This window comes from Nylanderia fulva, unplaced genomic scaffold, assembly GCF_048542155.1.
Source record: "Nylanderia fulva isolate GAGA-0341 unplaced genomic scaffold, ASM4854215v1 Scaffold5, whole genome shotgun sequence".
Lineage (NCBI taxonomy): Eukaryota > Metazoa > Arthropoda > Insecta > Hymenoptera > Formicidae > Nylanderia > Nylanderia fulva.
Genome location: NW_028190587.1, coordinates 4,803,105 through 5,033,919, shown reverse-complemented (window position 1 = coordinate 5,033,919; position 230,815 = coordinate 4,803,105). Strand labels below are relative to the sequence as shown.

Here is a 230,815-nt window from a genome sequence, read left to right as displayed (position 1 = left end):
TCGTAGCAATTACGTAATCGACCTTTGGCCCATTCCAATCCATTAAATCACGAAGGGGCGCGCGAATCCAAAGAGTCGGTCCAGGTTCGACCGCCTGCGACCGAGCATATGTCTCGATTTTGTGCTCGAAAGTAGTCAAAGTGGACCTTTTGTGACATATCGCGTGTGAAGTTGATTAATCACTTACGCGCGCAATGAGCGAAAACTGTTTGCTATCGCGATGATATTTATTATATGACGAATTACTTGTCGTGTGTTACTTCGAAAATTGTTTGCGCGAGTTATTTGTAAAAAAAAAAAAGAAAAATGCAAAGTAAATGAATATCTTACGTACAAATAAATTGTACGTATCTCTGACTGTCGCGCTAATCTTAGGACGTAAGAGTTTCGCCAGGTGCTGATTTCTTTTTTTTTCTAATCCAAGGGAGAGTACTTTACGCGCGCAAATTCAATCTTGAAAATAAATTTATCTTAAGGATCTCCGTAGTACAGCTTCCGTACAAGCTCCGCCACTTCTGTTGGTACAGCCAACGGATAAGCTTGTGTATGAGATATCTCCAGCTTAGAGATGTAAGTACTGGCGCACATGTGCGCGATATTCAGCAACGACCGATCGCGGGATAAAGGCTCATACGCATAATCCTTACGGATCTGCGGATAACAGATAGAGGCAGAACTAAATGACGAATCCAACGACCATCGATTATTCTACCCCTCGCGTAAGCCGTACGTCGGACCGTAATCGATGCAATATTAATAAACCGCGATTAGCATGTGCGAAAAATGGATCGCGCGTCGATCGCCCATGTGATTAATGATACCGCGCCGGCGATATACCATTAATACCATCGCGCTGCCTTCCGAGCGCAGTGAATCGTCGAATCGTAAAATTAATAAATGATTCCTATCGGCGCGTACACGTTATTACTCACGGCTGATCATCGAGAGCGAATTGATACCGTGTACGTTACGCCAAACGCGCAACGAAACATTGATCGACGTATAATAATCGAGGCATTTACCATTTTCATACAAATGGCATTCTAATGATATCGATGAGATCAGATATCGTGAGAGAGATGTTGTGTTATAAATCCAATTTTATATCGATTAATTGTAGTCCTTTTAGCTATCATTTTTATCGATCTCGAATAACATTTAAAATTCAGCCTAAAAATATTATATTACAACATAATATAAAATATAATAAAATATATGCTGCCGTTTAATTGGTATATAAAAGTTGACTCGCTCTTAAGCGGGTATTAGTAAATTGGTGATAACAGCGCTATGCAATGGTTTGTAGATAATATGTACCTTCGACGTATGTATAAATCAAGGAGGAAACAAGCATGTGTACTTTGGAAAAGGCATGCCTCATATTGCATTGCGTGCAACTAACTGCACGTATTGTCGAATATTCGGGAAACAAGTTCGCCGGTGTAGAATAGGGAGATACAATAGCGAGCTTAATAGTGGTCCGTGGCTCTGAACCGTTGGTGTACTCGCATAATCCTGCTGGATAACAATTACAGCAGTGACCCGGCCGCGCGATGCACGGAGAGACGAAGAAACAATGGCGCGCGACAGTGACAGAGGTCGCGTTAGATAGGAAAGCTGGATATGACGAATCCGCGACAATCAATTATCGCGATACAGTCGGGGGCATCCGAATCATGGAGGGGAGGATCACCCTCGCCTACCTAATCCTGGATTCGGACGGTGTGGATGCAATATTAATAACAGGTGATTAGTGCGTTCGCTAAAATATACGCTACTCGTCGGGAATAAACATGGGGGTCTCTCCAACTTCGTTCCCGCGTATCGTGTTTCCCCATGGATTCACGGCAGATGCGTGGGTGGAGCGGACGGATATCGGAGCACGCACACGTGTCTCGTCTCCACGGCGTGGTTCGCTAAAAAGAAATTACAAAGGATCGGGAAGGCGGGAGAATAAGAAATAAAGAACGATAACCTCCCGAGAACTCGCGCTTTCACTTTAACCTTTTCTCCCTTCCATCTCCCTCCTGATTCCATTCTCACTTCCCTATGTCGTGATCTTCACCTCGATCGACCAATCTTCCCTTTCGCGCGCGCGGTTCTCGGCACGTTCGTAATGATCGAGACGCGAGCGCCCACAGTGCATGCAGAATCGTCTTGACAGGCTGGAAATAAATTTCGCGTTGGGTCCTTTTCAGCCAGTACACGACTCCGATGCTTGCCAGCGCGATGCACCGCACGCATGCATGCATTCGGATGCACGCGCGTTCGATCTCGCGCTGCGACTGTGCGTGGAAAAAAAGAGGCGGACGATTATTTCGTTTTTGCTCTTTCCATTTATTCTAAATATGTCGCTGATCAAAATTCTTTCCCGAAATTCGATAAAATTATATACAATAAAATATATAATACAAAATCAACTAATCTGTAACAATGCTTAAGCTCGTATATAAACAACACAATGATAACTTATTAAATATTACCAGGCCATGTGTAACGAGCAAATAAAAAATTATTATAAATCTTGGAAAACTGTACTCAGTCTTCTTCAGTGCGCAATAAACATTATAATAAATAAATAAATATAAATAAAAATTCTAATAAAAAGTCGCAATACAATGTCAAAATAAATTAAATAATTATGTCAAAATTAAAAGGCGAAATACGCTAACAATAAATTTAAATTATTAAAAATAGTTCAACAACGAACAGTCCCAATTAGAAGCAAAAATCGAATTAAAATAATTTATCCGGCTAATCAATATTATTGTAAAAATTATTATTGAGAACTCGGAGTGGCACTTAGACATTACTCCAAACCAACCGCTCATCGTTAGTCGGCGAAAGACTATCAGTCCGGCAATGATCGTGTCCATCATCTCCAAGTTTTTTTAAATATTATAAAAATTGTCTCCGAATAAATTGAGATGACCATGCCTCTAATTGTTGTTGAACTTAGTACTTGACTGATGTCGAGCCCTAAAATTATATAACGCTTCTTTCGCGCTAATTGTGTTTCACGCTTGCCTACACGTTCGCATTTATGCAAAAAGATTGCTACAAGCTCATCTCCATTCTGGTTTTTGCGATTTATTTTCACATATACTTAAGAAGTTGTATTGAATTTTTTTTTACGTCGCTGACTTCGTTTGCTTTTCGTCGTTGTGTAATGATTTGTTGATAAATGGATAATAATTGTTGAAAAGTCATCCCGTTTTTGTTCCCTTCATGGTCAAGCATGATCGTTTATCATCGGTTCAAACCGCGACCGTTTGTAGTAAATTGCACTCCGCGTTGCAGCGTCATGCCAGACGGTGTTATAACGTTTCCCCTCTTTCCTATCGCCAATCAAAGCCGCGGAAATTGACCGTCTAACACCCGCATACCGTATGCACCTTTTTGCGCGCGCTGCGCTTTTTTTTTTTTTTTTAATCCAAATACCGTGTATCGGGAGGCGCGATGAAAGTTTAACGTCATCTACACACACCGTGAATCGTCGATAACGTCTGATGCGTTCTCATCCGAATTTAAAGCTTCAGCGGCCGACGAAAAAAAGTGTAAAAGAGAACGGCCGATTATTAAATACCAAAATATTACCGGTCATACAAATGGAATTCCATTAAATCTCGGAGAAAAAATCCAGGATTAATGTCACTTCGATCACAGAGCAGATGGCGATATTTTATGTCGCCGTTACAAGGAATATAGTTACTTTATGAGTATTGCTTTTAGCGGACTTTATCAATAAGAGGATTATTGCATCTATAAAACCTGCGGAAGTATTACCTGTAGAAAAAAAAAAAAAAAGAGAGATTGCTTGGGGAAAATAACCTGCGCGTAAAAGCTAATATATATCTAGAGCGAGGTCGAGAAAGCTATAAAAGCCGCAAAGAAAAGCGTTTTCTAAAACGAGAAGAAATCGATCATTCTAAACTCGAATGTGTTCCCTCCCGATGTGACCAACGAGATGCAATGGGTAAATCGATTTGTTTGTTGCTCCACGACGTTTCGGAGCAACGAAACAGACGAGCAGACGTTTCGCCGTTTGGCAAACAACCGTCGTCGTCGTCGTCGTCGTCGTCGTTGCTTGCGACGAAGTGCCTCTTCGGTGCGTCAATAGACAAATAGCTGGCGCGTTGCATTTCAACCTAATGCACTCGGCCGATATCGAATCGCGCATGCCACGTTCGGTGCTGCGCAATTCGCGAAAGAAGCACCGACGTCAAAGAGAAGCGTCTGTTTGAGACGGCACTATGTACGGATCGTGCGTTCTTGCCCACGTATGTATTACACGTATATATATATATATATATATGTGTGTGTGTTGTGCGAGCGAAGCACGCCAAACGAGGCACGTCGCAGCGTTCAATAAACGTATCGCGCGGAGTTATTTCATTTTCGACCGACTCATGTGTAAAATATCAAATAAAACGCGCGGAATGTTTGTTTAAGTGGTCGTTCGTGGGTCGCGGGCGTTCGTCGGAGACGGTGGTAGCGGACGAAAGGGTGGTAGGTAGGAGAGACGATGGGGTGGATTTTCGACGCTACGTGTGCGGGAGAAACGTTAATATCGCGCTACCGGGTTTGCAGCGAGTTGGCGGGTTCACAAAGTGAGCGAGTGTTGACACTAGCCGCTCATTCCACCCTCTCCCTCCAACCCTCGGTGTCCGCCTTTCCCGCGCGCTCTACCCTATTCTAGCCCGAGCCACCCTTTTCCAGTCTGCGCCTTCTCGTGCTCTCTCTCTCTCTCTCTGCCGCCGACCACATCCGCCTCTGGCGAAAGCTCCGACGGAGTTCCCCCTCTGAGCCGACCTTCCAATTTTTTACTCTCTCTCTTTCTCTCCCTCTTTGCCGTCCGAAAGTGTCGTAGCAGTTGCCGGCAATATCGACTGGACTTAATTACTTTCATGAGATATTTTCTCTTCCCTTCGGCGGGCGACAATGCGACGATTCAAATTTCAGATAAAGTATCACACCGAAGAAGATTGATTGTTTCGCGCGTTTCTTAGATCGAGCATCGAACGCGAATTCGCGTAGAATTATATCCGGGGGTTTCAATTGATAACTTGGAGAACGGCGTTGCGCACTTGAAAATCGAGTCATTCACAGCCGAGATTTTAATGAACATTCAGAGAAAGGGGTGTTCTAGTTTATACGACTTTCCCGTATATATATATATATATATATATATATATGTATATAGGTATGTATATATATATATATCGACGGCTGGGAGGTCGCAGAGAGTCTACAGAGTCGGCCAACATGGTCAAAGAAGATGAAATTAAATTAATATAATCCGTACACCGGCACAGAGAGCACACAGCCGTGCATTCGAGCTTTGCCACCGACGGAGGCAACAAATTATAATGCCATAATTGAAAATGTTCTGTACTGCGTGCGCGAGCGGCGCACGTTGCCCCTCTGTGCCCGGAGTGGCACGAAAATTTCAATTTCCCGGTCCTCGTAAATCTGAGGTGAAGTAATTATTGTATTCCGCCGACGCTTTCTTAGACCCATTCACACCCCCACCCTGCACTGTTCACCCCGCGAGGAAAAGCATTTTGCGCGTCAGCTCGACGACCATGGGCGTAACTATTTCGTTGCTCTTTTCCGACGTGTTATTACAGGATAATGTTCACCGTAGCGTTGCGCGGCGGCCTAATAAAGGAGAATGCACTGTGCTTTTAGATAATGAATGACTTTATGTTATGATTTCATTGAAAGAAAATTGCTACGAACTGTTACGTTTACAATTCGAATGTATATTTTCTTGTCTTCTTGAATAACTACTGGAACAAAATTTTATAATTATATAAATTAATCGGAGAACTTTAATTTATTTATCACAAGTATTGATAAAATTAAAATTTGTATAATTAAAAGGATTACAGCTGAGAGATCTCTTTTGCAAATAAGAATTAAAGGATTAAATATACTTTACTCCTCTTAATTAATTACGTTAAATATATTTAAATTACATTAGACATAATATTTATCCAAGGGATGAAATAAGGAGACACTTTTAATAAAATGAGAATTTATCAAAATTTAATTTTATGAAATAAAAAAAAAGGCGTCACGATTTTGTGCAGTTTCGAGAATTATGTACGTGGAATGTTTTTAAGCGCATGAAACGACCTCTCGCCTGATTCATGCTCAGAGCCGCATTCAGAATTTTCTGTAGAGGCGCAGTTTGCTTCAGTCGCTTCTGCTGTCTCGTTTGGCGGGTCATTTGTTAGGCGCAGACAGCTTTTACGTGCCCACCGCATTTAATTTCACAATGCGCTTTAACGACACCGCGCCAGAACATTGAAACGCCACGCAAACCGAATCAATCCCTTCGTCGCGCGCTAGTTTCGCTCGTTGCGGAAACAGGCGGTATAAAGATACCGATTGTGAGAACGTTTAAAAAGTCTCTACCAGGCCAATGGTGCCTTTGGGGAGAAAGACGCGAAAATAAAAATCTAAAAGTGCGAAGAAAAAATAAACCGAATGAGTTCGCGGGAGAAAATTGCGTAAGAAAAGTTTCGAGAGAGTCTACCTTCTCTCTTATGTATCTATTATCTTGCTATCGCGCGATATTGGCCGCGTAGATCAACGACTGACGCTTATAGTTGAAGAAACCGATGTTACGCCAATGAATTTTCTCCTTTCGAGAATACAACTCTGTTCAAACTTTCAGCTAGCGATTCCCCATTCCGCTGGCCCAACGCCGATTAAGCAAATTAAATTTCTTCCGGAAATACCAACGAAGAAATCACAGGCCCTACCTCGGCGTTTTAACGTCATTAGTGCGAGACCCATGCATTGTATCGATCGGTGGAATACCGTTTCAAGGAGAGGGCGAGAGCGAGAGAGAAAGAGAAAGAGAGAGAGAGACAGCTGAGAAAAGTGTGGGTAAAGGGATACTGATAGAGGGTGGAAATAAGTGGGAAACGGCCGCGAGTCTTGCCTTTTATTCGCAACTTTCCGCGGGTAGCGAGCATTTTGCAAGAGCACTCTCTCTCTGTTTCTTTCTGAGCATACTATCGATCTAACGGAGTTTCAAAGGCTCATTAGAATGCAATCTATAGATATTATATATTTAAATTGTCTCGGGAGATTTGAATAAAAATCCTCTGAAATTAATTTTAAGACGTCGCGCCTTATCATTTTTATCTTTTGCATGCACGTTAGTTAAAAATTAAATAGATATAATAAGAAATTTCTATACACACATATTTCATATAAAACCCAGAGTATAGTAATTTTTTAATTATTCATGGATTCATTTTTTAATTATTCATTGATTATTCTAGGCTACTGCTTGTTATTAAAATATGCATACCTATATATTTCGTATTTCTTTTTTTGTATCATGTATATAAATGATAATCAATTTACTTGTGATTTAATATAATCAGCTGCAGCTTATAATTATAAAAATATATGGATGTTCGAAATATAATTACGACAACGTGGGAAAGTTTCTGCGACGAGTCTCGATTTACCTTATATGTGTTTGTCGAAGTCGCATGCAATTGATGTATCAATCGTTTCGGCGATAGAATTTACAAGTATTCCTGCACTAATTCTGGATCACCGTTCCTTTATAACGAGATTCAAATGTGTTAGCGATAAAAAATATATTAATTTATTTACAAAGATAAATATCAAAATAATACATTTCTAAAGATCAATTGAGTATATTGTTCAAGGAAAAAAATAGAAACCGAGGTGCATGTCCAGCAACTGGTCGTACCTACCTTGTCAAGAACAGATCCTTGTTAGATTCGACACGGACTGGCCGACAAACGGAAAGCACGTGCTGCAGGAAAGGCGACGACAAATTCAATTTCGCGGAATTAGTCAGCGGTACATGCAAATCAGCAGGAAATGAACTCTGTTATATTGTATTAGACGTCCACCGTGGAATTTCCAAGAGAAAACAGAGTAGCACCCCGTCAAGAGAGAGAGAGAGAGAGAGATAGAGAGAGAGAGAATGAGATAATTGAGAACCGAGACATGCAGATCCGCTAATGAGAGGACCTTGTGTGTCCGAACGACTGCGCTGTCGCACTTTTCGAACTGCTTCTTTCTCCTCTTCTTCATCTTCTTCTTCCTTCCCTTCATCTTGATTTTCTCGTTTTCTTCGCCGACTTTCTACCGCTTCTCTCTCACCATATCTTCGCCGTACATCGTCCGTGGGTTTCTCTTTTTGCGGCACGCTCCTTTCCGGCTGCCCGAACGGTCGGGTTGTCCACGACTGAAAGACGTTCCTCGGAATATATTTAAGTTTCATGAGCACCACATCGCTTTTCAGTTCATTTGCTTCAAATTCGTGATCTTTCTCGCTGGCCCCTTTGCGATCTCTCCCTTTTTCTCTTGAATTCGCAACGTTCGTCGAAAGTGAATAAGTAGTCTTGTCCGGAAGAAATTATGGCGATCCTTCATCGTTGGATCCTGCTCGCTCTTCTGGCGCAGCCCTTGCGCCGATTCGCGCGAAGCATTATCAATTGAAATCTGCCTTAAACGCCGCGCCAGTTACAGGTTGTTAAGAAGGTTCTCCGTTATAAATTCTCGAAAGCGTTATATATCTCTGGCTCACTCTGGGGAGCGGTTTTCAGCAACGTTTTAATTAATGTTTTCTTTTGATATTTTAACGGCGCGACTAACCGCGCTTGAGAACGTTTCTCATGATTCTTAATACCTCCGCGTCATTTAAAAAGCAACGTGAAGGACGTCAGAAAAGTCTTCTCACGAGAGAATAACTTGTTGGAGTTGTGTGTTTAGTAATTACATCTTCGGTGTGAATATATCATGAGACGTAGCTTCTTTATATAGTAATGAGAAAAATGAGAAAAACAATCCTGTTTGCAAAAATTATATCGCGCAATAAAAAGGAGCCGACCAACAGAAGTCGAGTTTAAAGAAATGAAAGCGATCGGTGAACGATAAACAATATAATTAGACCTGCAATCTTCTGCTATCGAAGTCGTTCTGCTTTATCGTGGAAAAATAACAAACCAAATGTACAGAGTTGACGCACGGGAAACGAGTCGAAAGGCACCGACGATTTCCGAGATACTGACAGACACACTTATTATCGATAATATAAAACGTTCGTTTGAAGAGTTGCTTATAAAGTTGCAATCCTTAAGACTCTTATCCTGCAAAAATCACTCTCGTCTCTGCTGTCTTTCGCCGCCTCTTCCCGCCCTTTTTCATCCTCTTGTCCGTGACTCAGAGAGACGGCCGTACCCTGAAATTCCGGATTGGCCACGTCGATCCCGCATTAGTCTCGTGGCTAATTAAAACAGGTAATGCCTGGTGCGTTCACGCACACCGAGTCGCGCCGCTCTTTTGCCGGGCGACACAATATCTTGAGAGACTCTCGCTCTATAACGCATCCGTGAAAGCTCAAGTATGGCTGTATGGCGAGCCTGTCTCGTGCGTTAATTAGCAACCAGGACCGCGTGCTTATTTCGACCGTGCTAATGAGTATTTGAGTAATGTCTTGCGCGCCGCCCTTCCCTTTCTCGCGAATCCGACGTTGACGTATTTCTTTACTCGAAGTAAATAAACGATTATTAACAGCCTGCCGTCAAGCGCAGGTATTGCTAGGAGAAAAAAAAGCAAGTTCGTTTATAAAGGAGAGATAAGAAAACAAGTTCTATGCTATTCGTATGCTATATATGTATGTATGCGAGAGTTTGTGCTCACTTTGTGCTGTAGAGAAATAAATGTCCGCCTTTATGAAACTAATTTCTTTAAGAAACAGAATTAGCGTCTTGTGAAATAATCGAGATTCAAAGCTGAAAATTGCAATTCCCTTTGAACGCTTGGTGTAGCTAACTATATAATAATTACTCTTGCCATACACACATCTCATGAAGTGGAAGGAAGCAAGTAATTCACGAATAGCTGAGCCAACATTTCCAGAGTGAACACGTTTTAAGCGTACTATCGTCGTGACTGCGGCGTAGTCAGATTTGCTACGATATATACATAGGATGTTCTGCAACTATCATACGATACTTAATGCAAAGTTATTTGGAGATGAATTAAAGTTAAATATTCTAATACAAAAATATTCAAATCTCGTAATAATTTTTGAGTTATAAGTTATATCAATTGGCCAATGGTATCAAATACACTTCGCGGGTTCAAAGCCAATATGTACAAACATTGGGTAGAAATAATGTATACGGTTGGAATCGTGCGGAAAAAAGAGAATGTTATCCAAGCAGCGCTGTAAATGGACCCATATGAATAAATTAATTTTAATAAAACGGATCTCTCCCTTTTCACAATCAAATGCTTTATAAAATAATATACAACTAGATTATATATTATGCTTGATTATCTTGATATTTTATAAATTGCTTTGCGATTATTCTTACCAATTTTTTTTATAATTTACATTCTTAAATTTAACTTTATTCTAAAATTTTATTTCAAAAATTACTCTTTCATTTCTTTAAATTGAATAAAGTAATTCAAAACCATCGCTAATCGTCAAAGGAAAGAAAACACTGCTATTAAATGATGTTATTTCACGTTAGTGTAATGCTCTAACGGATCCTTAAAACGTTAACACAGTTTCGTCTCTCAATTTTCTTTGCTAGAAGCTCGTTTCTTCCCAATTACCGAGAAGCAGTGTGACTTTATAGACCCGGATATATTACTAAGGCAGCTAATAAATAACAGGGTAGCTATTCCAGGATCGAATGAGTTTGCAGTGGTCCTATTTTCCGTCTTCCTCTTCGTCCCGCCGTTTGCTTCTTCTCTTCTTCTTTCTTTACCATACTGCTATTTTCTCTCTTTGTGTTCCACCTTCTACGGTGCTTCCATTGATAAATGGAGAGCAGGAGCTTTAGTTTCTCTCGGAGGAGGCTCGCGATGGATACAGCCGATCCTGTATCGGTCCGTGCCATCTTCGGAGCATTTCTTCTTCCATTTCGTGGTTGTCCGTTAACGAGGTACGAAAGCGAGAAGGCGGGTTTAAAGTTGAAGAACAACGCAATCATCCTGATGATCGCTTGAATGGGAAATCGTCAATTCCGTTATTATTCCATAACTATTTTACAAAATTCCAATTAAAACCGAGTTTAGCTAGACTTTAAATAGATATTATCATTTCTTAAAAACAGATCAAGCTTCAACTAATTCGTCTATAATAATCTGATACACTATTTTAGTCTATGAATGCTTTAGTTTAAAAAAATAATTGACTAGTTTACTTTATTTCGCTACATATAAATCTATAGCGGAAATAAATCGAAAATCGAAGCAATAAAAGAATTCATAATTAATCTTATAATTAGACAGATCGACAATTTTCGAGAAAAATATTTCTGTATATCGAAGAGACGATCGAGTAGGTAAAGTTTATCAGGATAGAAGCGAGAGGAATCGAACAAGTCGATTTTCGAACGTGAAAACAGAAACTCGTCGAAACTGGTTTTTCGAGAACGTTTTCGTGCACACACGGTTAACGAGCCGTCAAAGCGAGAATTTAATTTAACGATCGAACGGGCCGAGTTTGCCCGCTTATCTACTCGTGCGACGGTCCTTCTTGTAAAATATCTTCCGTTACTTTGGATTGCAATTGACACGTTCAAATCTGCACGATGCGTCCGAGAACGGAGAACGCGAGGAGTAGTTTAGCCGATCGTGCGTTTCTTTTGATTCTACCGGAATCGAGGAAAGTGTTTGCGATGACTCAGCCTGTGATTCTCGCGAAATCGCAGCACCGACGGAAGTCCGCGTGGTGTCTTTATTGCTTTCGAAGCATTTTGGCGAAGAGAATAACTCGCGCGCTGAATGAGACCCTCAGCCCCGAAGGAATCTATTTGCGTATTTTCCTGCTGTTCTCTATGCAATTTTGCACGTGTAGATGCTACAATTTTGTTAGATCTGCTCATAATTACTGTGTACAAAATATGACGCTCTTAGAAGAATGTTTATAAAATAAATGTACAAAATCTGCTATGAATAGTTTGTGATAAAACATTATATAACATTTTATATTGTATATAAAATTGAAGTCACACGAAAAGTTCGATACTTTATATTCTCGCGTGTTGCGGACGCGAGAAGGGACAGCTGAAAAAGATTGCAAGAGAAAAAATTGCAGGATGCATCAGCATGTTACATGATTCCCTGACATGCGCGTGGCTAACTTTGGTATCGTCCACCCTTATCGGACATTTCACCTCTATGCGTCGCGTGAAGTATCGCCCTGTCGCATTGGCGGGACACGAATTTCTTGGCTTATTGTTGGCCGTTCGACGCTTTAATCCCGCGAGTCGCCGAGCCCTCGAGGGAGCAAATATTCCCGATAAAAGACCCGAGATAAGATGAACATGGGCGGGGCACGTACAAACGCGACTCGGTGTTTCTCACACGTGATTATATACACGCACATATACAGGCAAGACTGTGTGCGTATGCAGATCCATGTACAAAGTCCGACGTTTCGTCCATAAAGAAATTGGTCACAAGCTACGAGAAATCAGCCCTCCACATCAGCAAGGACGAACCCTTCCTTCCGCATGTTCTTTCATTATATACTCGTCCGGCAGCAGACGAATGCTAATTTTTATGTATCATAGATTAAGATAAATTTTAACAAAAATTCTTTTAATTTACTTATCAACATATTTCTATTTATTAACATCACAGAATATTTTTTTCTCTGCACAATACCATTTCCAAAATAAAAGTACCTGACTTATTCTCATTATTACGTCAAATATACTATTCCTTGCATTTCAAAATAAGTTTCCTCTCGTGGATTAATTTTTAAAAGAGTTGAGACCCTCGAGAAATTTGCACGAAGTATCGTGATTATTCATTTATAGTTAAATGTAACCGACATATAGGACGATGCTTATACAATGTGTCACGAAGAGCCGCGCTGTGTACCGGCGTATGTTGATGACAGTGCAGATTGTGCCTGCTCCGCCCATGTTTTGCATATACTCGCCCGGACTTACGTGTATGCGGTACATATGTACCTCCCGACCATCCTCCAACGCGCATCGACATCGTTGCGTAAATAATCCAAACTAGCAAACCGAGCCGGCTCACGATCACGTTTACGCGATCACATAGACGACGAAAATTTCGCTGTTCTCATCTCCACCCATTCTTTGAACCCACCCGTCTATCGATTATGATGCAACTTTTATTACATGGCTTATATCGTTTTGTGAATTATGCGGCCGGTATTCGATGTGGAATACCGGACCAGGTAGAGCCAACGAGAAAGGGTTACAAAGAGTGCGTTGTTCGCGGGACAAGCGATATTAATAACGTTGAAGCTCATTCCGCTCGTTGGTTTGCGAGATAAAAGAAAATAAAATGACGCGTTATATCGATCGTTATCGGCATTCCGCTTCTCGTGGCTATAAAATTTTATAATTTATATATTTTTTTGATGTATTCTACCATAATTTAATTTTGAAAATTGCTTCGACTTTTTCTACATTGTTGAAAAAATTTAATTAAATAATTTCATACAAAAGAAATTTAAATATTATTTATGGACGTAATCAATATTCAACGTCATGTGTAAATATTACATGTTTATCTCGTTTGCTTATTTTATATATATCGTTATTATAACACAAAATTTATTTAATTACGATACTTCAAAAATTATTTTCTTAAAATTTCTATAAATTTGAAATGATTAACGCCACTACCCGATTAAAACTCCAAACTATAAATTGCATAATCGATCGCTTTTAAATGTGCATTATGGGATTTCACTGGGTATTAATTTCTCTCGATTCAGACAATCGATTTAAGTATTGCAAAATTTACTATTTTATGATATTCTATTCGGTTTATTAGGAACAATGATCAATTTTAATTTTTAACTTATATATAAAAGTGCATTTATCTCTGAAATCCATTTGCCTGTAATTGTTTTTTTATTTTCTCTTACAAAAGTAATGATGCTTCGGAGATTTGTTTGCCGACACGTAATTTTGGCACGATTTGTACCCGAAAATAGGCTCTGGAAGGCAAGGACAACGCAAAAGAGATGACAGAATGTTTCTGTGTTCCCCCAAAGGGGAATACAACGATCCTCCTCCTCGTGCCACGTGGACGGAACCTTTACGGTGTGATGAGCGAGGGTGAGTTTCCCACATTGACTGTCTCTCGATGGGTTACCCGTGGGATCGTCTTCACGTTGCTTAGAAACTTTCGTGAAGAAAAAGCGAAATAGATGGAGGAAATAACATCTTATAACTCTATTCTGATTACTTTCGCTCACATTGATGTACTGAATGTTGTCAAAGACAAACGAGATCATCTTGTTTAATATTGAATATAACACGCTATTAAATAAGAAAATTATTTTAATCTGCTGAATTTTTTTAACAAACCTAAATGTTCGATTTACAAAACTTTGATTTCGCGATTTTTTACATTTTGAAAGATGGCCAATTCAATTACACCCGTCATCCTAACATCATAGATTGTCACATATGGATTTTCTAGACACAAGTTATTTCGTGCGCAAGCACAAAAAAATTGTATATTTTTCACGTCGTCCGATTTCGGGCGGGAGAACCAAAGCGAGCCAAGCCGAATTTGCACGGATACGCGACGCGACGAGGATGGATTCGTTCGAGTACAAGTTGAAATCAACCGGATTTTCGCCGGGATTTCGCCGCAACGTGAACACGAAAGCCGAGCGGACCGTATCCACTGGTTTTACAAATGACAAGACAAGAACGGCTCGCGCGCTAGCGCGCGCCTATCTCGTTACACTCGGTGAATACATAAATATAAATTACTTAATTTCGTAACTCGGTTTAAGTTCGCGCCTACCGGAGCCTCCAGCAGAAGAGACGTGATCTTGAATTCATTGTCTCATCAGGGCGCACCTCGCGACGATGTAGCAAGTACATAACTGTGTATACGCGCGCGTACACAGAACGGCGACGCCTCGCATAATCTCATTGTCCTAAACCATCTCTCTCTCTCTTCCTCTTTCTCGTTCCCGTTTTCTCTCTATCGACGATTCGCCAGCTCTATGAGAGATATAAGCCCTCGAGATGATTCTTATATTCGGCGCTCTGCCGCGATTTGGTTTGCTAATAGCGCTTCACCTCGGGGAATTGTCACGCGGGTTTTAAAAAAATTCCCCAAGTCAAATATACATTTGTGATTTGTTTTATTTCTATCTTGATTAAATCTCCGCATTTTTTGATTAATTAAATATGTGCTAACAAAAGAAGACGTGGAACGCGATATTTAGAAAAATGTTCGCCTCATGAATATTATGCCTCATCGACATGTGTGCGCGACTATAAAAAAATATATATAAAAAAGATACTAACTATATACATCTCAACAACGTTGCAGGTATAAGATTACAGGAACACATCGTTCAAAGGCGCACGTAATGACGATACGTCACATGTCACGTGTGACAACAGATGAACAGCAGATTTTGAATATCATGTTGCATGAGAGGGTTGGACTGTCGTATGTGAAATTATAATAATGCACGTTTTACGTGTCGTTTTTAAGCCCTCGGACAGTCGCTGAAAATGTACTCCTGTTATAATGACTGTCAAAAAAAATCACCGTCTATGCTAAAAATAACTTTTTTAATATCCTATACGAAAATAAATTAAAGTAAAATATCTATTATTAGTCGGTTTAGTGAATATTCTAGTCAAATATAACTATTATTATTATTACGGAAACATTTTATACATATATTAGAAACGTCAAATATATTGGAGTGCAATGTATCTGACATCTCTCTTTATTTACGCGTAACAATTTACACCAAATTCAACGTATAATATACATCAATACGTTAATTAATCGTGGTGATTAATATTTTCTCGCTAATTGCCACGTACGCATATTTGACTGTTTGCCACGTAATCATAAACGCCGCGATGAAAAATATCAATCGAAACAGTCCTGCATACGTAAACATGTAATCATTATTTAGCTATATGATAAACATTGAATTCGTTTGTACATTTTATTATATCATTTATTGATAGTGACGTTTTCTTTAATACTTTTCTATCGAAGAATTAAGCGTTAAGAGTATTTCGATTCCATCGCCTTTCTTCCCAAGTATTACTTCTCCAACATGATTTGCATATACCAATTAATTCATTGACGACTCACGTTAGGCCAACAGGTTAATGTATTCCGTCCGAATACCCGGCAGTGTTAAATCAAGATTTCTCCTGAGATAAGCGTTCCATCGCGCCCCGACTCCGATTTACTTGGCATACTTTAGGAACCCTTCTCGGTATTTCGTATCCTCTCTCATTCTCGTCCAGTTAATATGTTAATTGTTTTGATGATTTAAGGTGCGCATACTCTGACGTACAAAACTACCACATTTTTTAACGCGCTAACGATCTCTTTATTCGATGTTCGTCGGCTGAATATTATCGATTTCGAAATCTCATTTAAAGATGCTTTAAAATGCGACGGGACGTAATCGATGGAAATGGGTCATTTTTGGAGACATAAAGATGAGAGCCGGCGAGGTATTCAGATAGAGGCACGTTTTGAAGGAAAAATCTATCGTCTCGCGGCGCAGTGCTCATTCAAGCGAACCTATTTGGAACACGATCATAAAAGGAGACTGCGCTCTCCATATCGGAGCTCTCCATATTATTTGATCAGACACGACGTTACCTAAATTGTTCCAGCCCGTTCGTGGCTGCTACGGAAAATTGGAAAAGCGTCTAGCTTTTGAGGAGAACGAGCGGAGTAGAATGCGACAGTGGAAGAAGGGACTTGCGTACACGCCGCGAAGGAAATGATATCGATCGATTTATGAAACCTATACGACGAAGGAACAGGAAGAAAAGTTTCGCGTACTTTGGCTGAATTCTGTGCAAGATATATGTTATTTCATTTTTCTGATTTTTCACTCGCTATATCTAAGAGACGGAATAATTTCATTTAAACTCTAATTGTTATATTTTCTTCTATTTTCCACAACTTTCCACTTGTATTCTTATTGATGAGACATTTTTCATTCATATAAAACTAAAGAGTATATCCATGTGTATTTTTATACGCAACAACTCTTCGACAATTTCTATCAATTATCAAATAAATTACTTTCGTCCAATTCGAAAATGAAATATTCATTGAGCAGACGAAAGATATACAGAGGGTGTTATATAGATGCGCACGATGAAGAGTAGAATCTTAAATTTTTAAACATAGATTTCCTAAGGGTACGAGATTACAAACCATAGTGAAAATAGAGAAACGGCAAATACGTGTAGCAGAAGCTAAGCGTTATTCGGGGGCTCGTTCGGAAGGCGGATCAAGGTATTTATCCTCCATCCATTCTGCATCCCGGCCGATTCCGCCTCACTTCTCTCTGTCCGATATATATATATATACACACATATATACACGGGTATGAAAATTTCTCTCTTTATCCCTCCCTTACCCGGACACCGCGGGGAATTCGAGGCGTTTCCATTGTGCCATTACAATAGCCACAAGCCTTCGCCAGCTGTCGGTGGAAACAAATTTCTAATGTCGTATTAAACAAACCATTACAATGCTGGGATCTATGGCGGAACATTTGACATAGCGCGCGCGCGCACACACGTCGGAACGCTATATTGGCTTCTGCCGTCGATTGATGCGAATGACCGAACAATAGAGACCTCGCGGACAATATTGCGTCGTATATGCGCACGACACACACTACTGTCCAGCGAACGGCACGAGCCTCTTGACGTATTAGCGCCGGATTTGTCAGATTAGAGAAGAGATTTATATACGAGAGAGGCAGTTTCGATTTCTGTTACGCGTCCATTCAGTAGGTCACGTATCGATGTCGATCGACACCGGTAGCACGTACGTGCGCTTTTGTTAATTTCTTTTCCGAACGTGACTAAAAAGGATATCCGAGCTTGTAAAATCGCATCGCGGTGCTGTCATTTTTTTCACAGTTATAATAATATGCTATTATGATTTAAAGTAAAATATGATATGGTATTCTGCAGAAAATTGTATTTCTCTCCATCAATCCAAGTAATTTTTTTATCTAATATCAAATGTTAAAAATTCACTGCCAATATGTTTGTGAATCTTTTAAAATTCATATTTGTTCTACCTTCGATTGGGATATTGTTCCATTTTTATCAACATGATTATATTCATTATGAATAAATGTATTAAGATATGAAGTGATATAAATGTATTAAAAGATTATATATTTTCGCGAACTATTTGTTTGATCATATCTCATTTCCACGGTTAGTTAATTTTACCTAGCTATGTAGTTCTCCTTTAATGTCTTGTTAACACAAGCGCGCCGTCAGGAAGTCACGATTACATTTGTGATTTCGATACCGCGATGTAGGAATCAAGGATATGATTAAGGCGACGCAATAATCCATTGCGAACTACGTGCTCTGACGGTTCCGTCGACGACGGTAATCCACGAAGGTCGACGTGATTGGCAGTGTCAGTTCGTGGGATGAAGCGCCGCAAGATTAGCAACGGAAGCGCAGCGGAGTAATTTGTATTCAAGTTAGGTGTTGTCCCACCACCTGGCAGCCGGTATATATCCCTCTTTCCGACTCGCATCCACCTTTCTTCCTCTCTTCCTTTCCTTCTGACGTTCTCACCTCCCTCGTGTCTCTCATCTTGTCTCCGCGTCGACGTCCTGTCCGTCCCGCTAGGTTGACGTATGTCCCCATCGATCACATCGTTCGCGCTCCCCTTTTTGGCTCGCGTTTCCACGTCCACCTTGCACTATGCTTGCCATTGAAATTCCAACCGAGTATAATAAGGTTTTATTGCTCTCGCGACCCAGCTTGAAAACAAAAGATGGAGAGAATGAAGGTACCCTAGGATGTTAAAGGCAAGAAGAAAACGTCGTGAAAGTTTAGCCTTCGTCTAGCTTGAGGGTGGCTAGAACCGTCCGTAAAACAAGAACAATGTCAATGACAGCGAATATTTTGACTGTATTCTAAAAATCCGTTTTCCCTACCCCGTCGCGGCTGGATTTATTTAGAAATGAAATGCTCACGTTATGAAAGGAGACCGAGAGAGGGAGAAGCGGATTGTAATTTCAGGAATGCGCTCGTTAATTTATCAAACGCATCTTTGTAGATGCGGTATTGAAATCACAATATGATCGTGACGGCGCGCTTGTGTTGACAAGACATTAAAGGAGAACTATATAGCTAGTAAAATTAACTAAATGTTGTAAATGAGATGCAATAAAAAAATTGTTCGCGAGAATATACGGTCTTATTAATAGATTTATATACATCACATCTTAATACATTTACTTATTTAATTAAAAGTAAAAAATACAACAATGGATATCCCTATCAATCACATCGTTCGAAGATGGAATAAATATAAAAACTTTTTAGTCAATATATGTATATCTGCAATTACATACCTATACTAATATTATATATTATATATCAAACGCAGCTAAGAATTCTCTATCTCAATCTAAGATGCGTTTGATATATAATATATAAGATTAGTCCTATATAAGATTAATATATAAGATTAATATATCATAAGATTATAAGATTTAATATATAAGAAATAACGCACACAAAATATATTTTACAGTCTGCGACATCAATTTTGCTAGACATAATTTTTTAAATAATAATTCAATAATAATTCAGAAATATGTTCAAATTTCGAGTCGCTATACGAAAGTTAGCAAACGATATGTCAGAAGGAATCTTTACCGGATACGGGACATGCGGACTTGTTAGCCAAAAACAAATAAGATCTGGAAAGACACTAACATGAGCCGTATATATCTGCTAGGCCTCCGTCAATGCCCATGGGATTATCCATCCCATCTCATTTCCACAGCATCCCTGTCAGTCGCCATCTGCTCGTGCCTTTGACGATTTATTCTTATTACTTTGTTCGCGAAAAACTTCAGAAGACTAAACCACAAACCTCGCAAAATTTCGTGGGAGAGTACGAGAGTGAAAACAATATGAGATGTATACGCAAACAAATTTGCACATAGCAAATGTAGAATACAAAAAACTGAATATTTTTTCCGTGTTAAAACAAGGAAGTATTTATTTTCATTATGTATGTAAAATAAAACTTCTGACATATAACATAAATTTATAATCGAAAGACATCGTGATATTCTTGTTTCGGTAGGGAAGATCTTTTAGGGAAAGTGTATATAATCCAAATAATCGAAAGTGTAATACATATTTTCTGTTTACTTTTATTGCTTCAATTTCTGTTTTATTTAAAAAATAATGTATTTTTAACACAAAAGAAAAATGTAAATAGTTTTTGAAACCCGGTTTAACGCATATAAAATGTAAATATCTTATGTTTCAACTAAATTTTTGGAATGGCATGTAAGGTTTTGTTCCCACGAGAGGACAGAATGTTTTCATAAGTAAGGAGGGTCAAAACCTCTAAGCGTCATCTCCTTACATATCTTTCCCTACCGAAACAAGAATATCACGAAAATAGGTCAGAATATAAACTTCCATATATTCACTGTATTATTTGCTAACATTCATACTTGAACAGCGTACAACTTGTATATTATATAAATACTTTCAAAATATAAATTTATATTTAACGTTGACTTCTCCACATTTTTCTATAATACATATAAATATTATTTATATATGTGTATATATATACATAGTATATAATTGTAACGATGCCAAAAGCCTTAGGAAAGATACGTATAACATATTTTTCCTTTGCCATATATTTCAACGACAACGTGTAAGTAAGAAGTGCACGTACGTGGACGATGGAATCCTTTGATCATCTTCGCATCTGGTGTAAAAGATTTAGAGCAGCGTGAGTTCGCTCTTTCGTCCCCATATCGGCGTCTGTGAGACTCACTTTGGCTTGCTCTCTTAGCGAGCATCTCGCCGTTACGGCCAGTTTGGGAATACAACCATTATCCTCTCGACATATACAGATGAAAGTGAAATCTGACCACAAAATGGATTTATCTGGCAAGCGCGCCACAAAAGGGACAAAGTTTTTCACTAATGCTACCGCAGACTCTGTACGACCGCCACCGCGTAAAAGACTTTTTCAAGTTTTAATCGTCCTAAAGTAAGATTGCCTATTTATATATGGGAGTCCACTGTGTATTTTTAAATGAATTTAATTATAAAGTACGCGTCGCGTGAGAGAAAGATTGTTCATTCTAAAGTCAGACATAATTTAAATGATATTGTAGAATAAAAGTCGCGAAAGAATAGAATGTTCATATTGATCGAATAGGTTTTTGTTAAATCATTTTTATAGCCAATGTAATCGTTTCATCGAAAATTATAGCACGCATTGTAAAGAGAGCCTACCCAGGGGTTATTACTATATATATCTTTCTCATTTCGTTAATATGTATAATCGAATATAATTATAGCAAAGCAAAGTTATATTATTCTTTGATAATAAAATATTAAAAATTGCAATGTATGCATAAAAATTATTATTGCAATCTTTAATCAAAAATACGCATAAAAAGTAGAATTTTCTAAAAGAATCTCTTGATCAAAATACTTGTGCTTCCATTAGATTCGCGCATCTCCATACATCCGCCACGCTGCACGTCTCGCGCGAGACTAATCTCTATCACTGACTGCGCAGTAGTGTTGTCGCCTGACGGCGAAATAACTTATTCACGATCAAAAATGAAGTCAAGAGTCGAGAAATAAGCCACAGTATGTGTTTCGACGCACGAGTCCCAAAATCCTAAATATATGCTATTCTGTTCAAAAATATACTTATATATTTTAGATACAAATTGCTAAATATACACAAAATATGTTACAACTCGAAAATATAAGTAGATGAAATCAGAATTATTCTCTTTATGAATATATTAATTAATTTTTTCGATATAATTCAGTAGTATTATATATGCATTTTATAAATTTGACAATTTTATGTCGCGTTATATTGCACGTATATGTGTTACGTCACTAGCGTTGCATTCTTTCGCGCTTGTAGCAGTAGTGCAAGCGCGTATATAAACCTGTCGTAACCGCGTTGTAACCTTGCCAATTTAGACGTAAATCGCATTCTCGGCACCGCGAAACTTTCGCGAGACGATATTGTTCTGACACTACGCAAACACAACGAAAGCGGAGCGCAATACCGGGACGGATGTAGCCGAGGCTATGAATTATGCAATTCCTATTGGTTGCTGCACCCCTCGGTAGCATAGCACAATCCTCATACTCCTCTATTCACTTTCGTTGTCTTCCTCTCGCTAGAATTTCTGCGTTAGAGGATTCTGTATCTCTCTTCATATCTCTAGTTTTATGTGTTGTTTATGTGTGTGTGTGTATGTGCGTCCATCAATATAAGTTATATAATATTTAACTTGGTGATAGTAAATACGACTGTTGTATTAACTTGTTTTTTTGCCGTTGTATTCGAAAATAAGATACATTGCAATATTCAATATGAATGTTTCGAAAATTATATGTATGTATAAGCATGAACGAAGAATTTAAATTTTACATTTATGTATAATGTATATTTTCAGTTTTTTTAGAAAGAATATTTGACGTATTGTTTTAATAAAAATATCTTTATATTTCTTTTTTCTTCTCTGAATTAAATTAATTAATTCCCGGCAATTTAATTTATATGTACATGTATTGTCATATCTAATATTCGTGGGACTGCACATGCGAAAAAGTTTCTCGCTGACACTTTAAATCATCCTTTTATACTCATTAAATCACGTGGTCATTCATTCAATTACTTACGATTTGTCACGTATACGCTTAAAATAGCTTACAATCTATAAAAAGAAATTCTTCAAATTCTTTAAATACCGTAATCTATTTTTATTGTACACGTGACAGATTGTAACCGTAGTCAATAAATGAACAAAAGCATTCAAAAAAATGTCATGTCACGTATAAAAGCAAGCAAAATTAGAAATAATTATTGAATTTTTATTTTTAATAATAATTTTTTAAAATATTAATAATTGTGAATGTATTACACTTTTTAATTTAAATATATTTGTATTTTACAAATGAACAAATTGTACTATATCTCTGCCATTGCATAATGTATCGATGAGTGTTAAATTATTTTTTATTTTAATTTCGTTACTGAATATAAACGATAAGGTAAGAAAAGCTTAAAATTCGTTATATAATGTTTCCATTAAAAGCTTTGACAATATTCGGCTGAGTATCGAAGGGGAGAATTATAAAAAAAAATGCGCAAATTTTTTTCCTCGCAAATTGTCGCAGCCACATTTGAAATGCTTAAATAGAACGTGTCGTAAAAAGAACGGGATACTTTGATGGAGACTATACGTTTTATCTCGGTAAGGAAGGTTAGGTAGGTTGAAAAGTGCAAGCCTCTCTCTCCCTTTCACCCTCTTTCCATTTCTCCAACCAACACTAAAGAGTCGCGTCTGCTATCTTCCTTCCGCAATACCACTGCTGCTAACGGGTACCATTATCAATGGTAGCAGCCTAATGATTTTCAAGCGGACCACCCGTTTCGTTGGCACTTAGTTCCCTTTCTCTATCTAATATTGAAGAGTTGAATATTTATTTAAAATTATAAATTGTTAATTATATAAAAAATATTACGTGCTTATATTTCTCGAATAAGAGCAATATTATACCTCCTATTATAGCTCCTTCAATATATGGAAGTGATAAAAATATTTGTAAATTACGACTTAATATTTAAAAATTATTAGTATTATTTGTTTATTTAAAAATTATTAATAGTTGCTCATTTAAAAATTATTATTGATATATATATATTTCACATATTTTTTAAAATCATGTAATACAATTAATATCTATAATAATGTGTAATAGAAATAAAATAATTTTATACTTTTCTTAATTTTGTATTATTATACATTTAATATTATTTAATAATACTTTTTTTAACTATTACAAAAACAACTTGATTTTTATAAGAATATTTAATTTTTACAAATTGTTAGAAAGAGTATAATGTGGACATTCTACTAGGGATAAATTTGGATGACAGTATCAAGGTGTGAAGCACAAACTCGAGTTTGTTTTAAGGGTGAAGTTAACGCCACCGTAATGATTAATGGATTACCCTTTATAATGATATTGCTCTAGAGAACATCAATCTAAGCATGCAAAAGCTATTCAGAATATGCTGAATATCTAATTCTAAAATCAAAATGTATCATGATACTGCAAAATCTTATAACATCAGTTATTAAATAGACAGAAGTTTTGTCTAACAATTTATAATTTTAACATAAAAATTTCGTATCACATCTTTAAAAAATTGAGATAATTGTTACAAATTATTTTAATAACTTGTACAAGAGCAATCGTGGCTCCATTTTTCTATAATTATTACTTAAATTAAGACTGATATTTCAATTGACTTAAAATAGAATTACCACTCGTCTTAATTTATTGTCCTAAAATTAAAGTATTGGATATCTAGATATTTCTTTCAACAAATTTACATTAAAAATAATCCGAACAGATCATTTTCATACACAAATGTGTAAACAAAATGTTTTGAACATTACTAGAAGATAATATATCGATAGATCCCCCATTTCACCGCGACAAATCGCACTTCAGCCAAGTTGGATGATTTATATCGTTATTATTTTGCGGTAAGCATTAATAGTCGAGCAAACACAGTGGAAACATGTCAGATACACGCCAAAGAGCGAAATTCCGTGCGAGCGGACAGACGGGACAGGGACTGTGCACTTTTATATTCGTCCGCTTCTTTTCTGTGCCACTGATCGTTAATCATTTGCTATGGCGCAAGATAGAGAGAGAAAGAGAGGGAAAAGACAGAAAAGCTAAAATGCAAAAAAAACCGAGAAAAAAATAAAAAGCAATAAATAGAAAAAGTAGTGATCCGACAAGATATTTTTCAGGCGTACGCATGTCATGTCGTAGAAAACACGATGCGCGACCTCATGAGACTGTTCATGATGCTATTCAGGTGTCTAGATCTCGTACGGTGCAGCGTAAACACGTATGTACATTTATAATATATTTATAAAGACTACCAATGTACTAGTGCCATTGCTCACATCGCACTTCATGTCGCTGCTACGTGACGAAAGAATTTACATTCTACTTCTTAAAGATAACCAAGAACAATATTTTACTTTATAGTTTGTCTAAAATTTCTGTTTGATATGTAGTTACATACTTCATTTTAATATTTAATTGTAATTTGTTTCTAACAAATTGTGTTATAAATTTAATTCATTTCATTCCAATATGTATAATGTGTCTAATAATTACAGATGTATGTAATTATAAACAATATCAAACATAATAATTCTTTTATAATTATCGTTTTCGCAATTTAATATAAATTTATATTATATATTATAATTATAGTTTTAATATTTTAAAACAATGCAGTTTTTAATTCGTCAACATTGTTAATTTTTTCATACCGAATGATTCGTATTTTACTTTGATTCAGATTTCGATATTTTTAGATATCTATATTTTTGCAGACACATACTATAATATTATTTAGATTCTCGTGCAATTTCCAGCGAAAAGGCTGAAAGTAAGATACGCAGTGGCGTAGTAACTGCCACAATATATGTTGCAAGACATGAAATGCACAGTCATCTGCGATGTGCTAGCGGTAGCATACGTGTACTTACATCGCCTCCGAAGAGCGAGGATCGATAACACCGGTCGCAAAGGGGGTGCATTATGGCTATTTTACGAGTATAGGATATCTGGAAAGCAATACTCCATTCTTGAGAATCCTCCACGCCGCGCGACTTTTACGACATCGTATACATGCCTGTGACGTCGTCGAGTACATCGAGAAAGAGAGATACACTCTTGTGGCATGCTATGCTTTTTTGGGGGCTATACACATGATAAGTGTGAGATATGAGATTGATTTCACTCTTCCTTGAATAATTGAGAATAGAGCTTTATAAAAATATTAAATTGATTTTTAGATTAGAGATCCATTGGATTTTTTAAAAAAAATTTTTGAGAAAAGAGAATATTTCTTTGTTGAAAAAAAATATACTGTATGCAAATATTCGGTAATTAATAATAATGACAATGAAATAAATAATCAGATGATGATTCTTTATAAAAGTAATTACAACTCTAACATTGACAAATAAAAAGTAATATAAATTAAAAGGATCTCGAAAGTATACAAATGTAGAAATTGCATACGAGAAGCGTGGCTCAGTTTTTAATGAGTTAAACGAGATCTTCATATTTTCAGTTACTTGTAAATATACCATAGCATTTTAAAATTAATGAGATTCACGACTACAAAATTAAAAATTATTTTAATAACTTGTTTAATACTTTTTCAATATATGCATTTGAAGTTTTGCTTTTATTCAATTTTAAAATTTCTTGAATTATAAAGATGTTAGTAAATTATATACATATTTTCATGTAACAATTCACCTCTATAATTGTCTTAATTATGTAATTATTTTGATAAAACGCTTATACAAAGATCGTATAATTTATCAAAAAATCTAATTTTGTTCGGAAGCTTTTAATAATTATGTACATTAGACTTCGAAACAGAGTATTTCGCGAAGTCTGCAGTCTCGTAAATCAGTAAGAAAAAGAAACGAACAAGTAGAGAAGAGTGAAAGACACCCTCAATCAGCCACGTCGATCGGGTATTTGTCTCTTTGGTAATGAAAACGGGCAGCGATATATTCTACTGTCGCGTCTTCCCTCTCACACGAGATCCTCCTCCTAATATTAAAGGACCACCGTAGCTGCGTTAATTAGTAAACTCGCTGGATGGCTCGGCTCTAGCGTTGCTAATGAGAATTTGAGTAATGACGCCGTTCTCACGACCCGTCCTCTCCGTTTCTCGGCGAATTGGTCGATGTACTTTTACAGGTTGTGCCACTGGCGGGATCTGCGGAGATCGATAGTTCCGCCAAACCTCTCCGATACTGACACATACGATATTGCAACTTGCGTAGTACAAATCGGTAATTATAAGGATAATCACGAGTCAACGAGTCTCATAAATTTTTATCGAATTTTAAATTAAAACGCACACGAAATAGATAAATCCTGCATTCAACTTACTAATTACTTAACATTGCCAACTTCTACAGAAATTTTGAAAAAGCTAAATAAAAAAAAATAAATGACGCACAAACAAGCAGTTTTACAAATTTTAGTTTATAAATAATTTTTCAGGAAAATTATTTAAATTAATTTTATAGTTTTATTCTGTAATAAAGCAATTGTTAAAAATTTTTGTTATCTTCGAGGAAAAATTTAAAGTTTATACTTTTCAATGATAAAGATGAGATTGATGAGCGATCGATTAATAATGTACGTATAATTGACAGTAATGCAATTAGAGGGGTGAAATTTACCCTTTGGATTCGTGGCGCCGCCGCTCGAGGAATCGTTCAACTGTCTAGAATTTCCACCCTTGGTCAGAACTAGCTTTTCCACAGCTGCACCGACCCCCTAGCTAAAGGATCTCCTGAGTCTATTGGTACATATGTCTAACGCGAGAGGGAGCATGTTATTTTATAAATTAATTCAAATTATTATTAAATTTTTATTTTATAAATAAATACAGAAAGAAAATTTTAATGTATAGTATCATATGCAAAAATGTTTGCAGAGCGTCAAGTTTCAATCTTTATAAGCTCATGATGATTATACCTTAATTGACTTTATTTTTAAATAGAAGTTCTGATTCGTATATAGACAATAATAAACAGTCTTTCTTTTATAATCCGATAATAGAATCAATCCATTCGATTTTTGACAAAAGGACTCAAAAATAATTAAATCAATATTAAGAGTTCAATTAATTTACTCTCTCTCGAGAATAGTCGTCGACGCATCAATACTAGATATAACGCTTAACGAACAGTAAAATAGCTTGAAAGTGCTTTCATAAAAGATTCGTGCAAATCTAAAACTACAGTTGCAGAAGCATTCGCTTTTATCGAGTGCTTCTCTGTGCCACGAAGCTCCAGGCTTCACTCGAGAGGGAAAGTCGAATAGAAAATTATTTACGGCTTATTCATACCGTGAGCGAAGCTTCAGAAAGGAGGCTCGCATGTTAAAAGTTCTTGCAATATATCGTGGAGCCCTTATTGTCTATGCAAATCCTTACCTCAACTCTGTTAAAAATACTCCTTGTATCCGAACGCCCAACCTATTTCCGGCGAACTTACCCATTGCCCTTCAGTGGAAAAACCAGAGAAAGAAAGATAGAAAAAAAATGAAGAAAAATATATCTAGGAAAGAAAGAGGAGAGCGAATACTTTCTTATCCACCTACACGACGACTCCAATCTTATTTTCCAGGAGATTTTGCCTCCCTTAATTTATCTGAATTTAAATTTAACAAGAAATACACCCTCCAGTATGCCTTAAAAAATCAGTAACAAGTTGCCGCGACGGTTGTTTCAGTAATCGGTAACATCTGCGTCGGCGAGCCTCGATAAAGTTTCAGGGCTCAAGGTCAGAAAGTAGTTACGCTATAGTTTTATGACTTAAATATCGTTAAAATTTCCCCGTGAAAGAATTAATTTCTTAAGTAGATAAAAGAGATGACTTATTGTGCGGGGTTTAACTAAACGCGCGCGTTTTCATAAACCAACGTTGTAAAATCTTAAACATCTATATACTGTTTTTTTTTCCTTTTTTTACATATGGCTCGTTTCTTATTAAATTCACGTCTTTTTGACAATTAAAAATCGAATATTTTACGAAAGTGAAAAAGTTGCATAAATTTGATTTCAATTAAGCAAGATTTGAATTCTTAAACGTAGACAACGACTTAGAGCAATTACATATGTCAGACATTGTACAAGTTAAAAAGCCTCAGATTTGGTAGCTAGATAACGGAGACTTTTTAAGCCCGTAAACTTCGGATATATCTTAGAGATGTTATGCGCATTGCGCATGTTGAGAAAAAGTTTAACTTGCCGTCGAGAAAGTGTAAAGTATTACGAATATAACGTTACGAAATTGACAAGATAAGTATTAATGATATGCGCATTACCAATTGCTTCGCATTGCGAATTGCTAGAAATTATACATATATTGTAATTTGTGCAATGATACATATTGTATGCAATCAAATTTATGTAATGACGCGGGTATTCACATTTCCGATCGACCACGAGAAACCTACATAATTGCGATATATCTTGGAATAAATCGTTATTATAATAATAATAATAAATTATCGCTATTAATACGATGTTGCACATTAAGAGAATAAAATTGTGTTACGTTATAAATTGGAGCCGATATAAATGCGCATAACGCGCGTGGCTAATTAAACACTTTCATAAGTATCATACAATATTAACAAAGTGTAACATACACATAAATCTACCTTCGTGATCTTTAATTTAGCTCTCGAAGGAACTTTCGACATGATCATCATTGACATGTCGAGTACCGACGAAGGTGATGAAGTATATAGTTAAAGGACGAAGGCTCGGTTATTACGTAACTATAAGTCAAGTATTCCATTAATCAAGTTAGACACGACTTCGCAGCCAACTTGTTAGCGAGACGACATCTAAGGAGAACGCGCGCCGATGGAAAATGGTAAAAGCGAGAGAGAGAAGAGAGAGAGAGAGAAAGAGAGGGAGGAAGAGAGAGTTATTTGGACTTTATGTAGCAAGGACCAAATTCGTGCGATACACGAAATGGGGAACGGCATTTACGAAGGCACGTATATTTGCACACTTTGTACCTCGTGTTGTGCTCGCTCCACAAACCAAAAATAAATACCGACTTATTCTGTTTCAGAAAACTTGAAAAGTAATTAAATTAATTTAAATATTGATGAATTGATATTCATGTTAAAAACTAAACTTATAATTATATATTTTTTATAGCTAATAATTGTGAAATAACTTAAAAAATAAGATACATTACTAAATAATTTTCTGTACTTTCTCAGACATTATTATACATTTATTTAATCGGTCTCTCTTGCTTTCTCTTTCTCCTTTTCTTCTTCTTTGCAGTCGATTTTCTATCTTGTAAAAGTACTTGTGCATTCTAGTGAACGTCAAGCATACTTTATGTATAGGTATACATATCAACATTGTGTATACTGAATTTCATCGTTATGCAGAAATACAACGAATGAGGCTCGCTCTTTGAAAACTACAGGAGTGCGAGGCAATAGAGCCAGAGAAAATTCTCGTTAAACGATGTCGTCTTTAATGTAAGACAATATGTCTGTACACTTCAAATATGTTACTGATGCATTTATTTCTGGAGTGTCTATCGCGTAGCATTGTTATCTCTATCAAAGAAAAGTATCTCGAAAAAAATGTGTCAAACGAAAATGATAAATATAATTTACATTTATACACACATAGCATATGCAGAGAGGATTATTAATATAGTAGAACTTTGTCATAAGCTAAATTCGATTACATCAAATCAGGGCACGATAAACGTTCACTTAATTATCACGACGCCATACGTCCATATGTCAATATGCTATTCATAATTAATACATTTAGCGTTAATTTTAATTTACGTTTGCCATTTATTACCGTTAAATATTGAATAAATGTAATGCAATATGCGCTATCTCGTTATTTTAAATTGACTGCATCGACAAAATTATATTCGCAATAAAGTCAACGTAAAATGTAAAAACTGACGGAAATGTGTAAAGAAGCCACACGTGAATGGGATTGTTATATGTATATATCTAAGTAATATTCTTCGACGAATAAAATAAGGCGTGTATCGAGTGCATGCTATTCCGCATCGTCTCCTCGAATTTCATCTGACTTCCGATAACGTTAAAGGTACTTCGCTCCCAAAGAAAATCCTTATTTGTTCGGCATTTTACTTAATGGGGGAGCTCTATTTTTTTCTTTCAAAAGAGATTTTCCGGGGCTGGAGCTTATGGAAAAGTGCGCGACGTGCCAAGGCCTGCAGTGACAAGACATCTTTGAGGATTAAGTGAGCGTTGGGACGAAGAGCTTCTTCTATATAAATAAAAGATACTTAATAATATCTCAGAAATGTGATTTATATTTTCATATAGCATGGGACATCTTGTAAGAGAAAAGTGACTGATATCGTTCTCTTTATATAAATGTCTCTTTAATTTATTAAAAGATTGTTAAAAGATTATTAAATAATTATCATATTGTTTTAGTGACTGATCCATAATGGAGAAAATTAATGAAAGCATAGATGAAAATTAGTATGCAATAATTATTTGGCATAATTGACACATACATAAATATGAATATTAATGAATGTTATGCATTTGCAATGAATGATTTTAACATTTTTTTAATTGTCCGACAATACATTTATCACTGATCTATTTTTCTGTCTCTTTTCATTTCTCATTCCCTCTCTCTTTCTCTACGTATAAATAGTTTAAATATTATTTTGTGATGCTTGTCATCGCTTTGAAGTCTTGGAAGGCACAAAAATACATAGCTTAATAGTGACTGATCCGAAATGCGTTTTCATATATTTTAAATATCTATGACGTACAGCAACGTTCAAGACATGCACCGTAAGCCTGCCGTGCTGATGTTTCCTATAGGGAGCGATATCGAAAAACAATTGCCGGTGATAAATAAAGAAAATTGATTCAGCCGAAAGGGGAATCTGCCGCGTGTATTCTCTCTCTTTCTTTCTCAAGCCTCCCTTTTGCTGGGGCGTATATCCTATCGCATCCGAAGGCAGCGAGGCCCATACAATATTTACGCTTTCCGCAGCAAACGCATAAATATTTCAAGAAGAACAGCCCTTTACCCTGAGCGGCTATCGTACGCCCTTCTGTTGTGCTCAAGTGATCGCGTATGCTGCCTATATCAATAATATTGATCGATTTATAAAAAATTTGACAACTTTACACCATTTCCTATGCGCTTCGATCAAAGTGGCTGTTCCATCTCTTTATTAAAGCTATTTAATTAGCATTGTTTATATTCACATTTTGAGTATACTTAATAAAAAAATATATTTTAATTTTTATTCAATAAAAAGAAAATAAAACATATCAGTACATATCATTATATGTATATACGTATAATTTCAGAAGTAGATTTATTGTACATATATATAATGATATTTACTAAAATATTTTCTTTTCTTTTATATATATATATATATATATATATATATATATATATCAAGTTATCGATCGTATTACCATGAATAGTCATTCAATCTTTATCGCAAAGCAATATTTAATGCAGAACGTTTAGAGATATCGAGAAAACGTATTGTGAGAACGCTGAGAGTGTTCCTCTGATTTTTATAAATTCGTACGATCACGCGTGTATTTCTGTTATTCAATATTTCCGTGCACCAACACACAAAAGTGCGTGTAATCTGTTTATATACACAAGATAAACATTCGTACAGCAACCGCTGTTCATCAAGTACTTTGTACAAACTTTTATTCGCGCAATGTATATTTTCTCAGTTTCATCAAAGAAATATATCGCTAAAGTAAAAACGTAACAAGTGATATGTGTGTGTGTGTAAAACTGGCATTTCGTGGAAAATCATAAATAGTTAAGAGTTCTGGACTTTATTTATGTAGCTTTAGATAGTTCTTGATAGTTCAAACAAATAATTCTAGCGATTAAACCAAAAAAATACCTAAATATAAATTGATATACCAATTTCACGCAACATATCATTTTGTTCTACGACACTTTTTTAATGGAAATATGAGTTTTTCGGATAAAATATTTGTTTAAAAATTGTATAATTATTTTCATTATCAAAATTCTTTAGAAAGGCATTCTACTATTCTACATGTCCATTACTATACGAGAACTATTTCATAATAAGCAGAACACTGGAAATACTGCCAGCAGCTCACTTCTATATTCGAAATGAGTCTTTCGGATAAAATATTTGTTTAAATATTTTTCTAATTTCTATCATACAAACTCTGAAAAGGCATTGCTCAGAACTATACCAGAATTATTTCGTAATAAGCGGAATTCTCGAAAATCAAGCGGCGTTTTTCGATATGTTTGAATAAGAGATTTGCTTGCATATGTACAATAGTTTTAATTAATATTTTTTGTTTTTATAACACAAGAACTTATAGAAACGATAAATCTTTTAAACTAAAACAATTATTTATTATTTATGAAAAGTTTCCACGAAATGAGACTCTTCAGACACTTCTATTAGAAATGTTATAAAATAGACAATTTCTCACTCACCGACACGTGCAATAACAAAGTTGTAGTACACATCACATTGATGTGAAAACAAAATATTCAAAACATAACAAAATATTTTAATTATATATATCTACATGTTATATACCTATATACATATGTATATGTATGTATACAGGGTGTTTTGAAAGAGTCTGGAAACGATCGAATATCTCATAAACTGCAGTTTAGAAAAAATATTTTTATTTTGCATACCTCGCAGTTGCCTCACTGTCGCCCGATGCCTCTCTTGCTCCTTCGCAGCACTCACGACACTCGCGAAAACACAAATAATTACGAACGCCCGACACTTTACACGACACTTCCGACACGCGAAACTTTACACGGCACTCCCGACACGGCGCGTGAATCGCACGCATATTTCGCGTGCATTACACAATGAGAAAAAAACGATGCGAAAACTATAATCGCACGAAGCGTTCGGCATTCGAGAATCTCACGAACTCGCGCGCAGCTTATCAGCAATGCTATCTGTAACAGATAAAATACGTATATTTGGCTAAGTTTATATTATTTTGCATTGTAACATACACAATATAAATATATATAAGCTAGAATTAATAATAGGTTTATCCACGGATTGTAACACATTCGCGCGCGCGAAAACAGATTAGGTTGGGTTATATTATATTGACAAGAGATTTTGCATCGAATTTCTCGCAAAATATGCATTTCGAATAATTACGTGCTATATATAAACGTTGAAATGATATGCGATTCATAAATATCACAATACAATGGTTAGAAACGATTATGTTTACTAATTAATCACAGCAGAACGCAGCTCGAACTATCTGATATTCGCGACGTTTCGCTAATGGCTATTCGTTATTCTACAAAAACTTTATTCTAATAACGCGCGCGATACTATACATTAAACGAAAATTGTTAACTTGACTAACCTTTCAATAACAAAATTATCATTTAATTGGACATATTAGTTTTTATGTCAAATACATGTTTTGTTAGATTTAATATATTATATTTTATTTAACTATTTTTATATATGTTTAATTAATAAAATATTCAGTTGAAATTTTTTTTCAGTGTACATGACTTAATATTTATAATTAATTAAAACTCGAACGAGATTCGTTCAAAAGCTATAGCTTTAGAATAATTATAATGCTTGAAAATAGATTAGCGTCTCATCTCAATATCTTATAGATACAGATATTTATAAATATAGATATCTATGGTTGTCTTTATTTTAGTTTAATTATTTTTTTGTTTTTAGAAGGCAGAACTTTTTTAGAATTCACGTAAAATTATAAATTTATTAAAATCCTGATAATTACTAATAAAGAAAATGCTGTATGACAAAGTAATATTCTGTATGAAATATCAATTTGTCCTTATGTTTCTTTCCGGTTTCATCGCCAGAATTATTTGTTTTAATTATCAAGAATTCTAGAATTATTGTAAATAAAGCCAGAATTCTCAATTATTTATGATTTTCCATTAAATGATATGCTATAGCTTCACACACACTAGCAAGTTGTCACATATATACACACATAATATCGTCGATTGATCTAAGTAAAACCTTTTGGTTGGCATTGTATCAAGTGAATTTATATACCGGATTAATTTTCCCCGCGTGATTCTCGTCAATTGAAATAAATTAATGTATGTTCGATCGACGGAATACGTCGCATTCCAGCTCTACGTTCCGGATGAGTTGAACTAATGAAAACGGTAACGTCGCGATTATAATTAGTCTAATAGGTTTCGAGAAAATGATAGAAAAGTAAAGACGCTGAATGACATCCCGGTCGGTCGTACTAATTGATAATTAGACGACGAGCAATTAATCATGTCTCTTGATTCTCTTATTCCCATTTTCCCCATGGGAACAACTGGGCATCCTGAGAATCGAGGAGCTAGGATGTTTAGGTCTATTCAGCCTGGCCATTCGTTAATGAAGTCGCGTGTCAGGACGCAAAGTTCATTTCCCTCTGAATGCGACGCGTCCGAGAATCATAATTACTGTATTCCTGGCGCATACCCTTCCTAATGCGATACACGCTCGACGACTAACCTTCTAGTCCCTTCCTGTCATCGCAAAATCCTCATTAACTGGGACCAAACGATATTGAAAACGTGTAATAGATATATCGCTTGTGCGATCTTTATCTTGGCACCTATTGTAAACTTGAGATTTGAATTTTTGAATTTAAATTTGATAAGGTTCTTCTACCATTTCGCCATTTTTGGTTGATTTATTAAAATGTGTATATAAATAAAATATATAAAATCTGAAAAATATAAATTCCTAAATCTTTTTTATTAAAATATATAAATTTTATATATTTTTTTATATTATAAAATATATAAATTATTTATTTCGATATATCTGCTGAGCTTTTTCTGATCGCGCGTTTTATTTAAATACAAATTTTATATCTTATATTATAATATTAATAAGTAAAGTCAGAAATAGAAGTCTGACAAGATAAAAGGAAACTGTTTCAAAGATAGAAAAAAAAGAAAAATTATTTCGAGAGATTTTCTACTATATCATATTTCGATTAATTGATTCCTCGTGTACGTAACATAATCCTCGCAAATACATGCAGCAAAATTGATTAGCATGCGGCGCCCTGGTGTCGCATATTTATCAATTTCTGGCCGGGCTACCGAAGCGTCTCGCATAATAACGCATTCGCGTTGGATCTCCTTTGATCCTTTTGGAGAATCGATTTCGATATATAGAGACGCGCGGAATGTCGATATAGCCGGACGAGCTATTCGGACATCCTGATGAGTCTCCATGTGTTCTATGAACTCCCTTTTATCAACCAAAAACGGCGCTGGCCGCCACATGGAATGGCATGCACCTATGATCGCGCAAGCATCCGTGGCACGATACGCGCCCATGCGCAGCCACGCATACATCGTATGGAAGTATATGTGTATGTGTTAATGGAGGCGATCGTATAACATGATCTACACTCTCGCGCACGACTATAACGTTTCGATTATAGGGTGCTGCTATTCGACCCGGTTAAACCATCGCGCATGGATTTAGCCGTGGCTCAGTTCCCACTTCCAAGTGAACCAATCATTGGCGAAGCCCGATATCGAAGTCGCGGTATATATGCCGGGCTAGACTAACGAATACATTATGCGAGGTCGATTAAGATGTAGTTGCCGTTGAATTAATCGAAACTCGATGTACCGATGATAATATCATTCAGTTGCGATCTTACATAAAGGGGTACTTTATGTTATTAGCATTCCATGTTACAAATTTATATATTATGCTAATTATACGATCGGTTAAAACATGTTAAGTGAAATGAATCACATAAATATAATGAGAAAAGAATGCTTCCATTTATATTTGTTGAAAGAATATTCGCAAAAAATTCGAATCTTTCTTAAATGAAATCAATACATTACCACGATTGTACTAATTTCATTGATAACTATAGCACTGCAAACAATGAAATTTTACTATAAGAAGAGTTAATTAATGATTGATTTTTCAGTGAAATCTTATTTCCAATGAAATATAAAACAAAGGAGAAAAATGTAAGTGTTTTCACTGAAAATCAATTAAATGTTCATTAATCTTTGGTGAAATATTGCCGCTGCTTTAATCAATAATATTTCCACTAATTCGGTTTAAGAAAGATTAAAATATTATATCATTTTTAGATTAAAAGCTAAATTAGTTTTTAAATAAGAAATCATAGTGAATAGTTGGAAAAAATATGAATAAAAGAGTATACCAGTATGTAAAAACATGACTTATGAAAAAAGCATATTTGTTTTTACTTTATTTTAATTTAGTATTTTTAATTTAGTATTTTTTTAATTTTTTTCTCGAAAAATCTATAATATAATTATTTAGGACATGTAGTTATAGAAATAACATATTTAATTATAAATAAATTCTAAAATAGCTTATTAAACTTTAAAAGCGTATTTTTAACTGTTTCTAAAGCTGGTCTTTCCTTATTACATCTCTTTTTCTTTCCTTTTCCTTTTTCTCAAAATTTATTAAAATGTTACAAGAATCACAAAAATCACGATTGAAACAAATGCGGCGTACGATTAGTATTGGATTAGATAGGGTAAGCAACCGAAAACGACATACTTACAAGCGAGCAACTAATCAACGAGGTGAACTGCTTGTATGTTGACAGTACCGTCGATTTCTACTTGCAGCCTTGCGTGTGCATTGATGTGCATGCGCTATATAGTATGTGTGGGTGTCGTATAAGAATATACGTAATTATACATAAACGGCGGCATTTAATGTTTCCTTTTTGATTGGCTTCATCATATTATTTTTCATCTACGTGATTTTCCCGTATACGAACTTATATTCAAATATAATCAATAAATAATTTGTAAACCGAGCTGAAAAATATTGTAGATAAAAAATGTACATTGACACTGACAATGAGAAAAAAAATGTTGTTAACTTGATTAAATTGTTCAATTAACAAAATATTAGTTGAAAAATTTAGTTAAATTAACAACTTTTTTCTCACAGTGTGTATTAATATGTATAAATTGGTAGAAAATTATATTTATCGCATTAAATATTTGGTTGTATATTATTTAGTTTGGATAAATAGTTTTAATAAAGAGGAAGAGACAAAGATTCATATAACTTATTTATATTTAGGTATTCATTTCTCGATTTTCTTTGAGATAAAAATAGGATACTGGGTAACAGAAGTGCAAATGGAAGTGAAACAAAGTTTACATTTTCATTAAAACAATTCTATTTTCCTTTTTCCATTTGTAAAATCTAATTGTTGAGTGCCAAGTCGTATAGACACAATAAGAAAAAGAATGAGTTCGAAACTAGAGTGCACTGATTTGTAAAGACCATCTGCTGCTTATACTGAAAACAACTATGTGCATCTCTTAGTCGTTCAATGATGCTGACAACGCTCTTTATTGACGAGCAAATTTAATATTGTTATGTCTAAAAAAATTTATGGAATTCAAGAGAGATACATGAGAGCAAACACGTCATATATATGAATTTAATTTTCTTTATATACTCTTATTAAAAATCAGTCAAATATATATTACATGTCCTGTCTGTGTGTGCATGCGTATATATAATAATGCATAGGTGTGAATTATGTGTTTTGTAGAAAGATTTCTTCAGGAATTCTACATGTCTTTAAAATCCGCGCTTTTCTGTACATTACTTCGCGTCTCCATTCTTCTGCGAGACGTAAGTAAATAAGTAAGAACGATATTAGATTTACCCAGGTGCAGACTTTTTCACGTAACCTACGCCCGGAAAAACTCGCGCGGAAAGCGATAAACGACGCGTCACGGTGTGTTTCGTGATATCAATCCGATCATCGTGAGCGAGATGCGCGGGAAATATATTTCTGAAAATAGATTATCGGTTCAGCGACGCGAAACGTAAAAACGCTGAAGCATGTTGTCACGAATACGATCCTATATTCCGTTCAAATGGGATAAAATATACCAAATTCGCGATTCAACAAACTAAATTCGGTGTGAAATGTACGCTTATAATGCTTTTTACCATGTCGCGAATAAATCACGCGGTCCCATCATGTTGATACAAATATTTATTCCTTGCAAGAAAAATAAGATATCACAAGATAGTGATATCCTTTTTAATCTTTGCACAACGTTGAGAGGCCAACATTGACGCCGTGAATTATATTGTAGCCTGAGAGACTTTCGACAAACTCAACGACGAATATTGAAAAAGTGAGTATAAAACGATCACAAAGACTTTCGCGAAGACACGTTTTCATATATTGTCGTATATATGTATATATATATGTATATATATATATATATATATATATATATTGGATAAGAAATTCTCCGTATATATTCCGATAATCCATTTCTTCGTGTGGTGTAGGTATATGTATGTGTCGTCACGTAGAAAACGTACACTGACGTTACCATATACGAACGAACGTATCCCTAATGGAAAGTTTTCTTTTTCCATTGGACTGTATTTTTCGTTGGGCGCATCGAATATCCTTCCTCGAATTTCATCGCGACGTATCTCGTATTTTGCGCGCTTTCGCATGTACATATACATGAGCGTCCGCGAGAGATCTGGAGCTGTGATATCGGTTTCTTTTCGGAAAAATCCTTGATTCGTTCCGCCTGTGCATTGTCGTTCGTCAGGCTACAGTAAAATCCTTTATCCCGTTTTCCGGCCGCATTTTAAGGTATCAAAATAACTTTCGCAGATTGCACATTTCTTGCAGTATAGTCGCCACGGAGGGTGTACATACATATACATACATACACAATTGAATATATATTTAAAAAATATAATATATATATATATACACTGTATACATTTTTAAAATATTATACATGGATTAAATTTTACTTGTCATAAAATAATCTGACAGCACGCATAAAATGTATATGAGACTTAAAGTATTTGAGATTGGAATTAGTTCAGATAAAGTTAGAATTTCAAGCTTCTATTACTGCATTTATAACGATGAATACTAATAATATATTTACACGATTCGCTGAAAGAGTTTCAATCGATTGCAGTCGATGTTATGTTTAAAGTAATACAGATACGAAATGCTTGCAATATTTGTTTACAAAGTGGACAAACATAAATCCAGTATGAAATTGTAGATAAGGCATGGCAGCCTTGATTAATGAACGATTCTATTGTGTGCGAAACTAATTTCATCGTTTGACTAATGTACTTTTATGATGGAAAACCATCAGACAAATGTACTTTTGTGTATTGTGATATGTAATTTTATTTTATAAATTTATAATAACTTTAATAGAAATAGCTTCGTTTTTATTTATAAATATTAGATTGCAATTAGCAAAATTAAAATTTATAACAAAATATATATATATATATAAATATATATATAAATATATATATATATATATAGTAATTGTAAATTATATTAAATATTTAAAAATAATTAACTGAAACAAATTATTTACATATTAAAATGCGTTTTAATAATATTCAATATGTATTTCAACTTGTTCGTTAGTTTACTATTTCCATTTTAAATATAATTTAAGATTTTGATATACTAGTTAGAAAAATATTTGAAAGCATATTTATATAATCATAAAACGTTATTTATTTATTCCTCATTAATTTAAAATAATCTCGTGACGGTTCAAAAAGTTTTATATTAAGTATAAAATTTATTGTTTCGCAAGATTACACAACTTCTTTGCATTCGCTAAAGCGAAATTATAATTAAATCATCTGCATGCATCGAATAAATTTACTCACCAGCCGTTGTATCGTTACTGCCGTCAGCTGCTTCATTTTTTGTGCCAATTTCTGCTTCGGGATTCATTCACTTCAACTTCGCACATACACTCTCTTGCAGGAATACAAATGCTGAAAAATATACATAGTAATATATAATAATGATTCTGTACGTGTTATGGCGATATCGTTGTGATATTGCATTCGGTATACTCACGTCGTCTATTTCCGACGAACAAAAACGCGAGAAACGTATGTAACGTGGTACGATTCAAGTTTTCACTACACAAAAGCGAAGCTAAAATTGTCAAAAATATTCTCGCGCGTGTATAGACTTATACACACACACACACACACACACACAAAATATAATACTGTTTTTTTTTTAATTCGAACGAATAAAAGTTTGAACGTTAATCTTTTCAGAGGTGTCTTGTTCATCAGCTATTGAGATATTGTCAATATTCTAAAATTTTTATTCCAAAATGGATACTCATCTATATGTGCGCGACGGTCATTCAAAACGTACGTGCCAACGTGCCAATGTGCCATCGTGAAATACGATCGTGCACGCCGCAAAACACGTTAAGCGGTCACACGGTACTTTATTCGGTGCTCTCAATATCGATTTATACACACGCGAGTCATTTTTTACTTGCACAAAAGAAAGCGGTCAATAGACGGACGAGCAAATAGCACGGAGAATCGCGGATCAACTAGCTGCCACTTCGATTACGAATTTAAGTCTGACACACAGCGCGACATGAAACCGCGGATACACCTGATGAGCGAACTATACAAAAAAATCAAATGACAGTGATATGTGATATTTGCTGATAGCAGCGGCTATCTTCACGCTTAAAGATGATTACTTTTCAAACGCATGTCTATTAAATGTTTGTCCATCATGATTTTTCGAAGTATCTTCAAACATGTCTTGGACGTACCACACCTTGTCTTCTCCAAGCAGAACATAATCTACGAAGAACTATCCAATTTTACGAAGCGCACTGGAGTCAAGATATAGCTTCTCATCTAAAGGAAAATATGAGTATTGAAGATACAAAAAAATACAAAAGCCTGAATGCCTGATTCGTCAAAATTTGTCTAAAAATGGCGTATGAGCTCCAGCCAAATAAGAAGAAAAAGAAGAAGTATCTTCAAACATGAAAACATCCGTCGAATGAATAATATATAATGCATAAGATAAACTTCTCAGTTTCATATTATCAGTAAATAATTATTTTAACCGCTACAATCAGTAAATATAACTAAAAATTGTAACGAGATATTTGATATATGCATATGATTATATGCGGCAGTAACCTTTCTTTACTATGTCGTAAAAATGTATAAAGTTGCAACAATGTACTTCAATGTATATTTTCGGTACATTGATTACTTATTAGGCTTCTCAGACAATAGATTTTTGGAGTAAGTGGCAAATATCCCAGATAGCACCATGTCCAAAATGCACCCATAAGACATCTTTAAGATGTTTTCAAGATGTCTTTGGGATATCATATCATAAGATTTCTTAAAGATGTCTTAATGATAACTCATGCGTGCATTTTAGACATGGTGCTATCTGGGATATTCACCACTTACTCCAAAAATCTATTGTCTGAGAAGCCTAATAAGTAATCAATGTACCGAAAATATACATATACATATATTATTATTGTCTTATCTTCAAAATAAAAACAAGACGACAGATTCATTTATACGCGAGGCGTCGGCGTCGTTCATGCACGAGAATATGTATGAAAGTAGGAGCATATATAGTCGATCATTGAGTACCTGGCGCTCTCGCGGAGGACAGCGCTGATTGGTCGGTCGTCGCCGGTCGACTGATGCGGCTCGTGGCTTCAGCCCGCTCGAGTCTCGAGTCTACTCGTTCGCTTAGTCGTACTCGAACCGCGCATCGGCAAGGTCGTGCTGCGCACCCTCTCTTGGGGGTGTCTCTGTGTGCGTGCGCGCATTACCTGTCAACCCCTCATACGAGATCTACCACGTTGTACATCTATGTAGTATTGTGTTTCGTGCGTATACATTGCATACAACAACGTATGTATGTATATATTGACAACATATAAGATACATATTCGAAGACTTTAAAGTGCACGCAATGGACAACATTTCCAATTATCGTGGGTTTTAAACAGTGACCTTTAAACTAGTGTTGACTCTCGTGTGGCGAAATTAAAAGTGTGGAGTATCGAGGGCCCTCTGTTACCGCGCTCGTTGCTCGATCAATAAATTATTCTCCGAAATATATTGATGTGCAATATGATACAGATTAGTGGTCGTTCACTGCTCCGAATTTGTCGCACGAAACTATTAGTCATTTAAATAGAACAGAGCGCAATGAAACTATCGAAACTTGCCGTTTTTCGAGATTCTCTGTATAAACCTACGTTACGTTCGAGTGAATGAAAAATCCGATAACGGACGAAGCGTTTTCTATTCGGAAAGGATATCGCGGAAACGAGGACGAGAAAACGCGTAAAAGATTATCTCCGCGGGATTGAAAACGCGACGCGTAATTCCCGCGCGTTTTCCGTCAAAGACGATACATCATTTGCGCGTCGAAAGTGATTGAATGTGTGTCGATTGACGTTCGGAAAAAAAAAACAAATTAAACGATAATAGAATAATAGAAACTCGTGTCAAGCGGAAGTAGATGCTTCAGGTAGTGACGTCAAGACGTGCGCGCGCGAAAGACGAAGACGATCTATACGGCGGGTGTGCGCGCGACAGGAAAAGATAGATCGTCTTAGACGTAATCTGGCGTTGACGTGACCTAGCCTAACCTGATGTAACTTTTGCACAGTGCCGAACTTCACCTGGTCTTCGTCCATCCCCTATCGTCCCCGAGATTATCGTGCGTGTGAAGTGTGTGTGTGTGCGCGCGCGCAGGGTCATTCTTCCAAACTGTGTTCGTCGGATGAGATGTAACTTTGCACATTAGCTGGTTGGTAAGTAATTATAATCGTTCTACTTAAACTACATTTTAACGCAGTATACGCCAACAAATTATTGGTCTCAATAGCCAGTAGCCACTCTTGAAACGCGTGTACGAGAAATGTACCGTACGAAATTATGGTATAATGTGATGAGATTGTCGAATTATAATTTCAGACTATTTTAATTAAATTCTGGCGTGGATGCGCACATCACATATTATATATGTATGTACATATATATATACATAAAGAGAGAGAGAGAGAGGAACAGTATAAATAAACATTTCAAACCGCGTTTTGCAAAATTTTCTCTCTCTCTTTTTTCTTTTCCTCACTTTAAATTCATTTTATTTCCCTGTAAATTGGATTTTTTGGCAACATAGAAAAAAAGAAAAATATATGCGGGTGACGTATTGTGTATAGCATGAGAACATTTGTTTTAATTTGAGATAAAGAGAAACAAGATTTAAATTAGATTAATGTAGAAATGCATTTAGAAAGTTACATATTTGGCATATAGAACAAATATAATTGATTTGATTTAACAATATTATACGATAAAATAATACAAGTAGTTATTAAAATATAAAATTTTTCGTCTTTAATCTCTTAGAGTTTATTTTATATCATTTATAATACATTAAAAATTGCGACTGTCTGTCTTATATCAAATTATTAATATGGCTAAAAAATTCATTATCTATTTAATAGATGCGTAATTCCTCAATAGGTTTAAAGGACGTAGAATATTGCAGGATATAGAAATATAGTTCTGAAGCCTTTTATCTCGAACATCTATAAATATTCAATTATGCTCGTCACGGTATAGATACATGAATATTTAACTATCAGTTATGAAGCAAGGACAGAAGCGTCTCAAAGTTACATAAAGCTTTGAACTAGTAAATACATTTTTAGCTATTACTTATGCTTTTAATCATGAGATTCTTTGGAAGAAAGAGAGTCGATCTGCATGTAATTTGGTCAACAATCTCATCACGTATATTTCCGGAATGAACATCATGTTTGAAATATTTATCTTTAACCCTGTGCTATTTTCATCGTTCTCTTCATCTCAATCTAATCAGTATCAAGTCTTTGAGATAAAGATAACAGGAAGATAGAACTAAAGAAAAATTGAAAGAACTCAGAAAGCAAGTATTAAATACAGATATAAATTTTGAAATATACACTTTATTTTGTAAAATAATTACTGGTTGTTTTTTGATATTTTATAACAAGATTAATATAAATAGTACATTTTGTTTACATTTTATGAATAATGCATTGTATTTTAATATTTTTATTATTGAATTACTTTATTTAAAAACAATGGAGAGCATTACATTTAAATTCCATGATTTCCTTCTATTATTACATTTATTTCAATTTAATTATTACATACATGTTGTATAAACTCAATGCAAAAAATATTTAACAGATAAGCATTTTTTAACATTATGTTGAAAATTACTGAAATTTGTTGCGGATAATATAATTTAGATAATATTAATTTACAAACAGAATAACATATATATAATGCCACACAATTTTTGATATAATTTTGCTCCGATAAAATTTGAATGTAGATGTATAGAATTTTGCGAGATAAAATATGATATAGTCACATGAAGAGAGGTTAAATTGTTTCAAGATTAATTGCGTCTGCAAAGGACGAGCCCTCAAGTGCAAAAAGTCGCGGAGATTGCAAAAATCATATCCGCTCACACTTTAAAGGTTCGTCGAACTGCGGGGGATGCGATATCGCGTTGGCACATGGTTCCGAAAATAGCCGACCGTTTTGGAGCATCTCTCTACGAGTCGTTTAGAAGTAGCGCAGCGGAGAAAGATAAAGTGGGTGTAGCTCTGGCGCTAATTGGTTAATGTCTGTCACTATTATATTCTCCGGTGCGGAAGGCGCAGAGAATTAAAATCAGCTATATCAATCGACGAAAAGAAATGTTAGAGAAAGAGATCTTTGGCGTAATCTTTTTAGCAAAATTGTTTTGATTTTATTTTTACTATTATTTAGGAACATAAAAAATATATTATAGTGTCGTGTATAATAAGAAATATTATTCTCTTTCTTTATTTATTAAAAGAAATGTGTAACAATTATGAAGCTAAAACGAGGAGAAAATCTATTCATCATTTTGATGTTGTTATACATATATTGTTGTTCTATTTGCATAATCTCATATGGAGGTTATATGCATAATTTCATGCGCATTCTTTTTCATTTCGAATAATATACGTAATTTAACATTCGTGGATTTGTTCGTTCAAAGATTTCGTTAAGGTCATGCAAGTACGACCTTCTCGTGAATACATCTCGCGACCTCGAAGCACGTAATCCCGCAATTAGCAGTAGTTAGACGTTTATTTTACCGCGCGACAAAGGAAACCGTCCCTATTATTAAAGAAAAATACATTGGAACCAAGGAAGAGATCTCTTTATTTTCTTTAGATTTTTTGTAATTAAGCTTTAGGTCTAAAACATATGCTCAGCATGTTTATCATATTTTGAAATAGGTTACATTAATGCCAACAAACTGAAATTACCTCATCAATAGACGCGTGTAGTGCATTATTATTAAATTTCATTTACAGAACTTATATTGAACTACGTTAATTAATTTCTACAAGCAATTTTGTAATTTACGTAATATGGGTAAATCGATGATCAGCTTACCCAGAGTTCCGTTGTTTGGATTGCACGTATATTTACTGAATATTACAGTAATTACGCTTTTATATGCTGGGACGGACTTAATACGCGTGCATGTAAAATGTATGCGCCGGAATTCAAAATTGCGGTTTTCCGCGAGCTAATTGAAGATTATGAAATAATGAGAGCAGAAGCATGCATATTCTTCTTTTAAAAAAATGTGAGATTTTAAGGCAGGTTACGTTTATGGGGCGTTACTATGTCATAAATATCGTTGCACATTATACTTATCTTACACATTGTGCATCTCGAGAGATCTCTCAGATTGTTGCAGTAGTATGTCTGCGTTATTTCTTTGATATCTTCTGTACGTGACTACAAATATCAGGTGTCATTATCGAGTCTGCCTTCGAATTTTGCGTATAAGCGCACGATTCTAAGCGATCGGTAACCGCGATTCGATTCTCGCACGTAGAACGAAAGTATGAGAAATTGAAAGATTCTAGATAGGACGCCGTGGTGTTCGCCACCGACATGTAAGTCCGTAGTCACGTGAGGCCGAGTGACTAACACCCTCGTCTCTTGGCTACACGAGAATACACTTATGTGCCGAGGCATTCATTTTCTGCTATCGTGAGCCGTACTTCTCGCGCAAGTGGCTCGCAAGATTGAAAAATTCTAGATAAGAAGATGTTAAACTGCATCCTCCTCGACCTTTCGAACGCCCACAAGCGCGGCCACGTGAATCTTTCTTTTCTATTAATCCATTTTAGATTCAGCTGAAATTAGGACACCTGTGTCAATAACTTCTTCACAGATTTTTATTGGAATATTCTTCTAGCCTTTCTTGGCGTGAATCTAAGTCTTGGAAATTTCAACATATTTAAAAAAAATAGTACCTATACTGAAAAAATGAGATATAGAACTGTGATAGGAATTTTCCATACTATATATGCATGCGGTTATATAACTATAACCATATGAGCGCATAACATTGTATACACTGTGAATCGATTAATTATGAAACGTGTACTATGATTAATTAACAAACGTTGTATAATTTGATTTTTCGTTTAACGTTCATTAATTACAATCGATTGCTTGGATGTCACAAATAAAATTTCACGTATCATTGCAGTTGTGCTACTGCATAACGAATATTCTAGCGAACAACGTCGTGCTTTGTAAGAACAGCATCGAATTCGTCGTATTTATGGAAAATTAATAGCATTCCGGCATCAGAAGGATGGAATGCGAAGTTGTGAATTCCTTTCTCGTGTTTTCCGCTTCCAATGTGAATTTATTCGCCGCGTAGCCATGCTTAATTCGCTGGTAATTACGCCGCGCTCGCGTACATTCTCCGCTTTGAAATTTCATCGTAAGCGCACAGTCATCCGCCCAGCCATCCGCGAAACAATTTCATATTTTCAATGTTAAACTCAGAGCGAATACCAATATCGCGAAAATTTCTCGCGACGTACCGTTACCCCGCCATTGCACCCCGACGACGCATTTGCATAGGACGACCGCTGTTGGCACAGCCGCATTTTCGCGCGCGACGTTTTTATTAGGCCGATGTAGAGCCGGCAGGAAATTTCTTTCCCGCCGTTTTGCGAGACTCTGAATTACGCTCGCTGTATCGCGCATTCCGGTATTATTCGCTCTTGCGGGACAAAAGTAAAGACCTTCGTTGCACGATTGACGCCATTAGCGTGGTACCATTGTAGATGGACAAACACATTTACAGCTGGTCATACGGGAGCCCGCAGCAACCGACCTATACATTTTCACGGCAAGTGCACTTAAAATTTCCATTTACTTGCAGCACACAGTTCTTCGTATTGGCGTAAACGCATTTTTTCACGAAGGGCTGTACCGATCGAATAAAACCTCCCTATCACTTTATCATGATCATTATTACCAGAGTAGAGAAAAATATGCGTAAAAATATGTTTAAGTATTTTAAAGTATAATGGTAATACTTGATCGAAATACAAATAAAAAAGAAATTTTTGAAGTCATTATTGTGTCTGATGACATTTTGTGAAATTGAAAAATTTTTTAAGTGTTTTAAATTATATTAACAATAATAACTTAAAATAAATGTCACACATACACACACATGCTCATTATCATCTGGTTTTTGTATATAAATATATTAATAATGTTTTACTAGCATAAATAAATATGTACTTATTTTTATTTTTGTTCTTTTCATTTTAAACAATATGCTGCAAGTTTAGAAATTTTGGATTACGAATATTGTTTCAGAATATTCTTATTTGAATTCTACAGAAAGACAATCAAACTTTTTGCATTTTCGGCACACATAGTAGCCATTGCAAGATCGATATAAGAATGCCATCTGTTTTTTTTTCTATTTTGTCCCTGCATTAAGTTCCTTATACGCTCTGCCAGATCTCGTTAGCTTGGGTTCCCATTACGAGGGTGGTGTATAACGACCTAGGAAAAGTAGTTGAGTGCTTAATACAGTAATCAAGGATAAAAGTCGGCCGTTCGCATGAAAGGTGACGAAAATTGGAAGGACCTTTTTTCCAAGAAAATGTTTTTAGTATGCCGCACATTCGGGGAATGTAGCTAGATTATACTTCGCACATTGATAATACTTATTGCGAGAGAAATTAAAAGAGAGGAGAAATTAATTTTTCCGAGAGAAAACCTTATTAGTGATGAAAGAGACAGATATGTGTCGGAACATTATTAAAACTTTAATAAATGCTAGTTTTTGCTGATGTTCTTTCAAAAATACGCAGAGTATATATAATCCTTTTTTAAATAAACATCTCAGACAAATCCATGTGAATAACACACAACATATAAGTTATAATCTACTTACATAATTTATTCCAAATTTCAAATGTACACACTGCGGTAGAATGCTGCATTTCTTATATGTCTAACGCGCGCGAGATACTGCCAACGAGTTAAGAACTGATTTACTGTCAATTTAACTTTCGGAATTTACTAAGTCAACATGTCAGTATGTAATATAAAGTAACTTTTGCAAAAGTTTACAGTGCGCATCGCAATGCATATAGTACGTTAGCTTTTGCATAAAACTTTGTAGTTTTCTTCAATAATGCATCGAATTATTTATCTCACGATTTTTAATATTAAACGAGAAAATTCCAGAGAGACCGAGATAGAATTGGCAGGTATGAACACTTGATCGTACCTACGCATTTTCTTCTGGAAGGGCGCATTTCGCTCGCATGCTTTTCTTTCTAATACCGAGAAGCCAGACAGGCGTTATTGAAAATCCGTATGCGAGACGGCATGGCGACGAGACCGACGACGAGGCCAACGACGACGTCGCAACAGTTCGTGTGTTTCAACCTTCCTTCCTTTCCCTTCCTGAACGAAGGACGCGCATACTTTAGCCACCCCTTTTAAGTATTCCTGCAATAGCGCCGGGGGCCATGTGGCGTGTAACCCCAAGGTGAGTTCCCAGCCTTGTAACTAGCTAGGAACTGCGTCAATATCTTCGTCGTTGGTCGAAAGCGTCAGACAGAAGCGCCGTATAAAAGAGAAATCCTTTCTCGAAGAGAAAATTGACAGCGTCGATGTAAGAACAAGTTTGACAGTGAAGTTTGTCATGAAATTCACGGCGGATTTACGTTCTACTGTGAGATTCCTTTTAATGTAAAGTTACGCAGATAAAATAGCTTGGTTATTTGTCTATTCATGCTTGCAATCTCGGGCAAGCTTTCTCTCATGAAAAATTATTTATGTATTTTAATAAAGGAAAGTGTGTTCAAATTTTAAAAGAAGGGGAACAAAAAGTAACTTGTGTTTCAAGTAAAAAATATAAAAATGGAAAGAAGTTTTTTTTTTAACAATTTTATAGATTAATAAGAACATGTAAAAAATTATTGATTAAATAATAACGTAATAAATAATTTTATGAAAGAAAAACAGCATAAAACTCGATATGCATTAGCATATAGTTGTCAGCTTTTTTGCATTTATCACAGAGCAGTGTTTTATTAAGCAAATAAAACTACGGTCTATTGCTTAATGTTAAATTTAGAAACTGTAATTTAAAGTATTTTCTATTTTTATACAAATATTACGTCGTTAAGACAAAGAACTATATTTTACAAATTTTTATATTTATTTTGGAAGATTATTCATTCAACAAGTTAAAAAAGGTGAAAAAATTAGTCGCGAGCAAGCACTTAATCAGCGATATAGGAAAATCTGGGTACGACATCGTGTATATTTAGCTGGTGAATAACGAGCCAATATTGCTCGCAAGGCTCTGCGCGTTTAATCAACGGCAATAAAATAATCGATACCGATGCGGCCGTCTAAATCATTATTGACACTTCGCAATAAAGTAGATGTATTGGAAAAATAAGTTAATACGGGAAAGAAGAAAATATAAAGAACGGGTCGTTTGTGTCGCAGGAATTGAGATACGTTGTACTGGCTCCTAGGGACAAGTTAACCGAGAGAGCGTTGCACGGTATTTCCGCGTAAACGTTGCGGTACATCGCGCGTTTTCGCGATCTCGAGAAATTGATGCCCCCGTGGGAAGGGACAGCACTTCCTCCTAAATAAGGGACTCGCAGAGGGTAGTCGCATGAGTTTAGAAATTGTAACCGCAACGCGACCAACGAGAGTCTCCATGTCACGTGCTATTAGGATCGCGCTCCCGGGATAAGCGCTTTACTCTTCTTCCATCATCTCCTTCTCCACCTGACGCCGCGCACACTTATTTCAGGAACAAGCCGGTACACGTTTATTGTCATCCAGCGTGAACGCAAAATGTCGCGTCATCGTTCTTATAGATAGTTATTGGTTTGGCGATATACGTGCCATCTTTTTCGCTCCAAATATTAAAATATTTATTTTTGAAATATAATATCTATTATATACATTACTATGTGTATAATATAAAAAATAAAAATTAGTTATATCATAATTACGTTGTTTTACTGTCAATGGAAAATCTGATTTATTTTATACATAAAACGCGATAAATTGGAGTTTGTTTGTACAAGGCAGATTTACTGGCTGATAAGGAGCGCGAAAACTTTCCAAAAGATGTGCCTCACGGATTGTGTGCATGTAGACGCTTAAGTAAGGTCTTATTAGATTCTTCACAATACAATCACGCTAGTCTAATTATAAGACCTTACAGAAGCGCCTACACGTAGACAACCCACGAGGTGCAGCTCCGAATCTGAAAGTGAAATTCAAGCGCGATGGCCAGCCCATCTCATCGGAATCAGAGCTTTCACAATAATTATCTTATGTATTATAAAATATGTTATTTTTCCCTTTGATACTTGGAAAATACAATTATAATATTATATTTTTAAAAAGTTTTTTATATTATACAGTAGTGTGTATATATTTTGTCACGTATCAAAAATTTATATTTCAATATTTAAAGTGAAAAAAATTTACACGTATCGTAATCTAACAATTTATCTATAAGAGCGATGACGCGATATTATTTTATTAAATCTTATTTATTTTATCTGAATCTTTTTTCTATTTTAAATGAATATAAAACATGTCAAAATTTTTTAAAATATTCAACTTCTAAAATTATAACAATGTGATAATCATTCTAAAATTATTCTAAAATTATTTTTTTTAATTTGCTTTTAAAAATAATACAAGACAATTTTAGATTGAAATTTAATTAAATTTATAAAATATAGATACGAACTCAATTTCTTTTCATATGACTCAACGTGATTTTTCTTTAAGTCAGATGCATAGTTTTTACTGCTTTGTAAAGATTTCGAGAAAGAGAGATCAGTGACAGATAGAATAGATTCGTGCAACGATTTGGATGCATTGCAATTTAGAAGGAAATTCGTGCCAAAGATCTCTTATTGTTTATGTTTGAAACTAGTTAACAATAGATATACTCGTTCGATGAGGAACAGGAACGGTGGATGAAGTCAGTAAACTAGGAAAGCTAAACTGACAATCATAGCTTTAAAAGCACCGTATAGCCAAAACTTTTGCCCAGGATTCCGTTCCGTAGAAATTAGTCGGTTAGACTGAAACTTGTCGAAGTTTCGTATCACGCTGCACTTTCCTGTTCCTTGATTTGGCACGTGAGAAGATTTTAACGGATACTGTAGGAAAGCACAAGGTGCATGTGCATAGCCATACGAATCGAATGAGTGTAAAAATATAAAAGAGTTTGTCTCTAATAGGTAGAAATGAGATTATCAGTCATCATAAACCATCGTACGACTTTTTTTCTAATTCTTTTATGCGCCCATTATGAGATATGCAATCAAAAATTACAATATATGCCGTGCTTGAAGCTTTATCGCGTTTTAACGTTACCGTACGGGCTAATATTAAACACGATATGAACAGTGTGGTAGCGGCCAATTTGGTACGGAAACGAAATGGGAGAAAAAAAATACCGTAGACCGCTTGAGAGTTTCGGTCGGTCGCAGCAAAGTGCGCCGTGGACGCATTTTATTTTACACAGCGGACATGCCGTATCAGCGTGGAAAGTGGAGCACGCTCGCGTAGCCATTTCTACACCAGACATTTCCTCGTGCCTTTGCAGCTCTTTCTCGTTTTGCATTTCTCTTCTCTCTTCCTTTGTTTCATTTTTTTTTTTAATTTTTTTGACGTACCCAGAGATGCGCAAATATTTTAGGTGAACTGATACCAGTATATGCGCGCTAGCGTTATAAATGGTAGCGCGAACATATTTTGCTGATGCGAGATGCCATTTCTTTTTTACAATCGAATATACCAAAAAATAGAAAGCTTGTTTGAGGTATTGATAAATTTAAGATAAATTCTCCGATAAATTCTGCTATCATTTTAACTCAAATAGCAACAGAGTAAAAATGCTGATAATTCGCAATATTGAACGAAAAATCCCTCTCCCTTTCTCTCCCTCTAAATATAATATACAAAAATATATGATATTATCATATCTATAAATTGAAATAGGCTATTATTGTTATACCATTGAAAATCGTTAATTTCCTTCCCGATGATAACCAAAGTAACGGTTGTGATTGATTATCCTGCACACGATGTGTCACGCGCGTATCTCCCGATAAACGACGCATAGTTATAATAAATTTCTACGGTTGCATTCGATCAGCAACGACGTTCTATTCGACCCCGATCTTTGCTATCGTTTTGTACGTAAATCGCATCGCGAGGCAAATAAAGATTCTGCATGGATAACGATGCACGTTCACGATTCAGCGGCATGAATGATAGCGCGAAAAACGTGTGCCAGGATTTCACCTCCAAACGTTTCGTTTCTTTCTCACGATAAATAGTTATAGTTCGTTCGAACTATATTTTTATCTCATTTCTCAGGAAACCACAATGATTATACGAGATATTTTAGGAAGCATTTAATTGTCGTAAAATTAAGCAAAATCGATCTACAAAACGTATCGAATCAGTATTGTAGAAAAGAAGTGACATTTTTCTCGTACATGGTTTTAAAATTTCTTAATGATGAATTAAAGACTCGCTTTATTCGCTAAATAGTCTGATGACACATTTGCACCACTCATCTTCGCTTCTCTGCTCCCCATTATGCTCGTCGATAATTGATTACGGGTTTTCAAGCCCGTATGGTGACGTTTAATTTGTCACTTGTTCCCTTTTATTGACAGTAAAACGTTGAACGAGTAGGTACAGTTAAGTGCAGAATTATATATCGTCAATCTTGTATAATTAAAATTTTTGCGACATATTTGTAATATATGTAGTATATAATTATTATTATTATAAAATAATGAATTTCAATTGTTACATTAATACTTGTATCAAACTGTTCCGTGAAATTAAATTAATATTAAAATTATTAGTGATCAAGCTAATTAACTACGTAACTTATTATAATATGTATTACATGCCTCTTCTCAAAGCATTTTTCTCTGTGATGCTCGTAAAATTGTTTTTCTGTTACCATAAATTTATATCTCACAATATGCTATTTTTCTTAACAAAGCTGCCCGGATGTAGAGCTTACACGGCTGCTCGTACGCGCGAGAGTTATGGTTAAGCAACCGAGATAGTAAGGCCGGGTCTCGCGGTCCAACGAAGTAAATCTACGCTGATGAGAAAATTCCATGTGTATTGAATCGTGATAAGGGAAATGGAACGTAATTTTCATAAATTTTTTTTGACTAAAATCGATTAATGTCACAAGTGATTGTCGTTTTACTAATTATAGTTGAATTGAGCAGATAAATGTGTGCAAGTTCCAATTAGGAGCGGTGTATATCTTTTATTCGTGTAACTGAATAGCTAACGATCCTCGTAGTTGAATGAAGTAACGTGTTACGGTAAATTAATTAGTCAATTTGTATATTCGTAATTCGTGTATATGTATATATATACACTGTACAGTTTTTTGCATATTAATTTTTTGTTTAAATTTTTCGGCACAACAATTTGCATTATAAATATGCTCAGATATTTATTTTGATACTTTGACAAATTGATAAATCTTTAAAAGCCATAGCAGCTGCTCTATATTCAGACAGTAATTTATTTCCTAATTTGCGCGCTATAGTGGTTGCGTGTTTGCGATACGGCACGTGATTCAGTATTTTTCCACGGCGTCATCTGAGTAGGTTCACCGAATCATTCAATTTTTCCCTCCAGAGACTAGGTCAGCTATTAAACCAGATATCGATTTTCGTGGTTGCCCGAGCTAAACGGCCCAATACGATGTTTGTAGCAATGGCTCGGGGCAACGGCCGGATTGGGACGCAAGTGAATAATACAGTACATGCGGATGCTACCGATACTTCAATCGCTAACGAACCTTTCCGCGCCAAGGAAGCTCTATTATGGATCGCGATAAATCATGTCAAGCGCAAAGAATGCCATTCGTATTCGTTTGTCGATTTGAACGCGGATCGGGTTGTATGGGTTTTATATGCAATCATTAATCTCGTAAGTTCGCATATGAATTGTTTTGTGAACAATTAATAATGGCTATATTCATTTAATACAAACGGTCACCTTTCAACGAAACAAAAAAACATATAACTCTGTCTCTCTGAAAAATTTAAAAAGTATTGTACACAATATAGTTAAGACAGAATTAAAAAGTGTTGAGCTTCAGTTTGCACATTCTGTACATACTAAAAATTATAATCCGCCCTGCGCGTCAGCTGTTAAAAATGTAACATGTATGATTTGGAATAGCTTAAATTTTCAACTTTGAATGTTTTTCTCCTAAAAAACTTTTTTTCTAAACTATTTTAAATTATGCTGTATATAAAACTTTTAGTGTATATATAAAACATTGATATTTCTCTTTACCAATCCATCATTTAAATTTGTATGGAGATTTATATTAGCCAATAATTTTATATTATCTTGATATTATCTACTTAATTCTCTAATTATATATTCTTCATTTTATATTTTTAATCGACATAAAAAATATAATATGTGTAATTTGAAATAGTTTAAATTTTCAACTTTGAATGCTTTTCTTCTAAATTGTTTTAAATTATGCTATAAGTTTTTATATAAGCTGTATGTATAAACATTGATATTCCTTTATTAATCATCATTTGAATTTGTATATAATTTGTAGGAGATTAATATTAGCCCCAATAACTTTATAATATCTATTTAATCCCCCAATTACACTTTACATATTATATCTATATCATCCGCGCTAATTGAATCGATATTTTTAAACACGAAGACGACAGATTTGTTCGAAAAGTCTCAAAAATTTGTCTTAGAATAACAACGAACCAATTTAATTTATTAATTGCCGAACGATGCGTCTTACTATCTCTTAGAATAGTAGTCAGTTTCTCTTGCACGACTTAAACAACGCTAGAATCTCTTTTTAAAGTTAATCCATTACCATGTGGTGGCGCGCATTGCACAGTTACGGTACGTTAACTATAAAGGGTGAGCAATGCGTCCTTTTCCCGTCTTTCACCCTTTCCTCTCTGTTTATTTTTCTCCTGCGTCTTCCTTTATTGTGTTATTTATGTGCTTAATACTAGCTTAAGCGAAGTGGCTCAACCTTTCTCGTAATCTGTCGCTTTTTTCGTCCGTATTTTTCCCTCTCGTAATACAGATACGTAGGCGGCTTATTTCGTTCTTGACGGCTTCGTAATCCTGTAATTTTCCTTGCGGAAGAAGCCTGATGTTCGAAGTAAAAACGGAGATGTAAGAATAATAATCCGCGATGAGGAGAAAAGAAACGAATTAATCGCGCCCGACATATAGTCCTAATTGTCACACGGAGCATGGGTAGATTCGTCGAAGTGGCCTTGTTCGACATCGATCGGTATATCGGCTGGTTCTGCGAGTGACGGGGTGGCCAGAAAAATCGTGATTTAAACGGCCGAACTACCCCAGCCCAGCCGTCTCTCCCCGACTTTTCTCTCTCTTGATTCTCTCTCGTATATGTACGAAACGCGCGCGTTTCGCATTCTCCGCTCTTTATTATTCCTCGTGACTCGGTCGACCGGTTCGTTCCTCTTTGTTCCTCTCTCTCTCTCTCTCTCTCTCTTCTCCCGGGATTGCACACAACACACGCTCTCTCATACTCGCTTTGGACTGTGATTTTCTAAAAGCTTCTTGTAACACGTGCCTGAAAATTGTTCGTTGGCAGAGTACTGTAGATATCTCGGGGAAACGAAAAAATATTGTTCGCCTTCTTGTTGTCATCGGTGTCGCTGACCCGTACGACCCGTATATAACGGCGGGCTGTAAATTGCAGAGATTAAAGGTGATTTTTAAAAGGGTTGTAAAATTCTCGAGTTGACAATTGTTTTGTGACAACTGTTTAATGTTTTCGTAATAGTCATCTATAAATCTTTCTCGGTTCTTTTTTTTGTACTTTTAATATTTTATATGTATTATAATTTAATTGCAGATTTTTCACAGAATGAGAATAATAAATAAAATTAAAGAAAGCGCTTTATTCTAACTTATTTGGATTATATTTTTCCAACAAACATAGATTTATACGATGTATCTTCCAGATTTTACCACAGAACCATTATTTTTTGTAACTCTCATATTTTTGATATTTTTTCGGTAATCTGTAAATATTGTGCGAAATAATATCTGTGTATGAAATATGAAACTATATTTTTAGTTAATACATACCTACTTGTGGTAATTTACATCACTCTGAGAAACGAAAATAAAAGTAATAAATTTCCTGCAATATATATATGTATATTTCATCCGCATATATTGATATGTCTATTCGGGTACTTAATTAGCCTTAATCCGAAACGGAACGGTGAATCTCGTGCAGATATCAGCAAGTCTGACGACTCAATTAGATGTATACGATGTTGGCAAGGTTCTTTAATAAGAAACGTAGCGTCGCAAAAATGTAAATTTAATGCAAGTTGTCGCTCGCAATCAGTAAAATCTCATCCGAGAGACTCGTATACATATATGCAACGTATATACGCTCTTCGTCTTGACTTTCTTCAAAGGGACCGCGCTGCTGGTAACGTGAATTCTTTCACGAGTGTGTGCGTATATGTCGACAGATTATCTTTCATTCGGTTATCTTTTAAAAAGCCAACGTTATCTCGTCGTTTGCATCAAAACGACACCGGTGCTCTTCGCCGAGATTACCTGCGAATGTCATGTTTACGCTGCGAATAGATATTACGTTACCTCCCTGTAATTATAATTAAACTTTTACTATTAGTCGGGCTGGATATATTCCGAATGCTTATAACTGCTGCCGTGTGTAACGAACTCGAATGGAGCGGAGCGTTCAATTAAATGCTACTTAGCGCGTCCGATTTCTACCCTTCCCTCATATCTCCACTTCTCGTCCCACAACCCACCCTTAACGCCTTCTGCCACGCTAATCGTTCCTCATACTCTGCCGCACAGATATGACTACGTCGTCGTTGAAGCGTACTATCCTGTCAAAGGAGCTGAAACTATTCATTACGTGACGTAAGCCGATGCCGAACAGATCATTCAATATCTTGCGTGTCTACGTGATCGACTTACTCGAAAGTGTAACTAGTCTAATAAATCGATATCGATTCATTTTGTAACTGAAGCCCGAAGTTGTTTGGACATTATTGATTTTGTAAAGCCGTAAAGCATTTGTGTCAATCAGAATTTACGCAACAGTAGTGCAAATTTAATGAATGTGTCGCTAATCCCGATATTATATTTTTATATTAGGTATATGATATATATTTTGCATCGTTTGAGGTTACTTTGAAAGAATGAATGTATTATAGGATGAAAAATTCATTATTAATTGCATACTTTAGAGTACAAACGATCAATATTTTAACGCGCATTCTTTGTGAAAATACCGTAACTTGTTTAGTAAAGAAATTTTCCAAGGGGATAATGGATATTCCGAACTCCCAGTAATACCGGTGCTTCCTATTTCAATAGGGTAATCAGCATTTCTCAACAATAATTGCCGAATGCTTTTACGCGAAACGTTTTTTATATTTGCTCTTTGTTTTTTCTCTTGAGTTAAAAAGGTATAAGTTTAACTTACAATATAATACTACTGAAAAAAATTCATTTTAACAATTACTTTTTTGTCGTTTTGATTTAATTCTCTTTATAATGGCGAGTTTAATAATTGAATTTTGTAAATCGGTTTTATTAAATTAACTACTGACACATAACACACGAATAACAATTAAATCAACTTCTTATCTTGTCATCGTCCTAATGAAGTGCTAGAGAAAAGGTAAAATGTAGAATTATTTCGCAGATAAATATCGTGGATTTAGGACAGGCAGCTATACGAGCTCCACGGTTTTTTGCCAAAAATATTTGTGTGTTATTCGTCACACTGCTACCGCGTACGAAACTTTAATATGATGAAATTCAGTTCGCGGGGCAAACTGAATTTATACCTACCTACCTACCGTAACGGTCTCTCCATCACTATCCATTTTTCCGGAGCTTTTACTGGCATTCGCGGCGGCACTCCGTCAAAATTTTCCGAAGCGAGGTCGTCTCGCTCCGTTGCATCGGTAATCATTGCACTCGAATGCACGGGGTAATACTTCACCGGGGCTTTGACGCACAAGCTTTGCCCGCAGGTGCGGAATCGTCGGTTCGTTGCGACAGCTGCGCGACACCCGCACGGTTTACAATCACGTGAAGCGGCTTGTTTAACGATAATTATAACACCGCCAATTCAATGCTTGTTCGCGGTTATGACACATAGGCGTGATACTGATGTTGCAAGCGGTATGAATCGCAGATCCCGGATTTAAACTTCATCCAGTGATGTATTTTTCGACGCTGTAATTAATTAAATGAGTTCGCGATTTTTCTCAAGCTGCGAGCATAGTGGCTATTCAATTAGCACTGAATTAAATATAACTGGAGAAAGCTCTTGCTTTTTTAATAACATTTTTATATTGTAGAATGATATACACAGGCAGATTATTTCTTCTTTGTACATAAATCTTGCATACGAAAATGTATATGTGCATGATAATCGCATTGCTCTAGGATAAGTAGTAAATAGTAGCAAATTCTATATGTTGCGTGTTTTGTGTTGCATTTTTAATTACATATTTGTATCGAATGCTAAAATTTTGCTGTTACTGATTCGGCTAGATTGTCCAAGCTCGTGCACAGGGAATTCGTCATATCCACGCGTCAGCTGCAACGTACTGACGGATTACAACCGTGCAGACAGGTCGGTTAACGATAATAACACAACGTTGTTTTCGACGGTGTAAGCGAACACGTAACACATGCAAACTATATCGATATATATATATATATGTGTGTGTAAAAAAAAAATGTAAAGCCGATTTTTTGCTAGTAGCTTAGCTAGCTCACAATTAATCATCTGCCCAGCGCCTGATATATCCGGTGTTACGCGGTTAACCAATTAATCTACTATTCAAATTCGATTAACAAATTTATTGAGTTTATTTATTTTGTTTATCTCGTTACTTTATAGCAGAACCGATCGCTAATTTATTTATTCGATTGAACATTAATTTCCCTACGCTATTGGCAAGTCAACTTTATTTCACTCTTTATTTCTGTCCTATCTGTCTATCGTTTTACGCTCTCTCGATTTATCGAAATATTATATTATCATCCAATTCTCCCTCCTGTGCCGATATATATTTCTTCGATTAATTTCCCCGCGTTTTCGCTCTGACGATCTGACGCGAGTTACCATCATAATTTGCAATGCGGAGCCTTGTTTCTGCTGCATAGATGATCATTGCACTCAAACGCAACTACCAGCTAATATTTTGACGTCACTTTGACGCGGCATTGTTGCCGAGGCCCGTCGTACAACAGCACTAGCGAGAACGGCGTTGTTTAGTAATAATTATAGTGACAACGTAGGGCGAATGTGTACGTGTACACAATGCATCCTATCAAAGCAGAAACTTGTAATTACCGCTCCCACGATAATTTCCGTCGATGCGCTAGGCGTTGATTGTGCAATTGAGAATGCATCTCCAGAATATATATCACACTTTATATCGCGCTGAATGCTTTTGCTCGTAACTCTTTGAATTGTAGAGTAATATAATTCATTGTAACCTGTTGGTATATCGTATCTAATTATAATTATATAGCAAAGTTACATTACTTTGCTGTGTATACGGTGCAAACGCTGAAAGACAACATGTATATATATATATATATATATATATATATATATATAATATATATATATTTACTACAAATGCAAGTTAAACTGGCATTAAAAAGGGATCGAATGCAAGCAAAATTATTTAAAACTTTCAACTTAGCGCTTTTACAATCAGCATAAATGAAATAAATAAATGAAACGTTTAATTGATTATATAAAGAGAAAGTTTTTAAATATCAAATAAGTAGATTTATTCATTCACCGTAAATATTTACCGAGAGTTTTACTGAGAGAATAATTCTTTCGTGATTTTAATAGAAATAACAGCACATTTAGTGCATTTGCATAACTGCACATACGGTCAATATTGCATGCGAGCTTTGATGGCAGAAACTCGTGGTGGCTGTGCATTTTGTACTTGGAAAGTGTTTTCGCAGAAAACGATAATAATCGCATATGTATATCGGAGATGCTGCGATGACTTCCGGTGACAAGGTTTAATGCGCGCGCGACGTTCGTCCTCGCAATTTGAGTCGGTTAAACTTGCTAAATTATATTTCACGTGATAACGTAATGAAACACAAGAATAACACGGATCTGTAATTAATGATTATTATTCGAGTCATGAAATGTTTGATTTATACCTTGTCATTTGATTCGAAGAAAATTCCTCGGATATTTCGTATAAAAATTTGATATTAAACAATTTAATATTATTGTGCATTTAATATTATTGTGTTATTGCATTACACGTACTTTTAATTTTTTGCATGTATATGAGAAAACGTTATATCTATATCAGTACCATAGTGACATGTAAAATAAGAAATATTGCAATATTTTGTTTAAAATTTCTAGAATCATAAATGTATATTATTTAATTTAGTATTCGAGAGCACTGTAATTTGTGTGGATTTCAAAGCTTAGAGTATATCGATTAAATAACGATGGCATATCATGAATTTTTAAATGTATCGAACTTGACTGTTTTAATACAACAGAGTTCTATACTACATACATATATACAGAGTGTGATAGTAATCGCCGCATCTCTTCTTTGCAGATAGAACTAATTAAAATGAATAGGAAAGTCCATTTCTCCATTAGCTTCTTAATAGTAAATAGAAATTAAATAAAAAGATATAAAGATAATGAAGCATAGAATTGATTTTAAAGAGAAATAGTTGAACACCGTGATACAGTTGAATATATTTTTCAATGCAAAGGCTATTCAAGCTATTATTGACGCGCAGTATTGACTTGCGAAAAATCGTCCTAATTTTCATTTGGAGTGACTTTCGCATGCCGGCTTGCTTTAAAGCGTTTATGCAGGCTCGATAAAATAGAATTTTGTTGGCGTTTCCAGCCGACGTGACGACGGGACGGCATAGCAAACAACAAGACGAATGAACGTTCGCAATCTTGACAAATGCAAGAAACTCCGGTTCTCCACTTGCCTTATGCTTGCCGGAAAACGTTTGTCAAGCCAAACTGAAATATAGCAGCGTACCATCCAACAATATTTAATTGCTCCTTCTGCCAGAATGAATTACAGCTCCACCCACAATAGCGCGTGATATACCAATCGTCATGCAGAGAAAAGAAATTCCATTTTGCCTTAAGTTATTCTCCCTCATTTCCTCACACACATTCATATCATGTACGTATGTGTGGGAGAGCGAGATATACACGTGTGAGATAAAAAAAAATCTCCTCAACATCTCCCTCGAAATTCCGACGTGCGGGTGGTCCGACGTAAATTTTACGAGCGCGTCGACGCTTTCATCGCGTTCTTTTATCAGGCATTACGTTTTAAAAAGAGAATCGATCGATCGATACATAATATATAGATTCGACGTATCCAATCGCCGATGACGTGCAATTCTTCGGCCGCGCGTGTCGCGACGCGTGTTATAACTTTAATCAAACACCGAGTGCATATCGGAAACAATGGCCGCGCTTTAAACCGCGTCAAACGTCGATCATTCCCGCTGGTGGGAATAATTCAAACGTCGGCACGGCGCTCCCGTCTAGCCGCACCTGTTCGACGATTATCGATTTTCGTAACGTTCCGACGTTGGAATCCCGACGCGCGACGTCGTCGGGGAGACCTCGCACCGACCGCCACCCGTCTACTTGACGTAATATCGATTATCTGTCTCCGACTATGAATAATCGCGTCGAATTCGCGTATTACGTTCGAGACTTTCGGCGGAAGGCGAGGTCAACCGCGGACTTGCACGCCGACGCGACGCGACGAAGAGATCGCATTCCAACGCGAATTGTCATCGGATCATGCGAAACCGGAAGTAGTATCTGATGTGAGAATACGGAATATCCTAGGTGGAAGCTGTCGATAACTCGGATATGGAATTTCGCAGACAAATCGCGGACATAAATCGCGTTCAAAGAGCACTTGTAGTGGTGGCAGTAACTTATCTTGGAGATGACATTTTTCGGTTCTGTGTTTATCTTTTTTCTTTCGGTATGTGTCTTGAAATATAAATCACGATTATTCTTATAGAATCATGCACTGGCAATTATTCGATAAGAATATCAAAAAAATGAGAATGTCAATCAATTTTTTTAAGTACATGTAAATATTAAGAGAAACTAGATCTAAATATTTATGCAACGATTTTTATCGAATAATTGTCAGTGCGTATTTCTATAATAATTAGCGTGATTAAATTGAATTATAATAGCTTGAATTTTCTCTACAGATATTTCAGTTTATAAAACTGAATGACTGTTATATATATCGCGAAATAAAAACAAAAATATAATGGAAAATAATTAATATAATTTGTAACAGCTCTTTAAAAATTAATATACATATAAAAGGCAATAAGAGCTAATTAAGTTCTTTCATTAAAATTTATTTATGGAAAAAGATTTATAACATACAATATTAGACAGAAATAAATTCGAACGTTTCGGTTGCCTTTTTCAACCTTCTTCAGCGCATCATTTAAAATTAAAGATTAATAGAAATTAACAATCAATTATTCATAACTATCAATATAATAAAACTATACAGAAACACAGTTATTCGCATAAAACTACGTCAAGCTATTTTTTTTAAAAAACGAAATCAACGCATTTTTAAAACATGAGCATTTTTATATATTCTATTCCTCGAATCGTCATTCTATGTAATTGTCGCGAAACAGATCTCTCGCTAATTGTTCGGTTAGGAGGTGGGTTGCGAAAATAATTGTTTATTGTTAGAAATTGTGTATAAATAGTTTTAATATATACGGTATAGATTAAATATCTGTATTATTTTAAAACTCTCAATTAACAATCCATAAAAATATATCATTCACAGAGAAAAAAGAGAGAGAGAGACGCTTATATTATATTTAACATGATATATCAAAAACCGAAATCGAAGTCTTAAAATGACAAGTTCTAATGAGTTAAAAATTGTCAGCTTCAGGTCAAATAATGAAAAAAGACTTCAAGACTTAAACTACATAAAAAACATCAATATGACGTAACACATTCAATAAGAATCTTACTCCATGAATTAACTCGATGTATGGGTGGGATGAAGTACTTAAAAAAAAAACATATCTACTTAACTATAAAAACTTAAATAACTAATAAATTTAATGAATCTAAACTATATGTTCATATTATTTTTCAGCTTTTTATTTTTATTACTCTATATTTTTTGTTTTTTAAATGTAATATACACAGAACTACAGTTTTCAAATATATGAATATATATAATTATGTAATGAGCATTAGAGAGAGAGAGAGAGAGAGAGAGAAAGAAAAAGAGACACTAGAATACCTAAAAGAGACCATTATATTATATCTGCACCAGTGAAAAATCTAAAACAAAATGTTTGTTGCGACAAAAAATGTGCTAAAATATTATTATAATAATTTAAATAAATGTGCATCATACAAAGTTGTATTTTTAGATTATTAACGCATATTAGTTTACGAAAACATGCATATCTTTTTTTATCGACAATGCAATCTAGTTTCTATGTATATACATATATGTATGTAAATATCGTGTAGTATTTACCATTTTTTATTGCGTATTATTCGACCACAGTTTCACATGTATGATGTAGAGATATTAAATTTATACACAAAACCACTTGCATCAAAATATGAGACACATTCAATCTCATGCTGTAAAAAAATATTGAAAAAAAAAAATATATATATATATATATATAAAAGTCGCGCTTTTTTCGCATATGGTTCATGTTTCGTTTCAAGATTATTTTTTGTGTTCTATACGAGAGATTATTTTTAGAGTCGTTTACCAATGATTATTGAAGTTTTCATCAATTTTATTCGGCTTTATAACGATAAAACTCCAAGTTGCTAGGACAAAGTTCTCCAAATGACGAAAATGTTAAGAAATAGATGTCGAAATGTCCAACGAAATCCGATTCTCTCATCCTCGCTCGCGCGTACGACACAATTTTCCCAACGATTGCAACCACCAGTTACGGGGGACGATAAATTCGTCGAGATCGGTCGAACATGTTCCGTTCTTTGCGCTCGCTTTTCTGGAATCGAGATTACAGCTGCTTTTCATGCCATTGGATAAAGACAAAGAACGCGTGGCGGTGAAAAAAGGTGGGGTAGCCGCGGATTGCGCGGAATCTCGGCACCGAACGTAGCCGGAGACATCGATTCGCACCGGCTTGATACTCGACAAAAGGTGAGGAATTCCTTACCGTCGCTTTTAACCGTCGCTTATCGCGCACAGTTGGCGGTAGCTCGTTTCACCTTTCTCTCCCTGCGGGGAAAAAAGGACCCCGGAACCGTAAAGAATGTCGTGTTCCTGGCAATCGCCCGAATATCTCCGTGTATATAGAGGCGCTGAGGTATAAACGTCGGAAAAGCGGCATTCGAGTTATTCCAATATTCAGATATATATATATATATATATATATATATATAATCGCATCTGAGGGCTTCCTTTCTCCTCTCTTCCCTCGCTCATTCCAGCGTTTACCCTTCTTTTTTCCTCGCATTTCACTCTCACTGGTTTTACATTGTGGTTCTTTTCTCGCTCTACCAACACTCGAGGTTATCCTTTACATTCAGCGACTACGTCTTTATCTGGAGTTGCTACGCAACTTTTCTCATGCCTTTATCTACCGGGAAGCTCGTAGAGCGTTTTTATTGTATTCGACCTCCGGACCTGAAGAACGCCGAGCACTCACTGCACGTTCTATCGGGATTCATATACGTATGTCTAAGTGGCAGGATAATATTTTCTATCCACGAACGAAACCTTTATCCCGATACTCGGAGTACGTATCAGTTTGATACGTACATTCTATCTTCTTCCGTTAGATTTACTTTGTTCTTGGTCGATTCGATTTCCTCCATTCATTGTAGAATTGATTTGAAATTTTGCAATTTAGTTGATAATATTTTTGATTGCTCAAATACTCTCTCTTTCTCTCTCTTTCTATATGCGGAGAAATTTATAAATTTATAATAAATATTTTTATTACAGAAATTTATAACTTTAATTTTATTCTTTAAAAATTACTGGAACATATAAAGACAGAATACAAATTTAATTACAAAATTAAAAATGACAAAATTGCGCAAATACACGATATTCATAAACGAGTTATATTATAGTCTTTATACAAAAATTTATTTATTATCGATTATTTTGTACGAATGTAAATCTTCTTTACTATCAAGCGTTTGAAAAGTTAAAACGATTGTAACGAACAAGAGATCGTTTTATGCTTCACTTACGGTAATCATCAACGAGTTATAGCACGTAAACCCTTCGGTTCTTTATCACCTATAAGCACGCAGATTTGTTTTGACAGTGAAATATCGTTGACATCGTGACGACTAGTTGTTTCGTAGTCTTTTTCATAAATCAAGTCGCTGGTCGCAACCTTATTAGCTACGAGTCATTGATCTGCTACTCTCAGCCAGTTTACGGGTCAAAGGGAAATCTGGATGATGTCCGGTGAAATGATCGAGAGGGATAAAACATCTCTTGAAGGAAGAGATGAAAAGCTCTTCGACTACCTTTCACAGTTATTAGAACGATTCGTCATCCAGATGTTCCACGCGATCGTTGATCCGTTTGCAGAGATTTCTGTATATACACATATAACGAGTTATGTCAATATTTTTACAACTACATTTTATCTTTCGCTGTTTTTCTTAGATATGCCTCCCACTGTATTTGTTAATATCATTTTCTTTATTTGTATATGAAAAAAAGATAAAAAAGTTTTATCATTTCTATTACATTTTCAATCAATTCTCGATAAATTCTATTTCATCGTTTTCAATGTAATTAATTTAAAATATGACAAAAATCAAATAATATCAACAAGAAAACATTTCGGTAAAATATTCAGATAAAGCGCGACTCGTGCGAGAGATGATACAATTATTTTGATGTACCTGTATTAAATCAATTTTATTATTAAGGTCAATCGCGACAATAATTGAATTGTAATACAAATTCATTCGTGCATTTACAAATTCGTTCGCGAGTCGCGTGTGTGTATCTATCTCGATGTCCGGATGATTCTAGCGAGACCTAGCGAGATGCATTTATTCTTTGCGGCATCTGCGGTCCTTCTTCACTGTTCGCATTATCCGTCCTTTCCGTTCTCTTTCCTTTCCACTTGCCAATTTTGATCCTATGTAGACGCCCCTTCTTCGTAGTGCGACGGAATAATTTAAAAGCTCATTAGCTCTGCCATTTCTTAAGTTCGGAATAAAGTTGGCGGTAGGTCTTGAGAGTGTAGATTCCATCTTCTCGATCCCTTACCCGACGTACTTTCTCTTCCTTCCTTACGATCGAACTACCTCAGAATCTAGCCGGGGATCGTGGTGGTCGTGTCGGCGGCGACGCTGATGGTGATGGCGGTAGGAGTGGCTCGCGAAGATCGAATAGTGTAGGAAAGGGAGTGTTGGAGAAGGGGGTTGCGCTTCGGGGGACTTGGTCCTGGTTATATAGCCGTAGCCTGGTCTCTACCACATTGGTTTGTCGAGCCATTAATCGGAACAGCTTTATACCCGGAGATTTATATTGGATTAGGTAGGGGGGTTGTGGTGCTGGTTTAGTTTGAAGGTCCCCTCTTGCTTCTTCCCACCCACCTTTGGTTAACTGTCGTCTCACCTTAATGAACGTCATTCTGCAGAATTCCTCCCAGTTTTTCATTCTTTTTTGCTGGGACGTTTATTAGCAGTTATATCGAGTAGTAGAAAAATAGATGTGCTTTTAATATTTCTGCATGCAGCTATATTTTCATCCTATACACAGGATAAATCACGCTTAATATAAATCACTCGTCGTTCTGAATCGCTCTGAAAATAGTAATTTATTTATTAATTAGTGCTTTGATATATATATATATATATATATATATATATATATGGAAGTTAAAATTATATATGTATATGTAGCTTTATTATAACGTTTATTATAAATTATCATAATTAATATGAGAATTAAAATAATATTTTGTTTTCTAATTTCATTCAAAATGAAGCATTCTTTCATCGATTCGAATACCTATTTTTGGACTTTTTCATTATCTTGGCAGTATCTAAGTTTGCGCGCATTTGCCAGTGCTTTTGGAAAATCAATACTCTTGATCGTGCATTAAAAATATTTTATCCCCATGTGACAAAATAATCAGTCGACGAAAAACTATTGATATACAATCCAGTAATTTTAAATATAAGAGAGAAAGGGAAGAGAGAAAAAAGAGATTCTGCTAAAGAAGAGAATATATTATAAATGATACATATAATAATGCGTTTTCTTTCTATTGTTGTCCATCTTTTACCTCGCTTCGGTTTACTACACAATAAAATTTTAATGCATCTCCTGGGACAAAATCGCAGACTCGTATTGGCATCTTTTGGAAGATAGGATTTAATAAATCCGAAGATGAAAGGAAACTCCTCATATCGAAGAAGCGTCGAAGCTTCTCATGGGATGATGTTTGATGCATTACAGCGGATCAGAGTTCGCTGAACAAACTATTTCGGTTCTTAAAATCCCTTGAGGAGTTCTCATGATTTATTGATAGATCAATAACGAACCGATCAATATTTTTTTATACGGACGGGAAATCATTTTAAAAATATTGCGTTATAAAAATGAGAAAAAGATAGGCTAGATGAGAAGGAAAAAGATTTCTCAAGTGTTGCATATAATATCGCAAAAACATATCACTTTACTTTTGTTTTCTATCTGGACTTATTTTCTCCTTCGCTATGGTTTTATTTGAGATAAAAATAAAGGAATATAGAATATATGAGAAAGTTATTACAATAATATTTCACATTATCAACTTGATGGGAGAATATTGCATTTGTTATGAAAATCAACAATTATATTCCGTACATAATAGCTTATATAGTATATGACGTACGCGTAATCAGCGCAGTAATGTTGTACATTTAATTATATTATGCATGAAATACTACTAACGCATATCTGACCAAAGTCAGATCTCATCTTCTCGTGAATTATGGAAGCTGGGTCATGTGCGGGTAGGGAACTTTACGACGGATTAGTTAACCCTTAACCACTGATGAACGGCTTCGTGAAGGCAGCTCTAGTTGAGGATTCCTATTATTCCACACGTGGGAATCTTATAGCTTCATTTCTCGAATTACTCTCCAGCGACCTAGTATCTATTCTTGCTCGAGCTAATCTCCCATTTGGCGTGTAATAATATTTCAATAAATTCGATATTTACTAGTTATGATATAATTGCACATTAGACGCGAAATTTGCATTCCTTGTTACATGAGCCTGGCAAAATTGTTAACGGTAATCGATGTAAAAACAATTTCTTAACGCTTTGTGGATAATTGGACTACAAAACAATTTTCTAAAAACTTTATATATATATATATATATATATATATATATATAAACTTTTAAGATTTAACATTTTTCCCCAACTTATTAATCGTTAAACATAATATGAACACATTTTTAACATTGCTTCTAAAACACTCAATTATAGCTACCAACGTAATTATAGCTACGATTGTAACAAATCATACGGAAGGGAAGATGTCAAGCGTCAGAATCTGCTTGGGGAAAAGCGCTACGAGGCGAAGCGTATTACAGACGGCGCGTAGAACTTTATGGCGGATTAGTTAACTCTGTTTCTACTTTCAGCCAACGGACATCGTGATATATAGTCTGTGTAATCCGCGCAAATTTTGTTCTCAGAAAGTGATATAGCTATGTGTATTTCTTTGCTCGAAATCCTCATTTTGTAAGCAGTAGAAACTATACTTTCTATGGAAAGCAAAAGAGAAGCGAGACTCAAAATGTCATGTTTCTCCAATTGATTCAGTTACTACTTATTTTCTAGAATTTACACATAATTTTAAATACAGTGTTTATAATGTTCTTAGACGTCGACCCTTCCAGTAGTTCGTGATTAATCTTCTCGCATATATTATTTGATAAATCTAAAATATTCTCTAACTTTTGTACTTGTAGGTTCGTTTCTTCTTAAACAGAGCATTAAAATCTATTTATAATTACTCTCAATAGTTAGAATGTTGATAATTGGACAGACAGTTTTTATTTACTACACAATTACTTTCTACGCTCAAAATTTATTTAAACGATTATGTAAATTAATTCATAGAAACGAGGAAATATATATTTGATAGCACACAGCAAATTATTAATAATAACGTGCAATTCGTGCAATTAACGATAAAATGAGTAAATGTGTAATGCCAATAGGAAAGGCATTAAATCTGAATTATTCTGTCCATTGATCACAGTGCAGTTTTTGGTGACGACCCATTGATTTTACAATGTTGATTATGCGGTGGTTGAGGTGGGTTTAAATTTCACGCTTCGCTGGTGAACCTCGGGGTACGATAAGGTTACCTCGGCAGGCGCCTTAAGCTACTATTGAGTACACGAGGTTTAGCGGTTTCCTTCCACGCGAGCAAGAAATTCCACTTCCATGCTCCGGCGAGAATATTAGGTATTTTGTCTTTGACGTTAAACGTGACGCGCGCCTCAGGAATCATGGTCGCTTCTATCATATAGATAGTCAAATGCATCGGCATTTTCGAACGCCAGAGCGAAGCAACGAAGCTCTTTTCAAACGAGAAAAAATAGTGACAAGGGAAGGAGTGAGAGGGTAAACAAAACGAATGCGCTGTGCCGTGCTATTCGCGAGTTTATTCTCGACGATTCCCACGAGTGACATCGCAATCGATACGTACGAGCTACGATCCCGCGTTTTTCGCTTGTACGCGGTATCTCCCACGTTCCCGACAAATTACAATCGCGTGTGCAGTAGCTGTATTGCTTCGATCATCGATAGTTCTGTTATATATCTCTGTATTATCTAACGTAACAAATAAAAAAAATTTCAAATAAAAAAATTGCAAAAATATATATAATTGAGAGAAGAACAAAGAATTCTAAACAATGTAACATTTAATAAATAACGGCGATATACCATACAGTTCTATATTGTAATAAAGAAACTCGATTAAATATTTTGAATGTTTGATGCAGCTTACTACTGAATTTCTTATATTTTTTTAAATTTATTAAATAGGAAGAATAATGAGACGCGGAAAAGTTTAATGACCGTATAAATCGCGTGAGGAAAACTGCATACAGTCGCCGATATAATACATCAAAAGTGTAAACTTATATAACGATTGTTTACTGAAGGAGGAGTATAGTATGGTGAAAATGGGAAATAAGTTGCATAGAAACGAAGATAACGGGATGAAATAAACTCCTAGACATTGATGCTGCCATTGTATAAGGAGTTTAATGAGTATGTAAATCACGATAAGGCGATTTACCTTTATACTTTATACGCTACGATGTCATTTAATTTATTCACACGTGTTCGGTCCTTGATGTACTCGTGCTTTATTATTAATTGCAGCCGTATTGAAAAATCTATCCGAGAAAAATGTCGAACAGGTATTATTGCTCGTGTTTTATCGATGTGATTATATATCACAATATGTGATTATATTTAACATCTAATAATATTCTCTGAACAATGTTTTTTATCTTCTTTGACGCTCATGTAGCATAAGGAAATCAGAATCATGTGCAACGGCGTATTAGTTGATTTAGTCTAATCTTGTAACTTAAATGTCAAAAGTAAAAGTAAAGAAATCATAAAATAAAATTTCTGACAATTTTATAGCGCTGATATACTGAATTAAATTACTTATTGCATCTGAAAATGTACGAATGTATAAAAATATAAGAAATCTCTTTATATAATAGGTAAAATATAAATAATTTAAACGAAAATTTTCGCGAAACGTTACTTGTACTATTATTTAATGTACTTAATTATTTATATAATATTTTTTATTTATTTATATATTATATAAATTATATAATTTATAATATAATATTTAATATAATTAATTAATTTACTTAATTGTTAATATCACAAAAAATGAAAAAATTTCTTATCGATATATAAATTCGAGTATACAATGATAACTCTGTTATAGAGTTTTCTTATACGATCTATTATTTTTGAGCGGTTCAGCGTTATTCATACTAAATTAGTATCTTTATGTCCTGGAATGCACTTTGATTATTTGATGCACTACCAAATAAACAAATCGCGTCTCTTTCTCTCTCTCTCTCTCCAGTACGGTTTACAGTAAGATACCGCGGAATATGTTTCGCGTAATAAAAGTAGCATCTGCATGAATTCATAAGACGATGGACCGGACTAAGTACAACCGACGTAATATCCGAAGCTCTTGGCTCCTTGAGAGGCAGACGGCAGTCACGGAGCTATTTTGCATTATTACGAACAGTTATTCCTCTGCGAGCCTTTCCCTCGAAGAAGAAGAAGAAGCGCAGCTTCCTCGCGAGAAGCGAAACGGGCGTTATGACGAGGTAACCGTCTGACAGTTGACTCTTTAGCTTCCCTCCTCGGCTGTCTCTTTCTATCTCGTTGGTTTGAGTGACTTGGTCGGCATTTGTGAGAGCCCGGCCGGGTCTAACCCAGATTACAACACAGCTAAGCGCAGGATGGTGAAGGACGGATGGCAAGTTTCCCGTTCCTTGGAAATATTTCGTCGGGAAAGTTTCGATTTAGCAGATGTTCGTGTACTTTATCGATCCATTCTTTTCGTCTGTCTGAAAAAAAAAATAACTTGGTGTCTAAAATAATATATATCATCTTTTGCTACAATCACCATTAATCGTCGTAGCAACGATATTAAGGCTTTTTCTATTTTTGGATTTTCCGTCTCTTTCGGTACTCTTTACTCGCTCTTCCTGGTTCCGCTCGCTGACCCCTTCTCTGCTTTCTTCTTTCCGGTTCCATCCAACCTTCTATCCTTATCTCTCACCAGTAAGTCGTCCCGTCGACTTCTGCACGAAATGGACCTGCCCCATTTACCAATGGCACGGAGCAGAAATGAACCTGTTACATTGAACCGCGTTCATACCGGCCTCGCCGGATTCTCGTTATGTTCTCCGTGCACTTTGTAGTGCAGCGGTCTACCGATTATTGGATGAACTTAGACCGATAATCCGGTCTTCCCTCCGGTAGCCTATGCTTTAGAATATAGTTTCTTGATTCGTCGAACGTGGCGATTGTAATCGAGTGAATTGTATCGCGGAAATGATTATTTCGGAGTTATATATATATATATATATATATACTTGCGTTTACTACACGTGTAGAACTCGGGGGTTGCATACGTAATTTTGAAAATCTGCTTCGAGTTAGTCGTGCAAATGTGCAAATATCGCGCGAGTTTATAATTCGACTCCTTTTCGGCTTATATACAGGTCGAGATAATTAGTGTTAGTTGCACAATAGCACATTTGCGCGGAATATGCAAAATGCGTTGGATTTACTTTGATGATCTCGTGCATTTCGCATTTAACGGCCCGGTATCACGTGACAGGTTAATTAAATCTTTGTAGTCAGATCCATAAGTCGGAATTTCATAGAACGGAGGAAATTCTAATTAGTGTTTGTACGAGGGGCGGAACGCCGTGGAAATGTTATGACGCTTTTGCGCGTGCAGAGTGCGGTATACGCTTTAGGCATCGTATTTGTTTGCGCGTCAGACAAAGGTCATTCTCATAGGGTTTACATATATTCGTAAACGAGATAGAGAGAGAGGAAAAGGAAAATACAAGCGCCGCGGGAAGATGCACGGCGCGCGGAGGCGAGAGGACGAATAGAGAAACACGTGGAAGTGCAACAACATTACCCCGTTCTTCCCTTTCTCCTACCCTCTCTCATACTTCAGTTAGCTTGCATTATAAGCCAGAAATTTAGTGCTACCTTGGGATCAACTACTCTCGAGAAATGCCGCGCCACTTCCTAGCAACGACCCTAATAACGCCATTAGATACATCGCGAATCCCTAATCTGAGGATAGAAACTTGCATAATTTTCGTTTCGCATCAAGTTCGCTATTTCAAACTCGAGTATCGAAACTCTTGACATTACGGTGTCGTTACGCGCGCATCGTGTACGGGTTAATGCGATCGCTCTTCCATCGTCGTCATAAATTTCGTATCAAATAAACGCGTATTAATTTCGCCTGTACGCGAGCTGTCAAGTGCCGAAAGGCTAGACATTTCATTAGCGCGAACGCGACGCTGCTCGAGACTTTGGCTAAAGAGTGCGGTGAGATTTCCACCAAGGATTCCGCCACTCAGGATTGGGTTACCGCCTGTTCGTCTTTAAACATGAGATATCGATATCCATCGCACCGATATGAAAGCACCCCACCCGCGGTAATTACTTTATCGATACGGCACGATACACCCACGATTTTTCTCAATTTCTTCTTTTATACTCTCAAGAGCCATAAAATCCCTCCAACGAAAGGCCAGAAGATTTATTTATAGACTTGCTATTGAAGACATAAGTTTGTCAGACAAGGGAGGATTTAAAGAAACGAAAGACTCGGGAAAGCGTCTATAGGATCTTCTTCGGAGTAGATGCGTCTAACGTATAAGGGAAGATTCCAAACGCGTGAGATTCCAACGTCTACGTCTGCGCTAACTCATACGAGTGTATATATTACTGATACTATCCGCGCGCCACGCTTCGGAAAATCACAAGGGACGGAGGACGCTCCTGCGAACTTTGGCACGAGTTCTCCCTGCTAGCACTTTCTCTCCATCCACACATATCCGTGTCCCGCATTCTATTGGATTTATAGTATATATATATATATATATCTTCTTTCTCGCATATTAGAGAGACAGTTGAGTCTCCGCTCTCTTTTTGTTCGAAAACATATATAATATCGCGGAATTTTCATCACGTACAAGTAGTCTATCTCTCACTTTGTTCGCATTTATAGGTGGAAATAAATTTTCACGAGAAAACGCAGAAGAATTTATTGAAAATTAATTGTCGATTGATCTTCGTGTTCTGCAAATGAATGTATAATGTATCTTCTTTCGCGCATATTAAAGAGACAGCTTAATCTCTTGCTCTCTTTTCCTTTTAAAACATATCATAATATCGAATGGAATTTTCATCGTACATAGTCTATCGCTCACTTTGTTCACATTTATAGATGGAAATAAATTTTTATGAGAAAATACGAAAAGATTTATTGAAAATTAATTGTCGATTGTCGAATGATCTTCGCGGTCTATGCAAATCTTGCGCGATATTTAACAGGTATTATTTTCATAAGAGATCTACTCGGCGTTCTAGATATTCAGAATAGTCATTTTATTCGTGCGCCATGTTTTACTGCCAGCGCAGCTGGCCTCATTGCTTCACTCTTCGTACCTTCCCAAGTTCGTTTCCTTCCATTTACCTATCTATTCCCCGTTCTTTCTCATCCAGCAGACGTGAATAAGTGGATGCGATTCAGGAAAGTTCTTCATTGGACGGCTCATAGCTGATTGAGATTCTTCATCGCGTTAATTCCTGGCTTGAGAACGATCGCAAGAAACTGATAATCGTCCACCACTTCGTTTGAAATTACATACTTACACATCGAGATTTTATAGCGTTCGGAAAGAGAAAGAGAGGAAGTTTATAAATTTATTCATTCTCAGACAAGATGAATAACCTCAACCTAACGTGCCAAAGTAAACATTTGTCACCATTGGACAGGTTAATTCACTTTAACCTTCTTGTGTCATTGTCGTTCAATCCAGCGCAAGTTAAACAGAAAGTTTTATGCAATAAAAGAGAAGAAAATTTTTCTTTGTTTTCACTTGATATTATGTCCATTAAATGTTAAAATTGGTTAAGCGATTAGTCGACGAACGACAATTAGTTACACATCATTAAACTTGTTGAATGAAAATGTGCAAGAAAAAAAGTCAGAGAATCGGAAAAATCTATTGTTACATTTTATATTTACTTTGATGAAATAATTGTATAGTAAATTGCAATATATATAATCAAAATAAAATACAAATAATAATCATTCGATTAAAATATGCAATTGCATATATCGAAATATCGTGGTTCTAATAAATTATTTTTATACAAAAAAAAGTTTTTGTTATGCAAACACAGATGAAAAGCTTATAACTAAAGTCTTAGCGTTCGCTTCTCTCTTTCAATTTTGCGTAATATAGGTCAGGCATCATTCGCCATTTATTCTAATCCTGGGCATACCAATAGCGTCATTGCGCCTCACGATGCATCTCTGAATACTCGTCCCTTCACCCTCTAACCCTCTTTCTTACCCAAGTTCTGTCTCGCTCCGAGCATGAATAAGTGGACGCGATTCAAGAAACTTTCCCAGGCTGGCTGCGCCTGATTGAGATTCCTCGTCGTACTAATCTCCCCTTATGAACGACCGTAGGGAAACCGGTAATGACTGCATCTCCTAGCTAGTAGGTATTAATCACGTCATTACAGATTCATTTCGTCTTGTCTGTGTAAATATGAATTTGCAGAACAAAAAAAGAATTAAAATTTAATCTTTTGATATTGATTTATGCATAAAAGCATCGCAATGTCACAAGCGTATAAAATAAGACTCAATTATACGTATTTTTAAATACCTTCAAAATTAAAATTAAATCGAGGCTTTAATAAAAATAGAATACCATTTAAACGTCGCACGCAGTAGGAAATTGTACGGCTGTCGAAATAGTGCAGAAAGCATTTATTTAAAAACGAAAATTGAATTCTATATGAGACTTTTCCATGCGAGAGCAATTTTTATCTTTATCGCGCTTAAATGTTATAAAAAATTTTGATTTTATTTGTATAAAAAAATTATCTTTATAAAAAACTGGGTCACATTTTTTTCATGTAAAAGTATATTTCGCATATCTCGCAATATCGAAGATGCAATTAGCGCATAATACGTGTAATGCCAGCAGCTATCATGAGCGAGCTTTCGGGTGTTATTTCGCGTTTCACCGCAGATTGCGCAAAACCGTATAACGACCGGACGCGTACGGACGCAAAACGATGGATTTGCGGATATCTAATTGAGCTAAAGGTAACGTCGATCGAACGGGAATTTATGTGTGCGAAACGCACGCTGCACTGATAGGGTAGCTGCAGGCGGGAATACCTTAATGGCAGTATCGCATCGGTGCAGGTAACGCAACGGAATTTTCAAATTTGCCCCCGGGATGATAACTGGTCGCTTTACAGTGAGGTATTGCCGTATACGTTTTAGATTGTATCTACATTTCGACAAACTACATTTTGAAAATTAAATGCCGAAATCCACGCATTGTGCTACGCTCGAAAAATTTATTCATGAAAGAGTTCGGAAATTTTAAATGCTTGCCCGAAAATATGGAAATGTTAACTTTCGATCCGAATCTGTTTTACAACCCGAATCGTTTTTCAGATTTTTATCACCTTTCGCATGTGACGTATATTTGCCTTCAATTGTGCATTGAATTTCGTTTCTCTGATATATCCGATACATTCGAACTCACAATCTGTATTCACAATTTAATTGTCACTAGAGAAATCGAATATTAATAAATCGCATATCTCTCTTTCTCGCGACATTTCCGATGTGCTCTGACCTGACTAATAGCATTCACACTTTTTTTTTTTACATCGAAGAATATCGATATTCTCATCTCTCTCTCTTTCTCTCTCCCGGCGAAGTCTTACTAATTTTCTTCGAAGTGCTCTTGCCCTGCCCTCTTCTCCACTTGGATTCTGCCTCCCAGCTATAGATAGGTGGGTAAAACGCCGGTGGGACTCGATAAGAAGCGAACTGGCGGGAAGAATGCTCGTTAACGATTTTACGAGCCGATACGCGAGGACGGAAAGAGGGCAGCGGCGTTATTGCATAATAATCTGCAGCGTGCACCCCCATGGCGCGCGAAGAGTATCGGATGGGGGCTGTTTGCGAGAGCCCCTGTTCTTCTCGTCGCGCTTTCACACGCACGAACGCCAACAAAGGATACGCGCGAATGCGGTTTTGTGTGTGTTTGCGCGGCATCCGTCGGTATCGGTCAGCGTAATAACTTATCAGATCAATTATAGTTATTACTTTATTCCGCCTCGACGCTTCAGAAGTTTGTGCCGCGCTGAGCTAGCTCGTTACTTCGCAATTTTGCGGCCCGAGCGAAAAGCGATGATGCGCCGTGAAGCTCCGGCTGTGAAGTGCGTACGCAGAAAAACAAATAGTACAGAAAAAAAAGGATCGTGAGGAACAAAAACAAATAGTGCAGGGAACAAAATTGTGAGAAGGTTTTTTTTCATCTCAAGCAACGTCGAAAACCGCGAACAAGAGCGATTACGCTATTTGTCTTTCAGCGTTTTTATTGAAGACGATGTCAAATTTTTAGAGTGAAAATATGTAATATATAAAAGCGCTGCCCTTGAGAGAATTATATATAATCTATAATTAATTGAAACTTTACTAATTTGAACATTTAATGACTAATAGCGTGAGAATTGAAAAAGATTTAAATTTAAAGGTACTAGAAATGTATATGAAGGTAATGGATAAAATGTCTTTCTACCTTTTCGATCAATCTGTGCCTTTTGTGCCTGTGGATATCAGATGGAAGTCCTCGTTAATTCAAGATTTCGAGGGCTCCGTGAATGAAGTCCGTCTAACGACGACGCGAGAGTGTCAGTTAACGGAAACGATGGTACTCGAATCGTCCGTGTACCCTTCAAGAACTCCACTAGTCCTTTTATAGTACCGCCGAAGTATTTGACAAACGAGCGACTCCTTGATCCTTCCACTGACGCGGCCGCCGAGAGTACCAAAGCCATTTTCCGTTCTGTCCCCGAGGAGCGAATGCAGTGATATAAATAGACCATCAATAGAGAGACAGTACCAATTTAATCATTAAAGTGAAAAACTATTGCTTCTTTTAGTATATATTATTTTTTAAATGTTTCTTGCAGAATATATAATTATATTTGTGCACTTGCAAAAAATTTGTCAAAAAAGGATACCAATTTAATCATTAAAGTGAAAAACTATTGCTTCTTTGAGTATATATTATTTTTAAAATGTTTCTTGCAGAATATATAATTATATCTGTGCATTTGCAAAAAATTTGTCAACTAAGACGATTAAGTTGGAGAACGAAGCAAAATCCATGAATATAAATATTTCGCTGCGTTTGTCGTAAATATTAGTATTTTACTTAGGAAAACACGTTATACCGCGCATTCAAGCCGTTAATCCGCTAAAATTAAAACAAAGTCGCGCTTTCAATAGATATATACCTACTTATATATTCTCGTATGTCTGGACGCATAAAAGCTCGAAAGCGTGCTTAGATCCGTAAGTACATCCGGAGCTCTTTCGTTTGGCGATCGTCGGAAAGCCGTCCCGAATGAAACGACGTTGTAACTGCTGCACAAACCATTCCTCACTCTCAGCGGCGCAATCGAATTCTCCGGACATTTATTTTCACTCTCTGATTCCGCGCACTCACGCACGCCGCGCCGCGCCGCGTCGGTGCATTTCCGCCTACGATGCAAACGAGTCACTAAGGCCGATTTACATTTCCATTAGCTACCTTTCTCCTCGTTGCGCGCCGATAAATCTGGACACTCCAGCGTGTAGATGCGTTCGGAAAACTCAGGGGGAGCTTATCCTCGAATGTATTGTTCCCGGAGCCGGCCTTCGCGACCTTCCTCTCTCCGAAATTGGCGAATGTAGAAGTACGCAGTATTTGACCTATAGTCGTAATCTATCATTCTCGCTGGAAATATCTTCTTCTCCAATTTTACCGTCGAGCTATATCTTTGCAATCCCGAGAATTTTATCTAAAGAATATCCGAGAGAGAAATTTATATTCTGCTTATTTATGACAGCTTGATCGTATTTATATACTTGAACTTATACACTTGAAAATAATTTGATAAATAATATTTTCTACATAGTTAACAATATGATTCAATTATTATGCAATTGTATTATATTATATTACAGCGAAATTTGCAATTGATAAAAGGTTGACGTGTAATTACATTTTAATTATAAGCGCAACCGAGGTTCGGAATTACCGATTATCGAAAGAGTAATGCGTCATCAAAAAGTGATAAAAAAAAAAAAAAAAAACACAAAATCCTCCTCAAAGTGTGTTGCGCAACCGTCGTGTTTATTAAGACTTATTATTACGGTCTCGGCGCCAGTTCCAACATCCTTTTCACTGCAAGGGTACCATCCCTGTACCAGACTCGCAGGCACCCACGCCAGCCGTGGACTTAATTGTTATAAATTGCCCCATTGGTTCGCGAAATGATTTACCGGCTCCCTTCGCATAAATTGCAACAAAGACTTTCGTTAAGAGAGTGATTTACGAGCCCGTAACATCATGCCCGCGGTTTATGCACGTCCGCCGTCTTTTTCTCGCGCACTTCCTGCTTTCCGCGGAATTATCGTTCAATTTTACGCTCTCCGAACGCGACATCATATATTCGTTTCACGCGAATCCGGGTAATGGTCTGTTCGAGTATTCGCATTATTTTCGAAACGCGCGCGCGGCTGGAGCTACTAGGTATTATGAAGATTGATCACCGCATTGTACTTCTTTTTGAGTGAGCATCGCCCGTGGGAACAACAGCTTTTACCTTATTTCCCAATGCTGCAATTTAGTGGAAATGAAAGCAATACTGCGATATACAGTACGTGCCGCTTTCATGAGAATGATCCTCAAAGTTTGCGTTAGTTTTTACTACTTCCGTCGTACAAACGCGCGGACGAAATTGCCGGGTAGCCACCGCTGCCGGAAATAAACTCGCGCGTTGCTAAGGAAAAAATATTTTCCGGCGATCAAGTCAAGTTCGCTCTCCGGAAGGCTTCTACTTTGAAGCGTTGACTTTTCCAATATGTGAAAAAAATATAATCAGCTTACACGCGCAGAGGGAAAAGCGATCTCAATATCTCGCTCGTTGTTCGAGAATCGATTTAAAAGGAATTGTTTGTTAGATATTTTTCATCCAAAATCTATACCGCGCGATAAATCCTGATCCGGTTTATTCACGCCTGGGCGTGAAAACCAGCCTCTGTAAAGAAAATTCGTGGCCGCCAAATGAACTCGAAACGTTGGCATAAAAGGTGAGGAAAATCGTCGGGAAAATGGGGTGGATACGAAGAAGAGGTTAATCTCAAAAATGTCTGGCATGATTCCCGGGATGGAGGTTTATTGCGTCGTAACGTACGGTCACGATATATATATCAGGACTTGAACCCAACCTGAGTAGAAAGAGAGGGAGTTTCGCTCAGCCGGGGCGCAGGATTTCGGTGGTCCTTCCGTGTAGCTTTTTATGTTCCTGTCGGATGTATTGCCGGTACGCACACCATCGCGAAGTAATCTTTCGATCACGAGGATACATGGAATGAAAATTTCTCCAGCCGCGCCGGCGGAAGGAAAATCCCAGCTTTGCACGCGTCACGCGTCTTGCTTAGCGCCTATACCTCCTAACCCGAGGCGCTCCGACTTTGAAAAACGAGTCTTCGACGGATCGACTTTTAAAGTATATATACGACGTTACTAGGAAAAAAATATTCGCCGAACCTCCGGAGCGGAGGTCGCACAGATTATTGTATCATCAAATGACTGTAATTTAACATTTTCGTCTTTCGTTGTGAAAAAAATTGGTGTCGTCATTTAATTTTTAAAAAAGTTTAAGAAAAAATTTATGACCAAAATATCATTTCAATTTAATTCATATTATTTTTCTAATTTTATTTTTAACGAAGAGGTAGCGAGACAGCAAATCTGGAATTTGCACGTTTAATAGGTCCTTTTCATGGACCGGAAGCTCTTTGTTTTATTTTAACGCATTTCCGCCGCGTTAAGATGCAGACGAGAAACATGACTCACTGAGTCATAAATGATCGTCTCGCTAAAATTCCGGATGTATCAATTACGAGCAGCATAATAAAAGAGCCAGTTGTACAATAAAAAAAATATACATATAATTAAAATATAAAAGTGAAAGAGATATACAATAAATTAAAATATACTTTTAAGAAAGACAATATGCATAAAAAGATCAGTTTTAAATGAAGTATCGTGTATAATTTTTATAGTTTTCGTATATAAAATTATGAGTTGCAAATTAAAATTAAAAATATTACTAATTAAAAGAAATCATGAGAAACAACATATATTTATAACATCAGATACTTTAAATTGATTACATGAATAAATGCATAATACATGTTATATGAACGAATGAGAACGTTTATATGATTTCAAATGATTAAATGTAAAACGATATATATTGCGAAATTATGTACGCAATTCGCATCCATCTTATTTACAATGAATCAACTTGGACGAAATGTAATAAAACGGCCGTAACGTACGAATAGCGACGTATTACTAATTCTGCTTCGGCAGAGACGAGTTTCCGTGAATTATCGCAGTGTGCGCGTGATATAATCAACGTAATAAATTAGATCCATCCAAATCCGCGGGCGTTTCTAATATCGTCTACGTTACGTTCCCGCTAAAAGTGAGGATTCTCATCAGCTACTCTGATTGGAATACGTAATCAGGGCCTGAGAAGTGTAGCGAGCACGCTAATTCCGGCTTCGCGTTACATTCACTATGCGGTGTCGGCAAATAGCGTACAGGGTCGACTATCCATGGAGCATTCAACTTCTCGTAGTAATCTTTTGTTCGCCTGAATTTCGTTGTTTCGCAGAAAAACATGTATCCACTTTAAACATACCACTAACTATCATAACAATGTTGCATGTATGTTATTTCGATTTTTTATGGAGGTGCTAACTTATAACAGAGCTAAAGTTTTCAAGTTTCAAAAATATTTACGAGATAATTATTATCGAGTTACTTTTTTAGTAATCGCATTAAAAATTCTCATTATTTATTAATTAGTTCTTACATTCTCAACTCTGCTAGCAGACAAATATGTTTCCTGCCTAATTGAATTGAATGAATTTTACTTTTTGCGATAGCACTGTGAACTCGTTATCGGGCTGCGAATTATCGAATTCTTGATGCCTTCGAACAAAAATATAATTGTAAGAAATGTATCAAGTATTGAATCACATATAAGAGACTAATTCGAGATCTTCTTTCTTATAATTAGTAGATTTATTTATTTTTAAAAACCGCTTTTCGATATCTCTCAACTCGAGCACGAGACGATCAACCAAGGTTTGAAATTCTCTCGTTCGAGAAATAATGGAAATGGATTTCTTGTAATAAGTCAAGAAAACTTTCGTTACAATATTTCTGCATTATATATGTATGCATAGCGTGCACGGTTGCTTGCTAAGGCGTCGATCACATTCTCGTTCTGTTCTTCTGGCGTATCATGCTGTTATAGTCGTAGACGTGAAGGGTGAATTAAGTCAACAGTTTCTGCACCTTGAGCTGCACGCGCGTTTCTACATCATAGACTACATTTCGCACCATTGTATATTAACTCTGTCCGCTAGAATACTTTGAAAAGCAGAAAAAATATGTTTTCTTTCCGCGAGCGAAATTTAGTACCTACGCGTACGCTGACATTTTTCTCTCTCTCTGCGCGTCCGCGTTTAAAACAAAAATGTATAAGCTTCTTTTTTATTTTGACGAAATTCACGTTTATGCTCCACTTTCGACTGTGAACGACTGAAAAACATGCGCAAAGATATCCTGCGCGCAAACAGTTAGAATGTATATATATATATAAATGTATACATATATATATATATATATATATACATTTAGATGTATAAAAATAACCTTGGAACTTGCCAAATTTTCTCCAGTGAGAAGCGACATTTGTTACCTAATTCAATTACACTGTTCTATATTCGTTCAAATGAATGGCGCCGGGGTCGATAATATTTCGAATGAACATCGCGCGGCCAAACCGGACGATGGCGATGCGATTGCTCTAGATTACGCCTGCTTGGACGCGGATGAACGTTCTGTCCTAGCAGGCTGTCAGATTTAGCACACAATCGGGCATTATCAGGGCACGCTCAGGCAGTAATTAATGGTTCGCTGTATTCAAACAGTAATCAGTATTCAATGGTCACTCATAGTCAGGATCATAGGAAGCCGTAATATCATTCAAGATCTACATTGTCTCATTATGCGTAGATACCATCGGATACGTCAAAGTACTCTCGATAAGATGGACTGTATAAGCTCATATGTCTCATGCATGTCAAATCCCGTGATATATTCTTATCATCGTACAGGTTTCAATATAAATTAATTTCTTATCACTGATATGAGCTAGGAAATCTATTTCTTTTTATAATAATTGAGATTATAATTTTTTAACTTTAATCGTTAATAATTTTCTTCTATCTCACTTAACTTTAATCTTAATTTTGACAATTCACTTTACCTTCCTTTCTTTTTCTCTTTAAAACTAGAATTAGTAGAGCAAGTTATTTAAATTAAATATAAATTTAAAGTATAAGACAGGCAATAAGAGCCAAATCGCGGATGATAGTGCGTTATCCCAACGAAATTAAATTTTTTCGTTAGAATTAAATACCTGTGCACAAGGCACCAAATTTTATTTGGTCACGGCCAAGATTTAAAATTGGAATAATCTCTACAAGAGATTTAATTCCATACATCCCCTGTTCCCCCCTAAGGAAATAAATTAAGATTGAATATTTAAATTAAGATTGAAGATCTCATGAAATCAGTTTTCTGTCACGCTGAAATAGAATTAATCATAAATCAACATGCAATTTCATATCACTCATAAATTTATAATCTTTTCCACATTTAAAATCAAGTATTTCTAATACTCTCTCTGGCCTATCACACAGAATTCATATTTTCAGGGAAAATTCTAAGAGAAAATTCTCTCAGCGTATAGCAGTAATTATCATGCGTTTAGCAGTTTAAAAAATCCTATAATTACGCACTGATACGAATAATGTTACCTGCGGTAATGAAGATACATGCATATTTAATCTTAGAAGAAACAACAGAAAATAGCCAAAAGGGGAAAAAAAGTTGCGAGAGCGTGAAGAAGCGAACAATAGAAGGATATAAGAGAGAGAGAGAGAGAGAGAGTTGTGAGCTCCTCGTCTTTCCTCGATTAAAGTTACACTCCGATCTTTAACCCTCCCTACCCTCGGTTCGCCATCGGCGGAATCCGAAGTGCGGAATCTCTTCCGGCAATACCAACCGCGTTCTGCTTTCGCGAGAGATGGGCCCTCTCCTTTCCACCCTTGTTCCAGTCCTTCTCGCGTGCTCGCGTCGCGTGGAGCGCCGCCGCTGTCGGTGGGAACGGCGCAGAAGCTATTACTCGGCGAAAACTTACTTTTCTCGGCGAAATTACTTTCACGAAGTATCTTATTTCGTCGCCGGCAAAAGAGAGGAGAGAGCCTGCCGCGGGGGTGAGAAGGGTTGAAGGGTGGAAACGCGCGCGCTCACGAAGACGCAGCTCCGTATCGTTCGAGATACGGTATTCCGTTCGTGTTTGTTTGCCGGCGGGTTCTCGCGGCGCAACGAGGAAAAAGGATGCTGCGCGCTTCGCAGATCGGGGAGCAGAGCGAAATGCTTACGACAGATAGATCGATGCGCTTCTTTGTGGGAGCAACGCTGAAAAATGCGCGAGGTACTTCTTAGCTCGCGGCCGCGTGCGCGCGTAGCTTTATTTAGGCAAGACTGACGGTAGCTGGAGGAGATAAAACACGGAAAACGAGAGAAAATAAGAGCTCGTACTCTATATACCCTGCCACTTGTAAGCTAATCCTAGTTTGCGAACTCTCTGGCTACGGTAGACTTAGCATGAAGCTTATACGGTACATATAATTATTATGAAATCTAGTAAATGCATAGTTAGTTTAACGTTTGCATTGGTCCGCATTGTGTTTAGTATTTGAATTGTTATTCATTCTGACGTTAATTATTTTGCTTGACAGCAAGAATACAAAGGCCCCGTTTGTAGCGTTCGCTGTCAGTATCACGTGGAGTTATCATGTAATAATAGGCTCTCTTAGTTGTATCGTAATAATAATGGTGTATGTATATAATACCAACAAATATCATACAGTGAGCTTTTTAAATAATGGATGGACATAAAATATCGCTGTTTCGTAACACATCATTTTTTTCTATATATATGTGTATACAAGTTATTAATATTCTTTAATCTAATGAGTATAAAAACATTTATCATTTTTAATGTAAAATCTGGAATTTTAATAATAAAATGATATATCTCAACAAATAAATGAACGCTAGATTACGCTTTTTTATGCTTGACGTTTCTGGATACAACGTGAAATTTATTGTGTCTCGTGACGTTCATTTCTTTGTCAAAAATCTCTAAATATTTATTATTGAAGAGCATGCATGGATTATGATTACAACTATATATAGTTCAGTTCAATTGTCAAAAAGCGCTCGTACGTGTGTGAATGTTACGAAATATAATCAAACCCGCAATCAAAATCTGAAACTGGGTTAGCGAGAGAGAGAGAGAGAGAGAGAGAGAGAGAGAGAGAGAGAGAGAGAGGAGGGCTGTAATCAGAATACATCGAATTACACCGTTAGCGTGCTCCGCATAATGTTGCATAATGTAACGTACACGATCAATTATGCGACGATATTTGTGCTTAATTATGCACGTAAGCCGGGAATTCTCACGCTGATATCGACAATCACTTTTCGGCTCACATACGCGCATGGATTATGGATATGTTGCTGCCGATTGCAAATGCACAGATGGTCGATTTCGTCGATCTGTTAATGATAATTAACAAAAGCTTTAACATATCCGCGGAAGAACGCCGCTATAAAATATCGTTTGTCGATCCTTGCTTTTCATTTGAAATGCGACGCGACGATCAGAAATTAATATCACGCATAATGTCGAGAAAATATAATAGATTGAAAATTTAAGATGGGAGGGTAGCACATATATTATACATTATATAGAATTTATTATCGACGAAATATATTCGCCAAGTTTTTCGTAATTTACGAAACAAAGAACATCTCATTAAGGATTCGCAATTGTCGTCATTTGCATCGTTCGTTCATCGAGGCATCTTTAACTTCCGCGAGTCGCTTCCAGCCCAGAAGTATATCCACGATTTTAATTATTGCGCTTAATATTACAGCGTTTAGCATAGAATTATACTTGCAAACGAAAGATCTTCCGCGTTGACTTAAAAATTATCAAGCATAATTCAATCCGACAAGTTCTTCGATATACGGAAGCTGAAAAAAAATTAATTCGTGACTCTTCTTTCGGAACTTCATCGAATCCCGCTGATGATAGTCGAGCCGAGTTAGTTTTCACCTCTCGAGGTTGGTCAAAGGTTCGGTCGGCGATATCGGGAAAATAAATCGAGTAAAGAGTGATGACAGGCAACGGCGAGGAAAAAAAAACGGAGTTAGGATGCAGCTGAGGGATGAGGAAGGCGGAGGACGAGAGCGCAGACGTGAGGGAAAAGAAGAAGCAGAGAAGAAGGATATCCACTTAGCGAGAGGGCAAGAGGGACACGCGTGCCTTGAGATCGGAATGAGATAGGAGACGGTATCTTAGAGTCGTGGCACGCGACTTCCTCCCTCTACCTCCTTCTGGCGCGTCTCTTCTCGTGTCTGGTCTACGTTATTTAAACTTCCGCTCTTTCTGTTGCTGCTGCTGCTCGCTCCCTTTAACTCGTAATCCCACGCGACGAGAGTCACCCGCACGTGCTATTTCGAGTTTCGTATTTTTTCTTGACCGGCTATCTTTGACGTCGTCTGCGTTTCATTCTTGTTTTTCTTGCGATCCTCTCTCGGAAAAGACGTACGGTGTTAGATTTGATAGAATCTGTACGAGGCAAACAGCGTCGTTGACTGTATCTGGTGCGTTTTCGACCGCGCGCGAAGCGAAAAAGAAAAGAGAGGGATGGAAATGCGCGAAAGAATGCACCATCCGGCGGAGGAAATAAAGCATTTCGAACAGTAGTGGGGCATAATTTTCGTTCCTTTCGCGACCGTATTTCGTCGGAGACAATGCGTCCTGGGTACCGCAATCCCGGATGCAACCGACCCAGAAAACACGGCTGGGATTACTGTACCGTGATAGCTTGCTTTCTCTATTCGCCTGTCTGTCTCTACATTTCTAGATCCGTACTTCCGCCTACTTGCGATTACTTGCGAGTCCCCAGAGGGTGTGAAGGAAGAGACTAGGCGTTGTATGACGACGTTCGCGAAATTTAAGTTAAGGAATACTTGGATGAAACGCGATAAATCATATATGAAAACCATGTAATATGGATATTGAAAGTTATACTTTTATGTTCTTTAACGTGACGAGATTCTTCTAAGGCGTGAAGTTGATTTATGGATATAACTCATCCTTCTCTTCGCCTTCTTCAGTTTTTAACTTTTAACTAACTCGAAAAACGACGTTCTTTAGTCTAGTTATTGTTTCAGTAAGTCCTTTATAGAAGCAATTCTTGAACTTTTATTAATTTAATCGTTCTATTATATTTTATAAAAATCGGTAAATTATCACGAATGCGTAGAATGTCGCAAAATTACCTGGCAAACATATCTGACTTTATCTTCGAGGTCGAAAATTATTCTAGCGACAGAGATCGATTATTCTCAGCTGTCAAACTCATTAGCATACCATAACTTAAATAAATCATAGTTGGCCTTTAATACATTAATATATATCGTGACACCTCGATTATCATTTAAAATAAAAGATATTCTTATTACACCTCTAATTGACACACAAATGTCAGGAGTAATATAGAAGTTTGATATCGAGAAAACGCATCAACGTATATCGTCAAAGTATAATTTTCGATTTTCAGAAGTATAACATCGGGATTACGTTGGTTTGAATAAATCGTCGACATAGTCGCATCGCGGGCGATAAGAAACGGAAGAAGAACTTTTAAATCTCGACCCAAAGTTTTTTCGAGATATCATCTGAGTAATCTAATACTGTGCGTCTAATAGTTTCTCTCTTTTGCATTTAAATATCAATATTTACGGATCTCTGTGTTCTAACTCTTATATACACTTGCATATGCTGGCAAAACGTACAAGTGAATGTATCGAAAACGTATTTGCCATTTTTCCTTACTTACCCAAGTATTTGTATACGTGAAAGTATAAAGGCGCGAGTCGGTTTTCTCGGCAGTATGTGGACCAACTTCGGGGTACTCTGAAGTATGCCATTATCAAACACATCCACTACAAAGTTAGACAACTTCGATGGAAACCGAAGAAGCGCACGAAGAAGGCGGCTAAAGTTAGCCGATGAATCTGCCGGGAATAGTCTTCCAACGTTTCATCAAGTTTGCAGGGCGAACCGCGGATCCCGACCCGTTCATCCTCATTTTTTACTCGAATCAGATGTGCCTTTACACACGCGCGCATATATATATATATATACCGAAACTTTTTGCCGTCGCAAAAATTCCTGAGCGAGATATTATACGCCACGGGGAAAACACCGACACGACAGCCGGATATGCGCGCAGGCCTGTGTTTTATTGCTACCACCGGCGAATAAATATGCGGACGTTTCCGCCACGGCCTTCTACTCGGCCGTAAAAATGATAAAGAAGGATATCGACTGTCCAACCACCTTGAAATGTTGGAATACATATGGAAAAGCACCACCACCAGACGACGTTCGCCTTTTGCCTGGAATCAATGCGCATCCAACCCCCGGTCTCCTTCTCCGTTCACCCTTTTTCTCACGATAGTCGCGATCGCTTTCGAAGATCCCGTACTCGTACGAGCAAACTCACTCTTCCTCTTTCCGTTTCAAGCAGAGACTCCTGCAGATAAAACTTTTTACCGCTGGTCATTCTTAGTTGTTCTCAAGTACTTCTCTCTCATCACACTAAAGTTTCTAAAGCTGTGAATGTCTAAACCTTAGTCTTTCGTCTGGATCATCGATCGTTACTTAACGAAAAGCATTCACGTTAATGAAGAGCAAAAATTGTTTATTTAATATAATTAAATTTTAAATAAAGAAATTTTCACATTTATTTTTATGTATCATATTATTACATTTATGATTATTATATTTGCAGAATTGTAAAATCGGGCTTACATCAAAGATGCAGTAAGCTTAACACTTGACAGAATTATGCGCATTTAGGATGTGAGCGATTTATTAATTTTATATTTGTTCTATATTTAACGGAAACAAAAAATGTGAAAACATATGAAGCAAACGTAAGATGGATGATTTACTTTATCATTTACAAACTATATGTAAATTCAGAGATATTTGAAGACATTCAATTTTCTATACCGTCGCTCATTCGCAGTTGAAAATTTATGAGCTGAATCAAAGATCCGAAGTTTATATAAAAATCCATGAAAAGTTTCTTACTCCCTGCGGCGACGATTTCCAAGAAATATTCGTACCAAGCTACTTCGGCCGGTAAGTGCACCGACGTCCCTCATGAATTTCATAAAGTTTCATCCGTCCTGTACATCGGAAGTTTCACGAGGCCCGTGAAAATTGGTGCCATTCAATGCTCGCGTAAAGCTCCGTCAAAATCGAAATCTAAGCCGTGGCGTCCATACATCGTACAACCAGTCGGTACTATGAATCTCGGTCGCCTTTCGCGTTCAAAAATAGGGTTACGCCACGCGACCGCGCGAGCCAATTTAATCAACTCACTTGAGAGACTTATAACGTGAATTTCATAAAGCGAGAGAAAATGGGAGCTATCTTTAAAACACGCTGAGCTAAAAGGGACAGAATAATTTAGAATTCGGGCCACATAGTTTTCAATCTGGCGCGCATCTCGTTTACGGCAATATATCTTAAATACGAGAAACGAAAGGGAGTTGCTTCTCTTTCGTTTACTTATTAATTACGCGAGGAACAAATTATTATTTTTTTATGATTAAATAAACAAAGTACTTTTTGAAAATAATTACAGAAATGCATTTAATCTTTGCGTAATAATCACACATGAATTCAAATTTAAAAATACATCTCTTTCATAAATGCGATCTTGAATATTTAAGTATTTAATTTTTTACATTATTTATTTTTCATGGTAAGATACTCAAATTCCTCTATTCTCGAAAATTATAATAAATATTAGATCGATGGTAAATTTATTTTATTATATCTAAATTTATTTTATTATTTATTATTTTTCTCCTTCTTCGTTGTCATACAATAAAGCCTATTCCCTCGCGATGAATGTCACGCGTTATTGCGCAGCGTCTACGGTGTTTCGTGTAAAATTCATTCCCCTTTATAACGATAATGACCCTCCGTACTACGTCCGCTCACTGAATCATTCATGACGGCGTGGGGTCAGGCTTGTGGAGCCTTCGTCAGCTGCCATGCGATTACCGTGCATTAGTCCGGGCGGGTCTCTCGCGTCTTCAAAGAGAGAGTGAGAGAGAGAGAGAAGAGAGAGAGAGAGAGCGCGCGCGCAGAGAGAAGTGCCTTTCTCAGGAAATGACAAAATACAAAAAAAAAAAAAAACACCGAAACTACCGACACTACAAAAAAACGTAAATGTCGTCCTCGCACTATGCTTTTTTCCCTAGATTTCTCACGTCGTTACCACATCTCAAGTTTTATCGATCTTATTGGCGGCATCCCGCCGATGCCGAATGTTTTTCCAATATCCGTGACTGGATTTTGCGACATGACAAATGCAAGGCAGATAAATCGTGTTCATTATTTACTTCCCGATTTCCAACATTTTATACGCGGCAAGAAATAAGATATATGTCGCGGTCTCGATTATATCACTTTTGATATATAAGTATATACCAAGCCGATAATACAATTCTCAGTTTCAAATGCACACTGTCTGCATAAAAAAATAAATTATTATATGAACATTATCGCGTTGAACCTATTTTACGTTTAAATTTAGTTTTATAGTTATATAGGAATATAAATAAGTGATGTATTTTGTAAAATTCTATTTTTACTCTTGAAAATGCAACTTCGTATTAATTTTATTCAAATTAAAAAAGAAATGAAAATAGACCAAATAAAAGAGAAAGAAATATAATGGAAAATCAATAAATTGGAGCAGGTAAAAGGAAAAAAACTAAAGCACATATATGTGTTTGTATAACGTAAGCGCAAAAGAAAGAAACCAATTAAACATCTCCTTCTAGCTGTCCATACTTTTCTTTTTCTTTATTCACTCTTTATGTAATAACTTTTTTCTTAGATTTCTGTCTAGTCGGATAAGCCGAGAAAGTGTGCAAAACGGGAGGCAAGGATAAGTCCATTGCGAATGCGTAAGCGAATTACGGAAGTTCTTTGCTGGAGCGAAGAGAGTCGGCCAGAGCGATGGAACCGGAGTGAAATCCTTTCAGCGTTTTCCCGTTTCGTAGATATACTTTATGGGCATTGCTAAGCTGAAACACGATTTCTGGGACTAATGGGAACGCATTAATTTATCGCAATATCATGAATAGAAACTTATTCGCACGCTGCGTCCTTTTAATAGATTATATCAATCTTGTTATGGAAATGGACGAAATACTCATTAGCCATTCTGAAATAAGATTAATAAAAATATATGCAAAATAGTATATGTATATAATAAGCGGTATGAATATTAGGAAATTTATCCGCGTGGAAATCTTTTGAATAAATAAGGTTTTAATAACGACGAATGTTAATAAATTATTTGCAAGTTTGAATTTTTAATGTTATGACCGGAAACACAAGTCTGTAATCCTTTTACATTTGCAAATATTGACATTTACCGCATATAATCCTCCTCGTCATCATCGATCATATTTTGCATACACGTTACAGTGACGCGCACGTTTTTGCCTCTTTTTATAAATTGCAATCAATCTCCAAGTAAATAGATTCAGGCGACAGAACCGTGATTAAAATTGATTCCGCGGATAGCATACTTTATGAGAGAATTTCTTTCGTCGCTATCCACCCAACGGGAACGATCACGCGGATTCAAATAGAAATATATCGAACGACCTGCCGATGCCGGTCCAATCAACTCGCGCGCGGACTAGCGGATTATATGTCTACGAGAAAATTCACGTCGGGAATCCCGCGCGCGAACCGTTCGCCTCGATATATCGGTTGACCTGTTATTATCAGAAATAATAAGCTCACAGCTGACCGGCCGTTCCCTGTGGGAATCACCCTATTGGACACTCGATGACGATTCTCCCTTGCGACCGCAAATACGAACAGCACGAGAGCACTTGACCGACTTTTCCAATTGGCCCTTGCTAAACTTATCCGATCGGACAGTGGTCCAGCCTTATGCTATCTCTCTCTCTCTCTCTCTCTTTCTCCTTCCTCTCTTTTCTCTTTTTCCTCTCTTTTTCTCTCTCTTTTCTACGCGAACCAATAATATCCCGCGAAATCGTGGTGGACCATGGGACTGCCTGGGGGATGAAGCGATCCATGGGAAACGCAGAGTTGAGGGTTGAGGGAAAGCGGTCGATGGAAAAGTGAGAACGTGAAATGCTTCCGCTAATACGAAGCGCTTGATTCTCTGCGGACGAAACTCTAATTACATTCGGTGAATGTCGCGGAAATGGGATTGCAACATGTGTGCGTATATGTGCGAGTTACGTAAAAAAGGTTATCGGTGAAGCACGAAAGTTATGAGGATACTTGGCAGAATTTTGAAACCATAACGGGGTTACGTGTTATTTCACGATAACGAAATCCCTCGCTTTGCGCCTTTGCTTACTGATGCGTCTACCTGTTGTAACAGTATTACAGTGTCCTAAAAGGGGGCTCCTCCTGATATCGATTTCATGTATTCTTGGTATATCTATAGTATATGCATAATGTCAAGACTACACGAATTTCCATCGTACGCATAAATTGAACCTTCCGCTCTGCTCTGTTCCTCGTAATAAGATGCGAATGAAATTTCGAGGAGTTTAACATAAATCCGTCTCGTGACAAATAGACATTCCATCTCAACTAGAATCGAAGAACTGAAGTAAAACCTGCTCGCTTCGTTCGCGATATCGCCTTGAAGTTAAAGCGAGAAATGTAAGCGGGTAAGAGATTTTAACGGCTCCGGCACGTTAAGCTAAGCCGTAATCGTCTTATTTTCGCGTTAAATCTTTTCTTCTCTTGTCTTTACGCTCTGTGAGTAGAAGGTGGCGCGAATACAAGTGAATGATATGACTAGTACCATTGTTCTCATTTTACACCCTCGACTACACTGTTATAAACCGCCTGGGCGGTGAGAAACATGCGTATTAAAAGCCATTTTCTCAAGATGAACAGCACTGTTACAAGCGACTATACACGATAGCCAGACGAGATATCGAGTTAATATTATTGTCGGAAATGCACAAGCACGTCAAATAATTTCTAAATAAATCAATTAAACCGTTACTTTATTCTTTGTCTTTTTTTGCAGACAAAGTAAGTCATAAGTAAGCAATGATTATTCGAAATTTATTTAACCAATATTTATTAAACTATATAATTTTTATGAGATTTTTTGTATTAATTAAAAAAATTAATATGACAAAACTATTAAAAAAAAATATGATTATAATTAACTAACGCGAATGCTTAATTTTACAAATGCAAAAATACAGTGTCTATATTTTTTTATTATATCAACATTCTGGGATGTTACACCTGTGGGCCTAATCCACTTTTGATTTTAAGCGACGAAGACACGTTGTTAAGTGATAAGTACACTCTACAAACTTGAGTTTCGTTATGAGACATAGTGCGCTCGTCTCGTTTCGCTATTAAGACATCTTGGTATTTGCGTCGACGTTATAATTTAGGGAAGAAGCATAGTAAGAGAGTTATTAATATAGTTAAACTGATATTAAACAAACTGACATTAAACTGATATTAAACAATATCTAACATAAAAATATACCTAACGTTATATATTCTGTAAACTGTCTCAAGTATGATAAGCACTTTAAATAATGTATACTTACTTACTCATTTATTTTAATTGATTTTTAATGTGTGCAGAAATATCATAATTGTATCTTTTTCTATTATATTATATATAAAGAAAGAATATTGATGAACCTGCATAAATGCTTTATCATATAAATTTGTAAAGATATCGATATTCTTCATTTAAGTTTTATCTAAAGGTTCATTAATAATATTCATAAAGAAGGTATCATAAGTGTCGTAATTACGTATAGCGCACGCGTAAAAGGGAGATTAATTTTAAAATGACGTAGTTTTTTAATATTGATATAGCGGCAAAGAAAGTTACGGAGGCAGGTGCAGCTGAAGATAAGCGTTATGATAAAATATATATACGCGAGACAGTAAAGTTTACTCCTTACTTTCAAGAAAAGTTTAAGTAAATATATATAATCTTCTTTATTTGTTAGTTGAAAAAAATAAACAAAAAAGGAGAGAGAGAGAGAAAATGATTTAAAAAACCTTTTAGTCAGTATACCTATATTATATATATTTATTTATATATTTATTCTTTTACTTATTTATTTAATATCGTATTATATATTTTGAGATAATATGAATTATTACAGAAAATATTTATTTTTGTCGCGGATATACTAAATATATAAGTATACTTATACGTTGCTATTCGAGAAATATATCCAAGAGAGCGAACTTTTCTTTCAACTCTATAGGAAGAAATCTTTTTTTCAAAACACCAAAGATAGGAGAAATCGTGCGAAATGGCACCAGGTGCGTCTTATATAAAGGCAGAAAACAATCACGCCCTCGCACTAGAACTCTTGAAAGAAATCGGGAGACGGGTTACGAGATCTCCACGCGCGAGAGTGTCGAAATGTGAAGGTTTTCCCATGATTTTGTCGACCTGGTGACCGGCGCGACGTCTCTGAGATCGAAATCTCGCGCCGATCTCCGAAGGTAATCCCGGAATGATTCCGGTAGCATTGTACGTATATATACATACACACATATATGTGTGTGTGCCCGGGCGCGTAGGTCGTTCACCGCGATCGTGCTGATTCCTTCCCGGCGATTTCCCTCCGGGGTATAATCCCGACCCACCGATTGTCGGACGACCATCTCGATCGACCTTCCGACCGTGGACCTTCCGCCAGCCGATTATTAGGTCGTCTCCGAAGGCTTGCGAGTAACGAGCGGATCGACGCCGTTGGCTCCTCTCGGCGTTTCTCCTCTAACCGCTTTATGCGCGCCGACGTAAAGTTTCCCGCACGCCTGGCATCGTCGTGGAAACGCAAAGTGCTGCTGGGAATGCCGAGGAATCCTCGCGTGCCGAATGCACAGGACGGGCGAGATATCGGCTCCGGTAATTTCCGCCACGATCTCTTTGTAACGCTCGTACTTTTACGCGTGTATCTTACGATCCACTATATTTCTGCGAAGTCGCAAGGTTTTACGACAGTTGTAAATTCGTATAAAATCCGAAATTCAAATAAATTTTTTTTCTATCTACCCACTACGATCGTTTACCTATATCCTCGAGGCTATTCGTGTTTATTGCATATTACCGCTCGGATAATTTCGTTTAAACGGCAGTAAGTAAAGTGTCGGCCTGCCTACCATAAGCCATTACGCGCGACAACTTGCGAGATACGTTTAAGCTTTAAATCCACAAAATATGTCGCACGATAGTGGCGAGCGGTTCGCGCGATTCGCTAATAGTGCGGCTTAAAGATTACATAGCTTTTGGCGATGTGGGCTTTCACCGCGAAGCAATCGCCTCATGGATATAGCCTCAGATTCCCCCGCCGCTATCTCGCTGTTGGTTGGCTCGTCGGTGAGATAAATTTTGCAAATTGCCGCCGGCGCACCCTGCATTTTGTCGCATTACATCAATGCACCGACGACATAAGCGCGATGAGCTTCGCTTCTATATCCCGGATCATAAAAATCAGTGTTGTACGTTGAACGATATAGAAAAAAAATCAAATAAATTAATATCTAATTTGTGCAACACTCGTGTATTCTTCAGCGCGTATAATGGAATGCAAACGTATACAGGTGTACGATGAAAATGAAAGGTTTACGCAGCGGCGTGATCCATTTTGACTCTGTGTTGATTTATCTGTGTTTGGAGTAAAAGCGATAAAATAAAATTCTACAGTAAAGTATGCCCAATATCGGAGACATATTGTTGAGCGCGGCAATAAATTTCCCGTAACAATCATTCATTACGAAAGCATGATTCCCGAATATATACGCCTTCTTTGAATCGAAGCGTCAAGAGGTTTACGCGATTACCAACAATCTTACGAAATTACTAGTCTGCTTTCGCCCTCGGCTCGGTTCTTGTTAGGCTAATTACTTGTAAGTGGAGCTGCGGCTGTAACGAACCAACTGACTGCTCCGAAACTTGCCGATGAATAAATACACAGAGACTGGCGCGATATTCGGTTGACTTTCCTCCGTTTACTTCTTTTATCTTTCTTGCTCTTCCCTATCTTTGACGCAGCTTGTGCTTCAACTAGCCCGTACTTTATCGGTCTCGTTGCATCTTCTTTGCTCGATCTGCAATTTTTTTTTTCACAAGAAGCAATTTTATTCGGCGTTTTGTCTTGTAAAACAAAATTTCGAAAGAGTTCACCATACCGTTTAACAATCTTTTAATTCCTCGTTCTATCTTTGTGCATATTTTCTGAAAATTTGTTCCGATAGATATCTCTCGAATATAATTTTCGCACAGTACTTTCCTCGGTACGCGTCATTGTGCTGTAACCATCGCAACCCGAGACAAATCGTGATCAGATTTACAACGAGCACCGGGATACTTATTCGAGAATCTCGTCGTAGCGTTCGCTCGGGGCAAACTTAAGCGAATAGACAGGATGCCTCGATGTCGTGGCAGAGAATTATTGTGTGCTCCAAATGGGAGGGGGAGATCCGCTGAAGCGAAAGTTATTTTACTTCAGCGTAGAAATGCGTGACACGTTTTGCTGATGCACTGAATTCGCATTGAATGTGCCTTACAAGTACGCGCGATATTAATAATCCGGAGAATTATTGCCGCCGATATATATATATATATATATATGTGTGTGCGTGTGTGTGATCATCGATTCGCCGATATTAAATTGATAAATTTTTCCTCTCATGCATTGTGTCGCGTTTAACTGGGAATATAATTATGCGTCCGCATTATCAAAGCGTAAGAGGGTGCACGAAAATTCTCGCCTCGTAATCATCGCCGTAATTAAAAGTCCGTATCGGTCGATTTTTATCATTAAATATCGCTCCAACTTTATGCATTTTTACTAGCAATAAGTGTTTTCGACGAAGCAATCAGCGAAATTTCGCTCAGGCTTTTGTCCTGGCGAAGGTGCCGGCGCGATGTAAGCCGCGCTTATCGCCAGGGCAAACTTCAAAGTCGTTTAATGGCGAAACTAATTACAGACGATGTCGCTACACTCACTTGCATGGGCACGGCTCCTGGATTAGCGTGACGTGTACCCCGATGTTCTCCCTCTTTCTCTTTCTCCCTTACTCCCTCCGCGAACGGCACGCAGCCCCTTTCGAATGATAACGGGTGGCTTTCGAGTTTCGAGGCCTGGAAATTGAAAAACTTCAAAGCCGTCGCAGTAACAGTGACCGGCCTTAATGCGCCGGGAAGTAGCTGTCGTGCACGAGTACATTCGTGACATCGATAATTCCGTTCTCTCCCTCTGGTACCACGTCATCCTTCCACGGCGGAATCCATTCGAGACGGGAAAGTACTTCGAATAAAAACGTGTCAGGAATTCAGCCGATCGAAACGTGTCCGGAAAGACTGCCGCGGAAGTATAAGCGGCATCAAATATTTCGGCGTATTTGAATATTTTCATATTTTACGCGGCGCGAATCGCGAAATGATAAAACGGGGAGGCGGCTAATTGCGCTCACCGCCTGGCAGATTGTTAATCTTTTTTCCCTTCTTATTTTGATTCGCGTTCACCGTTCCGGTAGTTGCCGGTTAATCTTATTTTTTTCCGCTCGAACTCGGGCAAAAGTGCTGATAATTTCGGCGTGCCCCGGCGGACGCCACGCGGGCTTTTAGCGGAATTAACCTAATTACTTTCGAACGTGGAAGCCGTTAAACTGCGACGGCGCTACGCGAGTAATTCTAATGTTTCGAGAAACGGCGCTGTTAAAATCAGTGTTCGTCTGGAATGCGTCGGTCGAAACGGCTCCTCCGATCCTTCACCGGATATCGCGGGAGGTAGGAAGACGTCAGACCGTCGGAGCTTCGTTAGAATTTATTCCGCACTCGTTCCCCGTAATTAAAAAAAGCTCGATTCATCAGCACCACCGTCTTAGAATTTAATTGCTACGGCGCTGGAATTTGTTCGCTGGAATAGCAATGCCTCGAGCGAGATGGAATTTTCACCGAGGGATTGTGTGGGTACCCAGGTAACGCTTGTAAGCGCGGAGAGATTCTCTCAGAGCGGAAGGCAATTGCATTGGGAGCTATACAAAATCCATTAGACGTGATTTATATAACGGCCAGGACAGGTTGTTAATTATTCATAATCCTATTCAGCTCATAAGGCTTCCTATTGGCTTTATCTACGTTTTGTCCCCAAACCCTCTCTTCGTCTTAGAGTACAAATAAACTGTGTTTATTGCGACGCTTTTGCATTGTTTATATCTTATTTACGCGATACATTTAAAATACTACTTTTCTTATCGATCTTACTAGCAAAACGAAAATAACAAACATAAAATTTTTAAACTGCGATGCCCTTATTTCGAAATATAAATAAAATATATATATACAGTTTTACATAGTCTGCAATACAGTACATATAATATTATATATAGAATTGTGTCAACTACAATTATCAAGACCGCTGCTCGGGCCAAAAAGTTTTCCTAGACTTTACGCGGTAAGCATGAGATGTTACCCGCGGCTCATTGTGATTCTTCCGGAAGTCGCGCGCTTGTACACCAAAGAAGGTCACCAGGCTTCCTTGCGCTAGTCGACTAATTGAGAGACGCGGCATAGTGTCGGAAAGACAAGTAACTTTAATTTATCGATATGACCCGCTGCGTTACACGAAATCGAGTTACGTTAGTTAAGCTGAATTCACAATTCGCAACAGTGAAATTGGAGAAGTGCGTGTGCTCTTGGAAAGATGCGAGCTCATGCAAAGTCTCTGTTAATTTAACCCGACTAGCGCTCCGGAATCTGTTTCGGCGAACGAATGGAATAACTGCGTGCGCTTCATTTAGAAATAAAAAAAAATACATATTTTGCCATCTGACAAGAAAAATGTAATTTAAAATTTAACGAGAAGCGGAGAGGAAAACAGAAAAGCAGTTCACGAAGGTAACGTAACGCTAACACAACTGTTCAAAACGGCACTTAAGCGCCAGTGTATCTTTTGCATTATGAAAGAAAAACTTTTGAAGAAATACGGACAAACGCTGCACGGTATAAATCAAAAAGTTTCCACGCGTTTCATTTAAAAAAAAACAAAAGAAAGAAAGAAAGAAAGAAAGCAGATAAAGTGAATCTCCAACTCTAATCGACTCTGACGTCCCTTTTTCCGGTTTCGTCGAGTTAATTAACTCGCATCGCGACTCTTTCATTATCGTAGAGAGAGCGTCACGACGGAGTGTACATAAATTATATATCCTGTTGATCCGACAATGTGTCGGATCGCTATTTTTGTGCCAATTCTCGACGGTTAGAGATAGCAAATACTCATATGTATACACGATATAACTGTCAATCACGTCAAGAGGAAAGAAAGAAGAAGAGAAGTAAAATCGTTTCAATAAAGTAACGCAATGTTCCTCCGCGAAATAACTGTGCCCGAAATATCTAATCGAGTACATTCGTCGAATGCTCATAAATGTTGTCGCGGTGAAATGAGGTACAGGCATTCCCGGTTATATTAGACATGGGACGCGGAAAATAGCGGCGAGCGATTTATACCCCTGCAATACTCGCACCTTTTGCAATATTATAGGAATTTGCGGCACAGTAGAGGTAGCGATGGCGAAAGCAAATACGCGACTTCCAATTATGGTGTATTGTACAATCGTGGAAATTACTGCGAGAAATCCGACCATATTTCCCTTCGCAAAACATTTCTCTCTCTCTCTCTCGCTCTCGCTCTATTTATTGCGACATACAATATTTCCGAGCACCTCTTTTAACACATTTTCCAGGATGGAAAAGTGTAGCATGCACAGAAAAAATTGATTTCTGTTCGTCTCGAGAAAATATCGATTAATTGTGTCAATCAAAGTTCGTTTTAAAAGTTGCAATTTTAAAGTAGATCGACATGAGATGTCATTAAAAACACATCGACTAGATAGACCCTGGCAGAAATCCGTGTTAAAAAATCTCACGTAGCACTTTGAAACTCGAGTGAGGTTCCTGAATAGTGACGAGGAGATTTTGCACGGGAGAGTGACTAAAAGAGGAATTTCTGCTTAAAAGTTTTGGAACCGCAAAAATTTTTCGTTCACGTGCAATGTTAGTGAATCAGATTCACGAATACATATTTTGTTAATTATATATTTAATATTAATTTATATGATAATAAAATTAATATAAATAATTTCTAATATAATAAACGCGTATCGAAGCGTGTCAAGGATTCATTTTACTAAAATTTCTATTTGTTTTCCTCTGTTTATTTTCCATAAAACTTTTCTGAATCGAACATAATTCACTGCGAATATTATTACTGGCTCATCCACTTTTAATATGAGAAATCGTACCGCGTGCAGAAACAAAAGAAAGCGTTTATTCGAATTTATTTCACCTGCAAATGTTTCCTGCCGCTTTGGAATATGACTTATAGTATCAGCAACTCTTGCTAAAAGCATTTATGTGTGCCAGTGATTTTGCCAGTGAGTTATGAACGTGTAATTTCATCAAATCGTCCTTGTAACTTCATCGGTCCATTAAACGCGCGTATCTTTTAACGCGTTATTATTAAAGCACAATCGCATTGTGCCTTCAGTGGCTGCCATTGTGAAAATATATATACATATATATATAGATATATATATGTATATACATATACATATACGGCGGTAGCTCTATGTGACAGGGGTAATATTAAAATACAAAACTGGGTTAGCCTTCCTGCAAATGGTCCATTCGCGCGGACAAACCGAGTTATTTTTCCATGCATTATACTGTCCCACGCGTACGCAACGTTTAACAGTCGATTCGTGTCCGTCGTCGAGCGCGACGACGAGTTTCAGTACAATGTCTGTCCTGGAAACGGCGAGTTTCATTGCGAGAACACCGAACGACGAAGCAGGCTCTTTAATCACGGCGAGTATTCAAGCAGGGGAAACTTTCCGGTTAAACAATACGAGATGTTGAAACTACCTTCACTCAGGCATTCGCGCTTTCTTGGCTATAGCTGAATTTTAATACTACCCTCGGAATAACAAATTTTCAATGCCATTGCATCTGTCGATCGTTTTTGTGTAATGAAAATCAGGAAAACGTCCAGTACACCTTTGATTCTCCTGAAATACTGGCGAAAGCAACAATTTGATATCAACTACGGACGCTTCATCTGATTAAGAGATTGGCGTAAGTAAACTTCTCTTTGAAGTTTTAAAGTTGCGACCGTTGCAAGTGCATCTAAGTGCATTGAACCGTTCCGTTCTTGTACGCGACTCGTTTAGTTAGTTCGGGACATTAAAGAGAGAAGCGCGGCATATTAAAATATTAAGGGGAACAATCTTCGTCGACGAATACAGAGGCATTATAAAAGACTCGCTTTATTAGTGACTTGTATAATATTTTCCATTAATTTGCATAATAACGATACTTTCTCGATACATTTTCTTGCGACGTCGAACGCAATATATATTAAGCGACTTCTTCCTGATCGATTCCGAAATTCCGTAATTTTCCGACTCAAGTTTCGTCTTGGCTTCGAAACGACATATACTTTTCAAGTAAAACGCGTTTCGCCCCAAATCGAGAGACGGTTTTAGCTTCTCCTTCCACTTTTTTAAACGATCGTAACCGAGAGGCTAAGAGATAGAAAGAGAGATAGCATGTTCTTTTTCTTCGACTCGAGTTTTTCTAAAGTAGTTCTATCAGTGCGGATCAACGTGACCCAGAGAGGCCGTGATGTTAAAGTTATCGATCACTGCATTCCACCTTGGAACTGCAACTATACCAGCCAAGTTTCGTTTCCGAGGGTTTCGCTCGTTAAAAAACGCTCACCGGGGGATTGCTTATCCACTCGCCGCATAATCAACCCATTATCGATCGAATGCAAATGATTCGTAATTTAATAGACATTTTTCTGTTGCACAAAAATAATTTTCATTTTCAAGATAACAAAATATTGAAATATTTGAATATCTATAAACTGGTACGCGCGAATGACGGCAGAATCTTGCAACGGAAGACGTAAATAGCTCGCTTCTAAATTTTATGAAAATTGAAACTATCGATCGACCCTAAAATCCCCAGATTTCGTTGTCGAATCAGTGAATTCGTTCGTTCTTTGAGAGATCCGACAAAGAGCAGCCGCGATGAGAGATAATCGCGCGGGATGGATCCACCTCCATAAAATATGTATATATAAGCGCGTTGCACACGCACGTTGATGACGCCGTCGAGCTGTAAAAAATTCGATCCGAGGGTGATAATCGATTATCACTAGTTAGTCCATATAACGTTGTGCCGGCGGCTAACTGATGCGCGATAAACACATCACCTAATTACTTGCGGTGAATCGCCCCACGCCCCCGACACGCAATGTAGCGCACACGAAGACATCCATCCACCTATATATTTCCCTACGTACGAAGTAACGATATCACCCCCTTTTCCTCGCGCTCTTGTGTACACGAGAGCTTATCGAGAAAGTGTTTGTACGTTCGAGGGTGAACGTGAGCGCGCACGCGCGCTCGTCGTTTCCGCACGCATCTCCGATGCTCGCGCGTGTACATATGCGTGCGAACGACCGGATCCATCCAGGTTTATCGCAACTTCGCCGCGCGTACGCTTAACCGGGCGTATTCGAATTATTGTTGATAGTCGCATATGTGCGCCCAGGTATTTATACATGAGTACGTATATATATATATATATATATGTATATATATATATAGAATATAGAATATAGATTGTACGCGGTCGTGGACCGATGCGTGCAAACATGGAAATTGAATGTGTCGCGTGGCGGAAAAAAAGAAGAACGGAGCATGTCGCTGCGAAAGGTTTCTCCGCTCGCGTTTCCACGTCCCTCTTGCTCTTTCGTTGTGCTTCTCTGTATTTCGTTTCCACCCTCATCCTATCTACCTATCTACCTACCTACCTACCTACCTACCTATGTTAACGGTGTCGGGTAACTTTCGCTCGGGCGGAAACTCGATTCTCTTGGCGCTCCGTGTAAAAATTCGTTTTGCGTAGATAGGTGGAAGCGTGGTAATACGGGGAAAACTAGGGTAACAATTCGGCAGAAAGAAATTTGCGTGGCGCGGCACGAGATTCACACATCCCCGACAATTTGGCTCTCCTCCGGCTAAAATTTCGCCACTTTCCCGCGTAACAATATTAATGCTCTCTGCCCCGATGCGAAGCGCTGATGGGTAACTGTCCGATCGATACGATTTTCCCTCGCGTAAACCCACGCGAGGAAAATCAATGACAGCGACGAGAGGGATTAAACATTTTTTTCTCGAAGGAAAATATATTTTTCACGTAACAACCGATCTTTAATAATGGTAATATAATAACCGGAGGGGCAGGAATATTTTTGGATCGCGCACACAAGATTACGCGTTGGAAAATTTACCATGAGAGGAGTATAATCGGCGAGGTCACGCGATCGTGTACTTTTCATAAAATGTCCTAAATATATCGCTCCGTGCCCCATTAGTCGTCCTCCATCGGTCATTAAGCACGAAAAGCCATTCCGCAAATCCCAGGACACCTGGGAACACGGGGAAATCATATCGGCGTATCGGCATTATTTCGACGAAAATGCAACATATATATATGGTGCAATCTGGCTAACGTTCTCGCGGTGACGCATAATGCGCGAGAACATTGATTTAAAAGCAACGCCTACTCGATTTGCATAGATCGCTCGCTTCCTGCTCGGTTCCTTTCGCGCGCTACATCAATGTAACCTGTTATCCCGGTACCGGACGAACGATGTCCCCTGGCTCTCGAATGGTCTTGAGTTGCTTGGGCGATTCGAGTTACGGCCGATCGTTTCTCTTTGTCGTCCGTTAACAAGAGCGCCGGCTGTTCCGGGGCTCTGATATTTTCGATGATTCGAAATCGCGCGTGTTCCTTGAGACATATTATCCGATTATTAATATAAATTGACGTATGCATCTCTCGGTAGACAGAAAGGATCGGCGCTAACTTATCGTAGTCGTAAAAATGAAAGTTTCCGTCCTTTAATAATTCAGATATCGGACGATGATTCGCGGAGAACTCGCGGGGATATATATATATATATATATATACATATATGCCGAGATAAATGATCCCGACAAAGAACTCATATTTTGTAAAAGTCGCGACGCGGCAGAAGTTTCCAACGTCCAATTTCTTTCGGCGATGAAATATACGAGCGCCGACGTCTGCCACTAAATTCAAGTAGCTTCGCCGCGATTTTCCTCCGCTACTCGCCGAAGACGTCGCGCTAATGACGCGGACCCAGCGCGTAACAGGCGTCGTACTTTACGATATAATAGAAGCACCGCTTGCCGTTTAGGGCTGACATTAACAAACTGCTGCAAACTGCGGCTATAACGAAAACAACGAGGGCGGAAGGGAGGGAAAGTGTGCATTAATAATCGCGGGAACCCGGGAAGGACGGAGTTCATTATTGCGCTGTTAGGGCGGGGCGAGCAGGGCTATTCGAACGGAACCGCCATGGACAATAATTAACGAGTGGCATTTGAAAGTCACGAAATAATAGCGTCACGGGCAATTTCATTTCGATACAATGCGTTTGAACCATTTCTGCGTGAAGGAAATTTATGGTTCAATTTTCGCACCGTCGCAATTGTTCATTCTAACGAGAGAAATCTTTCGAGAAAAGATTACTAAGTATAATGAGAGAAATGTTCTCTCTCCCTCTCTCTCGTGAAACGCGAAGGATGTTTCGCTGATTGCGCTTATTAAATACCGATATGAAGCGCAATGTGCAAGTGGCGCGTCCGAAACAGGCAATGCGTATACTGTATACATATGCAGCTTCCATTCGATATTTCCGCCATAAAATACGTGCATTAAGCGTAGAGATGCACGACGTAATTTTGCCGTCTCTCTCCCTCTCTCTTTCTTATAGACGAAGTTGGTAATACCCTTCATTAAATTACTTCGAAACGCGCCGGCGTAATTAAATCCCAGCTGACGAAACATTATTCGCCGCGCATTTGCCGAGGCTTTAAGTGACGCCTTTGAATATAATTTATAATTCAATTTCAAGGCTCACCCCCTTACACCCACCCTTACCCACTCCCCTTGTGTGTAGATCGTTTCCTCACAACGCGTCTCCAATATTGCGCCGGACGTCTTCCAGGCCTTAGCTCATCGTGTCAGAGATTAGAACTTCATTATCGTACAAATCGATCTTCGAAAGCGGCGAATGAGCTCGGTCGGATGAGATGAGTACGAAGATTGGAATCGACAGCGCGACTCTCTTTGGTTAATCTCGGAATAATTTGCCGCCGATTCGAAACCATCCGACACCACCGATGGTCTTTTTTCGCGCGGTATAAGAAGATTGAAAAGTTCTATTCCTCTCTCTCCTTTTATCCCGAACTTTGAGTTGCACAAAAGTCGCTTTATCTTTCGTCGCCTGTGTGTGTGTGTATCTACCTATACCTACCTACGTATACCCACCTACTCATCTACTTTCTTCCAAGGAAAACGCGGCTTGTCTGCCTCTTTAGAATCTGGGAAATGAGATTACTTAATCTGCTTGTTTCACCATCGAAACCAACCGTGGAAATTAAATATCCCGTGTTAGCGGAAGACGTGCAGTCTCGCGACGCCGTAATTTAATCGGCGTGCACCGGTTTCGTAGCGCTAATATTTTAGTGTTAAATAACGTCTGGTTGGGTACTTAGCGTGGCGTGCGTTGGACGCGCATGTATTGGGCGATACGTAGGTGGCGATACGTACCCCAGTATGATTTATCGCTTTGAAACGAGCCGCGTTGGTTAACTACACACTTTCCCTTTGGCAAAAACTTTCCCGTCGTACAAATGCAAATATTGAATTTCGGATAAATTTATGTATCAAGATATGCATTTATTAATTCTCTAATGAATTACTCTCGAAAGAGCGAAAGTACGTGCGGAGTATCTTGTATTCAATTTTTGTTTCGTTAAATAAGAGAGAACGTAAAAGGATAAAGTAACTCCTGTTCATCTCCCGCTCTAATGCTGCGTTTCTTCTATCGTCCAGGTGAAATCACTGATTTTACGGTTCTTTCATCCAGTCTTATATATTGAACTAGTGTGTTTCCTCACAGGTTAAATCAGTTTCCTCTTCGCCTTTTGTTACAACATTACGCTGGTCCTAACGAAAGTACTAAATAAATTTATCCTTAATCTGTCTTTATTCCACTGAAGTTCCTAGAATATCGAAGTGGCAGGAAGAGAGCGTCCGTTCTCGAGGAAGGGTCATTTCCTTCATCGTCCTTCGGAGCTACCTAGTTAAGTAGTTCCTTTCTTTTAAAATCGCGAATTTTCTTCTTCCTCGGGCACATTACTCTCTGAAAAGCAATTACCCGCATACAAAGTTTGAAGAATAGTGCTTGAAATCTTTTTCCGCAGCTTTATACCATTTTTTTTGACACATAGGGAAGATTAAAGCTTCTTTAAAAAAAATATATATATATATATATGTATATTAATATATATAATATATATAATTATATATAATATATAATATTATGCTTTTTACTTATGTAGACATAATTTTAGAGCTGATTTAAATAACGCGCAGAATAATATCAGCTTACGCACTGAAAAATATATTAATCATTTTTCTTTCATTTCACACTTATTTTTAAGACTCGTAACTGAAATCGAGACTTTGCATAATTTACGATAAAGTTTGGAATAGAATTGTATTTATAATTTTATGTATATTATCTATATTAGAAAATGTATTTGAAGAAGTAAAATATATACTTCTTTTCATACAATACTTTTCTAATAATAAGACAATCTCAATTACTCCGTTTTATTTTCATGCTTTATTCAATTAGAAAAATTAAATAATAGTAGCACATTGAGAGCCACATATGGATAATATTATACGATTCTTTATTTATTAAAGCCATCCTTCGCGATTCTTACGAATCTCCGCGTTCGACGGAAATAATCCTGTCACCTATCGTCGAAACGAGCCGTCCGCGACGTGACACAGAGTAGTTCAACGATGCTCTCTCACGGGGATATTCTCCTCGACTGTGGTATACAAAGTTCAGCTTTTCGTCCAATGCTGCGCCCTCTCTCGTGCCGTTCCATTCGGTTGTCCGATGTACTTACATGCCTCCATCATGTGCCTACACACTCGTAAGTCTTTGTATAGCGGCGCATCGCTCGTGGCATGGACCGCATACAACGCGGATAGGTCTCGTATCACCTGTCGCCGAGAAATAACCTGTTCTGATTTCACAGTACGCGCGTCCGCGTGTATGTTACCCTTCACGAAGTAAGTTACGTAATGTTCTGTCTCGCCGTGTGTATACCGTGACACGCGAGAGAAGCGCACGTGCGCCGGGAAAGTAGCCAACTTTTCGATGTCTCTTTCTTCCCTTGACATTTGTCGTCTTTTATCGACTCGATATACAGTTTTCGTCCAAGACGGGAATCGGTTGTACCGTAAACACTTGGATACTCCAAGTATCTCGACGCAAAACGTAAGCCGTCGTGACATACTTCTGCTAAGGTACGAATCGGTACCGTAACTTTTAGTTACAGTATAGTTATTAATTTTTAGGTCGTACTTTTTGTCACTGTGCATGACGGTACCGACCTGAATCTCGTCTACAGCCGCATCGTAAACTGCATGCTACAATCGTTTATTATTTTCAGAAAAATACAAAGTCCCGAGAAAATACTTTCCCCGATTTATTTTCTCAATTAACATCTCGTATATTTCGCTAAATAATATATATTATTGAGAAATTTTATTACCAATCCGCATCCTCGCATATTAATTACCGAATCGTCACCTGTTGTAATTAATATGTCATATAAGCGCTCATTCGACGTGTCGCGTTCGATATATCGAAACGACCGCGTCTCTCCACGTGTTTTTATCCGCACTCGTCTTGACGAAATCAACATGTCAATACACCGACGCCGTTCTCCAATCGTAAACGCAATCACGTGCTCATAATATCACGACTCTATATATATATATATATGAATGTAGAGAAAGATATTCGAATCAATATAATTTACCAAAAAGTATTTTATACAAATTGAATACAAGCAAAATTTGTAAAAAAATGTTAATGTATTATATTGATACTAATTATCTATCACACGATTTAAATGCCTCGGCGCATTATAATTCAACGACATTAAATAAACATTTTATTTTTTTTTACACTTATATATACTGTGTTCGTATCTCACCCCTTTAACTTTAACGAGTCTTAATTCCGGTCGAGTTATTCTGCGCACGCGAAATCAGTTTGTTAATGATTTATAGAATAATATTTCGATATCGTCGTATTATAAAATCTCGATATCTAAATAATTTTAATGTAAAACTACTTGTTGAATGCACAGGATGTTTGAAACTTTGCTTTGTACGCGATTTAATACGCGTTATTCATATTATCAGTATTTTTCCTCTTTTTTTATTGCGAGTATGCAAGTCTAGAGCGTCAATAGAATGAGACAGTTTCTTTATGGCTCGGGAATTTCGAGCTAAATATTGGCGGGTACCATCACCATCTGCAACTGTATCTGGCTGACTGTTTGACGTAGCGGAAATTGGAAAACACTGGTTATCATCCGTATCTCTCAACGATTTTACGAGCTCGCACGTAGGCATCGCCTGCCACGTACCAACGTTTTCGCGGATATAAAACAGGCAGAGCGCCGATTCGTCGGTTGGCACGCAAATCTGTCCATCGCTCTCGGCTATGACCCGCGAAGACAAACATGCCAAATACTACTGCGATGCGAAAATACATAATTTATACGATCAATCCTGTATCCATTAAAGTGCAAAATGGAATACAGATTATCCGCCGAACATTATATGCATAGTTTATCACGTTGCGGTTCATGTATAATTTCTGTTTCACTATTAAAATATAAAATTATATATATACGTAGGGCAATATATATGTATATACGACAATTTCTCTCCATGGCGGCATAATAATCATATGTGATAATTTCTTCAGAGAATTTGTGTCCGTCGGAGAATCCGGAGGAAAATGTAATAACGAGTAATGATTCACGTCGTGTACACGTTTAATATTTCGCTTTGGCGGGTTGAACTGTACAATAGTATTCGCGATAATTAAATCTGATTGATTTTCCGAATTAATACGGATTTAACGGGTATTAATTGAACTTTAATTAAATTTGTGCCGATATGAGACGGGCGAGAGGTATTCATCATACAATTTAAAATACGATATAATTCTTCATGGACATGTAATAGCTGTCCCCGCGTATATAATGTCGAACCATATTTTTATCGCATCGATTATCAGCCGTGGAAGTAAAGTAACAGAAGAGAATAATAAATTCGCCGAACAATGATGTAAAATCCGTAAATTGTAGAACTTGAATTCGCGTATATATATATTAACATTAAATCCGCATTAAATCCGCATCGCTAGTTTCAATCAAACGTATCTGCATCGAATGTAACAGACGCGTAGAGATTTAAAAATCGGATAAATGAGTCCTTTTATATCTTTTTTTCTGTATATGCATATCCTGCTATTTCTCCGTAATATCGACCGTTCGTGCTCAGAATCTTCTACGAAGCGGCAATGTGAGATACGGACAAGGAGAAAGGGTGTGAGCTGAAAGCTCGGTTGACCCACTTCGTTCGTGGCGTTGTTGTCAACGAGATTTATATATATATATATATATATATATATATATATATATATATATACCTACATATATAGGAGCAGAGAGAATACATAATTATATAATAATACATAAGTTTATTGAACATAGAGATAAGCCGCTTAACAGACGCAAATAGAATAATTGGAAAGATAAATCTCTCGATAGTTAATTAATCTAATATTTTTAACATTTTTATTTTAGTTATTTTGCTTTTATTCAATTTGTATAAAATACTTTTTAAATTACATTGATTCGAACATCTTTCTCTTACATACTATGTACAAATATGCGTGTATGTACGCACACGTTCGCACACATTTGTCTTATGATATATAATCTTATGATAAATAATTATAATTTTACCCTACATTTTATCTTACGATTTCTACCTTATCTTATGAATTTTACTAAGTAATTGAGATATTTACTATTAGGCGACCAATTTGAATACTTTCCCGAGACAGGTTAAAATTCAATACAGTAAATATTGATTTTTTTTCATATTTATAAGGACCGATTTGTAGAATGTGTTTCGGAATTGTTGGTTTGGTGTAATCATAATTAGATGATGCCTATATAGTGTTCCAATCAAATACTCAAGTGTATGGTTCGAAACTGACAATTGTCACAAATATCAAAATCGCCTGCCTCGATTTCGGTGTCCGCGACTATATTCGTCTCGACTGAAATAGCCCAGGACAACGTCAGAATCAAACCATACATGACGGATCCTTTGGCCGGCCAGCCGTGGCTCCTGGGCTCATCTAATCGATAACTTCGATTAAATTGACAATTTCATTTTTTTCTCGATGGGAAATGCATTGACGCTGACAATTCCACTTTTGCTTAATGGCACTTTATTTTTTAATCTTTTTTAATTTTTTAATTTAAAAAATGAAACACTAGACCAATGAACACTTTTCCAAAGTACATTCTGTAACTCGGTCCTTTACTATTTTAAATTTTTACCATTATTGAAAACGCGCATAAATACATTTGTATGACTTTCATTCTCTCAAAATGGCTGTTTTATTTTTTTAATATTAATTAAAAAAATGAAATACTTACCGATAGTGATGTTATCTTGAATGCGTGTAAAATTTTACTTGATTATTCCGCTTGCAGCGCGCGATCTCTTTGTAATGCATAGCATTTATTATACATAATATTACTACAAAGCAGTAAACCACATGTATTTGGTCGTTAATAAGACAATAGTCAGGAGGGTTGAATTTGACTAAGCTCATTGGCGGTATTGTTCTTAATGAGGGTATTTGGTCGAAAGTCCGACGATAAGCACGCTCAGATAATCTTCTATCTCCGGTAATTGTAGAGACTGCGATGCTGCATGCTGAGAAAGAGGGCGGAGGATCAATAAATAATTATTCAATAATTTTCTCGTCTTTACACAATTCTCTCTACATTATTTTCCGCATTCTGCAATGTTAACTGTGAAACAGCACAAAATGCAACGTACAAGACATGCAATGTAATTACAGTATACATGTAACAATTGTTACACAATTACATAGAAAGAATTTTTCGTTATATTTTATCGCAAATTTTATCATGTTTGGTAATAAACCAAAAATTATCATACTACTTGTTAAAATTATCATAAGCGATTAAACCAGATTGAAAATCTTATGTTGCGCACACATTACAAAATTTATATAAAATATTTTACATAAATTATTTTTTTGATATTTATTCTATTTAAAATATACTTATTAAATTATTAAGTTTTCAACATATTTTAAAATGATTGAAATTTTATTATATATTTTAATAAAATAAATTAAACATATTTTATATTTTATTGCCATAGATATTAATATTTTTTATTGTGGTAGATATTGTATTAATCAAAAACATTCTCACATAAAATTCTTCGAAATACCACATTATAATCCAATAATTACCATAATTTTTAGGCTAAATTTTAAAAGAAAACTTTTTCTGTGTAGATTACATAAAAAATTGAGTATTTTCAAATTATTTAATTTTTAATTCTTTAAATCTGAATATCGATTTCTTAAACCAATATTTTATTTTTATTAATTTGTTTCGAATGCATATATGTATGTTAAAAATAATATTTTTGTAAAAGCATTATATACATATAGTACGATAAATTTAACAAAAATTTTACGAATAAAAAATTATCTGTGATAATATTTTCTTTCAAAACTTGTTAACCATTGGATTGCTTTCACGTGGTCCCACGTGCATCTTGAAATTCATGATGTCCTCTATGCCATTGCAGTTGAGAATCCTCTCGTTATACAAACACGTTATCGTAGCCATCACAGAAAAAAATTCAGCAAAATACAAAGGAATTTATAGTTTAAAACGATCGCAACGAATTGTTGGCATCGTATAGCCAACTCTTCGTTTACGATACGAGCACACAAAATTCACTGTTACGTCGTTGCTATGCGTCTGCCGATTGCAGCGAACAGAGCTGCACTGGCAGTGCATGCCTTATTTAGTAGGATCCCTCCACTCTGTCCACTCTTATTTTCAAGCTGCGAACCCGAAACCCTTCAACTCTTCTGTTACACAGTTGCAACACAGCTATGCATACAATGGAAAAGAGAATCTGAGAAACGCAGCAGGATATTTTCACTCCATGCATTAAAAGAAAAAATTTCACGAATTTCACGAAGAATAACACGGCACAGCGTGATCTCAAATTCTAGAATGCACTGGTATTCTATTATAACTCAGATAGTGTTGCGGAAAGAACAAATCCATCTTGCATAATAGCATAAGGATTATAAGAGCATCTACTGATGCATAATCCTTTGTATTCGAAATAAAAATAAAAATGTAAAATGTAAAAAATTTTATAAAAATAAATTAACGTTTAAACGTGCAACAATAAGAAATATCGGGAAAAATGTATAATATATTTAAAATATTTAATATAATTGTATTTCATCAAATAACATAACATTCTGAGAATTCAAATATTTTAAAACTGCATTGAATTGAGAAAATAAATATATTCTTAATATAAAGTAAAATTTAGAATAAAATATAATAAAATTTACAATAAAATGTATTAAATTAAAATTTTGAAATTGAAGGGTCTCTTAGCTAGAATATTCAGATACTAAAAAATTCCTTTTTAAAAAAAATATAGAAAGCATGAACATTACAAATACTTTTGGAAAAACGCACCGCATCGAACAGAATCGGACGCGTCAAATCTGTCAAACATATGTGTATTTTATTATTTTATAGCGAAAATCACACGTTCAGGGTTCAAAAATGAAGTGCCGGAAACACTCGCCTCCTTTTTGCTGCATATATACTACAAATATTCTTAAGAAATCTCTCATTTGACATTGCGTGTTAATTATCGAATCTATAGTTGATTATAAAATAATTGATTTTTTTATTCGTGACATTACCTTCACTAACAACAAAACTTGCATAGTATATATACAACATTCTGGAAGAATTTAAATTTTCTCGAACTGTCTTGAGCCGATAAAATGTATCTCGTAGATGTACACTTAAACATTTTTAAAAAGGAATTTCCTTTTTGCTCTGTCTTATAAAAATAATAAAATTTAAAAATATGAAGAATCTTTCAGATAAGAATATTCGGATACTGAAAATTCTTTCCTAAGAAAAAGATAAAAAGTATGTCACGTATAGAGCGTTACAAATGCATCTTAAAAGATAAACTCTCTTTGAATGTATACGTCTGAAATTCGAAATCATAAATAAGGAAAAAGGAAATTATATTTTATTGGAATTTTTAAATTACTTGCACCAATTTTATTCGCTGTATGGAAAAAAATAAGAAATTTTTATTAACAAAAAAAATAAATTCTGATTTATAGAAAAATTTAATAAGAGTTTTTTATCATCACTCTTATATGTAGTTTATACTATTGTAAGCGCATATCTACTAACTGTGTTAACAACTGTCTGTAAACTTTGAAAGCAAATCCCTGGGGTTTCTAAACAATCGATAAACAGAGAAATAACTGCTTGATTTGCTTGATTTTGGAGCGATTCTCTGGTACTGCGAGTGATGTTATCTACGGAATTCGCTACAAAGCATCCAACAATGTACAAACAGCCGAGAGAGCAGCAAGGGACAGAGACCCCGGGTGCTCTCCAAAGTCGACCCAGTTCGTTGGCGCTGTCGCTGTCAACGAGGAGAATCTATGACGGGAATGCACCGGCGTATCACTTAGCTAGAATTCTCGCTACTCGGGGCCCGGCCGGGAAACTTCCATTCCCGCTTTAACGCCAAAATCCTATGAATTATGCGAACGCGGAAGCGCACGGATCCTCGGAAAGAGGAAGACGAAGAGGAAGTCTGCCGAATCGAGAGATCAAATTTTAGAGACGAGAATAGAAACAGTGGGATGTAAGGATGTAATATTCTAGGAGGAATACGAGGAGGAAAACGAACAGAATCGAATCCGGTGAGCCGCGGATCGACGCGAAACCAGTAGCCAGTCGTTGCAAGGTGTCGCCGGTATCGAGCAATCGATAAAGCCAAGTTTCTTCGTCGTGGGTTCAACCGTGGGCACCCGTCGACCCCGCATCGATAGGAAAGTCAGGCCAATTACGACCGATCCTATTGCCTTAGGTATATTATCAGATGGCGTTACGAAGTTAGCTTTTCATCTCTTCGATTCCGCGGCAAGTACGATCAGCTTTTCGACGCAGTTTTCGAGGGAGGCAAAAAAAGAAGAGGCGAAAGAGGAGGCGCGCGCGAAGTTGCCGCGGAGTTTCCTTCCTTCTTTCTTTAAGCGGGAATGCTCCTCCGCTCGACACGCTCGCCCGCTCGTTCCGCTTCTCGACGGAAGTAAGTTTCGGGAGAAGCGTGCGCGCTAGGTTGGTTATATGAACGTTGGAAGAAGGCGCCGAGAAGTGGGCCGGGGAGAAAGAAAACTTTGGCAACTTTCGACCGACGATTCTAATCGTTCAAGTCCTCATGGTTCCTCCTCTTCAGTTTACTCAAAGCGCATTTGCTGTTAATTTATAACGCGAACTTAATTTCGGATTGCAGGCGGATCGATGTTCTCGACGAAATTCGCTACAAACTTCAGTATTAATATTTTCATACAAATTTTTCAAGTTTTTACTGTAATTATTCGACCGTATATAATTACGTTATTACGGAAATTTTTTGTATAATAAATAAGTGAAATTATTTACAGTACGTGCAAAAAAAGTTTGTTTTGCATATATTTTGCGTTCTATTAATATCATAACATATTTACAATTTTTTAAATATTTCTTCGTATCATAATATAATTTAACGATTCGTGGAAAAATTTCACTATCAAAATTTAATTTTAATAATATATATTATTATATATGTGAAAATAACTTTAATCACACATTTCAAGCTATCACACCTAGAGCAGACAGAAATCAATTATAACGGAGAGTTATCATTTTTAAATCGTGGATATAAATTGCCGTGAACGAATCTTTAATCAACTTTGGCATTATTTAGAATGTCAATGATTATCTTTTGGTTAGAGATCCAGATATAAAATATTAACAAATAAATCTAATAAAGTACGGACTCTTAATTTAATATAGAGAAAAGAAGTAATCGATTGTGAAACAAAAAATAAAATTGAGAATTAAATAAAATATATCTATTGTATTATATATTGTATTTACGTAGCCAAGGATAAATGTGATACGAGTTCATCATCAAATTATTTAGTGATTGTATCTTGTACAAAAGAGATAAACTTGAATTGATATTAATATTATAATTTTTAGAATGTTTTTGGGGAATGTGTATATATAGTCTTTCATTAATATTGTCAGTTAATTAAAATGCAAGAATGCTTCACTGATTAATTTAGTTAAATTTCGATGGATCGATACTTGATTTATTGGATCGCTTCTCGAAATCGTTACAGAGAATAGAAAGCGGATCGCGGTTTCTGCTATCGAAAACAACTTCGTGCTTTCATCGTGATCCGGGTAATCTTACTAACCCGACTAAGGTATCCTTTTGCCCTAAACTGTTACAGAGGAGGATAATAGAATAGATGGAAGAAAAGGAAAGAAAAACGATATAATCTCTCGATGCGCTAAAATATGACAAAATAAAATCGAAAATCTTAAGATGCTTTAGCAATATATTTGCGATTTCTATTATATATTGTTAATATAACTAAATATTTATTATAATATTTTCCAAACATACTTTTTTTATCAAATATTTTAATAATAAACTGGATTATACTAATTTTAATATTTAATTTATTTATTATTATGGATAACACTATTATTATTTTTTGAAAGCAACTCAAGATTTAAGAAGAATATTAATAAAAGTTTGTAATTTAACAGGTAAAAGCATACATACATACACACAAATTTATGCTGACAGTTCAATTAATTCTTTTGACCTAGTTGCTATATCTTTTTATAGCTGACATTAAAGTAAGATATGACAGTATAAATAAAACATAAGCCAAGAATGAACAATACAAAAAAATAATATTTTTTGAAACGTTAAGAAGAACTAAAAATAATTATTGTATTCATTAAAAAAGATAGAAAGACAAATAATTTTATATTTAAGAAAAATTTGTAATAGATCTTTTTATATTCTTCTCAAATTTTTACTTACTTTGTAAAAATAATGCAACACATGTTAAATGTTTGGCTTTCGCGTGTCATATTATGTCACTTGATGACAACAATCTATTCTCTGATACTCTACTGCACTGTACTGTTATGTCAATAGGCAATATCATGTTGATATTAGATTTGTACACATATAGAACCAAGTACCTCTCCATTATTCTGTTTGCCACCCCAAAATATCGAGACAAATATCTTTATCTAGATTTGTTCGACATGCTGGACAGCAAATTCATTTATGATGAACCAGAAACCAGAATTCAAAACAGAATTTATTACACAACCGAACCGTGTCGTGCTTCCATGCGATTCGGCTAATCTTGCTGACCCGTTTGGGATAGCCGTTTACACCAAAACTGCTCGTAGAGAAGAGCGAGTCGAAGCGAGAGGAATATCCGAGACAAAGGAGAAAGAAAGGATGAGATAGTGTGCACACCGCACTCCTCGTTTCCCATATTATCTCCACGACGCTTTAGTCTACGTCGGACATGATCTCGTAACTCATATCACCATGTGTCACCGGCTTAATCTAATTCACGATCGTTGTCCGCCGTAACTCACATCAGAATAATTGTTCGATCGATATTTCCAACGATATCGTACGTCATGTCATATGTATTTAGCTATCACAAGATACGTACAGCTTTGTCATTCGATCTATCCATGAAAATCTCATGGTATCTGCAGAAAAACAACGAATCTTCTGACTGCATTTCCTAATCATGTGCCTTCAAAAACGGGCGATCTGAAATGTGATATGGCGTGATTTGATTGAACCGAATAATACATTTATACGAGTATGAATTTTTAGGAGCGATGAGAGAAGAAATTTTAAAGGACAGACTTGATGAATTTTCCCACGATTAAAATATTTTTGGCGCGCAGGAGGACAGGCTCTCTCTCTCTCGCGTTGCAATATTAGCCAAATGGCATATGGTTAGAGTTTGCAAAGATATTGGAGTACTCATTTTTTTCTAACCAGCATTCCTTTCGCGCCGATTGATTGTGACGGATAGCTCGGTGTTACCAGGACGTTTTTCCGCACCAGTTCCTGTACACATGTTGCCGCGAGCCCTCGCCGCCAATTTAATCAGCCGTGCATTGCGCTCCGCTGTCTCGTACCGTCAACCAGTCACACCGGCTTTTTTACCTTTAGGGAATAAATCTATATAGTTTATTATTTGTCGATCCGTTCTATCCATCTGACAATATTGTCTCTCGAAATGACGCATGCACGGTTTTTTAATGCAAAAATTTATTCGGGTAACATATGCGCGAGGCGTAAAGTAATACGCGTGATAAAAAGTGCATTATTAATATTTACTGCAGAATATTGCGCGTGTCACATAGTTGCACCGGCAACCGCGATTATATAAATCAAATTTGATATCATATTGAATTTTCTGTCTTTTCTCTAGACGAGTGTGTAGCCATTTAAAATTTATGAAATAATTTTATTACAGAGATTAAGATTTGTGGGAAATTTTATCGCCATTAAAACTTGACAATTATATTACTGTTATTAATAATTCCTAATGCTCGCGATATTATATATAATTATTAACGTACGTGTTGGGTATAAGATTCACTAACCGTAATAAGTTTGATAGGCTTCTGATCTCTCGATGGAATTATTGTCGTTACTATCATCGTCTTCGTAGTCGATATATAGAGCAGAGGTGTGAGAACTATCTCTCACGAGAATAGCGACATTGGTTCACGAGGCGATAAATCCCTTTTATTGCGGCGTTTCAGCAGCGATCTGCTGGTTTGAATGACTCATCGTAATCTTTGATGAGTTTCACGCGCTGAAATCATTACTTGGAGACAATCGTCTGATCTTGTTGCCACTGTAATTCTTGGTTACAAGATAGATGTAGAAAAGATTATGTACTAGTTAAAAGAAAAGTCTTCTTTTTTATACTGTTGCTACCAAAAAAAAAGAATATGTAATGAGATTCTTACATTATACATTTGGCACAAAAAATGTGTGATACGTTATTTAATCTCGATTTTTAAAAATACATCCGAAAACCACTTCCGACAATCCGCAAAATGGAGAAATATTTAATTAAAATTATACTCACGTGGTGCACTTAAAATTTAAGATGCACCACAGGATCATAAAGTAATAGACTTTCTGAGAGCATGCAAATTTACCCTATAACGTTGGCTTAAGTAATGCACGATTTAATCTTTTCACGACTACGAAGGGATATAAAGTCGATTAGAAAATCACTTTTTACTACGCTGCATATTTCGCACTTTAGTAACTACAAATGACGCATACTTCTGTATATGCATTTCTTTTTCCTCTATATTCCTTTTATTACTTCATTTCTCTTTGTCATAGTTACTATTTTTTTATATGCGAATTTTCTGCTTGAAAATTTAAACGACTATAGATAATAAAAAAAATCGCATCCCTCTCAACTTTTGCACTTGCTCTAGTTTTCCCGCTTAAGTGAGAATTATTCGCGCTAGTCGACATTCTCGCGAGCAATTAGAAGTGATTAAAAAAAAGTTTCGATAATAGGCACCTGAGAGTGTGTATATAAATAAAAATAGCGTTGCCTAAAAGGCGAGGAATGCTTGAACTTGTTTGCAAGTTTCGAGTACTTGGCCACTCGAAAAGTTTTTAGCTGGTTGCGTTTCTAGCTGGCGCAGAGTAGTTTCTCTCTCCCGTGCGCTAGTCGCGGGTTTCTGCAATTTGCGCTCGCAACATCGCTTCAATTATAAGACAGGCAGATTCACCGCTCATTAAAAGTAGAGGAACACCGGGGCTCCCAGCTTCTCTCTCCGGCACCCATCCACGACTCCCTCGCGTTCCGCAAGATTTCTTCACTCCTCGCTCGAGATTGTTCCACAACCTTATTACTTTCGATCCAGTGGAATAGACTGATTTCTAAATAAAGCTAAATTTATTTAAAAGTTCACTTACATATACACGCTCAGAAATTATTTAATTATTTAAACTGCGACTTTTTATTTTATCAGCAGCTTTTATCGTAACTTTTCCGCGGCTTTAAAAATTCTGCATTTTATCACTGTTATATATCTAGAGCGTACAACGCTGGAATTTGAAACTATCTTTATGATTATATATTTAATATATAACGTTGATGTTTTGACACGAATGTTTCAAAACGTTGTTAGGAGTAATTCATTTTATCTTTGAGCCGGTCCACTGTCATGAAAATGCAAAATGTAATACATTTATGACATCATATAATGTTCGTTCTTTACGCGGTAAAAGCAGTCTTGGCGGATTCAAGATGCACCACGACAAATTCATCTCCGAGTCTCCGTCCGTATCGCACAAAGTCCGAGTTGTTACGTTAAATGCCAAGATGTAGACGTTAATAAATTGCAAGAATTGCCTTCTGGGGAAGGAACATTTTCCAGAGTACAAGGAGCAAGCGTCGTGTATATATTGTCGACGCACAGGTACATCCGTACGCAAAGAGAAGAGAAGGAAGATTGAAAAGGAACCGAGAAAAGATTAATGAGCATTTCCTCGCCTCGACTCTTGTCATTTCTTTCATCCTCTTACCTATCTCGCATTCTTCCTTTCTGCGGGATTTCATACACAAAAAATGCTTTCATCTATATTTTAAATTTTTCAAATATCATTCGATAGATGCACATGAGTGTCAGTCTTTCAAATGAACGAAGTACCGTGTTAAATATTGAGTAATTTGACGCGACAATAGAATAGCCGGAAGCGCTGTTAAAACATTAACGGACACATATAGCGATAGAATATGCAAAACGTATCAGATACTATACATAGTACATGAATTGATGGAAATAACGACAGATAATCTTTTACGAAAAAATGTAGAATCACTAATGCAGCCGAACATATCTATGCATTAATTAGATTTCCGATTTTAAAGATTTACGAATTCAATATGTTCAACAATAATATGATTATATTGTACATTATTAATATATATAATAATTATCGTTACTAATTGATAGCGAATGCTCAGGCACTCTTCTTACAATAATAATTTGTTTTGTATGGTTTGAGAGAAAGAAAGAGACATTAAAAGAAATTTATATTATTGACAAATTATTACCACCTTTTAATTTTTTCGTTTAAAGAATATTGTATAGACATATATATTAATTTATTTGTTTCTCGGAAATATATTTACATTAATAAATGAATGAAAAATCTGTTATATAACTTTGATAGGAATATCTTGATTGTTTATAAGTATTTAGATCATGAAACGCGAGCGACAAAAGCAAAATGTGGAAAATAGCCAATACAAACCGTTCGCGAAGAGAGAGACTCTAATCCGCGTATATACGTGTAATACGCTGTGAATAAGCTGAAAAGGATTTTCGCCGGTATAGGAATTATTTATCATCATGGATTATGGTAGCTCTCATCGGCTATTAAACGGAACGAAAGCGGGCACAACCGAACACGCAACGCGACGGAAAATCCCATTGGGCTCGCGCAAATATTAAATGCGTTTACGATTTTCGCGAATGGGACTGATTATTATCCTCCGCGAAAATCGAACAATATGCTGCGGCTGCGAGAAAGCATTTTTCGAATACGTGACCGTGTAATATATACGATAAAGTACAAAATGCAGAAGCGAGAAACGCGGTCTATCAATCGTTTGCAATAAGTGAGCACTCTCTATTTTTTTCCGCTATCATTCGTAACAATTCAGTTTATATAGGCGTGAGCAATTTCTTTTTAATAAGTTATCTTCTCTCTAAAGAAGTATAATAGTTAATATTTTCATTTATACGACATTCATCAAAAATTCATGTATCACCTGGCCAAGTATCGTCATCCATTTTCATAGTCTCTTTGTACGGATTATATCAGCGAGAGCATTATAACATGGATCTCACTAATAATAATTAGCTAGAGTATAATTATTGCTCTGCAACGAAAGTAGTAAATTTAAAACGCACAGAGAGATATAAAGTATATTTTATTTTTAAAAAGATGCGCGCAGAAAAAGAGGACGGAGGGGTTACGTTTTTGTAAAATCAAAGCGCGTGTATTTTGCATCACGCAAATCTGTATCAAAAAATGAGTAACGCGAGAACACGATTGTAAATTGTAACGTACATCGAACGACAGAGCGACAGAAAAAAAAGGACAGTTCGCAATGCACAAAGAGCCAGTGGCAAACTGCAAATATTCGATTGGTCATGAACAAAAAATAAAAGCCAGTAGCGATGCGAAAGTTCATGAATCTTTGTCACACCGTAATGTCGGACACGTATACAAATGCGTCGTTTTTAATTTAATATAAAAAAAAAAAACTGTTAATCTCGGCTCAAATTATTGTGTTACAATAAAAATAAAATCTCGACGGCAATCGGAGCCTGTGCGGATGACATGCACAAAATTAATAAATTAAAATGAGATCTCAAGTCAAACTCATTTATTAGAATCTAAACGTTTCGACCCACTTCGGGTCTTCTTCAGTAGCTGCAAAATACAAAGAAACAAAAAAATAAAAGATAATCGGTACAATCAGAAAATTATAAAACTCGTATACATACAATCCGCAAATAAATTAAATATCATTCTCCTCCCTATTCGAACCGTCCGGTCGTCGGAGTGTCTCCCTAACGGTGACCATCGTCAGGAAGGAAGCAGAGCAGTGACTCCCTTACCAACACTAATCAACATAGTATAAATTAAACGTGTAAGATCCCCAAGAATTATAAATTAAAAACCGGGAAGAACACTCACCCCGACAGCAAAAACAGAGAGAAGACGATGTTACACGTGACACATCACTCTAACGACTGTGCGGTATTCTACCTCGACACAGTCGATACATATATACGCAAAAAAAAACACAAAAATAGAATATGAAAATAAAAATAAAAACAACCAATACTTATCGGCACTCATGTCAAAGGTCTAACGAAAAAATCCGGTTATGTCTAATCACAAAGCTAGATTTTGGTAAATTTTTCAATTAACAGATCAAAATTCTCGTTTAATTTGTCGGTATCGCTATGTAAATTTAAACTATTCTTCTGACGCTTAATGTGGATCATTTCGGATATCAAACGTTTACCTAAAAAAGGCTCCTCATCCAAGATTTTTACATCCTCCCAATTAAATTCATGGTTCAATAATCTATGTTCCGATATGACTGATAATTGAGACGCGTTTCTTTTTATGTTGCTGCGATGTTCTTTCATCCTAGTTCTCAACAATCTACCCGTCTGCCCTACATACGACGCATCACAATCCATACAATCAATCTTATAAACTACATTGTTATGGAGTAATTTTTAATTTAGTTCCAATCGAGCGTTTTTAACACGTAAAATACAATATATTTTTTTAGATATTTACGAGTCGATAGACTTCTGCAACGTCAAAGAATTCAAATCGGTAAGATAATAAAAAGTTGAAAAAAAAAGCATTTAGAGAAATCAAGGAGCGGATCATGTGTATGCAAGTGAGTGAGTGATTGCTCGCGCTTAAAAAATGCAGCAGAATGAACGAACGATCAATATTGTGCCACCACGCAGCATTCTATATGTACGCTTTAAAAATTCGAACGATATTACGGTAGCTACGTGTTGTGGTTCGATGCGGTGCGAAAATCCCAAAGGAACGCTCAAATTCAAGCCGCATACACTGCGCTTGATTCTACGATGTTGTTACGTCGCGTGCCGCTGAATTTCTATATTCTTTTTAAACTCGCAATCTCTCTCTCTCTCTCTCTCTCTCTCTCTCTCTCTCTCTTTCTCTCTGGATAACGCTTTTGGAATTACACGTCTCATTGAGTCATCGCTATGTTTATAGACTGCAACTAATCGATATATTGTTCATTTTCTAACATTTATAAATAAAAGATGTGTGCCATCAATCTCCATATAAAATATTGTAAAAATATCATCATCAAAGAAAATGTGAACGCGAAATATTTCGCCGAACAAATTTATTTGCAAAATTTTTCAGAAGATTTAAAATAATTAATTCAAGCAACGACGATAGAAGCTAATACAAATCTTTGCGTATTAGTGCATGTTTTAAAGTATTTATAGTTCTGTTAATTGATTGTTCGTACGATTTGGAAATTATTTGATACGGATATTAATTTAAGAAAATGTTAATAATCACTTTTTTTATATAAATTGCACTGAGACGATAGCTAACAAATTTTTATTGAACGCTTCTAACACGTACATTTTTTCACATGTTTAATATTCTACAAAATCTTCGCGTGTTAAAAAATTCAAATTGGTAAGATAATGAAGAAAAAAGCAATTTAAAGAAATAAAGGAACGGATCATCTATGCAATGAATAAACAATTGCTCGCGCTTAAAAAATGCAGCAAAATGAACAAACGATTTTAAACGGAGCATTAAAAGAGAATAAGGTCGAAATCGTTCGAAACAGTCGTTGATGTTTGGATCACCTAATTGTGAATTTTGCTAAGTAAGAAACATAACGAGAGGCGCGGTATAAGACGAGTGAGACTCGAAAAATCATAAACATAATGAAGATGTATACAAAGACGATACGCAGGTTTCGCGAGAACGCTATTTATAGAAGTGAGATAATATAATATCGAAATACTAAAGCGATATAATAAAGCAGAAAATAAATTTATCGCTCGAAAATATGATGAAAATGATGATGAAAATATATAAGTTCTTATAGTACATTTTATTTTCTGTACGGGGCCAACTTTTAAATTTATTTTACTTTATTATTCTACATTTTTTTATATATCTATGGTATATTTTTATATATTTTATTCTATACACTAAAATCTAAATCTATATTATTCTTAATTGTAAAATGCTCACAAACTCTTCAAACATTTTTTTTGCAAATATTGCGTGAAAAGAGGCAGCCATTATAGATGTTGGAAATTATTAAAAGCAGTAATTATATAGATATTACATAGTTGCCTAGCGATGTTCAGAAATTTCCGCTTTATTTACATTTTTCGTAGCTACACTATGCAGATATAAATGTAAAAGTATACTCAGATTTAAATTTTGCGAATTCTGGAACACCGAAACATATTCGAGAGATAAAATTGAGTATTTAATTAGAAGATCCTGAAGCGAGAGATAATTAAATTTCAGAATCGTTTTTTCCAGGCAATAAAAGAAAGTTTCATTCATTCTCATTCTCTGGTAGGTAGACAATCTCTTAATCTTTTACTTCATCAGGCAATATGTGAATGTATTCATGTGTGTGAGTTTGAACATTGCTTTATTATCTCTTCAGTTAGATTTATCTGTCCAGTAACTTTTTGGTAAATAAAATATTATAATTAAAACCTGTTGAATAATCATAAGTTTGCTTTGTATGGAGAACTTTTATTAATCCATGCTCTTATCTGAAAATACATACATGAATATAATAGTTGTCTGTAAAAATAATTACACTATAGTATATCATCGTTTATACAGTGCGCCCAAATTGACATTGTCAGGTTAAAGATATCTGCTTTAGCGAACAAAATTTTTAATAAAACAGATCCTATTTTTGAAAATGTCGATTTAATATTTCATTGTGTTATATTGTTGAAATAAAATAGGACAAATGTCAAATTATAAATATATATGCAGAAATATGAAAAATGAAATATAAAAGCTATTCAGATTTCAAAATAAAAACTGATCGATTGTGTTGTTCTTACAGACTTTAGAAAATGGAGATTATATTAAGACAGAAATATTAACATTTGTGTTAAACTATAACCAGAATTCAAATAATTATTTCTAAACTTACTATTTTATTATTATCTTATAATTTTACACAAAAATTTAATTATTCTACGCATGCTATATAATATTGAATTTAATATTAGTTTACAATATATATTATAATTACTTTTATATTTAATTTGATATTATTAAATATCAATATTAAAAACTATTGAATTTATTATTAAGTTAAAATTTAATTCTTTAATTCTATATGACTATCTATGGTACAATTAAGAGACTCGATTTAAAATATTTTTAAAATAGTTTTATAAATTCAGCATTTCTTATGTTTAATAAATCAATTTTTTATTGATCTATATTGTGTTTTATTATTAGCATATAAAATACATATGATATAATATGTATTTTATAGCAATCAATAAATCTCAGAGTCATATGCAATGCGTATTATGTACGAATGATAATAATTTCAAAATTATTATTGTTTAAGATTGGGTTGACGCTTTTGTTAGTGACTATCTGCATAAATTATACGGATTAAACTGCTATTCTTTCGCGTATAGCGCCGGATTGTTTCACATCAAAGAACTTAACGGGTTTTTGGTCTTCAACGCGGCGAAATTGTCGAAAGCCGACAAGCAACAAAATTCGCAATTTGTATACCCTTTGCTTTCTTTTTAGTTACATTTTAGTCGCTTTGAATCGCATGGAAATTAAATGAAGCTATTACTCACGTTACTGCGCGCTTTGAACTTGTAACTATCTTTCAAAATGCAAAATGAGATATATGAAATATATCAATCTTGGATGTTTCGAGAAAATAAAATATTTACAATTTTATAGAAATTTATTCTTTTCACTTTAAAAAATTATATATACATTGCTTTTCTCTTTCTATTGCAGTATTACCAATAAATATATAATAAAAAGGATTCTATATAATAAAGATATTTTACACTTATGATTTCAAATTGAATAACTGCATGTGAAATTGTTTAAAAAATAAGCGAATTATATTATTTACAATTTTTATAATTTTTAAAGTTAAAATATCTGATATAAGACACTTTTTTAAGAAATGCGTACAAATTTAAACGAAATAACGCTGACACGCAGAATATCACATATAACTTTATATAGTGAAGATCGCATATTATTTTTACTTTTGCTGGAAATATTCCATAGAAGGTGGAAATCGCAAAAGATCCTATATATCGACACGAGCTACCTTTATCCCAAAGTATTTCGCGCGAGTAGATACCCGGCATCCTATATAGGGAATCGTGACTTCGTTTTAAATTCTTCCGATGCGGAGTAACGTCGTTTCGGAGAGAAATCGCCCTTTGCTCTGACAATAAGGAACTGAGGGTAGCAAGGAAGCTGCGTGAGGACGACGTTTCTGTACGTGGTTTAGCTTCTGTATTTTACGTACATTATATTGGTCTTTGGTCCTCTTCGAATTCAATGTTTAGTCGTTTTTGGCTGTGAGTTTAACAATAATAGTTGAGCTTTATGTGTCCGTAACCGGACCATAGATTTGTGGTTAATACGGTGGATTGCAATGAAATAGATTTTGCCAAATGTTTGCACATGTATGAAGGAATATATAATAGACTGACGTGTTATACGCGCATATATACACGTTACACATTTAATATCATTGAATAGTTTAACTATTTGCGTAAATTGTAAACGCTCTGTATATAGACGCGTACTTGGCAATATCATGGCGAAATAGGTCATAACATATGCACACAAAATATATATTTCTTGTGATATGTAATTGGATGCACTAAGTTACGGTCTACTTGATTATATGTATGATCGCAATTCTAGAAATTATTATCGCAATTAAATTTATTCCAATTGCGTCAAACTAGTTTGAATTAACATCGTTTACCCGGTTCTGTTAATAACACTTGTGTTGAATTAATAAACCACAATTAATAAATTATTTTATACAAATGCATATTTGAAAATATTTTATATTTAATACGAATACGTGTAGATAAATTATTATAAAGCCTTACATTTAATTAGGAATTAAATAAAATCTTTATTTACTTTTATCTAATTTTCTTAACATTGTTAAAAAAAACGATCTTAGTTTCATGATCATACCTTTAATTTGCAAATAATGTATAAAGCTTATACTCTTTTCTAAACGTACGCAATTACCTTGCAATATATTACATACATTATAAAAATATTGTGGACATTATATATTAGTTTAAAAATTTTGTAAATTAAGAATTAATTAACTGCCTAAGAATACTCATTTATAATGAGTAATAATTTGTTTTCGATACTTCTCATGGCAAAGTTTGACGGTGGTATCCGCGAGTATCGTAAAAACACTAAACGACGTAACGGTATGTCGAGCAGCAATTCTTATACACCGGTTTATGCAAAGTAAATCGGGGTCGGCACCTCCTGAGAACGAACCTGTCGCATCGGATCGCCGTACTGCATATTTATGACGTTTTTGTAACGGCGCATCCACTGGAAACTATAAGGCTTCTGAGCGTTATCATATTTTATAGGGACGATCCATCCTTGCTAGTGTTTGTTTTTATTTCTATCACCGTCTCGCGACGAACTGTTTACCGCTGAAATATATCAGTGTATACCCGCGGAATGGAAGTCGGTGGCAAATAGTTTTGTTGGAAACTCGCAAATAGGGATTTTTCTGGCCGCCGGAAATATATATCGCTGAGAGAGTACTTCGAAACGGGGCGAAACGCGATATGGACGATATGGCAGACCGGAATAATTCTTGTTCCGTGTTTATTTAAGCGTTTAAGTTTTTATTTAAATTTAAAACAATGATGGCGAATATTTCTCTCAAAAATGTACTAATTTCAATCAGTGCGACAGCAATATATTTTGCTGAGGAATTGTATATTTGATTGGCCGATGTGCGATATTTATAAACGAGAATTAGGAATGTTTTATTAGTGTGTGTGTGTGATATTGTTTTATTATACGATAATACTGGGAATCTCAATATATTATTGTATTAAAAAAAATATTATTATACATACGTATATTTTACACTTTTATCTTTCTACATATATATATATATATATATTTCTCTTTTTCGCAATTTATATTAAATATATTTACACTTTTTCTGCATATTTGCGGTAGTCTAGTTTCTCTTACTTCGTATGTATAATTTGATCAGTATCAGTAAATATCTGTCGCACGAGGAAACAAGTATTATTCTATACACAGCAGTGCTTTCTCCCAATATTAAAAATATCGAATCGAATACCAGCACTCGCACTTGAACACGTTGTCACGATCTGTTGGACGGATCGGGCGGAATCGTCGTCGGATAGCGCCGAAAAATAATTCCGAATTCGTCCCGTTGCGCGAAACGTGACCACGGACGAACGTATAGCCCTGAATTTCGGCGGAAATCCAGGTCGCCTTCTACGATCGTACCGGAACCTCGAGGAATCTTATCGACGTAAGAAGCTAGAGGAGGCAAAACGTCACCTCTGTACACGTTGCTGATCGAGGCAGCCAAACGAAGGCGAACGAAGGGGTTGAAAAGATATAAGCGATCGGTTCGGTGGTCGCGCAAGAACCAGAGGGGTGGAAGAAAGGGGTAGAGGGTGGCAAATGCGAAGTCGAAAGGAGAACTTAAACGCGGAATAACGTCGAATAGGCGGCACTCGTCCGGTGCTTCGAGCCGTTCCGCCGATTTAATAACGTAAATTGTGCGCCGGTCTCGGTTTAGCAGTTCTGTCACGAATTTTTCTAAAGCACACTATCGAGTGTTCGGGTTCCTGCCGCGAATACAGAGATCTCGCCTCCAGCCCCGTGTACGACGTCTCGCCCAAGTTCCCTCTCTTTCGTTCTCTTCGTTTCTCCTCTTTTACAGGGTAGCCTCTTTTACCTTTTCCTTCTTCTCTCTTTTTCTTTAGTTATAGGTATATGTCTGCTCTTTTTATTTTCCTACCCCGTCTCATCTCTTTCTATTTTTTTTTTTTTTCCTATACTCGCCTCCTCTCCGTTTGTACGTACGAGGTGACAGGGCTGCGTCGACGAAAGCTAAACGACGAATTTCGCTCCCGCTCTTACGTGACTCGCATTTCCGGCCCGAGCTGTTAATGCGACCGCCGTAAGACTCACACACTCTCTCTTTCTTTCCTCTCGCCGTCAAAACTACCCTTTTCTCGGTGGCCGTTGAGGCAAGTGGAGAAAAAGGCAGTGTGGAAAAGGAATCGGCTATAACGCCGACGGTTATGCGATATACCTGAATCTCGACACAAAGAATGCCCCGACGGGCTTTCGATTCCGCGTAACTCTCGATCTCTACGGAATGGAAGTTCTTCCGCACGAGGAAGCGCTCGCGGTTGATTCTTGGCATCTCTCTCTCTCTCTCTCTCGCTGGTCTTATTTAATTTAATCTAACTTACGCTCGGGACCGCGTAACTAGATTTTACAAACCCGCCAACTTCGCGTTCCGGAAACGATTATTGTATTTCCCTCGGAGGTACTGTATTGTGTAGAATGCTTCATAAATATTGGAAATCTAATAACTCTCATTCCTGTTTTCCTCGCTAAGGGTCGTCTCGGTTTTTCTTCGATGAGAAAGAATAAACGAGAGGGAGGGTTCAATCAAAAGAAAACGAACAGCCAGAGGGAGATGCGCCGACATCAGGAGAGTGATAAAAGACGTCGCGGCGATACGTATACATATATAAATAGGAAGTTCTTAACCGCGAGAGGACATCCGTTATTTGCATGTGAGTAATGAACCCGGCGGGCATGATAGGGCTGAATATGAGACAGGACACGGTGCGGCTAAGAAGAACGAAGGAAGAGAGAGAGAGGATGGATGGGTTGGTTTGGGAACATCCCCGGTATCAGCGCCCACCAGACGCGATAACCTTTCATGTATGAAGTGTCGTTTAGCCGTCCTCGCGCGAGATTGTTCCGTCCCTCGGTCTTTCTTACCCTATCTCCTTCTCTCTCTCTCTCTCTCTCTCTCTCTCTCTCTCTCTCGTGCTATTTCCTTCTCGCGCGCTATTCATCTTCCGCATTCGTCCCTCTCTAACCGCGAGGCCTTGTCTATCCTGCACCGTTCAAGTTTCGCCGCGAGTTTCCTCGAATAAAAGGAATGCCGCTCGCGAAAAGTTCCGAAGTCAAATTGAACGGGTGTGTTCGTAACCGGTTGCGATCAACTCGAGATGGAAGACTCGGGAGCGAGTGCTGAGGGAAAGAGAAAGAGAGGGAAAAACATTCGAACGGTGGTGGAGCTTCTGTTATATGAGAAAGAAAATTTTAATTCGCGACTTCGCTATGGCGCGCGTTGATTTCTCGAAACTCATCTCTCACAGATTTTCTCGGCCATCCGCCGATGCTAAAGTTCCAGTGCTGGTAATGGCGTTCGTATTCTCTTTTAAAACGAAATCAATTTTCCGTAGAGATCTGTGTTGATAAGCTTCGAATCTCGAGATTATACACTATACGAAGTGCTTCGCATCGCCTGTGAAATAAACCCTAAGCCTTTGTTTCGTGCTGATAAAAACGCAAGAAAATGAGATCGTGACGCGATTACCATCATCGTAAAACGTTTCACAAAGCCCTTTAAACCTTTATTAGTCTGACGGGCAGTCTGTTTTCGAGAGTTGTGTTTGCCCGCTGACTGCTGATAAACATAGCGATTTTTTTTACAAGAGCCCTAGAGTCGTCCATACAACTTTCTCCCGGAGAAGAAATGTACCGGTAGAAGAAGTCACTAGTTTTCTCGTAAACTCGACTTTATAGGGTGAATTGTGTAGCTTCGCGGACGTTACCGAAGTTTCCAGACTGTCGTCATAAAGCGCCATTTTCACAGCTCGCAAGCGTGTAATAGAATTGCAGCATTACTTCAAGAAACGTTACGATTAAGATATAAACCTACTTCTTTGCGAGAGCGCCGAGAAAAAACCGCATAGTAACGATTTGCACGATTCTACGCCAACATTTTTTTTTCATCCGCGGGGGAACATTGTCAACGTATTTTCCCTCGTTAAAAGTAAAGTCCCTCGCATTTTACATTTTACATACCCGGCATTAATGAGCCGCGCGATGCAAGATATGTCACCGGGAGTACGAAATATAGCGACGACGAGAGGAGAAATAAAAAAAAAAAAAAAGGGAAGCGACTATACACCGTGTTGCTTAGAAACGTCGCAACATTTCAACGAGCTCTTAATACGCCCATCATCCACCAAATTACGCCGGCTGCCTTCCCGTCTCTGCGCAGCACAATGTACCGGCTGTACTTTTCACGCAATTAACCCGGAATGAGGTCGCCGCCGATAAGAATCCGCGTGTACGCCATCCGTCGTTTTAAAGAGGGCGATTAATAAAACATTTTTCTTCTTGTAACTAATTAGATAATCCATCATAATTAATTCTCGGCTCGTTGCACGGACGCGCCGCCGTTTGGCCATAACACGTTATTAACATCGCTAGGAGTAACGCGAAGGTACATAAGTAGAGAGCGACCATATATACTGATCGAATCGCGTATACAAAGTGCAGGGTTGTTAATCCCCGAGGAAGAAAATTGTTTTACGAAACGTTATCGCGCGCCGGAGGGTGTATCCGATACATAAGCGAAGACCGTTGTCGATCATATACTCGATGGACGCGACAACCATCGAAGAAGGGTTGCGGTCGAGTGTAGGAGACTTCCGTTCAAACCGCTGCTTCAATACCGGAGCTCTTAAAGAGATTATTCCGAGACCCCGCTTTCTCCTCCCCCGACAACCTCTCCTTCGACTATCCACGGTCTACTCCTTCAAGAGCCTTCCATTCTCTAAGTTAGCTCCTTACGCTTCCTTGACTTCCATGAGGCGCTGTATCTTGCATTTCCCCAGCGATGAATACGCTCCGTTAGAATTCCAGAACCTCCGGCTTTATATTGATCGCCGTTATACATCATGATTCTAGATCATATCGAAACAAATAACATCAAACCGAGCTTAATATTCAATTTCCCGTAATAGCACTTTAACGTTATCGTAATTGTATATTCTCCATTATACAAGCACGCTACTGTGCACAGTTATTCATAATTATCTATTATTGGAACAATATTTCGCTGCATTTACGCGCCACTCATTTCTAAACAATGCTAAAACATTGTATTGTTATTTCGACAATAACGGTTTCAAATATCTACCCACTATATTTGTTAGATCAATTTTCTCCTTCCATTTTTTTTTTTGCAACGATTCTTTCAATTTCGCGGAGGGAGATTATTTTTTTTTTTTTCTAATTATTACGACGATTTCGCGCATAGAGATATACCTATCAAAAAAGTATTTCGCTACATCACAGTTCATTTAGCATCTCTCGCGAACTATAATTGTCTCAATAAATACATCGATTAAAAAAGTGTCCGAGCGAGCGTAATTCAAGCGCGAAATGACGCTATGCCGCGTTTCTAAAGAGAGGATAATTGCTCACTTCGTTGGCAGCACGCCGTGTTAAAATATTTCCTCCATCTGGTCGCGTTTATTGTTCCGCGCGTTGCCATTCTCCTCGGAAAGCGGCGTGGCGAGGAAATCCACGAGCAAATGTCCCGGGGTCGCTTTTCATGGCTGCCATGAATACCTCAATCAAAGTGTGCGTGCTCGCGTGTACGAGGGTACGTATAGTATAGACGGACGGACACCGTTTAAATATCAAAACGAGGTATCCTCGGATTGTGCTATTTACGGGAAGGACAGGGTTGCGTCAAATGCGCTCCTATTGTCGTCCTGCGTCGCTTAACGTTGGAGGCGAGTGTCTGGTCCTGCGAGTTACCGTTCATTGTCTTTTCAACAAGCGGCGTACCTCGCTGTGAAAGCACGCTTATCCCTTCTGCGAGTCAGTCTACTGTAATATAACTGCTCTCAAAATTTACATCCCGCAAAAAGAAAGCGTATTTTTCCTTCAAGTATTTTTTTTTAATAACCGAATGACGGTAATTTAAAAAAATTTTTTTTTTTTTTTTAAATTGTACAATAGGGAGAATTTTTTCCCTTTAATTTCAAGAATTTAAAGTAAGAATTAAAGGCAGGGTCTCTCTTTACGAGCGGATTTGAGATAATACTTCTGCGTCAGTTAAGTTCATTCACGCCGCTACCGTTTTTCCAGACAATGGCGAATAACATAGGAGAGCACTGAAATATTTCTTATCTGACGCTTTAACGGTCCGCAACCGTTTGTGTGGTTGTTATCAAGCAACTAGCAATTTAAAATACCGTGAATTCGCGAGTGCCTTATAACGTACAATGTACAGATATCGATAGCGTGCAGGGTATACACAAAGGACGACCGCTAAACCCAGATATTTTGACGCTCTAGGCAAAATACAGAGAGATTTCTCTTTCTCTCTCCCTTTCTCTCTTCAGCTACTTCCTTGTTTCGTGAGATAACAATAAAGCCCACGGCCCTTGATTCGAATTGGGACATATCGCAGTTTTATTCTTCGCGTGTATTTTTATGCAAATGTTTGTAATATACAGAGAGTATTTACAAATAAAATGAAAACAGATCTTCAAACAAGCTGATGTTGTTAACCGATTAAATATATATATTTTTTTAATTTCATTTTGTTCTCCATTAAACAATCATTGCATTTAATTTATATATTTTATTTTTAAATATAATTTTTATTTAAAGTTACGGTAGAGTAATTTCAGAAAATTGTTAATTTAAAAAATTTTAATTCCGTAAACCAGATTACGTAAACATTTTTTTAATCGCACGTGTGTGCTATATAAATCTGTCGGTATTGCAAAATACAGGGCAGAGTGTCACTCGATTACTGGATAAGCACGTTTGGTGAATCCTACTAATTGCTACGTTGAGTGGCGGAAATACAACGTGTCTGGCTGAATAGAGTGAATGCCAATCATTAACGTGCTCAAAAATCTTCTAAATATCTGTTTCATTGATGTATAGTTTCTTGTAAGAATCATGGAATTCTGCACAATATCCTAATTAGGCGTAACGACTTGCGGGTTACATTTCTCTGCTACGGTTTTATCAATAAAAAGTCAATATAATTCTGTTTTTACCAAATTGAATAAAAACCATTTTTTTGACAATTTATTATCATCCTGCTAATATAAAATAATTAATTTTTCTAGTTGAAATACGCAGTTTTATTTCCAAGAGAAAAAGATACATTAAACAGTCCTGTGTAAATTGTAGTAAAGAGCACTTTAAAGGAAAAGAAATATATTACAATTATGTGATGAATATTAAAATAGTTATTCTGAAGGAGATAATAACCATTTTATGTTGGAAAAGATTGCATAGAAAATATAACACTCCGTGAAACGTTAATGTAAATGCATCTGCATAAAAAAATTATTTGTTCCTTTTATAATAATAGTAGCTGAAATTTTATATTTTATCAAAATGTTGAAAGTTTGACTTTTATTTTAACTAATTAAATTGCAATTTAAATATTAAGATGCGATTTTCTTTTTGTGTGCTTTCTACATTTAAATTGTCATCGAATTTAAAATTCTGTAAAAATATACACGAATAATTATAACGATACAAATATTACACACATTATAAGATAAATATTCTACATTTTCTTTTGTGATTTTTAGTAAAATAATATTATAAATGCGTTTCATTATAATGTCGTAGAAAATTATTATTCACAATGACTGATTTGACAAATCATATTATTTTTGACATATGATATTTTTTAATTATCACGGAATTTTACTTGACTTTGTGAGAATGTCTAATACCAACGATATCTCGTCTCTGTAAAAACGAAATCCGAAACGCAAGTTTTACAAGAATGGCACGATATCGGCAATGCCGCTGCATGCGAAATTCTTCTTCTAGCAGAAAGCTCTCGAAAGCTTCATAGTTTCCAAGAGCCGCGACGAGTGGCGATAAGTGGTGTACTTAACTTGACAGTGTGGAAATAGTTTCAACTTCTCCGGTTGCCTTGCAAACATCGACGTTAGAAAACACTAAATTCTCCCGGTTTGACGGTGCAATAAAAATTTGAAAAATAATCTTTACATACATTCGCACAAAATATTTGTCAATTACGTAGTTATATCTTGCTATTTTTTTCATCTATTTTATTAGTACATCTTCTTAATGTTTCTTGCTTCGTGTGACATTTTAATATTCGTATATAATGTCACAATTAAACGATATCATAACAATTTAATTATTGCGAGTCGCATTTTTCTCTGCTATGATTTTATTAATAAAAATTTAATATATTATTACGGTTTCTGTTTTCACCTAATTACAAACAATATTTTTTTGACAATTTATTATCATCTTGCTTATGAAATAAATGATTTTTTTAGTTGAAATAAATTTGGAAGCAGTTATACTTTCAGGAAGAATAAATACATACGTGTATTGTATAATAAACAGTCTCTAATTTTAGAAATAACATTACACGTTGTGAGTGATTAACGCAGATCGACTTTTGAAGTCGTATTTTCACGTTGTAAGAAGGAATCTCTTTAGTTTTCTCTTTGAGGTGTAAACGTCAGCCTTTAGGTTCCCGTGAGATCTTCTCCCGGTAGCAAAGTGGCGCTGTTCGATCCGATAACCGTGTTTTCCCAAATCCTTCGGTTTCTCCTAAGGAGACGGTTCGATTGTTCGACTACGTAGGAACTGGATCAACGGCGGGGTATTGGTTGGAATAGAAGTGGAAGCGGCACCGACACAAGTGTTAGTAGTCGACGGAGGGAAGATGGGCTCGAAATTGGTACAAACCGAATAATTCCAAGCGAAGCCTTACCTGAATCGTCTCCATCGAGACGAGCAACGATGCTTGCATTACCGACGGGAGCTCCGTCGAATCGAGAGCCCGGATTCTGTGAAGCGAAGTAAGCATATCGAGTATATACGTTTGCTCACCGCATACAATAGCGAGATAGAAAGAGAAATTCTAGGGTGGGGGAGAAAGAAAAGCTACCTATATACACTTTTTATCCTCTCGAAAGAACCGCTAAACCTTGCTTAACGACGAGCGACTCGGCGGACTTTTAAATTTCATATACTTTTTCTTTCCCGTACGCTTTCTTCTCCCTTGAGAAGAGAGCGCGTCCGGTGTTCCTTTCCCGCTCTTTTTCTCTCGCGGGTAATCCATAGTGGATTAGCCGCGACCCCTAAGAGCAATGAGTTTAATGTCTGGCGTCGTTTCTGCGGTCGTTAACGAGGATTACATTAATTCGTCTTGCTACCTGTTATGATAAACAAACTCCGTTACAAGGTGAATAATATGACGTTTATGAGGAAAGAAGCTAAAAAATGGTTTCTTTCAAGCATAAGCGACCGTGTGTTCTCTATTAATGAAACAATGACATTTTATATATATTTTTTTTTTTTCGAGTAATTTATCAGTTATCAGCAAACATAAAATTGAATTCGATCACGATTTTGACTGGACTTCGCGTGTTATTTTGCACAGTGAAAAACACGTAAGAAAAAGAAAAATCGCTGAAATGTTTTTTATTAAAAAAAATAATAACGCTATTAATTTACAAAAGGATACCGACAATCTAAGTAATATCTACGACAAAATAATAAAGATCGTTTAGTCTCCAATAACTCGTCTAAGAGTCTTGACGTGTTGTCAAACTGACACTATGTTCGTTTTTGACATCTTAAAATTATAATTTTATTTTTATTTTTACAAGCATGTTTCGCTTCTTTTTATCATTTTGTAATATTGTTAGTGAAGTAATTTTGTTTTTTATTGTATTAATTTCTGTACTGTATTTCTTCTCTATGTATATCTAGATCACTTGATAAGGACTCAAAGAAGGGACTCGAAACGTTGTGATTGAATAAATAATATTTGCCAGTACGGTCGAGAGAAAATTCTCTTACCTTTTTTTAAATTCTATTTGACGATTCTCAAATATCTACTTTTTTATTTTTTTTTTTGTTTCATTTATCAAGAGACAGATTAATTCTTCAATTTTTTCGATTACTCAATTTTTACTGAAATTTTCTTGGACAGATTTAAAAATTTGCAGATATACATAAGAATAACAATCAATATTGATATAGGAAGTAAGTGAAGAATGTTGCGAGTTAGACGCTTTCAGATTAGTTTCAAACTATCCGAGTAAAAATCATAGAAGAATGTTAGTTTGCGAGAGTTTACGATACATCGATACATTACGATACGTCGATCAACGAAGCTTTTCCCGAAACGTAACGTTGTGAAATTGATGGATCACTTTACGATAAATAATCATATAATCGCGAGGAGTTGAAACTTCACTTTTCCAGTCTTTAAGTGGGATTGATCCAGTCAATAACTGGACTGCGAGATCCAGTCTTTAACTCTCTGATTTTAAAATGACGTTACCCGTCATTCTTAATTATTTCGATCGAATCGACAATTATTCAGTCGAAAGCAACGAGAAAAATCTTTCTCCGTCGATGACGGCGTATTGTCGTTTTAAAAAGATGGGTGGATAGCGAAGCCCGTCAGAATTAATTAATTCCGCTGGCGCTCCTCCATCCTCGGGTTTCTTTCAGCTCCGTCAGCTCTTGCAGACTCCATCGCATCCGCGACAAGTCATCGCCGACGTCGGCTTTGCTCGACGAGCTCTCCCTTGTGAAAATCGCGACGAACCGCGAAAAAGCGTGTCCGCCCGAGCGAAGCGATCACGATAATTTTGTCGGGGTGGTCGACGACGCTGAGAGAAAGAAAGATAGAAGGAAAGAGAGAGGGAAGTCTCTCGCGAGATGATTTTAAAAAGAGGGGCAAAGGCGCGCGGTCGTAGATAAAGAAAACTAGAAGTAGAAAATAAAAGAACGAAGATAGACGTGGAAAGGGCTGACTAGGAAGGAGCGGAGCCGGAGGGAAGAGACCGGAATGAAATTTGCATCGCAAAATCCTACCGTTTACCTCATCCCATCCCTCTCCCTCTGTTTCTCTACCCCGTGTTTCCCTCTTTCACTCGGTGAAGGAGGAGCGGCGTGCTAGCCGTATATATACGGGGTAATGACGGTGCTGCTCGGTATTCCGTGAAGAAAAGGAGGAACGTCCATTGGACAAGCGCGGGACTCGCTTCTGCATCGTGGATCCTGTTTTGTGTCTCGTAGGCTTGTTTGTTTTGCACGGACTATCGAATGCACACAAAAGGCGCCTCCCTTCTCCTTGGTCCACTTCGCAGATCCCAAACCCTCGCAATCTCTCGCTTCCTTCAGCCACTGTGGTTCGCCCGTTGCAAGAAAAGGGAGCCGAAGCGGTGACCTATGAAGCAGGAATTTTTCGAGTTTTTAACTACCGCACGTTTATCACGCGCGCTCGCGTAATGTAAACAACTAACTAAATTATCGTTTTAACCGAGCAGCTATACCTTTGATACTTATCCGTTAATTGATTTTATATACACTTTGCAGCAAATCGCGTAAAACAGTATACCCGCAAAATGTTTATAATAATAGTATACTCTGCTTTGCCGTAATGGAATGGAATAATACATTTTTTTTTTTTTTTTTTTTTTTTTAAGTAGATATATAAAACCAGAAGAATTTACATAAGACACTAATTCTATGGTTTGATAGATATATCACTTTTTAATTTAAAGAAGATGAATAAATATCTATATATAATAGGGGTATTTAAAAAAAAGATACACTTTGCAGCAAATCGCGTTCTGTTTAACGTAAAACAGTATACCCGCAAAATGTTTATAATAATAGTATACTGCTTTGCCGTAATGGAATGAAATAATACATTTTTTTTTTTTAAGTAGATATATAAAACCAGAAAAATTTACATAAGACACTAATTCTATGGTTTGATAGATATATCACTTTTTAATTTAAAGAAGATGAATAAATATCTATATATAATAGGGGTATTTAAAAAAAGATACATTCGTTCTCTTTACTTTATATAGTTTAATTTGCATATTAAAGAGATATTTGAAATGTAAATATTATCGACGCGCAATGTCGCTATATAGGTCACGTCGTGTATGTTATACCTGGTATAAACAGAAACAAAACTTACTGCTTTGTGTGTACTATATGTAACTTTTCGCTGTGAATAAATCTCATCACAACATTCGCGTAATACTAGGTATACGTTGAAAAAAATTTCCATTTTATTTATTATACATACGTACGCCATAAACATGATCAAAATTTTATAAAATTAATCAATCTTATCAAATTACGCAATCCCCCGTGAACGAAAGAACAATGTTATTGCGACGTTGCGGTTTTCAGATGCACGTAATGCGATCTTTTCTGAAGACGCTGCTTGTTAACGATCGATAATTATAAATAATTAGTGAGGCGAAACGATGTCTTTTTGGTGCTCAACAAGAGTTCAGTGACACTGAATGCACTTTATCTCGAAAAAAAACATTATATATATATATATATATATATATATATATATATATATATATATATATATATACGCGAGAAAGCATTAATGATCCTTCCTGCCCCGTGCGCGAGAGAAGCTACTCGTTTTTCAACATTGGATCACTCCTGGTTTAAAGCACGTTTCCATTATCTCGCTTGTTACTCGTGTAACTTCAGTCAGACCTTTATCCGTTTCGTGTAATACGTGTGCTCGCTGAGTTTTGCTTGGTTTCGCTGAAAGGTACAATGTACCCGATAGCTTTCCATTCTCGAGCTCCATCGAGTATTCAAAGCAACCTATCTGGAGTTCCATTATAGGTTTTGGTGCATACGTATTGCTGTATCTTACAACTTCAATACCGAGTGCAACACTTGTTTCTGACGGCTTTAGGGCCTCGTTCGTATTCCGCCCCTATATCTTAGACGCGGCACGAAAAGCATACAGAGTCCTTATGAAAGGAACATATATTGCTTACAATTCGATACCGCGTAATAGATATTTTTCCAACAGCGGTAGCTTAATAGCAGTACGATACAGTTGTACCCTAATTTATTATTTCGATGATATAGTAATATTTTACGACTCTATGTACTGCATTCTATTACATGCAGTTGTGTAGCTGCATAAAATATTCATATTCACACAATGAAATATATATACATATATTTCAATTATATTACAACATTTATATATCCAGTTACGACAATATGAAACTGTATTTTTCGTAAATAAAAAATTGCTTATAATAACAATTACATCGGATCTCTTTATTAAAAATTTAAGTACACAATAATTTTTCATTATCGGAATTCTCATCCTCATTTAGACTCCGCTGTATACGTACACGCTCTTCTCTATGTTTAACCATAATATATACTATACATCCATATACAATTTTCCACATAATGCAACGCGTTTGAAATAACTTGGTGATGTGAACGTAGTTTCTAAGGAATATGTAGGAATTTATGAAAAAGAAGTGGAACACATGAAAGGATAAATGGCGGAAATACGCGACGTAACTGCAACTGCGCTCGGTAAATAAAAGAGTTTTCCTTTACATCGAAAGGTAAATGATGCATCGGACGATGCAACGACAAAGATGATATTTCTTTTACGAGAAAAGATTATCTCGAAATGAAGCTCAATTTAAATTAATTTCGCAGAACAGTCGAGGGGATCGAGTATATTACGCGATCGCCGCGGAAAAGTGATGCCGATGATGCTTCTTCGATCGAGGGAAACGTTTTGTGTCACGCACGACTGCGTAAATGCACTCAAATGCACCGGACGCCCGGTGGCGTTATTTTCCCAGTTTCGGAGTTTCGCATCGGGCTAACGCCTGAAATTAATAATACTAACACCGGGGGAAAAATAATTTTACCTCCGGCGAGGTGTGAATAATGCATGAGGCGTGACGCGAAATCCGTGTAACGTTGCAGTTGCAATTGCAGCGCATATGGAACGCGCGTACTTATACATACATCGTGTGCGGTACACATATACATATGCACGCGCGACATACAATTGCAATGGCGCCACCCATCCCATTATTGCAGACGCTCTCGCGACGACCTCTTCCTTGAAAACGATCGCGTTCGCTAATAGCGCCGACGTAATTAAAATTTCATGCCCCGCGGCATAATAATGCTCCCGCTATTTGTCGACGAGTCGTGTGGATGGTGCATAATCCGCGACACGAGTGACACGGATTATCGCGTTAATATCGCGAGACGAGCAATCTCGGATAATAACAGCCGGCCTTTTAACTAAATGCCACTCAGTGACGATCGTAAGCGATTTTATATTTTACGGGGGAGCGCGATATTTAGGTGGCCGATTTGTCGGACGAAATAGACCTCTTATCGTGCAGACTGTGTGTACGTACCATAGAATGAAGACAGACGAGAAAGAGAGGGTGGATGGAGAAGCGCTATTTGCAAAAATGATAACAAATGCCTACGTTACCGTGGCAGCGCGATAAGAGTTCCGCTTTGCACGACAAATGCAGCTACTGGCGATGATATTTACATAAATATGACCGTTACACTGTATGCTAGTGGCAATCAGTTTATCCCGAAAAAAAAGGAGAGATTCGTTGACAGGGATATGAATTGCACGATCCATTTTATACTTATTAGTCGAACTTTTATAAATTTCTGGATAGAAAAGAACGAGCTAATTTATATATTAATTTTATAAATCATTTTATTTTGATTATATCTAGAAAAAAGGTGTATCACATATATTATTATATATTCTTTAATCAAGCATTTCATTCACATTTAAACTTTGATTACGAAAATACTTGTTTAATGACCCGGAAAATGTCCAGAGTTATATTAAGAGTACGCTCTATCACTTTAGCGGTAAGAGTTGGCTACTTTCTTTTATTCTTTGCCGGTAAATTTACCTTGGCAGTTAATTCCATTGTAGCGTCCTACCTGCAATACATTTTCACGATAACAGCCGACACCATTTTTATGGACTCTTCGCTCGAACCATAAGATAAACTTATCAATGGGGACAGGACAACACCGCCACCACGATTGCGTTAAATGAGCGTAACATAAAGAATGTATTTGAGGTGGCGCGGTTAAGAGTGATTTTTGACACAAGTGTCTAAAAATATAATTCCTCGAACGCGTTCGTGTTCGACGACAATGTCGAGAGACGTCCGTCCGCAGACGATTAACATATATCATTCTCTCCTTAGGACATCGACGTGAGCCTGTAACCACCCTGCGATTATCACGATGCCAGGAACGTGCTTGATGACCGATGCGGTCAGGACAGCGGATAGTTAGTAATGAGGAGGAGCAAGTTATCGGCGTGCCGACGGCTCAGATCACCAGTAACATGCCAGTCCTTGGTCCCAACGCCGATCCAACTCCACTTCGAGGACTTCTGATCGCTGTCTTCGTCCTATTGTCCCTGCCGCGTTGTCGCTGCACGGATCTAGGTAAGTGGAATCCGAACTCCCGCGCGAACGCGTCATAGCCAAGTTTTATAACTTCCGAAAAGCGCCGGATGCTCCTTTGACCCCTTCCAACTCTCGCGTTACTCTCTTACAATCTTCTCCATTGTCCCAAGGCGCTCTGTCGCGCCAAGTCAAAAGGTTGCATCCACCAATTGAAAATCTTATACGAGGCATCCCACGGAGACAATCGCAAGTTTTCCAGGAGAGAAATGCTTAAAACTTTGAAACAAGTATGATTCTATCTATAATTCTTCGCGCGAAAAATCATTTTTCCCGCATGTAAAAATTAATTTTGGGGAACTTGAGATATTCGTTAAATGTATGTAACGCGATTTTAATCAATTTTTTTTTGAAAGATCGAGATAATTCTCCACAACATACGGCAAGAATTTTAAAATTTTACATACTTATAATTTTTGTAATAGTATTTAAATATATTAATTTAATTACAATTACATCACATTGCTGTTATAAATGTGCAATATCGTCATAAACTGTCTAAAAAGGGAGTAAACTGTATAAAGAGATATTAAGTGGATCAAACTCCATAATAAACTGGCTGCCGCCGGCAATAAATTTATGAGTTAATTACGGCATCATCAACTTTGATTATTGGAAGATTGCTCAATTATCTATCGCCCTCTCATTCCACTGCTTTTTGATTTAATATTATTCGCGATCGTATTATATTTTACTAGAGATCCGTCCAAGTTTTCTTCTCACATACATATGAAACATTTTTTCTTTTCACTGATTTTTCTTTCGCTGACAACTACTGAAACTCTTATAAATAATCGAATATGTAAAGTTAACCCCTCATTTTATAAATTTTGAAAAAATTAGAATTCTGGCTGCCCCCTTAATAGGTCTAGAGCTCTCTATCGACTTTAGAAATAAATCCGCCGTTTAAAGCATCGAAAATAGCACTTTATGCACAAGTTACACGAAACTAACTTCACATATTTTTCCAACTTCTAGGCCGCATAACTTTGTTTCTATTCATTTTAGCGCATTGAACAAGGGTAATCGATAAAACCCTTAGAACTCTCGGAGGGCTATCAGAACTCTCAACAAAATTACCAATTTCTAAAAAAAATTTTTTTTATTCTTCTGGAACTTGAAAAAATTTCGAATTTAGAAAATAAAGATAAAAATGTCGTGGCTACTTTTAGTTATATTCTCCAGATAATTTCCAAATTCGAAGGAGTTAAAATTTTTTTCAAATTTCGCAGTTCTGTTTAGAGTACTGTTTGCACCCCAACAAGTTTTATAGATAAGTATTAACTTCAAGTATAGCTATTTTCGAATGCTGCTTTAAATAGCGGAACTATTTGTAAAATCGATAAAGACTATTGAACGGGCAGCCAGAAGTCTAATAATTTTTTCAAAATTTAAAAAATAAGGGGCTAACTTTACATACTCTAAATAATTGCATATTTACGAATTACTATCAAAAATTATTGTTGTTATTATTCGAAAATAATTAAGGGCGACATGAGCGATTACAAACGGAAATAAATGATTCTTTTGCTGGATAAAAATGTAGAATAAAAAAAGAGAGAGGAATCTGTGTGTTTTAGCATATTTTCGTTAAAAATATTTAATTAGTTAATCTCTGTTTTATTATGCTGATTTGGTAAAATTCTCATGTTTTAATTTTTAATAAATTTTAAAGTACAATGTGCTAATAAAGAAAGTCCCGGACAAGATGATTCTAGATCCTTTTGTTGCACGAGCGGAAAAGGCATGATATCCACCGGAGGATGTCGTGCGTACTAATTTTTTTTCTTCTCCTAGCACTGAAGCGCGTACGCAATAATGCCATACCGCCTATACACCTGGCCTCACCAAGGCATTGTACCCTCGTAAATGAAATGTCAGCCGCACAACGAATTAACAATACTATCTAATAGCTGCTCAGATGCAGACGAGCGAGAGCGAGAGCTGTGCATTGTACCGATTCGTTCTGGCGTACCGCAGTTCTGATTCCCGCCGTTCATTGTTTACCGCTTATCCGCTATATTTTTATGCAAATTAATTGTATGTTGCCTGCAAGATGATGTTACGTTGAATAGAGATACCCATAAAACGAGAATATGTTATAACTCACATCTTTACTCATACTAATATTAAATTTTTCGCCGCATTTTCATTAAGGAAATATATCCTTTAGGAAATAAAGAAAACTTGAAATTACACATCTAATGCGTATAAAAAAAAGTTGAAGCATTTTATGTATTTTTGATTTTATATTTTAATAGTTATTAAGTAATATTGACATTATATTTAAATTGAAATTTTATAATTTTTATATTAGTGACATGTTTTATTCTTTTAGTGTATATATTCATTAATGATTGATATTTTAAATAGATACATGTAATGCTATAAATATTACAATTTATCACTTGAATACATTTAAGCTCTTAGCAAATCAAACTGTCAATCATATCACAAATCATTGGACTCGTTCATTATCCTGCATGTTGCGCGAAAACACATCGCGTCTAGGATATCCCAATATGTCAGCTTGACTTATTGCTTTGGGACATGACACTAAAGCTCGGGTTCATAGCCGTTATCGTTATGTACATTGGATATTCAATGCACACGATACGCTATGCGCTCTTGTACACAAAGTACGAACACTTGAACGTTAAAATCAGGAATGTGAATTGCTGCAAAAATATTGCACGTTAAGCTACCGATATTACATGCAAACAGAGATATGTTTATTATTTTGAGACAATCAAAGCGTATTGGATGAGGTAAAAATTATTTTATTTATAAATATGGCCAAAGTCTTTTTTTACACATGTTACATAGCTACTTTGTTCTTTTTTATCTCTTTATTGGATAGATAGATCGCAACAATTGATTAAGTGTAACGAGTAGGTATTTTATTTGTTGGATAATTTTCACGAAACATCTGATGTGCACCAACTATGTAGCTCGCTAAATTCAAGTTAGTTCAATAATTACAGCACAGTTGATCTCATTTCCACTATGTTGCATTAACGAATGCAACATAAAGACGAATACTAGATTCAAATAGGTCGAAGTTACTCGGTCTGAGTGAGGAGAGACTCCAATGATTATTATATAATTATATGCATTCGGAGACATAATTTTGCACGAGTTTCTCGGCTTCATTTTCAATTTATTAGAACATCTGATTTTTTACTTTGCTCGTGTTTTACCATAATTAATAGTGTTCCCATTTATATCAATTTAACAACTGAAACAGTTTAATAACTAAATTAATATTGCAATATTAATGACAATTTTATGCACTCTGTTTCACTTCATTTTTATAATTATTAAATAATTATAAAGAAATGTAATAACTCACATCACTGAATCAAGTATAAAGGACTATATAAAGAAAATGTAAATAAAGTCTAATATATAATAAGGGAATGGCGCGCATCTTTTATGAAAAAAATGCAAAGAATCCACTTTGCAGCGCACTAGAAATGTCATAAAAATTTAATAAAACAGCAAACATCAAGAGAAAAGAAGAAGTTATGTTAAATGGACCTCATTAAATGAGTCCTATGTTATTACCAACCATTCTGCGATATATTAACTATTCTCATCGAAAAATCCTGGCACAATCTGCGAAATGTAGTTTTTCAATATTTATCTTAACTTCCAGAAACTTTATTAATGTACATTAGAAACAATAAGGTCTCTCAGTTTGATTTGATCTCATTCATGATTGACAATGCAATGAGTTTATATTTTTTTTGTATTAATGCTACATTTATATTATAAAATTAATAAAAATTGATAAATAAAAAATATATAATAATCTCGCGTTTGACATCTTTTAGACATATCGAACGCAGATTTTAGTCGCGTTACCCCGCTACATACCGGATGAAGTTTCGCCGTATAATGCACGGTAGGTGAAACGTAGAGGACAGTTACAAACACAAGCGAAGTTTTGTTCCATGAGCGGTAATACCAGCTCATGGAGACCATAGCTGGCCGGTAGTAGCTCCGGAGGCTGGGCTAATCCCACGTCCGCTGCATTCTGCAGTTTTGAAACTTTCCGCCGTAACTGCAGTATCGTAGCTTAAGCGCAGTAACGTTGCACGCGCCGCGCGCCAAGATATGTATTGGTCGGCCTGACTCTCCTGCGAATTCGAGAATTTATCATCCGCGTACGTATATGGCGATACATTGTCATCAGTGATACTATTGCTGATTGATATTCGATTTTTCTCAACGACGTTGCACAATTATTTTATATACAACGGCAAAATAAAAAAAAAATGGAAACGTTATTTCATTGTGTCAATCCTGAATATCGTCAGTATATGTGTTAGTATATTATTTTATCTTCTCTGCTTCGATGCTTTCTATTGGATATCGAAACAGAAATAAAAAGTATATATGAGAGAACGGAAGAAAGGGAAATCCTCTATCTATGTCAAATCAAAATGCCAATAAGATGTTTTCAGAAATTGTATTTTTACGTGCTTTTATCGATATTTGTCTTGTAACAATAGAAATACAATCGCATCGAATTTGTTATATTAAACTAACAGGCGTTTTATATTATTCCTATCGATATCTTGAATATATTGTATTTCTAATGATTATTAAAGCAGCTGATATCTCATAGAAAAGAAATTTAAAAGAAGCTATTTGCTACAATTTTAAATTATTTATTCTTACGTACACGCAGCGGAATACGAAGTTGCATGTTTGTGACGATCAGCATTTCTGAGGATTTCATTGAATTTGCACATTTCTGCAACAAGTATAGAAGCAAGCGGAATTGTCGGAAATAAAATTATTAGACATGTCGGAATAAAATTATCATAAATCTGAATGCAATAAAAATGCGAAAAGGAAAATACATAAAATTAACTGTTTAACAATTAATTTGATAAAAACTAAATATTTATGTATATGTCGAGAAACAATATTCCATTATTATTATTATTATTATCATTATCACCCATTCGAAACTTTCGTTTTAACGAGCGACATTAACGAAATGAAGATTGATATTGAATTTTGCCTAATGTAATCATGAATTGTTTCCAGGACAATGCACTACGGCTTTGGGTATGGAGAACGGAGAAATCCCCGATGAAGACATCTCGGCGAGTTCTATATACGATCCCAGCCTCGGACCGAAACATGCCAGGTAAGAGAACAATCGTATCGCAAGACTGGCATCAAGCGAGTCGACCATTTTGGTATCTCGGGGAAACGAATATTCGGCTTTTGCAAACGTCTACAGTTCCGATGTTGCTTAGCATAACAGCAGAATTTCTTAATCGTGTTTCTTTTTAAATCAACATTATCTTCTCGCTAGAAAACTTGCACATTTCATATTTTTATAACAGTCATAAATATTGTTATATACAAATCTATAATTTTGCACATTTATAATTTTGATGTCAGTCAATATAAATTATATTAAATTCCTGTTTTATTTATGTACATATTATTTCTTACGCTATTGCTGTCACGGAAAATGATCACGCAAGATTTGATCTAACTAAAAATATAAGATGTGCATCAGAGTCTGCGCAAATAATTAATCCGCATTTTCATCAAGTTTTAATTAATTCGAAAAGTATAGCTTATCTTGAAATAAATTTGGAGATAAAATAACGCGCGACGCGTGTATATCGCGCCTTTCACATTGTGCTAGAATTAAATGAAATAATTGCCACATCTGCATTGGATTATAGTATAGGAATTCTTTTAACCTCGCAATGTAAATCGCGTGACACGAAGGAATGTCTCGCGCAATGGCATTAGGGAACCTGTGTGTGCTACGTAGTTCACTTTATTCCTTATTACAACCCCGAGATTAAAATCACTCGCTGGTACGGCGTTCGCGCCCCGCGCCTTAGGTGTATTAAAATTTTAAATAACACGCGGCCTCGAAAGCACGGTTGTAAAATTCTCTCTTATCGGGAAACGAATTAATGACGATTATGAGAGGATATAGAGGAACGAAAATCTCCTTTAATATCTCTGCGCGGGGTTAATTTTTTGAGAAACATTTTTTCTAACGATAATAGCATTCTTTTTAAATCACATTTGTCTATTTATTACTTACTAATTATAACAATTTAAAAATTTCCATTATTATTTCCCTTATTTCATTATTTATATATTTCTATTATATAATTATAACAATTTTAAATAAATATGGAGAATGATTATAAATAAGTTTGATACAGAATTCATCGCGCTGTACAAAATTAGCACGTATATAATAATCTTTGTCTACGATCGATAATGGAACTGAAAAATTAAGATCGAGCGCCTCGATGAAATTGGTGGATTATCAGCCACGATTAGTGGATATAGTATCTTCACACTTCCATCATTAATAACGAGTTTCCCATGTAGAACACCTAGACCGCAAAAGCGGGCTGTGTGTCGAGTGGATCAATCTCGTCGACAATATATGACAATTTACGGTAGGCTCTTTGCACTCATCGAAAACCGTGAAGCAATCTCCGATAATAACCGATTTCGCATTTTGATACCCTCGTTAGGGTGCCAGCCAAAACAACGTTGTGACTATATATATATATATATATATATATATATATATATATATATATATGTATATATATAAAGATACTTTTTGGAAAATTGTCGCGGTGAGATCGCAGCGCGCGTGTTCGGCAATTAAAAAATTTTAATTAAATCGTCGTACGCGATCGATCAGCCGTGACGTTTTAATTAACAATCAATTCGGTAAATCAAAAAGCGGCCTATGCGGCTGCATATTTCGAGGGAGATAGTTTCTCGCCGGAGAGTTACGTCCTTCGAGCAAGTCGTTACCGGGGAGTTTCAGGATACACGGCCACACACAAGTCCAGCACGATGTAATAGGAGATAGGGTAGTAGCGGCCGAAAGAAGGTCGGCGGCGACGGTAGAAGGGGCTGCGCTCGACCCCTACAAATTACCTCCAATTTCGTGTAAATTCCTCGTGCCTGCGTCAGCATAATACCTGTATTAGAGCGCCTGGCTCCGGCTCTTAGGTGGCAATAAATCTGTATTAGAGCAAGGCGCCGCACCCTCTTGCAAAAGGGGTACGACAATCCAGGACCGGTTAATTTTTCAGGGCCATGATTCGCCTGCCATGTTTTCTACAAGGTTACCTATCACGCGTCTTGATAGCAAATATTTTTCTTAATTTACTCGGTTATATATACGCTCTTTCTATTCTCGGTTCCTTTTATTCTTTTCTTATTCTCAATTCCTCGCGTGTATATATTTTATTAATTATTGATTTTTACATTATGATAAATTTGTTTGTACATCAGTCTACTTTGTAGAAGAACGGAGATTCTCAAGAATTTATCTTATTTTAAAAATGTAGAGAAGTCTCTTGGAATTGGAATTTGGAAAATTTTCTCTTAAATTGTTTCTTTAATAATTTTGAGAACATAAATATTTGAAAGATCAAAGAAATCTCAGGGAATATCTTTACAAGATTCGAGTAGACATCTTATATATATGTGCGAGTATGTATGTATATTAAAGTGGTCTTTATTTATTCGTGATCAAATTTTTTCCGCAGCCCTTTTCCAATCTACAAAGAAATAATTCTTGCCAAGTTTCAATTCGATAATCTAATACAAGAATACTCAAATGTTTAATAAACTGGGAGAACGAAATCCCGTTGTCTGATTGAGTTGAAATTTAAAGGCAAGAATTATTATTATTTTTTTTTTTTTTTTGAAAATTTTCTGCCGAAAAAATGTTATCAAGAGTAAATAAGTACTATCCTAAATTATATGTACAATTTTATATTGAAACATAAAAGTTCATTATATTATATTCCATTTTACTTATTGCGTGATATGTTTCATATATTCATGAAATCATTATAAGATCAATACGAGAATTGTTTAAGGTTGAAGAGAGATTCTCTAATATGGTTAAAGAGAATTGACATCGCGAGGAAACGGCAAACGCCATGAAACGTATTCGTATCTGTAAATTGAAATTGTATAATTGCAGGTTCTTGAGTTCTCTCTCGTGAGTAATCACTTTAGAAGCTCTCATTACGATAAAATCTTTTCGGTGTCACGAAGCGTGAGTGTCTTCGCTCAAACACTCGCGGTATTCGACGAGTATCTAGCTTTGAATCTAGTTTCAACTACGGGAGTTGAATAGTTACTGATGCTTATCGCGTTCATACACGTGTTATCGCGCCGGGATAACGCAGGATATATATAATCGCGCTAGCGTACGATTATAATTATAGATGAAAGATAGATTTCCGCATCACGGGATCGCGGGAACTGACCTAGAAGGACAAAGGACTCGGAGTAAGATACAACGCCATGCGTTACTTCGCGGAATATGATACAACGTTGCGCACATAACGTTAAAGCACTACATTTCAAAGTACATGTCCTCGGTTTCCCGCCGTAACGAAATTGCATCGTACATTTTGTTAGAGACGGCCGCGACAAGGCAGCGCTGCGACATTTTAAGGTCATTGTTATCCATTCCAGCCAGCTGGTTAAGTAGGATATACATAATAAATAGCGAAAACGTAATTTCTGCACGTACCCATGTAATACTTTTAACGAGCCAATTAGTTTCATACGACATTTCGTTCCTTTGTGCAATACGCTTTGTTAAATAACATGTAAAACATCTAGAGCTTATATTTTACAGCTTGCCATTCTCGTTCGCATTATGCTAAAGCTTATTACATTAAAAGACATTTTTTTCATATACTTTTAATATACGCGTAGTTTATTGTGATTAGTGTGCGCGCGCGGTAACATTGAAGTAAATAACGATGCGAGGACAAACAATAGCGGACGGCGGACAGTGGACGAAATACAAAAGGACGAAAAGAAGTCAGAACGGTGCGAGAAAGCGTGTCCACGCACAAAGAGACGCGATCGATAAGGGCCTGGACAGGAAAGTGGACGGGCATGCTGGTACGTGCAACGAAAAAGTTTTTCGTTTTCGTGTATGTGGCGCTGGGGCCATTCGTATCGCTTTAGAGTTGGCATGAAAAAGAGACGTCCGAGGTGGTAGCTCGATGTAAGAGGCAAGGGAAAACGTGGAGCGAAATAGGGGAGACGAGAGAGAGAGATGAAGAAAAAAAAAAAGAAAGGCAGAGAATACGAGGGCCCCAGGCGTGACAAGCCGAAATCTTCGACGTGCGAAGGAGTAGGGTGAGAGAAGATCTATTAAGGGATCGGGGTGGTCCCAGAATCACGCGGACATAAACTGTCCTACAGCTACGTTACGTGTGCTTTCAGCAGCCGAAGCCGAGGAAAAATGGTGGCCATATTCTTCCAGCTTTCGAGCCTGGCTATCTGCCACTTTGTTACGATTCGAAAACCTTGGTGCCTTCGGTACAGCTCCTTCTCTTTCTCTCTCTCTCTCTCTCTCGTCTCGGTGATTTATATAACACCCTCTCTGATACCTCGCCCGTTTTTTCTCACCCCTTGTATCGCTCGAGCAACTACTGTGCGCCGCTATCTTCGTCGTCGTCGTCGTCGTCGCCTGATGGAACAGGCATTCGAAGGATGCGCCGTATCGCGCCACCGAAATGCGCCGTGCATTTCGTGGCTTAAGCCTCGTTCGCGTGACGATGTACTTTCGTGGTATAAATCTTCGGAGGGAGTTTAGAGGGTGTGCTCGCCTCGCAACACCCTGAACAAGCGACCGGCTCTCGTTTTACGGGTGCTGATACCCCAGTTCCGGCCGTCCGTTCTTCTAGTATACCTGGGCACCAAGAAATGCGGAATTCTTTTGATAAACGAAACACGCATTCCACGCGACACACCGTATTTACGTTGCAACGCGGGCAAAACAGACTCTCTGACGCGGAGATGTATACCCTGGATGCATCTTGGGGGAATAGTTGAAAAGTCGATGTTGATCGTGAACATGTTTAAAGAAGAAGTTGCTTAGAAGACAAATGTTATTTTCACAAACTTTTATGAGGACTTAAGAAGCGTATGCCAATAATTTTTTTTTCAATTAACGTGTATTTCAAAGTATAATACGTCGTATTTGTTCATTTATATAGTAATTAATTAGCATAATTAATAATTTCATTATTTTCTATGCGCATGCTACACAATAATATTCAGCATTCAAATCATATTTTTTTCTTTTGTCTTGTGAAACAAAACGTTTATTATTAAGATTTTTCTCTTTCAATTTCCAAGTGTCTTAAATTTCTTTTCTTAGACTCGAGAAGTCTCTTTCTCATTTCATATCACGTTCAAGTCGCTTCGCGGTTTAATATAACGCTAGTTACTTAATTACATAAGGATTCTTCTCGTATAGGAAGATTCGATTTAAAACGAAGGGAAGAAAAAGAAGGAGAGAGAGATAAACTGCCATCGCAGTAAATGTGACAAGAGCTTTTCGCGACAAAATTTTACCTTCGCTACATTAACATAATCGTTAAGGTACAACTGGGTCGCCAGGAAGTTTATGTCTTATTAATTCATCTGTTTGCAGAGAGCGAGCGCTGTGCTATATTTTAATCTTTTTTTTTCATAGACAAAACGGAATACATTATGCAGCTCCGAAAGTTCGCGATTTTATGCGACGCGTCTTGAAGTCGAGCGGACACGCCTCTTCGTCGAAAAGTTGTTCGTTAACGTAAGAATTTGCGTGCTAACTTCTTTCTAAGATGCTCGCCTCTGATGATCGTGTCGTCGGAAATATCGCGTCTTTTAAAATATCAGTGCCGCAGAGAGAGAGAGAGAGAGAGAGAAGCGGTATATCGCGATATCGAATTTCTATGGAGAGAAGTTCGGCAGTCGATCTGCCTCAGAGAGATATTATTCTGTCGTATGCGAACCGGGGAGAACGTGGCGATAACGAAAATCTATTTCGCTGCTTCCGCGTTCCGTGTCGAGCGTGTGAACGTTGCTCCCTATATTTAGCTGCACACACCAACGCGCAGCGTAATATACATATATACACGCGACATATATGTATATATATATATATATATATATATATATATATGTATGTATATGTATGTATGTATATGCATTTATATGCATACGATACCCCGAGTACGCGTGCATGTATAGGGGCGCGCGATTTTCAGTCCCGATTCATCGAATATCAGCGACGTTGACATATCGGGGCTTCCTATCTCCCTCTATTCCTCATACTGTCAGGAAATCGTGAGCAACCGAAACGAATTCTCCGTTAACGATCGCGGAGATTCGTCCATGAAATCATCATTGATGCACCGGATGTGACTCTCTTTTCAAACTTTACGAGGGCGCGCGCGATCCGACAAATATATTCAAATTTTCCAATCAACCTTCGGCATGCATTCTTCTGATTGTTCATCGCGTATTTATTTTATTTTATTTTATTTTATTTTATTTTTTATTTTATTTTATTCTATTTGGTCACGATAACGACAATTGGAACATTGCTTGAAATTTTGTCATAGTCAACGATGCGAGTTTCGTATCTCTAACATGGTATTCAGAAAATTTAAGGAACTACACATGTCAGCGAAACAGAGTTCTTAACAATAATAGAGTGCTAAGAAATCCTCATGTTGTGTATTCTCTCCGATGGATACAATTCGTATATCTACGCGAAACTTTCTTCCTTGAAACAAGACTCGAGCTTTCCAACCAAGTGCCGCAAACTTGAAGTTGTTACACGTTGAAAGTTATCGTATTGTTTTATGGAGGAAGAATCGCGACACGAAAGACTTGCTTAGAAAACACATCTTTTCTCGAGATCTTTATACTTACATAATTCATACGATATAATCCTACAATCGCAAATAAATCTAGCAGTTGCACGCGCGTAATAATTTATTGTTTTCGAAAACGTAATTTTAGGATTGTTCTCCAAGTTATTAACGTGTTGATCAGACAGCTATATCTACACGCGACGTTGTTTGTTAAAACATTCCCGGCCATTACATGAAAATTTTGAAAAAAGTAGGTTTATTCGTTAGCGACTTGCTTGATTTTTCATATCTATACAGTGAGCGCGCGTTGTCGGTTGTTATAAACGAACTTTTCAGTTCGCGTTGTCCCGAAAAATCACGAAGCCAGTTGAACGAAACTCTCACTAACGACCGCCGAGCCGCGGCATTTGGATATCGATACATTCGCTACATGACTCAAAGTTTTAGATTCGTTGACAACACCTGAATTCTGTCAGTGTAGCCGGACGAAAAAACGCCAGACCGCGCTTAACATGACCCGCGAGACAAATATTCGCCCGAGATAGTTTCCGGTCGAGTCGGTGGCGAATTGTGCGGGCTGTCGGCGCTGAAATATGATCGCCTAGACAATTTTCATCGCCATTCTGGACACTACCGTACAGGTTTTTGCAGAAAAGTTTCTAAATTGTTGTGAATATTAATGTTCCTTGCGATTGATTGATTAGATTGTTATTATTTATGTAAGGCACACTTTATAAAACTCCAATCATTCGCGAATGTCAATCATTTATTTTTTTATTTAGTTATTTATTTATTTAACGAGTAAGAAAACTCTTTAGTACTTACAAAACAAATAATAAAATTACGTAAATCAGTAAATAAAATAAATCAAAAAGATAATACAAACAAAGATACATCATTTTATATTACAAAGCTCGAATTAAACAATTAGTTAACAACTGTCTGACAGAGTCGAACGATGAAAAAAATCAATATCGTTACTGAAATTATTATACACAAACGATTAAGTGGCCTGAATCTGCTGTAAGAAGTACGATGCGGCTCTATATGATCATACTAAATATAATTATTAAATATAATAAATATTATTTTTAAAAAGTGCTCGCGACTCTCTTTCGTATATTTAAAAATAATAGAAATGTGGAAATGTGCGCACACAGTGAAATATACCACAGTTATTTTAATACTAGATTCTCTATTCCCTATGATAATCTTTATCTTGTATGAAGCGTATTGCAAAACATATGGCTGCACATTCTCTCTCGACCAGACGAAACGTTTTAATTATCTCAACAGAAACTCAAGTGCTGATATCATTGTACAACCTGTGCTCCCCTATGACTCATCTTTACGTTTACGAGCCGCGAATAATAATTTAGCCGAAGCGAATATATATTATCACGAAATACGCGACAATGAAACACATCACGTTACGTCATTATTCTGACCATAAAGGGAAATGTTACGAAGTACATTTACGGACACCCGGCTTTAAAGGAGAGGAATGATCAAGCGCCGTCGAAGCGTCGAAAATGGGATTGTACCATTTGCAGATTGAGTTTGACTCCTCGAGGGCGTCCCACGGGATCGACCCCGGATGTGCCCCGGACTTGCCCTCCCATTTAGTCGCGTTAAGCAAAAGCGATAAGATAAGGTGATGCGGTATTATAAATGTATACGTCGGTATGCTGTCGGCTTTATATCTCGGTTATATCGTTCTTCATGCCAGAACTGGGAAAAAAGATGCTCGATCTCGACGTCGTTGCTAACACATGTATAGCTGTTATTGTTGTCGCAAAACACTGAAGAGAGAGAGATACTCGAACTAATTAAGATCGTGAGAGGTGACAGATTGCGTAATTTACGATAACCGCTATGAAATTTAAATAATGAGACTGTCATTAACACTTATCCGGATGATTTCTTACCGCAAGATATTTTATAGGAGAGCACTGGTATGACTAGTATCTATTTTTCAATTAGGAATGCGTATCTCGCATTTGTTTTATAAAATTATATTTTTATACAATACAATGTTAAAAAATATTTTCAGAATCACGTGGAGAAAGCAATTCGTGTGAATGAAGTGGCAGTTTAGATTATTTTAATGAGGAAATCTAAAGTATTTCAATTTAACCATCTTAATTGAAAAGTTTTAACGAAGCTTATTGTTTAAAGAGATACACGGCAGACTAGAGTAATTAAAATCAGGGAAGCTTTTTAAATAATATAATTATGCCGGAATGGTATATATTTTCATCTTTTAATTAAATTATATACAACCAAAGTTTATTGATTTATAGAATCAATTATGGAAACGTTTTCAAGGGAGATAAACGAGACGGTAAATTAAATCGCGCAGCAAACTTAAAAAACATTTGAAACTATTTCAATCGCACGACTGGTCGTTCTTTTTTTCTCGCGAAAAATAAATCTCTTTCGCTCTTTCGAAATCACTGATTTCTCCTTATTTTCGCAAAATACCTGATTATATAAAAATAAGCCAAACAGCGTCGGCTCCTCTTCTCTACTGGCCCATTCATAAAATCGCGATTGACCGACTGGCCGACATAAATAATTCCCCGTAAAACGCAGAAATATAACATATCCGAGCACCAGAAATATCGCCCATAAATTTCCGCGTTTATTATGAATTTTCGCGTATATGTATATTTGAGATCAAAACGATCTTTCACAGCTCGGGATAATAACACCGCGCGTCACTCTCGAACGTAACTGTCATTTCGCGAACGTTTTAATATCGATGGCTCGACATTCTCCCGGCTCGCGTATATATGGCTGCCGCCCCTATCCATCCCCGGTTCTTTTCACGAGATGGTACCTGGCTGTCCGTTCGAACTTCGATCGCAGGGGAAAAAAAAAAGGGAGAAAGAAACTCGCGCTCGGCGTAAAATCGGACGGACCAGCCGGAATTTTCACGGATCATTTGGCTGATGGTATATTCGGCGCAGCAGCATTCCTAGCATATTCGATAACAATGGCCGCGAGCTCGGGAGAGAGAGAAGGAGCGAAAATACGCGTCGTATACGCGTTCGTTCCTCCTCGCATCGCATCGGCACGCCATAACTCGCGCAGTTAGAGCGTGTCTATGTGCACTCGCTGCAGATGCAGTTCATGATAGTCCTACGTGTTATCTGAAAAGCTCGATCAAGCGAATGGACCGTGAGGATCAGGTCAGCTGTGAACTTGCACCGGTGTGACGGCACGTATAGGATCGGAGTTCCATTAGCAAAGATATTTTTGCTACGCGATAGCGGCATTTTTTTTATAAGGGGCAAATTTATATATTTTGATGAATGACGGGTAAAGTGACTGGAATGACATGAAAGTCAGCCCGAAACTTCAATTTCATAAATGTTATTTTATATATATGCAAATTATATATATATATATGTATGTAAGCAAATAGCAATATTAATTTGATGTGAAAAATATTTATTTAATATAAGAAAATCTTTTTCAAAACATGTATATTTATGTGTTTTAAATAAATAATTGATTGATACATACAAGTAAAGAAATAGCTTTTTACTGTGTATTTGCTTAGATTACGCGCATGTATCAAATAATAATTGCAATATAAATTAATATAAATTATTCTAGAAGAGATGTCAGTCTCTGTACTCTACAAGTACATTATTCTTATCATACTTTGCCATACAAAGTTATTCAACCGAAAACAAAGCGCGTGTAACATAAAAAAGAGAAGAAACTGTACATCTTGGACTAAAAGCGTTATTTCACATCTGCGAGTGATCCTAGTCTTTTGTCTTGAAGCGTTCATCGTCGCGTTCAACCAGTGACATATTTTCAAGCGAAATCTCTGTAGTCCGCCTGGAAGCATTTGTCTCCAGAGATAGCTCGTGCCGCTTGCACATAGCTAGCGTTTTTGTCCTTCACCAGGTGAGACGTAATTGTTGCTCATTTCGCGTCTAATTAGCGTGGAGATTAGCCTCAAAACGGTCGTAAAATGTCGCGCAATACGTACAAACGTGTTGTCATTTTATTCATTTCGCATTTCTCTCTCCGCGCGGTCTCCCGAAAACGTAATAACGGTTATCATCGAAATCGCTATACCGCGGAGAAAATTTAATTAGTTTTTACCAACTATTCGAGACGACGAGGAGAGCTTCGAGTAAAGCCGGATACGTCGGGAGATAATATGTAGAAGAAAACAAGCGGACTCGTATGTGCGCGAGCTGAATATAAATATGCCTTAAAGAAGAGGTCGAAAATGATCAGCGTTACGTTTTATTATATCTGGAACATTAAAGTTTTCCGAAAAATTAAATGCTAGAATGAGGAATACTTTTATATAGGAAAATAACTTTGAACAATGATTTAATTGTAGTAAAAAATTACAAATAAAAAGGTTTGCAAAGAGATGTTCATAAATTGTAAAAAATTGGTTATCGACGTGATTTAATTCTGGTAATATATTTTCTCCGGTTCTCAATATTTACTGTACACTTACATTATATACATATATTACATTCGCAAATGTATGCGATATAATTTTTCACCGGTTACTGACTGGAAATGGTTTCTTTTATATAAATTCTCTATATTTATCGTGATGAAACAATAACCTAAATTGAATGGATTACGGGTCGGACATTTTACAGAATTACGATGGATATATTTCGCAAGGAGCGCTTTTTAAATCCGCAAACGCGAGGTCGGAACGAGAGAATAACTTGACGCATCAATTTGTTAATAGCCACGAGAATTTCGCGTAAAAGGCAAACGAGAAATTCTGTTCTACGGCCGGTCGAGTCAGTCGTAACAATGTATCAGCCGGAGTTTTAACCGAATGAAACAATGGACGCATACCTACGTGACGTTGCAAGGATATTGTCGCGCGAAAATTATTGCGAGCCACCCATCTCTCCCTCTTCTCTACCATCCGCCTTAAGGCTCCTGGTTGAGCTCCCTCCCATTCGACGTGGCCCACTTCCGAATAACAAAACTTCCGTGCTACGCGAGGAAGCAACGTGGATGGTAACTGCGGCGTGTGGCGGTAACGATCGCGGGTCATTAGCATTGCTAATGCACTTTTCGACTGATGAGGCGTCGTAATGCTTTTGGTCGGCCCGTGGGCCAAGCTCTCTTACCCTTGTGTATTTCTCGACGAGACTACTTTGGGCTATCCAAGTGGAACGGCTGGTCGATTCGTCGGTTGGCTATCGTAAATTGTACTGAAAAAGACTATCGGCTTCCTATACATATATATTAGGATCGTGCACTCCGCATTTATTTTTCAAGAAATCGAAGCTGTTCGATGATTGCATCTTGCTATCATTATTTTTAATTTTTCGCAAGTGCATCCGGAAATAAATTGTAACATTTGATATTATATAGAACAAATATTATTATATATAATATTATTATATATTTTATTACATATAATAGAATACACACAATTTTCGAAGGAAGCTTTTATTCAGGAAGCCATCGAGTTTTATGATATATTTTATCATTTAATTGGACCAGATGTTAAATGACATCACATGATAATAATACATTCATTAACAAACAAATTTAAACATCCAGGAAAATGCATAAATAACAACAATGAAATTTGGTAATTTTCTATTTTCTTTTTTTGAATGCTTAAATTTTTCTGTCAATGTAAATATACATATATATACATACTTTCAAATTCATTGTTCTTTCAAACTGACATCATAAAAACTGACGTTTCCGATTAAGCACTTTGCGACTTAAGAAACTCTAAGTAATGCGTTTTCAAACTTACTCTTATGTTTCTTCTTTATTATCGCTTAACAACGGTGGTCGACATTTCTATGCTATGAATCCTTCAGATTCGAAGAAGGCACGTAAGGAAAGTTTTACGATACCCGGAACGACGCTTTCTTTTATTTTTATGTCCAATTTACGGAGCATCTAGAAACGTTGATGGCGCAATTAACGAGCGGAAGTGCTACAACACGGTCAATATTGTACCTACGCCTTTAGAAGTTGTTTCTCAAAATAATGAAAGAATGACCCTCTTATTTTAAAATTTTTTCGAAATTAGTTTATTTTTAAATTTACAAATAAGATGAAATTAGAGAACATTTTTTATTTCTTGCTATACATATATCGTAATATAATTGTAATAAAATATATATTAATATTGAAATTATACGGCAGAATTTTCAGCTTGTTTTATCTCAGAAATTGAATTAAAATCGGTTATCATGAATTGAAATGAATGGAAAATAGCGACCGTAAATAAATGTGAAAAGAGGAAATAGCCTTATTATCGATGTGTAACCGTACAAATAACGATGAATAGAAATTTCAATAAATCAACCGCAATTCGCAGCAAATGATGAATGAGTATTGTATTATAAAACAATTCGCTCTCTATTTAAATGTAAAGTCGCATTTATTTATGACAATTAACGTCGCTATAGAAATTTATCTTTCCGTCCACGACCACAATCCCTTACTGATGGATACGTGTTTTTATTTATCATAGGATTATTAGCATCTTCTCAAGCTGTCATAAAAGCAACGGCGCGGTTTTATTTAAACGAGATCCCATGCTTGCCGGGCCGCGTAACTACGAATTGCGTTGCAACGCAAGGTTACGGAGAGCTCGCCAGGACATTGTTAACAGCATTGCCGCCTAATTAACCGCAAACGCTTTCAACCGGTTTCGCCCGGTCTATTGTTTACATGCGGGCACGCCGCCTATATGTATATATATGCCGGTCCTTCACGACCGAACCAGCTGAAATATTTCCATAGAGATTCTCTCTCCCTTTGTGACAGAACCGTGCGTATATTTCAATGGCTCTCCATGCGTGCTCGCGACAAGGTATGTCGGAAATAACACCTGATAATAATGCGATTATGCCTCTTACATAAACTTTCTCATCAAATTTGCACAAAGTTTCGTTCTGAGATTTAATTAGTACACTGTCAGTTCTTGACGCGACTCTTGACGGAAGATGTATTTCTCGGATTTAATGTAGCAAAGTTTAGTTGTTGCTAAAATAATGTGCTACCAAATTTCAAACTTTCGAGAATTAAGAAACTAGTTTTGCGCGCGCGGATTCTTATGTATTCTCTGGGTCAGCATTATCAGTTTTTTTTTTATTTTTATAAAGTATATATTTTGAATTATTTATCAATGTACATGAAGAAGGATTATTACTTATATATATATATATATATATAAAATATATTTTACACATACGTGATACGCATAAATATATCATGCATTTAGAAATTTCTCGAAGCAAAAGTTCCAGGATAATTTAATTTCTCATGCTGATTGCAGAAACAATCAGATCGGAAAAATACTGTTGATTTATGAAATAGCTGCTTTTAGGTCTGTTCCCTTTGGCATGAACATTGTTGACTCTATCAGAATCAATAATCTTTCTGTACACTGCTGCTGCTATCTGATATTCTTAATTTTTGAAATCTCGTTAGCTTTATAAACAGATCTCAAAGCAAACATTGAATCACAAACATCTGCTATGGAAGACATAAATAGTTGTAGGAAACAGACGAATCATAACTATACCTTTTCTAATGTAATTATATTATTTTCAATATTTTATTTTTTAATTAATTGATACACTTAAGTCCTTCATAATCACGAGTTTTCTTTCTAGAATCCACTAATCACTACTCTATGTTCTCCCCTTTGCGTGAGAGACTTCAAGAGTCCTAAAAAAATTACTTCCATTTTCCTCTGTCCACAAGAAGCTGCTATCGCGATAAAAGCTTCGCTGCAAAATAAGTTATTCATAATCAATACCGCGCGAGCCCCAAAGCAGAGAGGGTGCTCAGATTCAAAGATCGTCCATAAATCGATCGCCCCGTCATTAATTTACACACGGGCGGCCGTTGATCTTGAAAGGAAACCAGGCCGGGGAAACTCATTAATTATATCAGCTACATAATAAATCCGCGATAATCAAGATATATACACCTCCTCTGCTTGGATATATAATTTTTATTGCCTCCTTTTTTGCCCCGATGACGGGCCGTCATGACTTGCGCGGCTAGAAAAGCATAACGTGCCTGTGCGTTTGTCACGCGAATGTCGCGTTCCCTATATATACGTATGCATATATGTGTATATACGTTCCTGATCGCGCGTCTTCACGCGACGTACCTCTGTTCAAGAGCGCCCGTAATAACTCGCGGTGTATTATTCTTCGATTTTCCAGGCTACGACAAGACAAAGGTGGCGGCGCGTGGTGTCCGAAACATATGGTAACGAAGGAGGGCAAGGAATACCTCGAGGTGAATCTGCACACTCCGCGTTTACTGACGTCCGCCAGAACGCAGGGCAGATTCGGCAATGGTCACGGGGTCGAGTACACGGAGGAGTACTTTGTCGAGTATTGGCGGCCGGGGTTCAACAAGTGGGTGCGATGGAGGAATCGACGTGGCATAGAGGTAGGTACCATCTGGTTACCTCATCGATCGAATCGCGCCCGAGATTTCTTTCCTGGGAGCCGTAAGCCGGAATTGACTGCACATCTGCAGATATTAGGTGATTCCTTGAATTTCTCTATCTGCGACTACACGCGAGCAAGTCCATTTAAAGAGTATACATCTAGTTTTCTCACGAAGCTAATAAGCTGGATTTTTCAAACGAATTTTTCGAACAAATTACTCTGTACGATTTTTAAAAATATTCTTTAATTACATATATACAACAAATTCAATAGAAAAATCTCCGAAGAAGGGTCGCGCTCTCTCTTCCATTTTCATTTTTGCGTATAATAATTGCATATCCATTTCATTCGCTCAGATATGATATTGCAGTATATTTCGGCGTATGACACTAAAAAAAAAATCTTTAGACTTTTCAATTGAATTTTATTTTAAGTGCTGCGCCGAAATTCGATTCTTTTTCGACGCGTGAATTTCACGCGAGCGTTATGCGGCGGGAATTGAAGATGAAATATTGGAAAATCGCAAAACGAAATTTATTTTCTGCCAATAAATCTCATCATTCCATGTCACATTGTGAAGATGGATTGCTCGATATAGCAGTTTAATATAAATGCAGCCTATGCGCTGTACTAATCTTATAGTATCTATATAATACTGCCGTGTTAATCTTTTGTTCGCTTTCGCGAATGCATGTTTGCTCTTTTAGATATAATAATATACCTATATATATTCTATCTACCGACCTCTTCTATTTATAATTATTATACAGTTGGATATTAATGTCCTTATTTCACTTATACACACTACGTACATGTCGAGGGGAAATTAGCAGACTTCGTACGAAACGGCTCGATTTCCTGGATTTAACTCAAGTTCCCTCTCTTAGCTTATTCAGCACGGTTACAAATTGATAAAGCTGGTGCCGTCTGCTTTTAATCCGATATACCAGGATAAAACGATTTCGTTTATATTTCATCCGCAAATGCGTTAGAATCATTTCGTCGCGTTTTTATTAAAGTTTTAATATGACTGATTATAAAACGCGCACACAATTTTACAGTTTTCTTGAATACATAGGATTTATGTACTTCAAGATTTTTATTTGTCTACCAATTCTATAGATGCGCACGTCGACAATATAGAATGACGATTTTAACTTTATGAAATAAAAGCACGATTTAATTTTACGTTTTTTTTTCATTCTTTATTTCAGTGAGATTATTTATTGAAATGCGATTATTTCAACAAATTTTCAAAGTGCTCTGTATAATTCGCGTTCTCGAAATTTATAAGGATTATTTTTTCAATAATCCTTTATGGAGATATTTATTCTCTACGTTACTTGATACAATATTATAATAATAATTTAAAAAATGAACATAATTTTAAAAATTAAAAATCCACAATGTTTTGATTTTATTTATAAGCGTAATAATGAATGAAAAAGCTTTATAAAATATCGCTTGTTCCTTTTCTATTCTTTCAGTATCTGCGCGCACATTGTGTATGCATTATTGTCTCCGTTATCTCAGATTTTATAGTTTTGTATTAAAGTATTCTATGCTATGCAAAATGTAAACTTATAATAGTTGCGGAATATTTTTTTATTGCCGACTCTCATCGTTCCTATATCTAGAAAATGCCGTACACAATGCGAATATTATATAAATGAGAACCTCTGTTCCGGTTGAACGGCCATTACTGGATGCGACGTGTTAATTAACGTCTCTTTAGCATGATAATCCGTACGCGATATCCATTAGCCCGTCAAAATACATCACAGCAGTTAAACGATTTGCTCGCGGCGACGAAACTAAGCAGAGATTTCTATAGACGTCTTAAATTTATGTTAAATAAGTGTCGTTCGACCCAGAACCAGTTTTAATTGATTTCGGAAAATAACATGTATTATTAAAAGAAACTGTAAAGACAATTAATTACGTAAATCATAAAAAAGAATAAAAAAATCTGTTAGAAAAATAGTAAAAGAAAATTACAGTAATCGCGCATAAACGCGAATAATAAAGCTAATCGAATTGCGAGATGTATTTATATAATAATTATAATGTGTTTTAATATGTTCTAATATCTTTCTAAGATTTGCGTAAATTTTTGTAACAAAGTAACTCATGAATCGTTGAAAAACGTCGAAGAAATTTTGCACTAAAATCGATCAAACAGCATAACTGAAAACGATAAATCGGTAGTTAACGCTATTCTATCGGACATCGAGTGCTGCTACAGCTATTATCCTACGAGCCATAAGCTACCATTGGTAAATGGAATTTTAATGGATGCACAATAAAGCGAGTGCATTTATTCCGCTCGCCGAAACCGTGCAGTAAGTCATAATCAATCGTATAACGAGGACGGTTCATTTTTCAAATATTATCCGTAGATGCGTGTGCGTTCTCACTTTTCTCTCTCTCTCTCTCTCTCTCTCTCTTTCTTTTTTTCTCTCTGGTAGTCACTATTACATTTTTATTCCATTATGCGCAGAGAATGCACGCGGAAAAACCTATTAATAATAACGTGAGATCAATGAGTTTCGTGAGAAAATGCATCGCAGTATCACGTTTTCAGCAGCCCCTGAAATAAAACCCTCTTTCTCTATCGGCGCTTTCCTCCTTTTTTCTCTGGTTAATCGAAAATCTCATTTCCAACCTTGTGTGTTGATTTCCCGATTCGCGATTCTTTCATTCATAAATATTCTCCATTTGCTCTCTTTCAGTAATCATCTTCTTGAGTTCTCGCGCGCGAGCTTCATCATCCGGCACTCCATTTTTCCGTACAACATTATTCAACGTCGCGACATGATATTACCGCGTATAAGTGTTAAAATTCACTCGCCCGCGCGAATTTATCGCGCCCCGTCGCAAATTGCCGGTCGTAATAGAAAAAAGATTACTTAAAAAGCGCGGCGGGGATTTTTCAGTATTTACTCCGGCATCCGCAATATATTTCCTTCAAGAACTAATTTCGCCCGCTCGAAAGAGAGAACGAGAGAGGCAACGGCTACGCGAGAGACTTATTACCTAGCTACCTTACGGGGGTCTCCCGATAAATAGAAAATCAAGAATCTCATCGGTAACGAACTTACTTCGATAGACTATCATAACTCACCTCCGGCTGGTACTCGTCGGAGGGTCGTCGTCTAGCCCCGCAGGAAAAGCTCCGTGACGCGGAAGTAATTTTCAACTCCGAGCCGTGTCCTATCGTGGATAGCGAGGGCCTCGTTATTCGACCCCGCTGTCATCAGAAGATCTGATATTCGCCACGGTTATCTCTCACCACTCTTTCCCTTCTCTCTCTCTCTCTATATATATATATATATATATAAGATATATATATACAGGGTGTCCGGTAACTAACGGACCAACAAATGGATTCTTTGGTCAATTTGGGAACGATTTTTCCTCAGCGAAAATGTCGAAAAAGGTCATCATTTTTTACAACTTTCCAATATTTGTCATTATGTATCTTTATAACTAAGCCTCAAATGAAAATTTTATTACAGTAAACTCTACCTGAAATTAACCGAAGAATGTAATTATGTTAGACTTTTAACTCCAAAACGTAAATTATTGACTTCTCAATATTTTTGCTAAGAAAAAATCGTCTCCAAATTGGCCAGAGAATCCGCCCTTAATCATTGGTCCGTTAGTTACCGAACACCCTGTATATATCCATCTTTCCCATCTAGGCTCTCGCTCGTGCACATCGCGGCATGTACATATATATATATATATATATATATATATATATATACGTTGAACCCCCTCCCTCCGTGGCAGACGTTCTTCCCATTTTCACGCAGATTTGCTCAAAGCGCGAGAGCAAGCAGGATCCGGCTGCGGAGAAGAGACAGAGCACCCGGAAGGAAAGAGTACAGGAGAACACGAACGTTTACCCTGCAGCCTCAATCTGGGCGGCATGTGATCTTTGTGCATACGCTCTTTCCTTTTGCTCCTTGCACTTTGAATACGCGGGCAGAGAGAACGAACCGGCGTGAGACTAGAATGAAGAAACGAGAAGGGATGAGAGCGCGCGAGAGGGAGGAAAAGAGCGACTACGTTATCGCGCCCCGTTGTACGTGACCCGAGCTCTCTGCAAGCATTTTTCCACGGGAGAAACGTGGTCGCGTCGTTCCTCGCCGTTTCTCGGACGAAACGAATAACGCGAGCGCACCGAAAGAGGGTTTTCCGGTATCCGATCAAACACTTGCTCGTTTTGTTACGGATGAGGGCTCGGGCTAATGCGGGAGGGAGTGCGCGTGACAATTAGAGTCGTCAACGAGCGAAGAGAGAGGAGTCACATACATACATACGCTCCGCCGCGAGAAAAGTGAATAATGGCGTACCGTAATGGAAGATACGCGTGACTGATTTTACCGCCGCGTTGTTACGCGAGACGTATATTCTCGCGAAAATTAAAAACAAAAATAAGGGCGCGTCTGGAGAAATACCACCGTATAATTAACCGTATTCGTACGATCGTACGAGCGCATAACGCGCGATATAAACACGATTAATGCTCAACGGAAGGTCCGACGTATACAAGGGAGAGAGACTATATATATACCGTATTTTTACACCACCGGACCAACGAACCGGTTACATTTTTACACCGGAAAAAAACGCGCGACGGTCACCGGCTGCGACGTTACTCCAATAACGGAACAAAAATATAGAGCGTGTGCGGTCGTCCGGGGTTGAAGAGAGGGAGATTATGACTCGCTTCTTATGAGGTGCGCGCGAATTAAGCCGGACAGGCCGGGCTCATCTAAATTCACGAAACGCCGGAGAGTAGCCGAATCCCGGGGCTTGCTAGATGCAACCTGATGGAAACGGAGTGGAATACAGCCAGCTAGCCGGCTAGCGCCTCTCCCTTTTACAGTTCGGACGGCCGTTGTCGTGCCTGCGGCGGGACAATTGCCAACGGTGGACGTGTTTCATTAACGCCGACACACCGGCGCGGACGGGAGCTTTGTGAGCGAGGCATACACACCCACGCCACGGTAACTCGTATACGTCTTCCCTGTAATACGAGCGGTCCTCGCTCTCTCTCTCTGCGGCTCTTGAACATACCTACCTGTCGCGGCCCGGCTAAATGAATTTGTTTATTTTTTCACGCTAGAATTGTATATTTTTTTTTTCTTCGCACTTTTCCTACCTCTTTTGTATCATTCGAGTTTTTTTTTTTTTGCGATTATCGTATTTAAATTATGAGATCACAGAAAAAACAGTATCCTTGGAAGAATGCAAATATGCTTTGATTCAAGTATATTTTATTCTTATAATAGCGTCAAATATAAATAATTTTGGATAAAGGATAATTTATTCTGAAAACAAAGTGCAAAAAACAGTATCCTTGGAAGAATGCAAATATGCTTTGATTCAAGTATATTTTATCCTTATAAAGCGTCAAATATAAATAATTTTGGATAAAGGATAATTTATTCTGAAAACAAAGTGCAAAAACAGTATCCTTGGAAGAATGCAAATATGCTTTGATTCAAGTATATTTTATCCTTATAATAGCGTCAAATATAAATAATTTTGGATAAAGGATAATTTATTCTGAAAACAAAGTGCAAATATTTTTGAACATACCTACCTGTCGCGGCCCGGCTAAATGAATTTGTTTATTTTTTCACGCTAGAATTGTATATTTTTTTTTCTTCGCACTTTTCCTACCTCTTTTGTATCATTCGAGTTTTTTTTTGCGATTATCGTATTTAAATTATGAGATCACAGAAAAAACAGTATCCTTGGAAGAATGCGAATATGCTTTGATTCAAGTATATTTTATCCTTATAATAGCGCCAGATATAAATAATTTTGGATAAAGGATAATTTATTCTGAAAACAAAGTGCAAAATATTCTTGGTTGAAGCTGAAATTTACTTATAAATATTGCAAGGACAAGTGACAAGTGAGCATCAGATATAAGCGGTACTTTCAAATATATATCATAATTTTTAGTTCAAATGTGATTAAGTTTGTTTTTACCATATGCGATTTTTAAAACAAGAATATATCTTAAGGATAAAATATACTTTACACAAACTTATTTATTATTAAGGCAAATGAAAATTTGTGATTACAAAGAGCATTCTATGCTTAAATCAATCAAATAGCGTTCAAGAATCAAAATATACTTGAATCAAGGATTTCTTTTTTTTCTGTGATCGAAAAAATGTGATTTATGTTTTGTAAATCCTTAAATTAGCCTCGAAATTCATTAAAGTTGACATTTTTCAATACCTGTCGCGACCCGGCTAAATAAATTTGTTTATTCTTTTATGCTAGAATTGTATATTTTTTGCTTGCACTTTTCGTACCTCTTTTGTACCAAATATTATTTTTTTCTGCGATTATCGTATTTAAATTACGAGATGGAGAAAATGTCACTTATGTTTTGTAAATCCTAATTAATTTCAAAATCCATTAAAGTTGAAATTTTTCAATACCTGTCGCGATCCGGCTAAATAAATTTGTTCATTCTTTCACGTTAGAATTGTATATTTTTTGTTTGCACTTTTCGTACTTCTTTCGTACCAAATTGTTTTTTTTTTGCGATTATCATATTTAGATCAAGAAAATGTATGAATTTATATTTTGTAATTACTAGTTAACTCCGAAATTCATTAAAGTTGAAATTTTTCAATATTTAGAGATATAAAGATGTAAAGAGATATAGAGACAATATGAATTTTATTTTTCTGTCGCTTGAAGTCGACTATCTCGAGAACTAATTCTCACGTGAGGAAGCTCTCTGTTCTACACATTTCCTCCTTATTTCTACACGAGAAGAATTACACTTCTTTTTCCATTGTACCACGAATTACGTCACGCTTTGTATACTCGGTCCTTGCGGATTCCGCAGCAAATTGATGACGCATATGAGAAACAAGACTCGGCTAGCTTCTCCCGACGATAATATTCCCGGAAAATGCACTGTGATAAATCTTATACACATGTGAATTATTACAGAAGTAGCAGAATTCCACACGTTATACGAAATGTGTCTTTGTATTATATATAAGCCCAAGTAGCTTTCAAAAAACATATGCGCCTAAGATTATATTAGAAGACTACTGCTATTAGTAATAACTCTTATATACACATTAATGATAAACTCTTATATGTAAGATAACACATTTGTGCAGTTATATATTCCAATAATTAATTCAATAAAAAAATGCTCTTATGTGATAATGTTGAAATAATCTATTTTCTTCTATGTGATAAATTAGAAGGCCAACTTGACGAGCTATAAGGTATTAATTACAATTTTTTATTATTACACGTCATATTATAATGTTACAACTGATATCAGTTGTAACATTATAATATGACGTATAATAATAAAAAATTGTATTAATTAATACCTTATAGCTCGTCAAGTTGGCCTTCTAATTTATCACATATTTTAATTGCATACGAGCCGAATTTTATTTTGCATTATATAATTTCTATTTTCTTCTCTTTTAAATATATCGTCGATTTTCGCTAAATCTCGCCGATTCCTCGAGCAATTCGAGATGCGAGAAATTGAAGAGCGAACTAAGGGCGGAAAAATGTTTTTCCATTTCTCTTAGTCAGACGTGTTGGATGACGGCACACGCTCCGTAATCGACAAGTACTTGCTACTGTTTGACTTGGTGACAGTTCGCTTAAGTCCACAGGTATCGACGGTAATTTCCATCGAAATTTCAATCTCGTTTATCCGCAAAGTAACTTCGGCGAACGACCGGTTCGCCGGAGTCGCTGCTAACTCTCCCTTCCTATCCTATCCGGTCGTGTACGCCGCCCTTCTGGCCCTTCTCATCCCCTTCAAGTTCGTCGCACGGTCGGCCAAAGCGGTGGCGTCACGACGTATCGAATTTTAATCAATCACCGATAGGGACAGCCAATTCCCGAGCCAATTAACATATTCATTGCCACGGCATCCGGCACTCTTTTTTTCACCGATTTCAGCGAAATTCAAATTGCAATATGGCGAGCACCATTACGAGATACTCGTCGGCACACACACGTGCTGGTGATTACGTAGCCGTCATTAACGCAGGCGTTCGCGTGCGATAATATTGCTGAGATGTACGGTATTAAAAAAATAAAGGTAACGAGAAACGAAGCTGAGAGAGCCGCCCCTCATTATGTAGCCACTGGCTAAACCAAGTTGACGCAGCGAATTTTGATATCGCTACGTTATTACGTTGAGATTTTTACAGAGAAAAATGTCAGCGAAACAAGCCGAGCGGAGGTTTTGCAAACAATATCTTGCTTAATAAATTTTGAGGCGAAAGTTACACAACTCGCGTGGTTGTGCGGCTAGATAATCAGTTTTACTAAGCTTTCATCGGAGGATAATGATTACAGAAAAAAAAGCAAAAAATAGAGAGAGAGAGAGAGAGAGAACAATCGCGTAATTTATCATTTGATCTTTTACGCGCGCGCGCGCGTGTAACGTTTGAAAATCCAAACTTCAGTAACTTTATCTAGAAACGAAAAATTCACGTTGTCAGTAACGATGGTCCGCCTCTAGTCAGACAAGTCAAGAGGAAAAGCCAGTTCAATATCAAGCGAACCAGGACAGCTACCGTTCCATTTTTCCATTGGATTTACGGCACGTTTGAAAAATCAACTACATTCCACGAACTGAAAGAAAATACTATTTGCTTGCTTCAGTCCGACGAGGAATTAGAAGGAACAACAAATTTCTATACATATATCAAGCTTACGCGCGCTTATATACAATGCATACAAATGTATATACATGCATAGAATATCTCCCCTTATTTCTCTTTTCATGGAAATTCAATAATCGATGGAAGCCGTAGATGGAAGGTCGCCATAAAATTGCTCTTAATCCGCGCGAAGGTACGGCATAAATATGTGCAGATAAAATATCTCTACACTCATGGGCGTTATTCTCTCTACTATGTAGACATGTGCACGGTTGGTTCTACCGGTATCGATGGATTATGGATTATCGGTACGGTACACGGACACCCTATTAGCGGATTACCGCACGAACCGATGATGATTTTCCACGATTATATTCCGCGTTTTCTCTCTCCTCTTTTTTTATACGTCGCTGGCTCCTTTTTCTTCGTCTCCCTCTCTGTCTCTCTCGTTTTACTAGCCTCGTTAAAAATCCGGTCTCGATAGAAGTGCGCTTCAATCCGAGTGAGAGCACTCGGACTAGTGTGCACGAGAAAACGGGAGGGTTAAATTTTCTTCTCCTTACTCCTCCGGAGTTTGTTTACCCCGGTTTTATATACATATCGAAGCACTTGTTTATACAAGAGAGAGAGAGAGGATAGTCCACAATCATCTTTCCATCCTTTGTTTTCTCATAAACATATTTCATACGTGATATCCAGGTTTCTTAAACGTTGTAATGATTTATGCCATTTTTACATTATATTATAATTTTATTAATAATCATCTGTCTTCCGCTAAATTTTTATTTTGACAATAAAATCAAAATAATATTTTTATTAAAGAAAGAGAGTTTCCTTATTAATCGAGACAAAGAAAAATTCCTTTTCTTTTACGGATTAAGGACGTTACAATTAAATACTTCTTTATTAGCAGAGTATTATAAAATTGAACACGGATAAATTAAAAAACAGCGTGTGTCATCACAAATCGCGCTAATTCTAAGACTAAATACAAGTCATCAGCAGTGAAGCGCAAAAGTTTAGTTTGTCAAATAAAAATATATATTATTTACCTCATTAAGTAACTTAATTACGTAGGATGTTAAAGACAAAATTATTAAACTTTCCGGCAATCCGTGAGCCCCGGATAGCTGCGCAGAAAACGGTAGCGATCTTCGACGAAGCGAGGCATAAGACTTTAGTGCGCAAGGGGCATTAAGGGCATTAAAATGAAACAATCTTCATTAAGAGAATGCGGTAAGCTTGATTTCGGCCGCAAACAGATTAGAACCGGGGGTCCTTTCCACGAGGGCGCCCCAGGGAAGTAATTGCCTACACGCCGGGCGAGCGGAAATGGGACACGCCGCGTAAGCTCGTTCCGCTTTTTCGCCTTCGTAAGACGATCCACCTGCTCGAGTTAGACCTCCTACCTTCGACCTCTTGACCTGGGCGAACTAATAAAAGCTCTATCGAGTTAGTGTATCGGTCATTTTAATGTTAACTTTACATCAATTATCCGTAACATTAAGTCACGTTTTATTCAGATAAATGGATGATAAAAATTTTATTGCCGCGTAATATTGTATTTTTCGGGTTATTTTAGATAGCAATCTCCTCCCTTCATCGTTCCTTCCATTTTGCAAGAGCTGTTTATTTTAAATCGCTAAGGAAAAACAATTGCGATTCAGAATGGTTATATAACGCATGTTAAAAGAAAACCGCAAGAGTGGCTGCAACAATTTCTCGTTTACGTAGAAAATTATGGTTTTAAGAGATTGTTGGTCGCAAAGTTGGTCCATTTACAATTGTTTTAAAGTACACGGCAGCGAATGCGATCGCGTATATATACATATATATATATATATATATATATATTGCGTTTAAAACGACGCAATCTTAAGCGACTTGAAGCGAGAACTGGCTATAAAAGCGCAAGTGTATAACATAAACTTTCGCGCGTTGTCTTATACCGAAATACGTTCGATCGACCCACTGGCCTTCTCAGATTCTCTCCTGAGAATTATTTTTTTTTTGCGCTCACACAGTGAAAAGAAAGATCTCGGAATAAGGTATGAGCTTTTTTTTATTGCCGAGACAAAACGAGGTCGTTCTGTGATATAAGCGATATCGTTGACATTAATCGCATAAATTTCAGAAAATATCTAAATGTCTGTCGATATTCGCGTCGCCAATATCACATTAATTTTAACGCGGGGATTTATTAAAATTAAAAAGTTACGCGCGGAATTTCAAATATATATATATACATATACGTAATTATGAAATTTTCTAAAATTGCGTAAAATGTTCTACAACATTCGCTAATATTTTTTCCAGGTATTGCTTCATAATCGCATTTATATATTACGTATGAATACTTTTAAGGTTTGAAAAAATAATTGTCGCAACATCGTAAAATTTTATCTTCGATTTTATTTAATAGTTACCGATGTGAAAAAGGATCATAACATAGTTATTAAAAATGTATTTTGATATGGACAGCGATATTTGCTCGCGAAAAACACGAAAATTATTTTTGACGATAAATTGTAAATAACGAACAGTATAATTTTTGACCCGATCAATATCACGCATACAAGCTAAGACGCGTTTTAATCTATTAAATCCAGAATTATTAAACAAAATTAAGTATTTTATATATGTAGAATTTCAGAGATACATATTATCTACATATCACATCAGTTATCTTATGCAAAACAGACATGTTATTAAAAGAGATTTTACTAAGATGTCGTAAGGTTTATAATCAGGATTGTTCTCAGTTCCGCGATGAATTATGGATTCAGGAGGATTCTACTTACCATCTAGCATAGACATCAATTGTATGCGTCGGTGAGACGATATCGTAGGACCCCGTTGGCGGTCCTTATATATAGGTGTATTAATTATTCCTATCGCGTAGACCCCGAGTCTGGCTTGTATTCCAGCACGTTGCAGTTGCAGTTGTAATGCATCCGCAGTTGGTCGTTTCGAGACGGCCGATATAGCTCCGCTCCGCCGCTTGCAGCCCCTTTCAAGGGGCACGTTCCATTTACGCGCAGTTTACAACTTCATGAGCCATTTACAGCTGCAGCAGTGGACCTTCTGCATCTTCTACAGCTAAGCGACTTAACTGACATTAGTTGGCCGCGCAATGTGACATTGTATTTGTACAAATTGTCGTGCGAGCTGTCATCTTGTCCTCCGATTAATTTTATTTTTTATTTGACTTTAATCGCGCTTTTTGATACTCTTCTTAGTGAAAAAAAGAAAATATGCCACACTCGCGTCAATAAGAGATGGGACATCTGTCGACCATGAACAAAATATATACAGCATCGAAACATTCTGGTCGCTCCCTGTAATCATGAAATTCCAAAACGGTGCTCTACTAACCACACCAGTTCTGAATTTCGACCATCACCTCTGCAGCTGTTGGGACATCAGATACTGCGCTTTATATGATTAACGCGAAATAACAGATTTCTGGTTAGAAATTCTAATCGCGGTACCGCCAGTAACACAAATCAAAGCAAAGGGCAATGGTCGCTGATGTCCAACTCGGGCCATGGTCCGTTTCTGTGTGTATAGAGCATATTAGCGTTTGTGTCATATCTACTCTCCGCTTGTGCACGGTGTTTAGACCGCACTTGGTTTCCGGTACGAGAGAGCGAGAGAGAGAGAGAGAGAGAGCGAGAGAGAAAGAGAGAGAGATAGTAGCCTAATATCGCGCGAATATTCATATTTCAACGCGGATTCGCTGCTCTCCGGGATGACGACGGTCAGCGTGTTTGGACGATCCAACATATCATGTATCACTCTCTACATGATTCTATAATCTGCACGACGGTATAGATTACTTCGTTCTAACGCGAATAACAATTAGGCATACTAAAATATTGATTGCAAAGTATCAGTAAAATGAAATTTCATTAAGCATATTATAATTTTTTACAAGAATTATTTGCTAATCGATCATCTTTGATAACAAATGCAAAAATATTTAGTATTCCTTTAAAATAGATATAAAAGAAGATTCTTCTCTCAAAAAGATTCTTAAAAGATAGAAAGAACTTTACATATTTTATAATACTTATTTATAGAGTGCAATTAATTATTACGAAATGATGAGAAAAAGTAAATAAAAAATGCAAAGTGTTAAAATATTATTGAATGTGAAAATATCATTAAGAATAATAAAGTTGATAAATAGCCTTAAAAGATTACAGCGTGTGAAAGAGCACATGAAATTGAATATAAATGATCGTTGCTAGAGTTATCAAGCTCAATCTGTTCCATGTATTTTGCAGGATACGATGGTGAATATGAAAACAGATATATCAACCTGTCCTGTCCAGATCAGCTCTTAGTTCTTTTTAAAGAGGAAAGCTTTGTGCCATAATCGCATATCAATCTCTTTTTCTAGCGTTGAGAAAGAGAAGAAAAGATTACACATGAATTTTTAAAGCAAACATTAATGATAAGTATTATCTCTATGTGAATGTACTTTTTTAACTCATAGTATATTATTTAACAATATCAGTCGTTGCATATTATCAATGTTAAGATAAACACCTATAATTATATTATTATAGAATAAAACTCTTTACGACGCAAGATAAAAAGGGATATGAGAATCACTAATTCTAATTCAAATGTCCAGAGCAAAATAGAACAGAATACATTAGCTATCGAATTGCATGTATATCGCCGTAGGCGTAAGCAATATACATGTATAGGCAACATTATTACCTTTAGCATGTCTATCAGCATACACGGTGTATATACACGTCTATTGAATTTAAGGTCTTATTTCTCAAACAATCTAATTAATTCTGCAATCTGATCTTCCTCAAATGCAAATGAATGTAAAATTGACATTTTATTATTAACCCTTTATTTATTGTTGACCCCTTATTTGCTATTAATCCCTTATTCATCAAACTACAATGGCGTTTCTAGGACGTGATTTGTGACGAATATATATCGAGAAGAAAGAGAGAGAGAGAGAGAGGGAGAGAGAGAGTGAGAAATGGGAGGAAAGAGAACTGGACTGTTTCAATCGAGATTTAATGCTTGCATTTACATTTAGAGCAGGTTCAGGGCAGACCATTGTTTACTAATCGGATCGGGAAAGTGGCGCGCTACCGGCCTGTGAGATTCGTTCTTAGTGCTGTAAACATGTTCGAATGACCGTTGGACAGTTTCTGTCCCCGATGGGGCTTAACGCAATCGTAACACACATTCTTTATACATTGTGATGAAACAGTCGTATTGGGAACATTCTTTAAAATTCGGGAATCGAAAACATTCTGATATTTTTTATAAACCGAAATTTTTTTAACATGAAATCTATTCAGATGACACTTTAAAATTAAAGTAATGCATAAATACATAAATTCGGAAACAAAATCAATGCATTTGAAAATATTATATGGTGCTCTTTGTAACTAAACTGCCACAAACATGTTTCTTTTTTCAATACTATTTCTTTTTGAAAATTGTACGGTATCAAAAAATTTGTTATACTGAATAATAAAAAAAGACGCAATCCAAAAAAACAGGTTTTATATGGACACTATGAAATACGCGCTTGTTTTCCTGCTTTTTGACCAGAACAGAAATATCTGGATGTGACTAAAGTTAACTATTTTCACTGTATATTTCTGTTGCGTGTGATGTGATAACATAAAAGCCTCTTGTTTTATCAGAAATATATATAACAATGATACGAGTTGTTGAATTCAAATTGCAATTTTTCTCAGTGACACATTGTCATATTTCTTTATTGTAATCATTTTTCTGACGATAATATTTGTCAACATTTACACTGAATTAATTCTGGTTTCCTTTTGTGTTACAGCTTTTGGTAGGCAATCACAATCCGTATTCGGAAAAAGAACAGATCTTTGATCCAGCTATAATAGCAACAAAGATCCGCTTCATCCCTTACACCTCTCATATGCGCATAGTGTGTATGCGCGTAGAGCTCTATGGTTGTTCATGGACAGGTGAGTGAGATATATGAATTATATATTTTTCCTTAGTATCATTTCCGATCATGTATTTATTTATATTTGCAAAACATCTTGTTGCAAGTAGCAAAAAAATAAGTCGGATCGACATTTTAATTGCTGTGTTAATATATGTATTATATGTAATATATACGTATAAGTATCTACATATTTATATTCAAAGAAATATTTTAGAAAATTAAAAAAAATTTTTAGACATATTTTCAAAAATGACGGCATAATGTGTATAAAGAGATATTCAGGATTCAATATCTCGCGCGTCGTTATAAGCAAGGATAGAATCTGTCGAAATTAAAGTAACGTTGTTATGGTCCGCGTGCCAATCACATGCTTGTCATACCATTGTCAACACCTGCGTAGCGCTTTTCATTTCGGAATCATTCGCGCCGACCTCGCTGGAATTCTGTGCTGCCAGATCGCGGTCAATACTTGGTCTGTAAACAGTCCTTTTCGGCGCGATATGCTCTATGTTATTGAATCGCGGTCAATAAGCAATGTTTCGTTTGTTGTATGACATATACAATTATGATACGTATAGTAGACACATATTATACGAATTAGTAATAGTGATCGCAAAATTAATAAATATACCATCCTTGAACGTCTGTATAACGCGATATTCGTCCGCGCAAACTATAATCAGTAGTACAACTCGATATTCGTCGGACATTGTATACCATTCGCCTCGGACAGTCGCTGTACAATTTCATTAAGTAAAATATATTTTTTGCGGACATCTTGTGGACATCTTGGAAGTTTAAAATCATAAATAAGAGATGTTTGAAATAGATAAAGATTTAATTAAAATTTTTTATCAAATTAGAGACGCATTATGCTGTTTTTTTTTCATCAAAATTTATCGCGACTAATAAATTTTACACTATGCACGAAAAAAGCTAATTATATACATCTTTTAACGACTGTATAACGCGATATTCGTCCGCGCAAACTATAATCAGTAGTACAACTCGATATTCGTCGGACATCGTATATCGCTCGCCTCGGACAGTCGTTGTACAATTTTATGAAGTGAAATATATTTTTTGCGGACATCTTGTGGACATCTTCAAAGTTTGAAAACATAAAATGTTTGAAATAGATAAGGATTTGATTGAAACTTTTTATCAAATTAGAGAGGCGTTATGCTGTTTTTTGCATGAAAATTTATCGTGACTAATAAATTTTACTCTATGCACGAAAGAAGCTAATTAACATCTTTGATCGACTGTATAACGCGATATCTGTCCGCACGAGCTATAATCAGTAGTACAACTCGATATTCGTCGGACATTATGTACCGCTCGCCTCGGACAGTGCGTTGTACAATTTTAATAAGTGAATATATGTTTTTTGCGAAACATTTTGTGGACATCTTCAAAGTTTGAGATCATAATATAGAGATGTTTGAAATAAATAAGGATTAATTGAAATTTTTTTATCAAATTAGAGAGACATTATGCTGTTTTTTTTTCATCAAAATTTATCGTGACTAATAAATTTTACTCTATGCACGAAAGCAGCTAATTATGTACATCTTTGATCGACTGTATAACGCGATATCTGTCCGCACGAGCTATAATCAGTAGTACAACTCGATATTCGTCGGACATCGTCTACCGCTCGCCTCGGACAGTCGTTGTACAATTTTATTAAGTAAAATATGTTTTTTGCAAACATTTTGTGGACATCTTTAAGGTTTGATATCATAAATTAGAAATGTTTGAAATAAATAAGGATTAAATTAAAATTTTTTATCAAATTAGAGAGGCATTATGCTGTTTTTTTTTCATCAAAATTTATCGTGACTAATAAATTTTACTCTATGCACAAAAGCAGCTAATTATGTACATCTTTGATCGACTGTATAACGCGATATCTGTCCGCACAAGCTATAATCAGTAGTACAACTCGATATTCGTCGGACATCGTCTACCGCTCGCCTCGGACAGTGGTTGTACAATTTTATTAGGTGAAATATGTTTTTTGCGGACATTTTGTGGACATCTTTAAAGTTTGAAATCATAAATTAGAAATGTTTGAAATAGATAAAGATTTAATTAAAATTTTTTATCAAATTAGAGACGCATTATGCTGTTTTTTTTTCATCAAAATTTATCGCGACTAATAAATTTTACACTATCCACGAAAAAAGCTAATTATATACATCTTTTAACGACTGTATAACGCGATATTCGTCCGCGCAAACTATAATCAGTAGTACAACTCGATATTCGTCGGACATCGTATATCGCTCGCCTCGGACAGTCGTTGTACAATTTTATGAAGTGAAATATATTTTTTGCGGACATCTTGTGGACATCTTCAAAGTTTGAAAACATAAAATGTTTGAAATAGATAAGGATTTGATTGAAACTTTTTATCAAATTAGAGAGGCGTTATGCTGTTTTTTTGCATGAAAATTTATCGTGACTAATAAATTTTACTCTATGCACGAAAGAAGCTAATTAACATCTTTGATCGACTGTATAACGCGATATCTGTCCGCACGAGCTATAATCAGTAGTACAACTCGATATTCGTCGGACATTATGTACCGCTCGCCTCGGACAGTGGTTGTACAATTTTAATAAGTGAATATATTTTTTGCGGATATCTTGTAGACATCTCCAAAATTTGAGATCATATATAAGAGATGTTTGAAATAAATAAGGATTTAATTGAATTTTTTTATCAAATTAGAGAGACATTATGCTGTTTTTTTTTCATCAAAATTTATCGTGACTAATAAATTTTACTCTATGCACAAAAGCAGCTAATTATGTACATCTTTGATCGACTGTATAACGCGATATCTGTCCGCACAAGCTATAATCAGTAGTACAACTCGATATTCGTCGGACATCGTCTACCGCTCGCCTCGGACAGTGGTTGTACAATTTTATTAGGTGAAATATGTTTTTTGCGGACATTTTGTGGACATCTTTAAAGTTTGAAATCATAAATTAGAAATGTTTAAAATAGATAAGAATTTGATTGAAACTTTTTATCATATTAGAGAGGCATTTTGCTGTTTTTTGTATCAAAATTTATCGTAACTAATACTTTTTACTCTATGCACAAAAGCAGCTAATTATGTACATCTTTGATCGACTGTATAACGCGATATCTGTCCGCACGAGCTATAATTAGTAGTACAACTCGATATTCGTCGGACATCGTCTACCGCTCGCCTCGGACAGTGGTTGTATAATTTTATTAAATGAAATATATTTTTTGCGGACATCTTGTATACATCTCCAAAATTTGAAATCATAAATAAGAGATGTTTGAAATAAATAAGGATTTAATTGAATTTTTTATCAAATTAGAGAGGCATTATGCTGTTTTTTTTTCATCAAAATTTATCGTGACTAATAAATTTTACTCTATGCACAAAAGCAGCTAATTATGTACATCTTTGATCGACTGTATAACGCGATATCTGTCCGCACGAGCTATAATCAGTAGTACAACTCGATATTCGTCGGACATCGTATACCGCTCGCCTCGGACAGTGATTGTACAATTTTATTAAGTGAAATATATTTTTTGCGGACATCTTGTATATATCTCCAAAATTTGAAATCATAAATAAGAGATGTTTGAAATAAATAAGGATTTAATTGAATTTTTTATCAAATTAGAGAGGCATTATGCTGTTTTTTTTTCATCAAAATTTATCGTGACTAATAAATTTTACTCTATGCACGAAAGCAGCTAATTATGTACATCTTTGATCGACTGTATAACGCGATATCTGTCCGCACGAGCTATAATCAGTAGTACAACTCAATATTCGTCGGACATCGTATACCGCTCGCCTCGGACAGTGGTTGTACAATTTTATTAGGTGAAATATGTTTTTTGCGGACATTTTGTGGACATCTTTAAAGTTTGAAATCATAAATTAGAAATGTTTAAAATAGATAAGAATTTGATTGAAACTTTTTATCATATTAGAGAGGCATTTTGCTGTTTTTTGTATCAAAATTTATCGTAACTAATACTTTTTACTCTATGCACAAAAGCAGCTAATTATGTACATCTTTGATCGACTGTATAACGCGATATCTGTCCGCACGAGCTATAATTAGTAGTACAACTCGATATTCGTCGGACATCGTCTACCGCTGGCCTCGGACAGTGGTTGTATAATTTTATTAAATGAAATATATTTTTTGCGGACATCTTATGGGTATCTTCGAAGTTTGAAATCATAAATTAGAAATGTTTGAAATAAATAAGGATTAAATTAAAATTTTTTATCAAATTAGAAAGGCATTATGCTGTTTTTTTTTCATCAAAATTTATCGTGACTAATAAATTTTACTCTATGCACAAAAGCAGCTAATTATGTACATCTTTGATCGACTGTATAACGCGATATCTGTCCGCACGAGCTATAATCAGTAGTACAACTCGATATTCGTCGGACATCGTATACCGCTCGCCTCGGACAGTGATTGTACAATTTTATTAAGTGAAATATATTTTTTGCGGACATCTTTTGGGTATCTTCGAAGTTTGAAATCATAAATTAGAAATGTTTGAAATAAATAAGGATTAAATTAAAATTTTTTATCAAATTAGAAAGGCATTATGCTGTTTTTTTTTCATCAAAATTTATCGTGACTAATAAATTTTACTCTATGCACAAAAGCAGCTAATTATGTACATCTTTGATCGACTGTATAACGCGATATCTGTCCGCACGAGCTATAATTAGTAGTACAACTCGATATTCGTCGGACATCGTCTACCGCTCGCCTCGGACAGTGGTTGTATAATTTTATTAAATGAAATATATTTTTTGCGGACATCTTGTATACATCTCCAAAATTTGAAATCATAAATAAGAGATGTTTGAAATAAATAAGGATTTAATTGAATTTTTTATCAAATTAGAGAGGCATTATGCTGTTTTTTTTTCATCAAAATTTATCGTGACTAATAAATTTTACTCTATGCACGAAAGCAGCTAATTATGTAGATTTTTGATCGACTGTATAACGCGATATCTGTCCGCACGAGCTATAATCAGTAGTACAACTCGATATTCGTCGGACATCGTATACCGCTCGCCTCGGACAGTGGTTGTACAATTTTATTAGGTGAAATATGTTTTTTGCGGACATTTTGTGGACATCTTTAAAGTTTGAAATCATAAATTAGAAATGTTTAAAATAGATAAGAATTTGATTGAAACTTTTTATCATATTAGAGAGGCATTTTGCTGTTTTTTGTATCAAAATTTATCGTAACTAATAATTTTTACTCTATGCACAAAAGCAGCTAATTATGTACATCTTTGATCGACTGTATAACGCGATATCTGTCCACACGAGCCATAAACAGTAGTACAACTCGATATTCGTCAGACATTATATACCGCTCGCCTCGGACAGTCGTTGTACAATTTTATTAGGTAAAATATGTTTTTTGCAAACATTTTGTGGACATCTTTAAAGTTTGAAGTCATAAATTAGAAATATTTAAAATAGATAAGGATTTGATTGAAACTTTTTATCAAATTAGAGAGGCATTATGCTGTTTTTTGTATTAAAATTTATCGTGACTAATAAATTTTACTCTATGCACAAAAGAAGCTAATTATATGTACATCTTTGATCGACTGTATAACGCGATATCTGTCCGCACGAGCTATAATCAGTAGTACAACTCAATATTCGTCGGACATCGTATACCGCTTGCCTCGGACAGTGGTTGTACAATTTTATTAAGTGAAATATATTTTTTGCGGACATCTTGTATACATCTCCAAAATTTGAAATCATAAATAAGAGATGTTTGAAATAAATAAGGATTTAATTGAATTTTTTTATCAAATTAGAGAGGCGTTATGCTGTTTTTTTTTTGCATCAAAATTTATTGCGACTAATAAATTTTACACTATGCACAAAAAAAGCTAATTAGGTACATCTTTGAACGACTGTATAATGCGATATCCGTCCGCACGAACTATAATCAGTAGTACAACTCGATATTCGTCGGACATCGTATATCGCTCGTCTCGGACAGTCGTTGTAAAATTTTATTAAGTAAAATATATTTTTTGCGAACATCTTGTAGACATTTTTGAAGTTTGAAATCATAAATTAGAAATGTTTGAAATAGATAAAGATTTGATTGAAACTTTTTATCAAATTAGAGAGGCATTATGCTGTTTTTTTTCATCAAAATTTATCGTGACTAATAAATTTTACTTTATGCACGAAAGAAGATAATTATGTACATCTTTGATCGACTGTATAACGCGATATCTGTCCGCACGAGGTATAATTAGTAGTACAACTCGATATTCGTCGAACATCGTATATCGCTCGCCTCGGACAGTCGTTGTAAAATTTTATTAAGTAAAATATATTTTTTGCGAACATCTTGTAGACATTTTCGAAGTTTGAATTCATAAATAAGAGATGTTTGAAGTAGATAAAGATATAATTGAAATTTTTTATCATATTAAAAAGATATGCTGTTGCATTAAGAATTATCGTGACTAATAAATTTTACACTATGCACGAAGGAAGCTAATTATGTACGATTCCATCAGCAGCCACTGCCATTGTCATTGTCACGAAAACAAAGCTGGAAACAAGTCCCTGTGGAATTGTGCTTGCGTGTTATCATGCATTTTACATTTTACGTCGACTATATAGTCTACTACTTTCTTGGAATTTCTTGACGAGAGATTGCTGTCACTGCATCAACTCGACAGTAACTTAAATTTATATTTTAGTTTTGTGATTATAAAATTTTAAAAAATATATTAAAAAGACATAACATTTACTTTAAGCCGGTATTCGAGGAATACAACTTTACTCGTGACTTAAATCTTTACATTCATTCTTTCTTTTTTCAAACTCTCTAGGTTTATTAATAAAATGAATAATAGAAAATATTTATTAATATTATCATTATAATGTAATGCTGTTAAATATGACAAGGCATATATATATCGAAGTGCATTAATAATTAATTTACATTTTGCTCGTTGAGGGAGATTTTAGATTTGAATTTTGCGAATCGTCGACGTTTGCCGGCTGTGTGACGAGACGCCGATGTAACGCGTCAGTCTCTCGAATCTGCGATTAACTTAGATTTACGATCACCGTCGGCCGTGAGCCACAGCTGCGTCTACATTAATCCAACGTCGACGAACTACGCGGCATTCGCTAAACTGTGCCATCTGCATAGCCCCGATCAGCGTTATATCGTTTAAACGCGCAATTACAGCGACTGCCAATAATATTGATTTGCTAAATAAATTATGACTTACGAATGGCATTAGCAAATGTTGGGACCATTAACGAGCAAGGAACGCAAGCATCCAGATGTTAAAGGGAAAATGTATAGAGGTGAAAAGATAGAGAGAGAGAGAGAGAGAGAGAATTACGCGTTCTACGCGATTAAATTATAATGAAATATTTATAATTCTTGGCGAGATTTTATCATTATTATCATTTATGATAATAAACATACAATCTGCTGCAAATATTTCGTTATTTGTAGTCTTATCGATGTGAAACGACTGCGCAAATAGAGAATCGACTTTTTATTCGCGCGATACAATAATCAAAACGGACTTTTTCTCCTGGTAAATATTGCAAAATATTGCATTTTGCCGCGCATATTTTACACTGAAGTCTGCGAAAACAATTTACAGCCATCGGATAGAAAAATAGTCGATTTGACATAAACGGGATGGCATGATATTTCTCTTTCAAGTACGAAATTGTGTAACTTATTCGTGCTTATTGACGCCTGACAGTCTAGAAGCGCATTTGTTTCTGACGTTCGTTTCGTCGAAGTCGCTTACTTCGGCGCGATTTTTAAAAAAAGTGTCGCGCAGCGAGAGAAAGAGAGAATCGATGTCGGGAATCCGAAGAATTTCGTATATCAAAGCACGCTCGAGAATCCCGGTTATCGCGCAGCGACGCCTTAGACCTCACGACAGAATTAAAAATGTTGACTCTCGTTACTTTTTCTCGACGACACGCGCTTTAGCCGTAACTGCAATGTCCGCAATCTTATCACGTACTGTCGGGAGAAAACGACCGCGCGGCAATGCGATGATGCATAGTTCAGGAGCTAATATATTTTTTATATCCGGCTTTTTCTTGTTCTCTCTCCCGCAGAGGGTATCGTCTCGTATTCCATGCCCCAAGGAATCAAAAGGGGCACCGAGGTTGACCTCTCCGACAGGACTTACGACGGCCGCGAAGAAGGAGGTTGCCTCTCCGGGGGACTTGGTCAACTCGTCGACGGGCAAAAGGGTCCCGACAACTTCAGATTGGACGTCAGCGGCAACGGAAAGGGTAAGGGTGCTCCGGGTGCTTCGTGCTGGAATGAGATTAGCGCCGGCGCTAGATCGTGTCTAGATTAGCGTGATAGAGCCGTCTCTTCGCGAATCTACCCAGCCGTCTAGTCTTCTTATTCCATCGGTATCTCACGCTACCCTTACTCGTTAACTTTCTTTCTTCGAACTAAATAGTGATCCGAAACCCGGCAACTCTCTCTTGTTACAATTTTGTCTAACGCCCCTTCACGAGCGATTACGCTCTTGTTTCAAGACGCTTTACACCCTTATCAATGTTGAGAAAGTAGCGTAATAAGCGCACGCGAGGTGTCCGTATGTATGTATTTTGTGTTAATGCCGAAACATACTGGATACCAGGATTTTGTATGTGTATATGCGCGAAGTTTTATACGCATTCCCTTGTTCATAGTGTTGCACGTATAATTTGAAATATGCGAACGCGCGACGAGAATTCTGTTAAAATATCTCGGATAGCTTTCGCGTTAGAACGGACATATCTCCGTTTGATTATTTAATGAATTTTCAATCTACGCGTTTCATTCGCTTGATTTCGCGTATCAAAAGCATACCTATATGTTTCTTTGTTGTATATACGTTCTTTTCAATAAAACGATTACCGCCCGAACTATGTTTGCTCTCCGCTACATTTAATCTATCCCCGGAAAGCTTTTCTATTTAATAAAACAATGATTAATGAGCGCGACACATCAACCGGAACTGACGTATTGTTGGATGCCAATATCAACCTGTCCACCGACGGAATCTTATTCACGAAGCCAAATGACCGTCGAAATTTAATTGAAAGGGACACGCTCATGTACGAAAATGGTTTTTCGATCGATTGATCAGGTAGGTAGAATATTCGACGCGCGGAGAGATGCGTTCGTTTCCGAGGCGTGTATGCCAGAATGAAAATGAAATTTTCTGTCGGTCGACTTCAGATGTATATGTGTGTAGATGAGAAAGTCAGAGAGAAGGGTCAGTAGAATCCGGAAAAGCTAGGGGAGGGCCCCGAAGCCAAACGTGTTCCGCAGCGCTACTCGAATCTGTTCCAATTTACATTTATATTGAACCGCGAGCTAGGCTGCAACCAGTCACCGCTGTTTACTCGCTTTCTGGATACATTTGTGTCTTTCCATTTACGCCATGGGACATCCTCGCGTACACTCGGCTACACCGAGAGTTGTATATATATACTTCTACCTTCTTAAACTTTTAAACCGGCAAAACTGCGTACAACCTCCCTCGATTCTCCTTAAACCGGAGAACAGCGTCGTTCGGCATTTCTATACCACCCAAGACTTTTTCGCTCGGTGTCGATATATTTATACCGGCATTTCCATTCAAGGTATTTTTAACAATACTTTAGAAATGCACCGGAAAAGAATTATATACAAGCGGTAAAGTAAGACAAAAAATGATAAATGTGTGTAAAGATATTTATAATATCGTTAATATTTTTGAATCAAATTTATTGATTTATTTTATTTCATCAATTCTTTGTAAATTGATTTACAGCATCGCAAAGAAAACTTTTTAATGTTACGGAAACTTTTATTTTATCAAATAACAATACAGTGCAGCTTCCTTCTAACAAACTTCGCTTAATAAAATATCGATAAACGTTCGCAGCGGTTGACAGTTTGACATGGTCATCCTGATTCTGGTTTATGAGCATTCCACGCTTATAGCTCCAAAATGCGTTAAAGGAGAAAATCATTAACCGACCGAGATGTAGGGGTATATCCACCCACGGTGGTTATCTTACGATCCTAGTGAAGGTTCAGAATTGATGGTAGATAGCGACCGAAGGCGGCGACGACAGGAAACTGGAAACTATTTACTCGGGGGACGATATTAAGGGAGGAAAGGGGTTATATGAAAGCGGATAGGTCAGGACGATATAACGCTATTGCGCGGACCCGGTATATTGTTGAAAACGGAAGGGACGATCCCCGCAGTGGTAGTTGTCGCACAGGAAGTCGCGTGTGCAAGTACACAATGCAAACTGCGTGATTGAAATTCTCGTAAGTTTTAATATACTCTGAGATTCTTACGTCGCTACGCGCAGATACATCATACGATAAATCTGTGATTTTCTCCAGACGTTGTCGAAATACAAGAGACGAATATAGATTCGAGTTTACGAGACTTTCTTTCGTTTCTTTTTTCATCGAAAAGTATATATAGAGATAAAAATATGAAGATTCTATACTGTAAAAAACACATCTCTCTAAGGTACTGAAACGTAGGCTTTGCGTATTATTAATATTTTAACGAAACATAAAAAGATATCGAAGAAAAAGAGGAGATAGGATTTAGTTATAAGAATGTATCAAAATATTTTTGAATTCGTTAAAGATCGCAGATTCAAGGAGCCCAGAGTGTTAATCAAACTCGAAAATTAATAAATAATTTAATATTTTTTAAAAAGCCAAATATTACAAACATCCAAGGATTGAAAAATCCAATTATCGTACCGTAGTACATTCTTTCTTTTCGCAATAACGTGAGCTATTCGGATACTTTATTATCTATAATTTTTTTTTCATTCTGTTATTATTTATTAATTCTCTGAAAAGTACGGCACGCGATAAATGATGAACAAATGGTGTTTGTGCGTTGAAAATGAAGAGACACGGCGAGAGAGGCGGCACATTGCTGTTAGAGATCTTGAAGCCAATGTTGAAAGTAACAGGAGAGCGTTTCTGAGAAACGCATAACACGCCGCGCTGGCTAAGCTTTAAGGTTATTGCAGTCCATTTTCAATCCGCATATTCCCGCGGGACACGTGTATTTCCACATGTACTCATATAGTGGGATCTAATGGCGAGACTCGCGCAATAAGCTGCCGCTACTGCTCTATATAGCTCGAAACTCTTCCGTATCGCGTATCGCGTTGCTTCTCGCGTTGCTGTATATATATATATATATATATATACAATATATATATGTACCGAGTGGAACATTTCCGGGAGAAATGAAGCGAGAGAGGAACAGAAAGCAGGAAAACAAACTCGAAACGTAATTAACGTTTTCGGAGGAAGCATACGAGTCTCATGCGAAAGCTCAACTTGCGTGAATCTGAAACGGGTAATTTAAATTCTATTACGTGCGAACACTTTCGTGCCACTTCTCGCGCAGTTACACAACAGAGAATATTTTTGAATTTTTTAAAGAAACCGCGATGTGATGGTCACGTGCTCGCGAATTATTTAATAAGAGTTATCAAGTTACTCTCTTATTAAGTTACCCTCGTCCTAAAACGGCGATATAGCGCACGAAATACTCTCCGGTTTCTCGAGGTCTTTAAATTATACAAAACTTCTTTTAATATTATTTCGTTGAAAATCAGATTTTATTAGATTTTAATAAAAAAATAAGATCTTTCACTTCCGTTCTCTTATATATAAAATCTTTTATAATCTCTAATTGAAATTTAAATTGACATTGCCAGGTCATAGTTTCTATAAATTCTTATATCGTATCTTTTATACTGCACGTCAAACGATTATCCGTACATTTCCGCCGCAAAGTGTTAAACACGTGTTTTGTTTCATGCGCTCATTTTCCGTTTACGCAATATTCAAATAAATTCTATGTCACGCACGAGTTGCTTACTATTCGCGTTACAGATTTCATTGTTTTGTTCATAGGAATGCGTATGCACATTGCGCACTCATAAATGATCTGCCACATCATACAACCGACAGCGTAAACCCTCTTTTTAATTCAAACACGCGGATCGGAATCTTTTTATATGACACATATACTAGGTCGCAATTTTTATATAGAACATGTTTCGCGTGTGTAAGAGATAAAGTTGAAATAATATACATGTCAACCTTCAATTATTGTTAAAAAAATAACAAAAATCTGACGTGCAGAAATGGCTTTGTATATTTCAACTATAGGTGGATTCAACTATAGGTAGATAGGTCGATTGGAGATTTTTGAAGGCGTACTTTTTTTGTATCAATTTGGAGTTAATTTTTTACTGTGAATTTATTCTCGATAAATTTTTCGTTAAACAAAAATGGACCGCAAATTGATCAAATACATCGCGTGGGTTTCCCAGAATTTTTCTATCATTAATTCAAGAATGTTCAAAAATCCGGAAATTTTACTAGCATTTTTCGCGCAGCTCTAGCCGACGGCGACACTCCATATCTTTTCAGCAGGATTCTCTAAAACTGAACGATATTGTAACGGATAATCCGTTTGTTCTAGGATATGAATGGGTCGGCTGGCGAAACGACACGCCCAATATGCTCGGACGTCCGGTGGAAATAACTTTCGAGTTCGACTACTCGAGGAACTTCACTGCCATACATCTACACATGAACAATTACTTCACCAAGGACGTGCAGGTATCGCCTTTCGCGCCGTTACCGGTATTATTTCGAAAGTTACGAGCTCCGGGAAACTACCGTAAATTTCACGATCACACATTTGGCGACGCCTCCGCGCTTTTAAGCGGTTTTAAAAACATTTCCCCGCGATTTACAGCACGGTGATTCTTGCAGCTCCGACTACCGTCGGGGCTTAGTACTTTCAGTATGGCAAAGTTTCAACGCCGAAGCTTCCGCCGAATTATTCCCATCCGCGCGGTTTATCTCTTTAAAACGTGGTACTCGAACATATAATGTGTGTTCCCGCTGCATGCATGTATAATAGCACTTCATTTGATATCAAACACCTTGTTCTAATTCAATATATTATAACTGTCTCGCAATATTCTCGAACGAAGAAGCGATCTTCTATCACGCGCGATTATTTCCACCTCGTTCGAACGTCATCCAAAAATCGTTACAGTTTCACAGGATGTTTGATGTGCACGATTTTTTTCCCGCAGGTTTTTTCGTACGCGAAGGTTTACCTCGGCACAGGCGGTAACCAGTTCACCGGCGAACCGGTCCATTTTTCTTACATACCCGATCAGGTGCTCGAGCAAGCGCGGGAAGTCACCATAAAGCTGCACTCGCGCGGCGGCCGTTTCCTAAAACTGCAGCTCTACTTCGCGGCTCGGTGGATCATGCTCAGCGAAGTAATCTTCGAATCAGGTAAGAGAAGGATCAATCTATTACGCCGCATCTCGCGCGAATCGAGATTTATTTCCTAATTTATCTCCCGGTGTTGCACCTCGGTGAAGAGCGAATTACTCGCGTCACGTCGCTCGTCGAGATACTCGAGACTGATGGCGAAGTCAAGGGCCTTCGCGTCTGGGATTTCACTTTTCTCTTCGTCGGTCGTCCTTTTGCATTTCGTAGACGCGCGATTTTAGTTAGACGGAAAAAAAATCAAACGGAGAAAAAGATACAAAATAATCGAGAAATTGAAATCTAGAAATAGAACAGTTTCGAAGTACATATATCTTTTATCTCGAGCGCGCGCGCGTACACACATACATACACAGATATATATATATATATGTACACATTCACACAATTCGGCATCCCGATTTCCAATTTTAAGCGACATACTTTCAACGAAGATATGAGCACAGTGATACTATAAAATAGTGGAAATCGTCTCCAAAGCTTGGAGAGAAAACTTATTTCGACGAAAATATAGTTTTAAGAAGCGCGGATACATATAGGATAAGGATAAAATTATTTTATAAATTTCAACTTTTATTGAATCTCTAGAATGTGAAAAGTATTGTATAAGAAGTTTAACGTACTTGGATAAAAAGAAAAAACCTGATAAATAAAATAAAATTAATACATTTTGTTGTTCGATATACTGTTTTGTTGCTTAAAATTGGAGAAGAAAAATCTTACTCTCTGTCATTTTACTTGCACTACTTTTTACAATTTCTAATGAAATAACGAACATTTATATGAATAAAATATCTCTTGCATTCACATGCACAATTTAGCATTAAACGTAATCAGAAAATATAATATCATATCTAACTCTTAAAAAAGATGTAGGTATTACCAAAAAGTCAATTATTAGAATATAAAAGTTTATTATTGCTTTTTTCCCATGATTTTTCATGATTGAATCTCTCTGTTCGTTATTTCATATTGATGAAAAATCTATATCTGAATAAAGATTATATTACAGTCGTCAGATCCACTTTCTTTTACACTTCCAACTTTTACAATAACAGACTTTTAATGTAAATTAAAACAAGCGCGTATTTTTTTCACCGTACCTCAATGTAGCTTAACAATTGCAGCACTGTGAAATCGATATTCTCTCGTAATCTCTCGAGTTTGGTCAAGATAATTGAGTCCGCGCACCACAATGGCAGCAGCAAAACGTAACTGTTACGGCAGCTTAGGCGAATGACTAGTTTATCCGGCATCGATGTAACCGCATATCGATCACCAATATTTCTTTTAATCCATCTCAAACGATCCGAGACGGAACTCAGCTGCCTGGTAATGCAAGCTTTCGAAAGTTCCGTGTCGCTTCGTTGCACCGGTCCAGCCATCGCGGGAGTTGGGTACGTCGTTAATCATTCGACGTACACTTTGTGCGTTATTCTCCCGTCCTCGACTGCGGGCGATAAGTTGGCTCGGACCAGAGGCAACCAATGTTCCTCGTCACTTGTATATACCGCTATAACTCGTATTCACGTCGTACAAACGCTTGGTTGGACCGCGCGTCATCGATAGGAAAAAAGATCATTCTACTTCATCCCTCTCTCACCATTCTCTCTCTCCGGCATCGAGTTTTCCAGCTGGCGAGCCGACCCGGACGCGACGTTTTTTTCCCGGCAAAAGCCTCCGAGAGAGGCAATTTCGCCCCACCTCGTTTAATTTACCTTTTTATGAATCGCGCGTACGAAAGCCCGTGTCTAACTGCTCGAAAATTGAAATATTTCCTGGTGTCCATTAGTCGATAAACTGCCGCGGCACTAATTTTCAGGTTGCCTAACGGGGAAATTCCGGCTGCGTGTGACACGAATTAAATTTTGTTGGTACGATATTTGTTGTTTGTTTTCGAACGATCGATATAACAGAGTAGAAAACTATTCCCGAATACAAATGAAATTCTCTCGGTGCCCCACAAAGGCCACATTTGTACAATCCGGATGAAGTCGTCAAAGGATACGACAGACATCGCGCGAAATTTAATTCCCTTTCGAGTGTTGTGCGTTTCATCTGATTTCTGATATCTCAGCGATATATCGAATTCACTTTTGTTTCGTAAACTCTATCTGCGATTGATTTTATAACGTATTTAGTTTGCAAATGAGTTAAACTGTAATCGGCTTGATAATTCCCAACAGTGATGCTTCTCCTGCCGTGATATATACAATATATACATATATTATATATACGTATATAGACGAGAAACTTTTTGCCTCAAGTATTTAATACGCTTGACAAGCGTGGATTTCATTAGCTTTAATCCTGAATGCACAGTTATCTCCGAATGGAACAATACCGAGGACGAGGAAGCAAAGAACAAGAGTGCCATTGTACTGGCAACCGGCAGCCCCTATCAGAATAACGAGGGTCCACTACAGAGGGACGAAGTGAAGGCTACTTTTAATAAGGAGGAGAGCAAAGATAACACTTGTAAGTCTACTGTTCGATCTTTCTATTGTTATTCCGGTAAGTTACGTTCATAATTTTCCGCGTAATTGACGTGCTTTTCTCCCAACTTTTTTTCTCTCGTCATTTTTCATAGCAATGAGCTCGATATATTATGAGAGAGAATTGCGTGTCGGCAAAAAGTAACTATTATATGATGACCAGACATGACCACGATTTATTAACAATTAATTTAAGTATCTTTTTATATAGTGCATGCTTATCGCATGGTGGTTTTTTTTTATTAATGTATATAAAATGGTAATAATATTGTTTACAGAAATAGTTGAGAGATTTAATTAAAAATTCGAGATTAAGGCGATAAAAAAGAGAAATGCAAATAAATTTTGATTTAAAATCCTTTTTTTATTCCAAATCTATAGTCGTTTTAATCAAACAATTCTAATCGGGACGTTAAATAATTTTTGAATGCATTACACGCGACGCAGACAATTTGCATTTTCTCTTAGATTCGTGTCGAGGCATCAAAATTATGCGAAGTCAAAGAGGCAATAGCTTGCATCTCTGGAGAAATCTTCTTTCTGATACGCGACGTCGTTACATCAGAATTAATGGAAAAATGACGACGGTGGGACTAGAAAACTCCGTAAAATCGAAAGAACTGTGCAAAAAAGTACATCGAGTAGTTCCATGGACGTTCTCGATTACCTGAAAAAGAAGCGTCACGGAAGAAAAAGAGCGATCGCTCTTGTCCCTTGGCCTCGTCGAGTTTGTTAACCAATAGAATGATACTTTTTTTATTTGCCTCACAACAGCAAATAAAAGCCGGCAATTAACTTGATTAATTCCTTAACTCTATCTCTCTTTCTCCTCGTTTGATTGAAACGCAGTTGAGACGTAGTATTGAGATTTCGTTAAAAGGAGCAAGATCCATGAATGAAACTTTTAATGCTAATTGATTAAACTCAATATTCTCCGAGGCAAGATCGATGATGAACTAATTTGTATTTTTTTCTGCTAACGTTTCGCGAGTTGTATAGGGCAAAATTTTTCAATTATACAGTGACGATGCCGGAATTGTTGAAATTTCTTTCAAACTGTTACCAGTTTAAAGCTCACGTGCCCGTTCAATATACGTCTGCATTCGTATACGTTACAACTACTCGAACTACTTGTTTGCGTGTTCGCCGAAGGAAAAGCGCAAGAAAGCGGGTCGAGGCATTTATGTTTTCTCGCTTGAAAAGCGCGACGTACCTAACGCTCTTGTTACATATTATATCGCGTAGGAAACGAATGTACGCCAACGCAGGCAATAATCTTGGAGTTGGTGGAGCAAGCGTTGAACCTGGAAAATTAGAAAGAAGAACGTTACGCTTTTTTTCCTCGTCAAGCGGTCTTCTACAACATTATGCTAAAACTAGCATGCAAAAGAAACAGAACGGAAACGTTAAAAAATCCGAAAGACGCGAAACGGGATAACATTTTTTTATCATAAATAGACGTATATATTCCAGCAAATAGCTAACTGATATTTTTATTCGGAAAGATGAAAAATGTGTTTTCTAGTATTTCTGTGCTATATTGATTTAGAAAGTTGATCTCTCTTTGATTTTTCTACCTATATAAATTATTTTCTTTTATAAAGAAATAAAAGATAAATATTTCTTTTCGCATTATTAATAATTAATTTGTCTCGATGAATGATTTTAATATTATTTGTTACATAAAAATAAGATGTACTACTTAATATTTTAAAAGTGCATAAATTAGTTTATTATTAAAATACATACTAAACAATTACAAAATTCTAAAATGTATTGTTACGAGAAATCTTAATGATTTATTAGATTGCTGGTCTCTTTATCGATTTATAAAATACTCAAACAATGAGCAGGTTGCTGCGGTGGACTACGAGAGCCATCAGCGTATATTGTTTTTGTTCAACCGGGCACTGATCAAACGTGATCTAGTTACGAGCTTCGTGATGAACGCAATCATCATTATCGTTCCATCGTGCATTATGCAAGGTTACCTCGGCGGTATTATCCACGGTGATAGGTCATGTTGCTTGATGCATCAAGCATCACGGCCGAGTGAATTCGCTATCGCGTACAGCCGCGGATCAGCTGTCCGTTGCGACATCGAAATATTATTAATGGAAAATTCTTTTGTTCTCTGCATAGCTTTTTCTATCTATTCCTGTCTCTTTTCACTATCTCTGTTACTGTTATCAATATTCCACTGTTTAATTCCAAACGCGATCGATAGTCACAATTATTTCAAAATTTATCAACTGTGTAATAAAAAAAAACGAGACTAATTATTATCAATTAATGAAGGACATTTGATCTCACGTGACTACATGCTTGAATTAATAGAAAATTTATTTATCGAATTAGTATATACTACTTATTAATTTTTATAAAACAGATAGGATGCATGTATGTATATGTGTGAAATTGACATATCACTTTGTTGAAACAAAATTGTGTTTTATACACACAGCGATAAGAGAGAAAAAAGAGCCAGCTCACATGATCAATAAATCACAAATAATTGTTTAAGATAAAACGGGAAGATTTTATTAAATTTTAATTATTTGATATATATATATATATATATATATATATATATATAATAATTAATCATGACATCTCTCGACTCTGCTTACTGCTAAGGATTTGAAGTAAATTTTTAACAAGATTGATATATATATATCAATCTTGTTAAAAATTTACTTCAAATCCTTAGCAGTAAGCAGAGTTGAGAGATGTCATGATTAATTAATGTTAAGTGATTATCTTTAGAGCTTGTACATAAACCAGTAATAAGCCAGTGACAATGTGGAAGATCTGAGCTTGTAAATGTTAATCGTTAAGCTAATCGATTTCCTCCGTATCCCTGAATATGACAAATGTATCTGTTTATTATATATACATATCTAGTTGCATATGTACAGATTGTGTGTATGTATATACTCTTCGTACACATATATCCATTTCTCAGTTTCAGATAAGAGCAAGGAACCGGAATCGAAGCAGTTTGTCGGATTAGTGATCGGCATCCTGACGACCGTAATCGTGATGTTGCTCGCAGCTATCATGTTTATCTTTTATCGGAACCGTAGACTTAAGGCTGCTCTTGCACCATCAACATTTTACGATCAGCAGGGCGATCTCAAGGTAATTATAAAATTAGAACTACTGTATAATCTGATATATTGACGTGTCTATATATTTATATCTTAATTTATTATTTATTATTAAGACATCAAACTATCTATATACGGACATCTCTTGATTTATTCTAAGAAAATTATTTTTGTTACATTATCGTGTTAAATATATTATTATCTAGATTATAAAAGGAATTCGTAAACTAGGGGAAGAGAGTTCTTTTATAATAAGAGAAGTGACGTCATAACATTGCATTTATCTTTTTAATTACTTTAGCACATTAAATGAGATTTTCTCGGTAGATTCTGTAATAAATATAATTATATATATAATGTATATAACAAATAAATAATAAGTAATTCAGTATATATAATAAATATTTTTTTTAATTCTTGAATCACAAAACCGTTTTTTGTTACTTAAGAGTATAATTCCAGAAAGCGTAGATTATAAAATGTTATAACACTATTCAATATAGAAAATAATCTTGTTTTCCAAATCATCACGCGTCATTAAGCAAGAGAACGAAAATTGGAAGTAGTCAGAGAATCAAATACACTCAAATGGCACAGGAATGTTACGGCGAATTTTCTCAATGCCTTTCAATTTGGTAAATGACAATCAATTCTATTCTTCAGTTGCGATTTTTCTTTGCGCGATTCCCGACCTGGTTTAACACGCCGGAGATTCTCGCCTCTGGCTCTAATAAACCGAACAGGCACCTCTATTTACTTTACGCTTCCAGGTCACTTTACGACGCTTTTGAGCAATCGCGCAAAACAGCTTATACCTACTTACCTATATTACGTGCATCGGTTTAGATACGAGCGTACGTAACTAGAGGGGAAAATGCGACGATCAAATATTTTCTTTAAGGCGGAGGCGCAAACGAGATCGCGCTAGGACGATTAAAGAGACGCTCCGCGCGAGAGATTGTATGCTCTTATCCGCGATTGTTTATTTCTTTTTTTTTTTTTTTTTTTTTTTACTTTTGTCCGGTGCGTTTAACAATCGTGGAATTTACGTACTGGATTATATAAAAAAATTAATTCTTTCAGATGATAAAAACAATAATTACGTTCTTGTGAAAAACTAATACAGCGATGAACGACGGAGCGGCTTTATCGTAGCGATAAATAACCATAGTACATGATAGACATTAATTCTTTCCCACTGCAATACAATGCATGGAATGAATAAAAATAAGAAATATTTCTTGCGATGCACGAACGACGATATTTTTCTCCGACGTCGCATTCCACCGTAATGTTCTTCCGCTGAAAACGGTTTTCCGGCGAAAGAGACGTTTCAGTCTCGCACCTCGTTTTAACGCGGAATGTCTAACTTTGTCGTAAATTCCACTCCGACTCTCGTGTCCTACAGAACAACAAGAATTATTAACGTCGCGTTTACCGCCCTCGTCGGTGGACAGTTTGTACGACTTTCGCAATGTACGGTCTATAACATTAGAACCTATCTCTTTTCGCATTCTTTCGAAACGCATCTATAATAACAATAATGCATTTCCCGAATACAGATTTTTATTATTTATAAAAAAAAGTAAATTTAATTAATTAATTAATTGATAACCGACTTTTGTACGCTCAAGATAGCATCGCTCGCAAGGAAAAAATGTGAAAAGGAAAAAAAACGACGAACAAAGCGAACGTATATACACGCGTACCTTTCATTACTTGATTAGCCCACTGTTATCTAAGTACGAAATCAGACCAACGATTTGTGATGGCTAGTGCAAGATAACAGGGTAAAAAGCCAAGATTCTGCACGAAGTAATGTCTATAGATAAAAGTGCTGTCCGTAGAGGAGCCGAGAAAGCAAGGATGAGGAATAAAACGTTAGAGAACAGAATTGAGCGTGTTACGCAAAAAGTTAATACTTGGGCTGAGTCGAGCGAGAAAAGTGAGGCAGACGGAGAAAAGAAGAAGAGTCCTGAGAACTTGGCGTATGTTTACCAAGCCACTGTTGTTCTAACCGGATTAATAACAAAGTGAAGTTAGTTTGCAGAAATGGACAGCTCCGGTGCTTTCTCATCCTTTTTCGCGGGATATAGCGCAAGACAGTAATTAACGACTTGCTGAACGATGAGAAATAATGAGTGCCAGACAGTTGAGCTTGCAAACCCTCGAAGCTTTCCTAACTTAACTGTTTGCACTTGGCGAAGACGACTGGAGAAACGTACGGAGCGACAGTCGACGATTAATAACGACGCTAACAACCTATCGAAATAAATTGAAGACTCGCAGTGGCGACATTAGCTATCAGGACTAATTAGTCATACTCGGTCACATTTCATTCGATTCATTATTAATAATGATAAATGAAGTGGAAGAAAATTCTTGGAAATCGAGGAAGTTGTCGAACAAATTGTCTTTATACCAGAGCTTGCACATGCATACGCAAAATAATTTATTCCGATCGCATGTGTGAAACACACGCATATAAAAAATATTCGCATATACGTTTAGCGAACGATGCATGCTATAAAATTAAATAAGCACGTGCAACAATCTCCGGCTAGCGATAAATATGAAGAAGCGAAGAGCTGAGCACGCTTATAATATTTTTCATCCGCCTGGCGAAGCTTGAACAGACGCGCACGAAATCACCTTCCCGCTTTACCATACATCACTCCAAGGTATTCTTCGACAACCCAATATCGTCCATGGCTAAGTTTTTACCAACCACCAAGGAAGTGCACGGATAGTCGAGCTGACTCCACTTAATTAAAAGAGCTGCCGTATTGCGACGTCGTCGTCGAGAAAAAGACGTGCGTTATCTTCGTCGTTCACTCGCCGCTAAGCGGCATCATATATATACTCCGAACGCCTTCTTCTCGCTCATCCTCGGTCTCGAGCTCTCTTCTTCTTCTCCCTGTCTCCTCCCCGTGTTTCACGTTCCCAGCATTAGCCACCTGCTACTTGTCCCGTCTTGAAGCTGCGCGAGCCCGATTTTCCCCTTCTCGACAAAATGACCCTATTGCCCCTTGTGTAACCTGCGACCCACGTCGACTCGCCAGAATGGCAGGCTATGTCTGCCAAGTAGAAACCGCTGTCAATTTATCGAGCCACGTGGGCCACAAGAAGAACAACGTTTTCGCTTGTCCTCACTTTCCTCGCACACACCTGACTCAATTCGACAAAACGACTGAGCATCCATGGCTTCTTAATCACATTAGAAACGTAGACATTCTTTTCTTTTTCGAAGGCCGTTCGTTGACGGACCCTCCTAATAATAAGTTAATTAAATAGTCAGCAATTTACGAGAGCGTCTAATTAATCAGATATTACATTGTCGTTCGTGACAGTATTTAATTAATTAATCTCTCCATGACTGTAGCTCATTAATCATTGTTGCCGATCACGAGTAATTTTGTAAACAAAAATGTTATTCCTTATGCAATGTATTTTTTATTTTTCGACTCGTCAAATTTCGATGCATTCGAATATCCATCCGGTCTTCAAAGCTGATCTCGTTTCTCTCCTTTTTCTTTATCCAAAGCCGAATCCTATCGTAGCCGTGAAAAACGGACGCAAGATACCGACGATATATCGAACATCATGGACCGTGAAAACTAAACTTTGTTTCGCGAATGACATTATATCGATCTGTCTGATCCCATTTAGAACGAGTATGATGGAAGAACCTCTCTTTTTTGACTCGGCAGCTCCATCGGTCTGCTTTAAAACGTTGAAGGGAAACTCCGTGGGATAGTATATCGCTTAAAGCTGCGCGAAGTGTTGTGCTTTTTTTCCCTCTTATCCGAGGATTTACGATGCAGCAAATTCTTGTTCCAGATTTCATTGCGTGAGATTATTCAATTTACGTAAGCGTCCATCCGCGCGTTACAGGTCAAGCTATTCTTCAGCGATTAGCGAATTAAATATAAATTTTATGACGAATAAAAGTATGATAATATAATTTCGACATTTTATTTAAAATGTACATATTACGTTTTAAATAAAATATTGTCGAAATTATATCTTTGTTACATATATATTATCTCTTTATGTCTCTCATGGAAAAATAAATATATCTTTATTAAACACTAATTAAAAATAAAATAACAAATGCATCTAATCAATTTATGAAAATAATATCGTAAGAATAAAATATCGAATTATCTACGTATCAATGCGTCACGATAAATAATCCCGTTAACGGCATTGCCTTAAGAGTACATATATGAATCGTATATGCATTACGATACAATCGTAGCGGATAAACAGGTGTACGTGCGTAATTTTGTCCGATAATTTATTATTATCGAATATATGATGCATCGTGATTGTGACGCGGCTCTGTGAACGCGCATTCATGCGTAATTGCATTCGCGTGGAAAGAGCGAATGACGAATGAGATTGGAGGAGAGAGGATCCCGTGCAAAAGTGAGTGGTAATGCGATTATATCGACTTTAGCCCAGGAGGGAGGAAGGTCGAATGACGATACCAGAAACAGTCGAGCGAAAACAGATTATTTTAATTTAAAGCAACAAACTCTCTGATTTTCGTTCCCCGGAATCCTAACCGCAAGTTCAATATACGTGTATGCATATATGATGTGATTCGACGGTATAAGAATTAATTATTATTTGTCGGAGAAGTGGGAAAATTTTTGAGACTGCTATACATTTATTTTAAAAATTTAAAACGCATCACTGCTAAAGTTAAAATGAAAAAAAAGTCTCGATGTATTATATTAATTATATAATTATGTTCCCTCTCCGAGAAACACAACGGCGATAACTGGATACGCCAAAATTAGAAAGAAGACGAGGCTGCGTTAATTAAAAGCAGATCGGCGCTGTGAAAAATTAATAAAAAAATATGAAACAAGTGAAACGCGCGAGAGACACTTTGGGATAGAGTTGGAAAACGTGCGAACAGCTGGACGGGTCGCGCAACCTTTTCAGAAGAGAGGCAAAGATGTACTCATGGTAATGAAAATGGCAAAAAGCACTCCGGCGCTAATTAATGGAGGATCGTTTTGTGCTCGGAATCTTCTCGCTGGCACTTTAGGGATTTCGTCGGAGTAACCTGTTTCACGATTTCGATTCTCGTTTCCGTCTTCGCGTGCCCGGCTTCGTTCCTCTCCGTATCGCACTGTTTATATTTCTGGCGGGCTGCATTAACGAGTTTAACATTTTTCTCGAATTAGTACGACATACACAGATGCACGTAGAAAAAGTAATACACAAATATCGAGCGCGGCGCTCATCGCACGCGTTACATATACAATATAAATATAAACACACATAAAATGTATCGCGAAATATCAACATTTCCAACATTTTCTCGTTTTATACGCGCGTTTCTCTTTTTCCGCGTAATAAAATCGCGGTGGTTTAATCGAGTAACAATATTGCACAAATCGTACGTGCGCGATGACGAAGAGAGCAAGATACCTCGCTCTTGTCGAAATTAGATTTCACGTTCTATGTATTTCCGCAAATTGACGGGAATCGGTACGCGTAAATTACCAATAATCCACTCAATTTATTAAACGCACCTTTAATTCAGCCGCCTCGTTAAAAGATTACTCGGCGCTATCGTTTGCCGATCTCGTAATCGCGGTTGAATTCGATATGCGATTAGTATGCGGGCAAACACGCAATATCTCTGAACAAATACGCCGCTTCGATAAATCTCGCGGAAACGTGTGCGCGTGTTTTAGCTCTACATATATATTTTCTCTCGCTCTCTCTCTATCTATATCTATATCCATAGCATCGCATCGGTAATTTATTTCGCCAGGCGATATCCTGTTCGGAATACCAAACTTAAGAAAAAAAAGATATCAAAGCGCGATCTCTCTTTCGGCGTCAGACAATACCGAACGACTGATACGCTGATAAAAGCATTCTACGACCGATGGAACGTGTTCGGGTTCGCGAAGAGGGTCACAGACACATGGATTTGCGCGCGAGGTCTCTTTACACGGTCGATTGATATACCATACATGAGGAGAAAAGATGCCGGATTATTTCGCGTCTGGCGATTTCCCGTCGACACGATCAAAGAAATATTTGTTCCCCGTAAAATCATTATTATTAATATATATATCAAGACAAAAATCTTTCTCCCCGAGCTTAATCGCCGGACACACACAAATGACGATCTTAAAAAGGCATTATTAAGCGACTGCGAATGAAAAATTTTCATCAAACCCGCGCACGTTAAATATGCAGCTCGTACTTGTAAAAATATTACAGCCATGAACTCGGCAAACCTTATTATCTTAAGGTTGTTTAAAGTTTAAACTGGATAATATAAAAAGGCAATGAATAAGTCCACCCGATAGCGAGGTGTTTATTTTTAAAACTTTATTTTCTATCGTTAAAAATATAATCGAGTTATTTCAGGTTGTTCCACATATCATCTCGTCGACTTGTTATAATGCTTCCACAACTTTATATATTAATAAATTCTTAATAGTCACCCATCTCTCACACACATCTCTCTTCTCTCTTCGCTCTCGGATATGTATGACGTACGTTCTGACAGTCAAGATTTCACGCTGCGCCGACGATATGAAAATAAACTTTTAATTATTTCCACAATAAATGTCAAGAGCCAACATCTCTCAATCGTTGCAATTATACCGCTAATTTGTTAATAATAATCAAGCATCGATCATCCCATTTAATACTTAATAACGGCGAGTCGGAATTTTCATTTGATGCTCATTTGCATCATGGATATCGCATCTCATTTGCAAGTAGTTGCATCGCGAACTATTTGCGCGATGATAAGCAAAGCCGTTTCGCGCAAATTGGATACCACATCTTTCGAGTAACAATAATACTTCCACAAACCGAGACCATTTCGGCATCCGATCACCGAGAACGAGATGTCGACATCGCTTTAAATGCCGGAGCATAAGGACGCGGGAAGTCGCGAATAGGACTTTAGATAGCCCTAATGGAGAAAAAGAAATGTTAGACGAGTAAGGCCAATGGGGCGAAGAGCGGACCTCGTACTAGAAACGCGAGCGATCGGGAAAGATAGAAGCAATGGGGATGCGACAGTATGTGTGTGTCTACGTACGTGTATGTACTTAGGCGAGACAGCGCAAAAGAGGGCGAGAGAGTAGTGAGATTCGCGTAGAATCCCGATGGCTAAGTGGTTATCTTATCTTAACGGCCGCGCGGCGCAGCATCTCACCAGCCTGGCACCCTCTAACGTTCCCTAAACGGAAATTAACACCCAACCCTACGCGAGTCAGCCTCGACAACCACGCCGGCGGCATCGCAAAAATCAATGGATATTATATCGCCACTCACGCTCGCAAGCATATACGCGATTCTCATCGCGTTCCCTCTCGCGAGCCTCTTATCGTCCGCGTGAAAAAAAAAGTGGAGAAGTCGAGCGAGCTCCCCCTTGATGTGTCTGCGACACCCTGGATTGTTTGTTATAATAAAACTGTTAATTTCCTGAGGTCGCATGTCGGTGCCTCGATCGTCCGGCAGTCCGGAGGCCCTCGTATACGAACCGAGATAAAGGCGTTTGGGAGGAAGTGACGCGAGATAAGGGCTTTACGGGTGAACACCGGCGCGATCTTACGTTGCATTTTAGACGAAAACGTGAAGAGCAGAGTGTCAAAAATATCTTGGCATTAATATACCCCAATGTTTGTCGTGACTTATATATATGCGATATTTAGACATTCAAATTCGATGTGACAAGTTTTTCCGTCAAATTTTGATCCATTTTTAATTGTCATCTCGCGAATTTTCGGAAGAGTAAACTTTTTTGACGTGAGAGTAGCATGATAGATTAGACAGAAAATTATCGGATTCTTATTTGAAAACTCGTCTACTTCATATTATATTAACGTAGGTTGCAATAAAAATTTATTGAAAGAAAAAAGCAAGTTTTTAGTGTTAGATAGTAAATAATATTTGTGTAATATTCAGACATTTAAATTTGATGTGACAAGTTTTGATTCATTTTTAATTTAATATCTCTCAAATTTCCGAAAGAATCAAATTTTTTAACGTAAGAGTAATCTGATAGATTAGACAGAAAATTATCGGATTCTTATTTGGGAACTCGTCTGTTTCATATTATATTAACGTAGTTGGAATAAAAATTTCTTGAAATGTAAAATTAAATTTTTAACGTTAGAGAGTAAATCATATATTTGTATAGTATTCAAATTTGTATTTAAAGTTTATAGAACCTCGCTAGAGAGTCATTTCTTCTGCGACGATAAAAATATAAGTTCGTATCCTTCGCATTTATTTGCCATACGAGATCGCGTGTGCCGCGAGTGCCGTAAAATAAAATTCCACGATCGGCAATACGTAACAAATCAGTAGGCCAGCACGTACATATATTCCCTCTGCGCTTCGGCAATACCGAATACAACAATAATCAGACGCGCGCAACCTCTTGGGGAAAATCCTCCCTCCGTTTTGCCGGTTATGGATATTCTGAGGAGAGAAAGCAAGAGCGCGCGGAAGCGAGCGAGGCGAGAAAGAGGATGGAAAATGAGAGAGGGGTATTAAACCGGTAACAATATATCGCTTTTACCACGCGATATACCCGGCGTGTGCATAAATGTCAGGTGCATTAACGATAACGCTCGATATTCGCTCGCAGGTCTCCGTTGCGGAGGAGGGTGAGGACAAGGGACCAATTTGTCCTCCGCTTCCAGCGCAATATCAACCAGCCGCCTACAGCACCACGACGCCGCAATTGCACAAAACCGTCACGGATTACACCGGTTGGTACCAACATTAAAAGACGTATATACGTTTTAAGTATTTCTTCGTTTCGCGTTTATTCGCTCGGGTTTTGCGATCGTTAAGGTACACGTGTCGCACGGATACTCGCGTTTTTATCCCGGAGAGAGTCTCGCGCAGATTCAATTATATAGCTGGAGATGCTTAAGAGAAAATCGATGAATCCGTCATCGAACGTTCAATTTCTTTACTAACGCAGACGCTTCTATTTTTATTACTTTTTTTATTTTTAATTCTTACATTCGGGCGCATTTTCTCGATGATTGGAGAGATCCGTCGTGTGTCGGTAATTGAAATGAAAGCCCGATCAGAGTTGATTCGATAGTACTTTGAGCAGCGATAATATCAAACGATTTACATTCTCGATTACGTTCAAGTTCGAAGACGTTCTCACTTCCGTATCCGTATCTCGACTTCGACACGGATAGTTTCGCAGTTATAGGGGAATTCTAACGGCCTGTCCCGAGTGACGGTCAAGCCGAGGTTTCGAATCTCTGCGCTTCTGGTTTCGCCACGGCTGCACAACGTAGTTGGAATAGTCGACAAACTATTCCGTTGCATCTCGTAGTTGGCACAGCTTGCTGGACACAACACTGGCCAGCCCATGGTCTGTAGTGAAACTGTTTGCCGCGACCTTGTTTAATCGAATTAGACCGGGGTCTTTGATTAATTAACTGAAGCAACATCACGCTGTCACTGTCACTCATTCACGATCGATGTTCAATTTTTTTTACTTCTGCAAGTGTCGCGATTGCGTTGCACCGACTGTATAAGGTGTCTGATGAAGTGTCACACCGAAGATTCACAACTAAATCTTGTTATTTGGAGACGATTTTTCCTCGGGAAAAATGTCGAGGGAAACCATCATTTGTTGCATGTTCCCAATTTTTGCCATCGTGTACCTTTACAACTAAACCTTAAATCAAAATTTTATTAAAGTATACTCTACTTGAAATTAATTGGAGAATGTGGTTTTGTTAATATTTGATTTCTACAAGGTTTGGTTTGTAAAAAAAACTCTTTATTTTCAATCGTTTGTAATTCGAAAATAATTGATGCCTCAATATTTTTGCTGAGGAAAAATTATCTCCAAATAACAAGATCTACTTGTATATTTTCGGTGTGACACCTTATATCAGACACCCTGTATAAACGTGTGAGAAACGAGACCTAGCAATAATACTGTAATAAATTGAAATGTAGACATTCTCTCTCTTTCTCTTTCTCTTCTCGTTACTCGCGCAAGTTTGCAAAAGTACTTTATTCGCTGCAGTTGGCTTACGAGTTTCGCGGTACTGGCACTCGGAGTCTCGTTAAAAAATGGTAACGATCTTCCGAGACTTTTGAAACTCGATGCGAAAGAACGAAAAGAGAGAAAGAGAGTTGTTGGGGGCGGCAATTTTTTCTCGTCGACGATGCGCCATAGCGTCGTGATTATGTTTTTTAACTTTGTCAAATTTCTCTCCTATCCCGCTTCGCTTCTTCGCCCGACTCGGACAGGGATCACCGAGGTACAGCCGGTTATTCCGCTCTTGCTTAACTCGACGATCAATCTTGCCAGGCCAATTCCGGCGGTCCAAGAGTATCCATCTAACCCGCCACCCATACCACCTCCGCCGGAAAAGTATTACGCCAGTACGGAGATCTGTAAGGTGAGTCGCAAAAATGTACGGTAGACATGCGATCCCGGGCCGATTAAGTTTTCCTGTAGCAGTAATGCCAGGTACTTCGGACACGAAACTGTGTCAAACGCCGTCTCGTGACCGTCGGATCTCCGTCACGATCGCCGAAAGGGAGGCAACCTTGTAAAACCGGCCACTGGGGCTTATGTAAATCACGAGGTTAATTCGAATATTATACCGCTTGACTTTTCAATTTTCGCTCTCTGTGCCTTTCTAAAACCGATCTAAACGTATTTTAAGGATATATTTTTCTGATCAACCGCGCGATGTGAAACTGTTGCAGGAATTATTAATACCGCGTGTCAAATCATTATTTTGTACAAGTTCCTTGAAATATTAATTGTAAACTTTTTTTTCACGTTGAAGAATATCTGTACAAAAACCGGGATATATAACGAATTATATTTGCTGGCGTAAAATATATTGTATTTCAATTATATCATTGTATCGATTCCGTCTTAATCTCATTTTCAACAATACTTGTTTACTCTGCACAATATGCACGACGCAAAATACTTTATCCTATGAATTATGAGGATTAATGATCGAAAAACGAGGAAACAACGGGGCACTATCAATCATACTACTGCGAAGAAAACGTCTTTCGTGGGTATACACAAATTATAGAGCGATAATGTAAAGGGAATGGTTATTGATTATGGTAGTTTCACGAGAAGTACATTTATTGTTTGATTATACTATCAAGTCCGATCAATTTATGGAAACGCAAGATATAGTGAAACAGATATATTTCTCGCTCGCGTGATTACATTTCACATTATTTCACGATTATTATAATATATTTAATGCCATATATTCATTAATGCAGATATATTTTTCCAATGTTTTATGTATGTACTTTGTAAAGCACGTAATCAAAAATTAATCTTATCTTGAACTAATATTATCTCGTATTCCAATCTTTTTAAGTATTTTCTTGTAAAAAAAATATTTATTTTTATTTATATATGTTATTGTATTAAGAAATGTATTTTTATATTTTCCTGTATTGTTTTCTCTGTTTTCTATGTATTTTTTATTCGATAAATAAAAATAAAAAATTTGCTTCGATTGTCGAGCTCTCGAGATTGTTAAAATTATACTAATTTAATCGACGAAAAATTTCTGTCATCGCAGAGTCCTTTACCACCACTGCCACCCTCGCCGACACCGAGCACACCACCCCCGATGAGCGCCAAAGCCTCTAGCAGTATGACTAGTTATAGTCCGGAAGATATGCTCACGGAGGAAGAGGAGGAAATACCCGAGTGTATCCTCGATTTTCCGCGAGAGAAACTCAACATCGTGGAAAATCTTGGCTGCGGATACTTCGGCGATGTTCATCTCTGCGAAGTCGATAGATTTCCTGGATATGATGAGGTCTTTAGGAATACTTCCAGCGATTTGGTTGTTGTTAAATCCTTGAAACCAGGATCTTCCGATGCTCTTAGGTAAGAATCATTTTTTTAATTAAATTTCATAAACTTTCTTTAAATACAAATACAGAAACTGCTGATTTTATATACATTTTTGCTATACATCGAATTGTCTATGACAAATCGAAAAAGATTCTTTATATGGTCGCAGATTGGCGATAATTATTATTTTAAACATTTTTGATGTGTGCGTATGTGTGTGTGAAATATTTTCTTTTTCGTATATATATTCTGAGAAATTGTATTATTTACTGAATTGTATTATTTAATAAATAACAACTTTATATGATAATATAAATAATAGCATATTATTTTTCGCATCTATTATACATTCTATATCGCTTGCTACCAATATAATAACAGATCCGCGTATCAATTCATTTTCATCTTCACTTTGCGTTTCAACTATCGCGCTGAAAACATCGAATTGTGCTTACTTTTTAGTAAACGCAAGCATTTCATATATGGAGTTTTGAGCCTCGAAAGAAGACCACTATAATGAATAAAAATAAAAAATGAAAGTACAGATCCGCCGATGTAAAAATTATCCCGATAGATTATATAGAGCGCCGCATTTAACGGCGCGTAATTCAATAATAAGCACAAAGTGATTCCGAATGTAATGACACGCGCATTAAGTAGATGCGGCCGGATAATGCGGAAGAGCTTTAAGCGATCGATGATTAGCATGTAATCGAATAACTCGTCCGCGCGTGTGTTAACGTCAAATATAATTTTTTCTTTCATGAAGGAACGCGAATTTTTTACGCCTTTAGAAAATTGAAAACGCAATAAAAACTCCTGTATTCAAAAAACGGTCTTTTCTTTATATAACATGTAATTCACCGATCGGCGATATGAAATATTCATATTCAATATAATTTTGTTTACGTTGAATATTATTTACGTATTTACGCAATTTTCCCATCCTCGCCTAAATCCACCATTATAACCTACTTAACGAATCAGCGCGTGTATACGCTCTGTACGTGCTTCATCGCGGCTTTTTTCAGAGAAATATTTGAAAATCAGTAATTACTGATTACAGCGATACTACGCGCGCGATATATATATATATATATATATATATTTAATTTTATTGAATAATATTTACGCGTACGTATGAGAAAAAAATAATATAATAATTATATAATGAATATAATATAAAGTGTAATAATTTACAAAAATGTTACAAACTGTTGTGATATATTTAGAAGCACATACATTGCTTTTGTATAAGATATACTATTTCGGGAAATAATATAGAATATTCCCATCCACACGAGGACGCTTGCAACTCGACTCGACTGTATCAGCTAATATAAAGGATTTTATTCTTTTATTGCGTTCGCGATGCCGCTACAGTAACGTTTTGTTCTTCGGACGATTGCGATTTTCGCTCGCGGATATGTAGGCCGATAGAGAAATCGAAACAGGCGGCGGAGCGTGTCGTAGCGGAATCGCCGACCCCCCAACGACGCGTTGTCGTCGCAGTAGCGAAAGGATGATCCTCGCAGACAGGATCACGGATGGCATTGTCTACAAAACACATTTCGCCGACTGGGAAAAGCCCGCGGAACCCGTGTCGTCGCGAAAAGCGGATGCAACTCATGTTGGAGCACAATCGTCCACGGCTTTTATCCTTTTCTACATCCGTCCTTCTGCCGGCTGCGACATTCCGGAAAAAGTCTGTCAATCCAAACCGCCCTGATAGATTTTTGTTCCTTGATTCTATTTCGCCCGCGTGACAATTGAATTTTTCGATGCAACAAAGATGTGTTTCTCCTCTTCTATCTTATTATTTTCAAAATGATTAGTTTTATGTCGTGTATGCATGGATATATTTTAAAAATATAAAATAATTCGACCGAATAATTTAATGTCTTTCTTTGATAATTAATACGATGTATAGAATTGTGTCCTGAACTGACCAAATGCGTATTTCATCATGAATCTAACCTCGATGAATATATGTATATTCGAAATATATTTATTATTTTTTTTACATGAAAGTTGCATACTCGTTTATATAAATACGCGTTTGAAATATAGAGAAGTTCCAATAAAAAATGCAAACTTTTGAATTAATAATTGCACAAATATCATGAATTACTTTGTGCCATAATATTTACTTTAGTCATGATTAAACCAAATTGATTACAAATCAATTAAAGAATAATAAATTAATAATAAATAATCTCATTAAGCGTAATACATTTTCTCTGTAATAATTTACGATACCTATTAGCCATCTTACGAGCACTACAAATTCAGAAAGATATAAAGCCGTGGACTCTACTTTTAATACACAACTTGTCGAACCCTTATCGATCCATTATATAAAACATTTAGTATTTTAACTTATTCTACTTTGTCTGCATTTTCAAAAAATATTTATTCAGTATTTATTTATTACTACACGCCCAGTTCAATAGTACGATGCTTTCGTCTTTATTCTCGTGTGCTTCTAGTCTTTCTAGTGTCTTCTTTCCCTTCGCGCTTTCGTATCACTTCCCTTCTTTCTTCCTCGCGAGATGGCAAACTCTCGAGAAACAAGTGAGCAATACAAGAACGGAATACCTGCATTACTTTTTATGCACACACACATACACGCACATGTAGGTGTATATATATATACATCTATTCGATACTCGTGGTTTTGGTACCGCGGATACATATACTAAGATATTATCTACTTTTGGATGCTCCATGTGTTTTCCAGGATAGAATTTCAACAGGAGGCAAAAAGGCTAGTGCGACTCGCCGATAGAAATGTCGCGCGGCTACTCGGTGCCAGTCTCGAGAATGATCCCATGTGTATCGTATTGGAAAACGGCGAGTATGGGGATTTAAATCAATACCTGCAGAGTCACATCGCCGAGACTTCGAATCTGCACACAGCCAAGACACTCAGGTACGAGATAATTTTTCGATTTTTGCATTAATTAATTAATTGATATTATTAATTTTTAAATTTTTTAATGCGTATATTCGGGACGCAAAGTGTTCGGTGAAGGTCTGGGTGTGATGTATTTTTCATTAACGATCACCGAGTATATCGACGAGCACATAACTTTGTACTTTAGATGTTAATATATTTCATCATCCATAGATAGAATACCATAATAGTCCTCGGTCGTTCATAAATATGTACCGTTGTACGTTTTTGAGAGATCGTTTGGGAATTCGATTCGCACGCGAGCAGAGGTATATGACGAAAAATGCGTATGTATTGCAGATACGGTCGTTATTCGAGTAATTAACATAATTTAATGAGCACAAATTTGATATTGTGGTATACGGAATAATTTGTAACATTGGTACCATCGCATCATTTTAAAAGCGATACATTATCAATGTTCGCTTTAACGCACACTGCCAATTGGCATTACAACACTCGAAGTAAATATCACATCCGAAATATTATACAATTATAATCATCATCATTCTGACGTAAAATCAATGAACCATATTTCGACATGTTCTAAATTTTGCTTTGATATCATCCCGTATATTTTCGAATAAGTTGTAGTGCTCATTATAATAGCACCTTCAATAAATAATATTGATTAATAATTTCATAATATCAATAAACAATTATTGATATAAATAAATTTACTTAATTAACAACGCAATATTTACATTACCGGATTAATCTGATTAAGGAAATAAAAATTTATCAACGCGATGTGTAATATGTATTAATTATAGAGTCTCTATCTATATATTGAGGTTTCTAATAGAAAAAATTATTAATATATTTTATAGTAGCGCGAAGCGTCGAATACACAGGGGATTTGCATGACGCACAATGACTATTTTGTGCGTTACCATAAATGAACGATGAAAGCATTCGAGCAGTAGTACAATAGGCGTCCCGGTTGAACGCGATCGTGCGAAATTTTTGTTTTATTCTGTCGCCACGGAGAACGTCAGTTCCAATCAGTCCGGAGGGCGCGTGAAAACGCGCGATTGCCAGGACTACGCGGAAAGTACTCGAAATACGAGAAATCGGCTGAAAATGAGAGGTGAGCGACGGAGAGGATCATCGGTGCTCGTGACAGGTGTCGGCGGAGCGTGTTTTCCCGCGCGTTTTCAGCTTTCGCGCGAGATGAAGCAGCCGCCGGAGATCTCGCTTTGTTCCCATCGAGTGCCGCGGAAAACATCGATGCATCGGGATATATTCAATAATTCGCGCACATATACACACGGAATGCGCGAATAGAATATTCCGCAATCACAGAGTTTCGTGATATCGTTTTGTAATATTTTACCGTACACTCTTCATATATCACATCTCGTGTTTTGCAAATTTAATTTTTTTTTTATTTGAATAATCCTCGATGCAGATGTCACAACAGATGCGAAACAGCTGCCGTTAATAGAGATACCATATATATGCGCGCATCTGTCCGTATTTAATTTTTAAGAAGATCCACATAATGTTGAAAATATCGCGAATAACCCTGCATTTGTGCGATTTAATTGCGCGCAACTCTTCAACGTCGATGCATTTGAATAATTTGCGCTCAACAACCGCATCTGCGGTATTTTCGAAGCAGTTAATTAAATTGTCGTGACATATGTACTGTACGTCGCTCATAATAAACGAAGTTTCCATTTATTTTTGCACGAGTCATCTTTTTAACTAAGGCCAGTTTGTCGCGCGAATCTAATATTGAGAATAGCCGGAGTTAGCACGCTCCTTCTACACCGAATCGCATTTTGCCGACGTCGCAAATGAGGCTTTAAGATTTTCGCGACGCTGAATCGCCAGGAAAATTTTTGCACGACGCGATATTAAACGTCTCTCATGCTCTCTTGATAACTCGCGTATTCTCAGTAATTTTACTACATTATCGAATTAAATATAATTGTATATAAATAAAATATAAATCATATAATTAAGATCTTAATTTATGTCATATGAAGAATAATTCGATTTCGATATTTCCGAGAAAAGAAGATTAACTATGCGATCCAATGTTATTAATATTAACGTCACGAGATACTTATAAGATATATATTTTAGAAAGCATATTACATAAATATTTTGAGATATTATTATGGAATAAATGATATATTATAGCGAGAGCTTAAATATTTCAATTTTTCGAACGGACATTTTTATTCAATGCGGTGAACAAGATAAGAATATTGATGTATCTATCAATCGAAAATGGGCTTTTCCTTATAACTATTTTATATATTATTACTCGTTTGGCATATATGATGTACACGTTCATGTCGTAACAACGTCAAAGGACTGTCAGAAGGACGACACGCTACCATCAAAACGACTCTATCGGCGTATCTCTCGTAGAAATACCACGCAGAGTCGTTCCGTAAATGGTTTGTGCCCTATATACGTACCAGGGAGTGTACATAGTAAAAACGTATCTAGCTACCCACCTATACATACGTTTTCAGTGAACGAATGCAAACGAACGCTTAATCGTAACTAACGCATACGCAGGTCGCACTTTGCCCAATTTTTAAATTCGATTACTGGAAAATATATAGAGATAATAGGAAAGCGGATTTTTGAAACTAAAAGGATTTTTCTAATTTCTCGCTCTGGAAATCGAAAAGTGGAAAATATTAAACTTAACTTGACACAGGTAAGCCAAGCATAAAGGAAAAAGTATAGAAAAATCTTTTTTTACTATAAAAAAAAAAAAGATTTGCATCATCTGAACACGTAATTAGAGGCAATAATAAAAATATGCTTACGTGTAAGAAAGGGAATTCGACAAGTTTAATTTGAAGCCTTAAGATTTACTTCGAGTAAAGTAGTTCGAGAGCAACGGAATCATTTTACTTTTATTTGCATTAAAAATGTCGTACTAGTCGAGTCGTTGAGTTGAATGTCCGTCGTTTGTGGCGTTACCGCTACAAACGCCTCGTCTATGTATACCGAGGAGTTTCTGCGAGTAAACTTCACGACATATAACCAACCCCGTTCTTCGTATTGCAGTTTCGGCACATTGGTTTACATGGCCACGCAAATAGCATCCGGCATGAAGTATCTTGAGGAAATGGACTTCGTGCATCGGGACCTCGCCACGAGGTAAGCTTACATTGTTTCCCATAAGTTGCTTTGAGGGCTTGCTCATTAATGAGCCAGTTGTTGTTTGCTGTATTATGGGTTTGCTGTTTCGTAAGCAAAACTAAACGCACGTACAGCAGAGAAACCCGTCAATCTTCCCCTCAAGAATATATATATATATATATATATACGCAGAAGCTATGCTACAATCGAATATATTTGATTTTTGTTACATTATTTTAGAATTACTTCTAAATAAAATTTTTAATATATAAATAAGTTTTTAATATATAAATAAAATTTTTTGCATACATTGCAGCAGCATAAGAAAAATTATTGTCGAAGTTATATATCGTCTCATTCTTAATAATATACGCGCTCTCATAGGTATATATACATATATATATATATATATATATATATATATATATATATATGTATATATACCTATGAGAGCGCGTATATTATTAAGAATGAGATGATATGTTATATAACTTCGACAATAATTTTTCTTATGCTGCTGCAATGTATGCAAAAAATTTTATTTATATATTAAAAACTTATATTAAAAATTTTATTTAGAAGTAATTCTAAAATAATGTAACAAAAATCAAATATATTCGATTGTAGCATAGCTTCTGCGTAGCAGCTTTTGGGGATTTATTAAATTCCGTTGATCTTAAATTTCGAAAAGAACGCTTTAATCTCTATCTGCAACGTTTCGCAATGATCGGACAAAATCGTTTCACGCATCAAACAAACAAACAAACAAACAAACAAATGCATACTCTATTCGGTCTTTCTGTAAGCGTACGAAAGCATGCCTTCAGGCATTACGATGGGATTGCTTTATTACAGTGGTCGATTGTTTTATCGTCTCACTCCCCCTTCCACTAGCATCTCTCTATATATATATACCTAACCTAACGATTTCGCTTGCCCCTAAACCGTGCTTTTCCACCCTGTGCGCGATTTGGAAACTCTTGAACCCGACAGCGCCGGCAGCGCGGCACGACAACCAATATCGTAGAGCTATTAAAAGCGAGGGAATGGAGGGATAGAAAGCGACCGGAGGGGTCTGGATCACGTGTTCGAATTATTAACTCTAATCGTGAGCCTTAATTATTATGCCCCTTGGCGCGATCGTTGTCGCGAGGGGTACAAGAAGCCAGACAAAGGGGATGAAATTCGTTCGTGATTTGTAGAAAAGTGCAGTATACGTTTGACATTTGTGTGTATGCCGCAACGGAATAAAAGTAACTTATTATAGTTCTTAACAGCTTAGACACATTATTTTTCGTAACACAATTCTCAGTGAATTTAGTTCAGGATAAGTAAACAATATAAATGTGGCGAATAAGTCTATTATATTAGGAAAAAAAATCAATCGCATTTATGGAATCGATTTTGAGAATTTTGCTGAAACATAAACGAAGAATAATACGTTTAACTGTTAAAACATCATTAGTTTTTTTTTATTTGCGTTACAAGCACAAATATCAAATAAATTATATACTCCTCAAGACATTATTGTTTGTTCAACATCTTTATACTTCATATAAGTTTTATTCGTTTATTGCTATATTGTTAATGCGTAATAATCAAAATTACAAGACTAGTATAATAATACATATACATTTATGCAATTTAAAAGAAATGCGATTGCATTTGGACGTTCGAGAAATAAAAGTCGACGAGTAATGTTTTTACGGTGCCAGAAGTAGAAAAACTTGCTAACAAATCTGACAGAGCGTGCAGACGTTGACAACGGGTGCAAAAGTACCCATTGGGGCGCGTAAAATAAAAGCGTCACTACTAAACCATCCCCTGCGTCAGTGAGCCACTACCCTTTTACCATGAAACGCGATAAACGGTGAAGTTTACGCGCAAATCAGTGCGAAACTTTGAACGACCGTCGTTTTCGACATGCTCGCAACTATCCTACCATGAGCTGCTTAAACGCGAGTTCTCGCGAGCTCGCAAACAAAATTGCAAAATACGATCTCGTGCGTCAATCGTGCAACAGCTGCAACATTCTTGTTCGTTAATTATTTTTCATACATTATAATTATTGAGAAAATGTCATTTGTCCGAATTAAATTTTGTATCTTTGTTATATGATACTATAAAAAAGTTGTTCCCATTTTTATTATTTTGTAATTAATCTATTTTGATAATAGATGCATCAAATATATTTTTTATAACTATATCTATATATTTATTCGTTACTATATAGCCACATATTTTATATCTTTGTTATGTGATATTTCAAAAAAAGTTTTTTCTTTTTTATTATTTCATAATCTATTTTGTAATTAATTTATATTGATACAGATTGTATCAAAAATATACGTATATTTTTATAACTCTTTATATACAGTATTACACATATAAAAGGCTAATAAGAGCAGAAATAATATTATGGTTATAAAAACTAATTTATTACATTTAATCAATATATACTGATAGAAACAATAAAGTTTAAATTAATATAAAATTATAAAAATAAACTCGAAAGTTAAAACAAATGAAAAAGCGAACGTTTCGATCCAATTTTTCGAATCTTCAGCGCAGTACATTCTTTATATACATATAAATATATGTATATTTATTTATAGTTATATAGAGAAATAAAAGAATTTTTTTTTTAAACCAATGTATACAAGAAAAAAATCATAAACTGAAAAACTAGCATTTAGTTATGTTCTTGTGATACATATTTCGATAAACTCTGTTTGTTTTTGATATGATTGTCGCGTGCAAAATATAAAAAAATAAAGCGTGCACAAACGCATATTCATTTAGCTACATATACATGTATATGTTATATATTTGATACAGAGACCAATAGAATGTTGCAGCTGTGCAGTTAGCAGCGATCTCATGGCCATCGATAATAAAAGAATGGAAGTGTTAATTTGATTAAAAAATAATTCCATTGTTTTTCATCTCTTCAAAATTCGCGAGATGGAATATATTTCGGAATATATTACACAACGAGAGAGAAAAAGGGGCTTTACATAGGAATCACAAGAGAGGAATGTTTTCAAATATTTTTCAGGAATTGTATAGTGTGTCGCGGATGTACCATTAAGGTATCCGATTTAGGCAGCGGACGAAGCGCATACGCAGCGGATTACTTCCGTGTTGATGGACGTCCTCCATTACCGATTCGATGGATGGCATGGGAATCAATGCTAATGGTGAGTGTGTACAATGAATCAATGCTTATTGTATATTTAAGCGTTACATATTTTAACCCTCCATCTCTGTCTCTACCTCTCGACATTTGTTTTTCCCTGCGGGATATCAGGAAGTTTAGCGCTTCCGCGTCCAAATCTCCGTATGTGTGCTTTTATATCGGAACCTTTCGATTTCGGCGAACGTTCGCAAGTTTGCGGCAATAAAGATAGGCAATGCGAAAAGAAATCGAATAGTATATAGATAAAAATACGGAGGTTATGTCAAATTGGCGCAAACAATTTTCTCTCGTTCGCAAACGAGCAAAATAGAAGAGGACAAAACGCGTCGAGTCGTTTTAATTTTGCTCCACGCATGAATTGGATGTATCGTTTTGACGAACTACGGCGCTACGTATCCACGTGATGAAATTCGATTTTGCTCGTATTTTTTTTCCATTGTTTTTTACGCCCGGAAGTAGAGTCTACTCGCTGTTACGCATTACGCACTGCCACAAGTCGCTATCAATTTTTCTCTGCCCATCATAAATACATATTGCAATTACTGCAGCAACAAAACGTCTTTTAAAAATTTATAGATGCGATGAAAGCAACTATTGAAAAGATATATTCCGATCATCACACAGATCTTTGTCGTTATATTACGTAATATTATTCATAAAATTGCAATTATTTATCATTATAATTATAATTAATCAACAAATTGCAATTTGCTTTGTTGACGATGAGATTATGGTGCACTTGTCAATATTTCCACCTTTTAAACAAATTCTTCAGTCGAAATGAAATTGATGTCATTTGCTACAAGCATTGCATAGCAAAATTAATTTAAAACCGTAATTGATTATTTTTTATACTAATGTGTTCTCATTATACGCGGAATTTATTCAAAAATTGTTGTTTAATTTATAGAAAATAAACCTTTTTCAAGTAGAAGTGCATTATTTATATAAAATTTTTAAAAATATGAGACTTAATCTTCATTATCGCGAGAGATAGAAAGTGTTACATTTTATTTAATGTATTTTGCGTGCTTTTAATTCCTCAATTGTCGCGACCAGTCAGTGTAGAACTGTCGATCCGCGAAACCGCTCGATATCAACGCCGATAGAGCCGTCTGCGGTCACGTTGGTATTAGCGAATTGAGCTTGCCCATTGCAGCGCACGATACGCGTCATTGAACTATAAAAGTACCAGACAAAATGTGCGATACGCGTTTGAAAATTCATTTTCGATGTTGAGCGGCTTTTTCGGCTTAACCGCTCGACAATCCAAACACAATCGTTCCGCTTCTCCGTTCGAGCACGGCTGATGTTACAACATAGTTACATGTAGATGACGATGGAAGATACTCGCGTTTACTCTTCGCAAAAATTCGGGAAACTGCGTGCCAATTCAAGCTCGGCAAAAGAAAGAAGCAAATTTTTTTCCGCCTGAGAGCTTGTTACGCTAATACGCTGCGCAAGTGAAATATGTCCGCGCTATAGTCAGACATCAATATGGTAACGTTATTTAATAGTAATAGAATTTGTATAGGAACAAAAATTTTGATCGCATGAAATGTTAATTTGAAATATCGAAGATTTCGATCACACAGAGATTAAAGAATTATACAGAGATTCAAGTGCGTAACTGAATAATTAACGTGTTATTCTTGGTAATCTTTAAATTTGTATATGTAATAATCAATTATTTAAATCTGCAAAAGATCCAATGACAAGTTAATTTATAAACTCGACTATTTTATATTGCAAAATTCCGAAAATAAATATTTCTATGAAACAATTATGCAAAGTTTGTAAAAAAATTTAATGAATATAATTAGCACATTTTCAAAAATAAATATTATATATAAAAGTTTGATTTATTTTAACTATTTTAATTTAAATTTGAAAAGCTTTGCAATTAAAAATATTTTGTTTAAGTATAAAAAAATTAATTATAACATGAATATAAATTTAATTTGCTCTTGTTATAATTATATGTATAGAAATATATCGGCGCTCTATTCTTTATCGTTATTCACGGAAGTCGTACATAAATCGAAACTGTATAATGGCTAATTAATATCAAAATGGTAATTTCAACGAAACAGAAATGAGAATAGGAAATATAGTACCGAATAGCTAGTTGACATCGCCGTTTCAAACTGACTGCGCCATTAATGTTTCATTATTGTCCATCATTTATCCGGCTTCCGCCATTGTATCGCGCTAATGAAACGACCTCGTTTCTACGTGCGAAATACCGCTTCAAGAATTATCCGGGATTAGCAGCGATTTAATGGTTTTATTGGTCGCGATCGTATCTGAATCGATTTGTGATCGTGAAGATCAGTCTTTATAAAAAAAATTTGTTCAATGATCGCGCGTCATACAGACCCTTAAGCCAATCAAGTTTAAATTTAAAAAAAATATTTCTCATTTATAATTTTTTAGAATATTTAAACATGGAAATGTAAAACATTTTTAGTAAAGAAGGAGGACATGCTCTCGTATTTTATGCAGATATACGTGTTTTATTAACAACAATATTTTATCATTATAACGTGCTATTTTATCACTTGCTCGGATCGTTATTCATCTTTAATTAGCATCAGTAATTTAAATTAACGTGGAAGTAATAATGTGCACACATGATTGTGTATCACGCACTTCATAAATAATCGAATTATGTTTTAAGATCCTCTCGAGAATATACGCGGGCTAAATTCTCTGCACGCATATGCAATCTTCTTAGCATGCTACCGGTAATGTAATTTAAATACTGAGAAGTTGAATTAATATTTGCATTAAGTATACAATTGTTTGTCGTAAATCAATTCAAAATTGCGACTTACAAGACCTGCCGATTAATTTTGTCATTCTTCTTCTATTACGATTTTTTCCACGCGATTTAATGAATAATTGAAAATCGTTTTCCTCACTTTTTATCATTATATATATAAGAAAATAATTATGTTTACATTTTTTATAATTAATGCATAAGAGAAAAGAAATTGATCTGAGATAAATGCTACAGAGACACACGGTTGTGTGAATATACTGTATACTGATTTTAATTAAAATCAATAGTTAACTCTAAAACTTTTCCTTTGCCTCTCTCGAGCTTATCATTGATATTTTATCATACAGTTATTTTGCTTCACGGATCATACGCATGCCAATGGAAGTGGAAGGTACACAGCCATCAATGTGAGGAAAAGAGTAAAACCGTGTAACTGCTTTACGGCTTTCCGCGAAGCTTGGGCTTAACTGAGTTACGTCAGTTGAACTTTAGGAAACTCGAAGGCGCATACAGTTTCCATAAATTACTCCTTCGCGCTCAAGCATTACGTTTCCATGCTGTGCAATTTCTGCTTTTAATCATTTTTGCGCTTTACGATCAGATATTAACTGAATATGTCAAAATAAGAATTATGTATATAATATATTTATATTTATTATTTAATTTTTAAATAATTAATCACATTACACAGACGCAGAGAAGAGAGAGATATGTATATATGATGTATATTAGAAACTAGTATCAAATAATGACTCTCTATAGAAAATTTCAAATCTTTTCGCGGAATAAACTTATTCAATTATATCAAAAATGTAATAAACTCTGAGTGCTCTTAAACTATGAATAATAAAAAGTACTGTAACAAACATGCAGTACGCGTAACAAACGAGCTTTTGTGAACATTTCTTGGATGTGTTTACCTTGCACAGGGAAGACATACATGCAAGGGCGACGTCTGGGCGTTTGCCGTCACGCTGTGGGAAATTCTGACGTTCGCGCGAGAGCAACCTTTCGAGGAATTTCCGGATCATCGAATAGTGGAGAATGCGACTTATTTTTATCAGGAGGACGAGCGGAGGGTAAGTGCGCGCGAAGTAATTCTTCGACATCTTTCATTGTGTCCGATGTACTTAATGTAACGAGCACACTGAGTACTTGATTTTGCATCGCCAAGTTTTCAAGGCGTTTTGAACGTTGCTATTTATTCTGTCTTTCAGACATTTGATTACCTTGCTCTATGGATTCTTACAATTTTATTCCATTTATTTTTATATTAACGTCGTCGGAAAAACAGGTTTTAGACAAACGTATACACGCAGTGCTAAATATGTAATTACAAAAGTGAGCCGCGAGTGTGTTTCCATGAAAATGGCATAACTACTTGTCTAGTAATTCATTTAACGTAATAAATATTGCGTCGGGCGCTCGAGTCTCGTGTCGCGTTCATTTTCCCAACGTCGACAATGCTTCAAAATAACACGTACACTGTAAGAATTGTTATTGCACTCTCTCGGTTTGTGCGCGAGCTATAAATATTTATGATTAATTGCGCGAAATATTCTTTAAATTATGTCATCCGTCTCGTTTATTTTTATAATAATCGCATTGAATTATAACGAGAAGTAAATGACACACAAATCTATTCTATATTCTGGTGTAACGCGAAAATACTACACATTTCAGTATATATTTAATACGTAGCAGACTGCAAAATTCAATTTGCGAGATATTTACGTACATGACTGTAAAGTTAGAATCGATTCGCTTATTTTACGCAGATGATACTACCCCTGCCAAAGAACTGCCCTAAAGAGATTTACGACTTGATGCGCGAGTGCTGGCAAAGGAACGACGTCGACCGACCAACCTTCCGCGAGATCCATTTGTTTCTACAACGAAAAAATCTCGGATACAAACCCGGTGAGTCGAACGATACCTGATATAGAGAACTGGAAGGCTGGAATCTTATCCGGCTTTCTATGATCGGCGAATTAAACGGCAATTGGTGGAACTGCCCCTCATCGACCAAGATAGACCAAGTCAGACCAAGTTAGTATCTAGGGTGACGGTCCATAAATTGTCTGTAATAAACGTGAATTCTTTGCGATGATCCGTGATCGTACACGTCCATCGTGTTGGTGATCTAGATCATCCGCTATGATACCTATACGTGCAAGGAAGAGAAAACTGATCGCATGCAGAACTTTTCACGATTATCGTGAATTATCCCATTTTTTTTCGATCGTCACGTATCGCTATGAACAGCGCTGTGAATTTAATCAACAATGTGAATCGCACAAATCATTATCGCCATAGCACCTGTGTGCAAATTGCAAAGAGACATTATCTGTATAAAAGTTAAAAATGTAAAAGTTGCATTTTTTTCAATCATTCCTTTGTAAAGCTGCAAAATGGATTGACATCTGTCTTGCTGATGTATGTGCGTATTATTTAGCGATGCGCAAAGCTTGACAATCGCCGTAGAATGTTAATTTTCTATAAATACATTTGTTTAATCTGCGAAGTATTAATTTTTGCCCAACGTAATCGAATTTCTGTGATTCTACACGATTAATTAATGCAATAACGCATTCGATCTTTCGGAAATTGTCTTCGTGCAAATATTTGTTCTCGTTTTTCTTCGTATTTTCTCCCTCGGTTATATCGGCCGATATGTGTCGCCTGCAGAGAAGTTACGCGCGTCGTCCAAACCGGGTGTAACCCCTCGATAATGATACCGAGAATCTGCGGCAGCCGTATCCACGCTCGTGCAATCGAAATGGATAGATTATGATTTTGATCCGCGGCATTCGATACGAAATGGAACGTTACTAGTGTCGCCAATACGCGGGGAGCACGTTCGATAAATCGCACATATGCTGCTCCGAAATTGATACTGTCAGCAAACAAGCTTATGATATTCCCGCCGTAACGGCACTCGCGTCACGTTCGGAATATACGTGGATCGTACTCGAAAATCGCGCGTTGTACGTAACATTTCCGCTGACGAATAACATAGTCCATTCTAAACTCCGACCCTCGAAAAAAAGTGGACTCTTTATCCGGGATCGGAGTCTTTGCGAGTTTCACGTGGGATTACGTTATCCGTTTTTCGAGCCTTTTATATGTCAGTTCTATAGACATGTTTACGAAGAAAATTCGGTTTTTTTTCTAATATATAGGTATATAGGTCTACATATACATATACGTATACACACACATATATATATACCGTTTATAATACAGTTAAGCAAGTTGTTGTTTTTAGCAAAGCGAAATCTATTATCTTATTGCGAGAATACGATCAAGTTGATTGTATTATAATATTGATCAATGTATTTTCGGTGACATTTGACGTAAATAGCTATTTATACTCTTTGCTGTATCGTTTTAGTCCCCAAATTATCGAGATGACAAATGTGTAAAGACCAATCAATTACTTATTTTTTGTTTGCTCAATTATACGTAATCAATATTTCGCTTCCCAATTGACTCGAACGCGACAAGTTACTTTTTTAGAATTTTTAATTAAACATTTATCACAGTGGCGTGCGGAAGGAATTATGCGAACGTCGCTTCAAGGAGCTTATAAATGCACAAAGAATTATGAAATGGGTTTAAGAGGAACGTTCTGTAAAATTAATCAGATCGTTACGCGCCGTACAGGAAACATTTTTCGTAGAGTTCGGAAAAAGGAATAATCTTAAGCCGCGAGTTTGCGTTAAGTTTCCCTTAAACTACTATTAAGCTTAAGATGCGCTTAGCCCAAGTGCATAAATGTTTGACAATACCATTAGAGGTTGCAGTATAAAATCATATAGAGTGTGTAAAGAATGTTAAAGGATTAATCGACAATGTAAATTATTAGATCATTCTATGACCGGCGTTTTTATTGTCGGTCATGTATCGCATAATCGTTTTGGAGTCGTTAATTCTATCGATTCGCAAAACTTCGCCTGTGTCCCGTTGCTGCTACAAAAGCCACAAGTTGGATGCATCGTGATTTTAGAGAGAGAAAAACAAAGGAGAAGCACATGTGACCTGACGTTAAGTTTATAGCGTGGAATAGAGATGGGCGATTTACCCGGTAAATGTTTTTGCTTGATTTGATATGCAGAAAATCCGTTCGGCTTCCTATACGTATATAAAATAGTCTACAGGCTATAAACATTTAATAAAGAAAGCTTAATTATTTCTGCCTTTCTCGATGATTGATTTCATTTGTGATTGTCTCATTTATTTTCTCAACTTTTTATTACTCTGAACAGAATACGTGTATTCCAGCAGTAAAACACATTTCCAGGTAAATGGCTATCGTTAATACGAATAATAATGAAAGACTTCTATACTTGTTAGAATGATTCTGTATGAGATGTATAACGAAAGAAAGAGATAAATAGCTGTGCAAATCGTGACGGAGGTATATCCCTCCTAACGTGCAAAAAATTGTCACGTAAATCCCGTTGTTTTAGGCATTTATTAAAGCCCAGTGCAGACTAAGAGACTCATGCTCGTGATTTGTAAGATAATTCAAAATAGAACATATAAGCGATGAATGTGTACGATTATATAATTGTGCAAGAATTTTTTTATTTTTTAAGAAGACTTCAAGATTTATCGAAAATTTTAAAAATTTATAAAATTATATTAATTTTCTTCACTCAAAATAAATATATCAATTCATTGATAAATATTTTTTAACTTTATACTCTTCTTTCTAATAATAATTTCGCTTTTTCTATTTTTGCTTTTATCGAAATATACAATTACAAATATGACAAATTTTTTCTTCAATTTTATTAATAATGAGTTATTAGACATGCAAAAGTTTTATATTTTTATACCTAACATTAAAATTTTATTGGATTATTCAAACATCATCTACATTGCTAATACAGAATTAGAATTTGAATTAATATTGAAATCTCTGTAATTATCAATAATGTGACAAAAATAAATGACGAATCTAGGAGGTTTTAACACAATTTCGTTACATTACCGTATGATTAATTGTGAAAATGAAAAATCTATAATTATCTATGTGACGTGACGTCGATAAAATTTAATATCTAAAATTAAGAACAATAACTTAAGGACAACTGCCACTGCGTTAAGCAAAACGTATATCAAGTGATATCTATCGCGACCTTAATTCAAGGCTCAGCGATCAGTTTTTATGAATCATATCTTGAGTCTTTACACACATACATATATTCTTTCTCAAATGTCCATTGCGCATGATATGATCATCATAAAATTCAAACGTTCGTTTCTGCAGGACTTGCGGATGTATCTTCTACGAGGCCGATGTATATAACCACTTAAAAATATATAATATAGTGGTAATTTTAGAAAGACTGAAGCTTCCTGCACGATCGAACGTATAAATACGGACTACGTTATATACATGTTTCTCTTCCTACAAAAAGAATCGTGCAAAATTAGAAATATTCGCATATGTAGCTTTTTATATTAATCACATTTATTTTTATTGTATTTAGAAAAAAATCGTGTAAAATAAGAATAAATATTTAACAAAAATGTGAAAACTTATTTTATAAAATGAGAAAAGAACTTGAATACTTGAAACACATATCTTTTGGATCTTTAACAATGGTCGGAAATTCAACATATCGTACACATATCGTCACCGTTTAATTCTGAGGGTGATTAATTTTAATCACAACGGCAATTCTTTCTGTAGGAAGCATTCTCACTGAATATTCGAAAACAACCATAAGTGTGAAAAATATCATCGTAGATTATTATTACGTAACCGAATCAATTCCGCCGACTATTTATTCCCATCGTAGCGATAATCTATTAAGCTGACGAAAAAAAGACACTTTGTACAATTTTTAATAACAAGATTCTAATTGTTGTAAACGCATCGATTCCAATTTTAGTGTCACATATACGTTTGTTCGAACGAGCGCATCGGCGAGAAGATCGAGAACGGATCCAGCCGCGTCAGGTCAGACTGTCAAAAATTCCTATGTGTAATATAGCCTCTTAAATCAGATACGCACTTTAATATAATTACTGGACCACATCGAGCAAGTATGTAGTCATAACTAAGAAAAATGTATACTAAACTTTTTTCAGAAAAATATTTTACAGAATTTGGATAATGAAATCTTTTAAAAACTACATATCTTGAGAAATCCGACGACAAGCTGTCACCGTTAGCCGTCTGGCGCATAACGCGATTCGATGCATCGGCACTTTGAAAAAGACAATATTGCAAAATGCGCCTCGACAGTGGTACAAAATACGATTCAATGAGAGGAGAATTTTACCATTTCTCCGGCGAACGAAAAAGATTTACACAATTTATTCGGGCATTGCTCGACCGTACATCCACATTCGTTGCGCAGTCGGAGAGAGAGATTTTCGTTGAACAACGCGTTTACTCTTCCTCTCTCTCTCTCTCTCTCTCTCTCGCTCTCTTTTCCCAGCTCAAACGAGCTCTATTTTTCATGCGTACGCAACCAATGGCAGCGGCCCGATCGCGCGCTCGCCTCTCGCCGTTAGACGCAAACAAAAGTCGAAACTCGGACGCTCCGAATACACGCGGATTCCGCGTTTGCCGATGGAATTTAATATCTGCTGCCTTCGTTACGAAACACACGGCCGTGCTTTTTTCGCCCTCTTCCACTCAGTCCTGCTCCTCCTCCTCCTCCATCTCCCTCACTTTTATTCATTCTTTGCGCTCGTTTCTCAATGTGATCGAGGTATCGGTCGAGAGAGACACGATCTTTGCTTAAAATACACGATAGAAATCGAACGAATTGGAAAAGCATCGCAAATCGAATTAAATTCTTCTATCACGTATGTATATATATATATATATATATATATATATATATATATATATATATTTTTTTTTTTTTTTTTATTATTGTTTAAATCACATCGTTTGCTCGATTTGGAGTTCTTTGATCTTTACTGATTCGCACACATTCTCGTGCCAAACAGCATCGTAAAACGAAACTAGTGGCAATTCGCTCTTTAAGAATTTTTTATGAATACTTTTATGGATAAAAATAAAAATTCCATACTATGCCGCGCAAAATTTATTAAGACAGGTAAGCCATAATCCGCGAATTTTAACAATTTATCATGTTTTTTATATTGGTTACCTAAAATCTAAAGCTATTTTGAATGCATCTGCACTGTAATATAAAAGTAATAAAAAACGATGTGCCTCGATTGATTTCGCGCGTATAGAGAGAAGCAAAAATATGCCATACATCTCCAATTCACAGCGCATCTATCATATTACCTGTTGTCTATCGAATAATTTAAGTAGAGAGCGTGCGCTTTCCCTTTCTCTTCTCTCTCTCTCTCTCTCTCTCTCTCTCTCGACATATGTTAGCCCTTTAGACAAATAAATATCGTCGTTCCAGCCTGCTGGACACGCACGTCGAAAACGGCGCACGCCAATCTCTGCGTGCAAATATAAACGGCGAAATGGGTTGTAAATATAAGCAAACTACGCAGAGCGGCTAGTGCAGGCCAGTTATCTATTGTTATCGGCGGACATATTGACTATTGTACGCGGTCAAACATACCTACCCTTTCCCATCCCCTTCTGCTACCTATCCCTCTCTCTTTCTCTCTTTCTTCCCTGTCTCTGTCTCTTTCTCTCCTTGCGATCCTGTATAAATGTCACGCACCTGTATTTAATACGTTTGTACATAGCGGTTCGTTTTCAATAAATATTCAACGCTTTGATTTTTGTTCGGCTTATGGACTCTTTTGCAACCATTGTCCACAGTATCTCATCATTGATGCTCGAAGCACGACGACTATGCGAAGCTATAAGGTGAGTATGTCATTAATCTTATAATACGTTTCCGTTTTCCAACGTTAAGTTACCTTATCAAAGATGGAGCAGAAAATTACCGTGTTATCTTCCGTAATAAACGCGTGCCACAAATTCATTTGCCGTATGCGTATATACAAATAACGTTATATTTTAACATAATGTAATTCCGCATTTCTTCCTTTTTTTTTTTTTTATTTTTAGTTATCTTTTAAAATTATATTCACTCTGAAAATTCTATGGTAGAGATGTAATTATATAAACCAAATAAAGTATTTACAGACGCACTTCCAAAATACGTCGCTATACGGTGTATAAATTATATCTGCAGACGCAACCTTTCCATTATCTCCGAGGTATTCGTTCTTATTTTCTCTTGTTTCTTTTCCCTTTCCACGCCCCTTTAATTTAAACGGGTTGCACACTCGAGTTTCTCGATTCGTCGAGGCGTTCTTTTCTTTTTATCTTTTTACGAAAACATCCTTTAATTAAGTCGTTCAAATTCATTACCGTTACACTGACGTAGAAGTAGGCACGAAATGCGACGTAGCGTCTATCGTTTCGCTAAATTCCCTTGCGAGAGATTCTCTTGATAATATCAATGAAATTACGAGAAATTACCGCACACGCTCGCCATTTATGATTCCAACCGGAATTAAAATATAACGCTTTCCTTCGACCAGCCATTCCGGACGCAAATTCTTCGATAAATTGGCCGCGTCGCGCGTATTGTCGAAATTTCGTGAAAAATGTTGGTAGTCGCCTCGAACGACTTTAAATCAATCAAATCAATTCAACGAACTCTATTGGATTCAACAGCGTCAATAGCACACAATATCTCGTTTCTTTCCAACTGCGTCGACCGGATCGGTATCTCTCGATGGGAATACGCGATAAATCATTACTTTCTCTCGTGCGACCCCGCAGTCGCGTCGTGAACTTTTTACAAGAGTACGGTTAATGAAAACGAATTGCGTTTCAAATCTATATCGGCGTAGCGATTCCTTGCGAGACACGCACCGAGAAAAAAGAGAGCCGCGACACAGTATGCGTGTATAATTTGAATGCCGGTTGTACCGTGTAGTTCTTTCTTCGAACGGCGGTCCCTTATCGGGATGGCATCACGATATGGATTTGCACGATGTGACTGGGCATCTGATAAAAGGCCAGCGGAGAAAATGAGCCAAGGCACACTTCGATACTTTGTGTATCGCGTGTCGCGTCACGACCCTTACAACGCGAAGGGGACAGTTATGGGGTGAGAGATGCAAAAAGGTTCGTG

General features: G+C 36.5%; 1 protein-coding gene across 1 annotated transcript; it reads left to right on the top strand.

The window, feature by feature from the left end:
- Window positions 1-42,415: 42,415 nt before the first annotated feature.
- Window positions 42,416-229,442, top strand: Ddr (discoidin domain-containing receptor 2). Its single transcript, XM_029316730.2, has 18 exons — window positions 42,416-43,476; window positions 143,630-143,875; window positions 148,955-149,057; window positions 163,818-164,049; window positions 178,587-178,734; window positions 186,915-187,094; window positions 191,327-191,466; window positions 191,952-192,159; window positions 194,479-194,634; window positions 197,617-197,792; window positions 206,409-206,532; window positions 208,052-208,203; window positions 209,371-209,684; window positions 212,392-212,583; window positions 215,647-215,739; window positions 218,780-218,921; window positions 222,635-222,784; window positions 223,484-229,442. Exons 2-18 carry the CDS (start codon window positions 143,695-143,697, stop codon window positions 223,643-223,645), a joined length of 2,853 nt encoding a protein of 950 aa, XP_029172563.1. The 5' UTR covers window positions 42,416-43,476; window positions 143,630-143,694; the 3' UTR covers window positions 223,646-229,442.
- The last annotated feature ends 1,373 nt before the right edge of the window (window positions 229,443-230,815 follow it).

Bases quoted from the DNA above. Each gene is read 5' to 3' on its own strand.
- Ddr (XM_029316730.2), top strand. From the start codon at position 143,695: ATGCGGTCAGGACAGCGGATAGTTAGTAATGAGGAGGAGCAAGTTATC. The intron at 149,058-163,817 runs GTAAGAGAACAA...TCGATTTTCCAG, and splicing joins CTCGGACCGAAACATGCCAG to GCTACGACAAGACAAAGGTG. The intron at 206,533-208,051 runs GTTGGTACCAAC...CGACTCGGACAG, and splicing joins AACCGTCACGGATTACACCG to GGATCACCGAGGTACAGCCG.